Genomic DNA, 224,293 nt, shown 5'->3' on the forward strand with positions numbered 1-224,293 from the left:
CGATGGTGTTCGTGGCTCTCAGTGCTGACCTTCCTATGTCCATTGTATGATTCACGATTATTTAAAGCTTCAACTGGCATTGTTAAAGTGATATCGACTACAACCTTAGAACAAGAACTGTTTTGGTTTGTTGCTCAATTCATGGCTAGACGGAATGTACGTAGGAGATATTATATAGCCCTCTGTTTACTGGGTTGTATTGCAGGAATTTGGTATAGAATAAGTAAACTTTGTCATATGTTTAGAGGTTATTGTCGTACTTTACTTACCCTGTGCGAATATTTCTCGTACTGTAGACAATTGGAAGGTTGATTCGGTACTCGCGAGGTAGAAAATCTCTGGGTTTAAAATTGCATTGCTTCTTAGGGTTTGAAAATGTTGCTAAAGTTTGGTATCTCTTCTTTCTTTCTTCAATTCGCAGGATTTTTGCTGTTAGTATATCATGATACCATACTATCTTCTAAAACCTTCCTAAATGCCCCCTCAAGAATTCAATTAAACTCCTGGAAGTCTATCTCCATGGCCATAATGTATCAGCAACAACGCAAGAGCTATTGCCAATGCCTGTATCAATTGACCATAGTCTCTTTAGTAGGTATCTACCCTTTTAAATAGATGTCACAAACTGTTCATATACCCAATGTCTCCATTCTCCGTACCCGTAATTGCTTGAAAACTGAGAAAGAGCGCTGCTGTCAAGAATCCCAGAGATACAAATCATATATACTAATATTCGCAAAATGCACGTCTGGCGAGGGAATTTCTGAACGTACGCCTTGCAGAGGAATCGGATGTTTAGATCGCAGGCATGTGATCAAAAGAAGACAATCACCAAGTATTGAGTCTTGATAATGAAGGATACATATTGCATAAGGTTTGCATATCTGCATATCCAAGATGCCAATGTGTGGTTGCAATGAGCATAACAGTCATACCAACAAGTAATGTTTGTACCGGTGGTTCGGCTCGTCACTGGTTTTGGCGGGGATTATAGTAAGCTTATTGTTGGTAATATTTGTATTGTTCCCGTATGTAAGCCAATACATTAACGGTATTTGCAAATTCGGAGGAGAGACGAATGTAACTTCATTGCTATGCTTCATACAAGCAAAACATTCTCCCAAATACTGGCAAATCATGTTGTAGGAAACGGATGCTATGTTATGCTACGCTATGGATGTCGTTTACCTTGTTTCCCACCGGGTTTACGGCACTAGCAGTAACCCGTCAAGTCGATGACGACAAAAGTTCGAAGATCAAGAATTGACTTTCTGCCTTGCATTCACCGATATCAGTAGCCTGATTTGTGCCGCAGAATAAGTTCACTTGAAATATGGCTCATTATGGCGAGCGATCAGATGGTGAAGGAAGGCCAAGTAGGGCACTATGCGGTGGGAGAGACAAAAAACGGCAACAAGCCTAAGCCTCACTCTGACAGGCACACACATATCATCATGTAAGTGGGGTGGTAGGGCATATGGAATGGCATATGGAATGTACTAGGACTCGACAATGGAAGGTGGTCAAAGATGGAGGAGGCGCAGACGCAGACCGGAGGACGAGAGAAACGCGCTCGAGATGAGCAAGTCGTTTTGTGACCCACATTGACATACAGCACCTCAAATGCTAGGTACTCGTATCCACATTGAGCCGCTTCAAGTTCTACGCAACGCTACGATCGAAGGATTCCTCACCAGTAAACCACGTTTCTTGGCTTATAAGCTTCTCCTAATTCTCACCCGGAATTAGGGCGTGGAAGATGCCAGATCGAGACACAGAGACAAGAGGCACAGAAAACAGATATCTCTGACCTTTCAAAAGACATGATTGGGGTCAAGAAGGAAACAATCTCGGTGCTGAATATACAAAAGCAGTATAGTCCCGGAAAGGGGGTCGAGTCATCTCACGGGAATGCTATATCTTGATAGATTTCAAATCACATGATTCTGCTTACGAAAATAGATCAACCCTTGCAGGACCTTGTTCCCGCCTCACTCATTCATCAAAACACGAACCACTGCGAGCAATGGGAGAGCAAGAATAAACGTGCAAATCTTACCGACATTCATATCTGGGTGCTGACTGTGTAGAAAGAATATTTTTATCGGGAATCATCTGGGCGGGTAGGGCTATGTTCCACCACCAAACGGAGACATTGTTCAAAACGGGTTGAACCTTCCGTTATCTAACTGCAAGCATGGGCCTTTTCTCTAACAATTCTACAAAGTATGAGATGAGACTCATATATTGAGGCAGAGCAAGCTTAAATTCACGTAAGCTGACTCTCCACTTTCATGGCTACAAGGTGTCATTGTGACTTATTCGGATACAGAACGGTTAACGGTACAGAGTAGATGGTTGACAAGATGATTTCTAGGCATTGATATCAATCAGGATGGGATTTCCTTCACAAATATTTCTAGCCGTCATATCTCGTATTTCGCTCAAGAGACCTTGGTACATGGGATGAAAATGTGCCGCGATTGATGTGCACCAGCGGCGTTCAATCACTCCGATTGCATAACTAAAGCATATCAAAAAGAAGCCAGAGTTCCTAATGTGGTGACAATGAGAGTTATCACATCGTTAGCTGCATGCTGTAAGCCACATCGCTCTTCCCGAGATATGATGGAGGGATGCTATCGTCAATTATTGGCACCCTTTTTATCTATCTTGTCTATTATGGGAAAGCAGATGAAGAAAATAAGGAAATAGAGGGAAGAGCGATCTGGTAAGGATGCTCGAATATGTTTCCCCAATTGCTGTCATAGCACCTTCGAAAGAAACGGCAGAATTGAGGGCTGATCGTCTTACACACTACTTCTCCTTCATCAACCAATCGAGCCAATCTCACAACCCCAATAACCACAAAGCAGGTCGTCTTACTGATGTGATTTCTTCGATGCTTACATCCGCGGCTGATTGAAAAATGATTTTACATATAAATAATTTTTATCATCAATCAAATGGAGTGACTGGCCCCCACACTTCAGCCGATTAACTAAAATAGGTTTGGTCTGTCTAGTCTATATTTCTTGGTATCGGGTCATTAAATTGACTGAAGTATGAAAAAGGTTCATAGTACATTTTCGAATCTTACGTTTTCATTGGTCAATTTGCGAGTACTTCCTCAGTTCCTCAGTAGTAGCCTGATGAATGCTTGTCGTCATGTACGCCCCGGGGGAAAAGAGGTACAATATTCGGCTCAGACGAGACATGGGACCTGGTGGCTGGAATCATATCTCAATTCCACATTCCTTTCAGCTCGAGGTTACTCAGCCTTGGAAACCTCCTAACATATTAACGAAGATGTTTCTCCATATTGCCCATATCCTTTCTTTAAATACTACTCATTCCACAAAGGCTATTGTTCACTTTTGTTTCAAAAAATTACTTTTTAATTCCTCTTTGCCGAGTCATATATATATCTTCAAAGCTAGCGTTATCCATTGAAGATCTCGGTCGATCACCAGAGACCCCTGCTGCGCGAGTGTATCGACATTCGGATCTAAAACTTTGGTATCACTATTGAGCTGTCAATACCTCAATTGAAGTTTCAAGTGTTACACATTTCCACTGGTGTACCAAGACTGGTACAAATCTCATCATGGCGACATCTGAGCCTCTAGAGTTTCCCAATATGCCGAACGGTAAACAGCGGCGCAATGGGATTAACGCCAATGGGAAAGAACACAAATCAAATGGTGCCAATGGCACTGATTCAAGTAGCGATCAAAACGGTCATTATCATGAAGATAGTGGACTGGATGAATCTTTTGACGTCCTTAAAAATATCGATGGTCACACACAATCAAATGGGCATTGTTCAAGCGATGACGAACATCGACATATTGATAAATCACATCGAATTGAATCTTTTGGTGCTCGTACTACAGCATCAGGGGGTCAAGCGAGACAACATTCTAAGATCCGGACATATACCGATGATCCTGACAGTAGAGTCTTTCCTCGGATATCGAAGCCTGTAGAGCTTCTGAGGAATGCTTATGACGTAGTGGTGATTGGATCAGGTTATGGTGGATCAGTTGCTGCGAGTCGTATGGCAAGAGCTGGACAATCAGTGTGTCTCTTGGAAAGAGGGAAGGAAAAATGGCCGGGGGAGTATCCCAGTGGTACCAAGCATGCGATGGAGGAACTTCATGTATCAGGAAATTTTGCCCCAGGAATTTTACCGGGAATGATGGTAGAAGAGGGAGATCCTACGGGTCTCTATCATCTCATATTCGGAAAGGGTCAAAATGCCTTCGTAGCCAATGGCTTGGGTGGAACAAGTCTCTTGAACGCCAATGTATTTCTCGAAGCCGACAAAGACACTCTGGCTATGGATTGTTGGCCAAAGGAATTGAGAGAGGAGAAAGCACTGAAAGAATACTACGACCGAGCTGCATCTGTTCTACAACCTCAAAGTTATCCAGAAGACTGGCCTGCGCTCCCCAAGTTGACGTTGCTGGAGAAGCAGGCTAAAATCCTAGGTATGCATGAGAAATTCTATCGCCCACCACAAACTACTCGATTCCTTGGAGGACCAAACAGTACTGGCGTTGAGATGTACCCATCTGCTTTGACGGGTATGGATTGCACTGGTGTCAATGATGGAAGCAAAAGCAGTACTTTGGTAAACTATCTCTCGGATGCATGGAACTGGGGAGCAGAAATGTTCTGTGAATGCGAAGTTAGATATGTTAAAAAACATCCAGACCCTAAACAGGAAGGTTATCTCGTATGCTTTGCATGGCATGGAAGCAATCGTGGATCTTTCAAGACCAACATTTACGAAGATCTTCTGTGGGTACATGCAAAGAAGTGCGTCTTCCTGGGAGCCGGATCCATTGGCTCAACAGAAATTCTTCTTCGAAGTAGGAGCTTGGGAATGAGCATGAGCGACAGAGTAGGCAAATCCATGAGTGGCAATGGTGATATGTTAGCTTTTGGCTACAACACCGATGAGGACGTTAATGCAATTGGTCGTGCATCCCCCGCAGCAGATAATCCTGTTGGTCCTACTATTACAGGCATCATCGACAATCGAGAGGGCCATGCAAATGTTTTGGATGGTTATGTTATCGAAGAAGGTGCGATTCCAAAAGCACTTGCTCCACTATTTCAATTCATGCTTGAGAAACTTCCAGGCTCTGAAGCACCGGCAGATTTGACAACTCTCGAGCGATTGAGGCACACACTATCATCTGCAGGAAGTCGTTTCTTGGGTCCATACTACAAAAAAGGTAGTATTGAGAGAACACAAACATATCTTGTTATGAGTCACGATACCAATCAAGCTATCCTCACTCTCAAAGATGATAAACCGTGTCTTGAGTTTCTTGGTGTGGGTCGAAGTGATCACGTCAGAAAAATCAACAACGTTCTCAAAGAAGCCACAGAAGCTGTCGGTGGAACATTCGTTAATAATCCATTTTATTCAACACTAGGCCAGCAAGAAATCACCGTTCATCCTATCGGAGGTGCTTGTATGAGTTCGGATAACACCGCGCAATATGGAGTTACCAATCATTTTGGAGAACTCCTCACTGGTAATGGTACTGAGACATATCCTGGTCTCATAGTTTCCGATGCTGCTGTTATTCCCTGCGCACTAGGTGTCAATCCATTCGCAACAATTACCGCTTTGGCTGAACGCTCAGTTGTTCATGCTGCAAAGAACCTTAATCTTAGCATTGATTATGATACCAGCAATGGTTTGTTGGATTTGTTCGGCGAGCCCAAGCATGCTCCCATGCAATTGCAAAGTTATAGCACACAAAACTTTGAAGTCGAAGAAGCTACTAAGATGATTGATGAGTCTGAAAATTCCAAGACAAGCGGGTTTGGGTTCACTGAGGTGATGGAAGGATTCGTTCATATTGGAGAGAATTTGAAGGGTGACCATCGTGAGGATTATGAAATTGCTGCCAAGACTGCCAGGGGACTTTGCGAGGCTTCAAGGTTCTTTTTAAGTGTCAAAACTTTTGATACACGTAAAAGTATGTACTTTTCCCTATTGAAATTTCATACCATTACTGACGTCGCTTCAATAGTTGTTTACCGAGCAGATCATTCGGCTATGTTAACTGGCACATTCGTTTGTGCTTCATTGCCCGGTAGTCCTTTCATGGTTCAACGTGGAGACTTCCAACTCTTCAACGTCGATCATCAAGCTCCTGGGACTCGAAATCTCACATATGATTTCGATATGACCTCTACTGATGGAAAACAATTACACTTCCATGGATTCAAAATCGTTGATTCATCAGTTGCTCTTGGACCATTAAAATTCTGGACCGCCGCATCAACATTATACGTTACCATCACGGAGAAAGATTCCAACAAGACCGTGCTAGGAAGAGGAATGATGCATATTCAACCCAAAGATTTCCTATCGCAAATTTTCACACTCCAGGCTTTTGGTCGTAACTTCTGGTCTAGACTTCAATCCACCACAAGCTTTATGACTTTCTTCGCAAAACAATCAGCCAATCTCTTCTTCGCTCCATTCACGTATCTTCAATATCCATCCGTCACCTATACCGGCTACATAAATGACACTCCTCCCGACGATACCATTCAAATCGTTGCCTCCGACAACGTCAAGACCCTTCTCCACGTCTGGGAACCCCAAAGCCCTAACATCGAAACCAAAAATCTCTTCTTCATCCCCGGTGCCTCGGTCGATCATCAAATCTTCGCGCTTCCAACCATTGAAGTAAACGCTATTAATTATTTCACCCGCGCTGGTTATCGTTGCTTCGTCGTCGTCCATCGTATCTGTCAACTCGCGGTCGCGGAAAATAACTGGACCACCTTCGACGCGCGTCTCGATATCAAAGCCTCGCTTCAATGGATTCGCAAAGAACATGGCCATGACCCTATCTATACAATCGCTCATTGTATGGGGTCTGTGGCATTTTCGTCCGGACTTCTAGATGGTACCATTCCCGCGAATTGGATCCTAGGAGTCACTTGTTCGCAGGTCTTTATGAACCCAATTTGGGCAACTTTGAATCTGGCAAAAGCACTCGCGGGTCCCATTCCCTTTGACAAGTTGTATAAATTCTTTGGGGGCAATTGGTTCAGTTGTAGTAGTACGAAGGAAGATTCGTACTTCCAACAAGCAGTCAATCAGCTGCTGAGATTCTATCCTGATAAGAGGTGTGAGATTTGTAATAATGTTTCATGTCATCGCTGTTCGTTGATTTTCGGTCGGTATGTATTTTTCCTGTCCCTGTCCTATACCTCTACTTTCTCTCTTCCTCTTCAATGACGCTAATCAAAATACACCCTAGTCTCTGGAACCATAACAACCTCAACGAAGCCACCCATCGTCAAATCAACCGTTTCTTCTCCGGCGTCAACATGACCTGTCTCCATCTCCTTATGAAAATGGGCACCATCGGACACGTCACCGGCAACGCGCCACTCTTCCACCCGCTCACCTCGTCCAAAAACATCCGTCGTCTCAAAGGCATCCCCTTCTTCCTCTTCTCCGGCTCGGACAACAAAGTCCTGAACCCAGAAAGCACCACAAAGACGCTCGAAATTCTGAGGGACGAAAATGGCGGAGGGACAGAGTTTGAAATGTATGAACGGACCGAGATTAGAGGGTATGGACATTTGGATTGTTGGATGGGTAGGGAGGCGTATAGGGATGTGTATCCTGAGGTTAGGGAGCGTGTAGATAGGGTGTGTAGGGGGCGGGAGTATAGGTTTGAGGGGAGTGTGGAGGGGAAGAAGGGCATTTAGGCATTGGGAATTCGGAATGGGAAGGTGGGAAAATGAGCACCATATGAGAGTAACGTATGCTGTATGTAGTATTAGAAATCGGAACTGGGATTGGGATTGGGATTGGGACTAGGATTGGAATTAGGACTGGCTCCGGGTTTTGATATGTGGCACGAGAGATGAGGAGTTTAGGCGATAGTTATTTTTTTCCCCCGAAATTTTGATGGGTTTAGATCGGATTGGACTGGATCGGCTCGGCTCGGCTCGGATTGGATTGCATGCGGTTTTGATGATTTCTTTCCTTCTTTTCTCCCTCTCTACTATCTTCCATTCATCCCCTCACCTCCTCTCTTCAAACCCACAGTACAATACGAGATCTTCTCATTTCATATATAGTACAATAAAATACATCAAATTTGGTTTTGTCTCCCATTAGATACATACATAGATACAATCTTGACAACTACTACCTACCTACCTAGGTACCTACAAATAGAAAATTCTCTCTCAACTATGATAGCTAGTGATCCTGTCAACTCCTCAACTTTTCAAATTCTCAACTGCCAAGTGTCGATTATCAATCTTCATTTGACGTACTCATCATATACTCTTGAACATCCAATGTCCGAAATCCGAAACCTACTATTGTCTACAAATTGTAAACCCCAATGGACCAAATGCAACACAAACACCCCGAGATTCAGAAACTAAGAGCAGCGGAACGAAGGATATAAGAAGAGGAAGAATAGGAATAAAGGGAGGAAACATTTTGAGCCTCATGTAAACTCACTCCAACATTTAAAACAGTCCAGATTACTGAAATCTCTAATCGGGTTCATTCAAAGACAATCCATAGACAACTTTCAGTTTTTAAAAATCAACTTCATTTCATTTCTTGCTATCAATTCCATGATCAACCCTATCCCATTCCCTATTCCATGAACTCATTGATTCTATGGCTCGGATCCGACATGAACTCACTCAATTCATTCCTATCCTCTCAATCCCATCCCGTGGATCCAATATCTATTTTTGATTATTTCATTACTTCATTTATATCATCCTCTGCTCTCCTCCCACCCTTCAACCTCTCCTTAGACCTCTTCTCCATCCCATCTCCATCTTTTCATGACTACCACTCTCGAAACATTGCCCAAGAAGAATAAGAAATGAAGTGAAGTCAGGAAAAGAAAAGCCTCCAAATCCCTCATCGAAAAACCGAAAGAACTTCTCACAATCTATCTAAGCAAGACGCCAACGATCAGTCAAGGAACAAGGGAATGTTTTTTTTTGCTACAGGCTAGGTTTCCATCACAATCAACTTTATTCTTTTCAAGTGCCTGACGTGGATATGAAAAGAGAAGGAGAAGGAATCTGAAAAGTAGGAAGAAGAAGAAGAGAGGTAAGGGATCAAAACAGGGAAACTACTTTTGTTGAGGAGGAGCATTAGCAAAGGTAACACCCTTAGAAATGTTACCCTTAAGACCTTCGACGCAGGCGGCCAAAAGTTTCTTTTCGGCGTCGTTGATCTTGGAGAGAGGGTTTTGAGCCTTTTCGGCACCGTTTGTCTATATGATAGTTAGCTTCCTCAATCTCGACTTCAATTAAAAGTGGAAATAGACTCACGCCAAGTTCAACAGGAACAGAGAAGAAATCGAGGCCAGTCTCCTTGGCAATAGCCTCACCACCTGGAACACCTGGAAGGTAGACGAAAGTTGGCTCGACAATACCCTTCTCACCATTCAAGGCCTTGAGAACCTTCTCAGCGAAACTATCATCTGGTCAATAAGATCTTTTTAGTTTTAGATTTTAAAACATACCGGAAACCAGCGTAAGCCATAGAAAGAGTAGCTGATCCAGCACCATCCTTAGCCTTGACAACTTCATCACCACCAAATTGAACTCTGTTAACCAGAGCATCCAATTTGTCAGCTGGGATGTCAACTTTTGGCTCAGCTTGGCTGAAAAGTGGGACAATGGTCTCTCCAGAGTGACCACCAATAACTGGGATAGTCAATTCTTGTGGGTTTGCCTTTCCGACAATTTCAGCAACGAAGGTCTCAGCTCTAACAACATCAAGGGTAGTGACACCGAAAAGACGTTGAGCATCAAAGACTCCCTTAGCCTTGAGAACCTCAGCGGCAATTGGGACAGTAGAGTTAACTGGGTTGGAGATGATAAGGATATAAGCTTTTGGAGCGACGTCGGCAATGATCTCAATGAGACCCTTGACGATACCAGCATTGATATTGAAGAGATCATCACGAGTCATTCCTGGCTTACGGGGAATTCCAGCTGGGATGACGATGAGATCGGCGTTCTTGAACGCCAACTTGGCACCATCATCCTTTGGCAAGTATCCGGTGATTTTCTGTGTAGGTGGCATAGATTAGCCCCTGTGATATGTTTTCCTTCCCAACACTTCTGAGACTCATCCCATTTCTTCGGATTGTACACGTACAGCTGGGCTCGAGATGTGCGAAAGATCAGCGGCAACACCAGGAGTGTTGACAACATCGTAAAGTGCCAACTCGGTGATGAGAGGAGAAGTCTTGAGGAGAAGAGACAATGGCTATAGGCAACACGATAACAAATTAGCAATCTATCTAATAAGTGCACCTCTTCTGTATTTCATCCAGAAGATCCAAATCAAGTAAACAAAACTCACCTGTCCGATTCCTCCGGAAGCACCAGCGACGACTATGCCTCAAATCAGTACCTTTGCCATCTCAATTTCGTGTAATAAATATACCTACCAGCTTTGAAACCCATTTTGAGATGTGTGAATGTATGTAGAGGTATGTGTATGTGTGATTTTGTATTGAGATAATGAGAGAGTGTGAGTTGTAAGTTCTGTCCCGTCGAGAATTATTAGTAACCTTACTTCGCGCCAATACCCCGCATCGCCTCGCCCATCCAACAAATTGGACCCCTCAACAACTCAAATCCATCCACCCATCCACCCATCCACTCATCCAATCTTCTGCTCTATTACTATTACTATCAATTCACCCCTCACTTCCTTGCTTATTAATCCTCTCTTAACCCTTCCTCGCTCGCTCTCACTCAAATGAAAATGTATATTCGTACATACCTCAAGTAATTAAATTTAATATCAATTCTTTCTGATTTTCTTTTGATTTATCTTTTCCAAAGAGAAAACAGCGAATCAGTCAGTCTTTATTCTCCAATTTGAAGTCGGTGAAGTGGAGAGCTTAAAAAGGGTCAGAAGCTCAAACAGAATGGGTGATTTGGTTGGTTCTGATTTGGTTGGCTGGAGGGGTAAAAAAGTCGAAGGGTGCTTGCTATAGTGGGGAAATTCTTCCAATGTCCCTTTCCAATTGGATACTTTGGGATACTTTGGGACCGCAATAAGGAACTCGGGTCTTACCTTGTTACACCTGGGCAGTTGTGCGTTTCTTGGGACTTCTTGGTATTGGTAGGTTGGTACTGGTAGGATAACTGAGCTGAGTGGATAGATGGTAAGGGTAAGTGATAAACACGTGTAAAGTACCGGTAATGAAGATATATCACATCAATTTCAAATCGAGGATGATTGATCGTTTATATAAAAGTGCCATCTCCTCCGAAATCTACCCATCAATACGTAACCTTGGGTAAGTCTGGGGAAACGGCTATCTAATTGTTTACTGACCGAGGCATAATTCCCTTCGCTTCGGAAATCTACGGACGCGTCTATCGTTCTTGCAAAAGACATGTGCATTATTAGGGGAGAAAGCTCTACGAGTTGTTCCGGTCATCACATTCACATGTCCGTATATCGCAAATTGAGCTCTGGAATGGGATGAGTACTCTTCCGTTGTGGATTGTGATGCCGATTGCGTGAGCTTTCCTTCCGTTTGTAAACGATCTATGAACTCCACCATCTAGTCTCACAATCACTTCACAACCATCACTTTGAACTCCATCCAGATTTCCAAAAGCCGTCATGATGTAACCGATTCATTGAAAACTAGTTTGTATGTCTGTCTCAAATGTCATAAAATAGACCACTCCACTCATTAAGAGTACCTGAGGAACCAGACTAGACCCTACCAATTGAACAATAATCAATTCCCCCATTCCCCAACCATATCAAATTGGTATCCTTTACTCTTCCTTCTCAGCAGCCTTGGCGGCCTTGGATCCTCTAAGCTTTGGTGCTGGGGCATCTTTCTTAGGGGTTTGGGATTCGAGGATAGCGGAGGAACGGGCGACGGCTTCAGCACGGAGGTCAGATCTGTATCCACCTTGGGCGACGGTCTTTGCGACACCAGCGAAGGTCCTATTTTTAGGAAAGTTTTATTAGTATTGATTGTCATTGCTGGGTTCGACGAGGTTCCATAATTGGATCAAACTTACTTTCTGCCGGACTTGCTGTAGGTGGTCTTGTTCAAGCTGGATGCTGGCTTTTGGCTGGCAGAGGTCTTCTTGGTGATCAAAGTAACACCCTTCTCAGATGGGACAACACCAACGGCCTATCCATAAACTTAATTAGTACCACTCATTCCATTTCCATTCCTCTGTTATCTTCGTCGTTGGGGGATCATATTCGTATCGTACCTTGTCGTTGACGAAACCAGCATACTGCAATTCGATTAGCCTTTACTCTTATTGGAGATTTTGCGGTTGAGATTGCTGTAATCGTCCCGATGATTCCATACCTTTCTGGAGTGCTTGTTGGTCAAGTTCAAGGGGTCTCTGGAGAAGGTGCTTCCACCACCAGTTGAGCGCTTGACCAAGTAAGCGTTCTGGGATCCTAGAAAATTCCATAACCATCAGTAATTATCCATCTCTATTCGATTCTCCTCCTGTCTTCGTATCCTCTCAATGTTCGAGACTGCAATCCAACGTTTCCCTCTTCAGTCGTTTCAACTCTCCTCAAGTCCCTCCAGCCTTCGACCCCAGATTCCAATTCCATCACTCAGCATTCCAACAATAAAAACAGGTAAACGTACTGGTAACCTCCCAGATCAAATCAGCGGAAACGTATTGAGACATCTTGACGGGTTGGTGAGTGTGAATTGAGGAAATTCTTTTGGTCGTTGGCGGTAGTCGAAATTATGTCTGAGTATCAAGATCTTGTCGCAAAATCGTTAAAATTCACGAATCACTGAATTTGTGCGTCCAATCAGATTTCGTCTCGCTTATCCTATTTTAGTCTTCTGTCTTTTGGCCTGTGGTGGATTATTGATGCCTTACAGCTGACTCATCACACGACTGCATGAATAAGGCATGTTGAAAGGCATTCGTCACTTTTCCAAGCTCGAGCCAAGATTCACTCGCATGCGGAAAGGTGGCTGTGAGGTTTGGACGGTTAGAGAAATTCAAATTATTCGGATGAGGCGGGCATCAACTGATGAGCTGACGTCTTGTTTCTAAAAGCGAGGTTATCGCCAGATCTTTTTTCTTTCTTTCTCTTCATGACTACCTATTCTATTTAAATTAATATTCCTTTTTCCTTTTTCCTATCACCTATCACCCATCACCCAACACCCAACACCTTTGCGACTACGAAAACGACTTGTTGAAAAGAGATCTAGAGATCAAGGATTCTACAACTGTTGACCAACTGCGCATGAGATTTGAAAGGCTCCGGCGACATCAAAGGTCAAGATGGCATATTTACTCTATACAACCGTCTTCATTTTCCTTGTTATCTCTACTAGTAAGTTTTACTCCCCCCAAGATAAACTATTTGAAACAGTCACATTACTAACACCATTCCAGTCGCCTTTATAACCCGCGATCGCTGGTCTCCATACATCCCCGAACATTACCTCGAGCGTCTTCCCCGATTTATGTACACGCCCTATCACGCACTTCCCCATTCATTCGAAAACGACATCGAATCTGGTTTGACCTCTTCAAACTTCAATCTCTCTCAAAATCTCCTAGATTCGGATCCACGAAATGGACTTTCAGATAACGGAAAAAGAGAAATCCAGTCAATCATGAAGAAAAAGAAGGTCAATTTTGACGAGGCTAGGAGATTGTGGATGCAGGAAAGTTTCAAGAGAGAAAATATTGGACCGGATGGGAAGCCGAGGGATCCAAAGTTTGTAAGCTTTTCGTGAAGAATGAGAGGAGAGCAGATATGGATATACATTCTTCGATGAACAAGCTCGTTTGGCCAAACGATATGATGCGAAGAACTATCTTATTGAGGGTTTTTATCCAATATGGCTAAACTCCCAAATTCTGCAAGAGCTGGAAATTGGGAGAGAGATGAAGAAAGAGGGAGGACAGGGAATTGGATTGGAATACGGATCGGAGATATACCCAGGATGGACGAGCAGGACAGACCGGAAAGGACTTGGACGGAGATAGGATCTGGGAGGCACGGAAAGTGTTTGATTTTTTTTAGCGACGGGCTTGACTTGGTACTGGATGTCATCAAGCAAGTGAAAATGGCGTTTTGAGGTTTCGAATCCGGCATCATAGTTGTCCGGGAATCCCTACGTGCCAGTACGAAGGCACATTTCTTTTTCACTCCTACAGTACTTTCTTTCGTTAATTTTTTTCTTTTTTTCCTTATTTCATTTGTCAATGTCGAAATTATTATTTGAAAGAGGAAGAGGGTTATAATATCCATTTGCGTGTACATTATTATAGGTAAAAGAAGTTGTTCCATCATCTTTACATGTTACTCTAGGTATTCAACAACATGCATTTTAGATCCGAAAGCGAGAAGATCTTGATCAAAGTGAGTTGTGAATATCGAGCATTTGCAAGACCCAAAACAATATCCCACGATATTGGAGATTAGAGAGCATAATACATAGCGGGCCGTGCTATCCACTCCACTTCAAAATCTAATATCCATAACCTGGCTGAGTTGGGTATTACGAGGAGACGTGAAAGAGAGGAGTGGATTGAGCTTTTGATCACTCTTGTTGCATATCTGAGGGGATGGTTTGTTATTTTTATAGTTATTGAAGATTCAACGATAGAGGGGTAAGTAGTGGTGGTGGTAGTAGAAGTCTTTTGTTGCATGTCTAAGGAATCAGAGTATTATTTTTATGGTTATTGTATAGCGTAGGACTAGGTGGTGATCTCATGTTGCATATCTGAGGGGGATGGTTTGTTATTTTTATGACTATTGGATATTCAATAGCAAAGGGATAGATAGTACCAACACTAGTCTTTTGCTGCATATCTGAGAGACACAGTTTGTTATTTTTATGGCTATACAGAGGGTTCAGTACTCTACAGTACACATACTCTTGGTAGAGGAAAGTAGCGTTCTGTTACACATCTCAGAAAAACAGCTGGTTATTTTTTTTATAATTAACCAGTACTCAATATTTCCCGTGTGCTTAGAAGTGTGATAAAGTGCTGAACGTGTGGTTTTGTTGCATCTCTGAAATTGAAATTGAACCAAGGGCTGTTGTTCTTATTCTTATGATTGATTTGATCACTGAAGATAGGATTCGTGAAATGAACTGGAGGGCCTCAAGCGCGGGGGTGGAGGGGAGGAACCAGGAGAGAAAAAATCATGGGATTATTTGGTTTGTGGAGGCTATCTACTTCAGAGGTTTGAGAGGAACCTGGAGTTTTTATATTTCTACTCGTCCTCGCTTCCTTTCCCTCGTACATCTGGAGTGTGGAGAAAGGGAAGATACCATGAGATATGGTGAATGGAAATGAGGATATGAGTGCAGGTAGCAATTGACTTTGCTTTCACTAGGGAGCAATGCAACATGACGCTCTGTAAGCATATGTTATTCAACGTACGTGAGTTCTCCTGATTGCATTCTGGCTATATAGTGCCTGCTTTAGGGGCCATCTCTCTTGCTATTCCCCCATAGCAAAACCCCACTACGTTGATAACGTGGGTTCTTCTGGACAATCTATCATCGCCATTGCCTGAGATCGCGACGACAATATCGGCGGCAGAATATGTCTACTTCCATAACCCTGAAGTTTCCTGGCTTCATCAGCCCTTTCCTATGACTCCTTGCTGATCATCATCTGATCCGGGTCCATACCTTGCCATACCATCTCGCTAAATCGCAAATCGCTAAGTCGCAAATATTATTGTACTATGATGTACCTTGTGGTATGGTATATCTCTATTTTTCTCGCCCTCTCTTGGCATTCGACTCTGGGTAGTTGCGTATATGAGGGATTCTCTAAAGCCCATTACTTCTTCATATTACAGCTGGCCGGCCTATTGTGTGGTTTTGACGGCAATAGCAGAGTTTATTGTGTTATTTCCAGTAATCCAAGTATAATCATTATTTCCCCGTGGTAGTATTAACAATACTCTTAATCTGGAATGTAGCACCCGGTAATTCAGTTGTTTCCGCTTGAACAGTAGCATTTATACCCATTGAAGCGAGAGCCCCACGAATTATGCCGCAGGGGAAGTATAAGAACTGAATGATTAAGTGTTAGCTCATTGCCTTGCGAATTTCGGAGGCATGTGTGAACAAGCAAGAGATACTAACAGGCTGAGCGCGTATAACTGCATTTCCGCCAGGCTCTGTACTCATGCGCGCAAAAGGCCGGAATGAATGGTCTGTCAGGACGTAGACTCCCTATTCCCCATGTCAGTATCAATTCATTTGTGCCAACCAAACAACTATCCGTTGCACCCAAAAAAAGAGGAGAAATACCCTATGATTCGTTTTCAGATTATCAATCTGTTTCCTAAAAACCAACATCCACAAATCCTTACACAGAAACTTAATAACATCCAATGTATCTGTAAACCGAGGTCGATCTTTACTAAATCGCTCCACGAGACCCAATCCGACACGATATCCGAGACTTTCCAGACGGTAAAATACTCGTTCGCGTTCTTCTTCTTCCTCCATTTTTGGAGGCGCAGATGAATTTGGAGAGGATGAAGAGGGTGAAGAAGGCGCATCGAGTGCGTGTACAGTACGGTAAGCCAGAGGGACGAGTTCGATAAGGAGGAGGTCCAAACAAGAGGAATTGAGGAAGGTGGCCGTGGGATCGGAGGCATTGTAGGGTGGAAGAGGCGATTCGAAGGACATTTTTATGCTAGTAGCAGGCCAAGGTACGAGTGATTCAGTGTGACTTGTTTTGGTTTGCGCAAGGAGGATGGAGAGTTGAGTCGATGTGGTGATTGCAAGGATTGTATAAGAATAAGTAAATTGTTTAGAATTACCTTGGGATAGATAATTTGCGAGAGTGAGTGTATATTCTGTAATCGCAAATGTAGAGAGAGTATGAGTGGTGAGTTGATGAGGTTGCAGAGGATTGTTATGTAATTGAGTAGCTTACTGAAGGGGATGATACTTTTGCTGTGATTCGGCCAGAACGTCGGTAAGGTTAAGGTTACGGTTCGCGAAATAATATTTCCGCGCCGTGATTTCAGAATCTTCAACGAATATTCTACACCATACCAGTGAACTTATCAATATTATTCTTCAATTCTATCTTGTGAGGTATGAGTAGTTCTGGAGTGCACTCAGACGTTACAGGATGTGGCAAGATGTTGAATTTTGCAACCTGTCTATCAACGATCAATTAGCAACACCACCAACTGACTGCTGTGATCAGATATCCCACATCCAGACCTTGTGTACGTAGTGAAAGGAGAAAGTTCCACCCACCACGTGCAAATATTTTGCCAGAGTTTTTAGCTACATTGTACGAAATAGACTTGATGCAAATCAATCTGGTATCACTGCAATTGGCATAATTATAGTTAGTTGGCCATATCGACCCGGATTCAACTTAGCAGCTCAAATTGACTGTGTATGGTTCGGTCTCACAGAACATTATTCACCAACCTCTCTTTTGTAACAAGCATTAACATAGATAATTTCAAGACTTGAATGAAGGATGAAAGCACAATTGCATTGCCGCTTCAAACATGAAATTTGGATAGGAGCAAGATGGCTACAGGCCGCCCGACGAAGTACTCCCAGGCCTTGCCGGCGTATGAATGTTCCAGTATATCATTTCATCACCATATAAGACCTATGCTGGGAGCTTAAGCTTGTATTCTTGTTGCATTGAAACCATTGGATAGGCCTGTTGAGAGATGATGAATACCAACAGTATTTAGCGTAAACAGGTCATTACTTGAGACATATAAGATTGAAATTTCATGTTTTAAGCACCAAAACCAACTACTTTCCATCATCTTCATCCACTAATCGAGATACAAAACGATAACTCATCTCCATTCACGATCAAATCTCATATAATCGTTTGTCATCATGTCACTGAATCCATCATCTAAACACAAATCAAAACGGGGGTCTTCTGACGACAAGAAATCTTCGAGCGGATCAGAAGCAGGCTCAGTGAAGCTCCTGACAGCATATCCGGGATTCGACAAACTTGTCAAAGATCTGAAAAAATTTGACTCTTCCCTCAAATTGGGATATCACCATGGAGACACAAGCCTCAAAGCGCGTGAAAATAATTTCCGAGATGCCATGGAAAATCTGCTGAAGGCATCGAAAGCTTTTGCAGATAAGGCTGAAGAGATAAGTAAGCTTACGGCACGAAAGAAGCGTCGAATAGACCAGCTAGACTCGTTTAAGAGGGACTGCGGAGGTGGAAAGGATGACGCAGAAATGGTTTGGAAGAAATGGTTAAAGAAGAGATTGAAGAAGAGAAAATGAAAAAGGAGCAAGAAAGACGAGCTGAGGAAGTCAGACGAGGAGTAAGTATAAGAAGTATTTCGCAAGAAAAGCCTTACAAAGGGCACTGGTCTGAGTGGTCTCATCAGGATGAGTACTTCTTAAAAAAGTACGACACTGTTGGATTCAAACTTGAAGATATGCTTCTGGGGGATAATGGGTTGGAGGCGCGACTAAAGGATTTGCTGGAGAATATCAAGTGGCACGAGAATCCCAATAAGGATTTGGCGTTGATCTACAGGAAGAAAGACCTGGGTCCTCAAGAGGTTGGCATCATAAGATAAAGATAGGAGAGCCTGGTAGTGAAGAGATTGATTGTTATAGGAGAGAATGCGTCCAGAATTGATATTAAGCGATATCTTTCAAATCTACGTGGTCATTTCAATCAATTTCTTTTGCAACAAAAGTGTGAAGCGAAATCAAACTCAAAGCTCCAGAAGTAAAGTCAATCTCCAATTATAAAATTCCAAATAAGAACTTATCAACTGTACAGGTGATTATTCTCTCATAGTTCCACCATACAGTACTAGACATTAAGTTTGCGCGAAAGGCCTTTTTCCACCAAAACTCATTTTATTCAAAATAATATCAAAAATCAATCCTTCGTTTTGATTATGAAAAATCTAAAGATTCTATAGAAATTCATTATAATATTAATAAAAAATAAATAAATTATTTTTCTTAATTTTTGTTTCAATTGAAAAAAATTTTGAATTTGAAATCTCTAAAAAAGTTATAAAATTCGCTTAATTTTGATATATAAATTGATTTCCAAAAATTATTTTATTTCAAATTTATATATAATATCAATTAAAGAATCTAGAATTATAAAATTATAACAAAAAAATTTGTTTAATTTTAATTCTATAAATATAAAATTTATTATAAAGTATTTAATATATAAAAATTAATATTTGATTGAAATTAGAATATTAGTATCTTCATTTTATAATATAATTAGAGATAATTTTACTAAATTATCTTGTAATATTATAAAAACTTTTATATTATATCATTTGATCAATTGTTTATACAATTTTAGATTTTAAAAGAGATATATAGAATTGATGATTTTTAATTATTTATTAAAATTGTTGAGTTTATTCGAATGATCAATTTCGCGCAAACTTTATTGAGGTGACTATATCCAAATTAACTTAACTAAGCATTCAAGCAAGTATTAATGCATCAGCTTAAGAGTGATGAGTTTAGTAGCGCACATTATTACTATGAATCTTCAACACTTCTTTATTGTGCCTTAAGAAACATCATGTTATAAAGTTTAGCGCCGTACAGATTCGGAATCTAAATATCCTCAACCCCGGTTGTGGGTGATTGATTAGCAAATATCGGATGTGTCCGAGAAGTATTCGCGCACGTGATATCAATGAGAGGTATAAGTCTTCAATTGAGGTATTTGGAAATCCCTCAGAAGTGGTCGCGAGGATAGAAGATGTTCGTAAAATGGCGTTGAGCAATTGAGAGATAATGTAACTTGTTTGAACATCATCAAACAAGGATATCTTGGATCCATCTTTGCATCGCACATGAATTCTTGCGCAGGGTTATGTTACGTTGCTTGTGGTCAAGATACACTGAATCTACTATTGCTCACGATCGTGCGGATATCACTTCGTTCACTTTCCCATAACCTGATTAATTCTACCACCAAGGTTATAATTTATTTCTCTTTCTCGCCCACTTCCTTACTTCATCTCTACAATACATCTACTAACTTTTGCAAAATCTTGCAAATGCACCCCTCTTACGTTTGATTCCTTTTGAATCATAAACTCCCAATTCTATAAGAGGTTTTACCATCCTTGGCGTTTTTCAGCCTTCCAACACACATGAGATCTAGATAGTACACAGGTTCATCTTGCACACTTGAAACAAAGCAAGTCTTTCTTGCGGCATAGTCTGAGAATTCTGAGAATTATTCAGATATCCTGCGATCTTAGTGGATGAAGCTTCCAGGAAAATTCCCACCGATCGGCACATGTCGGTATTCTCTAGCTGTGTAATTTTACATGAGGATCAAAACTCTTCTGACACTACACATCTATTTGAAAACTCAAAAATATCATGGCGGCCTTTTTGGGAGAGTCATATGAGCGTTTCTCCGTTCGTCTGCCATATTCCGATAGTAAGAAAACGCAATACCTGGATGAGTATATGGAAGTTGGAAAAAAAGACCCAGAAACAGGAGAACTTACGCTGTTCATCTTTTCAAAAGAAGAGAAGTTTGGTCTAGAAGTCACCCTAAATGCAGGCTTTAACCACGGATATTATGATGGTGTTATGGTAAAGCTATCAGATGTCAATTCCGGGGATGTTATTTGGCAGAAGAAATAGGTTAGGAAGTTTGTGAATTGCGGGAGATGAGTAGGTTCTATGGGTTAGAATTTAGGGACTCAACTAAGGGGAATGCTCGAGGGGCAATATTATAAGCTTAGGAGCTAGCACGCGTTGCTTTATCATGATAACTTTGCTTGGCATTTTCGTTTCATTTTATTATATTTTTCGACTTATTAGTACGTATTAATTGGATTAGAATGAAATATTTGGTTATTAGTCATACTGGATTAATGAACCATCTAACTAAAGATGTTTTTTTTGGATTATAAGAGAATATTTATATAAGCTTTATACCCTATATTTATAAGCTAAAAAGCTTATAATATTTCAAATTATAAAATATTAACTGATTTATAAGACCAGCTTCAAACTTACACTTAGACAGATTTTTTACTTATAAGATAATATCACCTAATCCAATTAATACGATACGTGATTTTTCTCGCAAACTTACTTGATAATCGAGCTTTGGATCTTTGGATAGCAGTCAACAAACATAACTCAATAGAATTGACAAAATAACTTGGTTCAGAAATCATAATTCCCGTGGCTACATTGTTGAGCTAATGAATTTGACGAACAATTATTCGGTTGGTTAAGGGGAGGCAATTCCCCTCCTAAATGCCGAAACAGCCCAGGTGGCGTCTTTCCGTAGGAGAAAAAACGGGCCGGAATTGACCATTGGCAAAGGCCTTCAACAACTCAATTGTTCCATTCCAATTCAGAGAATTTAAACGTTTAAATAGTTTTATGATTGAAGATTATTCAAGAATCTATTTAACTTTTATACTTTTGTACTTTCATACTTCGATTGATTTATCATAGAATTTACTAGGGTGATCGATTTTGGCCTCTTTTTTCTCCTATGTAGAGGGCGTATCATAGTTCCAAAATAGCGTTCATACGCTAAGTTGAATCACGTGCCAGAGCGAATTATTGATGGAGACATCACCTGAAGCAATATGAGTGACTAGCAGCACGGTACAGCGAGGATGCGATTACCGTACTTGTCGAAAGCAAGAACATAATAGTATTATAGAATTCCTCTCGATGCAGTAACAAACACCAGATTACTTACTTCTAATATATATCTCAATAATGATTCGAAAACTTGGGCTTTTCAAGCCTTCAGGGATTCTTTCACGCATTGCGCGAACACGACGTCCATTAAACTCAAGAAGCTTTCGATCTAGAGTTCTTACAAACTACAATCATGATTCTTCACAGGAGATTAATATTGAGCCACCTTCACCTCCTCAACCCAGCCCTCCGGTTCAATCCAATGTGGCTGCAATAACTCTATTTACCGTGGTAGCCGTTAGTACTATATACACCACCTCGGCCATATACGAGAATCTGAATCTCCAAAAGGAGACACCCAAAATCATGGATATGTTCATCCGAAACGAGGAAAACACGTATGATGTAAGACGCAAAATGCACGAGATGAATTACCCTCCTGGAATATTATATGCTCCGACCCCATGGCCACCCATCCACCAACTCTCCAGTCCCCAGGGACGAGAAAAATTCTGGAATAGATTGATGCCCTCGGAAAAATTCACGTACACCATCATGGCGACAAATATAGGAATCCATGCTCTAGGCAGTCTGGCTCCAGGATTATGGTCCAACATCTTCCTACATACACCCGGCATGAATAGAAATTTCACATTGCTCACCTGTGTATTTGGTCATGGGGGACTGGCGCATTTGGGTATGAATATGTATGGATTCCATTCCTTCATGCCGGCCTTGGGACAAGATCCATCGTTCAAATCGAGTATTCCTCACATGTCGGCCTTCTATCTCTCAGCGGGTGTTGTGGGTAGTTGGGCTCAAGCTTTAAGTGCAGGACTTCGACCGAGGGTCGCGCCGGTACCCTTTTTGGGAGCGAGCGGTGCGATTTTTGCATTGATTGGTGCGTTTGCTATGCAACACCCAGAAGCTCATTTTCAGATTCTGTTTATTCCGTATCCGTTTGCGGCGCAGGAGTTGTTGGGTGCAGCTATGTTGTTTGATTTGCTGGGTGTTTGTGGTGCTTATAAAACTCTTAGATTGGGGCACGCGGTAAGAATTTCTGAAGAATCTTCAGATGTCATGTGACTAATATTGAATTGTTTAGGCGCATTTGAGTGGTGCTTTGATGGGTTTGGGCTATGTGTATTTTGATTGCGAGAGGAACATTTGGAGACCCCTTTGTAGAGGTGTTTATAGATGGTTTGGAATGAGAAAGTGGGAGAAGAAGGTTTAGCAGTACTTTGAAGATGAGTGAGGCGGGGTAGCAGAGTATGGTTCCTGTTAACAGTTGCGATTTAGAAGAATCACAAGTGGAGACGAGATGGTCTCCACTCATAGCTGGTAATTGATTACGTCGGCGTTTAGGTATTGATGTTCCCCTCATATAGTTAATCAATGATTTGTTGGTAGAGGAAAGCTTGACTCCTAGTATCTGAAAGATCACCAGGAAACCGTCGGGAGTGAGTTGGTATGTAACACTACAGATAATGCAAACTGAATCAATAGATTTACTTGATGTACCGACTGAATGAAATTGGTATATAAAATGGCTTGAAATCCATAACCGTCATAAATGTGATCACAAAATAACCTCCTCTGGACGCCCTCTTCCCAATGAGAAATCCCCATTGACACACAGAACTCTTCATGCTATGCCACATTATGAAGAGATAATAACAACTTAGATCATAACGGTTCAACAACAACATCCCACTTGATCACACACACTCCACATCTCACTCTTATCCTTCTCCTTTCCCATAAAATGTCTCGTAGACGTCAATATCCTCTCACTCTCCGCACCATCTCGTAGTCCAACTCCCTTATCCTTACCAGCCCCTGTAAAACATAGACTTTACTTGTGAACCTGCGCGTTCGGTGCACCCGCGTGTTCAATATGTTTTTCCTCATTCGTGGTATTTGTAATCTCTCTCTTCCTTAAACTATCATTACCGGCTTCGACATCAGGAATAGTAGCAGCGGCTTTCTCATTATTGGCGTTAATTTCAGTACCCGTGCCTCGAATCGATCCAGTGTTTGATTCCACATCTTCTTTATGAGCCATTGCAGTAACTCCAAAAAGATCGTCCATCTTTTCAAGCGAGAGACCTTTAGTTTCAGGGATAAGGAACCAAACGAAGAAAAACATGCTGAAGCAGAAGGTTCCGAAGATGAAGTAAGTTCCGTAGCCAGCGCGGCCGACTGTTACCAACACTTTCTAGATGTCAGTTTATTTCATGATGGTGATTTCGGTGAGGGAATGAAAAAGGGTGTAGAAAGAAGAGAGAAACATAGAGAAAATACTCACTAGTAGGAACTGCCTTCGCAACCACAAAATTAAACAGCCACTGGGTCGCCGCCGCAATCGCTACATTCAACGCTCTCAATCTCGCAGTCGGTATCTCACTAACGATAATCCAGCAACAGGGTCCCCATCCAAATTGAAAGAATCCAGCAAATAGATAAATGCAAGTCAAAGCAAAATATCCCACGGGAGGTATAACGGCACCCTTAAGCGGCGGATCGAATCGCACGTAGAAACCAATAACAAACATAGCACATCCTTGTGCAATACTAGTCCAGAGTAAAGATTTTCTTCGTCCGAGAGAATCGGCGGCTAGAAGAAGAAAAGCAGCACAGGTTACCATTTTCACAATTCCATAGACACCAGTTGCGAATAGTCCGGATGTAGTGGAGTCAATGCCGAGATTCGAAAAGATCTTTGGAGCGTAGTAGTTAATGGCGTTGGTGCCGGTCATTTGTTGACAGATCATTAGTCCGATTGATATCAATGCCCGATTGCGATTTCCTTTTATTGTCCACATTTCTTTCATGAGATCAATGAAACTAGCACCACCGATTAGTCGACGTTCGTTTTCGAGTTGTTCGGCCATCTAAGATAGAGTAAGTAGGATTTCGATTAGCCGGATGGTGGGATCATACTTCTTCTAATTCCATGCGAACGTATGGATGATCCGGTGGCAGACTTTGTTTGGATTAGTAGCGCTTCTGAGAGTTTCATGAAGATAGCAAATAGCTTACTTGGAAACTTTTGATAAGACCGCAGTAGCTTTTTCCCAATTATCTTGGCGAGCTAACCATCGAGGAGATTCATGACACAGGAAGATTCCTACGAATAGGAAAATTGCTGGCAACATCTGCAAAGCAAGTGAAACTAAGGAATGAAAAAGTTAGCGTTCCGCTCGCTACAGTTCTGCATTAAAGGGGGTAGCATTACCGATCCATGCTGTATCGCCTTTGAGGTGTAATAACGCGCCGTAGTTGATCCAAAAACTCAACATAGTCCCAGTAGCAATGAATAGTTGATACATTCCGGTGAGAGCACCTCTGATAGCTCTTGGTGCATTTTCACTGACCTAAAGGTAATGGATTGATCAGTTTGGGATCTCAAAAAGAAGAGGAATCCTGTGGAACATACATAAAGTGGTGTAAGCATGCTGGCAGCTCCAACACCTAGTCCTCCAACCAATCTACCGACATACAATGCTGAACTATCAATCTTTAGCCATCGACCAAAACTTTTAAGTCAGTTCCACTCACATATGCCCATCTGATGCACATTGAATGATGACTCCCAGAATCGTGATGCCGGCAGCAAGGAGCAACGCAGGCTTTAAATTATCAGTAAATCGACTTTATGAATCCTAATAGGGGTCATTACCTTTCGTCCCCATCGATCTGCTACATAGTAGGAAGCCAATGATCCAAAGAAACAACCTGCTTGCAATGTACTGACGACTATTTATTATTAGAATCAAACTCCAAGCTCACGTTTCAAAACTCACTATTTGATGCAAGATTCGCTTGCGCAACACTGCTAAGCGTGTCGATATGATATTTCCTGCTCCCGTCAATGATTTACTCAGCGTAGTATAGGAGTGTTAACATACTTGGTGAAAGCCGGCATAACAATAACACCTCCAATTGTACCAATATCTATGCGAATCAGTATCCTCTGTATTCAAGCTTTTGAATACTAGGCTAAACGTACCCCAACCAAAAAGCATGCCACCAAAACAAGCTGTGTATAAGTTAGTAAATATTCCGCCATCATATCTCTTCTCGAGTCCGCAAAGTTGTGCGCATACCGGAACATGCTAAGAAGAAAACCCTCCATCCATAAATTTCCGGGCTACGCAAAGATTCCAATTAGTTCAGAGAATTTCGCGAAGAAATATATATGCTTACGGGTCCCTGTCGTAAAAAAGTTAGTACCGATTGTCAATTCTCAATTAGTTCAAGGTCTCTGCACGTACGTTCTCATAGATTCATTCTTCACAATCTTCATCAAAAACCTTTGCCCAAGTCCGACCGCCATCTTGACGAGTCTATTCGTGTAATCTGAGATTCGATTGAGCTGTTTCAATCAGAGTATTTCTCATCGAAACCAAAAATGTAATAGAAGTCTCGACGTGTCGATTTCAATAAAAACGCGTACGAAGAAAAAGTTGAGCCTCTGCAGGAAAGTCGTGCCTCTGGGAGTTTAGTCTGCCATCACAAATGTGGTCGAATACAACCATATAATATCATCCAATTTACCCCATACCCCATCATCCCAAAGGAGAAACGATTCTCCATCTACCAGTCGAGACTGATATCCATAACTATCTTCCATCTTGGCCAACAATTGGCCAAGGGAGCCAAGTATATCTCCTCTCAACCTCAGATTCCCCACCCCCAGATTTCTGATACCCTGGTTAAATTGTCTACATCTTTACATGGGATAAATCCCACGTTCTATTCATCCAACCAATATGATTTCTCGTTGTAGGTTCTGCATGACCATATCTGGGGTTAATAACCGGCTGGGCGCATATACAAGTCTCGCGTATCCGTGCGTTGTAATCCGTTTGCAGTTTGGTGTGTGGAGCCCCGCATACAGAAGGATGGATGATCTTGTTGTGTTGAACAGGGGGTGTCAATCATAAGAACCTGGAAGGATATTTATCCAGCAATCCCAAACAAGAAGGACGTTCGAGTAGAAGGCATAAGAGCTTGGCTTGAAGCGCCACGCATCAAATGTCAAATCACTTATATGTGTGCAGATCGCCTGTAAAATGTGAATATGGTTCACGCGAGTTGAGGTGATAGATAAGGTTGTGCTATGTCACACTATTTTCTGATTGAGTCGAGTAGGTCTAGGCATACATGTCTTGGAAACAAATAAGTACCTAGAATATCTCATCGTCTATAAAACCTACCAAATGATAACTCACTCAATCTTTCATCTCATTCATCAGCCACCCGGGAACGACAGGTTTATTTTCCCACCCATCAAGATAGTTCTCTGCTTCCCCAGAGGGCTTAGCATATATACCAGTCACAAACCAAGCCACAGTTCCCTTTTTCAACGTGATCTGTAATGTAGGTATCACGGTACGACTTTCAACCAAGTTAGAATTTGGGTCGGCATTAACGAGCATCGCCGTGCGACTACTTTCACCATCACCTTCGAGTGCAGCTATTCCAACCGCCCCTTTCGAAACAGCGAAAGCACCGACTGAGCCTGGCGAACTACCTTCAGGTGTGTTGAGATCGTAGTTTCCAATGATCTTGGGAAGTGTACCTTCATTTTTGGCCGAGTCATAAAGATCAAGGGAGCGACTATCTGATTTTCGTTCGTTATAAATTGCGAATGCGCCATCTGCTGTCATTATTTCCCTTCCAGCTTCTATCTTATGAACCCGAAGATGCCAGTTTGGAGTTTCGTCGACGGGAGGTATGAGATAAGTCTTGATGGTGACATCTGGGAATGGTTTCCAGATAGACTTTAATACCGATTGTTTATCGTGTGTCTCAATGACTGCTGTCTCACAAATTCGGCGGGTTTTCCAAACTTCACCTCTATCATCAGACAGACCAAGCTGTGAAGCCAATGCAAACTGTTCCAGGGAAAAGCAACCTGTAGGCACAGAATAGCCATATACACTACTATACGCAAAAGATCCGTATTTTGCATGGGTTCCTCTCATAGGATATGAACATGCTTGACCTGACGAAAGTATCATCTTGTGACCTCCGAGGTAGCTGATAATATGCCCAGGATGTTTCAAAGCCTTGATGGCTGGGAGCAAGCTTGTCGGGTACGGTTCTTCCTCAGACGTCCAGAATGGGTGATCCTGGGAAACAGCCAAACAAATGAATGCCAAACATGCCCAATATGGACTTCCTGGTGAATTATAATTCTCCGACATGAACATGTTTGGGAAAGAATATCCCACAGTCAAGGTTCCAGTAGGACTCCATATTTGATCTTGAGTTTGCCACCATCTGAGATTTCTCAATAGCAATCCCTTGACAATACCCCATGTCAATGGTTCTGGCAATTCAACATCAGCATATGCCAAAGCACCCCAGAATGAAGACATGGCGAATCGGTATCCGACACTTCTTCCAAATGGCGTTGCTCTTCCTTCTTCATCGAAATAATGAATGAAGTCTAACGCATAATCTTGAGCTCGTTTCTTGAACTCTGCAGCCTTCTCCCGATCCTCGTCACCTGCCAACTTCGCATATAATAGTTGAAGGAACTGTATAGCAAAGCTTCCACTGTAATAATCTTGTTGCCAAATCCCCTCAGGTCCATCATTTGACCATCCTGCTCCTCGGAAGAAAGAATTCAAATGAACAATATCTTGCTCGATCTTCTCCTGAGAAAATTTCCCTCCATTCTTCTTCAATCCTAGATTTGCAAAGACTCGAAACCACAACCAATTTGTATTCGGCATGCTAGAACTGGTCAATACTTTGCCTTGGTTCTCATTTTCATCAAAACTTACTTCTTACTATTAATTGAATTTCCCAACCACGTCTCCACATTCCCTCTCTCCTTCTCACTCAATCTCTCCCAGAATACCGGCGCAACAGCCAATGCAAATCCCAAAGGACACATCTCCACCATTCTTTGATCATTATCTCTGGGCTCTCCCCAATATTCCTCATTCTCAGGATCAGTACCTTTTTTCAATCCCTCAATCCACCATTCCGTCCCTTCATATACTCCTCCCCCAGCTAGAAGTGAACTTAATCCCCATAATGGTCGACAAAATCCTTCAATCTCAGCAGCACGCGCATCGAAACGGACAGCAGTGGAACCAGGTACACGGATTAAAGCTTTTTGCGGGGAGAAATGGGGTTCCAGTGGATCAAGGAGGGCTTTGAGGAGATTTTGAACAGATGTTCGATCATTGATTGAAATGAGGGAGAATGGATGTTTGGTGTTGTATCCTAATGTTAATTGTTTCGGGGATGTCATGATGAAGGATATTGACGCGAATGTGAATTTGAGTCCACAGCAAGCCAAGCTTGAGATGTAAAATCAGAGGAAGAAGGAAAATACCTACAACCTGATATGTAAGTTGTACTATGACATATTTACCTCGTAAGAATGATATGCCGACAGCAAATATCTACTACATTGAGTGTATTGCATCGCGTTGAGTGGGACGCGGTCGTCCGGGGATAAATTGAGGTGGGGGAAGTGCATGCAGGCTAAACTCAATCACTAAACGCACACCCTGTCCTGTCTACCGATCTTGCTCCGCCTTAAATCATTTTGTAGAATTGGAGAGCTACCAGCTTCCGAACATCTGTCTCTACACAACATCTGCGTGATGGTAGTTATGATTCCTCTCCTATCCTCTAATTCGCACGAACTCATCAGCAGTCTGTCGCAATACTTCTTCCGCCATCTCCAAATAATCTGATTCCTCAAGATCAGCTCTTGGCGTCGATGATTCCGGGAGGATTATAGCATCTTCGAGCTCCGTTAGATCATACTTTATTGTTGCTTGCGTCTTGAGGACTATAGCCATCTCATCTAGTGTATCAAGATCCATTGGTTCTTGCTGGTTCTTAACATTGTTAACCACATTCATATCCATTGGCTCCTGCTTGATCTTTCGTCTCTTCGCCAACGGCTCTTCAGCGGACAGATCTACATGGTCTCGATCAACATGCTCCTTCTTTATCTTACAGTTCTGAGTCATATTGGGGCCGGGTCTTTGTGTTAAAACTCCGTATGAGGTTTTAATTTCCTGCTTGGTCGCGTTTGGCGGACCTTGAGCTTCACGTTTGATTTTTGCTAGTGCCCTAGGATGGGAAGGTTGCGGGGCAGTGCCATCATCGTCGAGAACAATGATTTTCTTAGCAGGCACACAAGACATTTGTTGTTTGAACTCTCCTCTTTCAAAAGCCTTTTGATCTTTCTAGATTTGCACATGTCAGATACGACTATGTACTGGATTGCAATGCCCACACACCTGCAGCATCATAAAAGCACTCTGCCTCTCTGATGGCTGCATATTATTCCAAGTGCGCCATTCTCTGGGCTCCCTGGCATATACCAAATTCTGATTGACAGCCAATTGTACTTGAACTTTGCTCAGACTCTGTAGTTCTTTCAGGGAACATTGCCGCTCCGTAGTTGCAAGTGACTTCCAGGGGGTATAGTAAAGCGATGGCGGATATGGAACGATGTACAAATGATCTAGAAATTCTAACACTCCAAGTCAGGAAAGATAAAGGGTCGAGGATGGAACTAAATTTACCGGAAGTGCGGTACATATATTGGAAATTGAGAACTGTCAACCTGGTGGAAGCAAAGTCGTATAAATGTAGGCCAACAGTCGGGTCTTGTTTTGACCCAACCTTAAAACGTCAGATATATCATTGAAACTGATGGTATGGGATTTACTCAATAGAACTAGTCACTCCATATTTTTTGAAGTTCAACTGGTCCACTTTTTTTGCATGCCATAGATGTGTTGAAGGTTTTGTTGAATTTCTTGTTGATGTTTTGATCTTCTCTTTCTCCATAGTTCGACGATAAAGTCCGACAGAAAAATGGCCAATATCGGCTGGATCAAGGCCGATGACATCAGTCTCATTCGAGAGATCTTCGTCGACGTCAAGAGAAGAAAAGATGAAAGGTGCGCCGACGATATCCTCACCATATCTTGCCATGTTGACGCACTCGATGAATCCCTTGTAACCCTTACTAATGCCATTAATTTCTGGTTTATCTTTTCTAAAGATGTACGCCGCACGCCTATCGCCTGAACTCCCCAAGCACAAGTGAGCTTGAACCTGTTGGAAAGGTTCGAAGCAGAATCCTGACATCAGGGTGACTTCGATCTTGAACTTGGCACCCGGCCGCGCGACAATATAACGCTCGCATTTCGAATCACCATGACTTTCTAGATCTCCCAGCTTAACATATTCTTTGAATGGTTGGTTTGTTGCACAATCGATGATCTTCACTTCATACTCATTGCCCTCCTCTGTGAGAATAGCCATGATGGGACTTTTGATGCGCGATTTTTGTTATTGTTGTTGTTGATTGAAAGAACGTCGAGTATCTTTGCGGAAGATGGAAGAATTGGCTTGGCGTATCTCATTAGTACCCGGTAAAGTAAAAGGTTTACAGGTCAAGAGGAGAAATATAAGGAAGTAGAAGTGAACGCGAAAAAACACAGTTGATCTCAGGCTTACATGCTGTAACATGGAAAGCAAAAAGAAAGCTTGTGCGATTCCTTTTCTGAAAATATCACTCACGTGCTATAAACTCACGACAACTGCACGAATCCATCTCCGTCAATTCAATGGTTGAGTATCGTTTTACCTCTGCTATTACTACTATGCTATCTTACTTGACAACCAAGAAGTTATGATACAATAGGCTGAGTCCAGCACGAAATCAACATAACCGCCTTCCACATCAACAGCTTCGTACATCATCGCATCCCAAATTCTAGAAATGATCCGTATGTCCATAGAAACAAACACGAAATAAAAGTCATCTACTCCATCTTGATTCTCTTAGTCTTCGCCTCTGCATCCTCGATCTTTTTTGTGATTTCATCCATCTTTCTTTTCTTTTCCAACAACTCAATATCTCTCTGAAGCTTTTCTTTTTCCTCCCTCAACTTTTGCAACTCTTTCAATGCCTGTAAATCTTCATCCAGATTTCCAACTAGTGGTTTCGTAGCTCGTACGGGCTCAGAATGTCTTACAGTTTTGAAAACTTTGGTCTCGATATAAACATAATTTCATCGTCTGAATAAAGTGAGATAATATCGATTGGTTCGGTCTTGACGCCTGTAGCGGAAGCTTGAGAAGCAGCTACTTGGGAATTGAGTCCATCAATCTGGCTGATCAAGCTATCACGAATGCTTTCGAGCTTAACTTCGACTCCCGGAGTCACTGCCTTATTTCTGCGTGGTGTAGTGATGTTGGAGTGATTAGACTCTGCAATAGACTCGACTGAAATGACCACTGGCGAATCTATTGCCGGAATTGGTCTCGAATTTGGTGGAGCTGCTACTCCCATGCCTTCCACCCTGTCTACCATCGTATACGGTAGCGGATAGGATCCCACATCTATCGTAGGATCTGCTCTCATACCGTATGGCAGAGCGCCTACTGACTCTAGTCTGTTTGCGCCTGATGGCAAGTTTGAGGATGCTCGTGCTTCTCGTCCGGCAGATATTTGAATAGGCAAAGCTTTCTCCGGTACCCCTCCTAACTCAGCGGGCTCATCTTCTCCATTAAATAACATGACATCGCCACCCCTAGATGTATACTGAAAGTTTTTTTCGCCTCGTTCACGGGCTTTTCTTCGTTCCTGATAATATTTGTTAGCGCCATGTCTTCTGTATGCATAGATTTGGAAATACCTGAAGAATATCGAATGTTTCGCGTTGCTCGGTACCATACATTTTATACCACGCACGCCATTCTTTAGGCAGATTTTTTGTAGGATGAGTTTTACGTCGGTTGACTTTGGATCCAAAATTTTGCCCGACTTCGTTTCCCTTGATGGCCTCCCAATGAGCTTTTTCCAAATCTTGAAGGCGCGCAATTGCCATCTTTCTCTCTTCTCTCTTTAGGGCGTTTCATTCATAAACGTGTAGTAATACTGGGTATTTGACGATGTTATCATTTTCAAAAAAATCTGCACATTATGTCAGTGATGAGATATCGATCTCTCCAGAACGCGTAAATACCAGTAGGTCGCGGAAAGAATTGAAACCCCTCCATGCAATGCACACATCGCCAGTCTTTCCTAGTGCGGTCTGGCTTTCTAGGCAACGTAAGGTTTGGAGACGCATTGGAGTTATGAGACTCAGAAAAAAAGTCTAGCGCAATTCTTTTGCCAGCTTATTACCACTTCTTTGTACTCGTCGTTAGATAATGTGACCATAAAGCTCTCAAAGAAGACAACGTCAATTTGGAAAGCTGAAATGCTTTTTGGAAGTGTATCTACAGCTCCAGTCTCACTGGGCTGTTCTTCATCTGTCATTGTAAGCTTAGAATGATCATACGTGCAATTATCCATTTACCTGTCTCCATCTCCACATTCCTAAACACAAACTTTGAGCCTCGCGGTCTTCTATGAATCTCCACATTAGCGTACCGAATCGTTTGGACAAGATCTTTTTCCGTTTTTGTTTTATTGATTCCATGAAGAGGCGTCTTAAATTCAGCATAAGAAACTTCCTCGCCGTCCATACACATCTTGGCTTGAATCAGATCGTATTTGCCAAAATCAAACCCCTCCTTTAAGGTGACTTCGATATAATACGAAGCTTTAGGCTCTGCCATAATATATCTTTCATCATGCGGATTGGGAGACCCTCCACTGGGTTCGAGTTTGGCGTATTCGTCATAATATTTACCTGGATGCTTTTTAACATGTACTTCGATCTCGCCCTCTATACCAGACATGATAGCCGTGATGAGCGACGTTTTTAAGTTTTTAAATTCGTGTTCGTGATACTTGAGAGCTTTATTGAAGACGGATAAATGCAATTCTTAATTCGGAAATATGCTGAGGTCTTTTCAGTCTGGAAACTCGCAAAGCGTGAAGACTGATTGTGATATATAAAAATTAGCAACAATAGAAAAGAGTCACGGGACTTGAAGTGAATGATCATAACGAATGCCGTCTAGCTACCTAGGTAGTTTAATTACAAATTATTGTGTGCAGTATAAGAATATCATATGCTAATTCATATTATGCACTTCACTCGCTGGTGAAATAGTAAAGATTGAGCCTCTGCATTGCCACTGATCAAGTACTAATAAGGTATAGAGAGTTTTAAGTATGCTATCAATGAAAGAAAAACTGGTAAGTATATTGGAACCTTCCCCTACGAAATTGTATTCAACCTATAAAAACTGTTCATCGCCGACCAGATGAGATCCCACAACGTGTGATCATTAAGAGGTAGACGTTTGAATCATTCCGTCTTGATTCGCTTCTTAGATCTCGCTGCATCAATTCTCTCCTGCAAAGCATCACGCTCCCGCTTCATTTTGATAACTCTCTCTTCTTGCGGAATATCTTCCTTCGGTTTCTCAAGTGCTGCCTCTTCCTTTCTCAACTCCTCGTCCGCAAGTGCAATCTCCTTTTCCTTCGCAGCTAGGCTTAAAATTGGATTCTTGGTCTCAGAGACGATGATGATTGAATCATCGTCGTCATCAACAATGGGCGTTTTCTGCTTGATGATATCTACAGTTGTGAGCCGTTGCCCATCTGAGGAGTTCGCCATAGCACGTTGTATCTCTTCGCACTTGATGCGTACGCCTTCTTTACCAGACTTAGCTCTCTCTTTTTGTGTGTTGTATCTACTCCTTTCGAGAGGATTTGTGGAAAGCTCATCGTCTTCTCCGTCTAAAGAAATGATTTTGCCCATAATGTTTTTATACTCACGCTGGACGATACCTCGCTCACGGTCTTTCTTTTTCTTCTAGTATAGTTTGTCAATAACCTCCCCTGCATTGATATCGACGACTTGAAACGAACCTGAAGACTCTCAAACGCCTTTTGTTTCTCAGCAGCGTACATTTTGTCCCAATGGCGCCATTCCCATGGATGTTCCTCTGCCTTAACTCTGCTACGAACCAGGGGAAGCACCATACCAGATTCTTTTTCTCGATCTTCATGCCATTGTTTCTTGCTCAATTCTTGCAACTCACTCAAAGCGGTCTTTCTTTCATTGTCATTTAAGACGCCCCAGGAGTAATGGTGAAGCGGTGGAGGATATTTGACGATGCCCACTTGCTCCAAGAATTCTGTACGACATTTCAGCGGATATACCAGTGTTATGGCTGCTAGAGGGGTTGACCTGCGGTTCTACCATGAAAAGTAAATGTTCCAGAGGCTTCAGTAGAGTAATAAGTGGTGGTCGTACGGTCCGGCTTTTTGGGAGAGTAATGGGGTCCGACTTGTAAATAGAATTTACAGTCGTTTCCTTCCGAGGAGCCTTTGGTTTGCCACCAACAAAACTATACATATAAGCTTTTATTATATGAACAGTGAAAAACTATACTTACCCAATAGCAGAGCTAATTCCATGCTTCTGGTAGCTATCTTGGTCAATCTTCTTTACGTCCCAGATATTCTTGGTGTCTAGCTGATTCTTTTTGGTCTTGGACCCAAGCTTAGCATTGAGCTTCATCTGATTCAAGCTTGGGAACCGAATCTCTGAACATGCTTTCTCCCAGTCTGATAGCGCCTTCTTGTACTCATTGTCAGAGAGTCTAGTGGTAAAACTTTCGATGAAATATAGCTTCACAGCGAATGACATAAGATGATCCGGCTTGATACCCATGAGATCTGTTTCTTCGGAAAGTCTCTTGTTTGTCACACCAACCTTTAGGTATTAGTCAATCATGATATTTGATCCTTAACTGACCGATTTCTATTTTCCTGAACGCAAATCTTGCACCAAGCATTTTCTGACCGTCAATTTCTACATCAGCATACTGCATCTTTTGAATGTGATCTATTTTTACGTTTCTGTTTGATTCTACAACGTGCCTCGATAGAAGGGCAATTGAGGAGATAGAATCATCCCTGTCGGGCAAGTGTACAAAGGCACCAATGGAGCTGTATTTGCCGATTTTGAACCCCTCCTTCAAGGTGACTTCAATGTAGAAAGTGGTGTCAGGCTCTGCAACAATATACCTCTCTCGCTCAATATCAGTGCTTTTTTCCTTGCCTTCAACTTTGATGTATTCATCATAATATGTGTCGTCCGGGTATCTCTTGATTCGAACCTCGACCTCACCTAATTCTGTTTTCAAAATAGCCATGATGAGCGAATCTTCTGTGTGTTCATGAAAATTGAGAACTGAAATGTCGAAGATTGAAAGCTTTGTATTGCGAAATGATGATAATTCGAATATTCGGGACAAAAGGCCTGGAAATATGGAAAGCTGATTATCGTAAAAGGTTAACAACAGTTCAAGAGTTTCAAACAACAAAAGAATTGTTAGAAAAGATTTAACCTACCAAATCTATCAGAAGAGTAAATAAAACAAAGTAGTTAACGTGGTTTATCAGCATGTGGCCCATATCAGCATGTGGCCCACTTCGAAAATGCACTAAAATCGAGGTTTTTTTAATATTTATATTTTAATAACTAATCATTATTTTGAAAGAAAAAATCATAAAAAATCATAATAAAAATGGAACATTTATAATATTTAGATTTCTTTTTTAAATAATTTATTTTAGCTCGAAATTGTCACACTTTGCATTACAAAATCTCTTTTTCTTTAATAACTTTGATAAATATTAGAATTTTGAAAAAAAATTAGATTTTTGAAATATTTGAAAAATAAGGTTTTATATAATAAATTTTTGAGAAATTCTATCGACTAATAAAGAAAGTGCACGGTTACACATAGACGAATTTTGTATATAAAATGAAGTGGGCCACATGCTGATATGAGCTATATGCTGATAAACCACGTTACAAGATTTATTAAAATTCTCAATAATATTACATAAATCAAAAATATAAAAGCAAAAGAAATTGAAAATAATAAAAAAGGGAAAAAAGAATAGAATATTGACTACAAAACTATAAGATTTGAAATAAATAATTATAATAAATTAATTATTATTTTTTATTATATTAAATATACAAACATAATTTATAATCCAAAATAGAATCATATTTCTATTAACTGCCTCTTCACTCTGTACACAAACAAATTCTCTCGAAACTTCGATTATCATAGAAGATTAGCAATAGTTCAAGAATCTCAAACAATAAAAGAATTGTTAGAAAAAACTCAGCCTATCAAATCTGTTAAAAGAATAAATCAAACAAAGCAATTGCAAAATTTATTAAAATTATTAATAATATTATATAAATCAAAAATATAAAAGTAAAAAAAATTAAAAATAATAAAAAAGGGAAAAAAGAATAGAATATTAATTATAAAGCTAACGTGTTTTATCACCGAGTGGATCATATCATCAAGCAGATTATTTGAAAATACATCAAAATTAGCAATTTTTAAATATTCTTATTTTAATAACTAATTATTATTTTCGAAAAGTAAAAGAATTTAAAATAATAATAAAAGTTTAGTTTCTTAGAAATCTAGTTTTTATATAAATATTTCTATTATATTTGATAAAAAATTGAAAATGTTATGATTTTCATTACAAAAAAACTATTTCTATAATAATTCTTATATTAATTCGAATTTTAGGAAAAAAATTAGATTTTTATAATACCTTTATAATTAAATTTTATATATCCAATTTTTAAAAAATTCTATTGATAAATAAAAAAAGTGCACGGTTACACATAAACGAATTTTGTATATAAATTAAGTAATCCATTTGGTGATATGGTCCACTCGGTGATAAAACACGTTATAGGATTTGAAATAAATAATTAACGTAGTTTAACACCGAGTGGCCCATATCACCGAGTGGCTCACTTTCATCTCAATTTACATCTTTTTCTTTCAATATATGTTTTATTAATAATCTATAATAAATTCGAATAATCAAAAAGTTTGTATACTCCTTATTATTGAAACTATTTATAAAAATAAAAAACTAAATATTCAAAAAGTTATTATATTCTATAATATCCTTTATATAATTTTTCAATATAAAATAAAAGATTTACCTCTTTATATAAAAACTCAAACTAATAATTATAAAATTATAGAATTAAAAGAAAAGATAATTATTTAATATATATTTAATATAAATTCAAAAGGATTTTTATTTAAATTAAAGAATATAAAAAATATAACAAATTATATTTTTAAATTGAAAAATACAAAATATATTAGGAAGCTTTAGATATATTGATTTGTAAAATATTGAATTGAATTAAAGATATGTTTTAATTATATTTATAACTTTCAAAGAGTTTTTTATAAAGATTTTAAGCTTATTAAAAAATGGTTTCAATTAATTGTAAATATATAAGCGAAATATAATATTTTGAATAATAATTTCTATAATTTCGATAAAATAAGCTTTATAATAGAGATTATATATATAATAATAATTATTATTAATATTAAAAAACATAATAGAAATAAATTAGTACAATTAGGTAATTAAGAATGAACTATAATAATAATATATGGAAATATGAAGGATAAAACTATTCCCCTATTTCTAATAATTTAAGAATAGATTCATTTTTTTAATTAATATATCGAAATCGGTTTTCCTATAAAATAAATTATTAAATTTATATTTAATAAATAAATAAATAATAAATAAATTTAAAATAATTGAAATATTTTGATAAATATATTAAAAATCGAAAAAAAAGTAAATATCAAATATTAATATTAAATGAATATAAAAACTATAAATCAATAGTTTTTCAAGTATATTATAAAAAGAATAATATTATATATCTAAATTTATTATTATATTTAAATTATTTAATTCAATTATTTGATATTGATTATTTTGATAATCTGAAATATTTATATAGTATTCAAATCAATGAATTTATTAAGATATATATTAATTATATTTCAAAAATTAAATTCTTTATAATTTTCAAAATTATATATCAAGAATCAATTATCTTTTAGAATATAAAAATAGAGTTTTGAGGAATAGATTTAATTCTATTTAATTTTGAAATTATATTTTCAAAATTAGATATTCGAATTTGTATATTTACCCCCTCTTCTTTCAATTTAGATTAATAGATTTTTCAAATCCTTTATAATTTAATTAAAACTCTTTTTTAATTAATATTAATTAAATCTCAAATAACTTATTATCAATTAAGCTCTTTTATACCTATATTCAAAACTATATTAACTTTAACTAAAAATATAAAGAAATTAGCTTATAAAAATACATTTTTAAATATAGAAAATTATATACTTCAAATAATAAATAAAGTATTAAATAAATATTGATATATAAAAAAACTTAATTATATTAAAAAGGAATATTTATTAAATAAGAGATTTTTAATATATTATTTTAATAAAAGATTGATATTTAAATTTAATATAATAAATATCAAAAAGAAAGAAATTCTAATAAAGAAATATTTTTTAATTAATATTATAATAAATATAGAAAAACAGAATATAATATAAGAATCTATCAAAATAATATAATAGATTCTAGATTATTAGATTTTTAATAGTTTCAATTAATTGATTCAATTATTATTGAATAATATGAGTTTGAAAATATAAATTGAGGTGAAAATGAGCTACTTGGTGATATGAGCTACTCGGTGTTAAACTACATTATAATAAATTGATTATTATCTTTTATTATATTAAATATACAAATATAATCCATAATCCAAAATAGAATTATATTTCTATCAACTGTCTCTTCACTTTGTACACAAATAAATTCTCTCGAAACTTCGAGCTTGATTCTCTTTGTAACCATTCCCATCTACATGTCATCTCTAGAAAACACACGATCCTTCACTGAACGAACGAGGTTCAGACTTGCAGCAAGAAATCTCCGGGTCCTATTATCTGTCTCCAGACTCCTTGACTTCCTCGACGATCACGATCTTTTTCTCAAAATTTCCGACAGATCTTCCATCTTCTCCGTCTCTCGCCTGTCTTCAGCATTGCTTCTATAAATTCCTCAATAATATGATACTGCTGCTGAGCTTGCTTTTGACCAATAATGGGATTGACTATTTCCCCTGAACTCTAGGCATGGTTTTCCTTCCTCCAGATCTTTCTACTCTGCAGTATCACTCCTGAACTTTCCTGAATCACATGACGCTACTGCTGAAACTGCCTTCGAACATCAATGAAATCCCCCCTTTCCCTTAAAACACCGCGCATATACCCTTTTCACCAATCTCTTCACCCTGCAACACCTCTCCTCCACCCCCCTCAACACCACGAAACTAATACAACAACCCCAAATATCCCATCCAACCTCCGTACACCAAATCATTCCCCTCCCAGCTCCACAAGTCTTCGACACAATCACCAATTAAAATCCCGACCCCGCCTCCCATTAGCGATCCAAGATCCCCTCCATATGAAAGCCCACCATAAAATCACATCCAGCCCCCTTTTCAACTATGCACCTATGCACCTATCAACCCATCTTATGATACCAATATGATACCATTCCCAGCGACTCTTCCAACTACAACTCTTCACACCATCCGCGGGAATCATAGACTTGAATCCAAGGGCATCCGGAGAAAAGTCAATCAGTCAATCAGCTACAAGCCACCTGATAGATATCTGCGAGGGTAAGCTGGAGAGCTCTGATATATATACACATGCATACCTACACATCAGTGCTATCACCAATGCTAATGAATACCAGCCCCCAGTCCCCGACTCCCATACCTCCGCACCACAAGAATTATACTAATTCTCCAACAATAACCCAACCCTCATTCCGCACCACAAGAACCACGTCACATCACATCACATAAACCCATCCACCTAGAACTGACCAACTAACAAACTAACAAACTAACAAGCTAACAAACAAAAACATAACATAACATCCCAACCTTTCCAAATCTAAAACAAAATCCAAAAATTCTACTAAATCTTCCATCCATCATCCATCAAACCTAAAGCAAGACCATTTTCACAGAACATCATAGTATATCCTCAAAAAATACATTCCATTCCGAATATTAATTATATCACACCACACGATAATCGCCCCCCATCCCATCCCATCTCATCCCATAAAAAACCAACCAACCAACCAACCATCCCATCCCCATCCCATCAAAACCATCCATCCACCAAATACCATACATTCCAAGCCCACAATTCAACTTCAACTACATAGATAGAATGATAAATATTCACCAGTCTACCTACCTACCTAATCAGTATATCCGACCAACTTTACTAACTGCAGTAGAGATTTGACATTCAATACCTAAGACATTTCTTTATACTAGGATACTAGGCATGGATATGCTATTTTTAAAATATATCCACCAAACCCATAGCATAGCAATATACGCACACTAAATCAACAATCCCATACCTCTCCTTAAGTGATACCCCAGTACCCCAGCACTCCATCATCCCCCCCCCAACATCTCCCCCTCTCCCCCCTCAAGCACCAGAACAGAACCCCCTCAAGCCCACAAAGCCCCAATATATTCCTCAGACCGTTGAATGATACAAATAAACACAACCCCAACCCTCAAAACATCTCCAAAACATTACAACCGACCAACGCACGCACCTTTTCCCCACCAGTCCAGTGACCAGTAATTCCGTCCCCGGAAGAGGGGAAATAAAAACCATGAGCGAAAGATATCCTTACGCCCTTCCGCCTCCTATCTAATCCTCCCTCTCATATCTCCACTCCTCCTCAAGGATTTGCCAAAAAGAAGAATCTGCACTTGCATTTCCCAACACCCTCCTGGCATCCTGTCTCATCTCATAACCTTCAATTTCACATTCCACACAAAGCGAATCACACAGCACCAGATACCAAGCAAAAAAAAGTATTATAAAGATCTTCTTCCATCGTTTCATTGTTATTAATTAAAACAATATAGGTATGTATCCTTCTTCTCCACACAGTCCACTTACTATCTCCTCTCCAATGATTCCACTCTCACACATCCCATTCATTGATCCGTCTAGTCGCCCAGACACCAATCGACTTTATTGCACAACGCGTATAAAAAGCAAGCTCAAACCGGCAATCAAATCAATGAGTTCCGATACCATTCACCACGCACGCTATGCAGAAACGAAGTAAGTAATTCTCTTAAACTCCCCCTCCATCCATCCCCCTATTTCTCATTTCCCCCTTTCCTCATTCCTTATTTTCCTCCCTCCCTCCATCCATCCATCCATCCCGCGGACATGAAGCCATTCCCCACATCCATCCTCCCATCATACCAGCCAAGAAAATAAGGTACAAGAAATATCTTGACGTAAAAGAATCCTTCTTTGAAGTAGTACTAGACATTAAAAGGCCTTAATTCTCATATCACGTCTCATCCCTATTTTTATCCCCATAATCTACAGTCCCTCAACATCCACATTTTTATCAATCATCCAATTCGATTGGTTTCTGCGGAGACCCCTCTACTTCTGAATCCGCAGGCGGACTCACAATCATCGTTGGCGTAAGCAATTTCTCACCATCCTCAGATAACGGTGCTCCCGGTACCAATATCGTAGTTTCCTTCAACTTTTCCTCCGTGCTCGGCTCTTCTTCTGTCCCTGGTATAGCAGCTTCGGAAGTACTTGCAGCTTTTTGTCTACGTCTTCGTCTCTCGTTTCTTTCTTCCTCTGCGTTGTTTCTCCTCCTAGATCTTCTAGCACTATCCCTTCTAGCAGCATCTCCCTCCCCTTCATCACCCCCATCTGCTCCTCTCATGCCTTGTAATAATTGCGCTGCTCTATCAGCAACATCATCGGTTTCATTTTCGACTTCCCTAGGGGGTGGTAAGTCGGGGCTCAATAAACCTTCTGTGCTAACCGATTCAGGACTCTTCAGTCCCATTTCAGCCTCTGGTATCTCATCCGGATCGGGAATCTTTTGACCAGATGCAACTCGAACTTGATGACGGTTTTGCAACCGTGCCCTCCTTCTTCGATCTCTTTGATCACGAGCTTGTGGTGCTGCAGCTCGCAATTTCTCCAGTAAGGAATCCATAGCACCTGTGGAACTTGGTGAAGGTGGTCCAGCAGATGCTGTGGCACCAACATTTATTTGTGCTCGCTTTCGTTTCATGGATTCCTCGTTTCGCTTTCTTGTGGCTTCCAAAATCATGTTCTTTTCCTTCGATTTCTTCCACTCGGTTACGAAAATTGCAAGCTTGGCGAAAAATTCTCTCCTTGCATTCTCATCAGCAGCATCTTCGCCATAGAAGACCATGATATCATCATAAGTTCGAATCATCTCCTCCAAGAACAATTGCATCTGTTCAGCCTTCCTTCTGGCATCCTTCATCGATCGTTGAACCACTTGACTAACACGATCCTGTGGATGAAATTTCTTTGGATCACTCAGGTTACCCGAATCAAGTGACATTTGAACATTCTTGATGTTGTCAATATATCGTCTGGCATCCTGTTGTAATTGTTCCACATTCAACTTTTGAGCTGCGACAACCCCACCGATATCATCAGTGAAACCTTCCCATTCTGAATACTGCGTTCGGACAATACGTTCAACGAGATCGGCGAAGGTCGATTCATTCTTGTCATCCTTAACCATTCCCAATCGTGCCAAGGAACTCAATTTGAAACCACTCGCTTGTTTGTTAGAATCGTTCATGTAGTTACCAATGTCAAGAATCAAACCCAGGACATTCATCAAGGATACAGAGTCTCGTAATGATTCGGATACTGCAACGACTTGTTTGAGCTTGTCAGATATCTCGTCATATTCTTGTTCAAAAGTACGAGTAAGCGAAAGCGCTCTAATTCTTGACTTCCAGTAATGACGTAATTCGAAGGCCGTTTGTAGATAGATTTGATCTTCGCGTGTCAATTCGTTCGGGTCCGATTCGCGATTCTCCTTGTTTGCATCAGGCCCAGTCCAGTCTTTACTATATGGTGCCATAAGCTTTGCCGTGTTTTCTGGAATGTTACACATGTCATCTCTAATCAAAAAGTCCATCACAACAGGGTTATCCAGGACATCCTTGTCGCAATGGATAATCATCTGAACAACTTTGTCTGGGGGAAATGTAGAGAATTTTGCAAGGGAGATTTCTATGATGTGTTAGCTTGGGATATGAGATATAGAGCGGATAAAACTTACGGAATGTCCTCATCAAATCACTTGAGATGATCTGTTTCTTGTCCGACTTGGCCTTGTTGCTCTTTCCAATTTGTTTGATTTCCTTTGCCAAGAACAGCTTCTCAACTTCATCAAGAACACCCTTACGGGTAAGTTCGGCATATTTCTCTTCTTTCTCCGCTGCTGTAGGTGCATGAGCAGCCCAATGAGTGGTCATAGGAGTATCAACCTTCTCCCAATGAATAACCTTGAGCTTCTTCTTTGATCTTGCAACACCCATACCAAGTGTTGGTGCAGCATTGTAGGCTGGTTGTGATAAAAAGTGCCCACTCATCTTGCCAGGCATTCCAGGCATTCCAGGCGGAGGAGGTGGTGGAGGGGGAGGTGGTCCCCCCATACCAGGCATACCAGGAGGAGGAGGAGGGGGAGGTGGGGGTGGTGGTCCACCAAATCCTGGTGCAAGTGGTGCATTCATACCCGGAGGAGGGGGAGGAGGTGGTGGAGGCGGTGGTCCATTGAATCCAGGAGGACCTTGCCCTGGCATAGGCGGTGGTGGAGGTGGAGGAGGTGGAGGAGGTCCATTGAAACCTGCCACTTGTGGTGGCCCATCGGTCTTTGTAGAGTTCTGGTCGTGAGGAGTCTTTGGCCCATCGGACTCGAGACTTGGGTGTGAAGGCCCAGTAGTAATTCCATCATCCTCTTCATCATCGCTAGCATCATAACGCTTGACTTTAGAACTCATCTCGTCCAAGTAGCCCTTCGATTGCTTTGGTCTTCTTAGCTTGACAACACGAGGCTTTTCATAAACCATGCCTTCGTCATCTTCCTCCGTTTCAGAGACATCCGAGAATTCTTCCGCGCCAATTGGCTTTCTAGGAATCTTGGCTGATCTCGTTACGTTTCCAAGAATGCTATGAGTGTAATCTCCCGGAGGAACTCCGAGACCACCGTCTGATCCATGATCTACACCATCCATCTCTTCACGGAGCGCTCTCAAACGATCAGAAGGACCGGCTGCGTCACCCCAGACTCTGCCCTCAAGCTTATATTGTGTCTTTTGTCTCTCAATTTGCATCTCAAGACGATCCATAAGTCTTTCACGATCCAATATACCCTTCATATGTGAAGGATCTGTCTCACCCAAACCAGCTCCACCCTTTGAAGCGTTGGATGCGGCGATATCTTGTGCATCGCGCAGCATGAGGTATAATTCTCTAGTTTCAAGCTCATTTCTTTGAGCTTCCTTGGCACGAACCGTTTGAATATTTTCCATCTCACCCTTTAATGCGTCTATCTGTCTTCGCTGAACCTCGATGATTTGTGCTTGCTCATCCAATTGTCTTTGAAGTTTGCCTACAAGTCCGTCTGCACCAAGCTCAATTCTAGCCCTCATTTCATCTCTTTCAGCCATAGCCGAATCGGCAATCTGGCGGGCTTCGAGTGCTTCATCTAGTGCTTGTCTAGCTTCAGAATCCGTGTGTAATTTATCCAAAAGACTCTGCACTGTGAAATTGAGACTTTGCTTCAAGTCCATGTCAGGAAGTCTCCTATCCATAGCAACATAACTAAGCATAGAATCCACAAGTTGAAACATTCTCAATCGTTCCTCACTGTCGCTATCCCTGATGAGTAGAAGATGTTGCATTGCAGAAACGAAGTAATCTTGAGTTCTACTGCCTTGAACTTTCTGCATGATAGCATCCACAATTTGAGCAGGGTCAGTAAGGTCTTTGATTTCCCCTTCGATACTATCCTTCATACTGCTATTCTCGCGCTCGAGAAGATCCTCATAATCAATAGCTTCATTCGTACGAAATCTTTCGATTTGCTTGTCAAGAACATCGTATTGGAAGCCCTCCATCTTCGTCAGAATGCGTTTGATACCGCATGCTGTGAATTGAGCTCTAATGTGAACACGGAGTTGCAAATCCCTCTCAGGAGCATCAACTACCATATTAATCAAGAACATAGTAGTCAAAGCATATTCCATGAGCAAATTCTCCATGCCGGCACCACCACTTCTGACCTCCTCGCTAGCCCCCACAAGACTTCCCATTTTTCCACGACCATCAACAGTGACTTCAACAACACGCATCCATGCATCGAACCGTCCATTTTCACCCTGTTGATTTTTCACATAGTCCATAGCCTGAATGACCTTCAAGTGGCCTTGTCCATCTGCCCAATGACACAAGAATGTTAACACTTCACTGGCGACCCTCCTCGTCGGAATCCTGGGTGATACCAATGAGGTAGCCAAAGCCACAATGACTTGCTGATGTTGCAAAGCATCATCGGCACCGAATTTGTTGTTCATCAAAGCCTTCAAACATTTGCAAATGTCATATTCCCTATCCAAATCCTTGTCACTGATCGATCCTTCTGGCCCAGTCGGTCCTTGAGCTTGTCGCCGGTTGATTTTCCCAAGTACATTGGTTAGAGCAACCTGGCCCTGACATTCCACAAAGGTTTTCACCCAACCAATTGGTTGAGTTCGAAGACTGACTGCCAGACTTTGTAATTGCTTCGCTGATATGCTGTTGTCCATAACCTTCCTCACAAACCATTCCGGAGTTCCTTCTTCCTCTGCATTTAGAAGCATTTCCATAGCAGAACCATATTGACCTGTTTGCCGAGCATTCGTTCGCCTTTTTTGTTCTCCTTGCCATTCAGTTAAGCGATCTTGATGTACTAAAGTCCACTTCTTCGCCGGAGTATAAGCCATCATTTGTCGGCGCGCTTGATCGGGTAAGTTGTGCCATCCTCTTTTCTGCATCAGTGACAAGAATTGTTCTTCGATAACCCGGTCGTCGTTGGGCTTGTTGAGTTTGAATCCGTCTGGCGATGCGACTGGCGAACCATATCCTGCGCTCAGATGTTGAGGCAATTTTGTTATTCGTTGATCTCTTCCTGCTCCTGGCTGATATGATGGCGATAACGAACCATTCGAGTAGGAACCTGGTAAAGCCGTTTTCGCAGAACTCCCTGATGAGAGAACGCTAGATCTTTCAGTCATAGAATCTATGCTTTGCTGATCGAAGGAAATACGGCCACCATAATTCGAGGACTGGTTTGTAGAATAAGAATCGTATCTTGAATTGTGACTTCCATTTACCGTGCTCGCGATACTCGTTCGATTGGGACCCCAATGCTGTAATTGAGTTGTGCGATTTCCGGTCGATGCCATTGTTACATTGCTTCCCACCGGTGGAGGTCGAGGGCCCGTAGGATGTGAACTGCCATTAATAGATGCTGTATCTGAGGCGGGGTATTGATGAAAATCCATTCCATTCATATTCAAGTGATGTGGAAGTGGTTCTCTCCTCAAAGGCACTTGATCGCTCCTAGGTAAATAATCCACTGGTATTGGCGACCTGCCATCTGCCATAACACTATCATAGGGAATCGAAGTGATAACACCAGCCATTGTATTGATTCCCGTCAAATCCGTCACAGGCGATCCGGGAGCGTCTTCCGAGGCAACAGAAGACATTCTTGCATGCCTTGAAGATTGCGATCCTCGACCACTTGCTGCATCGTTGTTTCCTGCACCCGCAGACGAAAGTTGTCGTCCTTCATCGCTGTTGTTCCTCTTATCCTTCTTATTCCTCGAGAAGAAGGAGGACTTGCCAGATGATGACATGATTGATTGTCGTTATATCGCACTGTCTTCACACTTTCTTCTTGTCCCAATACTCCAAAGTCTCTTGTTGTAATCATCAATGTCTCAAGGGATTGTAAACATTCACATCATGCTCTTTGCCAATTGTTCGAGGGTTGGTCAATCCAGGTTGAGAGCGTCGTTCCAATATTAGTATTATCCTGGCAGATCGCAAAGTCGCACTACTACCAGACAAATATAGTTAGCATGAATTTGTACTAAATTCTGCGACACTGACAGGATTATTTGCCTAATGTACAAGCTAATATCGCCCTGTTCATGAGGAAGCATGGGAGAGGGGAAAAGATTGGATGGATGTACTTGCCAGTTGAAATATGGAATTCTTTCAACGCACCACTTTTGAGATGGGGAAAAAAAGTATGTGAATCAGTGAATCCTTTTTGCGAGATCCTGAACGAACGAATCTGGAGAACCCAACAACTGCCCACACTTCTATCGCCAAAGTCTATTTTCCCCCTGGTCAATTCTTGAGATTCGTTTGGAAAGGCTGAAACTGACTTCCTTTCCCTCGGTGTTGCTGTGAGTACATCAAACACTTTGCCCTTGACCCACAGACTACGGACGGTATGTATGGATGCCGATAGAAGCCCAATATTTTTTTTTTATCAAGGAAACGAATCCTGTGCGATCTAGCTGTGTGGAAGATGGATGTACTTTGTAGATAATCTGTCTGTGCTGTACTGGTATTAAATTGGGAATTGAGTTGGGGTATCAACAACAACAACAACAACAACAACAACAATGACAACAAATAGAATAGTGGTCGCAAAGAAAGAAAGAAAGGAGAAAGAGCGAAAGAGAGAAGGATCGAAGAATTGAAGAATGGCAGAAAAAGATATTGTGTGTATTGTATTGTATTGTATTGTATTGTATTGTATTGTATGTAGATTAGACACGTTAAAGGGAATGAAGGAAAAGGTAGCAAGCAAGCAAGCAAGCCAAATGAATGGTTTTGTTGTATGTGTGGTGGTGTATGGTGTAAGGTGTATGGTATATGAAGTATGATGTATGATGTATGATGTATGGATAGTAAGTAAGACCCCCTTATTAAAGCAAAAGAGGTTTATTATCAGGAGGTTTAATTGTAAGATTATTGTTTATAATTTACGATTTATGATTTATGAGATACCTAGGTAGGCTCGAGGTAGGTAGGTACTAGGTAGTTTGGACTGATTGCAGAGAAATGTTTAATAACATACTTATTAGTACCGATACCTAGAGATTAATATTCTGACCTATTATTACTCTGTCTGTAATTACCTGTATTTGTCTGTACCTGTACCAACCTAGTAGTCTTTCCTCTAGAGAACTATTGATTTCTTGTGCTACTAGGGACCGATAGCTATGGAACTGCTGGTGTGCGTGTGTGCGTGTGTGCGTATGTGCGTATGTGCGTATGTGCTTGTGTGCTTGTGTCTTTTTTGGGGGTGGTGGGCTGGCCCGGAGCGGAATATCGGACTTGAAGAAGATTGTTAGAAGGATGCGATAACGATAAGGAACCTCGGACGGCTTTTATTAAGATAAGATGGCAAGTGCCCGGTGCTGTTGAAGCATAAATGGATGGATGGGATATTGGAAAGGATACGAAAAGAATATGAATGACTATATGAAGCTTCACATTTATTCTCTTGTCTCTCAGTCATAAACTGCAGTCTGTACTCTCACGTTTTACTATTCATGGAGGCAAGCCCCCAAACCCCCATAGCTCGCTGCCGCTCGAATACCCGCCCAGTTTCTATCTACGCATCTACGCATCCACGCATCTTTGGTGTCTGTTGTCTGTCTCCTTGTATCGATCTCTCTGAATCCTGGCGAATGACGAATGAATGTCGAGAACAAGCTGAACTCAATATCACCTATATGGTCTATTGGTTATTCATCAATCAATTCAATCACATACACTTCCAACCAAAGAAGCTGATTTGTTACTAACATGGCGTGAACGGTATGATAACCGCTACCTGCCATTTGAAATAAAAGAAAGGAGAACCAACGGATTTCCTACTTGTCCGTTCATTTACCCTCCCGAACCTCCCTCCCCCTTCTCGTGTTAGAACATTACTACAATTTCCATAGGGTTTAGTCCCTCTCTCTTTACGGGCCGCCAAGTGCCAACAAACTTCTAACCTCTCAAGTTTCAATCCCAATCGACTACCCAAGTACTCAAGTACTCAAGTACCAAAGTACCAAAGTACCAAAGTCAACTCACGTCTATTGATCCATCGTATGACGAACGCGTGGCAACCTCGTGCAGCCTCGAACGGGGGAACATCAGCACCGTTTTCATATATACCCCATCCTGCACCTAACGCTGCTGGAAACGAAGATACTCCAACTACAAGTTCATCCTCCAATATGGGTTCCACTTGGTCGTTACTAAAGGTTATTAATGAAAACTACCCTGGCATTCTCTCCAATCCCAACTAACATAAGCTAACACCGTTGTCGTCGCAGACTTTGATAGTACCAGCAATCATTTCACTCATTCTGTATCTTCTAATATCATTCGTCATTGTTCCGTTATGGAAAAGATACCGAGCGAGAGCTGGTCAATATCTACCCTTAGATACCATCTCAACTCGAACAACAAGTTTACGACAGCGAGTACAAGCCGCAGTGGTTAGAACAATATTTCCAAGTTCATGGAGAGCCGATTTTAATCGAAACCGAATAAGTGCACAGGATAGTATTGATTTTGATGATGATGATGGAGAGGAACTATTTGATGTGGATGACAATCGACGAGAAGCATTATCACTAGATGCACGACGAGGCAGAGATGAAGACGGCAGAAGATTAAGTCGAGATTTGGAAGAAGGCTTCAAAGACGATAGCAGTGATGAAGAGGATGGAACCGATAGACGACTGAGTCGAACAATTTCACGATGATAGAATTCCGGAAGATGGTTTGATGAGTTTCTATTGCTCTACAACTAATGTCTATTCTATTGCTCGAGAAGATTCTCGCATTACAAATAACAACCAGTTCCCTTTCAACCAAGGAACATCCGCGAATGATGTGAAAACAGAAGACCGATCCGGGGTATATATAACATCTGACGCATATCTCTCTCTTCCGAAGAAAACAATTACCATTGCTCCCTCTTCCCACTACTCTCATATTTCCGACACAGCTCCTCAATATCCCTCCTCAACACTTCCCTCGACTCTTCCACCCTCTTCCCCACAGTTCGCACGGTCTCCCTACACATCTCCCCCCAAACCCCCGGAAAATGCATCTTCATCGCAGTTAACGCTCTTTGCTCCACCTCAGCTCGTTTCAGCAACGTCTCCACTTCACTCTTCAATTCTCCCTCCAGCCCTCTACATCCCAAACACATTTTCGGCATATCCGCCTCTCTCACACTCTTCGGCGCACTGCTGACTTCGCACGGCCGTATCAAATGTCCACACTCCTTATATACCATTTTCCGTCGACATTCTGGACAATTCTGATGCGGAGAATCGGTTTCCAACCAGCGCAATATACAAGTGGAACCAAAAACATGCGAACAGGGAAGTATATACGCGGCTTCGATTTTTCCATCGCAATTCGTAATACCGATGTCTTCATTACATATTGAACAGCGCTGAGGAGGTGAGATTTCAGGAGCATCAGAATGTGAGGTGAGAAATGAAGATGCGCTAGATGCGGGCTGCGGAAAAAACATCTTGGTAAATAAAATACCCACAAACATGAAGATGCTCGAGGATAATGATGTGAGGAAATGAGCAGTGGAAATCATAGAAGAGTTCTGCTGGACGTGTGCATGCGTATAGTATACTGAGCTCTAAACCGAGGACAGAAGATGTGAAAACATGGATAAGAGAGATTACATACATACAATAGATAGAGAAATAGAATAGATCATTCGTCACATATAGTGAAAGATAATTATCTTGGACAAGTCAGAAGTCAGAAGCCAGAAGTCGGATGGATAGTCAGACTATGTATGATACAGTCATACTGAAGGCGCAGCGAGCGTAGCTCGTGAGTGCATTTTTCTTGATTTGATATGACTTGATTTGAGGAATAGGAATAGGAATAGGAATAGGAATAAGAATAAGAATAGGAATGGGAATAAGAATAAGAATAAGAATAAGAATAAGAATATTGTAGTATGGATATACTAGGTAGTCTTAGTCTTAGTCTAAGCATGGAATGGAATGGAATTTAACACGAATTTACGAAAAGAAAAGAAAGAAAGAAAGAAAGAAGGTTGGTTGGTTTGATATGTCCGGATGATCAATATCGGTACGGAGGTAGTAGGTAGGTAGTAGGTAGGTATGAATGTGAATGTGAGTGTGGGTGTAAATGTGAGTGTGAATCATATTGAGATATTATATGAGATTTTGAGATGTTGTGTGAGATATTGAGATGTTGAGGCATGAGATATTGTATGCATGTATGCGGACTGGGTAGGGGGGCAGGGAATTTGGGATGTAGGGAAGTAGGGAAGATGGGAGGTTGGGTTATAGAGGAGAGTGATATGGTATGGTATGGTATGGTAGGGCTGATGTTAAGGAAAGGAAAGGGAACCTCTGGAACATGGGGCTTTGTTTGTTTGTATGAGGTGTGGGAGATAGTTGGCAGATGGAAATAGAAATATAATATTGGAGCAGAATATTCATGGATCTACAGACTTTAATAAATCGAGAAAGATACCTAGCTTGTTGAAGATAATAAATTACTAGGTAGTTATCTATTATCTGGTGGTTGGTTAGTTGGTTAATTAGTTAGTTAGTTCGGCACTGAGGCTTTATTCATTTATTTAGGGTTAGGGTATTTATTTACTATTTTATTTACTTATTGTTCAGTGCATTGAAGTTTGAAGTTTGATATGTAAATCTACATACATACATCATTGAAAGCGGTGATCTAATGATGGATTTGAATGGTGGGTAGACTGAGGTTTGGTGTTTGATGATTGACGTCTGAGGTTTGATCATGTTTGGGTATTTGGTATTTGGGTGTAGCTTAAATGTGTAGATGACTCGACAGAGCCTCGTGAGCGTTTAGGGGGGTGAGTTGGGTGGGTTAGGTGGGGTGCAACTGTCACGTGGAGGCAAGGTCATGAGATTATTTCGGACTCGGGGGAGAAGGATGGTATAGTCATCGGATGCGAGGACATGGATTGGGTGGCTGTGAGGATGGGTTTATTGTGTATTTGGTTTGTGTATTGATTTGTATATTGGATTTTGATTGTGATTTTTAAGAGGGTGCTGGCTGGAGATGTCAAAGTAAATAATGAGTACGTACTTTAGCTCCGATTGTCGGTATTCAACGACATGGCACATCAGACATCCTTCTCATAAACTTTGTTCCTGGATCCTGGTGCAGATCTAGATTTTTACAGATGTTCTCTTGTTCGATATAATATGATATGATATGATATGATGTGATGCGATTCGGAAGGAAATCTCGTATTTCAATAGGTGTCTATTTAGAGGTGAAGCATGTAGTCATATATTGACTGCGCCTTCATTTAGACTTTTGTAAGTTGAAGGGGGATGCCTACCTAGGTACTCAGCTGACTCGAAATGTGGTAAGACTTATTTCATGGTTCGTACTTCGTACATACGTAAAGAAAGAATTTAGACCTAGGATAAACCTTGCTATCCATTCTGTTGTTATTCTCGCTTACTATTTTGATTTCTTTGTCGTATATATACTTTAGCTTATTGGCGTTTGTTGTTCTCCGTGATTTTTTTCTTTGTTTCTTGTTTGAAGTGTCTGTAGTGTATTTTTACGCATATTCAAATCGTCGGATTCCTGAGTGGCAAGATTTGCAGTCAATTTTGGAGTCCATGTTGAGATTAGAGAAGATCTTATTATATACCCGGAATCGCGAGGCTTGGTGAAAGGAAGGTTTTGAGAACCTAGCAGCCTTCAATGTTCACTCCTTCTGATCGCAGTCATACTTAGTAATATGAAATTATACGTTGAGGGGTACATTTCTACGGGGAATAGCTCTTTGACGAACTTAGTACTTGGAAGGCCCAAAGTTCCCAGAGAATGTACGTAATGGGAGTGGAGTGTCTTTAGTCACTATGATGCTTTATCTTGTAGTGGGAAGTATTTCCTGGTTGCTCCAATATATTTTGCATCGCGCATTGTGTTGAACGAACTATTGAAAATATTTTCGAGAGAGAGATTGTTGTTCTGCAATAAAAAGCTTTTTAGCCAATGAATCACTTGACGTTGTTGAGACTTTTGTCAAAGCTGTAAGTTTTTTTTGGCCTGCGCGCACTTCTTCGAATTTGATTTCAGTATCGTTGAAATTTGATTATGCTATTCCATGTCATTACAAATCTATAATTTGAGCAACTTGTCGTCAACTTGTGGGGCCCCAACGGCCATGTTGCCCCTGACTTCTCGCTTGCGTTCCGTGGATACCCTCTATCAATCATTTGCATCTTGTTATTACTCCAGAGAAATCTAAGCCCAGTAGATTACGATCACTTAGGTTACTGTCTCATCCATCATATTCTGGGCTATGCTTTCTCCTGACGATGAACAAAAACAATGCATTATTTCTCATCTCAGAACAATGCCCACTACTCAACTGGAAATTCTGAACAACAGCAATTCGCTATTTTCTCAACTCGAAAAACTGCCTAACCCACGATCCAAATGACCGCAACGCCAACCTTCCCCTCCCATTCACTCATTCTCAGGTATAAACACCACTAAATAAATCCAAGATGCCTTTTCCAAGCTATGATTTCGGCCCTCGTTGCTCAGCTCCAGGTCTTGGAAGCCGTCAATAACTCAATCAGATTTTGCGTGCAAGACTCAAACGAGTATCCACAGCTTTACAAAGACAGATTTTGACAGATATCGGTACGTGGATGCGAATAATGTTTAAGGGGAAGTATGTTATGACAAAGGATAGGTCAGGAGTTAGACTTGCTCGAGCCTTTTCCTTTTCTTAAGTTTAGTCGTCAGTTAGCCCAGTTCCACTTCTTGTTTTCCATTTCGAAACAATGCCCACTTCTCAACTAGAAATTCTGAACAACAACAATTTATTATCATCTCAACCCAAAACAATGCCTAACCCCCAATATAAATACCAGCAACCACTAATGCATCCCTTCCATCCATTCATCCTAGGAACAAACACCACACCCTATCTAAAACCCCCACCACTCAATAAATCCAAGATGCCTTTAATCCGCTACGTCTCACGCAGTGCCTCAGACGCAGACGCAGACTTCGGTCCTCGTGGCTTCGCTCCAGGTCTTGGAATCCGCCAAGATCTCAGAGACAGACACGCCACGCGTGGAGCACTCAGACGAGCATGCAAAATGTTGCAAGAACAGATCGCGAGTGATACTGGTGATTTGCAGCGAGTGGTACGAAGGGGACATTATGTTTTGATAACGGATCGCGTGGATGTTAGTCCTGTTTGATCTTTTTTCTTTTCTCATGTTTAGTCATTGGTGAGTCTGGTCTGACATTTGGTATTCCTCTACGTTGTGCCATGGTCCCTTGTTTTGGATGCTGTATTTTCTATCCGCGTAATTGACATGTAGGATGCCCCCAAAAACAGAAAAAACAATCACATTCACCGTCGAAATAAAATCCATACATTCTCCGAAAATCTCTCCATAATTTGCACAAATTGATCATCTCTCTCAACTTACCTATACACCTATCCTGAAATAATTGAGAAATTCATCTGTTCTCCATACCCACTTGAATACTACATATTCATCATCATCCCACTACTTTTTGTGGAAAAATGGTCAAATATATTACCATGTTTTAGAAAAAAGAAGAAACTTGACCCGAAATTTGAACGCCAATCGAGTTAAGACGCAAGTCGATGGATGTCAGGTCGCGCTAATGCCAGTGTTCTCTAGACCGTGTGCCGTATTTGAAATCTCTCCGTCCCTATCTCTTCCATTCTCAAATCCCTTATTTATATACAGTCCCTCTTTTAAAACCAATTGGGCCAGTTAGATCGACTTCATATTCCCATAGAAGTGAATTTGTGATGGCCAGATGAATGCCTTTGCTTTTCAACTAACTCGCTTAGATGTCTCCACCTCTTGGCGCTCACAGTCTTCACTTGCTTGTATTTGCTTGAGAACTATTAGGGCTGCTCATATTTTCTCCTAAAATTCAGATATGTATGATTGCTTCTACTTAGTTAAAGACTGAACTTCCTTGTTCGTGATATTTTTGAACTTAGAATATCAACATTACCGTCCCGGCGTAGACACTCACAGCCCGACATACCTGCTTTGAGATCACCCGAGGACGTTATCTCTACTTGAATTCTGCGTATGGATCCAAAGCTGCCGTTTCATTAGGTACATTGCAGAAAAAAGCTCCCAGTGTATCCGATCTTCAGTCCCGCATTCGGGAATCTTCCTCTTCCATCTCGCTGTCGTTTTCACTTGTCCACAAAGCCTTTGAACGTGCATCAAATTTCCCCTGTGATGAGTATGGAGCATTCACCAACAGCTTCGTCTCAAATTCCGTGATGAACCATTTTCACTTGCATCATTGATTCTGGCCGTCTGATCCCCATCTCGAAGAGCCTCACAAGATTTTTCTTCAGTGAAAACACTTCATTCGTGAATAAGCCCTCATCTTCACTACCACTCGGTGAATTCATCAACGAACAAGTCTGTGCTATGCCAAGCACACATGTGCTAGAAGTTCCCCTCCGACATCGCAAATCTCTTTCTCTCTATGTAAAGATGTAAAAGCACCACCTCGTTCCCTCTCCCGTCGGCTCCTTCATACAGTTCAAAACGTTGCACCAGAACCTAGCGTCGCCTCATGGCCTTCTGCGCTTCAGTTATATGCATGCGGAAGCTTCATGGTGTGTATATGAACGTATACAATGACATAGCCCGCGTCGGAATGAATAGGGCTATTAATCTGTCAGCCATTCTCATCCCCATCCGCAGATTCTGGAACCGCAACATCTCAATTTGTTTCTTCCTGGCACCATGAGCGTCGTCAAACTAGACACAGGAGCCACAGAACATAGTATCGTTGTCGCACCACCGATAACTCCATCTGCGGACCAATGGTCTCTCCAAAATGGCGACTTCCTTCGAGGTTGTTGATCATAGAATCGGGTAAGCGAGGCTACTTCCCCTCAGCGAGCTGAATACACGTTGACTTCTTGTTGCCGCCGCCGCCATGATAATCTTATTCTGAAATCGATTGCAAGTTTGTGCCAACTAGCTGATAGGAAACTATAAGCTTGATAGATCAGATTCCCTCAGAAATTACTCACCTAAAGAGCTTTTTGTTGTGGTGTTTTGTCAATTGTAAGTCTTTCGTCCACTTGCCATACTCATCCTCACTTCAGCCGGGTTCTCTTTCATACCTCTCATTACAACCAGCCTCGCCTCTGATTCCCCTGCCCTCTCGAGTAACCAATCATATAATTTAAGCTTGTGAATTAACCACTCGGCAGAATCCGAGAAATAAACATGGCTAAACAACTATCTTGACCGCCATGTTTCCCGACTCTTCTTTCATCTTCTTTCTTGAAATCACAACAATATTTCCATGACATAGCAACACAACAATTTTTGCTCAGAATTGGCATCTACAGTTTCCCAAATCAATACTCCTGTACTTCTTCTTCTTCCTGAAGAACAGGAGTACTTCTTTCTTCTATTTGACTAAGATCTTTCTAACAATTGAACTTTAAACCTGCAACACGTTTCCGACCTCTAAGGTTGTGGAAGACCTCTCAATATCACTTCAAACTTAAGAAGCAAGTGGAATTAAACTTGGCAACATCTGCTAGAACTTGCAATCTATTTACTTCTTCTTGTAAGTACTAATTTCTATTTTCTTCTGAAAGGCTTCAAAGCTCAAGTTTCTCACTGACTTGAAATTTTACCTCCAGAGAACTTCAAGATTACTTTGAATCAACGTCTTGGCTAACACTTCTTCGCAAGCAAAAGTAGTTGGATAGTGCGACTATCTGCTATTTTGTCTCTTAGATTGCTTTCATTCCATTGCTTCTTGCTTGACATTGTAAGTATTCCTCCTCTTCCTCTTGCAACCTTTCCTGAATCTCAAACCCTCTAAACACTCGAGTTCCTCTGTCAAGATGCTATCAAGATCATTGCTATTTGCTCTGGTTTCATCTTGACAATTACTGACAGTGTCTATGCACAGAAAAGAGACAACTAGCGTGGTCAGTGGTTGTTTCCATAATCTACTTGCTGTAAGTCTAATCTTTTCTCCTCATTCATCACTTCTCAAGAATCCATTGCATCACAAGACCTTGCAGCTGTGATATCACAGCTGTCATTAATATCTGCAAGACCATTGAATTGATGAGATTCATTATTGAACATTGACTAACATATCATGAAATTTTCACAGCCTCACACTACCGTACAATCACATCCTAAATTGCTTTCATTTGCTCACTTGCAACCTACAAAAAATTCTTTCAAGACCCAATACAATCACAAATCTTCAAACTGTAAGTTCATTCAAGAAGTACTCTTATTATCTGCCGCTAAGTAGATTTCAATCAAGTTGCGTACCAATAAGTCTCGCATCCCGCCATCAACACTTGTCTTTAACTTAATCAGTGAGATTTCTGAAGAGAACGACTAGAAGATATCACAAGTTACTTCATAAATACCGCAGCTATGACCACCGTCAAGCCAATCGTTGAAGAGCGACAACACCATTCATGGGGTTTATTGGTGCAAGGAAGACCTGCTACTCCTTCCGAGGGTAGAGCTCAGGTAAGCCATATCAAAGCAAAATGAAACGGATTAAACGCTAACAAGCCTTCAGCAATACACTAGGATTGGATCGAAGGATACACAATCGCTTATCACTCACAATAATGGAACTTGCTTGGAGTTCGGCCCTTGGGTGTGTGCAAGCCACTATGTATCTCGTACACTAGCTAACGACTTTACAGGACTTGGTTGACGAGTTTGATGCTACCAAGCCATTCTATCAGCAAATCCTTTTAATCGATACCACGATTAAGGATATTCAATCGGTTCGAATTCGCCATAACGATACTGTTGGTGACGATGTCGATGTCTTCAAGGGCTTTCGAACCATTCCTTACACCGGTGAACGCCACCAACACGTGTACCCAAATGGCGAGACCTACAATCAAGTACCAAGCTACTATGCAAGTGTTGCAAATACACCTTCAATGTACTCGACATCCAACAAATCAGATGTCATGGGAGAGGCACATCCAGGCCTGTCTTCTGATACTAGATTTGGTGTCTTGGTACCGAGCCAAGATCGTAATACAGGGCGTGGTGGCAGTTCCCATCGAGGAGGTTCTGATCGTGGTAGAGGCAACCAGCATCATGGCGAGCGTAGTGGTTACACACAGCATCTCAATCGCCGCGGAAGACGTGATGAGCAATTTGGTCGTGGCCAGGGACAGGGACGTGGTGATGGAAAAGGTGATTGGCGCGGTACCTTTCGTAATGTTGGACGCGGCGGACGCCACCATGACAATGGCAATCATCAAGTGTCCTCGCAAGAACATGAGCCAATGAATGATCACGGAAATGAGCAAGTTTGGGGAAAGGATCGTGGCGAGAGTATTTCCGGCTATCGTCAAGAGGCTAGACATATGTATGGCAGTTATAATGAAACTGATCGCACCTACCCTACTTTCAACGAAGATGATCGTGCTTATCCAACTTATGCCGTCTATAACCAAGCTGAAAAGCATTACATGGGACACAGCGGGGAGGAGTTTGCTCATGCTTCTATGGCAAGTGGCGCACAAGGTCCTGTCTACCCGGGATATGAGGAGCATTATCCTGTCGCTCCGCCACCAAATGCATTTATTATGGGTACCAGCGGACAGGCAAACCCCTACTTTGTCCCAGTTGGCATCAACGGAGTCCCTTACGCCGCTCCTGTCTTTTACCCATACTCTCTCAACGCAACCGATGCTTATGGCTACGCAGATAATCATCAAATTCTGTATTCACCAGAACCAATTGAGAACCACGTGAGTGGCCGTTCTCAACACTTAATGCCTCGTCAAGAAGTTGGTGTTGCTGTTCCTATGGGGCCTGGACACAGTCGTGCAAATCCACGTCCTCGTGTTGTTTTACCACCAACAACACCTAGAATACAAATGAATGCTAGACATTCCGCAGGCTCTGAGGGGTACCTGGGTCCTAACGTACAACCGCCAACCCCTTTCGGACCTACGCCAGGCCGTTCTCCAATGAGAACTACCACGGATGAAGGCTCGCCACTTATGCGTCCTCGACGTCATGCGACTGATCCCACTCTCTCCTTCACTCCTTTGACCCATGGCCGCTCAACTTCTGGATCTGGTACAGACTTACGTCGCTTAGCGACAGGAAATTCTGGATTCGCGATTGCCGAGGCAAGAAGCTCGCCAAGTGCTAGTGCTTTTTCGCCAGAATCACCACACAACAACAATCTAAACTCAACAGCTAGAAGCTCCCCTGGCCTTTCATTCTCTACTCTTGGTGTAGTCGGTCCCATGGCCAGAACATCATCTTCCCATGAGTTGAAGTATGTCGGCTACACCATCCAAGGTAGATCTGGACCATCTTCTGGCTCTGTTTCGCGCACGTCGACGCCAATTGCCAACGCGGGTCGCCGTTGGTTTGAGGCCAGACAATTCGTCCCAAATGGCAATAGGTTGTCCTCTCCTGGTATTGCAAGCTCCGAACCTGGCAACAGAATCTGGGCAGAGTCAAGATCGGAGAGCGGACAGATGTAAGCGGGGCAGATCATGAAGGAATTGGTGGGTAGATGTGTGGGAAACGTGGGAGGATTGAAGATACCACGGTATCTGGAAAGGTTCATGGTTATGAAATTGGCGAATAGGTAAACGATACTCGAATAGTAGTTGGCGAGTCTTTATAGTTGGGATCTTCCTCGACTTCCACTTTGTCATCTATCTAAACGGTGTGATGGCGAAGGAAACATGGTATCCGAAAATTTAGTTAGATAGCGAACATATCAAGAAATTGAAGTCAACGTCGACTATTTACTCAGCCGACCATTACTTGATGCTCATTTTTGATTTCAACTATGGTCTGATTGTAAGTTGTTTCACAAGATAAATAAAAATGCTTTTTAAAGAGTTGTGGCTCCCTGTTGATCGATGTAAAACGAGTGAAAGTTGTAGGAGGGAAGAAGCATGCACGCGAACGAGTAACCACCAGAATGTGGTTGAGATGATTAGTAAGCAAATTTCTTATCCGGGCTTTCCTAATCGAAGCTCCAAGCTCCAAGCTTCCAAAAATGATGAAGGCAACAACGACCTTCCAATATTCAGAATGCGGTTCAAGACTTCTGTTAGGAATATTCAAACGTTCAGTAGTAAGTCAAATGTCTCAAATTCACTTCAGGGACTTCAGAGAAGTTTAGTAGCTTACGGAACTTTAGAACTTACAGCATCATTGTCATCACTTGGCAAAGTAGCTTGGGTGCGTCTTGACGATAATGGAGTACGATTCACAATCATTCCTGAGACAGGAACTCAAGTTTGGGCGTAAGTATTGCCTCATTAATAGTCCGGTTTATAATTCTGACCTTGAGCAGGTCTCTCGCGATCGATTCCATCTTTGAAGACTACACAATTCAATCCGCCGCTCCAGATAATACAATCAATTTAGAATTACCCCTCCCACCCCTCCATCGCGCTCTGAAATCTGCAATTAACGCGTCTTCTGCTTCGATACGACTTACAAAACGAGATGGCATGCCAGTCTTGTCCCTTACAGTTATTACCAATACAATGATGCATGGAAAGAGTGCCAGCTTTCTTGGTGGCGAAGGTGCACAAGCAGACCCATTTGCAGAAGGTTTCCGGGAAGAAAGTCTCGATGCGAACATAAGAAGAGACAGAGAAGCTATTGTTACTCAAGATATACCGATACGTATCTTGACGGCGGACAGTGTCGAAGGAATCCATGAACCAAGAGTTAGGGATCCAGACGCGCATATTATGTTACCTTCTTTGATACAACTGAAAGCTATCTCGGAACGGTTTACAAAACTCGCAATGGCCACTGGATCTGGCGGAACTAGGGGAGTAAGTGGAGGGAACATACCTAAGTTGGAATTGAGTGCGAATATGCATGGAAGTCTAAGGTTGAGTATTGCTACCGATGCATTGAATATCTCAAGCGTTTGGACAGGTCTTAACAATCCGGAATTGGATCCAAGACAATTGGAAGATGGTGATGATGAAATTCAAAATCATCCAGCTACAAGACTTAAAGCTGCCGGTCCAGATGCTTGGTCAACCGTTAGAATAGATGGAAGAGATTGGGGAAAGGTACTTAGTGTTGGAAGGCTTGGTGGAAGAGTAATTGCATGTGAGTATTGAATATCTCTATGTCGATGATTAATGCTGATAACTATAGGCTTCGTCAATGACCATGCATTGATCTTATACGTTTACCTCGATAATTATGACGATGCCGGAGATGAATCTGTCCTAACGGTATGGCTAACAGTCTCCACGATCACTGACACTGCTAACGCTTGCTAGTACTATATTTCCTCTTTCAGTGCATAAAGCACTAACAAGAGCTTAAAAATTATTATTTTAGCGGTGGCGTTTGGGTTAATACCACATTTTGCATTGAAAATTTGTATAGCAAGAAGATTGTATGATTGAATTCTACAGAGTATAGCTACATGAATATCAATACAATTCCAGTCTTAGTATATTTGTATCGGTATATTACATGTTTGAATTTGAAATTTCACTCCCACGCACCTTGTTAAAGTATCCCGGTTTACATCAGACATGCGGCCGTCTCTCGCATCCCGCCAACTTCTCCTTCCACTTCTTTGTGCCAGCTCACAAGAACTCTTTCACTTTCTTTCCCACGAACCAACCCTAAAATGTTGTTCCAGATACAGCCAAAGTGTATCTAATGTATCCATCGAAGACATCCGATTTCATAGCCTGTCAGATTCCGTTGTTTTAATGATATCATCAAAAAGCAGAAAAATGTCGAGCACAAATTCTTGAATTTGTGAATGTTATACGCTCTTCTCATCTATATCTATATACCAACCAACCTCTTTAAAAACTCAGCATCTTTCCTCTTACGGACATTTTCGAAAAATTGTGCTTTCCATGTGAGAATGACGTCGGGATATTTGCAAGTAGTCTGCATTCTAACTTCTCTCAAGCCTTTTGAAGAAATAGGCATCACACTCCGCTCATTCCATCGATAGCGAGAGCTTTCAATATTAACAGCAATTGATCTGTAACGAGGAATATTTGTTAGTACAATACTATTGTGTATGAATGACTCGTGTGTTGTTTGCTAGAAGAGCTTGCGTGGCTGTCATGCAGAATTCACTATCAAACCAAGGCAGATTCCCACCCTATTTAAGGCGGACAAACTCTCATATTAGGTCGCTCTTGGATATTATAATGCATTAGATCTTCTAGGTGGTCTATTGTCGCTCTCTCCTTTTTTCCTGCCCATCGAATTGTGGGTTATTCGGCTATCTCGCTTAAAAGCCTGGAACATTATATATTCCGAGACGGGCGACCTTATTGATTGCGGTTCCGCAAACGAGTAAATTCACAATAAAAGAGCGTCTGTGATTGAATCTTAGCCTCTTTTATAATAGACACAAAATTTGGTATTAATGTATAGAGAATGCAGTAAAAGAAGTCGAGACCGCTGTAGAGAATTCTATCAAGCCAGGATCTTATCGGTCTGTGGTAACCCCTCAGATATGCACGAGCACCCATCAAATCAGATTCACATTATAGACTCATATGTTTATGTTCTATCGATTTATCAGTATACGAAGTTACTTTTTGGCAAAAAAACCTTAAGGGACAGGGGTACGATAGGTGCCCGAAAAGCATTTTTAATGATCTGAGATGAGACGCAAATGGAGAACCACTCAGTTCAATCCTATCGTATACAATTAGCCGAGTTCCCTTAGCAAGGAGCTCTCGAAAACTAATCTTCTAGCAGTCTCTCACTCTCATTGTCTCATTTCCAGCCAATCAGTCAAAGAGTCAAAGATGAGGAATAAGCTGTGCAACATGTTACATAAGAATCAATAAAAGGATTGGTCCCTGACATTTCTCTTTATATACGAAAAGAGGAGAAGCAGCGAGCCACAAACGTTTCTTTCAGATAATCATGAGGCAGTTCATGTTGTTACTGTATTGATATGGTCTATACAAGTATACGCAGGAATATGTTTTGATTCTTCTATTGGCACGAAAGCTAGTGTGCACCAATTTAGTGATTTGAGACGGCCCAAATATCTTAGTAACTCTTTCTACAGCCTTTTGGATTACGTGGAAATTATCAGAAGCGAAGCTCAATTACATATGATTGTATATATAAACAGAGAAAAATTCTGACATGCTTGAAAGGAAACTTACATACGCAGGTATTCAGATTTAGTTGATTATAAAACAGCTAATACACTCAAAACTCTCCTTTCCCATGGTCGACTCCTCGGAGTAGGTACATGCAACAAGTTCGAGAATTTGGTTTCTGATGCACTCAATCATTCTGGCGTAAGGGCTTTCTTCACTGAACAACCTGTTATATTTGGCGCGATAACTTATGCATCCCCTCCAGTTCAATGAAGGCTCGGTTTGAATATCAACTCAGTACGGGCCCACCCCAAGTCCATAACCTTATTGACGCTGAACAATTTGTGCTAATCAACAACATTTGAGATACCGCCCATTGGACAATAGGAACAGTAGCCATTGGCACACCGTACCTTAAACTCTGCAATATGCTCAACGACAGATACTGTCCATAACATGCGCTCATACGGCCATCTTCCTGTGACCGAGGAGCACCCGCGTAGAACAATGGCCACAATGCCTTTGTGAGAACCGTTTCTTAAATGACTGCAGTATTATTACCATGGCAATACCCCCTAATGAAGGAGGTTCAATATGAAGCCGTAGACAATATGTTTTGATTCTGCTAGCGTACTTCCTCTAAACTTCCATTCATTCTTAAAGATTTGTTGAGACCCAGCTTTTCGAAAAATCATTAGAAAGTTCTTTACAGTATTCTACCAACCTTGAGAAGCAGTATCAAGAAGTTCCAGTAGTAACTCTTCATCACATTTCAAACTCCAAAACAGCTTTTCGAGTATCTAAGAGTCTTCTTTACTCATTAACTTTCAACTTAACTTCAATTAACTTGCTCAATCACAGCAAGTCCTTACCAAAAGTATCAAGATGTCTTACCCAGATTTTCTTGATGACATGGAATCTCAACTCGCCAGCTACTTAGGCGAAGATCCATCCACATTCTTATCCAATGAGAATCCGACTGTTTCCGCTCCTGTAGACTCGCTAGAAGAGTCATCCTACGACGCGAATGGGCCCTTCACCTGGGACGATTTCCTCAATGAAGAGGGAATTGAAACACACTCTCCTCCTGCCAGCACCTGGGAATGGGATCCAATCCAGGCAGATTTCTACATGAATGAAATTGTTGCGCCTCCGACAGTTGATGAACGCTCTTCCGAAGAGTCTACGCAGTCAGCTAGACAAGAAGAAGATGTTCCCACCAATTCCGAAAACGAAAATACCACCGAGCAACCCATAACAGCATCTGCCGAGCCTGAACTTCAACTGGAAGAAGACTTGAACATCCCTGATGATGATCCTCTTTTCGGCGGCAGCACTTCTGACGACATAGAAGTTACCGAGACTAACGAGGGAAATCAACCAAAGGCTGCGGCACAAGAAACCAACAGCTCCCCTGAACTTTTGGCTAATACACCACAAAGTGGTGAAAGTGCTACTTCTGCGCCGATTACTTCAGGCTCAGATCTAGACAATGTCAACACAGAGAATGACGATGATTCCCTGTTTGGTGACTTTGATGGTTCTGAACTCGGTGATGGCCCTCAGCCCCCAGAGAATGAATCGGCAACAGGTGATAAGACACCTCTTGACACTTCGACAGATAGTGTCGACGACCTGTTTGGCTCTGAATTCGGAGCTGACTTTGAGGCGGAACTTGCGGCGGAACTTGAGGCTGAACTCAAGAAAGACAGTGCAAATGCTGCAGCTTCCGCCGTTCCAAAGCACACTGGGCTTCACCTTCCAGAACCTTCTCGGAAGGTGGCCAAATCTCAGGGCCTACATCTTCCAGACCCCCCACGTGCAATGGCTAATCCACAGGTATTGCACCTCCCCGCACCTCCTCGGAAGTCGGTTGCTCCTCAAGGACTGCACCTCCCAGAACCTCCACGCGCAGCTGTCAATCCTCAAGGGCTGCACCTCCCCGAGCCCCCAAATGCAGTGGATAGTTCACAGGGGCTGAATCTCCCTATTGCTCCTCCTCGTGTAGTGGCCGATACAGAGGGGCTCCACTTACCAAGTCCATCTCCTGCGCCAGTTGCACAGCAGAGCGGAGTCGACACATCGGCTCCAGAACCGACTGACGGCCAAGAGGATGAAGCCTCAACTAGACGCCGCAGAGTCAGAGCCAGCAGAATCCCGAGATCAGATATGAGCCAACCTAAGGGTAGGGGACAAGCAGGCAAAGTCCTTACCCAACTCTCTGGACCAGCTCCCTCGAAATTGCCAGACACTGCACCAAGCTCATCCTCTGGAGCTGAAAATGCCGCTGAGAAAGTGACGCATTTGCCTCGATGGGCTTTTGGCAAATACACCAATTTTGGCAAACCTGTCGCTGGAAGCAGATATCGGAAGCCAAATAACTCGGTGCAAAACCCGATACCCGTTGACGATGAGCAGGAGTCTGCGGAGCAGACTGATGAGATAACCAATCCTCAATCGCAGGTTACAGTCCAGTCAAATGCTGAAATAGTCGGTGCCATTGACCTAACTTCGGATGCTGGGGATAACATGGCTGAGGATAGCATTCAAGAGAGTCAAAATCCGACTTTCAATAATGGTCAAAACTCTACTCGTACTTTCGAGAACTTCCAGATCCTTGCCTCTGGCAATGATATGGAATTCACATATGGCGATGACCAATTCTTGAATTCTCCCGGCGAACTGAACTTTCCACCGGTTATGGACAATGCAGTACCCACTCCAGAACTGCAGGCATATCAGTCGCATAGTTCCGCGGCCCTGGGTATCGCACCACCTGTCGCTCCCCAGTATGGGGTTCTTCTTCCTCCTCCCACAGTGGGGGATTATTCGCTGTACGGACAAGACCCATTGGCCAGAAGCTGCAGTGTCCATCCAGTACAGTTGCCTAATGTGCAAGGCACTGACACATTCGTACATCAGTCTCCCTACACCATGGAACAGACCGGTGTTCAAAGCTTCCAGCCCGCTATTCAGCAAATGCAGACTGGTAACTACGAACAAGAAAACGCGTATGGTCTAGGCGATAACATGATTCAAGCCACCCCTGCAGACATCGGAGGCAGCCATTCCTTGGGACTGAATGACAGTCGTCCCACCAAGCGTCTCAGCCACGAACGTGCTGAGTATAGCAATCCTCGAGTCTTAATGACATACGGCGAGTTCAGGCAAATCTTCCCGCAAGAATTAACACGTGGGTGCTTCGAGGTCGCCATCCAGAACGAGCGGGCAGCAGACACGGCAATAGTTGCCAGGGGAGGAATTCCCCCTCAGAGACCGACCATCCGGAAATCGATCATCTGCACCTGGACCCAGGTCCAACATCTGAATCGGTGAGTTCCCCCAAACAGCATTCTAATTTTAGATGAATTCATTGCTAACTGAAACTTTCTAGAATTCGTGCTGCAAATGGCGAAAAATTATTCGAGCCAAAGCCGAATGCACACAAACGACCCGAAGCTTTCAAAGAGAGCTTACGGAGGAAGAGACAAGAACGCGGTGAAATCTCGGAATCGGAGGAATCCGACACGGAACCAGAGGCAAAGCGATTGAGACTCGCTCAGGAGCCAATGCTAATGGCTCAGTCGTCTGGTGAACAAAATGGAGAGCGTAGTTCGCAGATACGTCCGACTCAGCCTAGTAATCCACAAGGATTGGCTGACGTACCGCACCTTCCTCCCAGTCACGGGATTCCTCAAGCGCCACATCCTAAGAACATGGGTCAAGCTCCGGCTATGCACATCCATCAGCCAGTGGCACAGTCTGCCAAGAGAAAGATGGTGCCGGAGCAGTGGGAGAGACTTGAATCCGCGGAGCAGGAAATGGAACCAACTGCCAAGCGACCGAGAAACGCCGCGCCATCGAGCCAGACTATCGCGCCAGTGAGCATCCAATCTATGGCTAAACAGTTTCAAGACTACGTCTCGGAGAGACAGTCTGAATACCTGAAGTTTCGAGTGCCTGAGTTAAGAAAGCTGTGCAATGATCGTGGGGTCATACATCCCAATGTCAATGGCTTGATGAAAGGCGGTCTGGTGGGCGTTTTGGTGGGACAAGATGTAAGCCTCCATCCTGTTTATAGCCAAATGCATCATCAAGCCCAGGCTAAAATTGCAACCGGTCAGCAACATCCAACTTCTGGTGTTGGCAGAATGGGTAGAATGAACCCACCAACAGTTGCTGTCAATCGCACCCAGCAACAGATCAGAGCACAAGATCGCTTAGGAATGCGACAGGATCGTCCCGGACCTAATTCTGGTCCTGTCAACAGCATGGGGAGCAGTTGTGGTCAGCAAGGTCCATTACTGTTCCGTCCCACTCCTAGCAACAACGCAAATCGTCCTAGATTTGTGGGGAATGGTAACGCTGTTCAGCCATTGAGGATTTTTGGTCGCGCCCAACAGTTGCCGATGAGTAGGGACGTCCGTGGATTGGCCAATAATAGTGGTCAATCGCTGGGCAATATGAGACAGCCTCCGGTGATTAGCCAGCCTAGTCATGTGTCTTTGGCAAACCAAGACCGGGAAAATCTGTACGCCCAATCACGACTACCGGTCAGCGTCCAGAACAGTGGTTACAACCACAGCGGCATCCAGCCAAATGTGAATGGAGGTCGCAACAACCATACCGGCACCAACGCTCAAATTCCAGCTTATGGTATTGCTGGTGATTTTGGTACTGGAATTTATCCGCCAGCAATCGATGACCGTCGGAGAAAACCCAGGATTCAGGGTCAAGATGCACCAAGCAGAGTTCCTCGAGGCAACCAGAGGAGCTTTCCACAACCTGCAATGAACAACACCGCAGGAAGATACACTGCCGCTCAGCAGCCGATGCTTGGTAGTGCCAGTTTACATGCTCCCGGACATCACCCAGCCAATACTCTTGGCTCACAAATACCAAGACCAGCACACAGCCGAAACATGGGTGGCGATCCCCAAAGGTTCATGCAGAACCATCCTCAAGGCAGCATGTACCCAGCTCCCATGTAAAGTCATCCTCAGGGAGCCCGCCAACAGCATGGTGCAGCTCAAAATTCTCGGCCACCTTACTATGGTCCGCCTCAAGGTTATCGATTCAATGGGCAGCGTTCGGATCCTGCGCCACCGCGCTGAGCTAGAGGGGCAGTGATATGGATTGGGAACGGATTATTTGTTAGCAAGAGATAGTACTGCAGAAGAGAGGGTTTCCGGGTTTTGAAGGGTATAGAAGGCGAATGTCGGTATAGTTAGTCGATTGTTTCTTTTGGTAATAGGCTTTTGGTTAGAATATTAGAAACCCAAGGTTTTTGCAGGTGTTTGGAATTTATGTTGAATTTTATACCCCTGGTTGTTACTGGTGTTTGGTTGTTTTGGTCAGAAGAACTTGTCGTCTGGAACATGTACCAAGTAACACATAAATTGTGGCTTGTGGATGGCTGATATTAATACTAAATGAATGAATACCAATTTTGATTCCCGAGGTCATCTCCTCAATTGAAATGCACAAGTGATTTGATAAATTAGTGCCATAGAAATCCGTGGTTGTGAATCGTGATGTTTTCTTTCGAAATGGTAATGGCTCAAAGTGGTGGTGAAATTAATGATGTAATCCAATTGTATGGACCACATGACATGTTCCATAATACTAAAGACCTGTGGGGAAAAATCGAATTAGCTTGATGATCTCAATATCTCAATAGGGATTATTCTGTACATATATACGCATATCGAAAGCTCGCTTTCTAATTCTTTGATCTTCCTTCCGGCGAAAGATTTCTCACAGACTATTTTTTCGTGGAAAAGTTATGACTGAATGAACTTACCTCTTTGTGCCAATGTTCATACCAGAAGAGCCTAGATTTTCCTTCTCGAGTAGAGTAGCTTCGAATTCCTTCATAATGAATTATTTATTTGAAGGTGACAAGAAAAGCTGCATTTATTGATTTCAATCAAGAGATGTGAATGTGCTTTACTTTATGGTTATGAGCCACAACAGTAAATGACTGAATATTAGTCCGGAAAAGAGCACGGGACCTCTCATATGAATGAGTTGAATCAAGAAGTCGATGGGAAACATCATTTTCATTGATCAACCTGAGGTTCAGTAAAAATGGAATAGAGACCTTCGAAATATCGATGCATAATGACATGGGTTTCTTTTCTCCCTGCTGCTTAATAGTTGCACTTCACAAAAGAGTTGATCTTTCTTGTTACTACAAGCTGTTGACATGATATTATTTATACAAAAGCTAAATACACACATGTATATAGTGCATCGGCTGTATGTATCCAGGTGTATATAATACATAGGCCACATGTATATGAAAAGTTCTACATGGCTCAATACTGCATTTGGCCTCACTCCGAATGGCTGTGAAGCGAAATTCTCGGTTCAAAAATAGTACGACAACAGTATCGAAGTAGACACTAGTAAGATCACAGTCAGACTAGATGAAATGATGGCCGAATTACTGATTAGCATCGTAGTTCAAGTTGAAGAACATAAACACTAGCCTTTTCTTTCGCATAACGATTGCTCCTAATCCATTAGCCGAATTTCACAAGCGGATCTGGTTCAATGAACTTGTTTCTAAGACCTTCTATCAAACTCAAGCGAGTTCATGAGAAAGGGTTATATAAACTTCTCTTTTTTCTCATACCTCTCCAGCGTACATGTCCATATAACCACATTTCTTTTGGACACAAATCTCATCAGCCTGATTTTCAAGAGGAGTAAGATCAACGAAACCGTCGATTTGCAGACTTCTTCACGTGAGCTTCACACCACTGTCATGTCTATTCTGCGATCCTTGAGAGGCTCTACTGCATCGAAGAACACTTAGAACAATGGCAAAACTGGTCTGGAGTATTCCCTGATAAGAAATAAACTTCTGCGTAGAGCTCATGGAAGATTCAATGCGAAGAAGATCATTGCCGTTGAATTGGAGTGGCAATATCCACCTGATCATCCTGACCCGAGGTTGGACATTGTCACCCGCCGATACTACGCGACGTCGCTGAGCAAAAGGTTTAACTCAGTTCTAGTGAAGTGATAATGAGCAATTAAAAAAAAGGAACTAGATGATAATGAATCATGTCAGCGATATTAACCATGAAAGCTTATTTGTGTGACGCTCCATGACGTTCATTTTTCTGATCGCGTACTAGTAAAGCAGTCTATACTACTAATTCCGGAGATGAAAATGCGAATGGTGAGGCTGAAGTTCATGACAGTAATGAGAAAGGCAGTGAATGAATCAGTCATATACGATAGTAGTATCGATATCAAAACATGGCAACTTCTCTTCCTTGGGAGCCTAGAAGACCATTCAGAAGGACTCAAAGCTTGCGCAGTTGTAAATTGTGAAGAGCTAGAATACTCAGACAATCAATGCGATCTTTGCGATCATTTCGTGTTTCTGATTCTCTGAAGCTCATTCATGAGTCGTTGTTGTAGACAAAATGGCTACTGAACAGTCGTATTAAGCCAGTAATCGCTCGTCGTTGTACCGAAATCTCGGTCTTCTCTTCTCCTTCTCATTCACCCGCACGAATGTAGAGAATGTCGGTCAACACATCAAACAATCTGTACGTAATCAGGTACCAAAAAACGTACCCGGTGACCCCGCACCGTTTCCACTCAAGTTCTCCAAGAAGCTCAGCCATGATACTACTCATTCACCTAAGACTTATTAGACCCCTGATTGCCCACTTTTTATCAGACGCTCTGAGCGATGTCGTCAGATCATAGAGCCCACGGCTCGTTCTTTCATCCTGTAGTCGCACATCTACTCAGATAAGCAATTTCCTTTCGTCCTTCGGCCCAGTCATCACATATAAATAAGCAAGCTCCCGATAAACACGGAGATCCCGACCGGCATTATGACTCGTGCATATATGGAGATAGCTGGTGAGCAGCCGAGCAAGCCACTTCGCCATGTGATATAGCACTATAAAGCGGGACCAAGGCAACCAAATAATCTCTAGCAAGAATACTAAGTGACATTGCGACGAATAATAAAACGAATGAATTGTACTGGCGAGGATACGATGATGAACACTAGTTCAGCGACGCTAAGTACGCCCCAGCGTTTCTCACACCACCTATCGCTTTGTCGCCCCCATCTTCAACGTTTAATGATATGTCATTATAAGAATAGATATACTCAATCCTGAAACTAATGAATGCCACGCCAAAATAGCGGTATCGGAAAGGAGTAACAACGCAAACGGAAAGTAGTGGGATCTGACCAAATATTCCGAAAGATCGGTAAATTACCTTTAGATTGGACAGAAACCCTTGGAGGGTAAGCATAAACATAAGCATGTAGTCTGCTACCCACGTGGATAAATATGTGATTTGAAACGCATGCGCACATGCGATGCGTACTTGGGATGGACGCATTGATTGGCACTTGGGATGGACGCATTGATTGGCACATGAGATGCAAGGTGCCATGTTGTCGGGCAGCCGCAAGGCAGCTCACCTCGTACAAGCCATGGCTATTTTAGCATACTAGTCAGATGGAAATATTGGCTCTTTAGGTACGATATGGTATAGTATAACGTGAAATATGCGTGATTGCGGCACAGTGATAGCGTGCTGAATGAAGCAAATTGTATGGCTGAAAGGTTACCGACTGCGTGGTTCAGCAAGGTGCGTGCAGGAGGAATGCGTTTTAGATTGGAGATAAAAGCTGAAAAAGTAAGGTTAGTGTATATGCTAAGAAGGAACTTGTTCGTCAACGAATGAATCAATCAATGAACATGTCCATATCTGGCCTGGTCGGGTAGATGTACTCGCGAACAGATCAAGAACCTAAGGTTTTTAAGTTTCCCGTCCCGCCCCATCCCTCTCCTCCACCTCCACACCTACATATGTTTCATTTCAGAACACAACACACTTATTTTCGTACCTAAATATCTTTCTCGACTAGGACGATCACCTGATCGGAGCTTCATGCACAAAAGCAAAACATCTTTCCCGTATATTAAGAATCGGAAGTCGGAGCTGAACCTGACTTGGGTAATGTTACACGAAAACTAGGGACATTCCGGGGTGCCAAGAGTCCTGATGTACAGACCCGTGAATCATTGATGTACTTCGCACAAACGGACGGGCTGATAGACTATCAGGTTGTGATACAAGAGTGACAAGAAGAGAGATATCACATTATTACGGAGGATTAGTATGAGGTCTGTACGCGTCTTGACACAGGTGGTCTTGCCGCTTGTGTAATAGGTTTTGCATGACTGACCTAAATGTCAAACGATGCAAGTGAGTATATATTTCCTTTTTTCTTGCGTTTCTTGGAGTGCAGTTTGGAGTGCATGCATGCCGGTACATACCTGGACTTCTTCTTTTCTTTCTTTCTACTCTGCACATAATACATATGCGCTGCAGCCGCATCACAGAGATTCAAAACGTGGCAGCCCAATATCTAACCAAACCCAAGCCTTCTCCAGGAACGCCTTTTCTAGCAAACAGCTGACTGTGAAACTAAAGGTTCACTGACTCAAAACCGTCTCTCTCCCTCCAGTATCCTCGAAAAATATGATTCGGGTAATTGACGAATGCTCGAATAGTTTGACTGGTTTTAATGATTAATCACCATTAAAGTTTTTTGTAAATTAACTGCATTAGTTTCTCGGAGAGATTTAGGATGTTTGCTGAATAGGGTGGGGGTGGCTCTGATTATTATGGTGGGAACTTGGAAAGCTCGTACTCCGTAGCGGAATGAGAAGTGCCGCTAGGTTCATGGGAGAAGAACCCATCCATCTACAGGGAAGAGTTTGTAGCGGAAGAGTAGATGTAGGATTATCGAGGGGTGAAGTTGGGATGAGGTTACACAAGATTTTTCATCTTCATGCGATGCGATCATGGAGATCTTTGAAGAATTTTGAAGTAATCGTACGAGTAGTCGTATAATGAATATTATGTGCAAATATACCTTGGCAACAAGGTCCTCAATGAAGGAGCTCATTCTATTCCACATTGAAACCAATCACCGATCTAGAAATTGACATCAATTTAATCATTCATTCCTCCGAAACTTGGCTCGGCATTCACGTCAATCGAACGTTGACACTAATTCTTTTCAGAGTAATGACAATTCTTCTGCATCTCGTCACATTCGGCATTCGGTGCTCACTGAAAATTTCGCTTGATACTCCCTCATTTGAGTATTCGTCGTAAATATGTCATTATCAATACCTACCAAACAATAAAACAGACCTAGATTGTGTTTCCCCGGTCTAAAAAACTCTAATTGATGAAATTTCACTTGTCATACGTAGTCAGAGGGTATATTGAAGATCATTAAAGTGTAAATATCGGGATTCGCAGCTTCGCATCACAAGGTGTGCAGTAATCAGGGAAGAACCTTTTCGCAGAATGATCTTTAGAGCGAGTGGCGCATTCGTGGAATTAGAGTCCGCCAGAAGCGAAAGTCAAATTTGCGATCTGTTCTTTGGTGAGCTCGTTCTGTGGTGGAGATGTGTATGAAAATATGGACACACGAACGAAGAAACAGGCATGATCCTTCAGATATTTTTCGCAAAGCAGTGGTTCTCTAGGTTAGGTGAGCGGAAGATTGAAAGATGGGTAGAGTGGTGGACAGCTGCAGGCTCGGGAAGATCAAGGACCTCGTACACGCTCGTGATCTAAAATCCTGAACTGTTGTGTAAACGTACTTGATGTGTAATTTCAATTGGGAAGAGCGCGGTCGAAGGATATCTGAATGAAAAGTTGAGCAAGCATGATCCCTCAAGGACTTTACAAGGCAAGATGTTTCCTAGGAAAGCTGACAGCTTGATGGGAAATGGCAGTGGCCACCATGGAAAAATGGTGGGGGAAGTGGTAAATTTTAGGGTGGAGGTAATGGGAAAAGGGTCATGTCTTTTGCACTCTAGCTTGTGCAATCGAAGTGCGGGCCGCAGATAGGCCGCAAGCAATTTGAAGATGGAGAAGCAGAGGATGCAATAGAGCCGAAGAAGCTTGATCCCTCCCATATTCGCAAGGTAGGATATTTTGGAGTAGTTGATAAGCACGACGGGGGATTCGGCCGAAGAAAGTTGTTCAAGATTGTGCCCTATAGCATGAACCAAGGTTCTAGGGATGAAGATTTGAGGGGTCGACGAGGTAGATGCGGCAAGAGATGGAGTACTAAAATGGAAATCTGTAAGGAATGACACTTTTTGGTGCGTGAGCGCAAGTATAGACGGGCAGTTGGAGGTCTTCGAAGATTTGGGAAATTCACAGAGTTGCAGTTTTGAACTTTGAGGGGCAATGGTGGGAAGGTCTTTGCTTTCGATATGCGCGCGGAAGCTATCGGTTGAGGTTGTGATCGAGGAAGCTAGTGAATATTCAAAGGATTTGAAGCAGAGTAATGGATGGAAGAGAAAGACGCTCAATAGCATCAAGCCTCCGACTTGACATAAACAAAACGTACATGAACAAGCAGGTACAATCCACATAAAGTATCTGTACCTGCATTCCCATCATCTAGCGGTGAACAACCTCCTTTCTCGCCGAGCCTGTTTCTCTTCTCGAATTTCTCGAAGGAATAAGGGGATCCTCAAATCTTCGTATCTGCTGCACTGCTCCTGCATTCGGATTTCTAGTCAAAGCAAATGTTCCATAGTATGCGCAAAAACAATATATTTTAGATGATCTTTAGACGATAGTTCGCTCAGCGAAAGGTGCGCGCGTCAAAAAGATCCATAATTGTTGGTGACGAGATAAAGTTACCCCTGAAAAGAACCCTGGATTCGAAAGGAAACACCCGATGATCGGACCCGTGGAGGAGCGCTTATGCAGGGTTTAAACTTGCTAGGTTGCCCGTTTTTGGTTGATGGTAACAATAAGTGGTATGAGCCTCCTTGGACAGGGCAGAAGTTGAGTTTGTTATGTGCAGAGTATGGAGACTGATTGGAGAAGGGACATGGGGCGATCATGAAATCATCACTCGCTATCATTATATGGATAAATTTCGCTGTCGTATCGCTCTCGTCAGGATATGCAGTATGATACATAGCCGAACCAAAGTTCGACAACTTCTGGATCTTCCGAATTTTTTCATCGGGATGAGATGAGTTTGGGATTTATGTAGCGAGAGGAAGCTTCCGCAGAATATCTGAGCATGTAAATGGATATGTATCACATCTAGTGGGGAACAAACCGTTGCTTGGTCCGTGGTATTGGGATTATTAGGGGGTTGATTTGTTGTAATACGATTGGAGAAACGGCGAATTGTCAAAAGAACCCCTCCTCCTTTCTCCCGGTTTGGAATGAAACCGAATACAAAAGAGAAGGGTCTTGATACCCCGTCGAAACTGGCGGTGGAAGATCTGGAAGAAATTTCATTCAAAGTTTCAAAGATTTCTGAATCAGTTCAATCAGATAAATCCTTGATCTAGAAGCGGAGATAATTTTGAATTATATGGGATGACACCGGAGTCATACAAACGCAATGAAAACTGCAATCAAAACTGCATGATCTTATCCACCGTAATGAGGTGTTGCAAAGATTATCCTCCCAAAGCCCGTGTATGTTGTCGAACTTGTTTATATATCTGAGACTGTGTAACGAATGTCGTTGACACTTCACAAAACATGGCTTGAGAAGACGTCCAATCTGAAGGCTTCATTTCCCACAATTCCAAGCATCAAGCTTCTATTAGATGTGACCAAATTTTAATGAAGTTGTACAGCAGATTAAAAGCATTCAAAGCACGAGGACTAAGATGCGGGACGGGATATGGATCTTGCCTTTAGCATGATATATATATACCCTCTGTAGATTAAACAAATGGGATGTATGGAGTAATTGAGAGAAGATATGGGGAAAAGGCTTGATGAAAGACCAATGAGGAAACAATAAACAGAACGATGCTTGATATTTTCTGCATCAAAGACGGGCAACCATTTTTGAGGAGAACATCTGTGCGATAGAATGATATGAAGGAATTCCGAGGTTAACGAAATAAATATGATACCGAACTATGTATGTGATCAATCATACAGTAAAAAGCAAGAAGTAAACTCCAGCATCAAAGCCAAAGTCATCGATAGAAATTATTGAATTGGATTAACCATGTTTGATGCAATTGTTCGTAGGGTCGTACTTGTGCCTATCCCCAGTTCGTCAACAGCACGCCTAATAAATGCTAGAGTAAATAGTTTCCGATCCGACCCCTTCATCGTTCCCGCTAAAATATATCCGCTCAGTGAGTGAGTACACCACACCATTAAAAACTTTTTACGCTTGTTGATTCTCTTCCCCAAAATTCCTTTTGATTGATTTGTTGATCACATATTATATTGTGGAGACCTCGCGGGATGCTCTTCTATGAGTGGTCTGTAAATACGATGTACCTCGACTTTGACGGAGATAGGATTTACCTGAAAAAAGTATTGAATCTAAAATCCATCTCAATTTGACTTAACTTGACTTGACATATTTTTACCCGCAAAAACTACTCTCGAACTGGACTAGAAAGTTCTTCTGCTTCTTCTTCTCCTCCCCCCCCCCTCCCCCTTGTCTCAGGAACACACTTCTGTTCACAAGTGGAGTATCTTCTACGAGTGGCTTGAGTGGGTACAGAGAAGTGGAGACAGAATATCAAAAGGTACTTGGCAGTGAATCAACCCAGATTTTGGTGCATGAGAACTTTAGAAGTCTGGCGAGTCTGGCTAACACAAGATGGACGTACCATGTCCGTAGTTTAAAAGTCTACCCAGGCTACAATAGGAACAGGGCTCAATCAAGCAGGGCTCATCGAAAGGCTTCCCTTTCTTAATCTGGATATAATTTGTCCCTTTCGAAATAATATATCCATAATTCTCTACCAAAAAAGGAATGACGGGGGTTATTTGTACGATTGACTTATTCATACATGACGACCAACTAGAAATTCATCTAAAGATCCCGCTTCGTCTCCATTTCACCACTATCATCTCACCTATCCCCTCCGCACTCTTCTTCTTATACTACTTGCTATACCTACCTACCATATTGAATGATTCTATTCAACAAGCAAAAGGGATTCATTCGAACCAAAGGAAGAGAGAGAAATTTCAGAACGAGGTCTACGGAACGGAAAAGATTCTAATTCACCCACCCACCTTCCATCTACGACTCAACATACCTACCTACCTGCCCATACTTCATCCATTGAACTTTCAATATATTCCATTCCAATTCGAAACCTTTCATTCTTCCCTTCTATTACGATACGACGCAGTACAGATACTTTCGACAGGGGATTTCTAAAACTTTACGCGGATTCAATATTACGAAACTCAACATAATCAACACGGGTACTACACAACCACAACCTTACCCTTTCGACCTTCGACCTTCGACCTTCGACTTCGATTTCCATGTCCTTTCCTCTACTACAAGGACCATAACTTTGTCTTTGATAATCGTCAATACTCTTTTCTCCAATACTATGTTTTAATACGACTGTAATAATAATTTCCCGGAATTCATCCAACGTTTTATCACAATCAATCATTCATACCCCGTCAAGGCTCCAGTTACATCGACCTCTACGAAGCCAATCATTCCAGCGAAGATGATATTAATGGAGGGATTAATGTTGGTACCACCTGAAAGGGGTACAATAATTGGAAGGGCAGTTTGGAAGGTAAATCTCCCTTCTAGAATATTCAATTACGATTCTATTCCGAAGATGTTGTCTGACAAAGTTCTTTTCAACCTAACAGCCTCGATATGTTGTACTTGGCTCCGGTGCACACCTACACACACAAACCGAAATCCTCGAGAAGTCCAACTCAAAGAAAGGAAAGTCAATTAAAAGTACTTCTTCAAAACCAAGTTTGGCAGATTTGGGAACTGCTTCAGACGATGGATTGTTCGTTTCAGTTTACAAGGCAAAGGTACAGTTAGAAATACATCTCTTTCTTGAATGGAGTCTCTGTGAGACAGACCTTGAAACTATGATTGTTGTGCTCGAATTGTTGCAGATGAGAACCTGTCTTCTTTCCAAATTGTCTCTGTCAATGGCAGTCGTTCCCAGAGTAAATTGTAAAAATGAGGGGCTTAAGATTCTAACATGTTGATCAAATAGGGCGATTGGGAATATATTGTGCAACATCCAATATCTGCTTTCAAATCATGCGAAATTCGATCGTTATCACATCGAAAACAAGCCACACCATTGCCTACACTGATGTTAGAATTAAAACCAGATTCAATATCGGAGAAACAACGTAAAAGAAGATCAAGTCGAACAGGGGGATTAACATCAAACAAGGATGCACAATGGGCGGATACACTTCTTTTCCGATCAGTTCCCGAAGATCGAAACAATATCTATGATTGGCAAATCACCATCAAACCAAGATTACAAATTGATGATTATGAAGAGAGTCCAATGAGTCCTTTGAGTCCAATATTTACATCTTTCACCAATCCTTTTTCTGCTAGAGACCCAAGACCATCTTCACGAAATGGTAAACAGGATCAACAAACTCGACCACCTTTTCAATCATCCGGCCAATACACTCAAACCTCAAGAGATCGCCCTTCCGCTATGATATCTCCATCTCCAAGTCTGCGTTCCCGACGCTCAGACCTTTCATCTCAAGCAAGCTCATCTCATCCACCTATGGGTTTTACATCGGCTCATCCACAATACAATAATACAATTTTACCCACGGATCTACCCTCGCCAATTTCCGTTTCTGGTTATGATAATTTTATTGAAGGTTGGACTTCGGCTCAAGGACGATCTTCTGCATTATCTCATCACACTAGGGGTAGCAATAGTATTGCATCTGCTATTGGGCCTCCACTTGCGTCACCAACCACAACATCACCCGGTCCAAGAGAAACAATTCTGGATAGAGCGTTTCAAATGAGATGTATTCCAGGAAGTGAAAGATTGAGGGATGAAGAGGAAAAGGGTAGTAGTATCGCTAGATTCGAAGCATTAATGAGAGAGCATGATGAAAGGGCATTGCAAAGATCAGCGACTTCAGCTACTGATAGTAAGGGCAGATTCAAGCCTGGTTGGGAACTTGAGGAGGAATCAGAGGAATCAGACAATGAGGACCCTGGTAATGCTTTAGAGCAACTGGATGGTCATGACATTCTTATGCCTACTCCAGCACAAAGAGCATTAGATTACATTGCTGGACGACAAACACCTTTACCTCGGGCATCCAGTTCTAGCTCAAGACCTATTTCACCAAATAGTCCCCCGGTACCTTTTTTGAATCGCGATGCTATGAATGCCCTCCACAGTGGTTCAAGCTCTACCAATCAAAGTTTCTCTTCAGTTGGAAATGGTCTTCGCCCACGCACTGGTACAACGTCATCGCACATGCGAAAGAATAGTCGGCCAACATCTCTAGCGTTGCCTCCAAGATCTATCTCTTCGACTGTGGTACCTTCATCAAAGGACAGTGGAAATGGCAACTCAGGTATAACTCTTACCAAAGCCGAGATGGAGAAAAGGAGAAGCAGCACGTCTACAAAACGTCTTTCATTCCAAGAATTCGCAAGAAGATTGAGTTCGACAAGCTCCCTTCTGCTGGTTCAAACAAATGCTAGTTCAAACTCTGGCAGAGGAGATAGCTTTAGGGAAAGAGACGACTCTAGAAGAGATAGTGTAAGTGATTATGGTCTTGAAAGTGCCCCGGAACTCGCAGAGGACAACGAGATTGAAGGAAGAAGAGGATTCAGGGGTAATAACGCATTGAGTTTGAGAGGTGGAGATGTCCAAGTCGCCGATCGGGAAATGAAGAGATGCGGTGGCGGCTTCAGAGGAATGGGTGTTCTCGGTGGTGAAGGAGGCTTCCTTTGACCCCGAGGCAACATGAGACACGGTGAAGTGCCAGAAGAAGATTGCATATTTGTTTTGAGCGTTCTTATGTTCGCTGTTCATTTCTTGTTTATTTTTGTTGTTGTTTTGATCAGAGCGATGATACCTTAGATGATCTCTTCTTTTTCGCGCATATTTAAAGGGTTTGGACCGACCTGGTGCTTGGGCAACTCAGATGAGATGAGATGATTGAGATGAAGATCATGGAATGGCGTTCTTTGGCTTATTTAATTTTCATTCTTTCCCAGTCGGCTAACTGGGACTTCCTTGATGGAGAGGATTCTATTCTAATCAATTGGATTGATAGATTGAATTGGTCTTTTGGTGGGTGGATTGGAGATGAAAGTGTACGATGCATTAGATATGCAAATCTTGACGTCGTTGAGCCTAATATCACTGAAAATGCTACGTCAGCATTATTAGTATGGCCTTTGATGTATTTATGTATGAATACCCGATAGATGGCTAGCGTGTTGCCATCGGAGAGAGAACAGGGATGGGGATTGTATGGAAAGTTATCGAAAGGGTGGACAGAAAACTGAGTGGGATAAAATGGATAGGTGAATGAGAGAGGGGAGATGTGATAGATAACATAGGAAAAAAGCTGAACGAATATTAGGGTATTGAAGAACCACATATCCTTTTCCTATTACTACATCTCCTTTCCACTTGGTTGCCATTTGATACAATTATAAGGTGCCTGAGTCCTGGTACAGTCCGAAAGCGTCATCCGGGAAAGTGTTTAAGTGAGGAGATAGAGGAAATGTCGGAAAATCTTAAGGATGTGGTCTGGATAATACTCACTACAGAAGCGGGTTTGGAGTGACAGATAAGTGAATCTTCCAAGACTTCTAGGGGAAATAGCCAAGTGGCTTTTTACTTGTGCTGAAAGAACCTTATCGAGAGTTGAAAATGACATTCGGACGTTTATAGTTGGTGACTTGTAAGGAGCCAACACCTCTAAAGTTTGAGTGATTTCTCGATCTATGCTTATTTATTGATTTAATTTGGTGGTAACTAGGAGCAGATTGAGACGATGAGGTCACAAGAAGTTTGATGAATGTCAGCTGAGAATTTCACGTGATTTTTGCTGCAGATGTTGTGAGTTTGCTTTCCTTTGGGTATGAGATGGGTATCAGTATGGGTTCGGATTGCCATTATGAGAGGGATTTTGAGATTGATGGGTTGGATAATAAATAGATGGGGAGCGTATGTAATAATTGGTGGACATCTACGGACGATGTGTGCCAGGGTGTCGGCAGATGCTATGGCGCTATGGGAGCTACAGATTGTGTAATGAACTGCCAATAGGGAACGTGTATTCTTTGCTATCTTGTTAGAAAGGGATTTTAAGACGGGAGATGCAAGAGGCGAGTAGAGGAATGTGAGGCTATGGAGAGAGGGACAGATGATGATGGCTAGGTAGTTGGCACGAGGATGGAAGGGAATAAATGTCAAGTCTACGCTTTGAGGGGGTGGATAATTCTTCGAGAGCTAGTGCTCGCTGTTTTCACTGCTGCCATTTTGCTCTTGATATAAAAATCGCGAGTAAGATCATGCATCTGCTTCTGTGGATGGGTAGTTACAACATACACAAGATGACAAGATGGTGTTCCCAGATCACCTTGCAGGTGCTTTAATTTTTGTTTCATAGTTTGGAATTTTCACATTTTACCTCAGGTATCATGCATCTATCAGCAAATCTTGACTAGACAGTTCTGTAGTCATGTGTTGTTGCTTGGTATTTATTTATTATCAACAATTATTTTTGAAGTTGAAAGTGTCATCTTTTACTGCTGCTGCTTCCTCTCTTTGTTGCTATTGTCAATGTCTGTTTTACGTCAAGCAGACTTGAGACGACGGAATTGGCTTGCCATTATCGTCGTTCTTTAAAATTGATATAGCTATATTACAATGCAATTGTTGATCGAACGCATAGCAGCACACAGAGCACTTCGGAACGCCTGAATATTTGGAATAAATAATGAGACTAATGCGTCTCAAGTTGAAGAGGCTGAATCACTTACCCATTATGCTTGTCTATTGAGCATTATTAGGAGCATAATAGCCGTGATAGTGGGCCGGACAAGCAATTTAGCTTTGCCAATTCAGAGGTCATCGATGTATTCCCCGAATTTTATAGGGATAGTAGTAGACACCTGCTTATTTCTCCCCGCCAATCTCTCCCAAATCTCAGTATACTTTAATATCTTCTTGTATCGACTAATAGCGAAGTCTAGAACAAGACCAGACTCCATAAAACTGACTGTAAGACTTGCGATCATAGCAAAGACCTGGTTAGTTAGTTCTTGACTATAATTGAAAGTTCTTGGGTCGAAGCATATTCTTGTAATATTCACAAGTAGATCAATAGCTTGTGGTCATCACTGTAGCTCTTGCTGTGTGTTTTATGTCAGTTTTCTTCACAAGTTCTTGCTACCCTACTCGAGTAACGGGGGTTGAATTCTCTACGCCATTTTTGTAATTCTTGGGGGTTGTAAGTGCTGGCTGCAGGATTTGTGCTTTTGAAAGTTGTCATTGACATGAATTAGGATTGAAGAAAAAGTGATCTGATCAATTTCGAGATACAACAAATAAGTCTGCTTAGTATTAACTAATTTTTCCTTCTCTGATCCAAATCATAGGACTGCAAGTAAAATATTCGTTGCGATTGGTCTTGCTATCACTTGAAGTGGTTGTCATTGTCAAATCGCGTTGCAACACATATTCCAAATCTGGCATGAAAATAGTGACGATAAACTGAGACTTCACTGGAACAGCCAAATATGAGGCCTTATAAAATCACCTTCACTGCGTGCAGAAGCCAACCAGGGACAGAAATGTTAGAATTCTTGTGATTTGTTCAATTACTAGCGTAGCTTGTAATCACGTGACCCGCTTCGATAATTCCGCACACTATTAAAACGAAATCTTACACCTCTCGATTTTCTTCCTTCCTTCCCTAGACCAAGAATACCAACATGTAAGGACACTCCTTCTTTTCCATTGTTTTTAGTATTATGTTGAGGGCTTTTTTCTTTGCGCCGAGCAGTTCATGACAGAGGTCGAATACGCCTTTGTTTTCCACGATAGACACCTTGGTCGCAAGTAAGGTCGCAACTCAGTTGTGAGATTATCTTGATGCGCTCGGTCTTCACTTTAGAAATCGCTGCACAGAATTGTCTGAAGACTTTGCTGACTCTTTCTCAACAGTACACAATGTTTGTCTTATGATGACTCTTGGTGTTGTTGGTACCTTGGCTCGGAACCGAATGCCTTCTCACAGTATCCGGTCCTATCCTTCTCGATAACTCTTTTAACTTTTCTTTCGATGCAGCTCGCCAGTTAATGAAAGTTTTCTGGTCTTGCTTGATTGGGAATTCCTCGAGTTTCTTCACCAACCGCTCTTTTTTGAGCAAAAAATCGGTCGCCCAAAAGCCCGAACAAAAAATCACCATTGCATTTGATACTGCTTTATGCCCTCTTTCTTCAGGTATGATCTGTTATCTAAGGCAGAAAACCCATCTTTTGCGATGTGGGCAGCTTCGTTTTTCACAGATGCTCACTTTTTACATTTGAAAATACTCGCTGGACAATTAAATCTTCCGTGTGCTCTCAATTCCCTGCAGCAGTAACCGCAGTCAGGTGGATCGAGCCGAAAGATTCCTTCTTTTAGATTGTTCTTCAAAATCGGAAATGTTCGTCACAAGGTCAAACTTTTGTAGCATTAGTCGAATGTCACCAAAAAATATCTACCGCCCACTCGCTGAGTTCAACATGCGCCAACGGCGAAGGATTCGAGCAATAGGGACCGCGATCATGACCATTGCGCAGTTATGGGACTCGAGAATTAAGATACATAGCTAAAAATTCATCACGCATAAGGGCTTCAAATATGGATTCTTTGAGTTTCTGGTTAACGGCAGTGCGAGCTCTTCTACGCTGGACTTGACAGCCGTCATGCCGACTAGGAGATGGCTCTGGGTCAGGGAATGGTATTGATGCACAATGTAATCCAAGTCTGAAAGGTGAGCGCCAAAAGGGAGGTTCAGTCAGATTGAACTGCAAAACAGTCTGATTATGATTTGGAAAGGTGAAGCTAACGTTTTGAAGATCGGAAATCAGAGCACAAAACAATCCGAACCAAGTACAAGTTTTATGACAACTTCTCTTCCGAGATTGACTCGCTCGTTCTCATCGCATAATCATTTTTCGAGACAACCACGACTCCACAAAGAGATAGCCTAAGATCCCCTTCAACTGAGACGCCAATTAGAACACAGCTGATACTATCTACTTCGCGAACGTATACACATCAAAGCTTCATATTATCAGCAGTCTTGTTGTGGAGGAATATCGACTATCAGACCGGGAAGACAACATCCACACACTCGTAGAACAGGCAGATTATGTTTGAATTGTGGGTTCGGAAATACAACCAGGGATCAATCTCGACTTTAGAAATCATTTTCCTTGGAAGGAAGGCGGGAGGTATGTGGACTGTGGTGCACTCTCGGAGTTTCGCAGACAAGTGCTGGGGGGATTTGGAGACTTCTAAGAAAAAATGTGTCTCGTTTGGGTTGAAACCTTGCGAACGAAGGAGTTTGTAAATTCAGCTACGCTGGTAACAATAGTCCTGCAGAAAAGATATTAATGATTAATGGTCAGCCCATTGTTTAATAAATCTCAATGAGTGTGCGTTATGTTATGTGGATAATTGTCATTGTTGGTGCTGCTATCATGTACCCGCGAGGCTTGATGGGCGTTGGAATGATGAGATATTTTCTGTCTAAACTGCGTGGTTTTTAGCGATTTCATTCCTTGGCCACAGCACGGCTCCGTTCTAGAAGTCTTATCTGTTGCGTTCGTACGGGGATAGTTTTTTCTCAGGAAGCTAGTATAGAGGCTCGCTGCGGTCATTGTCAGTGCTTCACCATCACATTCTATAAGAGTGCAGCAATTTGTATGCATCTCCTGGAACCCTCTTTGCTGTGTCGAGTAAGCGTTTTCCTTGTGCTACTGTTATTCATTGTGATGGCAGCTATAGAATATGGTGGCCAGAAAGCAGTCCCAAGGAGGAAATCAAAAGCCACAAAATTAAGGTAGTTTCTGTTGAAAAGCTTTTGGGCCGAGGGCATCCCTGCCATCTACTTGGAGTAGGCTGTGATACCAAAGGGTTTATCGGGAAGTGGTCAGCAGGGAATTAGCGACCGTTTATGACATGCCAAGTGCTATAACTTATGGTGGCGGAGAGAACTATGCGGTAATAACCGGGTACCAAACATTAATTTAGCAGGTGGTCATGGTTGCCCAAGCTCCGTGGGTCGTAATTTTCATGCGATTAGTATCGATTGATGTACCCAAAAACTTGAACCCGTCCGAACATAACTGCCATAAGATCTACAGTCCGCAACCGCCTATTGTTTCTTTTTGAAAAGCATTACAAATACTACAATTACTCGTAGTGGCTGATCTTCAATTTAATGTTGCTGTGAATCACTCCCTAGGCTGCGATGGTGACGTCACTAAAATATCATGTATCAAAACTGACCGCTAATACTGCATTTACAGTCAGTCATGAAGTGATTCAAGTAGCTGAGAGATCATAATCCATGTCAAATAATAGAACTTTCCCTTCAAGTCTGCCAAAATGTTTACTCACCTGTCTATTTCAAACCGTTACTTCTTCTTCCGTGAATTCCGGGAAGTGGGGCTTGATTATAATTCGCTTAGAGTTGAAGCTAAAGGGGTCGCGCCTTCACTTGATATATAGGGTTCTAAAAGCATAATCTTTATTTTGACAATGTGGACTCGATGATTAATGGACCACTCTGGAACTCTGAATTGTTGATATTGTGTAGATTGTTAAATACGGTGCATTTTCTGGAATGATCTGAGATATTGTATCTGTATGGCACTTTGAGATTAGCTGAGATACTGAATAAATTTGGTGGTTTATAGCCACATAATACAATTTCTATCTCTTATAAAAATAATTATCTTCAGCTGATTAGGTCTTCTGATTACTTCTCTCTAGTTCATACACTCAAAGTATTTGGAGTACTGAACTCATCTGAAATGATCAAATTACTTAGTACATTGAATTAGTCTGAAACTCTAAGTCTTCTCAAATGATCAAAACAAACCCAGACAATCACAGTTCTGTAAGTACCATATTCAATCTAGACAATAGAAATCTAGCTCTTTCTCTATTAGGAATGACAGGTGGAGCGATCCACTATACACTAAGATATAGTTTCGATCTACAACAGATCTTTCATCAATACTAGTGTATTGTAGGGCTCGGTGGCTCAGTGGTACATCAAATAGCTTAATCTATCTTGTCGTAATCGAAAAAATAGTAGCTTTCGGGTGAGGTCTAGCTGTGGGGGTAACCTTCCAGCGCTCTGTATATAGGTATGCCTCCCCCGCCCTTATTGCTTGTTTCCCTTTTTCTCTTTATCGTCAAAACAGATCACAAATCAGAGTATACACACAGAAAGATACAGTTCTTGCTTCTTTAAATCAAAAATCATCTCAAATTTGCCTGTTTTAACACTCGGGTATTTCGGTCTACCCACCACTTTCGATATTTCGTCTCAATACACACTGAGACAAGGAGAAAAGATGGCTTTCCTCCAACCAGGCTTTTGTCACTATGGCCCCTCGACCAGAGCTGTGGAGCTCTGCATCCCATCGTTCTGCGTTGTGGATGAAAAAGTCTGGCGTCCGGAGTTCGTCTCCGATTACTTTTCTACCAGAAGATTGGCGGTAACACGCTACATCAACTGGTTGATCAATGACGTTGCGGCCCGGGCAAGGCTGGAACATGCCGAGGAGGCTTCTCTTTTGGAGGCCCCTATGCAGGTGATCAAGTGGAGTGATCCTGCACTAATTGAGGAGTGGATTCGCGCCACAGCCTCTGTAAGACCGGCTGGGCGGGCAGTCAGCCGGCACTCCGTATCGTCCCGTGGGGGAGTACCGGGAATCCTTAGACCGGGATTGAGGCAGGCAATCTTTTCTAAAAGTTGCCAGCGTGTTGTTCCAGTGGTCTTTGGCTCTTTGGAGGACGCTTCGGTGCCCTCCGCGGAAGGAGAGAGTGGTCGTTGCAGCGGCGAACCACCATTTTCGAATGCACCGGATCCAAAATCTTTGGTCAGCCGCGGACTCCTCTTCTTTCCAGAGCTGGACGTCCGCTATATGTGGGGTGACGAGTATAAACGCGAAAAGGCGCGATTCCTATTGGAAGTTTATGGAATCGACCTTTTGTGAGTTTAATGTGGGGAGTTGGCTTCGTGTGGACGTTGGCTTTGTGGGCGTTGGCTTTGTGGGTTTGATCTTTTTGCGGGCGGTGACTTTGTGGGCGTTGGCTCTGTTGGTTTAGTCGTTTTTTTTTGCGGGCATTGGCTTTGTGTGGGCTTTTTACTTTTTTTGTCATCTAAAGATGACTTCAGCGGTTTGCGGGCGTTGACATTGTGGGCTTTGGAATGGTGGGGGTTGGGTTATGTGGTCGTCGGCTTTTCTGTCATCTCACGATGACTTCAGCGTTTGACATTTTGAAAAAAAAAAGGTTCATTTGAGATTCTAGGATATTATCCTACAGCGGGAGTTGGTTTGCTTGAGATACCTCCATTTGGAGATCCTCCTCGGGAATCCGGGGAGCTCACGGGAGAAGCATATCAAGTGATGTTTAAAGCCCAACAAAAAAGATCATTTTTCATTTCAGCAGAAATACGAAGGCCAGTACTTTCATTGTTCTCCACTTTCAAGTTGAATCTTCTAACAACAGTCATGGTAGATTAATCGACCTCAATTGATGGCACTCGGAACCATTCACACTCCTATTATATCACTATCAAAGATGGCTTGATATCGAATTCATTTATACTGGTGTCACACCAGAGACAAAGGTCATGTATTCCAGGTTACTTTTCTCTTTCGATATCTGCTAATCAAGTAAAGTTCTAACAGACACCTTGAATGCGTCCTAAAACTACACTTTGGAGGAGGAAAGCATTAGGACTTAGAGATACGTTTCATTCTCTATCAGGAGCGCTCCCTGGGAATTATGATCATTCGCATGTTCCTGACCATGGGCTCATGTTATTGAAAGAGAGGCGAAAGTCACGCTTCTATTGACTGCCTATGTACTAAGAATAAATTACAATTCTCTAATTTTCTCTTCTAATTTCGTGTCGCTAGATATCTAGACATCTGACACCATATTATTATCGTCCAACAGGTCTCATCGATATCTCGTACTCCAAACTTAATTCAACACTTCTAAAATGAAAAATAATTGACGCCAAGCGCCATGAAAGCATGATCATGTGTAATGATAAGAATATGTGAAAATGAAGTGTGACCAGCGATTGCGGAATCCCAGTAGAAAGGTGGTTGACACTGCCAGAACATGATTTAAGTAACCTCAAGTATCACCCAAAGGCATAGTAGACAATTCTCATCAAGATAAGTTTCAAATATTAGGCCTATACTTCAATCCGTCTGAAAGTTCTGTGCAATAAACAAGAATCACAATCAACACAGTCAGATGTTTTATCACCAGCGTGCATTCCACGATGGGGATCGAAGTGCTTGCCAATATCTATACCGAGATGTAGGGGCTAAGCATGATTTTCTTGGACGGGGAACCCATACTCAATGTTGGGTTTCTGCTTATAATAAATATCAGATAGTAAATGTTCTGATACAGCCGATCATATGGTTGTAAAATACAAAGAGTTGCGGCCTTTGATGGACACTTGTTATCGTTCCGGCTGTGATAACAATAATTAGTAGCCCCAGTAGCGAATTTAACTTTGGCATTTACTAGCGACATAAGCTTTCTTAGTGCCAGGATACTGAATACAGACTTGAATGAGGTCATCGATGATATTAGATAACAAGTGAATACTACGAATAGTTGAAGCTAATCGATTTTAGTTCATGCGTAGATCTTCTGCACTAGCTACAGAATTCTTTTAAATACCTTCATCCGTCACCATTCTTTCTTTCTTTCTCTTTTCTTTCCTCACCATATCATCCCAAAGCTAAGTATTCCCATTCCATCTTTTCACTTCCTTATCACTTGCTAAAATTATTCAGGGAACAGTAGGGACATTGCCTTTCTTAAGCTCTAATGCTTCTTGTACCTTGATTGCCCTCATGACCCATTGCTCTTCGAAAGCGGCTTCCCTGGGAGTAGCACAGGCATGAGGAACTTTTGTTATTTTGGCCAGATGAGACCGATGGTCTTGTCTGAGAACATGTGGGCACGTTGGCATATGGTATTTTGCTTTTGGGACGTGGCTTGTGGGACTTTGACTCAAATTCGCATGGGAAATGTGGTTTGGATGATTGTGAGGCAACTTGTATCGTCTTCTGTTACATCATCACATTCATGGTCTAGAAGCTTGTGGGAAACTTGCATCTTCTTGTGTTTTTTCCCTTTCGGGGGGTTCTTTTACACACGGCACGTTGAAAACTCTGTGGTTTAGAGGCTTGTGAGGCAATTCACATCTTCTTGTGGTTCACTCGATTTATTTGTGGCTTAGAGGTTTGCGAAGCAACTCGCATCTTCTTGTGGGTCATTCTTATGAATGGTATAGAGATCTGGGAGGAAACTCTCACTCTCTTTGACTTAACTTCCATTCACATGGCTAATCGGGATGTTTAAAGGCTTGAGAGGAATCTTTCATCTTTTGGTGGTTTGGCGCAAAGTATTCTGTGGTTTGGAAATTTGAGGAGTAACCTTCATCTTCTATTTACATTCTTTTGAGCAATCTGTGAGATAGAGGCTTGTGAGGTGACTTGCATCTTCTTGTGGCATTTTCCCTTCTGGGCTGCTATATATTCGCATTGATCTTTATGAGTTGTAGAAATGAAAAATGATGGGCGGCGAACCATTAATATGTTGGCTAAATGTGGGTTCTGGGGGCCATTGGGATTGGGGTATCTTACTCTAACTTGAAGGCCCAATAATCAGAAATATCGATTCGGTGGTATTCAATAAGATATGTCTCTATGTGTATAAGCAAAGACTCCATTATCATCTTTCATCCGTGGTACGTTGTTCCTTCGAATCGGTCAATATCCAGAAAATCCTGCTGATTTAGTGCGCCTCTCATCTTGCACTCGTGTATCCTACGTAGGTACACACAATAGCACACTTCATCACCAAATAGTCTAGAATGATCGTATCTAATGGTTCAAGAAAGAATGAATTCTAGGTCCAAGCACATTCGATAGACGACTTACCAACTCGGGAAGATTAGGGGTAGATTGCATCCCGACATCGCCTTCGCCTGCGATGTAGTACTCACAACCGATCGTAGAGAATTTTTCATGGGTTTATACATACAAAATTTGGTGCGAATACACAATATTTGAAGTCGTGTTATTAAGATATCCAAACAATGTTGATAACAAGGTCATCCAAAAGCCCTATCTAGGTATGTTCAGTTCTCAATTGTAAAGCATTCACTAGTGAAAATCATTTTCGGAGTTTGCAAACAATTCAAGCGTAGATTTATAAATATAAAATTCCAATATTATTACTCAGGTACATATTAATGCATTACATCGTTCTACCAACTTCTACCCCTCAAGAAACACAAAAGATAGAAAACCATCTAAAAATAGTCCACGGTCTATTTATACAAAGCCCATTATTCCTGAACCCTGACACATAACAAATAACCAGCAGTGTGCATGGGGTCTCTGGTGAACGCTCCAATACCCCAGCTGCTTGTGGATATTTGAAGAGTACAGAGATCTATTTAGTATGCAGCCCGACGAGCGAGAGTTGAGTTGCTAGCAATAGTTGAGCTTGAGTTGCTAGCAATGCTTGAGCTTGAGCTAGCTGCAACCTTGCAGTTTGCAGCGTAGTTTGGATTGGTGGAGTTGGACAGGGTGTAAGAAGAATCGATGGTGTAAACGTCAGTTCCACTAGTATAACCAGTGTTAACAGCATAACTGGTATCCCATGAGTCGGTATACATAGCACAAGCTTGGCCTTGAGCAACACCGTTCAAGTAAAGGATATAGGTATTGATGAATTGACAAGTTTGGACACTGCCAGTTGCAGGTGGATGAGCAACATTGAATGCAGTGGTGGCATCACAAGCTGCTGTGCAAAGGCTGACATCGAATGGCGTGTCAGTGAAGAAACGAGATCCGAGGTAAGTATCAGCCTTGTTGCAATCCAATGGAGCATTGATAGAAGCACCTGTAAGGGATGTAGGAGGGTTATATCCAGGTGGCGTTGGGAATGAATTGACATTGTAACCGTTTGATCCTGCAATGACAACACGGAATGTGCTTCGCCATTGACCATCATTGACTGCAGTTTTGGCATCAATTGCACCACCCCAGAAGACACATTTGACGTTGGTCATGGAAGATGGGTTTGTGCAAGAAGCACCTGGATCGACAGATGGGTCGCGTTCAAAGTAAATATTGAAGGCATTGCATCCAGCGATGTCAGAACACTTGCTAGCACAAACATTCGTATCATATGTAGGCAATTGTGTGAATCCCATGTACTTCAAAGCATTGTTGGATGCATTGAGGTTGACAAAAGATCTAGTAAAGCCAGATGGAGTTGCGGCGCTATTAGCTGCATCAGCAAATGGCTGATAAGCTAAAAAAGAATCCGGATCATCTGCTGGGTTGGTTCCAGTGTAGATAGTTGCTGGTTGGGTTGAGCAATCACCATCTCTGGCGTTGATCTGACCAGCTTCCCGCTTTGTGGTCAACGTGGTTTCTGTTGCCTTGACAGCTGAACTTGTGGTAACAGCAGCAGCGGCGGAGGAGGTAGCAGCAGTAGGATTATATGTGACGACCTCAGCAGTAATACCGACTGGTACACTTTGAACAGATTGTACAACAGGGTTGAGGGACTTGAAGTCAATTTTTTGAGGATGAGGAGCAGCGTTGGCACCTGCAGCAGTCAATGCTACCAGGGCGAAATCGGTAAAACGCATTTTTAAGGAGAGAGATCTATGAAGATTTGAAAAGAAGGTTTGAATGTGAACTCAAAGAGAGTGTTTGAAAATTGTTAAGAGGTGAATCGCAAATTTAGAGAATGAAGGGCTGAACTGAGGATACTGTGATGGATGATGGAAAAAGAAATTATACTGAGAGGATTTGGCATGTACTTATACAGGATAAATCGCAGGACTATCTACCGTTTTCTCGAATCTGAATTGAAGTTCTCAAACATGACTTAAAGTTCAAAGATACCGATATCGACTTTTGCAATGATAATTGGTGCCGGATATCCCGTTGCTTGACCTTCCACGGAATGTTTCTAGCTGCTTTGATAGTAACTGGAAGTTCAAAGTGCCTAATAATGAGCTATAGCCATCCCCGAAGCTATTGTAATAATACTAGTCCAAGTTGTGGCGCCGTCACTACGCTAGAGTGCATGTTTCCGCTGGATGTTTTGAATGGTAGCAAACCGCCTTGTAAGGTAAGAATGGCCTTCTCAGATTCATGAACTCGTTGACGCTCAGCCAGAATAGTAGGATGGTGGAGATAAGAACCATTTCTTCCTATTTTTTGAAATTACGAGGGGACTGAGGGTATATGATACGGGAAATATTGATGAATTGCACCAACTTATTGTTCTTAAATTAGGTTGGTGTCAAAGAGTCATAGGGCCGAGCACAACATTGTGAGCCGCCACTTCTCCACATACCAGATGGATAGCAAAGATAGGAAGAATACCGTGGCGTCAATCAGAAGGTTTTAAAATTTAAAGAATAAACAATGCACCGAGATCTTCAGTGCGATTATCTGGTTCTGAGCTAAACAGTCACAGAATGTCGATCGCCGTTGGATCAACAAATATTCAACAGGGGTGAGCTTATATAAACCTTAGACTATGTCGGGAGATGCGATATCAAGATATTTCTTCTTATCCAGCATTGACAAATACTAAGTACCGACAGTATGGCGCAATATTCTCTTTCTGTTCTTACTCGTACGACCAAAAAGTATGCAACCCCGAGGCTAGCTAGAGACTCATACCAAAACATGGTAAGCCGCAAGAGGACTAACCTGAATCTCTTAGTGGGGAAGCTCAATACTTCTCGGCAGCAAGAGTAACTTAATCCGATCTTTAATTTACCCAGAGTCTGTATCTGGTCAAAGCAACTGGTCTGATCGAATTTCGGAAACAGGGTCCACATGTCAACAGTGCAGAAATCTAAATATGAGAGCTTGGCATTCTACTTCAGATCTGGGTAGTTGATAGAGTGGACAACTAATTGAGATGTAATACAATCGCTAAACTTTCGAGCTCCTCACAAATTCATACTCTCACAATGATGATTGATCTACTCCGTATGTGTATGACTCTCTAGTATGATATTTGGGGGTGAAAGTTTTATGAGGGGTGGCTTTGATAAAGAGATATAGATGGATCTACAATCTTTATCCAGACAAGTATTTACTAAGTTATTAGGGTTTTAGAGTTTCAACTCATGCCGTGGCGACTATGAAAGCTCTAGTTCCAATAATTTGTTGTGACTCAGCGAGACAATAATTGCTTTGTACTCAACTTCTCAACAATCTCGGTCTGCAATGTCTCGAGAAATTTTGAGGAAGCAGTATGACCCCTATATGTATCATCTAAGCAAGATATGACGGCTTCCATATAAACAATTCCCATATGATAAGAGATTCCCTTCTTAGCAATACTTACGAAGTTTTCTCTGACCTCTTATTTGTAAGTAGTCGTGACATCAAGACCGAGACCCTTTGCTGCAGAGTCAAAATGATCCTTTGTGGTCTTCCATGCTGCAATCTCCGGAGAAGAAATACTGCTAGAGGATATATACCATGAAGTTCGGTCACAGTCATACGAGGGCAGTCAGGATGAAGGTAAAGAGCATCGCTATTAGTTGTCTGTTGATAGCGTGCAGAAATCTTTCCTTCTTCTGGGCGTGAGTAAGCAAAATCTACAAGGTACAGAGACCTGAGCATAAGAATTTCCTTTGATTGCTCTTAGAAAGATACGACGGACCACTTCTGTGAACTCAGCCATCAGCATGAATAGCCCAATAATTTTCGCAATCATTTCGGCACCTTGTGTCTTTTCACACAAGATTTAATGGAAATCGTTAATCTTGTGTTTTGGATTTTATGAGTTCATGAGGAGAGCATGCAAGAAGTAGCCAAGCATGAAGGCATATCACTCTTGATCTGGCTCATGAACATAAAATTCGAAAGGGAGCGTTCGCAGTATCGAGCCTGAGGACGATATACTCAGGAGTTCTGCCAGTCGTCGAGCATTTATCTTGGTATCAGCATCAGAATTTCTTGACGTTGTATTGCAATTCTCCTTCAAGGGTGGGTCTTGAGCTTAATAAGAACCGACTCTTGTTCAGCAGTATTACCTCCTTCCTGCCTGAACTCCTATTCTGTCTTAGGTATAGCCTCATCATATTTTGTGGGTTTCCAATAGAGAACGATGGAGAGCTTCGATTTGCAAGTTTCTTAATATCACGTTAAGATATACAATGTGAATGGAAAATATCTATTCATATTATGGCTACACGCTGGATATTTTACCCAAGATGGACTATTGTTGAAACGCACTAGTATTACCAAAGCTCCACATTATGGAAACAACGGATTAGCCGAATTTGAGTTGTAAACCTTGCATAGATTAATCTTCTACCTATATATTGATCCTCCCATCACAGATTCTACAGCTAAACGATAAGCCCCATTACCATGCACTGACCCAAAGAGTGCAACGTATTGCTACCTCTAGACTCGTACAAGAATCACGATCACTCTTCGGCCAGTCAAAGATGAGCATCCCAAGATGGATTGTGGTTAGCCATCTTAGCCCTCAAATTCTCTTGAAATCTTCTGTCTTGCTCCGCGTTCCTTCTCTTATCCCCACCGGCCCGTGTAAGTTGGTATTCGATGTCTTGAGCGCATTTATCGATTATAATTTGTATAGCACGCGCTCTGGTAGAGCTAAGGGCTATCTGGGGCGACCTGAACAAGGGATAACCATTTAGTTGGACAGAAACTTTGAGATCTAGGTTGGATGCCATTTTGATGTTTGGTATTCAGAGCGTTGAAATAGATGTTAGTTAAATTATGGTAACTTTGTGGCTGCCTGGAGGTTGTTGAATTTGAAATAGGACGAAAAATCTCAGTATGGAAGGATCATTATATGAGAGCGAAAGCATTTTTTTGGTATTTGATCCATTCACCGATATTGAAACATTATCAGCGTGTCTACTTGTGCATTGAACCAAATGTAGTGATTATAGTCTGGAAATAACCTCGGATTCACACTTCGCACCGTTTCTCCCAATATGAATGTTTGACGAACGGAGAATGGCAAGGTGCAATGAAGCATTCAAGAATTCGTTATGAATGTTACCATCTGAGGTGTGCCATTCACAATTTGTAGGAGTACCACTTTATTTCGGAAAGTGTCAAAAAAATAATACGGAATTTGAGGATCAAAAACAATTCTCATCTAATATATCGTGATTTAGACAAGTTTCTGTTCTTCGGACTGGAATAATTTGGGGTAGGAAATACACAATACTGGTCTTTTAACAAGAACTCATAGCTTCAAGGTATGCCAAGACACATCGGCTGCAACAAAGAACGTTGAACTGTATGTATAATTCATCCCCTGTTCAACGGAGGCAAACATTCTTTCATGCTTTCACTTGAAAGAGACTAACTGAGAGTTTCACCTCTGATTAAATTTCAGCGATATTGAAATATCTCTGGCGAGAATACGCTCAAACCTGCAGCATAATCAAAGCGACCGCAATCCCATGACAATTAGGACGGATTTATGATTTTTCAACGATTATGACTGACAGAAACGATAGATATTTGACCATTCCTCCGAGCTCGAAGACATGGCGGAGAAGTCGTCAAAATCATCGACTTCATCTCAAAAAACACGACGTTCAACAAGAATTCTTACCAAAAACTACTTTCCGCGACCATCGCCCCGTCAACCAGGACCTACGAATTTCAACATGCTTCCACGATGATTAAATGACCGTATTTGGCAAAGTTGTCGAGGAAATTCCTAGAAGGCTGAGGTTGGATGAAGAACTTACGGATTTTCAGCCACGTCAGCATCTGCCAGAATTTTGGACCCTTTTAAGAGTCAATCGTACAAGCCGAGCTGTTGCTCTCTCGAATTAGAGGCTCCTATTCGAAGGAGATTGCTGATTCAGACCCCAAAAGCATTCTATGTATTTCAATCCTGCAATTGACACGCTGTGTGTACTAGATTGGTCAATTCTCAGGCCATGTTGGCGTTGGGACATCGATCTTGATTTTTCATCGATCAAACACGTTGAGTGCAAAACTAAAGACTATACATAGATACGTCTTGGAAAGGCTCGATAACTTAGATACAATAAAAGTTCATTGTCTGTCGCGTACAGCAATTTCGGAAGGGCATGTCCGGAGCTAGAGGTTAAGATGAGAGATTTGAAGAATGATATCGAACAGTGGATCGAGGAATGGTATCCTGAAAGATGTAAACCTGGAGTTGAAGTAGTTCTTTCCGCGGAAAGAATCGCATCGTATGAACGAAAACCCCTGGTACTTACGATCCCTTCAGATTTCAAGTATATGTATTAAAGATTTCAACCTTGCCGTCGGAGCTCCTTGGAGGCAACATTTGGCAATAACCGAATGAACGTAGGTATGGGATTTTTCGAAGGCTTAAATTTAGGAGAATTAACATAAGCTTACTTTGGCCATGTTCGGGAGTTCCGTAGAATGACGTCTGATCTGTACAAATACTCCCGATTGTCGCACTTGGTGATCATGAGATGAGATTTGCCGATTGTGGCGCTTAGGCGCTAAGGCTAACCTAATTTACAGCACATGCGATGCGAGTATAGCTTCTGATAACGATTATGCCCAGGTAAATTCATCGACTACATGAAATTCTAAACAATACTTTGCTCGAATATGAGATCACTGAGGTGAATTGTTGCTAATCCTTAAAAGAATTGACACCTTTTACTATATCGTTCTTTGGATCCGCGACGCGATTGACCACGCACACGACGCGTAACAATTACTCCCCGTTGTTCTTCTGAGTCCCTCGGAGATCATTCACACAGTAGATGGAAATTTGATATGTAATTGGGCATGTATTAACAATCGTTTCCTACACTTTCATCTGCCGGTATGTTGAATACCCTCATGCCCCGCCTTAGGCCTCTCTCTCCTTCAACTTGACATGCAAAGCTTTTGGTTCAAATACAAGGTACGCTCGCTGATCAGTCCAGTTCCAGTCGTTTTTATCTACCAACTCCATCTCGAAATTCCATATCATTCGAGCTAGTGTTACTCGGGCCTGGGCTAGGAATGTTCTATTATGGACGTCTTAGCATTGGTTAAGAATGTGGAAACGGCTGAAGGAACATACTTCCCTCCCATACAGTTTCTTGGACCTGCTGAAAAGGGCTTGAACGCTTCTTTTTGATCCCTTCCAAATCGAGCATCATATAGAGGGTGGTGCTCTGCAAGGAAACGTTCTGGCTGAAATACTTTTGGCTCAAAGAAATTCAAGGGCGAAGTTTGAGCTGTCTGCATTGCTATGCCGATTACGCTCTATGTTGATGTCAGTCAATGTCAAAGCAAAATTGGTAGATTTACTAGCTTACTCCGCCTGGTATCCATTGACCTGCGACAGCTGCACCTTCAGGAGGAACGTTCCTAGGTAGGTGAATTGGTGTCGGGTGATGAATTCTCAATGTCTCATTTATGACTGCTTCCAAATAAGGTAATTCTGCTGTCGATTGAACACTTATATCCTTTTCTTCCGAGTAGTAAGACCTTATCTCTTCAGTCAATCTCCTCATTGTTCGTGGATATCTCATTAAGAAATAACAAGCCGTAGCCAATGCAACAGTGGGTAACTGACATCCTGCTATCACAATAGCAAGACCATTGGTATTCAACTCCTTTCTCGTTATACCTTTTCCACCATCTGATTCATTGACATTCCCAATAATAGGGCTAACGAAATCAGATCTTTCGGCTCCCAGATCTCCCATCTCTAATCGATTGGTAATTCTATCTGTTGCCAATTTCCAGTTTTGTGCTCTCATCTTTGCAGTTAATCGGAGGAACAGCCAACCAAATATAACTTCGAGTGGATGAAATCTTTGAATACTATTTCTTATGGATCCAAATTTGGCACCCAAAAAGAATCCCAAGATCCACGAATGCTCATTGTCTCCCTCGAGACCATGAAAAGATTCTCCGAACATGAGATCAGCATATATGTCCAGTGATAGATATCCAAAGAATTTTGCTAGATCAACTTCTGCATTAGGACTTTTCATTGTTTCACGTCTCAATCTCTGAAGTAATAGCGCTATATATCCTTCGATAATCTTACTTTGCTCTCGAAGTGCTTTGTCAGAAAAAGCATTGGCAAAATTTCGTCGGATACGAACATGAGTATCACCAGTGGCTGTGAATAATGACTCCGCGCCATTCATAGGAGGTGTCATGCTAAAAGGATCCTTTGCCATTTGCGGTCTTTTGGTATACACATCTTTCCAAGCCTCAGGAGAGATAGTAGTAAGTTCATCTGGAGCAATTCGAACCACTGGTCCATATTTTTCATGAAGTTCATCCAGATATTTGTAAGTGGTTCCAAGAATTACGTATCGTATCAGGGGTAACCTTGAGATCGCCAGACGTTTTGGACCTGGAAACTTGGATAATGGTGAGAAGTAAAGATTGTAGATTGCAAAGACTAGATAGTACTGGTATATGTTATTCTCATTGAAGTCGATCCAATTGTAGTGGGATGCTTACAAAAATAAACAGGAATACTGCAAGTATCATTATTTCTTGACGATTCGGGAAAAAGTTGATCGACCCCATGATCATGAATGAATCAGAAATTCAGATGATCTACTGCAAAAGGAATTTTGGAAGCAATATCTGCAAGAAAGAGATAGCAGGCTACAAGATCAAGGTTCAATGTCATCCAGATACGTTCAAGATCATCATTCGGACCTTGAAGCCTATACCAAGACAGTGGGGACAAATATTGTCAAGAGCTGAGAATCATGTCTTAACATAATGTGAGACTAGTTGCCAAGTAAAACCCCAAATACTAAAAGATGTAACCTCCCACAACGTTCAACCAAATGAGTAAGGTAGCTCAAGCTGATTTTGTGCTAGACGGCACTAAGATGGCTTCATGCTGTGTTTCTTGCCTTACCAAAGTTATTCTCCTTCTAATTCGGGGTTGGTTTCCAAATTACCGTTATAAACATGACTTTGCAAAAGGATTTGTGGTAATCTCTGATATGGTGCATCCGAATGATGTTGAGTTACACAGAGTTACTCCATTACACGGAGTCGATTCTCGTGCACCAATTGATCGCTGAATTTGAGGATCGAGACCTTGATATGACGCAAACGTGTGAAGAGGAATCTGCTTTCGTATACGAGATTTATGGGAATTGTTTCAACCTTTGAATGTTGTCTTGCAAGCTTGGGCATTCTATTTATGGTCCTGTCTTCTGTCTTGGTGTTCGAGATGAACCCCCAATACATTGTGTTAAGATCAACTTTTCAATGTCTCGTCGAAAATGAGGTCTAGCGTCCGATTCACAGGAAAAAGTCGAGAGAGCAGAAATGAACCACCACCCCTTAAGGAATTGTCGTTCAAGGTTGAGAATAGCTTCAGAATCAACCTCGTATATTTGGTATGGATATGTGATTAATGTGATGTAATGGGAGCTCTTGAAGTCTATTTTCAGTATCAGGAGATTAGACAATCAGAAAAGAAAAAGAAAAAGGGAAAACAGCCGGTTGTCATATATGACAGATCATGGGCCAGCTTGATGATAGCATTACACAACCTCATCATTATACCTACGTCAAAACTTTTACCTGCAGCGTGAGTTACCTGAGCATGCAAGCTAGCATCCACAATCGTCTCAAATCCAAACTGAATTGATGCCGCGTATGCACCTCAATTCAATAGACAGCCGAGACTGAAATGAATGCATTATGCCAACGTTATCTGTAATCTCAATATGCATCATAATTGTTGCAGTTATTTTTACAATAACGTGCATAGTATTCTACAGTATGTCTCTTATCAATTGTTGCAATAAGACTTACTAACCAAACTTGAAGTCAATAGAGAAGACGTCAGCTCTTTCCTGCGTTATCATGGTAAACAATTTCGACTTCGGCATATTACACCACGATCGCAAATTGCTTGCGTTTTACCAGATACTCGGCCAGCAAGAACAATAGAGAAAATAGATACTCATCACCATATGATTCCACCTGTCTATCTTGACTGTATGTACATTCCATTTGATCCTGACTGGTATCCCCGAGCTTCCTCTATTGAATATCTCTCGGCATCAGTCTGCTATAAAATTCTGATAGCTTTACCAGATATCAAAGAAAACCCCAAAGAACCCAGTGATTTAACATTCCCAACATGGTCTCCACAAATCTCTCTTGATTTTATGGCCAAAAACTCTATCTCGACGTCCATCCTATCATTTGCTCATTCCGCTCTTGGTGATTCATCCCTCTGCCAGGACATCAACATTTACGCCCATAATTTACGTCTTCAATATCCCACCAAGTTCGGCTTCTTTGCCACCATTCCAATCATAACTGTAGCTTCCCTACCAGAAGTACTTGCTAGCATCAAGTTTTGTTATGAAAAGCTCAATCCAGAAGGTTTCACACTTTTGACTAGCTATGATGGGAAATATCTTGGCCACGACATATTTCGACCCGTTTGGGAAGAATTGAATAGAATCAGCGCGGTGGTATTCATACATCCCATTGCTAATTCACTATCTCCACAATCACTCGAGAACAATTCTTCAATCCCTCCTATTGTCGACTTTACACATGAGATGACACGCACAGCTTGTTCTCTCATCTACGCCAATACTCTATCTTCATATCCAAAACTCAAGATCCTTCTTTCGCACGCAGGAGGTGCCCTTCCTTATGTTAGCTCCTCGGTTACAAATTTGACTTTTGACGCTTGTCGCAGTGTTCAGAAACCGGAGCAATTCATGAGGGAAGCGAGAAGCTTCTACACTGACTTGGCAGCGAGCAGTTACAGTGGGCCTGTGGGGTACATTGAAAAATGGTTGGGGCCTGGGAGAACTACTTACGGCAGTGATTTCCCGTTCCCTATAGTAGGTACCATGATGAAAGAATCGGAGTTCTTGGATGGTTGGATACAAAAAAATGGAGATGAAGGAAAGGCTGCTTTGAGGAAAACTGCATTGGAGTTATTTCCAAGATTGAAGGCCCAAATCGAGCAGGCTCAGATCATCGAGGAGAAATCTACGATTGAAAATCTTAATGCTAGTAGTGGCGGGAGTGCTATTGTCTTCACTAATGCTGTTTGATGGGCAGATAGGGGGGATGGTATTGTGTATCCTAGGTGAATAAGTTGCCGACTTTACCGGCACAGCTGTTGCTCGTTCTGATTTTCTTGACTCTCGAGTTTTCTCAATGATCCTCCAATCTAGATGCTAGTCATGACCACGTATTTCTGAACTATCAATAATCTTGATCGTGCAGAGGAAGAGGCGACTTGGAGACTTTCGCTCATTTATATCACTAGAAATAGTCAGTTGGATCTTTGTTATTGAGAGTACACACACACCATTAGCTTTTCGAGAATCAATATCCCACTTGATGTTGGCTTCGAAGAATTCTAGAAGAAACACGCATATTTAGGCTCTTTATCACTTCATTACTCACGTAACTGAATGGAAAATCTAAGCTCTACTCTGTCCTAAGCCTTCCAAAGGGTTGTAAAGCAAGATTCTCATGCCAGATGTTACATCGTCACATGTTTTAAACATCTTACCGAAATGCACGAGAGTCAAGTAGCAACCTGACATATGAGACTCTGAATCTCCGAGAATTTGTATATGTATTGTGCTTAGAACCAACTTTTGAGTAACGTCCTGGGGTAACGTTGTTATTGAGTCAAAATATTTGCAATGGAGGTTGAAACATATACTCAGTGGAACAGTTCATCATGTAAATAGAAACAAGCGACAAGCTAATAGAGATTATGGTAGCAATTGACCCCATTTACAAGCCATATTTTCAACCAAAATTCGGTTTTTACGGCTTCCGGGAGGTCTGAGGATCCATGCTGAACATGATCTGCCATAGCTCTGACAGAGCTGCAAACAAACACATAAACATTGAACTTAGACTTCGTGTGCTAATCTGACTGCGCACGTTGATTTCCCGATGTAAGAATTTCAAGGCACACATGGCAAATTCTACATTGAAGGTGGCGTTACTGAAAATCTTGACGTGTCTTGATTTTCCTGTATCGGCAAAGGGCAGGAGATCTCACATTACTTTACTCATTCACTTCGTAATGTCAAGATTAGGCATAGCTATGATGATAGATTTTCCCGGGAGCCGGAAAGCCACGGAAGTACTTCGAGCCGGTTGGTTAGTAACAGATTACCGCACCAATTGATGCTCCACGATATTTACAATAGAATACAGACGGACCTCATATTCGATTTCGATTCGCGACTGGAGAAAGGCAAGCCTCAAGCCTCAACATACCACAAACTTCTGACCATGGCAAGACTATTCTCATAACCATGACCATTACCATCACACACACACATACTGATATAGCCAAGTGGGAACACGATTGTCCAAGTATCACAATCCCTATAATTTACAACCATGTGAGCCTCATAAATTTCATGCTACTTGGGCTGATTGGGATTTGACAGTTGGTGATGTTTGAAGTCTACCATGGGGGAATAGAAACAAGCCTTAATGTAGCCTTTAATTACGGAAAGATGCGGCTCCCGCAATAAGTATTACCGCTAAGCCCTGGATGCAACTTATCAGAGCATCTAAGCTCAAGTTAAGTGGAGTTTTCGAAGAGAAATCCCATATAGATACTAAAGTTGAACAAACAAGTGAGTAAATGCTCTCCCGGAGTTTGTTTTAGCCTGAAGTAGATGATGGGATCCAGTTTCTTTAGATCTAGATATTATTTCGATGTGATTCTTCCATTTTAGGCAAACGCGTTTGTCGACACAGACTGCCCTTCGAGATCCAGACTTTCTGACTAACTCAAGCTCGGAGCGTTTCCTTCGTGTAAATTACCGGATATAACACTTCCAGTGCCTTTGTTAAACATCAAAAGAATCTAATCTTATTGCAATACTTGCTTCATACACATAGAACGGTCTTGGAGATCCAAAAGTAGCATAAGACAGGTCCGAATCCAATTGAAAATCAAATTCTGGTCGAGATACAAGATTTGTTGTGTTCAATTTTCATAATATAGGTGTCATTATCCGAAAGTGAATAGATCAATGATGAAAACCTCGAATTGAGAAGCTTGTGCAAGCTGATGAGAAACGAAAAATGCAATTTGGGCGCCATGATATACCAATCATCTACATTCAAAGGGTTGCAGAAGAAAGTGACCAGTGGAGATTAATCAGTGTTAGATGATCGGAATAAAGACTAGTTTCATTGAAAAACGTGGCTGTCGGAATGAAAAAATGAAGGAAGATATTTCACTGATGGATATATCAGTGTAGCGGGAGATGATAACTTCCAAACTTGAAGCTATATGACTGACCATGTGTGAATGGGTTAAAGCAAACACAATTCCAGTCCATCGAACGCTTCAGTTAGTATTTATTGGAGTTCCTAGTTTCAACACCATATACCTTGTACATCATGCGTTCAACAAGTGACGAGATGCCATCCGTGGCTATATTCTGTCCTCAAAGCAAAGCTCCACAGAAAATTTACCTCGATCGACTACACTCTTTCCTTTGCCAAAACCAATTCTTGAAACCTTTTGTTCAAGATATCCAAGATCTTCCTCAGACTTGGCAAACTTTCGCAAATCATAGGGAGGATATTGCGGCTCTCAAACAAGGGCCAAGATATATGAAAAATTTGTCTAACTGGATTACAACTGGTGAATCCGAACCCATTGCAAATGCAATGTCCGGCATATTATCATTACCTCTTTTAGTCATAATTCAAATAGGACAATACTTTCAATTTCTTGGATTGAATGGAATGAGACATTCTGAATTTCTCACTCAAGTTCGAAACGGTGGGGGAATTCAAGGATATTGTGGTGGCTTATTACCAGCTATGGCAATCGCTTGTTCGAAAGATGAAATAGAATTGGCGAAATATGCATCTGTGGCCATGCGTATTGCCCTTGGAATAGGGGCATACGGAGAGCTGGGTGATGATGAAAATATACCAGGACCAACAACAATTGTCGTACGCTTGAAACGTATAGGACAAGGGGAAGAGATTGTGTCCAAATTCCCAGGCGTAAGTCGTTCTCGTCTTAATATTAACCCCACAAACATATGGATTGAAGGGTCAATTTCTAATCACGTTCTATACTTTAGGCACACATTTCCGCTGTTACTGACCCCAAAACTATTAGCATGGTAGGGTCAGTGCCAGTACTTGCCAAAGTACAAGCATATGCACGCGAGCAAGGCCTACTTGTACAAGAAATGCATCTCCGAGGAAAGGTACATAATCCTGAGAATGCAGAGCTCTCGTTAGAATTGTGCGGTCTATGCGATAAAATAGATTCCTTGCAACTTCCACCGGTATCCGCTCTGCAGGCACCAATGAGATCAAATAAGACGGGGCGGCTACTCGAAAACGAATCTCTGAGCCATGAGGCTGTGCAGACAATCTTAGCATCAAGGTGTGAATGGTATACTCTTCTCACAAAACTAGCAAATGAACTTGAGAAGAGTGGAAAGAGATCACATGTATTCGCAACTTTTGGTATCGGTGATTGTGTCCCGTTGGCACCATTCCATAAGAAGCAATTGCGCATAACAAAACTCGATGTTCTCAGTGCAATCAACGGAGCTGTGCCATCGGTACCTAAACCACGAGAAGAAACGCATTATTCTTTTCCTGATGATGCCGTCGCCGTGGTTGGGGCCTCATGTCGTCTACCTGGTGCAAATAATCTGGAAGAACTTTGGGATCTGATATCAAAAGGAACCTCAGCTGCGAAAGAAGTTCCCAATGATCGCTTTGAATTACATCGTAGTTTCAGAGCTTCACAAGACTGGAAATTCGCTGGCAAAAGAAAGTTCTTTGGTAATTTTTTGGACATCGTGAAAGATTTTGACCATGCATTTTTCCGCACAAATCCAAGAGAAGCGGTAAACATGGATCCCCAGCAAAGAATCTTGCTCGAGCTTGCATATGAAGCAATGGAGTCTAGCGGGTACTTACGTTCGCATAAACGCGAAAATAATGATCCGATAGGGTGTTTCATAGGGGCTAGCTTTGTGGAATACCTTGATAATACAAACTCGAACGCACCAACCGCTTATACATCAACCGGAACTATCAGGGCTTTTCTATGTGGTAAAATCAGCTACTACTTTGGATGGAGTGGCCCATCAGAAGTTATCGATACTGCATGTTCTTCTTCACTAGTAGCAATTCATCGAGCAGTTCGGGCCATACAAAGTGGAGAATGCCCAATGGCTTTGACTGGTGGGATCAATATCATGACTGGCATCAACAATTATCTAGATCTGGCAAAAGCTGGATTTTTGAGTCCTACAGGGCAATGCAAACCATTTTGCGAGTCAGCTGATGGATATTGCAGGGCCGAAGGAGGTGGGCTGATTTTCTTGAAGTCATTGAAACAGGCGGTTGCAGATGGAGATCAAGTCCTCAGTGTCATTCCTGGAGCGGCGACAAATCAAGGAGGTTTATCATCTTCACTTACAATTCCTTCATCCCCGGCACAAATCCAGTTATATCAGAACATATTGAATAAAGCCAAAATGAAACCGGACCAGGTGTCTTATGTAGAGGCTCATGGTACTGGTACCCAAGCTGGTGACCCACTCGAAGTAGCAAGCATTCGACAAGTATTCGGAGGATCTGAGAGAACCAATTCTCTATACTTAGGATCTATCAAGGGCAACATTGGGCATTGCGAGACCGGAGCTGGAGTTGCTGGTTTACTGAAACTAATTGCAATGATCAACAAAGGAATCATCCCGCCTCTCGCAAGTCACAACACCCTTAATCCAAAGATTCCAGCTCTGGAGCCGGATCGAATGGCAATCACTACAAAAGCTATACCGTGGAATGCTCCATTCCGGGCAGCTTGCGTGAATAGCTATGGAGCTGCTGGAAGTAATGCTGCCATGTTGATATGTGAAGGTCCACGACAATACATAGAAGCACCAAAGAATCCACTTCAGATTAGTGCAAATTTTCCAATTATTCTAAGCGCATCAACAAAAGATAGCGTGTTGAAGTATGCGAAGAGTCTTGGAGACTATCTTGCAGCTGCATCGCCAAAACCAAGTCTCGATGACTTGGCGTTTACGTTAAGTGAACGAAGGCAACATCATAAATTTCGTTGGACTACGACAGAGTCAAATATCGATCGACTTATTCAACTATTGAAAACGGATACTCAGTCGTGTTTTGAGACCCCAAAGGTACTAAAGCATACCGTACTAGTTTTTGGAGGTCAAAGTAAACAAATAGTTGGACTTGACAAGAAGTTGTACCAATCTCACCCCCAACTTCGAGGGTATATAGATGATTGCAACGATCTTGTTACGAATCTCGGCTTCTCAGCTATCTTGCCAGCGATATTTCAATCTGAGCCAATCACAGATATCGTTGCACTTCAATGCGGTACTTTTGCAATGCAATATGCATGCGCGAAATGTTGGATTGACGCTGGACTAGAAATAGATACAGTAGTGGGTCATAGCTTCGGCGAATTGACTGCTATGACTGTAGCTGGAGTACTATCAATACAAGACGGAATCAAATTGATTGCTACTAGAGCTTCACTGATGCAAACGAAATGGGGTCCAGAAAGGGGGACAATGCTCGCAATTCATGCCAATAAGGAGCGTGTACAAGATATCATAGCTTGTATTAATTCAGGAGCTGGAGAATTGGAGATAGCCTGTTTCAATGCTCCTACAAGTCAAATTATTGTCGGCAATTTAATGTCGATAGCCGAAGTCGAGGAATTGCTAAGAATCGATTCTCGATTCAACGGTATTAAATCTCAACGCCTTGATGTTAGCCACGGCTTCCACTCCAAGTTTACAGAACCACTTCTGAAAGACATCGATGAGTTTGCAGAGACCTTGAAGTTCAATCAAGCAAAGATTCTAGTTGAGAGCTGTACTTTGGATTCATTGGAAGAAATATTGCCAAGTCGTCTTTCAGAGCACACCAGGGAACCTGTCTATTTCCTCGATGCCATTCGAAGAATTGAAAGAAGATTAGGACCATGTCTCTTTCTAGAAGCTGGAATGAATTCTCCAGGAATAGCAATGGTCAAGAGAGCTGTTCAGAAACCGGATGATCATTGTTTCCAAGAGATGAAGCTCAAGAACTCTCAAGATCCAATGGCTGTACTCTCGGCTATTACAACAAACCTTTGGCGTGAAGGCGTTCCAGTATCATTCTGGACCTTTCTATCGCCGCCACAAGAGGGAGGATATAAGCAAATTTGGCTTCCACCATATCAATTCCAACGTACGCCACACTGGTTGGAAAACATAGATAGAGTAATCGAAGCTCAAGATAGAATCTCTTCGACCGTACTCAAGCCTACAAAAGACTTCCAAATTCAAGCTCCCAAACAGCTCGTGACGAAAACAGACGGGTCGCGAAAAGAATACAAAATCCACATTGATACTGAAAGATATTCCAGAATTGTATCGGGTCATGCAGTTAGAAGACAGCCATTATGCCCCGCGTCAATGTATATGGAGTGTGCAGCCATGGCATTACAGATTTCAGGTGCTGATGTTGAAAAAAAGTCGATGTTCTTTGATGGCTTGACTTTCCAAGCTCCTCTTGGTATTTACATGGACCGAGAAGTGTCCTTGATATTGGAGGAATCTTCAGAACCACATATCTGGACCTTTGTAATGAAAAGTTCGTTGAAGGTCGACTCAAAATCTAGGCCCACGATACACGCAAAAGGAATGATTGGTTTGACTACTCAACCACAACTTTCAACTTATGAGAGACTTATATCGGATCGTGTCAATGCATTGATAAAGCAACCGGGTACTGAGAAATTGATGTCCAAACGAGCATATGGTCTTTTCTCAACAGTTGTACACTATTCGGACTTCTTACATGGGATTTCAAACATCACGATGGATGGAAATCAGGCAATTGCAGATATTGAGTTGCCTCCTTTCCCCGTCGAGGTACAGGAGAGCACAATCAATCATATCTGCGACACCGTCGCTTTGGATACCTTTATTCAAGTTGTTGGTTTACTTATCAATAGTAGCTCTCACTGCTCCTCTGATGAAGTGTACGTTGCTACCGGTGTTGACAGTACAATCATGTCAGTCTCATCATGCAATTTCACAAATTGCAAGTATTGGACGGTGTATGCTATGTTCACACCAACTAGTACTACCCAAGCCACTGGTGACATCTATGTTTTCACTCGAGATGGAAAATTGGTAATGACCAGCACTGGAGTCAGTTTCACAAAGTTATTGATAACAAAGCTCGAGAAAATGCTTGCTGCAGCAAATCCGAAAGTATCAAACAATGCACCACTGAAGCAAGAGCTCATGAGAACGTTAACGCCGATTACAACTCCAGGGTCACCAACTGAAGATGATTCGAGAAGTAGTATTGATGATTCTGATGATGAAGGGCCACCTACACCTACAGACTTTGTGTCGGGGGCAGACAATCTGAAAAATTTGATTGCCTCATATACAGGTCTTTCTGATACGGAAATTATTGATGATGTGAATATTGGTGATCTTGGAGTGGATTCGTTGGCAGCCGTTGAGCTTGCCGAGGAACTGCAAACAAAATTTGGGAAAGAGATTGCAGCTGAGGATCTTATGATGAGCACCTATGCAAATTTGCTCCGGATTTTCGTTTCTACAACACAATCGAGCAAATCAAAGCCGATAAAAGCCAGATCAGCGGCATCTGAGATCATTCAACAAACACCCAAAGCCTCTTCTAAGCATGACAGCAATTCATTACAAAGACAAAAGGTGTTACAAATGATTTCTGAGATATGTGGAGCTCCAATTGACGAAATCCGAGATTCAGCAGCTCTGCAAGACCTTGGTGTTGATTCGCTTTCGGCTGTCGAGTTGAAAAGTGAGCTTGAAGATAAATTTCCAATCGAAATTGATGAGGATGATCTCAGTCTAGAGTCAACAGTCAAAGAGGTATTGAAGTATCTCGGCATTGAGGCAACCCAACAACAACAAAAACCTATCATTGCAGTTTCAAACGGCAACACGAGCTTATCCAACAGTCTTGAAAGAGCCATTGCAAATCCACCGGTAGTTCTAGCAAACCCCATGGACATAATTGAGAAAAGTCAAGCAGCCTTTGAACCTGCTGCCAAGAAGCTCGGATATATCAATTACTGGTCTGAAGTTGGTCCAAAGCAAGATGAACTATTGATAGCATACATTGCAGAGGCGTTTAGAACACTTGATGCTGATTTATGGAAACTTGGCAATGGGCAAGAGTTACCAGATATTACTTATCTTCCGAAACATTCAAAAGTTATGGCTCGATATATGGAAATACTGCAGACAGGAAAGATCATTGAAAAGAAAGGCAGCAAATATTTTCGAACCTCAAGAAGTCTTTCAAATTTGAGTTCGGATGAATTGCTTCAAAACTTGCTGCGACAATATCCTGCCTACGCAGCAGAATCGAGACTAATGGAATTGACTGGTCCAAAACTCGCGAGCTGTTTGACTGGAAAAGCTGATCCTGTTGCACTAATGTTTGGTACCTCGGCAGCACAAAGGACAATGGGAGACTATTACACTACTTCGCCTATGCTTGGTACTCTCACTGAGCAATTGGTCGATTTTATGAGACAAATCGTGATCAACACTACCGGTCATGGACCAATCAAAATTCTAGAGGTTGGAGCTGGATTCGGCGGAACAACCACACGACTTGCAGAAATCCTTCAAGAAGCTGGTCGACCAGTTGAATACACTTTCACAGATATTTCTCCTTCACTTGTCAAAAATGCCAAGACAAAATTTGCGAAGTATGATTGGATGAAGTTCCAAACTTTGAACCTCGAAAAGGATATTCCAGCGAATATGAGAGGACAATATGACATCGTTATAGGAACAAATTGTGTCCATGCAACCACTAACAAGACTTCTTCGACTAGACATTTGAGGGAAACATTGAGAGATGGCGGCTTCGTTATTCTCTCTGAAGTTACGAAGCTCATTGATTGGTATGATGTGGTGTATGGACTTCTAGATGGTTGGTGGTTAGGAGATGACACCAATTATCCTCTTCAACCACCAGAATTTTGGATGCAGTGCTTTAAAAAGGCAGGATATGCTTCAGCGTCGTATACGGAAGGATCAACGCCAGATTCCAATACGCAGCGTCTACTTATCGCTTCTACCAAGCTCCTCAAAACTCCAAGTCGTGAATGCACTGCGAAGAGGGAGTCGAAATTGGGTCAAAGAGTCGAAACGGTGACTTATAAAATTGTTGATGGTGTTGAAGTACTAGCGGATATCTTCCTACCGGAGGTGGCACCGATCAATCCAATGCCTATAGGTAAGGTAATACCAAAGCACCTCTTCTCGGTTTTTCATATGTTGACTATTTGATTCCAGCCTTGATGATCCACGGCGGCGGACATATGACATTATCAAGAAAAGCCATTCGTCCAGCTCAAACATCACTTCTCCTTGCAAATAACGTAATTCCTATTAGTTTGGATTACAGATTATGCCCAGAGGTAGATCTTATCAACGGCCCCATAGCAGATATTCGTGATGCATATTTTTGGGCTCAAACCAAACTGCCAGGGCTTGTGAGTGATAGAGGAATCAAGATAGATCCTACCAAGATTGTCATGATTGGTTGGTCAACAGGAGGTCATTTGGCAATGACAACCGCATGGACAACCAAAAATATTGGCCTAGAGCCTCCTTGTGCAATATTAGCATTTTATAGTCCAACGGATTTCGAATCGGGAGGTAAGTGAACAGATTCGAAACCAAAGTTATGGTGAACTAATGTCAGCAGATTTAGATATCAGTCGTGCAAATCAATACCCGGGAAGGAAGTTATCCCTGGACACGATTAGAAAATCCCTTTCCACGCGTCCGGTGAGAAATTTCCTCATTTTGAATCGAGCGATGATAAACTAATATAGGATTAGATCACAAATTATGATGCTGAGAGCATCGATTCAACAGGCCTAGGATGGGTTCGTCCAGGAGATCCGAGATCCGAGCTTATGTTGTCTCTTTTTAAAGAAGGGAATGGCCTTAGTATTATGCTGAATGGTATCTCTGATGATGATTGGTGTAGAAAACCGGATCGAGAACGTGTCGCGTTCATCAGTCCTATGGCTCAACTCCGATCCGGTATATACACCACACCAACATTTTTAATACATGGCGAGGATGATGAGATTGTTCCATTTCATACGGCGAAGAAATTTGTGACCGCTTTGAAGGAGCATGGAGTACAGTCTGGTTTGTTGGGGGTGTCTTGTGCAAAACATATTCATGACTTAAATTTGAGGCCGGGTATGGAAGAATGGAGACGAGGTGTTGAGCCAGGATATGATTTCTTATTCGAAATACTGTCAAGATTATGAAAATGAGAAGTAAAAAGGGTAGATGGAATGCTTGTTAGTTTTGTAGACGCACTTTAGATTTAATATGCAATGTTCTGTTTATATTTAATGTGTTTTACTAGTAAATGGTTTATATTAATGAATGAGTTATTTCGAAAATTATTTAAATCAAGCTTTTTAAAATATTAATATCTTAATAATTAATTATTATTTTCTTGAATAAAAGATCTTAAAAAATAATTAAAATCTAGGTTTTTTATTGATCAAATTTTTATAAAATAATTTCATTATTTTCTAAAAAAAAAAAGGAAACTGTTACAATTTTCGTTACAAAAAAACTATTTTTATAATAACAACTTTATAAATTCGAATTTCTTAAAACTAATTAGATTTTTAAAATTTTTATATATTCAAATATTTTATATCAAATTTTCAGAAAATTATATTTATAAATAAAGAAAGTGTATGATTATATACAGACGAATTTTGTATGTAAAATAAGTAACCTATTCACTAATATAAATCACTCACTGTTAAAACACGTTAGATGAATTGTCCCATCAACCTTACGTAAGCGATTGAGGTCGGCCACCAGTAGGTGCACAGACTCACGGGACAACGTGACAGGAAAGCACAATTTCACACTCAAATTTATCAACTTCAAAACTCAATCAAAATTCCAAATTTCATTTAATATTATTTAGATTAAGATATATGATTTATAAATATAAGATTTATATAATATATAAAGATTGAATTTTAAAAATCAAATAGTACGTTTTCCCACCAAATTTTTTGGTGGGATATCATATAATCGATTGTATAAACTTGAATTTTGTTTTTTTTGAAATAGAACTCTTACTATATAAAATTCTTATACTTGAGAATAATAATTCTTAATTTCAAACTCGAATATCAATTTTTTGAATTTTAATTGAATTATCAAAACAGCTCTTTTTGGTGTGAAATTGTGCTTTTCCTCTTAAGTGTCCCGTGTGTCTGTGCACCCACTGGTGGGCACGGAAATGTAATTAAGGCCGATGCCATATCTTGCCCCCTTTCTGTTCCTGACATTTTCTCGTGTAATAAACCAACAACCACAATATTAGCAATTTCTTGAAACCAATCAGCCTGCAGCGAGATCTTCGGTATGAACACGCGTAATAATGAGCATAAGGGTCCCGAAAGTCGGGTCCTTGTTCAAACGTATCGACGTACCATAGAAGGTGGCTCGCTTTGAGTCGCTTAGGAGCAGGTGGTTGCGCGTGTACCAGAAATTGGCAGAGTTTCTGTGACTTTGATTCAAGAACATGTCTCCTGGTGACGGAGATTTGCTCTTCCACGCTCCACTTTTCTGAATCTCAGCGAGCACAAGACGGTAGTTCTTAGAGAAGTGGTCCAACAGATAACAATGTTGCAACGGTTACAAGCGTACAAATTATTTAAAATGTGGACAACTAAGAGGGTATCGTAATTGAATGGTTGGACACGGAATTCTCTCACACCGAGATCTCCGTATCAATCTTCAGTCTTTCCTTTCCACTTTTCCGTTTGGCTTTCCCCAGCTTACATGCTCCAATCATGATGTTCAAAATGCACATTCTTACGTTCCTGTTTGGTCTTTTCCACCAAACGCTCGCCTTCAATAAATCCAGTGTAGATGAATTGGCAGCTCATTTCAGTGAGGCTCTCTCACCTGGGTCTCAAGTCTGGCTTCCCAGTAGTGCTAATTACACTTCCGCAATAACTCAAAGATGGACAATCTATCCACCAGCCGAGCCTACATATATTCTTGCCCTGAAGCCAGCGCTGCCTTCTGATATTCAAATTATTGTGAGTTATATTCTTTGTGCCTAGAGATGTCTAAGTCTCTATTACTCGTGCTGGCCGTCAATATCAATGTGCTTTCCGTAGAATGTGAAACGCTTCGAGTTTATACACCAGAACTGACGCTTTGTTAATTGATGTTGGCGTTTCCAGATTCAATTCGCATCAAACCACAATATCCCTTTTATGGCAACAGGAGGAGGTCATGGATACTCGGCAACATTGCACAGTTGCAAGAATGGAATCGACATCGATTTAGGTTTCTTCCACGATATCGAAATCGACAAAGAAGCAAGCACGATCACAATTGGAGGATCTATCAAGTTTGGGGAACTCCTAAAACCATTATTCGATGTTGGAAAAGAGATTCGTAAGATATTTAGGCCTTGATTACTGGCAAATTCTAACATTCTCAAGAAACAGGATTAGCAGAATGCGTCGGTGTTGTTGGAGCAACATTGGGTGCAGGGCTCGGACCATATACTGGCATTCACGGTCTAGTAATCGATGCTCTGCTGGAGGTGAAGTATGTCACCGGAAACGGCGAGTTGATCACAGCATCTAAGACAGAGAATCTTGAACTTTTCTGGGGAGCTAGGGGAGCTGGTCATCAATTCGGTGTTGTCTATGAAGCCACATATAGAATACATGATGCCACTAATAATGGGGAGCTGATAGTAGCGACCATGCGATTTCATTCGAGCGATAGTGCATCTTTGTGGGAAATAATGAAGGATATTGGAAATGACCAACCCAGAGAAATGTCATTGGCCGTTCAAGTAAACTGGAATGATGATTTCGGTGGTGTAAGTCATTTGCAGGCTGAGATTTTCTCAAAAGCTAACATCGCCCCTGCAAAATAGCTCAACATTGTAGTAAACGCAAAATGGGTCGGACCGATGGAAGAAGCCCTCATCGCGTTTGCTCCTTTTTTATCCCTCGATCCCATCCAAAGAAGCATATCCCAAGTCCCCTGGACCTCCATTTACGGCTCATCTGTTCTTGGCGGCGGCAGTTCTAGCTGTGATCGCGGCGCAAAGAGTAGTAATTGGGCCGTAAATCTGTACACCATCTCTACTCCAGCATTCACCCACACGCTCCAAAAATTGGCAGAATTTTACTTTAATTTTCCTTCATCAAGAACGAGCGTTTGGTCAATTGAAAAGTTTGCCAATTCAGTAACTCTTTCGACACAAGACAATGAAACGGCATATCCTTGGAGGAATACTACAATCTATACATTCGTCGCTTTGCAAGTAAATGGCGATTCTCAAGATGATGCTATAAATGCTTTTGGTGCTTCTTTCCAAGCCGAGATGGCTAAGTCTAGTGGGTATGATGATTTGAGGGTCTACATCAATTATGGTCGGGATGAAGGGGAGGAAGTGTGGTATAGTGAAGGAAAATTACCGAGACTGAAGGCTCTGAAAAGGAAGTATGATCCAATGGAGTTATTTAGTCACTACAATCCTGTGAAGATTTCTGAGCAGCCTGAAAAAAGTGTCGATTATGGACACTTGGGAAGGGGGCTAAAATAAGTCTTGTGTATGAGCCAGACGTATTTTGTGTGATTTAAAGACAGCTTAACTTTATCAACTAGAGTTCTAAACCTCACAAGTTTAATCCAATCTTGTTAATACTTTACCTCTTTCCTCTTTCTCCTTCTTATACTAGTAACTGTTTACTCCACAACATGTGATACTTAATTAAAATCTCAACGTCATTATTTCAATTTAGCTCCCTCTCGGCAATCCCTCTCAGCAATACATAAATCTTTTCCACCCACACTTCACGAGATCCCTTCTCTCTTCATCTACCCACCGTTTACAATCAACAACCCGATAGACATACTCGAAAATGCCCGACATCCTCTATTTCGTGCTCGGTATTGCCCTCGGATTCTGCCTTCTTATTTTGAGATTTCCCGCGCTCGTTCGCTACGTCATGGCTTCCCAACATCTCGCCGTTCCCTCATCATCTCGTAACGAACAATTACTAAACCTCTTTTTCTTCGACGTTCTAAATCCTGTCATAGCTACCGACGAGTCAATCGACCATGTGAAAAAAAAAACTAGAGGATAGAGATGCTAGATTGACCACAAAATGTTTCCCGTCAATGGGATCTTGCCTTGATTGGGATAGAGAATTTCTCAAGGGGAGAAGTACTCTACCTCTGGCTGATCTGGAATTGGAATTGAATGATATACCTGAATAATATCAGGATGATTTCTATGTATTCGTCGAAACCTTCTACGAACGACTGGAAATAAAAAAACAGGGTGGAGAGTTTGCGACTAAGAAATATTATAAGAAATTAGGCTCTTTAAGATTTATTTGGACGAGGGAGGAACACCGACTTCGTTTGAAAGATGACATAGAGGAAGTTTGCGATGGAACCTGTGATATGACTGACAAAATGGAAAAGGGATCATCAAATTGTCGAACTATTGTGAGAAGACATCCCCCGACACTGTCGCCAGAGCCGAAAGATAGTTAGAACAAATGAATCTCATATGACTGCAAGTATCACTGAGAAATCTGCCACAATATCAAACTTTATGAGTAAATACCCCCTTTCGATAATAAAATATTCAATGGTGACAGACGTAACAGTTCAGGAAGAAAATACTTTGACGTAATCTTACCTTGACCCTCGACATATCTCCCCATTTCCCTCCAAAATCTGAATCTTTTTCAATTTCCACTTGATTCTTTTCATAATCTACCAGTCAATCTATGTCTCACATGAGGAAGTTAAAGCCAAATTAAACACATTTTTTATTGAGATCACGCTAATGACCTGCGCTGAAAAGCTCTCGCTTGTGGAGGACAAACTCAAACTGCTTTATGTTCGACCTAGATATTGTTTTTTGACTGTTCATCTCCTTTTTTTCTTTGAGCTTCATAATATCGGTTATTCGTATGATCCTTTGATATTTGATGTCTTTTCACTATTCCAGCAACATTGCGAGAGTCTTTCAGTCCCAGTTGAATATTGACATTGGGACAGTATGCGCACTCTAAGCGAACGGTATTGGCAGAATAGCGAAGAGTAAATTTTGACTGTGGATATTCACGTTTCGCGATGTCTAGTTGTCTCTGAATAGTTTCAAGGTCAAGGTGAACTTCTCTCTCCTTGAGAATGGATTCAAAGGAATCATGGTCCTGAGTGTTTGAAGTAGCCCTTCTTGTTGACTTCTGAGGCTCAGCCTCAATACGCTTGCTGAACTGTGCATCTCTATTGATAATATCCTGTCTTTGTCGTTCCCATGAAATCTCGAATCGTTCGAGGATGTCTCTAAACTGCAATTTCCCGAATCTTTGAGAATTTGCCTCCATATTCTTTCGCTGTTTGGTGACATAATCATCATGTCTTTTTAAATCCAATTTTGTGTCTTTAGCAAGAGGTTTTAGCTTGTTGATGGCTGGTTTGTTTTCGTTTTTCGACTTCATAAGATCCAGTTTTTTGTCCAACTCGGTTTTCATTTGCTTGATCATCTTATCGTTAGCGTCTTCCGATTCCAATTCCATCCTCCTACGTTTCATAGTCTCGGCCCTATCCTCTTGAGCTAACTCTCTTTTCAAAATCTCTGCTTTTGTCGTTGTTCCAATTTTCCGTTTCTGTCCTGCTTTAATAACATAGCAAATTTTGTTCGTGGATGCAGCTCCTGATCGCTCCTTGGACTTCTCCTCTTTCATCGTAAGTGAGGGTGCCATGCTTGACTTATTCTTTGGAAGCTCTCTGAGAGTTTGTTTTCCTCTTGCTCCTACCGTATTATCTATGATTGATGGGACTGTAGTTTCCCAGCTCCAAGGCTTCTCCTCTTTCTTTTCACTCAAAGGTGACTTGGTCTTGCGTTTGAGCTTGATCGCCCTCATATCTTCATATGCTGTCATGGTGGAAGCGACAGTAGTTTTCAACAAGCTTCCAGATTCCACTTTCCTCTCAATCGAATAAGGTTTGGTTGATGTATCCTGAAAGATTCCACTGGAATCAATCAAACCCCTTTCCTCATATGTCATAGCTGAAGGAATTGTATCCCTCAACGATCTCCCATGTTTCTCTTCCATCGTCGACCTCGACCTTTTGTCAGCATACGTCGATGTCATTGAAACTGTATACTCCCACCATTTATCAACCTTAACAATCTCCCAGAATGCATATACGCCGAGTCCTAAGTATTTGATATCCTCGATTTTGGTATCGATTGACAACCCGACGTCGCCGTCCATGAGAATAGAATTTCGACCGGTTCTCTTGAAGTGTGATGTCAGGATTTTCTCGATCGTGGCTGTCTACAAGATCTGAGTCAGCACGTCACACGTTCAGCATGCAGAACCGATATAGAATGTAATCTTACCTTCTTAACCTTAATCCATAAAAAATCTCCATGTTCACATTTTTCCAATGGAACTCCTGGTTGTAGAATCGCGATATAATATTCCCAAGACTTTCGAGGTACGAGGGGTAAATTTGAGGACGCGACACGATGTAGATGACTTCGTTGTATAGTATTAGCTTCGCGCTATGCTTGTTTTCTCAAATTTGGCGTCTGCTTACTTTTTGTGGTCTTCTTTCTCTCTCGCCATGGCTGCTCTCATCATATTTGCGGTTCCAACGTCAAGGATTGAGTGTCAGATAGTAAAACCTGTACTCAAGTAGAGGTACGGAAGTTATAATTGGAAGGATATCAAAACGAAATGGCGATAAGAATTTGAGAAAAGATTAGATAGATTGTCGAGAATTATCTCTTCCGATATAAACGAGAAAGGGAGTAGATGTGGAGTAGACACAGTATAAATATAGATGTGGGGATAGAGAAGGAGAAGGATGAATTGATATTGATATCAATAGATTAATCAATCTACTAATACCTATTCAATAAAACCTTAAATTCCCGTCAAAAAACGACAGCTATAAAACCACGTCGAAAATTCAATATTCAATGTGTTCGGTTTTGGTATGGATGCAATCAACATCTCATATGTTGAATAATCCTGTTATTTAGAATATTGCGACTAGGAGAAACAAAAAAAGTTGTACAGTTTTACTGAAGATTCAGAACTTGAAGATATACGGCTTGCTCTACAACATCTCTACTACCTAGTACTACTAAGTTTTGAGACTTCAAACTAATCTTATTATCACTCAGATCCCAGTCATTGAATCGTAGTGAATGAGCATTGGTCACGTTACGAATCTGTCCCTTCTGCGAACTTTATGAGTCCATGCCCCTCGACGGTTTAGATAGTATTCGATTGGAAGGTACGACGGCCATAGTTATTAGAACTTTTGTTATCCATTTTCTGATCTGATCATCTCTAAGTCTTGCATGGTTTTCTTCTACAGTCTCTGATCTCAACATTTCTGGTGAGGATCATGATACAATATTGCGGCTCTATCTACCTCACCACTACACTTTTCGTCCACAATAGATACATCAGAAGCATGATGAATCTAAACGTAGAAAAATGCAATGCCTTCCAGAATTAATCCTTCTATTTCCAGGTCTGTTCCATTGACTGAATGCGCGCATCCAGGTACTCGATTCTACTTTTCTCCTCGAGCTGCAACATCCCTCACACGTATTACCTAGTATGCAAGCAACAAAATTATCGAATTCGTCTTCATTCAACGCAGTCCAATTCTTTGCTTTTCATCTGCCAGATCTAAATAATGTCGGCATTAGGAAAGCCAACTGGTTCGATTCTTTGACACTAAGTTTCAGGCGGAGGTGTCAAATTGTCTGTCGCTGAACAGAAACTCTGTCACTTCAACCTTCACGCTTATCTTCCGATGTCGAGACGGTTCCGCGACTTCACAACGAGAAACATGCCATCAATTATCGGGTCAACATTCGTTCGTCAAATAATAAGCACGGGTCGAATAGAACAGGGGACAACGATAGGCAACACATTACTTCATACTACCACACAAATCACTTAATCATCACTGTTGAAGACTCAATTTTTCGTTCAAAAACACGTGTCGATTTTCTATCTACATGGTCCAATGATTCTGAACAGGAGACCTCTGTATCATCGACATGCGATCGAACCGAGAGATTGGATTTTGTTTCGAAAAATTATTAGGTCTCTCGATTCAACAAATTGCTGATTGACATGATTGCGCGGACATGTCTTGCCGCGATTTGCTCCTCTATGGGAAGATCTCCTTTAAAGTCCTTCCAGAGACCGTAGTAGCCCTCGTCAGTGGAACGAATGTCGGGTCGTTGGGCGTAACCGATAGTGACGCCGCGAAAGACAATTGGTCGTCCCTCATCGCTGGCGGCAGCGGAAGAACCAGCTCCGGCATTGGAACCACCAGAAGCTGTGGGATTATCCATCTTTCTTTTAGACAATAAGAGGTTAGTTGATTAACAGGGTGATATCAAAAGATGAGACGATGTGAATGCATGAGACGATATAAAAGTATGAGACGATGTGAATACATAGAACAATGTGGATGTACTTGTCAACAGGGTAGTATATCACAGCATGAATGTACAAGTGAACGTGGATAGATTTAGCAACAATAATACACCAAACAGTGTAAGTGTACAGGAAAGAAGCAAAGTATGGGGCTACATTATGACACGAATCAACAACAGTGTTACGATTAACGAGTGTGATATACAGATAACATTAAAGAAGCAATAAGCAATAAGCAACAACATTACAATAGACAACTATGATATACAGATAATGGTAAAGAAATAACAGCAGTAGCAACTAGGTTATGGGTGAGAATACTGACTAGCTAGTAAGTGTTTTTGGGTATAGAGTATGAAGTTGAAGTTTGAAAGGGAGTATCGACGTTGATATCGATATGATGAGGTATCTGAAGTTTGGGGTGCTTCAGATAAGATGATGGATGTGTTTGGATGTAGAATTTCACAGTGAGTAGAGAAATTTATATATACTATCCATTCTTCAGTCCGAATAGAAATTCACACTAAAGATCTGGTAGGCGAGATTAGAATCTGCGCTAGACAGGTTAGGGGGAATTAGTCTTTATGTCAGGTGATATAAGTGTATATGATTCACGGTGTGATCAGTGGTAGGTAAGTAAGCTAGATGTCAAGCTTTCTTGATTTACTGGGAAGAGTGATTGGGCTTTGAACGCGACCTTCACAGTTTTAGACCATTCTGGGAAGGTGCTGTGATGCATCAAGAGTCTATACGCTACTAGATGAGACAAGAAAGAAAATTTAGCTTTTTTGAAACAGCCAAGTCACGAGAAAAGATGGAGAGATGGAGAGATGAAGAAGTAGAGAATTTGAAATTGTATGGGATGTGCAAGGTATCCATTTTATGACAACGATTTTCACTCGAGGAGGTACCAAAAATTTATCTATCGCTCACTTACATCAGGTTCTAACCCTAAAAGTCTGGTCAATATCCTAATGCCTCTGTAATGCCAGAAAAAAAATTGGTACATCTTTTCCAAACGGCCACAAGAACGAAAGTCAGATCCAGTCGCATACCTCGCTAAATTGTTCGCATTTGTCAAAGCGTGAGTTACATCCCTTCCAAGGCTACTAGGTACCTAAGTATCTATCGCAATTCAAACCTTAGGTATGATGGATAAATGATATAGAAGTAGGCCATAGAGGAATCTATGCTAGATTGTCATGGGATGAAAATTGATAAAGTAGAGAAAGGAGTCGATTCTTTGACAGGATTGCATTTGTGCTGAAATGAGCAGAATTTTCAGCCTAGCTTCAACGAGGGGTAGAATCAGGCGGAAGCTGGAAATTTCATATGATATGATATGAGAACTTGATTTGGAAACTATAGGAGAGGAGATGCGATAAGTTTCACCACTCCCTCCTCATGGATCATCGCAACTGCCGCATGACCACAATCTCTCACCTACAGTTGCCATCGGCCACCTACTGGACTATACTTCAGAATTTGATCGATGGGTAACACGTCCAACCGATTTGGATTGAATTGTAACCTACAAACTTCTATCAACCTCAAGGATTAAGCTGACATAGTGCCTGCCATAATTCACTTGTTACGTTCACGATGGGATGAACTGCTCGTGTATACGCCGAATATTCCATTTCTGTGGGTGATAACGATGATTTTGAATGCTGTCCCACTACCATACATTCGGGTCATTCTTTATTTTCCTAGCATAATCCAAAACGCCATTGCTATGCATGCATACGATCAAATCATTCATTTTCCATCTACCGCACTACAATAATATCTGTTTCTCCATCCCTCACCCATCAACTTTTCATATCCCCTGTACCTTCCTATAACTAGGCGGTTTGATCGTTCTCCTAATCAATTTTCCGGCATACGGTGGAATGAGTGAGATGGCCGAAATTGCCGCGACCCTCCATACAAATCCCCTAGATAATTTATCAGCTTCATTTACATGACTCGACGCCCCAATGGCTCAGCAACTCGTGCCCTGTTCATCGCTCCAACCTTCTTTGCCACAGCAAGTTGGAGAAATGGGAGGAAGAAAGAAAACTTACCAAGTAACAACAAACGACAAGTCAAAATACCCTCCCAAGAATGGAATGCTTCCCAAGTACAGCAAACCTGTGCCAATCAGACTGACTATCATAACTGGATGCCATGTCGTTATCTCGAAAGCCACCATTGTAAGTTCATTCAATACCAATACTGTAAAACTAACTGCCACCATTCTCGGTCCATCGACTTCGGTGAGAATTTGAGAAAGACCCTGGATCATACCACCTTGGTAGATGGAAACGAAGACCCAAACAAAAAACGTTCGATAGGAAAGTGATGAGCCAGATGTTAGTTCTTTGTAAAGTTCAGGGTAGAGATTTGCGAGATCTTCGTCAACATCTTTATCGAGAACTAGAGAAAAGACAGGTGCCATTGTGTAAACAGTTGCGTAGCCGACGAGCAACCAATCTTTGTATAAGCCTTCTGGTTCGAATTTGATAGCAATGCTATACATTGTTTGAGCCACACTAATGATGAGACCTCTATGAATTACAAATTGGGCGAGTTTAGCACTTCGTTTATAACTATTTCGTCCATGCCAAACGAGAAGTTTGGTGAGATGACAGAATTGTTCAATGGAGAAATCCGCAGCAAGAGAGGCTTGTCGTCCTTCTTTTCCAACTATACCTACACCAACATCCGCAGCTTGGATCATGGAAACATCATTTCCTCCATCTCCGATACAACAAACGCGCTTCTTGGTATATTCTCGAATGAGTTTTGCGACATCGGCTTTCTGAGTTGGTGAACATCGACATGCAACGACTGCTGGGAGAAGAACTGCCAGAGAGATAAATTCGGTTCGGAAATGGGTTAGAAGTAAAGCTAGACTCTCGCCATCGATCAAGAGACAAGCATCAGTTTTTCCGCGAAGAAAGTCGAGATGATCCTGAGCATTATCCTTTCGCCTGAGCTTATCGATAGTATGTATATATTGTCCTCTTGCTACCAATTTGGCACTGACAGCAACGCATCGAGCAGTCTCGACCTTATCACCAGTCAACATCCAAATCTTGATACCTGCGTTTCGTAATAATTCCAAAGAAGGTTTGACATCCTTCTGAAGCTTATCCTCAACACCAGTGACACCTAAAAGCTCAAGGTCCTTCTCGAGGAAATGGGAAACCACACGAGCCATACCTGTATCTCGATTGCTAATCGAAACTGAAGCCTCTTTATAACTTTGCGAAAAGTCCTTGTAGTTTTGAACAGACATCTTCTTTCGTCCAACGACCAAAGTGCGAAGACCTTCTCTAGCCATGTTTGCAGTTTCCTCATCAAGCCAATCATTTGCAGCGACAATTGAAGTCATTACAGTATCTGCACCTTTTTGATAGAACCAAATCTCTCCAGCCTCCAGATTACTGGTCGAAGATGTTTCAGAACCATCAAGGAACTCAACAATGATTCCCATACGTTTTCCTTCGGATGTAAAAGGGAAAACTTCGAGAATACGAACACGAACGACGGAACGACCTGTATCGACTGATTGCAAAAGCATCCCTTTCCTATCACGATGAATTAAACGCAGCCCGACAGCTTCGGTCCATTTAACAATCGCAATCTCATCAGGCGAAGAAGCTTGATAAGATGTTACATCTTGCCCATTTGTTTCTTCAATAGTTGGGGTGACATTATGACAAAGAGCAAGGGCGAGGACTACGTCACGTACTCTCGACCCAATCTCTCTGCGGGTTCGAGTGGCGGTAACAGTAGTTGAAGCGACAGATGAGGGTGTGACAAGTATTGAAGATTGATTGGCATCTACAGGAACCGAGAATCCTTGTTTGACATAGGAAGCGACTTCATCCATTGCTTCATTTGCATAAGAGACAGTTCCAACATGGATTTTCTTCATTTCCATTTCATTTTGCGTGAGGGTTCCGGTTTTGTCACTAAGTAGATATTCAATTCGACCAAGTTCTTCAGGTATAGTACTTGTACGAACAACGGCTCCTTCAATTCCTGGATCTCGTTGAATGAACCAAGAGTAAACACTCTTTCCCATATCCAGATTGACACGGAGACTGATGGGTACAATGGTAGAAAACAGTACCAAGAATCTCATGATTTTCACATACCATTTGACTCCTTCAACATGCTCAAACCCTTCTAATGCAACAAGAACAATAGATAGTGTAAGTGTCAAGGCGCAAAGAATTTTGGTAAGGGAGTTGATTTCGTTCTCAAGAAGACCGGTCTTTGATCGAGATGGAGATGTAGAGAGAGCTGATCTAGTTTGAGGTCCAGTATAAACGATTACTGCCAAAGTGGTAGCACTCGAGGCAAGAACAGTATTGGCCCAAGCAGTGTTGTCAATCGTTAATGGTGCTGAATCTCCGTCTTCCTCGTTGTTATCAGGGTTCGCTCCCCCTTTAGGCAAATGTGGGTCATACCCGCTAGCACCTTTGGGAAGAAGACTAACGGTACCGATGAAGTCATTAACCTTTTTGTCGGGTTTCCCAGCTACAACACGAAGACGTATAAATTCAGACGGGTCAAGAGATTGTGTTAAAGGAGAGCCTAATCTCAATTTCCAGTCTGTCTCGCCATCTAATTGATCTGTTCGAATAAAGGTTTCACCTGCGCCCGCTGCATCTGCTGCAGGTGTATTTCCAAGTTGCGAAGTTGACCCTCTGGATTCTGAAGTAGTGGCTGTAGATTGATCAATTGAAGGATCAGATATTGGCTCTACCAGTAAAGACTCAGATGGTTCAACTACATTGGTCACTGCAGGTTCATGTGATACCGCAGCTGAAGATTCATTGGCTGTACTCTTCAAAATAACGACATCAGCAGGAACTCTTTGATCCTTTCCTAATTTCAAGACATCCCCGACTTTCAAATCCCTAGATTTTCGGACCACCTCACGAACACTCGAACTTGGTGCATCTCGTCCTTGGCCCTGAGTACTTTCCTCTTCTTCTTGTATATCTGACAAGCGATCCGGTTGGAGTAAAGGTTTTCCTTTCTTTGCTTTTCCCTTGGACTTCAACTTCTTCCTTGCACTGTATCTATCCGTGTCCGCTTTTGAAGGTTTATCGAAACATAAAACAGTGTATCCCTCGGAATTCGCCTCGGAGTCTCGTCTTCGTCTTCCAATATCGTCAAAAGCCTCCTTCCCCAGGGTGATCGCCAAAACAAATACTAAAGGCACGATATATGTTGAGAGGTATCCAATTCGCAGAGGTGGTATCACTTGAGATAAAGCGACAAGTAAAAAGTACATGTTGAAAAAGAAAGAAAATTCGTTATACAGAGTTCGTGGTAAAAAGCTAATCGGGGTATATTTCGCATTTGAAACGGCATTAGGAGGAAATCGTGAAAGTTGTGTGGCACCAACTTGTACTGTTCTCGATGAAGCTGGATCATGTTCGTCGTCTTGTTCTTCGCTTTCTTCTGGCTGTGGCTGCGATGGGTTATTTCCTGATAAGAAGTTTGGAAGCCGTATTTGTGATGATATATTCTTTATTTTGTCGAAGCTTGACCGACGTCCTCTTCGAGATCTCCCACTCCCACTTCCATCTCCTGATAATAAAGGTGCATCGTCCTCCACAGCATTCTCACTTCCTCCCGACATCCTCCCCATACCATCCCCTCCCAAATCGTCATTTAATAAACCTCGCAGATCCTCACTATCTGTATCGACATCCCTGTTTCTTCCTAAATCACCATAACCTCTATTTCTGCCAAAATTTCGCAAACCACCCATACGCAGATTTCTTAAGGGTATATTCGGACCTCGTCTTTCTTTACTGGAGTTCTGTTGATTGTGTGAAGAAGAATTGGATGATTTTGAAGTTGGAGAAGTTATTGGATCCAGTTCCTGCAAGTCCAGCTCAAGGTCGGAATCCGCATCATCCACAGGAGAGTCTGGTGGATTTGATTGATGGTGATATGCAGAGCTCGAAGACATACCTCATTGATGCGGTTGAGTAATATGCGATCATAAAATAAGGGGAGAAAAGTAAAAGTAATTGTATCTATTGTGTTATTTATTTCTTCTTTCTTTCTTCCTTTGCTTATTGGGAGTCTCAGCCACGAAATCAACGTCGTCAATAATTAAAGTTATGTTCGTAGAAAAAGTGCCGGTAGAGTATTGGTTTGAGTATTGACAAGGTACTAGGTAGCCTTGTAGCTACATGGATACAGCACCGAAAGACTCGGAATCTGTATATTTTATTGAATTCTAGTGTGTTACAGTCTAATAATATTGTTGAATTTACCAATGTTTACCAGAAATCATCAGTATTTATTTACCTTTATTTACCAGTATTTGCCCAGGTAGGTAGGTAGGCTGGTATATATCTTGGCAGACGATAAGGACAAATATAATAGTGATTTTATATACCTAGTAGCATCTACCTGGGTAGGCACTAGTCATTATTCATTACACACATGTACTCCGTATATCACGTCAACCATGTCGTCGTTGGATTTACTACGCTGCAGTATGTTTTATTTTGAATCTATACTTAGTATCTTTCGATTGATTGGAATGACGCTCCGCTGGCCCTCCGGGTGCCACTGCCGTGGAGGCAGACTACTCAAGGATTTGCTTTTCCTCATCACTCAAAAGAAGCAATCGTCTGATCGTGACTCCTGCAGGGTGTGTACCTAACAAGCAGAGCTTCGAGCGCAGCGAGCTATGGGGGTTTGGGGGCTTCCCCCTTCAATAATTATAATGCAGTGACTCTATTCACAAGAAGGTATTCCATGAGCTTCATTCTGTTATTTTCTATCACATTGTACCTTTTAGGCAAGTGTTGTATGCTTCGTAAATCAATACAATAATATAAATCAAGCAAATCCCCTCCCCCTTCCCCCCGTATTCATACCCATGTTGAAATTCTCCCACATGATTCATTAAATATCAATATCTGGCCTCACTCACAACTTTGTCACGGAATGGAAAGCTTCAACCCGGAGTTCAGCCTTCTCTCAGCCTTCTCTCAGCCTTCTCCCCACGGCCTCACAAGCCAGGTCGCCTTTGGAATTGGCCCGAGTCCATTTTACCACCTTTACATTAAAACATCAATCCATTTCCACCAGAATCATATGGGGATTTGATTAATTGTTCTCTCCATTATCTTCTTCACAAAAAATAAAAGAATAAAATCAAAACTTTTGTAGTTATGAATCAACTTTCAATCCAAAATATATCATCCTTTTAATCTGTTTTTGTTTTTTAGCGGAAAGAGATTCCTAAGATCCATTGTATAAGTGAGTTGATTGATCAATTGTGGACTTTGATATCTACGAGCATTTCTGTTCATACAACTCAGTCTTCGAGTCATGATACATGTCACTGCCAAAGAGACTCTATATATTTACTAATCTGTTGCCTTTTGGTATAGTACTATTCATTTCTTTTTTTTTCCAGGATACTAAGAGAATCGCAATGCCCTCGGAACCAGGGAATCAATCATGGCATCCTGCCTTTATGCCGAATGCTGCAGCAGATATAATTACTTCCGAGACCCTTTCACAACCAATTGCAGATGCGCACCCGCCCGCTGCTGAAGCTGCTGAACCCAAGCCTTCGGATCATACAGTGAATGGAGAAGAACCAACAGTTGGAAACGACACAACATTGGACGAGACTTTGGATGCGTGGAAGGAGCCGGGTGTGGAGGCGGATGATATGAGAGGAGGAGATACGGAACATTCCAAGTTAACAAATCTGCGAAGTGCGCTCACATCATCGTTGAGAAGTCCTGGAGGTGTAGAAATGGATGAGAGTCCATCGCACGAAGAAGTCCTGGAAACAAATGTCGCCCAAGAAGTCAAAGCAGATTTTCCAACCACCTGTCCTTCGAATGATAGCAAACACGTCAGTACGAATTCATTCGCAAGGACATCGCATGAAGTAAATTGGGGTGAGGATGATGAAGTAGATCCCGAATGGAATCTATCACGCACAGATACAGATCCTTTCAAAATAATGCCTAAATCCGATCGAACGAACTCCTTTCCTATCGTTCCTCCTTCTCACGAACAAGAAACTTTACACTCGATACCACATTCTCAAGCCGAGGACATCATGAATGAGGTGGAACAGTCACCGCATAACGCGTTCTTCGACGAGGCGCATGATGCTGAAGGGGACTTTTTCGCACAAGAAAGCTCCGGTGATGCTTTCAATGACGTAGACGATTCCCAAGAAACACAACCTGCATCGGGATATTCACCAGATTATGGTCAATCTTACGGGAGAGATGTCGAACAAGAAGAGGATGAGGAATCTCGCGCACGATTTGAAGAAGGAATCCCACTTGTACAGCCTTCTGATGGAGCGCAAACTCCCATCGCTGGTACAGATCACTTCGTGTTTACAAATTCTGAGGACACGGCAGAAGAAAACGGCTTTTTCGATGAAAGCAATACATCAGCTCCTCAACACTTAGATGTAGGTCAACCATCACTTGAAAGAAAATCAACTATGCAAGTTATGGATTCATTACATTTCGAGCAAGACGATCGAGCGCTAGAGGCAACACCAGAACTTTCCGAAACAGAGGTCATTGTCCCGGATTTGGTCATGGATAATGAGAATGTTCCAAAAAATGCACTTCAAGATGCGTTCGACGGGCCTGATTCCGAATTCCCGGTGAATTTAGGCGGAGAGACTGGTGAGGCTAGTAGTGAAGATTTGGCTGCTAAGTGGCAAGCCGCCTTAGACGATGAATTTCTTGATGACGACGATGAGCTCTTACCAGATGAGGATGAGGATACTAACGACAAGGCTGTTGATCCAGCTGCTTTTTTTGGGAGTGACGATGAAGGATTTCTGGATGACGTTGAAGAAAGTGAAGATGCCGGTGGCCTGAATGGTCACGTGACTGGGCTCGATGCCAATGGAACGAAACCGCAAGCTACTAGTAGTCGCTATACACCAGCAGAGGCAGTTCCGGTAAGCCAGCCGCAATCTAACAAAGCTTTTGCACCGGCTGCACCATTCTTGACCGACCTTTCGAGATCGAATACTACTCCAGAAACTTCTTTGCCATTCAACCCTGCTGTTGCTATGGGGAGTTATCCAGTACAACAACGTCCTGAATTACCTAAAGCTCAAAGTTTTGCCGACAAAGCTAAAGGAGGTTACGCATCTCCTTATGATTTGCCAATGGAAGTTGTAAAACCTCGTAAACGAGTAAGCACAAATCAAATGAATCGTGGATACAACGCATCAGCCCCTCCAGCTCCTCCCAGAGCTGCCAGTTTGAACAACCCACCACCAAGTGCATATCCACTCCAGCAACAACAGCAGTCTGTGAACACTCCTCCTATCGGGCTCAGTACTCAAAAACCGAAGTCTGGTGCGGATAGTGGTTTCTTCGAGGATCTTCCTATTCTTTCCAGACCCAAGGCTGCTCCTCGACACCAGACTACACCTGCACCTTCTCAATATACTCCGTCAATCAATGCTGGGCATCCACAAAACTACTCACCCGCTTCTGTTCACACTCTCCATTCGACTCCAATTCATCAAGAAGCGACCATGCGACAACCACCATCCCTTCAGCCACCTATGCAATCACCTCCAATGGTTCAAGGTGGCTTGATAGCCCCTGAGCGTGTAAGTCCTTACGCTCCTATTGCATCGACAGGTCAACAATTACAAACCTCTGTACCTTCTGTAACTTCACGATATTCCCCGGCGCCACCACCTCTGCATCATTCAACAAGCGCTCCAGTACCAGTCATACAGTCTAGATACTCTCCTGCCCCGCCTCAACAACGGTCACAATATGCACCATCACCGTCAGCAAATCTTCAATCACCGCCGCAAGCGATATTACCACATTTACCTCGAACTTCGAGTCCACTGGCTCACTTTGAGAGAAGCCAAGATGCGCGCGGGCATGGTCACGGTGGCGAGGTCCCAAATTATGATCGTCGTAGCTCATCAGGATATGAGCCTGTTTTGAGGGCACATCCACTTCCACCCACCAGAGAGCTTGATGAAAATGATGCCGGCGTACCGCAAACTCCAATATATGGTGAACAATCAAAGTTTTTTGCTTCATCTGCACAAGGAATGAGTTCGGTTTCTCAAACACCACCTCCCAATTCAAGCATTGTCGCTCGTATGGCTAGATCACCTCCGAAAAGGTCGTCGCCATCGCAATACACGCCACAGCATCCTTCTAATACTCTGAGCCCACCTCCAGCTCATGGCTTTGTCCCACCGCCAAGATCCCAAACACAATCTCCTGGAAGAGCTTTTGGTGGATCTCGACTTGAAATGAGTATCCCTGAACCATATCAAAGGCCGGCTTCTATTGAGGCTCTATCCCCTAGGAACGCATCTGCATTTACCCCTACTCAACCAACATTTCACGCCCCTGGGCGCCTCAGAGCACCATCTTTGGTTAACTATGTCGCCCCCATAGATGGCCGTGAACATGATTCTTTGCAAAGATGGAAAGGCTGTCCTGTTTTTACTTGGGGTGTCGGAGGTACTATGATTACATTTTTCCCCGTAGATGTACCTCGATACGGTATGACTTCAACAACACCCATGGTTGTTAGAAGTCCTGGAGAAGTCAAAATTCGAAATGTTAAAGATCTCGATCCATTAGAAAACAGGTTGACAAGCTTCCCTGGCCCGTTGAAGGGGAAGGCAAAGAAGAAGGAAGTCCTATCTTGGTTGGCATCTGGTATAGAGATATTGGAACAAAGTGCATCATACCTAAGATCCCTCCAAGTTTTGTCTCATGATGACAAACGTACTGAAGAACGTTTACTTCTCTGGAAAATTTTACAAGTCTTCATCGAGAATGACGGTATTTTGGAAGGGAATCCTGTTGTTGAGAAAGCTGTTCGAGCCGTTCTCTCCCCGGGTATCGAAAATGAAGTTGGTCAAGAATCGCCATTGTATGCAACCGGAGCAGATCTTTCTGGCATCTCATCGTCATCCACCAATCCAACAACGGCTGATCCCGTCGACCCTGCTGCTGTAGATCGCATGAGAAAGCATCTATTGAGAGGAGATCGAGAGAAGGCTGTTTGGGAAGCTGTTGATAAACGACTTTGGGCACATGCAATGCTCATTTCAAACATTGTATCAAAGGAACTTTACAAACAAGTCGCTCAAGAATTCGTACAAAAGGAGGTGAAGAACGTCGGTGATAATACTGAGCCTCTTGCTGCCTTGTATGAGATTTTTGCTGGCAACTTTGAAGAAAGTATCGACGAGCTTGTCCCACCATCTGCTCGTGCCGGTTTCCAAATGGTCAGCACATCTACATCATTGACTTCTTCGAAGGATGCACTTGAAGGTCTTGATAGATGGCGTGAGACACTTGGTCTTGTTCTAAGTAATCGCAGCACAGATGACAGCAAAGCTTTAGCTGCCTTGGGGAAACTTCTTTCCGGCTATGGTAGAGCTGAAGCTGCACATATTTGTTACCTGTTTGCCAGGAATTCATCTGTATTTGGAGGAATTGATGATCCGAGTACAAATGTGGTACTCATTGGTTCTGATCATTTGAGGCAACCATTTGATTTCGATAGGGAGTTGGAACCGGTTCTTCTAAGTGAAGTTTATGAGTATGGTTTATCGCTCTCGAATACTTCTAGTATTGTGACCTCTAGCCCTCATTTGGCAGTTTACAAATTGCATCATGCTGCAGTTTTAGCAGAGTATGGACATCGACAAAAAGCTTTAGAATATTGTGAGAGCATTGCTTCGACAATCACTTCTCAAACAAGAAGATCGCCATATCATCATGGTCAATTAGTTTCATCTCTTGATGATCTTAGCAACAGATTAAAATCGTCACCCAAGGATGAAAACGGGTCTTGGATCTCAAAACCTAGCATTGATAAAGTCTCCGGTTCTGTATGGGCAACATTCAATAAATTTGTTGCTGGTGACGAACAGGATACTACCGATACTATGTCGAATGCTGGAAGTCAGGCTGATATTGGTCCATTTGCACGCATTGCTGGAGGTACTCCAACTATAAGCAGATCACCGTCAGTCGCGGATATTTATGGTAGCTCATGTAATGGAAGTGGAGGTCTGGGTATTAATGGAATCATGTCAGCGTCTCAACCACCACAAACCAAGGCATCTTCGAGATACGCCCCTGGCGCAAGTTCTACTTATACTCCACAAGGCTCATATGAGCCACCAAGTTCCTCGCATGGTTCTCAGCCTAGAACTTCATTTGAGGGTGGTAGAACATCAGGTGAATTCCGTCGAAATATATATGAGCCACAAAGACAAATGTCTTCAGAATATCGTCCAACTTCTCAGCAATATAATCAACCCTCTAGCTTCACGCCTCAATCTAGTGGTTATAGCCCATATACTGGTGGTGATTCTCCTTATACTCCACAAGCTATTCCTTCTGCGATGGAAACTCCAACCAATTTCGATTCACCACAACCCATGAGCTTTGATGGACAGCCTTCATATCAACCACATATGGGGGGTGATGAACCATCTAACAATGGATACGAACCCCCATCCTCAACTGGATATGAACCACCGACTGGAAACTCTTATGAGCCACCCTCATTAAGCACAGGATACGAACCTCCATCGTATGAGCCAAATTCAATGGAGCGACCTGATTCGCCAATCAGCACAAAGCCAAAGAAAAGCTTCATGGATGATGACGATGATGACATTCCTGCATTGAAGGCATCTGTAGATACAAGTCGAGAAAAGACAAAAGCGGAGAAAGATAGAGAAGCGGATGAGGCGTTCCGCAAAGCCGCTGAAGCTGACGGTAAGTACATCTTTGATTCCATGCATCACAACGATACTAATAACTCTCTAGCCGCAAAGGATAAAAAGCCCGCTCCACAAAAGAAAGGCTGGGGACTTGGTTGGTTCGGAGGTGGTAAAAAAGAAGCTGCTTCATCCGATGCCGTACCAGACAAGAAAGCTATTAGAGCTAAACTTGGAGAAGAAAGTAGTTTTGTCTATGATCCGGATCTTAAAAGATGGATCAATAAAAAAGCAGGGGCAGAAAATACCCCTACTCCATCAGCAACTCCACCTCCACCAAGAGCTACAGGTCCACCAAGATCAGCTAGCGGTAGCGTGATGTCCATTGCGGCAGGTCACTTAAGCATGCCCCCACGATCCGTTAGCTCAGCAAGCGCACCACCTCAAAGAGCTTCTAGTGGTTCTGGTGATATTGGGCGTCTAGCGGATGGTGGGCTGGTGAAGCCTCCTATGGCCCCAGCAATGGCTAGGACGCAGAGTAATGGGAGTGCCATGGGTGGAAATCTGAGTGGATTGACGAGTACTGGAAGTGCGCCACCCACTAGACCAAGTACGGGAATGAGCACCGCATCCAGTATTGATGATTTATTGGGGCCGCCAACGGCGGGTTCAAGGAAGGGAACGGTCAGAAAGGGTAAGAAGGGGAGAGGATATATTGATGTTATGGGGGATAAGGCCGGGGGAAGTAGTGGCAGTCAGGGGTGAGGATTGAGGGATGAGGGTGTTGAAGGTGTATTATAAGTGTATGCATGAGAAGCGGATTGGCTAACGTGAAAGAGAGCGGAGAACGGGAACAAACGACCTTGTAATTTTGTACGAAGAGCAGTGCTATGATACATGAAAGATGAAGATGGATGGATGAAATAAATGATACCATTCGTTTCTGGTTGCTTGTTGGGATTGGTTAATCGTTTACTACAAGCTTAGATAGATGAGGGATAATTACTCATTTTGTATTTTTGATTTATCTGGCTTGTTGATTAATGTTCGGGGTTTGAGTGAATTGGAAAAGATGTGCCAGTAAGCAGCACAATGAACCTGAGGATAAACTATACAAAATCCACGCGTGTTGAAAGACGTTTCATTTCTTCAAGGTAAGAACACCACGTCGATTAGACTTAAAGGTACATCCGAAGGCGAATAAATGACTGAGCCTGATCCTTACCAGCACAGCTAACAATAAATACAAAACTCCGAACATCCACATATATCCAGCCCAGTCCATCCCTTTCCCATCCAGTACGATTTCTTTTTCCGATGACGATCACAAATGGTTGTTACACCTAAAATTTCTCCGCCATCACGCCCTCCTCTACACTCTCTGGATCCAAATCAACGACCGGCTTCAAACTCTTCATATTAATTGGCTTGGTCAAAAAGATGTCAATACCGCTCATGGCAGCGTCTCGACGATGTTCTTCAGTACCAAAACAGGTTAAAGCGACGATACGCACACGGGGGAGATTGTAGAGGCTTTCGTGGTCGCGGATGCAACGCGCGGAAGTGAGTCCGTCCATTATGGGCATGGATATATCTAAGAGGGGTTAGTGGGGGCGGGCTCGAGATGGGTATGGATTAGGAGAAGGGAGGTTACCCATAAAAATTAGCTTGAATGAACTGGGTGCTTTTTTGTATTTCTCGAATGCTTCGAGACCGTTGGATGCAGTATCGTGCGTCTCTTTTAATTTTTTCATGCTGTGGACAAGTACCTGGTACAGCATCAGAATGTTGGAAGTTAAGTGCCACGAGATGAAAGGAAGGGTAAGGAGGCTTACTTTCAAGTTGATGATATTGTCTTCAACGAGAAGAACGACTGTACGTGCAGAAGTTTTGACAGTTGGTGCAGTAGAAGATTCTGCTGTCGATACCAATTCTGGTTCTGGCTTGGCAATCTCAAGAACTGCTTGTTTCGAGCCAATTTGATCCTGCTCAACGATCCTAAATTTATCGGTGGATACTATCGAAGGTCCTTCGATGGCTAATGGCTTTCCAAGAATCTGTGATTTTTCTGGAGTAACAGAAGCAATTTCTATAATGGCCAGCTTCTCCAGATTTGAGGAGAAATTTAGGCACACAGATTCTTCACGCACAAGCGGTCTTTCGGGAACAGAAAACTGTTTTTCTGACCTTGTATGTCCTTCTGAAGTTGCACCTGCCTCGCACGAATCAGGCGCACTAGTTGTGACATGGTCCTCCATGTCCTTTTTGTCCAATTTCCCCTGTATATCAATCAATTGAGGTACTCCATTCTCTACCCTGGACCAATGTGGCAATTCCTCTGGAAAAGGAAAGGAGTGATAAGTCACGACAGGCTCTTCACTTGATCTCATGTCGACTGCCGAGTCCGTTGATTCATTTGAATGCTTACGTACTTCGAATTTGGGTCTCAGTGATTCTATAGATTCGCTGGAGTGCTGACGCAAGACCAGTCTGGGTCTTTCTTCCTTTTTGACATATTTGGAATCGAATTCGGTACTCTTAATGCCGGGATATTCACTACTAGATGGCGTGAGTATTGGGGTTGAACCTGTGCTAGATGACAATTTGAATGATGTACTGGATGGATCATTATCATTTGGTGTAGTATCCTTGCATTGAAGATAGTCGATGCATTGTCCCAAGACTCTCGCCAATTTGTAGGGACCAAAGCTAAGGACAAGTCAGAAACAATCATGACGTAGTAATAATGACAAATGTTGATAGAAGAGATTTCTCAAAACTTCAACGGGAAGGATCTACTACTTACGGCTGTGTCAGATAAAATTCACCTTCTTCTTTATCCAAAGTCCTCGTGGTATCCTCAAATATAATCAAAGGTTTTTGTCGAGTTCGGTCCGTCCGATGAAGTTTTGATTTCAAACAAACAGAAATGACACCGGTAGCAGAAACGCTAGAACGAGATTTCCTAATAACCATTCCAAACCAATCACCGGCATAATTTGCAAATGCAGACCTAATCGCAGTCATTGTTCTATCCTGTGCAGACCGCGCATCTGTAGGTATCTCGCATGGATCTGGATAGTTATCAAGGCCGAGAAGACACATCGACAATCCTCGGCAACGATCTCTTGTCTCTCGTATCAGTTTGTTGCTGTCTGTCTCTTCATTTTCATCAAATTCCGCCGTATGCTTAATTGGAATGTCCACTTGGGCAACTGTACCCGCACCGACTGTACTTGATATATCAATTGTCCCGTCGAGCTCATCTACCAATTTGCCAACGATGCAGAGGCCCAATCCTGTACCAATGCTCATAGGATCTTCTTGTACAAAAGGTGTCCATAATTCGTACTTTAAATAATTATTGGATATACCTTTCCCGGAATCTACAACAGACAATCTCGCAACCTGACCATCTTCGGTCTCATATGCTGTCAGGCGGACCTGAACATACCCAAACTCGGTATATTTGAGTGCATTTTGGAAAAGATTGATCAAAATGCGCCTCCAACTACTTATCTGCGAGTTAAAGGTCCACGAGTTTTGCCAATCAATTTCAAGAACAATTACAACATTACCTGACGTGTAGTTTTCATCCGAGGTCACATCTAGGTGAGTGTTGTCGACGGAACGTGGACCCTCGAAAGTTAACTGTCGGAAACTTTGTGCCGCTGAGACTCCTTCGATGACTGTTTCAATGAGATTACTAAGATCAAAGTCGGCATTCAACCCGTTAGATTGTACTGGCAGGTCCTTCATATCCTTAGTGTCTCCTTTGTTTGTAATCTTTGCGTAATCCAGACTTTTTTTGGTGTCAGCAGTGTTTCACACGACACAAGAGACTTTTTCATACATGTGATCCATGGTATCCAACAAAACTTCACCACAGATGGTGATAGAACGAATCATATCATCTTGTTCGTCGCCAGTCGAAGTATCTCGAAGTGCTTCTGCACTGGCTAATACACTGTATGAGAAGGTTAGCTTAGTAGTTCATATGAGAGATGATTGAATACGAACCCATGAAGCGGCGAGCGTAGTTCATGAGATACCACAGAGATAAAGTCAGATTTGGCACGATCTGCAAGTTCGGAGTCTAGACGGGACTTTTCCGCCATGATACAGTTCCCAAAAGCTGTAAGATAGGTGAGATCTTCGGCGGTCATGATTCTGAGCTCTCTTGTTGTCCATGCAAAGCTTCCCGCAAACCACTGACTGTGCACATGATTAGAAATGAAGATTTACTGACAGAGTAATGGTGGAAAATTGTTTTAGGAGAGGTTACAGGCCAGAATTTTTGCCTCTCATGAATGGTAGAATTTGTAGCCGCACAGGTAAATACTCACTCTCGCTGTTGGTCTCTCAGAGGGAAAAACACAATTGTGCGTGCACCAGGACAAATTTTGATCAGCTCTGCGACCCAAGCTGCGACCAATTTTCTGTCAGGCTCGAAATTCCCATTCTCGCAAATTTCGAATGATTCTGGTTCTAAATCAAGATTTAAAGATCCATCTACATGCAAAACAAACATTCGACCTTGGCTATAACATGTCATTAAGCCTTTAACAGTCGCCTGTGTGAGGGTGATGTTCGTAGGCTCATCCAGATGAGAGGAATTTTGATCATGCCTGATTTTGCATCCAAGCAACTCACTTGTTAAAACCTTCCCTGCTTGTCTTCCTTCGAGTTTTATCTCATCCAAAAAAGCGGGCACTTTGATCACGTCTTTATTTTGAGTCCAGCCTTGAGACTTATCATGAGTTGCACTGGAAACGATTTTATTCTTGGATGCAAGTTTGCTTGCTGAATCTCTGAAACATGCATCAACAAATAAAACTCCATCAAGACTCATGGCCTCAAGTATAAGTTGACTCGCTCGGGAGAATACCTGTTTGAGCCTCGTGATCGCAAGGGTTTCTTGTCGAGCGAATTCCGTCGAAGAGGTTCTACTTATACTGGGCCTATTTCTCTCGATCATTCTAGCCTTTTCAAATCCAGACGAAAGAGAAGATGACTTGTTGGTTTGATCTGGTGGGCTAACCGAACCCACTTGTGTTTGGCGAATCTCCATTTTTTCTTTTGTTATTGATGATGGGTCAGACGTGTCAATTGGATGAGAATGACACACAGGCTGAGGATCCATTCCATTTTGTGATGTATCTTTTAATCCTTCGCCCAAGTTGGATTTACCAGCGACAAAATACCCCAAGCCTTTAACCATCTTCTCTCCCCTTTCTAGATGGTCTTGTTTTTCGATGAGAATAAGGTGACTCATAACTGCTTTTGCAATCTCATTTAATATAATAAATCCCTCCTCGTCTAGTCCCTCCATTCGTGGTTTGTTGTCTACTACACAATATGTTCCTATTACAATATTTTCCGGACCTAATAAAGTCGTGGAGTCAGAACCAATGCTAGTTTTGGGAGTTATTCCACAGCCCTGAGATACAGACAATGACAACCCGACAAGAATGGTTTTTGATGAGAAAAGTGAAACCCAAATGCGTGGAAATCTTAGTCCAGCTGTTCAGGCTTTTCATGGCTAGTTGATAGACATGAGAGGCTTAAGAACGAATCTGAGGATGACTGAGCGACCCAGGAAAGCTATTTTCAAGGAATAAATCGATCGAACTACTCACTATATATAGGTACCTCGGCATAATATCTCATATGCGGCCATCCCGCAATGTAGGGGCGATTTTTGTATTTTTCGATAGCAGAGAGATCATTCATTACATACTGAGTCTGATTTGCGGTAACAAGGTTTGTTTTCACGTTTCCAGTGTCGTCTTTAGCCGTGAATATCTGAATAGTGTTTGGACATATTCCCCAATGCATATCCAAAATGCGGGCCCCAAGGAAGATCTCGTCGCCAGGTTTTGTAACATCTCTTTCATGTAAAGAGACACTCCTTGTTGCTTCTGCAATGATATATTGATTATGTGAATCCATCAGAGAAATAAAAGATCTTTCAGTATTTAATCGGTACGCGCCGAGCTGCGCAAATGCTGTCAATGTAGGATCATGACGAAGTCGCTTTGAAGAATCCGGTCCCCCTGTTTCGTTTTCTTTCGGGTCCTCTGCTATATCCGGCTGTTCTTCTGCTTCACATGTTGTTTCCAGTAGTCCCCTCCCATTTGTTTTGATATCATCATCTTCACTTTCTCTGGTGAGTTTCCATTTCTCGGGGGTATAATACCTGACAAAAATTTAAAAATTAGCCCGCCTTTAGCACGTCTGAGCACTCTTACCTCAAGAGATTCCTTACTCTTTTTCGTTCTCTGGTTTTCACTTCTTCTGGCTGATCAGCAAATGAAGGCATTATCGCTCGATATAGTGAGGGTCAAATTGTGTGGATTACAATAAGAACGACGAGAATAAGGTTAGAAACAAACATAGAGCACAACAATAGTATGTGCTAAAGCCATCATACTATTCCATGAAAAGAGAGAGGCATTATAAAAAACACAAAAGCAAAGAAGCAAAGAAGCAAAATGGATAAATTCACAAGGGAAAAGAAGGAGGGATGTGTATAGATCAGAGCATCTCGCATGTCCGCATTTTTCCCTACGCACTCTCCGCAGGACGCACGTTATGTTTGTGTGGACTTGCCACAACATTTCTTTTGGTGGAGATCTCGAACCTTGTAATCATATCGGTAGGTGACCATTGCTAAACACAACGCTGATGATACCCCGGGAAAGACATGTCGGAGTAGAGTTCGATTTGAATGGTTTCAATGAAGAAGTCCGCGCACCTACAATTTCTCCATGGCGACCTCTCCATAAATGTTGACATATTTTAGATGGGAATATTCAGTGTCCGCGATATAACTAGTAGCACGAAAGAGGATTGATGTGAACAGATGTGCTGTAGTGCCAAAGCAGGCATTCCGGGGAAACTTCCGCGAGAGAGTCTGTGCCACAACGGCGCATCTATCTATTCATGAATAATACAATGAATATTTGTGCTGTCAAACCCTGATATTATAAATAGACCAACGAAACTTTGTCGGAGCTGATGGCACATATGCCACTGGTTCGTTTAATTGACTTTTCCCGTGTTAATGACTTGGAAGTCTATTTAAGAGTCCAATAAGATTATAGATTAGTTATGCAAAGAGCTCACTGAAAACCTTTTCATTGTTTTAAGTTCAAAATCGTCCCACAGTGGCAGTCGGTAATACCTCAAATTCTAGTCCTACAGCAACTATGACACAGAAATTGACTGGCCAGCTTCTCGGCATGAAATGCTACTTTTTCATTTTGTTTTTGTTGCCAAATTTGATTTATCATTGATCGACCATTTCAATATTCATTCATTTGGTATCCGAGGGCGATTTGTGACTCAGGCTCCTCTCAAACCGGTGTCTGATTTTCGTGAAGACGGCGGTGGCTGTTACACAGCGGGAGCTAGACAATCTCGGGTGTTTGTAAGAGAGATACATGACTAGATGATGTGCTCTTCCGAAAACATCGGCATAATTGAACTGATCGTCGGGCGCAGGAACCCGTTCCATGCCGGCGATGCACTCAGTGCAGCTTTCGTAACAGTCAACGAACCGTATATCTAGGAAGGGAAAAATTCGGCGATTTTCCATTCGCTGAGCTATTTTCCGTTGCCTCAACCGAACGTTCACAATTGAGAGGTTTTATTACATTGAAGGCCCTCAAGAATCATGAAGACCTGCGTGAGCTTGTATATCCTCTTGGGGTTCATCATAAGTCCTCCACAAAATCACTTTGTTCTCACACGATTCATGAAGAGATCGAATAAGTTTACGTCAATCGTCGTTGTGATTCGGTCTTTTCAAAAAGTTCTCATGTTGTCCTTGTCGGCTGTAATATTCAGACCGCTCCTTCGAAACGTTGTCGAGCTCGGAAGAACAATGTAATGCCAATGATTGTTGTCTATCGTATTATTCAATTTTCAGTTCTACACTTTGGTTAGCACTAGACAACAAAATAGAAGCGAGTGATTGTAGCCGAGCAGCGCTAAATGAACACCTCTTCAACCGAAAGTTGACAGCAATTGCAAGGTGATCAATCACATCATCACAACATCCAATCGTCTTCTTAAAGAATGTTGTGAATGTAGATTCCTATTCAGCAACATGTCATAGATTGAGTGTCTATGTCATATACAACACTAAATCATATTGCTCCAAGACAAATCGATCTTCCTATGTCGTGCGGGCAAACAGACCTATCGCACGAAATATCCTGACACAACATCCATTCAAATTTGTACATCACATGCACTGAAATTCATGAACTTTTTTTCTCATCAATGCTTTGTTATTTTAGAAGTTTTGTTGCATGTCTCATTTTCTTCGCAAAATGCCTATTTAGTTCCTGTCCTGCTTGCGAAGTCTGTACAGCCCGTATATTACCCTTTCCGATGTCACTTGGTTTGCGTCGATATGATCTGTGTAAGGTTGCAGGAATTGGAAGGATTGATGGCCACCAATCAATCACTCATTGCACAAGTGCCACAATAGAATCCATGGTGAGTCTCTGCTCGATCTGTATATGGTCCAATTTACTAGAGTCCGTTAGATTTACAAATTTTAAAAGATGTGTTAAGAGATTGTTGTATGTCTGATCAAGTAGTAGTACTTTGTTTTTGCAGTTCCCTGGGGCAGATACACACACACTCTAGATATGGCAAAAAGAGGAATCAACGCGAACCCTTGGTTACATCCTATCTTCACCTGTGTCTCAACTGATACGCTTCAGAAAGAGACGAACCGCAATCAATCGTTGAATTTAAATGTTCAAAAATCAAATGATTTGTAGTGTCCTTAAGACATACGGGAATCGTAGCACTTTGGGTTATTTCGTGTCTAAGTTCAATTATTATGGCTGTGGCATGGAAACAGTGCTAGCATAGAAGCAGTGGATTCAGTATACCTCATGACCTATGACTATATACATCGGTACCCTTACCATTAATATCAAATCTGTACAAGAGATACAGAACTTATACATCTGGTTATGCGTGGATATTCCTGTCCTTTGGTGCCTTTCTCATTTCGACCAGAAACAGATGAGCAACTCCATAGGACTAGTCATGTAATGTCAGCAAAAATCAGTTTAAGAAGACCCCAATTTGAATGAGAAGGAGAACAGAAGCACACATGCATCACCTACTACAACCATCAGTATGAATTCTTCTATTTCTTCAGACATATCTCGCCGAACGAAATCAGGATGAAAGCTGTAAGTGAGACCATGTAGCCTTTAGCCGCTCAAATTTTCACTGTCTATGCGCCGGTGCTAGTTTTTACACTGTTCCGATAAGAATCATGCCAGTCTATATTGGGAGATTTCTGTATTATTATGACATTTTGACGATGAATACAAAGCAAAAAATTAATCGGTATGTAAGGGAACTCGAACTTGTTGAAAGGAAGAGCTTGCTATATTTACTCTGATATATATTGAGTTTTGTTTGAAATAGGTGAATGGATTCCACCATCTAATTCTAGCAGATACATATGCTGGACAGAAGCTTGTGAACCGTTAGAACATTCATCTTTTGGTATCTATCCACAGAGTTTAGTATCCGTCATGTTTTCAAGTAACAGTATCCCATATCCAGTACTCCTCATCATGATAAGCATAGTTACGCCTCCCAGTCTGGTAGCTATAACCTGAGATATAGCTGGCAGATGTATCGGTATCACATCCTATTAAGGATCCATCCAATGCAGGGTCACAAATGTCAAAGTATTCTTCCCGCCCACACGTCGTCATTCTCAAAATTTTGAATTTCGATGGCATACCGATATCTAATCTATCATGATGAGACTCCCAACGCGATATGTACAGGACGAGTCATGCACGGAAAGGATCTCAGCAGTGAGAAACATGAAGGATGTTGTAGTATTTATGTTTTGAATTACTCCAAGTTCATGGTGTGATAGGATGATTCGAATTTGTGAGTCGAATTAAAATTTTGAGTTTCAGATCACACGTATTCTCCCATACCCAACTGTTGGGAGCATTTCGTCTCCGGAACGAATGTAACTTCTCTATTTTTCGCTTCTGCTTGTACACAAACTAGGCAATAAAGCGTCTAAACTCTAGTGATCTTTATTCGATGATCAAGAAATCCGGGTTAATTGCATATAAAACGGATAAATTCTTACAAGCATCCGTTACTCGGTCTTAGCAAACAATGATCGAATGATACAAGCGCAAAAGGACGAATTATAGCTTACGTACAGTATTTCCAGCCGCTGGTGTTGTTCTAGTTGGGCGAGACATCGAGGTGGCATGTATGGCGGAGTAGTATTCTTACTTGGGCAGTGACCCAAAGCAATCACGAGTTCCTTCGTGAGGAGAGACGCCAAGGAGTGCGGGGAGAGCCGCAAGTAGCGTGTGTTTGTTGACGGGGCCAGAACATTTTTGCGAGAGATTTATTCACGTACACCTCCTAGCCGTCTACTGGACCATGTTGTGCTGGACTGCACGAAGTTTTCGCGACCATAATCATGTCTTCTTAATGTTGTCTTCGTCCTATTGCTTCTAATACAGGAATATTGCATTGCCAATCACGGATACTTCGGCTCGTCATGGTTTAGTCAACGATGATTGAGATGGTGTTTTATTCACATAGACAATTGAAAGTGGATGCTAGAATACGTGCTGATACATATAGAGACTTGCACCGATACCGAAATGTACCATATACCCGCGATATTCAAGAAATCATTCACCGATGATTCAACTCTTCAAAGACAACATGAATCGGGGTTTCCAAATCAAATCCAATCACGATCTAGATTGATCTACTAACGCAAAAATGTTGCTTCATTGGGTCCCGATGTAAGTAAACAATTATCAAAGATAGATTAGTCCCAGGGACGTGGTTTTTCCTCCACAATAACGGTGAATTATATAAGAGACTCTCATCGCCGAGCTTTTACTACCCTTCAAATTTTTATTCCCAATTTCATTTCCTCTTTGTATCATCATCATCTCAATAAAGTTATGGGGGAAAATTTTCAAGATTCTCCGCTAGGTTCATCCGACCCCAACCCCGTAATTATAATTGGAGCAGGTAGGTCCAAATTTGGCCCTAAGAATGGTCCTTGCGTATCAAGCACTTGCTCACTATTTTATGTTGTCTCAGGGTGTACTGGCCTTGCCATAGCACAAGGACTTCGTAAAGTTGGTATACCACAATCTAGCAACGCGCAACTGCTAATTGCAATGCCAGGCAGGAATTCCAACAATTGTATTCGAAAAAAATGCTGGCATATCAATTCCTGGTCAACGGGATTGGAACATGGGATTTCATTGGGGAATGGATGCCTTGAAGACCTTGATACCCGAATCTGCCCTTCCCAAACTACAATCTTGTCAAGTCGATCCACATACACCCACGAAACCCCTTGATACCCTTTCATTTCTTAATGGCTCAACGGGAGATGTTATGTTTGCTCCAGAGATTCCATACTTCCATCGACTACGACGATCCAAACTTCGTGCACTGTTGACCCAAGATCTCGACATCAGTTGGAACAAAAGATTAAAGGATATAATATTTGCGAATGATGGAAAAAGTACTACTTGTGTCTTTGATGATGGTCAACATATAACTGGCAGATTGGTAGTTGGTACGGACGGTGCAAGATCAGCTGTTAGAAGACTACTTCTAGGGCCTGAACAATCGTTGAATACACGACTTCCATATGCTGCTTCGTTTGTGCAAGCAAAATATACTCGAGAGCAGGCTCTTCACCTTCGCTCATTTCATCCTCTCTTCCTGGCTGCACCTCACCCCGATAATCTGATGGCATTCTTTGGTTTGCAAGATGCTCCAGATCCGGACAAGCCAGAAAGTTGGACGTTCTTCTTTTTTATCTCTTGGAATTCAAGTATTGAAATTCAAGATGCAGAATCTAAAATATTTGATAATGCGGCAAGGTTAAGACAAGTTCGAGAAATGGCCAAGGGGTATGCGGAGCCTTGGAAAAGTGCATTTGAATGGTTACCCGAAGATCAACCAGTTTGGTATTTTGGACTCGCGGTGTGGGACCCGAGAGAAGAAACTCATCGATGGGATAATAGAAATGGAAGAGTGACGTTGGCTGGTGACTCTGCTCATCCAATGACTTACCGTGAGTGCCAGTCCTCTACTTGAAAAAAAAATAAACTAATCTGTCGATAGAACGCGGTCAAGGTCTCAATCATTCCATCACTGATGCCGGAAATCTTGTCAAATTACTCAAAGCAGATTCTTGTCAAAGCTCTGCCATTGCTAAATATGAAGAAGAGATGATTGCTAGAGCTGGCGAGGAAGTACATCTCAGTGTTATCAATACAACAATGCTACACGACTGGTCGAAGGTATTAGAAAGCCCAGTGTTCAAAAACGCTTTGAGAATGCAGTCATGATCATTATTCACTACCTTCGACAACATCCAGAAATGCTGCATGTTACTGGTATGAGAGATAATGGATTTGGGATTTGCTAACCAACGATCATAACCAATTTTATCATTTATTTTCAGGAGAAAGGCTCCAGAATCCTAAAATGTAGACTTTATTCCAAATATCCAGAATCCTCGAAACTAACGCCTGGTCCTTGTATCATATATTCTTTCGCTAGTCAAATCTTTATTGACGCATGCATCTCTCAATTCGTAGAAGTAAGAGCAATCATCTTCTAAACTATATTAATTAGGTAGCATTATCCGAGCATCTCCGTCCGGTATGACTCTTACATTTCATTCCTGTACAAATATATTATTCTCCAATGTAGTTTGTTACTCGGAGACCTATTAAATATATGGAAGGAGTAAGAATTAAACATGAAAGAATTCACCGCAACAATTCTCCTGCTTACTGACCCCCACATGATTTTGTTTACATCCGAATCCATGGAAATACCATCCCTTGTTCTAGACATCAAGAACACAGCCTTATCTTATTATTTCCCATCACTCTAACCTCGTACTGCATTCATGTATACTAATCATGAAACCCCCATGATTAAAAACGTGTCCCCCCCCCGTATCCCGCAGAAATCTGACAATACCTCCTCTTAGAAAGCAACTCCCAAGAGTCCCGGATTTCTCCTCAACCTCATTCATGAAGTCGAGCTACGAGGCCAAGTCAAATGCTAGTATTTCCCTTCTAGCTTGTGGTTGCACACCCTTTCCGTGCCTTCCGTACGCATGTCAACAAGGTTCCTCTCCCACGTAACTCAATATGGAAGCGAACGAGCCTCAACTGTGGGGGCTATCAGTTGTATTCACACATGCAATGACTTTTCAACACGCCAGATGGCAAGAAATTATGAATGCTTATGCTAAGGAAAGGTACTGTCATCTCTGGGCTTTCTTGGTCTCTTCTGTAAGCCTTCTTCTGCATCATGCTGTCTGCACTCCATATCGCAGTTTTTGGACCACTGCTGTCATCCAGCACTACTTGATGGTTAGAATGGCTATGTAAGATCTATATGACAGGGGAAAGAAGTGCTAGGTACCGAATCTTTAGCATACGAAGCTTGATACGAGAAGTACCGCGCCGTTATTTATTGGAAGGAACGAATTTAATGTATATACCGTATGCTCCCATCACTCTGCTCGGTTATTGATCCACCCTCAGGAATGTTTTCGTAAGATTTCCTAAATTGATTAGGAAGGGTGAGTGGCTGGGATATATCGATTCAGCCCCCAATTTTCGGCACACGATACTTTTGAGGGTTGAATGGGCGAATTGACGGCGCAAATAAAGATCTGGCTAGATCTGTATTGTAATTTCCCATTTAGAATATGAGAAAAATGTATACACACACATCTATCTCCGTTTGATGTCGCGAAAGTTGCGCAGCTGTCGCTATTGTAATTTGATATTCGGTTAGACTCACGTTTTGTTCCTACCTCTTTCTCCCAGATGTGATTATGATAAATCTCCAGTGTAAGATCTCACAATATGATAACCCACCGGATGACTCCTCGGATAGCATCATATCTAACGTACATTTTGAATGATTATTTCTGGTGTATAATATAGCACGATCCTTGGGTTATATGATCTATGAATGGAAGAATGAAATTGATCGACAATCAGGAACTTGGATTCGCCAGATTTGATATCTATTCTTGCCCTTACTAATTTGCTCCAAAAGGTATCTAGTATCTACCAATAACTACATAATTATCCCTTGAACTCTATTAATAGAAAACAAACAGAGATTATTTCAATCAGACGAGGCTTGGCGTCACTTTCACTCAGGTTTCGATTCTCTAATTTGTCGCGGGCGCTAATTGATGACATCCGTAACCTATCAATCCTTTTTTCGCAATCCAAAACATTTCCCAGCTCTGATTTTCTTCCATCCTTCTGGCACCCACTAATTTTATTGGGATTTGCCCAGGCTTTGAACTGCCGATAAGCCCTAAAACTTTTTTAATCCCCCCCCAAAACGTGTCGCTTCAAGCATGATCTATATCACGAGGTAACGTTCCATCGTTGTGGAGACCTGGCTGCTCACTGCGGTGAGCTGTGTACTACGAGATAGTTTTGAATAAGATTCGGAGGAACCCATCGGTGAGCATTTTGATAGAGAGGATACTATATGATCTTGTTTCCAATGGAATTCCTGCCTTTGTACGTCGCGGAATGGCTGTCTAGGAACCTTGAATTCAGGGCTTGGAGGGACGAATTTGTCACAGTAGACTACTAATGATTAATAAATTAGCTGAAAAGCTACAGCGCGATGCCGTGATGCCCGTTATGATCTCCAAAGCTTGAATTTCGTCAAATTGTCCAAATCATTTGTCACTGTATCGCGCATTTCTCAAACTGAACACGACTGACTCGGTGGTTCTCGGTGGACAGGAGAAGGCAGTGCTAAGTTGATGACCTATTCATCACCTACTTGCTTATTCATGACGATGTTTACTCAGCCAGAGCCCCATACCAGCCAGCCTCTCCAACAATCACCATCATCATCTTATGTGTTCATTCGTCAAATTGTTGTCAAGTTTGTTCAATGAACAAAGCTTTCGAGTTGGTTTCTAGACGGAGAGAGTGCGGAAAGGACGAGAAACATTCGGCAACAGCCGTGTGTCGTTTGAGATTCAGGGGCGACGATGAGGGGAGGGGTGCGTTCACGAATATCAGGTTAGACAGATTACAATAAGCAACAAAAAGATCTAAATTTCCGGAACTCTCTTAGTCATTAAAAAAGCCAAGAATCGGCACATTCTATATGACTGTTGTTTCCATTTAGTGAATACTAGAATAACCTCGCGAGCTCGACAGAGAGACACGTAGGAGTTCCCCTTCCGAATAAATCTACAGTAACCTAGAAATCTATGCTTTACGCAACGTAAGTACAGCGAGGTTATCCAAAATGACTCAACACTCCCATCTAAAAATTATAGGCCTGTTCATTATTAGCGACGGTCATGAAATGACGCGAACTCGGGGTCGGGGAACTTCCCATACACACATCGCTTGTATGCACGGTAACTGCCAAACCATGTCAAGCAAGTAATCGGTCAAGTCTTTGGATACGAGAAACGAGCTAACATGAAACGGCCTTGTGGTAGACAAGATCTGCTAGGGTCTGGCTCTGTCAAGTATAACTTACTTTAATAAGATAATCTCGTGTATGTAAGTATATTATTCATTGAGATAGTGGGGATTTCTTCAAGGCCATGTTCTTAGGTCGGACAGATACGGCGATCCTCCAAGTATCAAAAATTATTCACTGTGATTTTAATATATTATCTGGTATATCCACCTTGCGATGAAGTGAGAATCCCGATCCGGGGAATCCTCAACCAAACTCCCATTGGCATGATCGTACGAATCCCTTGTGATTCCACAAAAGCACAGCGCCTGGAAGTGCTCGTACTCTTTTGGGAATCTTGACGAGTCACAGGTATGTATCCACATATCAAAGCCTTCAGAACTTCCTCCTTGGGAGTTCCGGTGAATGTTATGAGAGATGACGGGTCCCGTTAGAAGTAAGTTCCATCTCGTTTTGTTTTTGAATCGTCTCAACATAAGAAAACAGAGATAGCCTGATACCGAGAGACATGGTGGTAAGCTTACGACGTTTTGGTCAGGATATTATCGCCTGTTTGTCGTTTTTTCACCTTTTACTTGGGGCTTGGGAGAATTTGGGTCTGGTAACTGAGAAGTGAGTATTTTAACATTGGAGATCCCTTAGCTAGGAAATAGATTAGTTCCGCGCTTATCGCCTTGGCTTTCATTAGAAGAGCCGTTGCAAGTTCAGGTTCGGGCCAAGCAACACGTAAACAAGAAACATAGACAACAATGGTCTTTCATCGTGCGCATGTGCCACAGCTCTTACTTCTCTGAGTATTAGAAATTTTCCGAGAGAAAGTGGAACGCTCGAAATAATCATGCATGAATATTACACAAGCCACAAACTGTTTGGTCAAAAGAAAGACTATGAATTTCAACACTTGTACCCACCGCACATAAACTAACCTCTCACCCGCTCTCATTCGAACAATCGAACTGGGATATAAATAACCGACCTGTCAATGACCCCTGCAGATAGATTAGATCATAGGGCTGAGATACACCGGCGTGTTGGAGAACATAGAACCTTGTAGCCTTAAGGCGAACAAATACCAATTTCTATCGAGATTGATTGGAGAGCGGAGAGTGAGATTCGTACACACAACACAATACAATCCTGGAAGGAAACGTGTTGTGGACGATCGGTGGATGAGCAGATGAGATGTAAGGTACTTTCCGTGCATATTGTATTGCATTGTTACTTTCCGTCTCTTCTCACGATTATTCCTTTTAATTTGCAACCAAAATACATACTCATAGTAAATATGGAACTTAAACTCGATTAGAGTTTCGTTGACATTGAACAACAAGCTTCTTTGGCGCAGTGAATCCGCTTTCTTTACAAAATACTACCGTTATAAGAATTTCTCTAAATAGACGCGCCCAAATAATCACAGTTCCTCCAAGTCCCAAAGAAAGGGCATTCAGGGATCTCAGGGATGGGAATGGATTGTGATGTGATGGCCATGACCATGACCCTTGCCCCGCCAAAAGTACATGTAAGATTTAGCAATAAAACTCCACTCATAGACCAAAAAATAGAATTCAGGACATGTAATCACAACTGCATTCTTCCATGTACAGTAACTGCGAAGCCAAAGCGTACAAAACTCGGTTCACGAAGGAGGCTGAGAACTTTGCGAAGTACCCGACCCAACCTTATGGACTATCTCACAACTGGGTATCTGACAATGCAGCAGATGTGTACTTGATCTTAGTTTTTCGCGACTACTAAACTAAGTGCGAAACCAAATGAGGATTATGGATGGGCAGACTAAGGAACTTTAAGACGCTATGAGTGGATTTGTCAGGATTTGGTAGGTTATTTGTCTGGAGTTAATGTAGGTTCATTACTCAATTCCTTATTGCAGTATTTTTCTTACACTCTTACCTACCTAGGTATTCACTGTCTTGAAATACATATTTTGTTTTGTTAGCGTAGATTTCATATGGATTTGCATGGGTCTCGTGGGCTCCTCGAACTCCCAGAGTTGCTAACTGGGGCCAGAAGAGGATGAGGTGAGGCTTTGTCGTCATGATGAGTTGAGAATGCGATACTGTTATAACAACTTGAGAACGCGGACGAGGAAGAGGGAAAGTATATAGAGTGGCATCGTTTCCTGTGTTGAGGTTTTTATTTTCATCATCATCAACAGCCTTCACTACAATACAAGACAAAGTTTCACATTACATCAAACAAACAGTCTCTTACCTAAACTTACTGTCGAACGCACTTCAATATCATCTACTTGACAAATCTCTCCGATATCAATTTCGAACATTTGTACCAATACACTCTACTATCACATCAAATTGTAACTCATTCTTAAAAATGGCTGCACAAACTTCTACCTCAACCACCTACTCCACATCCACCTCCTCTACTCCCCTCAACTTCGGACGAGGAGGTTACAATGGACCCAATAAGAACGACGAAGATGAAGACAGCTTCCGTCCTACCATCTCTTCTCTCCGTCGTGGAGATGATGATGAGGAAGAAGATGGACGAGGTGGATACAACTAGATGCTACCTTCTCTCGTTTCTTTATCGTGATCGGATAATCCGATTAACATTTATTCGGTTAAACCCCTTCATCGCATCATATCCATATCATTTTCGGCGGTTTGATTTCGAGCGATTCAGCGATCCATCTTATCTGCATAGCACAGACGGCATATACAACCATAGACTTCTAGATTGGCAACACAGCACATTAAAATCTAGTCTCACGACTATATCATAGCACTTTCCGGAGTTTTCAGTTTGCATATATTTCTTCCTTTACACGGCATTTGCATCTCCACCAACTCTTATACTTTCGATTCATTTCAAGATCAGACCAAGAAGTTTTCATCCTCACAGGTTTTCCTTTGCTTTCCCTACTCTTCTCTTCTTTCACAACGCAACGCATAGATTTATCAGCATAGCAGCATATACACGGAGTTATCATTTTATCTGCTTTTCTTCTTCTTCTTCTTCTTCTTCTTTTCAATTTTTTTTCAAGCATATTCCGGAATTTTTCATGACGCATCTTCATTACCTTAGATTCAACATGGATGTTGGGGCTGCAATTCAGATTGGCGAGTTTGGTTGCATTGCAGGCCGCATGCACATCGGTGTGTGGTGAAAAGAAGTTGGTAACCATTTGGAGGAGTCATAATCCGGGGGCGATATTAAAGTTTAAAGATTGGGATTGGAGGGATTGAAGGAACGTCGGCTGAGAGATGAATCATGATGATGCATTTGATGGAGTTTTCTAATCTTTTTGGCATTTCTCGGGTGTTACAGTGCATTGCATTACATAGAGCTTGTTTTCTTCTATCACTCTTTTGGGTCACACTTCTTCTTGTATTATTAATACATAAACATTCATACTTAGCAAAGATATATGAAATCTATATTTTCATCTTATTTCTATTGTCTAATTTGTGAACATGCGTCTTGATTCCCATCTCGCGTCTACTTGCCAACACAAAATCTGGGGGGCCAAAGAATTAGCCCACTGTACGTACAAGATACGAGAGAAAAATCCGTATGACTTACTTTTCAAAAACCACACCTAGAACTTCTTCAACATCGCCAGCCTCACCCCTACCTGTAATTCTTGACAAGCAATTGGCTGCGGATCTAAGATGCTCAGCCGCCAAAACTATATCCGCTTCCTGTTCATGATCGACATGCTCTTGTGCTTCATTCACAAAGTCTAATAGATGGGCTGAGCAGGCTGTGAGAAGCTGGCGCTGACGTTCAGTAACACCGAGCAAATCCTCAAGTTCAGTTGGAAGAGATGTCATAGTGCCGAAAAGAGATATCATTTCGTCGACGAAATGACCAATACTTCCTTTACCCGTTAGTGCCTGAGCATTTTTACATGAAATTGACATCAACGGAACGGCAGATTGATCAAATCTGCCTTTCTGAGACTTTTTGAAGTCATTTATAAGTTCTGACAGTATTCCAGGGGTCACTGAATCAGATTTATTAATAACGACCATAGATTTCGAGGCTCGAGCCGCTATATCGAATGTTTCAGGATCGTAGCGAATTTCCCACCCGTTCTGGTTATCTGACCACTCTATACTGGCGAGGGCAATAATAAGATCTGACTCATTCGCCTTTGCTTTTGCTCTTCGAATGCCCTCTTGCTCTATATCCCCAATTATCGAGTCATTCTTGGCGCTTCCAATTTGTGAAGCTTGAGTTCTCAAACCGGCTGTATCTGCAAACGTGCACAGGTACCCACGAATATCTAAACCAACCTCGACAATGTCTCGAGTAGTCCCAGCTTCTTGACTAACAATAGAAGCTTCTCTACCAACAATTTGATTTAGTAAGGAGCTTTTGCCGGCATTGGGTGGTCCTAGTAGAGCAATCCTAATTCCCTTCTTGAGTAATTCACCCCGATGACTTGCTGACTCATGTGCGGCAATCGATTCCAACATAATCTTAACTTCAGCTGTGACATTTGACAAAAGCTCTGCTGGAGATTCATCGAAATGTTGGTCCTCGGAAAAATCAATCAATGCCTCCAATTCCCCCCGCGCATACAACAATTGTTCTCGCCATGCTTCATATGTACGACCAAGCTTCCCGGAATTTCCTCGCACAGCAGCACGCCTCTGTTGCTCTGTCTCTGCAGACAATGTATCACTCAATGCTTCCACTTGCGCCAAGTCTAGCCTATCATTCTGAAATGCACGACGTGTGAACTCTCCAGGTTCAGCATATCGGATCTTCGCAGGGGAAGCAGATTGTGGAATTGTGCCTAGAACTGCTTTGACTGTAGCTGGACCTCCATGCACATGCAACTCGAGGACATCTTCACCAGTAACGGTTTTCGGCGCAGGGAAATAAAGAACTAAAGCATCAGAGTCGAGAATGTTTGGAATCGAGTTCGCCGGTTCGTATAGGGTTCTAACAGCTGCATATCGTGGTATTGGAATCGATTTAGATGGGCACAAGCTTTTGTAAATCTACCATAGTCAATATCAAACACTCATCAAGTGAAAGGAAGGTACCGTACATCGAGGCATGCGGTGCCAGATATACGTATGATAGCTATGCCGGCTCTGCCAGACGCCGTGGAAAGCGCATATATTGTATCGTCTACAAACTCATTTCGACTTTCCGCCTTTGTATGCAGAAAGGTCTTCGAATTTCTAGATTGACCGGTGGATATTGAGGGAATGGCAGGTCGAGCTGATGAAGAATAAACTCTCCGGCTAGCAATTATATTGAGTCTGCGATAAATGACATTGTGCCGTAAGTGCCTGGACCTTGAAGGTACACTTCGAAGCATTGACAAGCATCAACTTTGAGTAATTCCTCGATTAGGATTTCAATTGATTAAAAAGGCCGAGACAATAAACATAGTGCCCATGGAATCCCACAAGCTCGCGAGGACTATCGTAAAGATTTGCACATTTGGTTTGTCTGTTCCGCCGGAAAATGCTACCCCGCTCCCGGTGAGCTAGTCTGTTTTCAAGTTCGATTTGGCTACAAATAAAACTGCAATGATGAGTCTCACTGGGATTTATTAGCTGGTACCTAAATATATTGCAGTAGAATCCTGAAACGAACACGAAAAACATCTTCTAAATATGATATACTATACAGAGCATCCAATTTCTCATAACTTTGTCTACTATCATTATACACCTTAATGCTAGCACTACGATTACACACTCACAGATCGTGAACCTATACGAAGGACTTCAACGGTGAGCTATTTTACAGTGAAACCCTCGACTTAAAGTCCCCCATGTTCATTAGATAAGAACTCTGCGGCAAACCTGACGAGGAGGCTCGTTTGTATCCCTACGCGCCATCAACAAACAATATGATAACCACCCCCTTATATAAGAATTCCGTATGGAAGGAAACACAATGCGTACCATCATTAAGAGAACCTCATTATCTTATATACCACCTCTCATTACTAGAAACTCATCATACATCTACAAACCGCTTGTGGGTCCACTCAACTCAATTCGTCTTATATTACTTAAGCCCTCTCTTTGCATAACATCGGCAATTCGTTGTTCGATGATTGAAAGTCGCTGGTCTTTCGGAATTCCAAAACGAGACTCTGAAAAATTCATAGCACTTTCCTACACATGGGGCGACACGCAGGATCAACGGACGATAGAAGTCGATGGGAAATCTTTGTCTATAACACGAAATTTAGAGACCGCTCTAAGACGTCTAAGACATCAGACAGAGACTGTTCGTCTTTGGACCGATGGTGTATGTATCAATCAATCTGACATTGAAGAGAGAAACAGGCATGTGACTCACATGCGGTCGATTTACTCTGCAGCCTGCAATACCGTTGTTTTCCTTGGTGAATCAAGTGAACGGTCAGGGAGTATCTTTCATGCGATAAGCGATTCGAAATATAAAGGGTTAGTAGACATGACAAAAGAGACTTTAACATTGCCAAATCTTACCCAATCTTGGGGAATGAGTCAAGACGAAATCAGAAATTTAGCATCTGAAGTTCTTTAGCGTCCATATTGGAGCCGGGTATGGATCTATCAAGAGATAATCGTATCCAATCGGATATGGATACAATGCGAAATAATAAAAGTTCCATGGGATGATTTTTACTACGCTATGATTGTAGTCGTGAGTACTAGCACAAGCTATTTTGGTGCAGGGTATGATAATTTGATCAAGAATCGTCTTGAAAGTTTCTATTGGGAACGACTTGAATATCAAAAGTCACTTGGAAATGACGGGAAATCACCACTACCACTGTGCGCTCCATCCCATATACCTGAAGATGGAAAAAGATTGAATCTCCTTGATCTTCTTGTGACCAAGAGAGGTTGTATGGCCTCAGACAGTCGAGACATGATCTATGCACTCTCTGGCATTGCTAAAAGACCGAAAGGTACACAGCCATTTGCGATAAGTTATGAAAAATCGCCTCGCCAAGTATATTCAGACGTTGTCAACTATCTCATTGAGACTGACAAGAATTATGACGTTTTGAGTCATGCAGAACAATATTCCAATCATGTCTACCATACTGTACCATCATGGATGCCATCATGGGCGCCAGACTGGACAACCCGTGCAAAATACAAACAAAAGATTGTTGACTGGGTTGAACCTCTTGATAAATCAAAAAGTGCCGTCTCGAATAGTGCATATCTCGAAGATCAAGGAGTCCTTGCTTGCGTGGGCTACAAAATAGGCTTGATAAACCTAATTACCGACTCCCCTCGCGATATTCAGCACAGTGACGAAGGCAGAGTTGGTCGAATACTGTGGAATGAGTGGAAAGATACAAAGCTTCCAAGTACTGTTTTGGAACTTTTCAATCGCTTACATCCCTTGATATACAGTCGAAGATATGCCGAAACGCTTGGAGGTACGTGTTGTTTGGTACCAGTAGGGACACAAACTGGTGATATTGTTTGTCAGTTCATCGGGAGTTCACTACCCTATATTCTCAGGCCAATTCCATCGACGAATATGAAGTCTGGAAAAGGATGGAGATCTTGGAAAACATTGCTCCATCTCTCTCGCTGGTGGAATAATCCGAGGGCCCCAAGACAAGAACTCCCTATCAAATACCTAGATGCCAAAATCTCAACCATTCTAGAAAGCAAAATATCAGGATACCGAACTCTCGAAATTGGACACTACAATTTTGTAGGAGAATGTTTCGTGGATGGATTGATGAGTAATGAAAATAGTCAAACTCATCAACGGCAACACCCTCAAGAGAAGACTGTTTTCGCAATGCATTGAAAAGAACAGATGAGATGATTCGCTCGTAACCTGGCTTCGAGTATAAATTCGATCTGTAATAGCTTTGGTTTCTGGAAACTGTGGTTCTATGCATTTGACCAACAAGAAACATAGGAATCATGTCTTGTATCACGAATTCGCCGTCTGCATGGATGGATGGATGGATGGATGGATGAGGTCTGTCCACTGGTGGTCCCTATTTCGTCCGTTGCATCTGCAAAGTTCTTTTGGTAAGATAACAATGTTTATAGCATCAACGCGAGAGATACTTCTCATACTTCCAGCGAAAGGGAATGGACAACATTATGGGCAATAATCAATTTGAAGCCTTCTTTCCTAGATTAAAGCTTCATCGATGGTCAGATTACTTGCTACCAGCCTGCAAAGCCAGAATTCTCATTCGGCTCGTTTTAACACCATCTATAGTCCAAATTATTAAAATAGCTGTGATCGTATGCCTTCTCACCTAGAAAATATATTGAATGTTTCCAATGAGAAAGAATATCGAAAATGTTGATTTTCATGTGAATGTGGCACAGGATCACGAGATGGTTAAAGTCGCCTGCCGCGCAAACACCAAATCAAACCATGATTCTAGGACGAGACAATCGCGTCATATTACTACTATCAAAGCCACAAACTAAAGTACGATACAACCTCAAGATATAATGTTTTTCATACCGTCGCTGTCAACTTAATACTTCGTGATACTTGAAGCTATTTAACTAAAATTCGGCTTGACTGCAACTTCAGTGAGACTCTCAAAATTCCCATTATCGTGGCAATGACGTCGTCTTCTGGCCCCGCAAGACCGGCATCGCCGAATAGCTTCTATGCTCTGAGCGACGACGAGGAGGGCGACTATAATACCGTTACATACACAGAATCGGGTAGAGGGGTCAAGTTACTGTTTTCCAAGAGCAAGGTAATTGTTTCCATCAGCTCGACGTTTCAAGCAAAGTGCGGGGTCGTTCAAGCAACTTGTTACTAACATCACAACCACAACTACAGGTTTATATTCATCCTACTCCATCCGCGAAAGATAACATACCCGGATACATAGCTCTACTGCAACAAAAGTTAACTCCAGGCCCGCGTCCTACATCTTCCTCCTCTAAAGATGCAAAATCTAAGACCTCCGCCTCCTTACTCCTGGCATGGCTTCCAGAATCATCTCTTGGGGATTCCTTGAATACCTATGTGAAGGTTGATCTTGCAGAAGACGATTCTCCACCTAAGCAATCATATCTCGTACCACCTCCTCCAACCACCACCACCCATTCTGGATCCGTCGGTCATTATGCCTTCGCGATACCCGTCTCGCAGATTTATAGCCTTCTCGTACGACCACCGAGCTTAGGATGGTGGTTTGGGAGTGTCATAATAAACTCTCGAGCAGGAGATTCCTTCCCTGCACTATTCTTTCATGACTCGGAATGTCAATCCACAATTTTACAAAAGAAGAAGAGGACGAGGGAATCATTCGATCCATTTGGCGCGAATGGAGAGATGTTTTGGGGTGGTGATGAGGTGTTAAGGTGGCTGAGACGATATGTTGAGATTGAAAGAAGTGGTGCAGAACCTAACATTTACTTGGTGGAGCCTTCGGCTGAAGACAAGGAAGCGTTTGGGGACAAACCGGTCACATCTGCGCCGGTGAGGAGACCATCAAGCAGTGGTGCCAGAGTTGGAAGTGCTGCCGGTACAGGTTCGAGTTCATATAGAAGTGCGCAGAGAGACGCTGGGATGGATCCAGTTACGAAGTTTGTAAAGGAAGCAGGGTGGAATCTGATGGAGAAATTTAGTAAGGTTACGACATTCACGAGAAGGACGGCCGATTCAATTGTTGAAAACCCAAAAGTACCGCCACAGGTTAGGAGGTTCATGAAAAATCCGGAAGTTCAAACAATACAAGAGGAGTTTGATAGTGCTAGGATATACTTAGCGCGATGGGCTATGGGTATCGCAGAGCAGAGTGAGAGGGATAAGAATCAAAGGATATGGACAGCCAGAGATGTTTTAGAAATGGAGGAGACAGATGTGGGCGATTTCGAGTTATTGGAAACAGAAATGGGTTCTTTGACTATGAGGGAACAGAGGAAGCCCGTAACATTTAGGGAATGGAACAAGTTTTTCGATCAACGGACTGGCAGATTATCTGTTACCGTAGATGAGGTTAAAGAAAGGATATTTCATGGTGGACTCGACCCAGAAGATGGAGTTAGAAAAGAAGCCTGGTTGTTTTTGCTTGGTGTTTATGAATGGGATTCTTCAGCAGATGAGAGAAAGGCAGTCATGGCAGCTTTACGAGATGAATATGTGAAATTGAAAGGTGCTTGGTGGGACCGTTTAATCGACTTGGGTGGTGAAGGAGAAGAAGGGGAGTGGTGGCGAGAACAGAAAAATCGAATAGGTAATAGAACTTAATATCCTATCTTTCTGAAGACTTGAAAAGGCTGACATATCCCATTTCTTGGGGTTCACACGATAGAGAAAGATGTTCATAGGACAGATCGTAACATCCCATTATACGCAGGAGAAGATACGCCACATCCAGACCCAAACTCACCATTTGCTGACGTGGGTACCAATGTTCATTTGGAGCAAATGAAAGATATGCTTCTAACCTACAACGAATTTAATCGCGACCTTGGTTATGTGCAAGGCATGTCCGACCTTCTCGCTCCAATATATGCTGTCATGCAAGACGATGCTATCGCTTTCTGGGGGTTTCAACATTTCATGGAGCGTATGGAACGTAATTTTCTCCGGGATCAATCAGGAATGCGTTCTCAGCTTCTCACTCTCGATCACCTTGTCCAACTTATGGATCCCAAGCTTTATCTCCACCTTCAAAGCGCAGATAGTACTAATTTCTTTTTCTTCTTCCGCATGTTACTCGTCTGGTATAAGCGTGAATTTGCATGGTTAGATGTTCTACATCTTTGGGAGGTATTATGGACGGATTACTTAAGTCAAGGCTTCCATCTTTTCATTGCTTTAGCAATTTTAGAGAAACATCGGGATGTGATCATGACACATCTGCAATATTTCGATGAAGTATTAAAATATGGTATGTTTTCATATTCACGGCATAAGATTCAAGGGTGCAAAATACTGACGAGACATAGTTAATGAATTATCCAACCAGATTGATTTGGAATCTACTCTTGTTCGTGCAGAAGCATTGTTCCGTCGCTTCCAGAGAACAGTCGAGGCTATTGATAAAAAGTCAAATTTCCCAAAGCCATCTCTTAGGCAACGTGCTACTCAAAGTATGTCACAAGTTGCTGAGCCATCTGGCTCTACCAGCGCATCAAGTGGTACAGATATGGGAACAGGTACGATCGAGGGTGTAAGAAAGGACAAAGGAAAGAAGCCAACCAATGGGGAATTGGAAGACATGCCTGAGAGACCAAAGGTTATTAGCAAGGAGCTGAGAGAATTGTTAAGTAGGAAGGTGATGATCTTGCCTAGAAAAGTGGTTAGGAGAGAAGGAGAGGGTTTGGCCAAGGTGCAGAAGCAATAGTGAATGTGTGGGAAAGGAATATGGAAATGGAAATATGGGTCAGGCGTCTAGGTCATGAACTGTATGCTCAATTAGTCCTTTGGGTTGCAATGTCTTGGTAGGCGGTGGATGGAAAGTATTTGAGGGCCATGCGGGTATTTCTATATTTTGGTCAAATGGAAATGGATTATCTACAACTTCTTAGTCATGCTACTGTTTTACATGCATAATTAATCATTAATAGTACCTGGCAGTGCTGCAATAACGGCGCAATGATTAGAATTCAAGTTTCAGTATGCATATAGATGTTCATAAACTATCGCATTCCAGTTTTCTGTTCTTGCTCCAAATCTCCATGGAAGCAAATGAGATCTCTAGCATCTCCGTATGTTAAATCGGCCATTTGCATAATCAAACATGTATTGACATATTTAATACTTCCCATTTACTCCTTGTTATTGCTATACTACCTTCACCTCTCTAATGTAGATGATGTTTTCGCGGGTAAGATTTCAAAGACTAAGGTCTTCTGTGCACCCTCCACCATTGTCCTTGTCCTCTTGGTGAGCAGGTTTCAAGGTTTCTGTTGAATTATACCCTTTCGTTGACACCCTGGCTCCAGTTGTCAGTACAATCTTCATTCTGTCCCCAGATTATGTTTCCCAGTTGATCATCTTAAGTGAAGGATTAAAGTTTTGGATACATACAAAAAGCTAAATAAATATCCCAATGTACTCATTTTGTCTTCAGTACCTCTGGATTCTTCTCTTATGATTGTTCCATTCCTATGCAAAACTGGCGCAGCGGAATGAGATGGTGGAGATGGCGATGATGAAAGTGAGTAGATATCTGGTGGTATTATTACCCAATCATTCACGTCTTCCTCTTCTAGTTGCTGGTGAGAATTAAAATCAGGAGAAGAACGAGAACTGTGGTAAGATTCTGAAGCAGAGATAGCTTGAATGAGAAGGGAAGGTGGCCGATCTCTGGTTCGAGGGACAGAAGTTTTAGAGAATTGACGGTGCGAGATAGGGTGGAACCATGGTTGGGGAGTAGATGGTTTCGTCGAGGGTGAGGACACGGAAGGGGAAATTGAAGGAGATGGCGGCGCTAGAGAATCAAAATCTGTCTGTAAGGAATCGAAGAAAAGTGCTTTGCAGAATGGTGGAATATCAGAGGGTTCTTCGCTTGACCAGCTGGATGATTTGAGCTGGCGGTTGATTGTGGACGTGCTGTCATAGCCACATTCATACGAGTTACGATTGGAATTCGAAGTAGTTGGAGGGGAAACGTGAATTGGAGCCGGTGGTGTAAGTGGAGTGCGGGGTGGTGGACGAGTAGGAGGGGGAGGATAAGGAGGGAGAGTATCCGAATCTGAGGTTGATTCTGGTTCGTCAGAAGGCGGGAGGAATACCCAAGTGGGGGGTCGCGGTCGATTAATTATCAAGGTGGCATCTGCGGTTGAGGGAAGTGTATACGGCATCCTGATGGTAATTTGAGGGGGTTTAAACGGTGAGGAATGAAGCTTTCTCGTATTGGATTGGCAACTCGATTTCGCTATCGTTGGAGAGCCGTCTGCACGAAACTTCGCATTGTACTGAGAATCGAGATAACAGTAAAATTTAGGAATCAAACCATCGAAATAAATTAGGATGAAATGAAGTTCACGATGACATGATGTGAGCTCTCATTAAAGCGAGCACGCTTCTACATCTTTCGAGTTCATTTTCTTTGTCCTGATTCGTGGATTTGATCGACTTCTTTGTTCAGAGACTATCCAATGATTTTTTTATGTGAATTTCGGAATTGCCAGGAAGATGTGCTGGTCGAAAACTCAATGTTTCCCTTTGTTTGATATTTGATGCTTGCGGGCAACTCAACAGAGTATGATATTGGAGGGGGGGGCGTGAATTGTTCGTAGACCCGAGTATGGACATTCGGAGAAAGAAATTGCCTCGAGGAATCTTGGAGAACTTGATGAATTTGGGATATCACATGATGAGTCTATATATGATTGACCGCATTTGCACAACATTTGTGGTAGTAGTCTACTATGTATCAATTGGTATGTGAGTATGGTTGAGGCGACATCGATGCAAACATCACAATTCCAATGGTGTGTGGGAGTGCGGCTTTTTGACATTCAAACTTGGCATAGAGAATGATTTTTCTGATACAATTGAATACCAATACATGGATGATTGATTCTAAGAAGAGTTTGTAACTTTCACGGGTGTTGATAGACGATATCCATAAAGAATATCGAAATGTGGTAGGTTTCCAGATTCAATCAAAGTACTCGTCAGCAAAGCAATTTGTACACATGAGTGTTTTCACTTGGTATCAACATATAAAGTGTAACGATCTAAACTCATCGTACTGGAATACCAAAATCTGAAAATTCTTACTTGCAATTGAAAGAACGCCACAGAAATCGTTCAAATCGAATCTTGAACTCCCAGACTCCAACGTCCAATCCCCAAACCTCCAATTCCAATATTGTCCCTGGCCCATATACTAGACTCATGAAACTTTGTTCTACGAACAACATGCATTCTGTGCTTTGAATATCAAGCGTGGACTCATAGAACGTCATTATTCTTCTCTGGACTGCGCAAAGGGCACCTGCAGAGCAGATTATTGAAAGATTCAAACAGATGATTTGCAGGTAAATCTACGGCTTATTATTGATTTGAACTTAGATTCAGCTGGATTTATACTGGATCCAAAAGAGCATCATGCTGCAGAGCAAGTAGTAGATCCTGCAGATATTCTGCAGAGCATATACGACCTTTAGTAGAGCACCTGTGGAGCAGATTGTTTGCAAATCACCTACAGGTGCGGAATTTTCGCTAGCCTATTCTCCTCTTAGAGCCAATCCTCAACCTTTGCTTGTCCGATACCTTTAGCTTTACAATCCAATAACGCTCCTCTTAAAAGCGCCTCAATCACATTCTTCATGGTCTCCGCATTGGTACTTGCAGGAGACTTGAATGGGTTCTCCTCATCTTCTTTTAACTGAGCCGCCGCATCAAGTTCCTCCTGAGTAGCAGTGTCTGAATTCATTTTCGGAGTAACACCTACAACACGATGTAGTTTATTATGATCCGGTTGTCTATCATAATTGGGACTTTCAAGAACGTCTAATGCATCCAAGATAGCCTCAGGACATGTACCTAGAGCAGCTAGCACATCGTAGACTATGACTTTGCAATACTTCACAATTTCTTCACTTTCTGGATCTGGAAGCAGCTCGGGGTTTATTTCGCGTTCTCTCGTGTCGAAATAAGTGGTTCTTCTCAGTAGGAACCATTGCTGATCGCGATCTTTCATGATCGGGGCGGGCTTCCCATTGATCATCCTACATGCTCCTTTGTAGTAAAGTATGTTCTGAGGTGCTTCTATATCTCTCAAAGCGATTCCCAAAGTTTGTCCAGTTTCGGCCATCTCTGAAAATATTGTAGGTCTTAATGGTGTACCATAGGCTGCGATCTTGCTATAAACCACTGAAGAGATTTCTTCTCGATCTAGAAATGAATGGAAATCTTGCGCTGATGGCCAATGAAAGTCATTGTTGGCAGCTCCTTGGTCAGCCTTGAGAGTACTGTGACTTGTCGTTTCTTTGCTGTCATCTGTGGATTGATCGAGTTTGTAGTTACCTTGTAGGACAACCTTGGCTATCACATGCTTCAAGGGGTGTGGCTGTGAGGAATCCTTTGGCCGCAATGATCTTTCGAACTCAGAAACGTCTCGTAGAGAAGATATAAGCAAGAACGTTAACTTATAATTGTCTCTCTCGGCGTTATTCTTGAGCTGCTGTAAAAGTTCAAGACCTCTAGGTTGCTTTGGATAAGGTTTTTTTCCCATGACGCTTGCAGGGAATTCATATAAATCTGGGGAAATGTTCTTTTCGGTGCCTCTGGTACCTTGTCCAACAGGTATATCCTCAAGACCGAGAAGATCAAGAGATTGACGTGCGAGATGTGCCCTTGCGTCTTCCGGTAGCAGGTTTGCAATAAAACCTTCGAGTTTTATTGCACCCAGACGATGAAGTTCCTTCAAAAGTATCATAGCCGCGAGATCATCATAATCTTTGCCGACATCTGTGATGACAACAACGTGCGGGATATAAAAGTTCTGTTTTCGCAAGGTACTGACAGCATCTATGATTTTTTGATAGACCGCCGTCTCTATTTCGTTGAGGCCATCCGGAATAGAGTTATGACTTTTTTGACCAGTCATATTGTGTTTCTGAAAAAAGTGTTCTAGCTTTAATTTAATCTGGCACAGAATATCAGAAGTGTCGTGGATGCATGAAGTGGAAGAATCCATTCCGAAAATGATGTGGGAGGAAACTATATATGTTTCAAAAATCCTGCGCAACAATGGTCATCGTATAACAAAGGTCAAAACTTAATCAAGTATGATCAATCAAAGAGGGGTGATTCATGTTGGAAAGCTGCAAATTTGTTTGAATGAATGAATGAATGAATGAATGAATGGAGTAATTCAAAGGCCTAGGTAACCTTATTCACGGGGCTATCTAGGTTGCTGCGGCACGAAGCCAACGGACAATGATTCCAAAGACAAGTATGTACCTGGGTGGTTAGATGAGGTAGATGTTCGGGCAGCACACAATAGATCCTTTTGCAGGCCAGTTTTGCGAAAGTCTTATTCTTCTCTGATGACTGTGAACTCTGATGATTGTGAATACGGGTAATCTCGAAAGATTAAGAGTCAAATGGATGTAATGACTAAATAATGACAGGGTAACCTAAGGCTGAGAATCTGGCGTTCTTCTAGGCGTTCTCGGTGCTCCACTCAATGATCCATGGATTCTAATAAAGTTCTTCGTAGAGTAATAAGGCTCTCGAAAGACTCTCCTTATTCATGGGTTTAGCGAAAGGCGAGATGGCTGTCCCATGCCCCATGCTTAGCTCAGATGCCGATAAGATTACCGCCGACGCCGACTTACCGATCCTGTAGCTGTAGCCTCGCGTGCCTCGCCTCGCCTAGAGTACTGATCATCGTTTATCGTTCATCGCAAAGCCATTCCAAACATTTCAATCACCGCAGTCAATCACCTGCATTATGGATCTCTTATCTACTATACGAAAATCTGGTTCACGAGGAGGTGTGAACTTTAGTTGGGATGAGGTTCAAAGTTCCCAAGTAAGTAAACCCGCCACAAACTAAGCAATCGAGTGGATGCCGTTTACTCACATAATATTCTCGCAGCACCGAGAAAATTACCTTGGTCATTCTCTTATGGCCCCAGTTGGTCGATGGCAAAAGGGAAAAGACTTGAATTGGTACGCAAAGGGAGACGCTGAAACGACTGGCAATGAGACTGCAGAAGAGAAACAGGCACGTGAAAGAAAAGAAGAGATTCGGAAAATTAAAGAGGCTGAGGAAGATGCGATAGCAAGAGCTCTAGGATTGCCGGTCGCACAGCGTGGTGAAGCCACAGGCGCAAATAACGTGGGAGTTGGAGAATTAAAAAGAGTTATTAAAGAATCGGAAGAAGGAACCGATGATGCTGAAGGAATGGGAAATGGTACCGGATTTGGCGATTATGTTGGTAATATTGATGGGCAAGAGATGCTGCAGATAAAACCCGAGCCATCAGAGCAGAGAGGCGGATCATTGAGGAATGACCGCAATAATGAAAGAGTCAACAAATCCGGAGGGGATAGAGAAGGACGATCAAAGGAAAAAGACAGACGAAGACATCGAAGTCGAAGTAGGGATCATGAAAGAGAACGAAATCACAGGAAGCATCGACATAGATCAAGAAGTGGTGAACGAGAACATCATAGGCGTCGACATGATGCTAGTCCGCGAAGGAGGGCAAGAAGTCGTAGTCCAGCAGCTCGACCCCGCAGATATCGGAGCAGAAGTCCCGATCGACAACATCGATCAAGGAGAGAAGAGGGTTCTAGACACAACAATCCACGAGAGCGCGTGCCTCGAAGAAGTCGCTCGCCAGACATACGAGGCAGAGAAGATAGGATGCCAGAGAAAAGACGTTAATTTCATTATATTTGGTCTCCCACATAGGGAGGGAGTCATCGAAATGGCGTTGGTAGTACAACAGAAGTATACCCATTTGTAGTATTCAGTCTTCTCAAATACATATTCAGAATGCAAAGTAATGATTCAAAATTGCTCACATACTTGACGATTTCTCTACTTGATTTTCAACATTATCCGTTGACTTATAATCTACGTAGAGACTATCAATATTGTCAGGGTATGCCTTTCATCAAGCATAGCCTACCACCTCCTGCAGCCTTACTTCGTAGCCTTAGCCTGTGGAACTAGATGCGTTTCTGCAGGTAAGCTTATCCATTCTCGCCATGAAACCCACCGCGCTTTTGATAGAATATGGGATTATTCCATTTCTCCTTGAACAATACCCAAATAATTTGATATTTTGCATTTCAAGCGTCATCTTTCGGTTATTCATTCATTAACTATTGTACTATTATTTAATCCTTAAATTCATTAGATATTACCTGTTCTGGAACCCGCTAGAGTAAGATAGTGTGTCTCAGCCTTCCTTCTAGCCTTTCCTACGCTGGTAGCAAACAACCGCCCATTCACATCATAACTCCTTACTATAGGCACTACTTCTCGTAGGCAGACATCATACATTCAGCAAGCTGTCATTCATACTAAAGTATGGTTCACAACACATAAACTTCTAATTTGTTTCATTGTCTGATATATCTCCCCGATTTTATCGAGCTGCCGAGGAGAGGCAAATCGATACCCTGCGAGATCAACAACACTCATTATCGCCATGGACTTTACAAAATTACGAGCAGCTGCGCTGAACGATGGTGACGATGAAGAGGCCGTTACGGTTAATACAAGAGCTTTGATAGATAAAGTCCTAGCTAGATATTCTGGGGAATGGACAACTCTACGAGAACTAATCCAGAATGCTGCAGATGCGCAGGCAACGACTGTTACGATCAAGTTCGAGACGTTACCTTCTTTTCAAGTCCCAACCCCAAATACCACAAATCAATCAGAGATCTTGAAACATGTCCTTCTTAATCATACGCTGAAGAGATTATTAGCCACCAACAACGGGCAGGCATTCGGAGTCAATGATTGGTCGAGGTTGAAGAGAATAGCTGAGGGGAATCCAGATGAAACGAAGATTGGAGCTTTCGGTGTAGGCTTCTATAGTGTTTTCGCTGATTGCGAAGACCCTTTTGTCAGTTCGGGAGATCAGGCTATGGCATTTTACTGGAAAGGCAACTCCTTATTTACCAAGAAGATACAATTACCTCCTAGTGAAGCGAATCCCAATACAAGCTTCGTCCTCGACTACCGGAACAACACGACGCCAATGCCTAATTTGCTTTCTATTGCCCAATTCCTGGCAACAAGTCTGACATTCGTGGCTTTACAAAATATCGAATTATATGTCGATGATTTTAAGATTATATCTTTGAAGAAGAAATCTGCACCGAGTTATGATGTTCCTATCGCGAGGGATGTTACGACAAGGTCTAAAGAAGGTCTCATGAAGGTTCAAAAGCTTGAGAGAGAAAGCGTACAAATGGATGCTACCTTTATGAATGTTGTGGGTTGGAAACCTGCCAAACCATCCACATCTAAACCCTCTTATGATAATAGCTACGGGAGTTCCAACGATGTACCCTCTCTCCGTTCCTTCTTTTCTAGACTTACTTCGAATAATAGCCAGGCTCAACAAAAAGCAAAAGCTTTGCAAGAGGAAAAGGCCATGCAAGAAGTGCTACTTGAAGATCTGACAGCTCTGACAACAACCAATGTATTTCTACGTGTGACTACTGCAATGATCAAGACTTATATTCAACCAAGTTTCGCAGCGGAGCTGGAACGAGCCACTAAGAAACCACCTCCCAAGACCACCAAACTGGCCATTCTAACATCTTCTTATGATGAGACTGAAGCATCTGCACATGATAATCCAGTCTCAAAAAACGTTGATGTTTTTGCATCTGTTCTTCCGGGAAAGAAACCTGGTGGTCGGGTTTTCATCGGTTTCCCGACTCATCAAACAACTGGTGCAGGTATGCATCTATCTGCGCCATCTGTCATTCCGACCGTAGAGCGTGAATCTATTGATTTGAATGCTCGATATGTTCGAACTTGGAATCTGGAAATGCTTCGAGTTGCCGGTATTATGGCAAGATTAGCATTTGCTAATGAAATGTCTGATCTCGCCGACAAGATCAAACGTGCAACTCAATCAAACGGAAACGGAAATAAGGTAACGAAGCGCGAGATTGAGCAGTTTCTGCCAGAAGCTGCACACATATTGAAAACTTTTGCCTTTGGAGATTCTACCCCAAGTTCTCAAGTTTCCCAAGTTATCGAAGAAGCATTTTGGACAGCATATCAGAAGGCATCGATCGAAGTTTATAGTACCAGGAGTGTTCTTCCAACGACGAAGGTTCGGTTGGCCACAGAAGATTTGAGTGGATTTGTTGAGGGGATCCCTGTCGTTCCAGATGCACTTGTCGACTCCGAATTTGTGAAGAAGCTTAAAGACTTTGAGCTCATCACTGAAATCACAATCGGCGACGTTAAGCAAGAGCTTGAGGCAAAGGCACTTACCAAGGAACAACTCATTCAATTTGTCAAGTGGGCAGGCCATAAGGCTATCCTTGGAGAGATCGATGCCCATACTATCCACTCTTTATTCGATGTTGCTGTTGCCACTCTAGGCGATGATAAAGACCAGGGTGGAATTATTGCGCTTGGCAGTGTCACGAGTTACCTGAATGTCAATAGAATACCACCTGACGCTCCGGTCCCTCCGACCACAATCCCTTTTGAGTTCACTCGAGAATGTCAACCGACCGAACTCCAGGCCCTGGGATGGGAGCCCCTCGAGGTTGTGCCGTGGTTGCGTTATTTAATAGAATCGAGAGATAGAAATGGTCCGGAACAAAACATCACAACGGCACCACAATTCGCTGCCAAAGTTCTTCACATCATCTCAAAGTCGTGGGAAGGAATGGGTCCCAATTCCAAAGCGACCGTCACATCACTACTGTCAACTTTGACAGTGATTCCAACCAAGTGTGGCATGAGAAAACCCGGCGAGGCTTTTTTCGAAAGTGTAAAGCTTTTTGAAGATTTGCCCACTCTAACAAATTGTCCGGGTGTCAAAGAGAAGTTTCTTGCAGCTATTGGAGTACGTAAAACAGTAGATCTGGAGACAATTTTCAGTCGACTCCTTGCACCTCCCACACAAGCCAAAGAAGGTGAGGTATCCAAGAGCAGTCGCCACATGGATTTGATCAAGTATTTGGCCTCTGTAAAGGAAGATATTCCATCAGAAGATCTTAAGAGATTAAAAGAATCACAAATCTGCCCTGCCGAGGCAGGCCCTCCTGGTCAGGAATCCTCCCAAGGTACATCTCGAATGTACAAAGTCCGTGAACTTTTTGAGCCAAAAGATGCACTCAGGGACTTGGGACTGCCAACACTTCAATGGCCAGGGCCTCCGTCTAGTTACCGTTCCACCAGTAACGAAGGTCGCTTCTTATCCATGCTTGGGTTGAAGTCTTCTCCTTCCGTTCCTGGACTTATTGATCTGATGTCATCGACTGATTTCATCCTCCGAGATAAAGCTATGGTTTACTTTATCGCAAACCATCACATGAATGGTTACGCGAGCTTTGATGTCAGTACCACTACGAAAGGAATTCTCCCAATCGAAGGCGACGAGAAACGAAGAGTTGCACCTTACGAATGCTTCACGAATGAGAAGAGTTCCGTTCTTGGTTTCGAATTATTGCGACAAGATCTTCGTATCCATGCTAACAAATTTGGTGTTGCCGTTGATCCCCCGATTACAGAATGCGTCAATCGACTAATTAAAAGTCCTCCAAAATCTCGCTGTGAAGCCATCACACTCTTCGGATATTTTTCGAGTAGACTCGGTGAGGTTGGTCTTAATAGTTGTGCTAAATTGAGTGACTCACCTATCGTTCCCATACCCGACAATCGAGAACTTACGAGCGGACTTTACAATGAAAAGCCACAACCTTCTAATAAGATCAAATATCTTACACCTCGACAATGTTATTTGGGAAGTTCTTCAGAATATAGTAATATTTTTGACTTTGTCGATTTTGGTACCGAGGCCAACACATTTCTTCTCAAGTGCGGGTCTAAAAATGAGCCTACCAAATTAGAACTCGCTGCTCTGGTTTGCCAAGAACCTGCACGTCTCCTTGGAATCATGCAAAGTCCTGAAAAATACTTGAATCTCCTCAGGTCTCTTGCAATTGATCTACCCATGCTGAGAAGAGACACTGCTCTATTCAGGCAGATGAGGGTTTCTAAGTTTCTTCTCGGGTCCAAGGAAATCTCGGCCGCCAAGGAAATATCAAATACGACCAGTCTTATAGACCAGCAGGATCTTGATGTGGAAGAAACCGAGGATGCTCCCCTTAAGCAGTGGCATTTGGAGCAACCCAATAAGATTGTTGTTGTTGATGATTATAACAGCTACCGTCTCTTCAAAGAAACTTTGGTCTGCGCCCCTCTAGAGGATACTTTGGAAGAGTTTTATCTCGCACTTGGATCTACCAATCTTAGTAACATTGTACAAGAAGATCTTCGTGTTGGTCAGGCTGTTCCATATCAAGGAGATTCCGTCAAACTCCGTAAGCATATTCTTGAGAGATCAAAATTGTTCTTGCATGAATCACCACGCGAGAATGTGAAACGGGATAGTCGATGGCTGGAGAAGAACTTGACGGTACAAGTAGTCAGTGGCATACAAGTTCGACGATCCTTGAAAGGTCACAATTTGTCAAACACAGAAAAGAGGACTGCTGCCTGTATTCAAGAGCGGTCCAAAGGATTACAACTACTGGTAACTAATGCATATGATACATATCAAATTAGTTTGGCTATGTGCAAGCACTTATTAGCTCGCCCACAACAACAGTCGTATCTTACGTTTGAATCTTTTCTCACTTTATCCTTGCAGCAGTTACGTTCTCGTGGTTACAATGTGGAGAGAATTCTAAGAGCCAAGGCAGCTGAGGCACGGATTGCCGAAGAAGAAAGAAAGAGACAACTCGAAACGGAACAAGAACAAATTCGGGAGCAAGAAGACCAATGGCGAGAAGATCAAAAACAGGAGGCTGTCGCTTCTGCACAAGATGAAAATCGTCGAAATTCTCATGTTGCTATGCCCGGTGCATTTGGTTCCGATTCTCCATCACCACCTCAGGCTAAGAAAGAAAAGAGTCGAGGATTATTTTCAAATCTTTCGCGACGCTTTGGTCTTGAGAGTAGCAATGACGAACCAGTAAAATCACCGACACCATTGTCCATCGATGCTCCACCACCCCCTTACTCCGAGACTACCGGTCAGAAACCCCAAACAGAAAGTGTTACTTCCAACGGCGCCATCAAACAAAATCTGCTCAATGCCATCCAATCATCTCGAGCTCATGATTCCTCCGACCTCTTTTCTCCTCCATCTACCAACCAGGTTAAGGAACAAGCTGAATATTGCGATTCCACTTCCGGTCAAAACCTCTCCTACTTTGCAGATGCTTCTAATGGCACTCGTATCTTCATATCTAACGATAGACAAAATCCCGACGGTCCCAATCTTACCGATTTCCTCGCTGCAAATGTCTCTGCCCTCAATAGCTTCGCAGCTTTACTTCATGAAGCCGCAGATATTTACAATTTGCCTAGAAAAGCTATCCACATTTTCTACGATGATCACGGGAATACTATTGCTTTCAACAGTCAAGGAAGTATCTTTTGTAACTTTAGGTTTTTTCAACAATTACATCTTAAGAAACTGGATTCAAAAGGGGGAGAGGAAAAAGTAGATGCGGGCGCTTATTGGTGGATAGTACTTGCTCATGAATTGGCGCACAACTTAGTTGGACCTCATAATTCTGATCATAGCTTCTATACGTGAGTATCCTCCTTTGTTTGTCCTTGAATGTATTTTTCGGAGGGAGCAGAATGAACGAAAGCTAACATTTATATCAAAAAAGTGAGCAACTGATTGCGAATTACTTCCCTAAGATGATGGCGAGAGCAAATAAATATACGATGGTCCCACCAAATACCGCCAGCGACAACGCCGGCACCAGTGGACAGTAGGGATCTATGAATCACCAATTGAAATTACCAATTTCAAACACAGTCGACAAAATGAGCGGATACACTTGAGATGAAGTTTCCTACATAATTCTCATTCTTATTGCACATAATATATGTGTATCATTGTGCAATTCATAGCTATGGAGTTTATGGCGATTACATTGAAAGGGATGGAGTGATACATAGCAGACAGATTTTGGGTTTTGGGTTTCCGTTTGAGTAGAATACTCCATAGATAGATGTGTGTGCCTTGAATACAACTCTTCGTCATTGTCTTTGTATAATTCAAGTATGATAGAGACTCTCCAGGCACATTACTTGTTGTTATGATTCATTGCGAGATGAATTGTGATATCATCAAAATGAAATATCTGGATAAGAACTCCAGGGCTGCTCTGGAATTGGTCCAGTCATTTCTCAGACCTCGGATCCTGAAATCTGGAAAACAATTTCAGATCAAAGGAATTTGGTTCCATGCACTTTCCTAGGAATCGACCATTAACACCCAACATCGACAGTGAAGGGTCGTTCCAGAGGTTGCCATTCAGTTCTCAGAATTTTAACTAGTTTCACAGCCTGACGTCACTTCTCTGAACCAGTCGAATTAAATCTTAACGTTGATAGCCACAGTAATAAGTCCTGACTTTTTGTTATTTACCTGATCCCAATAAGGAGATTAAGTTGGTAAATGTCCAGGAGAATTGGAATATGTTAGACATGTCCTTTGCAAGCGATATGCGTGTAGCGTTAACATGAGCTTGATGAGTAGCAATAGTTAGTCAGATTGTTCATAATGAGAGCTGAGGGCTTTGGTGTACGATGGAGGATTACATTTTGTTGATGTTCATCAATGTCAATAGAAACCTGATAGTAAATCAGCCTTTCCCTCCCGAGGTCACAAAAGCATAGTCAACTCAGAAATGTGACAGTGGAGTAAATTGCCGACGGGAAAGCATCTAGGTAACCGACATCAATTACCGGATCTTATCGAATGATCTTATCCGGCCCATGAAAGTGCCGGATTTTGGGAATGTAAACCCCGTAAACTCCAGAGATCCTCCATATTTTTCTAGCAAACATGGGAAACCCTCATAGCGGGGGATATAGGTCAACTAAAGACCTTACACCGCACAGTCTACATCGTATGTTGCTGTCGAGTTGTCAATTACATGATTTTTCTAAAGTAAAAACTTTTCAGGGGTCAGTCGGATCGGATACACTAAACTTAGCGCATCGGGCTTAAGGTGCTGACAAGGGCGAGTGGAGTGGCTAAGAAAGCTTTAACGGTCTAAACATACGAGCCATACATATGGAGTATAGAGATTCAGACCCACCGATCTTCCTTGTTAAATGCATTCATCATACATCATACACGATGGGTGTACAGAGTATGATGCATGATACATCATCGGCCGAAGATACTATTCCACAAAATATTCAAGACAAAACCAAACCATCGGCTTTACAAAGTACATGGTCAATATCCAAAATCCAGATCCTAGTATTCAATGGAGCTAATATTGAAACCTTTTACGATGCAGTTAAGCATACGTAGAGCGGCTTTCTATTTTGACACCTCTTGAAACTGTTTTACTACGGATTTTTGTACCTCAGTAAGTAAACGTACATCAACGCGTCTAACAGAGGAGAGCAGCTTTAGACTTGAAGGAAAATACTTGACCGGAGTGGGTAAAAAACCATTCATCATCTGCATTATTCATGGACAAGAGCGAGTTCATTGCACCTTTGCTCTCATGTTTGATGAGAAAGAGAAATGTGAACGGTTAAATTCTTCCCTTGAAGTGCCGACTATAACGAAACGAATGCCTTGACTACAAATTTAGATTATCACCATAGTTCCAGCCAATTCCATCTTTTTCCAGCATCAGACTTTTCATCCCATATCCTTGACCATTATCGACGGCTCAAGCGCAATTCCTAAAACTTCAACATTTCCGAATCAGGACCCGATATTTTCTTATCTATCTACCTATCATGACTCCACCCAGATTTGTAATTCCGAGTATGGGGGCAAACGATGACATTTTCACAATGGAGGGAGTAGATATAAAATCCATCGTCCAAGTTTTGTCTGTCATATCCTCTTCTTTATTCAAGACTCAAAATATACCATTAATTTCAAAATATCAAAAATAAAAACTCTCCTCAAAATGTCTACCGATTACAAGTTCCAGGGATGGATGGGTCTCGACGCCGAAGCCGCCAATGGCAAGATGGTTTGGCAAGAGTTTGAACCTAAGCCTTTCGAAGAGACAGATGTCGATATTCAAATCACTCACTGTGGTATTTGCGGTTCTGATATGCACACTTTGAGATCCGGATGGGGTGCATCTGATTACCCAGTTTGCGTCGGCCACGAAATTGTTGGAGAGGCAGTTAGAGTTGGATCAAAGGTTAAGGATATTAAGCTTGGAGATCGTGTTGGTGTTGGTGCTCAAAGTGGTTCTTGTATGAACCAAAAGGGTGATTGTGAAGCTTGTGCTGATGGGTAGGTCTTCTCTTCATCATATTGACGCATAATACTAATATACCTCAGTCAACAACAATACTGCGCTCACATGACCGGTACTTATAACAGCAAATGGGCTGACGGAAGTAAATCTTACGGAGGTTATGCTGATTACTGGCGTGGAAGTGGTGATTTCGTAATTAAGATTCCGGATTCAATCCCATCTGATATTGCGGCTCCTATGCTTTGTGGTGGTATCACAGCTTTCTCACCACTTGCTCAAAATGGTGCTGGACCAGGAAAGAAGGTTGGAATTGTTGGAATTGGTGGTCTTGGACATTTCGGTATCATGAGTGCAAAAGCTTTAGGTTGTGATGAAATCACAGCGATTTCAAGAACCTCGGCCAAGAAGGAAGATGCATTCAAGATGGGTGCTACTAGATTCATTGGTAAGTATTCTAACTTTACTCGTTGCAGTGTAAAATTTCACTAACTTTTGAATGTATAGCTACCGATGAAGAACCAGACTGGGCTACAAAATACGGAAATTCCCTCGACCTTATCGTCAGCACTGTTTCCTCACCAAAACTCCCACTTCAAAGCTACCTTACCCTTCTCAGATATCAGGGTAAATTCATCCAAGTCGGTGCTCCTGAAGATACCATTCCTGGATTCAACAGTAAGTTATTATTCCTTGGGTTTCAAGAATCATTGTTAACACAAATCAGTGTTCTCCCTCATCCTCAAGAAGCTTTCCATCGGTGCTTCGCTCATTGGTCCCCCACATGAGATCAAGGATATGTTGGCACTCTTCGCTGAGAAGGGTGTTAAGACATGGAACAACAATGTTCCAATGAAGGATGCTAACCAAGCTATTGTTGATATGGAGGATGGTAAAGCAAGATACAGATATGTCTTGGTTAATGAGAAGCATATCGATGCTTAGAGTTAAGATTTTGTGTATGAATAATGTAATGAATAGAAATAAATGATAGATTATACGTTTATCGGTTGAAACTAAATTTATATGGTAGATCTTGACTTTATATGACACCCCTTGAGCCTCGTATTGTAGATTCGAATCGGATTGTTTAAACTCCATTCTTTTAAATCTGATCTGTCAAATCATAGTATGGTAGCAATAGGATGGGTTACTTTGGTCTTTACATCTAATTGAGTATTGTACATTCTGGCCTAAGCTACCGTTATCTATCTGACATTATCTCTCCAAATTTCCCTCGGTGGTCACCAATCGTCAAATTTTTCTCAGCTCGTACAGCGCTAACCCTCTCTTCCTACTCAAATCCGGCTTTCCTCCTCTTTTGTATCTCCCATCTGCCTCTTTTCGGCTTCTAATTCTTTAGTTTTCCTCTTCCAGTTACCGTGTTTGGTACTCGCAGATCTTAGATCTCGTAAATAACCTTTACCTACCGACCAACGGCGGTGTCTAGGCTATAGAACTTGTCCAAGTACCCCGGATCTGATGCCCAAACTAATTTTACTTACTCTTATATATGTCGATCCCCTGGAAACACATGATTTTCCCACACCCTTGCTTTATCCCCGACTCATTATAAATCCTCCTGAGCATAAGCGAATATGTAAGCTACTCCCATTTTATGTGGGCCATTTTTTCCATACATAGTTTAGGTCTCCGAGAATACAGACATATTGTTACTTGCCTGTCGAAAAATGCGTAGTTTCAAGAGTCAAAAATCATTCTTATAATCCATAAAAGTCCACGAAAATAATGAATCGATTCCGATAGTTCCCAGGCATTCCAAACCTGAAATTTTCTCGATTCTCTCCACCATCCCCACCTTCCCTCTTGTTTTATTGCCGCCGAAGGTTTCGCAGATCGAGCGTCTTCTCAAACTTCGTATCAAGGTCATGAAAAGGTATCTGTGTAACAGGATAGATTAACAAAGGAATCATTGACAAATTTTCAGTGCAGAACACCATGTAGCAAGATATAACACAGGCACTCTATAAAGTTCGACTTGTAACAAATCTGTCTCGGACGATTTTAACCATCATTCTACTCGGCTGATATATAGTCTTCAACTATTCGCTGTGTGCAGGCGTGTCGTAAGCTTGTCTGGTTCATTTCGGTGACTGGCTTCGAGAACAATCCCAAGGTACCTAACATCGAGTATTAGTGATGTTCTTCAATACGAACAAAGTTCTTGTTACTTAGTTTCGCACTTGTGGTTATTCGGTATTTCCAAGGCTTTCTTCACACCTCTTCTAAATGTCCAGCGTTCGGCGGATTGGTTACATGACATGTACTTTTGTTGCCTTCATGTGCAGTACTCACTTTGATCTCTTTGTTTACTCGGTCTCTTCAATGTGTAGTAGCCAATCAATCAGTCCTTTGACCTACGTCCCTGATGTTTTCCGTAAGCGATGGTTGATTAATTGGCCCGTTGAACTAACTCTCTGATATTTTCCGCATATGCAGTAGCAGATGCACATGGCATGAGCAGCCTGCATGAGATCCTAAGATGTTCAGAATGTGGCATTGGCAAAATCGAAATCGACTGTAGGGCAACGAATAGCAGGACTCCCTTCCTCGAGATGGTTGTAAATGCTAATGGATTGATGAAAACTCTCCAGAAACTTGGTTGCGACGTCCAAAGGACAAAGTTTAGTTCTACTAGCGAAGAAATCAGGCTCTGTAACATATACCCCCTTGATCCGGCTCTCCGATTTTCCCCATACACTCGAGATGATCAATCGCTCCGTTGATCTACCTCTCTCACAATCTCCATGTGTACTACATCACACTTCGACCCTAAAGTACGCTCCATGATCCTGCTCAGCTTGTATACCTTTGTATCTTCAAATTCACCCAATTGTACTCCTTGTTGCAGACTTTCTTTGTGTTCTCGAGTTCCCTCATCTGCGGTATTCAAAAAATCCACTTCTTGTTACCTCTATTCGATTTCCAATCTAATCTACATAGACAGCGCTCCACGAATTGCTTTCTGAGTATGCTCATGATATCCTCCCTGAATGCGGAGCTTGGTTCTTATCATTTTGAATCTCAAATGAACCCTAATTTTACTGCTTGGTATGCAGTCCTTTTCTGCTCTTGAATATCTTTGTGTGTTACACTCAACGCATCGGCTCCTCAATATATCTACCTTATTTTCCTTTTGTGTTGCGGTCAAGGTATTGACACCTCCGCATTGGCTGCTCCGCATTTCAAATCTATCCTTTTCGCGGCGCTAGAATAACTGTTTCTGCCGTTCGTCCTCTCATTCCCCTTTTGTGCGGCACTCAATGAATTGTTCTTCCCATAATCCCCTGCGATCATCCTTATTTCTTTCTTCTATAATTATGACTGGCATATCGCTGGATACAACGAGGGAACCTGGGTCGAAATAGGCTGTATCAGAAAATTAGTTGTTGGATGCACCTGTATCAGTTTTCCACTCTCAATTTGGCAGGCTAACACCGACATTCATCGCAGATATCAAAAATGCCATCTTTCTATTGGAACGCTCCCTGATACAAACCAACTTGTCGCTGTCGCTATTGCTTTGATTGGATCTATCGGTAGCTGTAGCCGCCTTTCTATTGAAGAACGTCACCTTAAGCTTCGAATAAACTTCCAAGCAAACCATCTCTGCATGCAATGTCCAGTCATTACACCCCTTACGCCAATTCTATCCTTCTCCTTGGCCTTTATATGTGCCGTAAGTTCAGAGCATGTAGTGTGTGATGTCTTGGCTTTATTTTTGCTCTCGTTAAAAATGTCGGCTGGGAGAAAATCGAGGGTTACAGGTGTGGATTCGTTGGTCGATTTCGAGCGCTGACCTTGAGTCTATTGTGGTTAGTATGAGTGTAAATCACTGATATAGCGCGAAGCGTACCATTTTTTGTGAAGTGGGAAACTTAACTTCTTGAAACAAGTAACAGTGTTATTGAATGTGATCTTGAACTACTCCATTGTACTAAAGTCTGGATATTCGATAGAGATACAAGCATCAGTAGCGTTAGCTTCAGTACAGAAACCCGACCCCTTATGATGAGCACAGAGTTTCTTCCACACTTCTGCAACGCTCGTGCAACCCATTACCATTTCCATGAATATTGTATTTGATGAAGATTTGCAATGCTATCCTCGATCATGATTTTGCCATGCTTTCAGACCAGCGTGCCAGGCGGCTATTTTATCTGCCTTGGCTGGTGGAAGGGCTTCGCTGATCGTAGCTGGGATTGACTGTTTCCTTTTCAGATCTATATAGCGAGGTATCCCAGCACTTCTGCAGAGATATGAAAGCTCTCTTTGAAGGTGGAGAGATTCTCCCCTTCTTTGAGACGGAAATCTGCCATCAGCATGATGGTCTTGAGGTCCGCCATCGCAAAGTTTGCCACCGCTATAGCTGCAGAACACACGGATATAGTTGAAAGGTATTGGGCAGGGAGAACTTGGGAATCATTTGTCGGTGTGTAGTCCTGAGAAGGACTTGGATTATCGCCTTTATGAAGTCCTGGGATAAAATCTTGACGGCTCCTGGATATGCCATTGGAAATATCAAAGTGGATTGCACACCGACACTAGAAGCACCTCGATACAAAATTCGAAGACGAAAATTCGCAATGCGAACTTCCAGGAAGAAGAATTGTAATGCCCATTTCCAGAAAGAAAAGGCATAATTCGGATGTTGAGGAAAAGTATCCGCATTACGAATCAAAAGTTTTCGAATTCTCGCTTGAGCTTGGGAAAATGCTTCATACAGTGAATCTTTGAAATTAAAGCGACTACCACGATCCAGCATGATTTAAGGTATCATCGTTGATGCTTTCAAAAAGGCTACGGAACACTAAAAGACCTTACTCGCCAATTTTTGAAGCTAATGATAATATGGTACTGTTAAAAATCCAACTTACAAGCACAACCCGTAATATCTCTGGATACGGTCCCTTGTTTTTGACATATCTAATGTTGTAGAACAATTTAAAAGAATAACTTTTAAGATCGTAGATTCATTTTCTTTCTCTTACAGCGACAGCGGATTAAGGAATTGATGCTTTCTCTTGGACGAAAGATGGTAAGTCATTCCTTGCTCTGTTGATTATTACCCTTAATTGAGTTTTGTGTAGGAAAAAACAGATCTTTCGAATCTCTTCAGAATTTCAGCCGCCACTGATGGCGTTCCTGATATAAAATCCTCCGAGATGAGCTCATTGCTTGGAATTGGTGCTGCTATCACGGTAAGATGCTTCCCAAGCTTTGCTCAAATTCAATTCCCTTACGTCTCATGATTTTCAAAACTAAAAATATCTGCGCAGGATAAATCGAAGACCAGACTTGTGGTAAAATTCAAATTTCACACAACACAGACTTTGGAATTTGTAGAAAGTAGTGCGGCGCAAATGGTGGACCAAGAATATCAATTGTTGATAAAGCTATTTTCGAATCTGAAGATTGACAATAAAATCTTCTTCCCGTTGGATCCCATCAATGACAATCTCATGATATCAAAGAAGTCGACTTATTTCAAGAATTACCATAACAAGATTACACTACGTGCGCATCCTCGGATAGGGCTCAGGCTTCAAGCCATGGACAATGCGATCTCGAGAACGGTACCAGCGTCAGAGAAAAACAGGAGACTATTTCGAGATGTTCGAATGCGAAATCAAAAAGGTAGTCTCCCGCTAAAAAGATTTACCTTGTTCTCGAAACTTCCTGCGGAGCTCAGAGTTAAAATATGGCAAATGTCTTTCGTTAGAAGAACGATTGTGGTTGGTATGTACCGCAGAACAACAGAAGGGGTTATCGATTTTAGCAAGAATCATGTCACAACATCAAACCCAATTCAGCTTTTGATTAATAGAGAAAGCCGGGCAGAAGTCAAACGACATTATATCTTCCAAAAAACCTATCATGCCACTCCTGCTGTCCAAACTCTAGAAAAGTACAAATACAGGTATCTCACGAACCTCTTTCTTCCGGAGAATAACTTCCGACCAAGTTTTGGTATATATTATCATCCGAGAATAGATGAGCTCTCGATACTGCCCCCTATCGTCCTTTATGATTCGATCCTTTGGCATCTGCCAGTTTGTGGCTATAAGCTTTATCAATTTCGGTACATGCAGACTCTGGTGATTCGTGAGGCACATTTGAGTACCAGGGACATCGTTTTATCTAACAACTACTGGCGTGGAAGACAATCTTTATTTTACATGACCTATGAAAACTTTAGTCGAATCCGGGAGATATTGATATACCCGAGTAAATCTGTCAGATTCACCGCAGATAATCTGCTCTGTACTGAGCTGGGTAGAAAGCAAAGCTTGGAGGTCCTCAACAAAATGTTTAAAGAAGTCTATCAACTTGAAAAGAATGCTGAGAGAGGTCTTCAAGTTCCAAGGATCACAATCTATGTACCTTGAAGATCCTTAGAACTTTAGTAACCTAATCTAGAACAACCAAATCTTTTTGTTTCGCAATATATTTGACCCTTTTTTTTTTTACAACAACAATGTGAGAACACTGACTACCTAGTATCATTGCTCTTGAGATGATTATTAATGACATGACACGTGACTAAAACCGTCGGATGATACACTAAAGCCGATAGGAGTTGCCCCCAGCCATAGTGCTATTATGACATCTGGGTCCAACATTTGCTGCCCACTCTCCCCTTTATGTTATCGATTTTAGTACAAATCCATACGGAAAGCTTCTACTCTGGAAATTCAAGGGAAATTTGGCATCTGCGCGTGCTTGAATCATTCCATGTCATGATTTTTCAGATATTACCCCTCGATCGCCCGGAAGCTCAATCTGATTGTTTATGGGATTATCTGAGGTGAGTACTAGGTAGTCTCAGACAATTCTGATCTGTTTTACGAAACGCTGAGATATCCATTTGATATTGGTTTACTACGTATGGTGTTTCGGAACTATCTTGGTGTGTTGTTTTACAATTGAGACGTCATCTCGAATCTTGGAAGTATCACATTGTCATATCACCGCAAAATCTTAGCTTCTCAAACTGCCAAGAACACCTGCAGTCTATCTTTCCCCCTCATTTATATGAACTCAGTCACTCTCTTGAAATGTTAATAAAACCATCTGATCAAATTTGCTTCGAATTCAGCCTGACGCGTATAGTTCGCTGCAAAATGTTCTGTGTAATTTCCGTACTCACTGTTGCGCTCGCTGGCGGGGCATCAGCTTTCACGCCGTCTGGGTTTGAACCATCTTCAACTAATGATCTTACTGTTGCATATGGCTCTAAGCTTGCAACAAATGGGATCCAAATGTTACGAGCTGGTAAAGATTCTTTCCCTAAGTTGCATCGCGACTGCATGCTAATAATGATCCAGACACAGCCAGTGCTCCTATTCTTGGTACAACCACAAAAATGAGTGGTACCTACGCAGTGATGATGGTAGATCCCGATATTCCACCCGCAACAACTGGGGGTGATACATCACAATTCCTCCACTGGATGCAAGCCGATCTCACGTCATCGAATACCACGACGAATATTGGAGGTCAAAAGATCTACGAACTGATCAACGTAAAGAACACATCCGCATTTGCCACATATCTACAACCAAACCCTCCAAATATTGCGCCAACTACTCATAGATATACACAATTATTATTCAATACCACAGGTATGAACATGAGTCTAGCTTCCCTTCAAATGGCTGGAAAAACTCGAGGAAATTTCAACGCTGCAAATGTGGTTAAGAGCGCAAAGTTGACAGTATTGATGGGGAACTCATTCGACGTTTCATTTGGAGACAAAGCCATAAATACTACAGGGGGTTCAAGTGGAAGTTCAAACCAGACTTCCACTGCGACTGCCTCGAAAAGTACTGCAGCGTAGACTCTAAAATCCACCCCAACTACCACAGTCTTTCCTAAAGTACTAATGGAACAGCTGGAGTGAGAAGCGAAGATATGGCTCTACTTGTAGGATTGGGGGCCGTGATTGGGGCTTTTAAGTTTCTTTGAATAATGGATTGCCAAAATATTTCATTCCATGTTGTTTATGGCATAGGTTTTTGTCTATTAATCACAACTATCTGACAAAACCTATGTATTGCCAAAAATATGAGGGAACTCAAGAGATTAATATTAAGATCAATACTTGCAAAACCTACGAGCATATCCGGTTCTGTGAAATCCTTGGAGAATTCTTTTTCCGATATATCATGATACATCAACTGGTAGAGAAACAAGTGAACAATCAATATCTTTTTGACACCTTGTGGAAAAAAACCTAGTTATAATTCCACCATTAGCATCATGAAGGGGAATCAAAAGCTTAGGTGATTGCTATGGACCCGAAATGGGAATTACCTTGAACAACAGCTAAGAAAAGGATGAAGAGATTTTCCTTCGGTACAGGAAATCTACGCATGCAGAGGTATCGTCTTTGGATATCACCGTTGTACGTCAAAGCTTAATCCTGAACCACATGTTTGCCACGATTTTATTATCTCGAGGAGATACATGAATATAAGTGCTGTGCTGTTGGAAAAGAAAATGGATTCTCAAAGGTCAAAGTACAAGACGATATCTTGATTTCACAAAAAGGTTTCTTTCTTTTTCATACAAAAGTATTTAATGACCTTGAATTATAGCCACTACCTAATTTCTAAAGTCCATCCGGCAGCAGATTCCGGTTTCGACACTAATAAATTAGATCTAGTTTCCCATGATTACCAGCAACTTTATCCATCTTCAATACCCGCGAAACATGACCATCTCAACACCTAACTCCTTGGGAAACACTAGAAAATCTTCAGCCAGAGCTGCCAAGATCTCCTCATTACTACCTTTACCATCATGTCTTTCTCGTAAATACCGGCGGATCTGTGTTGGAAAAGATTAGTCGTTGCGGTTTGGTAACAAAATAATGAATGAAAGGAGTGCTTACTGTCAAAGGCAATGCAGCAGGTGAGTCCGCTGCAAAAATACCACTGTCCTTACTAACTTCCGCAATCAATTCTTCACCGGTGTACTTATTATCGTACAGCTCTCGCATGCGACGACCAGTCCGTGAAATATCAGTATCAAGTAGAATGCTGGCACAAAAGCCTTTTACTTACCGCAATTTTGAAAGCCTTGGTGGTTTCCTCGCGCAGAGGTTCCACATTACCCCACGAAGAAAGAGCTGTTGTACCTGGAGTGACCGAGGCTGCGATCGGCCCGGTACCAAGGGAGATTTTTGCATCATTAAAGCTCGCAGATGCTACCGTGATTGCCGGTAGAGAGACCGAATACCCAGAAGAAAGGATTGGGGCTACCGATCCAGAAACGATGGTCTGATCTACCCAAGGACGCTGGGATTTGGGGGGATCCATTCTACCAGTAACCGGCTTGTATGCGGCGGAAGTTGTCATACCAGCTGAGTACCTGGATCCGGTAGGAGGTGCGGATCCAGGAGAAGAGCGAAAGGATCTACCATCAGCATTCGTATTACCAGGGCTGCCACGGGAGTGGTTGGGTACCGGAATGACGTGGTTCTGCGGGTGGGGCAGCTCAGGATGCTTTACTAGCTATGCCCTAAACTTGACGTCTATGCTATCCGGGTGCACCTTGCGGTTGGTCCAGCTGGTCAGATACGACTGGTAATACTCCAGAAATTCCATCATTGATGCCAAGTCGGCAAGAATGTACCCTTCTCGACAGTCTCGAAGGAGTTCATTCTTTACCGACAAGTGCACAAAGACTACACCCGTGCTCTGGCTACCTCTATCAACATCTCTCATTGATATTGAGAAGTGATACCTCGAGTCGAATACCGAATTTGCCATTTGTAACCCGACAATGTATTGTGGTCGCATCGTAGTACCAAAAGTAAACCGATACGCTAGCGGATGGTGAAGAGCGATGCCGAAGAATGGGATCCAATACTACAGATTCATGAAGTTAGTCATCATTCTTGTACAAGGTATAGAATTTATGGCATTGAAATGATGAGAACTTGCTTACCCCAGCTTGAAACTTCCATCCGTGGACGGAAACCCACATATTGTAGTCCGAAATTCGATGTATTCTTGGGAGAACCTTATGACCACCTAGGTCCCCGCTACCAAACATCGCACTTGCACCAATGGTACGCCAGTGCGTCGCGGCAAGAATTGCGCGATTCCGCGAATACCTATCCTCGTTGGAAGATTGATAATCGTTACCGGAGCCCGAAATATTGGTACGGGAGCGCTTATTACGAAGCATACCATTATTGGCATCGAATTCGATCTGCCTACCATTACCACTACCATCGTAATTATCATTACCGCCATCTTCTTGAAGAAGATACCTTCTTTTGCTTGGAATCATGGTTTGGCAGTTGGATTGAGGGTTGGTTAATGGAGGTGGATGCAGGTAATGAAACTCAGAAGTCAACAATTTTGAGGATATATTTTTTTGTTTAAGATTATCTCGCTTAGTTTATTCAACAAACCACAAAGGTGAGCTTGGAAATTTGAAAGATTCCAAGTACCATCGACTAAAGTGACGAATTGCAAGTTCAAGACGTTCTTTGAGGTTTTTTTTTTCCCAGAAAAAAGGCAAGAATCTCTTCAGACTGATATCGTCCATGGTAAGAATGTTGAGTGCAAATGATACTTTTCGCAACTATATTCTCACCGTTTTGAGAGAAGAGCTGCGCCTTGAGCTCAAATAAATCCATCAATGTATAGATCACCTTTACAGGATGCTCACTGATCATTGAGTAGGAAGCACTATTCGAGCTGATATATTTGTGTCACAATGTACATCAAATTTTCTAGACTGATGATGGCTCGTGGGACAAGTGAAGGAAGCATATGCATCCACATAAAATGCTCTCTCACATAACAAGAATCGTCAATATATCACCGGTACAGACAAAATTAATCTGTGCATTCAATTTCACTTAAATAGAGTCAGTTCATAAAATCCAAATATATCCTCCACCGATCTCTTCTTCTTCTTCACCACCCACTCATGTACCTCTTGGGGTTATAAGATCTGTTGCAAAGAAGAACATCGCAGATATGGAGATTATAGATGTCAAGTTTAAAGATCCGACAACTAGTCATAATTCATACCCAGCGCTTTTCAAAAAGGTAGAGCTTTCCCATCAGGCAACAACCACTTTGTTTGAAGACTAAGATGCGGTCACACAAAATGTCGAAAAAATGGAATCTCAACTCGATGAGGATAAGAGGAGGTTGGCAATCGTAGCTGATGATACGTCAAGAGTACAAAATATCAGCAGATCTTTTCTACCAGTACTCAGGCCATCAGAAGAATTGTTGAAAAAGTCTCTGAAAATCATCTTCCTCTTCCGCGGCCCTTTGCACGGATTCTACAACGCTACCAAACCTGCGTCGCTTTCTCATCCGCAACTCTTTGAGTATGCAACGCACTCGAATAAGTGGCGCTCCTATGTTCACGACCTTTTAAATTCCTGGCTGTTCGAATGTACAGCATATCTGTACCTGCAGCCTTACAAATCAGCAACACATCTTATTTTGGGGCTCCCTGAATCTGCGATATTCCTGAGTCAGCAAATCTTTTGGATCCACCTTCCCTTGAACCTGCAGCTCCATTATATCCTCGATTTTGTGAATTCCCGACGTTTCCACATCCGCGACGCTTCAGACTGCGCGATACTCGTGAATCTGCATCGCTCTTGCATCTAAGATCCTTTGGATTTGCTGCCCTTCGAGTCTACAGCGTTTTCAAACCCGCGGCTCTTCCAATATATTGTTTCTATATTCGTGGTGCTTTGAATCTGCTGTTCTTCGTGTGTGCGAGATTCCTAAATTCGAACACTCATAAACCTACAACGCTCCTGCACCTGCGGAACTTCCAGATCTACACCACTTCTATATCTACAACCCTTTGAACGCTTAGCCGTCTGAGACTCTAGTCCGAATAAATCTACGACGCTCCTAAACCCGTGGTGCTTCTCAATTTGCGAGGATTCTTGATTTGCGGCGATTCTGCGATCTTCAACATAGTCCGATCATCACAACTTCCCTAACACACGTAATACTCTCCACTCTTGCAAAATCATCTCTCTGTCTCTCGCCATATTATTTATCACTTTAATATTGATCTTTCGGCAAACGCTCCCAATTTTTCAAACCACCACTCGATGCCAAGACTCGTAGCACCTCCAACATCAACGAAACATTTCGACTTTCACCTCCTAGATTGTACTTCGGGAGTTTCCCTACAGGGTATTGTTCTCGAGTCTATAAGTCCATCGAAATATCTGATTCTTTCAAGTGTGCTCTTTGAGGTCCCGATTCCCACTACTTGCGACACTCCAAGTTTCATCCTACAACGAACCCGAATAATGGAACTTCTAAATCTGCTCCCCCCATTCTCCAGAAAGCTAATCATACAAGCTTCCTGCAAGCCTCGACTTCTTTATCACTAGTTACAAAACACCATGCCTTTCCATGCCGCCCTTTCACTCTCACCCCTTTACACGAGATGGGAATGAGAATGAAATTTATAGCCTACGGTTAGATAACATCCAATCATAGCCCTCGTCATTCCAGATAAACCAGTTTTTGTTTCAGTCTGTATCTCGTTTATTTGCGAACTCTTAATTTCCTGCGGCAATCGGCGTTCGGCCACTTCAGACAGAACGGTCTTGTCTACCCTCTGGCATAACAACCCTTTATCCAGTTACAACATCTTCTCCCATTATCTTAAATTCTTTAAAGGTAATCAGGGTCTTATCAGTCCAAATATTACAGCCCTTATTCATAATAACAATCCCTCCAATAAAATCCCGGAACATCCAGCAGCAATCAGGATTCGTTCACTCCCAGTACAACAATTTCTGCTCTCTTCGGTAACTCTCATCTCAAAAGCTTCAGCGACGATCAAGTAAAAATCGACAACCTACAGTAATAAACCTGCTTATACACACAGTTGGCCTATTTTCGTTAAAACCCCTCACTGGAAAACACTCAGGGTTACGATCTACAACCTCCTGTGATGCAAGAATTCCTCTTCGTACCTGGCAAATTGTAGCCTTGGTAACTTTGACACAATAGCTATCTCTTCGATGAATAATATAGAGCCTCTACACGAAGGCTTCCAAAAACGCGATGAGTAACAGTCCTCCCCATAACTTAACACCACACTGACATTCTTGGGCCTAGTCGTATGCAGAGCTTTACGACAATAAGTTTACTAAGTAATTGTTCGACTATAAGTACATCCAGGAGCAGTTCGACATCAGTTAAATTCAGCAGAATTTCGTTAATAGGCACACCAAGACCATAATTATTATACAGCTTCGTAGGGTCGAGTCTTTGTACAACAAAATTTAGAAGGTTACAAGTGTCAGTACTCCTCCCATCTTCCATTTACTGACTTCCATACGCAGGTAGTGCATGCGAGAGCTACACGATAAGAAGTCCACCAAGTAAAAACTAATTGAAGAGTTCAGTCTGGTCGAGCCTTTGCACGAGTAAACCGTCAAGAACTTTCATATTAGGATAAGTATAAGTTCACACTTCATCTGTCTATTTTATTATTCAAGAATAGGCCATTGCATGCGAGTGCTATACGATGACAGATATACCAAGGAGACGCAGCTCCAAAATTAACAGATTATGGATCGAAGAGAAGAGAGTCAATGATGGCACAACAGTATGGGATATGAAAGCAGTACAAAGGGGACACAGAGGAGGGGACACAGAAAGAATCCAACGAACGAAACGCATAGGGGAATGCAAATGGAAATATGAATGGCGGTATAGAAGGAATTTAGAAGGGATTCTGAGAAGGAAACGTATAGGAGAATGCACATAGAAATGTGGAGGGGGCGCAGAAAGAATATAGGATGGGTAAAAAAGAACATAAGAAGCACGCAAGCTAGACTCGGAGAAAGAAATATACAACGAAATGCAAAGAGGAACGTAGAAAGGAGCGCAGAAGGGGATATAGAGGGGAACATAGGGAGGGTATGTATGAGAAGTAGAAGGGATACAGATAGAACCTAGTGGGAGGGCAGAGGAGCGCAGGATTGTATTCAGAGCGAGCGCAGATAGAGGTAATGCTGGTGGAGAGACTGCAGAGCAAATGCAGAAATAGTGAGTCTCAAAGAAATGCAATAGGAAGGGAATGTTCAAAATATATGATCAAAAGGAAATCTATAAGAAATAAACGCGGGGGAAGACATGGGGAATCAACACGGAAGGATTACAAGAGACAACGCAGGAGGCCATGCATATCTTGGGACACAAAAAAAAACACACAGATGGAGAAAATTTAGATGGATGAGATTGAAGAGGAAAGTCAAGCGATGGTGCTAGGAGTATGAGGGAATAGATGGAGGAAACAGCAGCTTTACCAAAGACAAGCTAGTTCTCTTGTGGTCTATCGTCTTGTGATAGATCAATTTAGTATGGGGTTTGCATACTTCTTGGTCCTACGAATACAGATGGTAGGAAAATGTGGAGATAGGGTTAAAAGATCCTGATATGCTAGATTAAAAGGTCAAACTGTATCACAAAGTGGGGCACTAGACTAATAAATCTGGATAAAGGGGCTCGCATAATGAAGAAGATATGGATACTAAAAATAGTGCGGCTGGAAAGTCTGCAACACACCACCAATATATGGGCCACCAATCATCATGTATCTTACTAACTTATAAGACGTGCCTGTAAGTGAAGTATGGTATAATCTCTGGCTGAACGAGTATAAGAACTGAATAACTTATAGACACCCTACCAAAGTGATACATTCCACCCACAAACTTCTCGATTGAAACCTGGTCAGAAATAATCGCGGCACAATTTTTCATAACACCCGGCCTTACCTCTCCACATAACCAGCACCACTTCCCTTTCCACTCATCACGAGCACCCTCAACTATATTACTTACGTCGCACTTCGTCGTTTTTGCTACCTTGTTTGTATAAAGCTTGCCTTTGCCCTATCCCTTCAGATATTTCTCCCCCGTCCCTTCCTTCATCCTGTCCCTTCCCCCTCCTCCATCAATCAATCTTTTGTGAAAATAGATAAGTCCATGTCAAACATATTGCAAAGATTTGTTAAAGACAAATTGCTGTATCTTTGTGATAAAATTTTACTAGTTATAAAGGAAAATATATGATAAGTGGAGACATTACCAAGTGGTCGATTCCGGCCAGTGGCCCTGATATTGCAGACTCTTTAGCCGAGTGGCGAACTTCCTTAATTCCCCTAGCGTCTGCCATGTAAATCATCTGATCAAATTTGATGGTAGGGATTGAGTTGCAGATTTGGTTTGGTTATTCCATTGTTGCCATGCGTCCGACAGAAGGGCGAGGATAAAAATTCCACTGAAGTTTGCGGATCGTTCAACACTTCGGGAAACAACCCAGCGGAATTTCTTTCCATGGTCATCGATGGATCTCATGCTTCGGCCTGTATATCACGATATTCAGAAGTATAAAAGAAATTGGAGAGCCTGTAGTCCTTTAGATGGGGAAGGTCAGGGTGATTATTCAAGTATCCAGAAATGTTACATCGATTGTGGGGAGATCCACCTTGGCTACCAATATCTCTCTGTACTCGCCCACGAATTCCATGAAACATGCTAAGCCTGCCAGTATATATGGTCTCCTAATATGATTCAAATAATCCTTCCTTGAATTGATGATCAAAACCATCAGGGGTGAACTTGTCACAGGACAATCACTATCTCTTCAACAGAGGCAAAGAAATATATTTCCTTGAGATAGAAGTTGGCGTTTTGAAAGTGTGCAATGGACTCGAGTGGTCTTTGTACACCGGTAGCTAAAAGGAATACTCTGGGGTGCCCTGAGGCCATTGCAAAGAATGGAATTAAAAAGCCATCTTCTTGCTTCCAACCATGAACGGATATTCTCATTCTTAAAGAAATCACTTTTTCGGGTTCCAACTGCGGTTTTCCGCACCCAGATCCCCGCTCGGATCCTAAGCTTTGCCAGAATTTTGATAGTTTTGAATCGCTGCCTTTTTGGGTGCTTTGAAGTTGACATCGACGCAGCGTTGTGGAATTGTAGATCGCTTTGTATCTACGTAGTGGGATCAACAGGATTAGTAGGATAGTGGAATACAGTTCCGATCGGTTCATTTGAACTACTAATATCTTTGTATATATCTTGGAGGTTAATTTTAGAATATAATAATAATAATAATATTCGATTAATAGTAGAAGAATTAATCACTTTAAGCTTAGAAACAAATCGAATATATATATCAGAATTGAATTGAAGTTAATTTATAGAAAATAAGCTTATTTAAAATGAAATTTCTTAATTTTTCTAGGTTTTCTTTAAAGAATATTCTAGGTTTATATAATTTATAATAAAATTCTAGTATATTCTATATTTAAAAATAAAATCAATTTAAATTGAATTCTATAGAATCATTTTATATAATAAAGAAAGTATAATTAATCAAATCTAATGAATTTAATAATAATCTTCTATATATTTCTATTTGGTTTTATTTTATTATAAATCGATTTAATGAAAGATATTATTATATATATATATTATAAAATTATATTATATATATATTAGTTATTAAGATATTTCTTAATTAATAAGATATTAATAAGTAATTTAGTAAATTTATTATAGATTTTCATATATTTTCTTAATAAATATATTAAATTAATTTTATTATATATTTTGATTTAGATTAATCTGATTTATAAATTTAATCAATTTAATATAAGCTAGTGGCTTAGTAAACCTACTAGTCTTTTAATTATTAGTAGATATATATATTAGATCTAAATTTCTTAATTTAATAATATCTCTAATATAATAGAATCTAATTGCTATATATTTGCTTTTTTTATGAAATATAGAGTTTTTAGCTAGTGCAGTCTAATTATTTATATATAGAGGGAATTTATCTTATTTATATAAATTAAACTCTAATAATTGCTTTTTAATATAAATAGTCTTTTTAGTAGTTAGGTTTATAGCAATGAATTCTAATTTAACTATAGAAAGAGCTATAATAGACTATAGTTTAGATTTCCAGTTAATTAATATATTTCCTAATATGAATATATATTCGCTAATGGATTTATATATATTTACCTCTTTTTTATAATCAGCATCACAAAAACCTTAAATATAAGAATTATTTATTTTGTTATAATTTATTCCCTTATTTATAATTCTTTTTAAATACCTTAGAGTTTTTTTAATAGCTTGAATATATTTTACATTAGGATTAAATAAGAAACTAGCTAATTTGAATATTTAAATAATCCTTCATAAAATCTAGATTCTTTAAATTGAAATATTGTTTTAGATTATTAATAAATTTATTAATAATCTTTTGATTTAAGGTTATTATAATAATATCATTAATATATATTCAAAATTATATTTTTATTTTTAACAATAAAAATATATTCTTTAGAAATTAAATTTATAAACCCTAAGTTATTTAATATTTTTTATAAGATATAATATTATATTCTAGTTAATTATTTTAGATTATATAATACTTTATTTAGCTTTAAACCTTTATTCTTTAATTTATTAAATTCTTTTAATAAACTTAATAATAGTGGTATATTAATATTATCTTATACAAATACTAATATCGTATTAATTTTATAAATTAATCAATTATTTTGAAAAGCTAATATAAATAAAAGCTTTTAAATTATTAATTGAACTATCAATACATATATATCAATATACTGTAATTTATATAGCTATTTAAATCCTTTAATAATAAATCTAGTTTTGAATCTAATAAATTCATTTGAATTCTTCATTTTATATATTTATTTAATTCTTAGGGTTTTATTATTAATAGAATTATTAATAATATCTTAGGTTTTATTTAGTTTTATGATATTTATTTTATAATTCATAATTTTTAACTAATATTCTTTTTTCTAATAAACTAATAACTTCTTTATAGAATTTAGATTTGATTAATATACAATTTGGCTTATTAATAATAATTTTATTATTAATTTTAAATCTAATATTGAAAATTAATTGAAAATTTTGTTAATTTATTTTAATATTTACCCCCTTATTAATTGAATTGAAATATCCGAAAAAAATTAATTTAAAATAGGAAATTATATATTTTCTATTTTTATTGAAATTCTTATTTTTAGGAACTAGACCCCTTATTCGTTTAGATTATTATATAATAGATTCTATTAATTTATTAAGTATAGGTTTACTAAGAATAGGTTTATCAGAATCAATTTTTATATAATCTAGTGTTTTGTTGTTTTCATTATTTTTATTTATTTTGGGATTAGATTGATGCTTTTTAGTACAAATAGTATCTTTTTTTCTTCTATTTTAAATAGGTTTAAATTCAAGGTTTTCTTTTTCAAATAGTTTAAGATCTTGATTTTTATATCTATTAGAATATATAAGATTTCTTTGAATTTTGATGTTTTTTAAGCTAATCATTTTTTTACTGGCTGGTATATAAATTAGATAATTAATCAATAAATCAAAATCTATTAATATATTTTTTAAGCTTGAAAATTTATTTTTCTATTATAAATTTCTTTATTATTAATAATATAAGTAAAAGATTTTAGAATTTTAATATAACTTAAATCAAGTTTTTTATTATATATTAATTCAAATGATAAATTATTAATAAAATTATTATATATTCTATTCTTAATATAAGTAATAGCTTTAATTAAATATAATTATAAATAAAATAATATCTCTTTTTCTTTAATCAAATAAATTAATTTTTCAATTATATATTTATTTAATATTTCAATTATTTTATTTTAAGAATAAGTATATACATTGATATATTCGCATATAATTCTGTGATTTTGAATAAAATCCGATTATTTATTTAAAAGAAATTTAAGGATATTATTTAGTTTTAATATTTTAATATTAATATCAAATTAACTTTTAATTAAATTATAGAATTCTATTAAAATATTATATATCTGAAACTTGAATTTAATAGAATATATTTAAATAGTTTTAATAATCTAGTTAATAAATATTAAAAAGTATTTTTTACTTTTAATCTTTATAATTTTAAAGAATCCAGTTATATCTAAATTGAATTTTTTGAATTTAAAACTTATTTTAAGGATTTTCAAAGGATTTTTATTTATTTTCTAATGGAATATATCGAATTTATATGATTTATATACTTTTAAATTAGATTTAGCTTCATCTAATTGAATGTTTAAGAATTTAATAATATAATCCTTATTTATTTAATTTAATCTTTTATAAATTAAATTTAAATCGATTTTATTTAATAATAAATTCGATGTTTAAATTAATTCTTCTTCAATTTCAAAAGTATTAATACTTTTAAAATATCTAAAATCCATCTTAAAATTAAGATAATATATATTGATTAGTTAGAATACCATAATTCATATATTAGTTTTTTTCATAAATAATATTAATTTTATTTTCTAAAGAAATAATATAATTAATTCATTCTTTTTAAAATATTTAATTCAAATTAATAAGTATAAAGATTATATTAGAAATATAATACACCTCCTATAATAATATCTCCTATATTATTAATATAAAGCTTTTTATTATTAACTATAATAATAAAATAATTATTTAATAATTTATAATTTATAAATTATTTTTTATTAAATAAATAATATTCTATAATACCTAAATCTAATGCAAATTTATATTTAAATCCAATAAATTGATTAGCTAAACCAATATAATAGTCTACAACCATTAATTGCTTACTAGAAATAGATTTATTCGAATTTTTATTCAAATTAAAATTAAAATTTAAATTAAGATACTTTTTATTATTTCCTTTATTAATTTTTAGTTTAGAATATTTTATAAAGTATTTCGATTTTAAATACCCCTTTTTAAAATGGTATTTATAATAGAAAGCTTTATTGAAATTAGTTTCATTAATATTTAAATTAATGTTTATCACGCTAAAAGTAACGCCACCAATAGCCTTAGGCTAATTGGGTTTATATAGGCTTAATTCTCTCATGACACCCCCAAGATTACTGATTAACTAAATGATTATAAATAGTAATCTCTTTATACTAATCTTATTGTCACGGAATTCATTGTTTTATACAATAATACATGATTGAGCATAGCATTTCTTTAAAATGCTTATTTCTATAATTATTATATAATCTTTTATTTATTTTATATATAAATTCTAATATTTAATTAAACGATTTCGTTATTTGATTAGGGTATATAAAATAAATATAATTCTTATAATTATATCTCAAATTAGTTTAGTTTATTATTATTATATATATCTATTATATAATCAGAATAATCAATCAATATAGTTATTTCTTTATAATAATTATAAGTTTAATTAATATTTAAATTATATATATATATATATATTTATATATATCTTTTGGTTTATTTGGAATTATTTATATATTTTTATATTCAATTTTATAAAACTTGTTATATCTAAATCCAATTTCTTAGAAATTATTTATTTAATTATTTAAAAATATTAATCGAAATGGTTCTTATATTTATAATATTTTTATATATCAAAAAATATCTAAAAAAAATATTAAACTATTTAATAATAAAATTATTTTAATTATTTCAATTAATTCTAAAGAATTCTTAAAAGATAATAAATTTCTTTATTAAATAATCTTAATTTATAAGAAAAACTAATTTATTAAAAACTTATTTGAATTTATTGAAATTATAGATTTTATAAGAAAATATAATTTGAACTAATAATATAAAATATATTAATAATTTTATTATTTATTAGAATTATTATAAAAAATTTTTATAAGGAAATATTTCAATATTTTCTATATTTTCAAAAGTATTTATTATAAAATTAATTAAATTTGTATTATATATTTTTTAAAATATATTAATAGAATATTTAATTCTATAAAAAGAATATTATAATAAAAGAATAATATAATATTATATATAAATTATATTAGAATATTTATAAATGAATTGATAAAATAATAAATATTTTATTTTATAGAAATTATTAAATATAAAACTTCAAAGTATTATTATTTAAAATAATTATTCAAAAACTTTAAAATAAACTTATATTAATAATTATTATAACAAAATTTATTATTATTTAAAAATTCGAATATTTTTCAATAAATAATTTTAAATCAAATTGATTCTATTAAATATATAATAAATAAATCAAAGCTTATATAATACAAAAGTTATATTATATTAAATCAAAAATTATTATAATATAGTTTCTTATAAACTGTAAGTATATAAATACTTCCTATATAACTAATATTATATTTATCTAATCGAAATTAATACTTAACCTTAGATCTCTAATTATTTTCAAAATAATTTAAGAATATATTTGATAATTTAGTTTATCAAGATTTATTAATATTAAAAGAAAAGAGTATCTTTTTTATAATAAATCCTTAATCAAAATCAATTTTATATAATCTATAAAAAAAACAAAAGAATAATTAAAAAAGAATTATTTTAAAAGAAATAATAAACTAATATTATTACTTTTATAAATTAAAATCTAATTAGAAAAATAAAAAAACTAATTCTAAATATTATTCTAAAATATATTAATTAATAGAATTTATATTTATTAAATAATGAATTTTAAAATCTTATTTTATTAACAAAAAAAAAGTATAATAATATACAAAAAGAAATTAAGAATAATTGATAATTAAATCTTCAAAAAATCTAAAAACAAAAAGAATAAATTAATTCAAAAAATAGGATTTCTTAATTATCTAATCCTAAAGATCTAAAATCAAAAATAATAATTTATATTATTTAAATTAATTTTATTATAAAATATATAATATATTTATAAAATCATTATATTTATTCTCTAATAATATTATATTTAATAATAAAGATATTATATATTTAATTAATAATATTAATTTTTTTAATAAAAAAGAGTATTTATTTTCATTATTTTTTAATTATATTAAAATTGGAATAATAAAATGTCAAATTATTAAATAAAATATTTAGATGATTAAGAATATTTTATAAAGATTTTAGAATTTAAAAGATAATTTAATTTTATTTAATATTATTTATATTTCTAGTTTTCATATTAATATTATTTTGAAAATAAAATTTGTAATAATAAAAATATAATTTTTAAAAATGAATTTTATTTTATGAAAAAGTAATTTTAAGAATAATTATATTGTTATTTAATATATTTATAAAAATAATCTTTTGTTTTTAGAATATAAACTATTTTTATTTTATTTTCTTTTTTTAAATTCTATATTAATAAATCTAAATACTTTTATATATTTTATAATCAATATAAAAATCAAATATCTATTTTATAAATTAAAAGATCTATTTAAATTATAAAAGAACTTTATAGAACTATAATACAAAAGATCAGAATATTTAAGAAAAAAAGTTTTCGAATATTTTATTTAGATAATAAGAAATATAAAAATAAAAGGAATTATTAAAATCAAATATATAGATTATATTTATATTTATATAAAGCAAATAATATTATAAGCTTTTAATAAATATCAATCACTTTATTCTTTTTACAAAATACAATAAGATTTATTTGATTTTTTATATATATATATTAAAATATTCTAGCTTTTAGTAATCAAAGATATATATAACAAAAAAATCTTTAGTTTTTTATTATATCAAAAATACATTTTGAGGTTTTTCAAATTATATAGTATTTTTTTATTTGAATATTTCGAAAATATCATTTTTTAATAATCTATATTAAATAAGATAATAATATTTTAATTATTAATATTATAAAAAATATTATATTTGAAAACTGAATAAATATAGAAGATATAAAATTAAAATTATTATTATTCAATATATATAAATCAAATAATAAATTAAAATAAATAGAATAAAAAATAATTATTAAATAAATCAAAATATGGATATTTTTAAGAATATTGAATTTATTATAGATAAAAGTGATACAAATTATAACTTATTTATATAATATTAATTTTTTCAAAACTTGATTATTTAAGTTATTAAATAAAATATGGAATATTTGATTTTATAAATACTTTCAATTATTTATTTTTTTAATTACAAATTATTTAATTATTAATTTATATTTGGATTGAAGTAGAATTTATTAATATGAATATAGAATATATTTATTAAATAAAAAACGAGAATTAATTATAAATAAAAAGATATATAAGATTAATTTTAAAACAAATATTAGGTATTTTATAGGATATATATTAGATTTAATAATTTATTATATTTGAATTTCCAAGTTTAAATGGATTATTATTATTTGAAATATTACTTTTTTTGAAAAGAAAATTTATAAAATGAATCTTTTGAATAAAATTATTGATATTTATATAACGTAACGTATGGGGAACTCGGACACTTTTTCAATTATTCTATATACAATCTTGTTTTATAAATTATATAATTCTTTAATTCCAATTCTAAATTATTTAAACAATTCTTTAGCTCTTCTTCTTCAATCTCTTCTTTTGATTCTTCAATTAGATATTTGTATAATGTGATTTATCATCAAGTAGACTATATCATCGAGTGAACCACTTTCATCTCAATAAATATAACCAACTTCAATATACAATTTATCAATTATTTATTATACAATCTAATAATAAAGAAGTATATTTATTTTTAACTATCAAAATTATTGAAAATAATAAAAAACTGAGTTTTTGAAAGACTTTTTAATTATATAATATCCTTTATATAATCCTTATCCATAGAATAGATAATTTAACTTTATATTCTAAAACTCAAGCGAATCAATATAAACTTATAAAATTAGAAAAGAAGATTATTATTTAATATATTCTTGATATAAATTTAAAAGGTTTTTTATCTAAATTCAAAAGAATAAAAAATATAACAAATTATATTCTTAAATCGAAGGGTATAAAATGTATTAAAAAGTTTTGAGTATATCGATTTGTAAAGCATTGAATTAAATTAAAAATATATTTTAATTATATTTATAATTTTCAAAAAGTTTTTTATAAAGATTCTAAGTTTATTGAAAATTGGTTTCGATTAGTTACAAATATATAAGCGAAATTCAGTATTTTGAATAGTGATTTTTATAACTTTAATAAAACAAGTTTTATAATAAATATAATATACTTTAGAATAGTTATAATTAATATTAAAAGATGTAATAGAAATAAATTAATATAATTAGGTAATCGAGAATAAACTATAGTAATAATATATAAAAATAGGGAGAATAAAACTATTTCCTTATTTTTAGTAATTTAGAAACAAATTTACTTTTTTAATTAATATACTGAAATCAATCTTTTTATAGAATAAGCTATTAGATCTATATCTAATAAATAAATAAATAATAAGACAAATTTAGAATAATTAAAATACTTTAATAAGTATACTAAAAATTAAAGAAAAAACAAATATTGAATATTAGTACTAGATAAGTATAAAAACTATAAATTAATAACTTTTTAAGTATATTATAAAAAGAATAATATTATATATTTAAGTTTACTATTATATTCAAATTATTTAACTTAATCATTTAATATTAATTATTTTAATAATTTGAAATATTTATATAATAATCAAATTAATAAATTTATTAAGATATATATTAATTATATTTTGAAAATTGAATTCTTTATAGCTTTTAAAATTATATATAAAAAATTAATTATTTCTTAAAATATAAAATCAGAATTTCAAAAAACAGATTTAATATCTTTTGATTCTGAAACTATATTTTCGAAATTGAATATTTAAATTTATATATTTATTTCTTTCTCTTTTAATTAAGATTTATGAATTTCTCAAACTCCTTATAATCTATTTAAAGTTTTTTTATAATTAATTTTAATAAAATCTCAAATAACTTATTATTAATTAAATTCTTTTATATCTATATTCAAAACTATATTAATTTTAATTAAAAATATAAAAAGATTAGTTTATAAAAATATACTTTTGAATATAAAGATTTATATATTTTGAATAATAAATAAAATATTAAATAAATATTAATATATAAAAAAAACTTAATTATATTAAAAAGAAATATTTATTAAATAAAAAACTTTTAATATATTATTTCAATAAAAAATTGATATTTAGATTTAATATAATAAATATTAAAAAGAGAGGAATTCTAATAAAGAAATATTTTCTAATTAATATTATAGTAAATATAAAAAGATTGGGTATAATATAAAAATTTATTAAAATGATTTAATAAATCCTAGATTATTAGAATCTTTATAGTTTTAATTAATTGATTTAGTTATTATTGAATAATATAAGTTTGAAAGTGTAAATTGAGATAAAAGTGGTTCACTTAATGATATAGTCTATTCGATGATAAATCACGTTATTTGTTTTTGATATATTTATTATATATATTACAAATTCTAAAAAACCTCTTTTGAATTTATTTGAAAATAATCAAAATATTTATATTAATATTTTTTATATAAATAATTATATTTTAGATTTAAATTTATATATAAAATTATTGTCCTAATTATTTTATTATCAATTTCAAAAATTCAATTATATATAAAGAATTTAGAAAAAGGAGGTAAATGAATTAATAATTAAAAATATATTTGAGATTAAATTATTATTAAATATTTTTTTAGAAATATATATTTTTAAATTACAATTTATTAAAAAAATCAAAAGGAAAGATAAAAATATCAAATTCTATAAATCGAAATTAATTATTTAAATATATAATAATACTAATAAGATAATTATTTTAATATAATTATTGATAATTCAATAATTATATTAACGTAGTTTATTAGTGTATATATCATATCAATACATGCACCACCTCAAAATTACACTAAAATCAATGATTTTCTAATATTCATATTTTATTAATTAATTAATATTTCTTAAAAATAAAAATAAAGTTTTAATAATAAATAAAAATTTAATTTTTATATAAATATTTCTATTATATTTCAAAAAAAATCAAAATATTATAGTTTTCATTACAAAAAAACTATTTCAATAATAACTCCTTTATTAACATTAATTTATAAAAATTAATTTGATTTTTGAAATCCTTATATATTCAAATATTTAATTTCAAATTTTTAAAGAATTCTATTGATAAATAAAGAAAGTGTATAGTTATGCATAAACGAATTTTATATGAAAAAGAAGTAGTATATATACTAATATAGTATATATACTCATAACCTACGTTAATATATTTTACTTTTATTGATTATAAATATTTAAAAGAATAATATAGATATATATGTTCGAAATATTATTTAAGTATATATTCAATTTATCTCAAATTTGTATTATACTTTTTATATCTATATTTGAAAAGAAATAAATCTATTAATAATATGATACTATTTATTATTAAATTATGATATGATATTTCAAAAGCAAAAAACTATTGGTTTAGAATATATTATATTTATTATTATAAAAAGTTTAAGATGTAATAATCTATATATAATATTTATTTTTTAAATATTAATAATAAAAGAATTAAATTTGGTATTATAAAACTTCAAAAAAATAATACATTCATTATTGAGAATAATATATTTATACAAATTAAGGATAAGTAATTCAAGTAAATTAGTTTTAGGGTTAAAAATTGAAAGAAACTAATTTTCAATTATCTATTAAAATTTAGTAATATTATTTTTATATTTAAAAGTAATAATATTTATTTTGATTAATAAAAGTAATATAAAAATCTATAATTTATTTCTACAGAATTTACAAATATTTATAAAATATGTGATAAAATTCGAAAGTATATTTCTATATATAATCAATATATTATATAATAAGCCCATAAAGCATACATTATGATTATATATCAACCTAAAGTATTTTTTGATTCATTCATAATAATATAAATAATATAATCTAACAAAAATAATATTATAATATTAAATAAATATATTTAATAGCAAAAAGAAAGTTCTATTAGAAAATTTAATTATATATTATTAAATTTGAATTTATTTAAAATTATTATTTTCACTGATATCTTTTTTATAAATAATAGAGACTATTTATTCTAAATAGGTATTGTAATTATTATGATAAATAAATAAAATAATATTATTATTATTTATTAGTTATTTATTAAATATAAGAGAGTTATATATAGTTTTCTAGTTTTAAAGTTGTATAAATCAATTCGAGGACTTGATATCGAGGTAGTAATCACTTCTATAATTAATATCATTCTTAGTAAAAAGATTCGATTGATTTTATATATTAATTCAAAGCTGTTATATAATTTATTTATTAAGTTAGATATAATTAATAAAAAGAGACTGATAATTGATATTGTAGTATTATATCAATTTTGTAAGAAAAAAGAGATTAATAAAGTTACATAAATTGATAGTTCGATTATTCAATTGATATAATAATAAAGGGAAAGCTATGTTAAGCTTTTATTAATCTAATCAATATAAATAAGATTGATATTAAAATATTAAAATATTAAAATAAATAAAAAGAGATTAAATATTTTTTTTAATGATAAGAGATTAGGGAATTTAATTTATAAATAAAGGATTTTTATGATTTTATAAATCTCTTTTTTACTTATATATATCAAAGATTATAAAAAAGAGTTTCAAATATATAAACAAAAGTTTTTATTTTAAAGAAATGATTTCAATATAATGACTATTATATTAAAGGGAAATAAGCAAATACAAAAGAAACCAGTTTTTTCAATAGTATTTATATAAACCTACTACTTTTCTATATAGCTAGTTTTTCAGATAGATACAATTAGATATATAGAATCTATGAATATGTGGGTGCTATGTCTTTCGTATTCTTCTCGAACCAACATTTATTCTTTTATAGTAAATTTCTTTTTTGTAATAAAAGTAGTAAATTATTATTAATTAGAAATATATAATATTAAAATCTAAAATTGTTTATATATTTTATATAAATAAATTGAAATAATTCTATTTATTTATAGATATTTTTGAAGATTAAATTAAAAATGAAGAAATATCAAAATGATTGGATTTTCTTATTAAAAAAAGATTTGTTAAAAGAGAATAATATATATAATATAAATTTTTAGTAAACTTTTAATAAATTTTTAAAAAATCGAATATTATATAAATTAAATTATTATTACCTTTTGTAATATTATATATAAGTCATTACCAATTCTTTTGAAATATAAATATATTATTATTATTTCATATTATATTATATAATAAAAATTAATTTGGATTATCATAAAAATAAATTAGAAATAATATAATAAACAATTAAAAAACGTTTTAAAAATTTCTAAGTTTATATTTTATAAATTCCGAATTATAAAAACAAAAGAATTAAAAATCCCTAAAATCCTTTGAATTCAAATTATTCTTTATTTATTATAAAATTATTGAAATTAAATTTTATATATTGAATAATAATTTATTATAAAGTAGAGTAACCGACTTAATCCTAAGCTTTCATTTCACATTTATAATTAGCTTATAATCATAACGAAATACATACCTATGATTCCAGGTCAAGTCATCAGCTTCCGCGCCTGCTAATGAATGGAGCCGAAATAGGACTACAGGTGCCCGATATAAATCCGTCATGTGTGTAGATTCCTGGAAGATGAATGTGAATTCATTCATTGTAACTTTCCAGTGTGAACATCCCTGGCTGGTGACAATCTACTCAATTTGCAACGTTGCGTTCTACGGCATAGCAGTCGTCACTTCTCACATCGCTGCAGATGCCCCGGACAACTCGTAAACTTCTTTCGACCGGTCTTGTGTGATAAATCGAAGACATTGTGCAGGGAGATTGCGGCGAGGTGCTTCACACTAGGAATCATGAAGGGCGTGAGACTTGCACAACCAATAGCAATTAATGCAAAACATTTGATCATTCACCTAGGCATGTAAGACTTCTTCAATCATTCCCCCGATGAAATTGATTTGTTATCATGCATGAAATGTCTTCGCAAATACGAGGTATGAGTGCGTGAGCGTTGCAGATGCATTGCTCCCAGTCGATGATGCTGCAACAGAAAACGCGGAGAGAGATGGCTATTAGTGGCTTGTGCTAAGGTGGAGTGAAGCAACACTGGGATGGAAACCACTCGAACGAGACGAAGAAAGTGGAACTGGGTGGGATACTTGGAAATAATTTGGTGTCTGTAGAAAACTGACTTCCTCCTTTTGTCGCATTGAGCTGTTTGATGATGTTGGTGGCTATCAAGAGACTGTAAATTAGTAAAATGCGGCATTATGAAAGCTAACTTCTTTATCCGCGCCGAATATATTTGAAATACATAGTCTACCAAAGCATGAATAATCACAGTTCTTCTTCAACCAAGTTGTCGGGTCCTTGGTACATGAAGTACACATGTCACTACTTCACTTAGCAATTCGCAACAGATGTCGTAGAAGATCTGACGGTGAGAAAGTTGAATGGCAGACAGAGTTCAATTAGCCTAAACGAAAGGGCAATACGAAATCCGGAGTTAACTTTAGCATTCGGGAAACAGAAAGGCTTAACTCCAGGAATGCTTGGAGGTACATACCAAGTCATGATATTGTATGTATACCATAATAGGCTCGACTTCCGTTGGGGGGTTTCTCTCCATGCTTCACGATATGAGTGTGCAGTTTAACCCTTGTCATAGTGAATTTCACCTGCCATCCATAAGCAAAGTACTGGCGTTAGCACACACCCTTGCCAGTTTGGAATGGCCGAACTAAATTTTCATGGCTTGCTCAAGAAATCTTCAGTGATCGGTGGCGGGAATAGCGCAGATCTAGGCACGGTCATGACTGGATATGGAGGCTTTCAGATGTGAATCAAGCATTTGTGCGGCCCAGCCCGGAACTTGGCAGTGCTAGCGGAGACTGAACATGTCCGTAGATCTATCAGACCATAATTTATGGATCTCCTCCAAGTTGAGAAAGTGATAAGTCGACTAAATAAAATGCGGCACGGACATACACCCGGTCCCATTCCGCATTAATTGAATAACGACTGACCCGCCGTGGCGAGGCTTGTGTACCAAACAGTGTTCACTGTACTGCTCATGCCCAAAATATATAGTTAGTAACGATGAGTGAAGACTTTATGTAGATAACATATCACGGGTTCCACCCCTCATAATATTAGTTTATTGATTGTAGAACTTATTATATACGAAGTTTAAAAGTACAGAATAAATCCCCTGCTTGCATTGTAACTTGATCTTTGAGATTCTCCCAAAACTCGTCGGGATTATAGCCTTCGGAAAAGCTGATATGAAACTTCTTTAGTAACATTGCTGTTACGAACCGCAACTCTAGAAGGGTAACGGCTTTTCCGACGCATTGACGGGGACCTGATGAAATCTAGTTAGTCAATCTGTGAAGTATGGAGCTGAAGAGGTGGCTGTATAGATCAAGTTCACATACCGACGCTGAATGGAGCATATGCTCTCTGGTCAAGCACTAACTCAGGATGCGTAGTCCAACGCTCTGGAATAAACTCATCGGGTTCAACAAACGCATTAGGCACTTTTCGAGATAATATGATTAGCTTTAGGTAGGTATACGAAGAAGATGGAAATAAAATCACATACGACGATGCGAAGAATACTTCGTAGCAGTAACTTTCACCCCAGCCGGAATAAAAATACCATCAACCCAAAGACCGTCTGGGCCCGTCATCCTCGCTCCTCCTGTCAATGCTGGGGGGGCAATTCGAAGTACTTCTTTCACAGTAGCGTTGAGATGTGGGAGAGAGGCTAGTAGGTTCATATCTTTTACATCGATATCTTTCACCTCATCGTAGATCTTGCCATGCGTAGAAGGGTATTTGCAGATGTAGTACATCATGGCGATGAGCCCGGCTCGCGTAGTATCGCTACCGGCTGTCACTGCGGATAGTGTGCTTCCTAGAAGAATATTGTATCTGACTTTGTCGCTCTTTTTACCTTTTAGGTCGTTGTATTCCTCGATGAGAAATTGCGCGATATCTATCTCTTTGGTATCTTTCTGCGACGCTTTACATTAGTATCTATGATTTTACATGTAGGGTTTGAATATTTCTCAGCTAGACTGGGCTAGACTTACCTTCATCCGCTTTTGTATCGTTTCCCAACAAAAGTCCAAAGTCTTCGTTACGTGTCTCACGTTTTCCAAAAACGGGAAGAAGCAGAGACCAACTCGAGCCAGCCAGATAGCATCATTCATAGGGCTTAGCATAGCTAGAGCTCCTCTCTGATGTATGAGCTCCATTCTCTGTTTTTGTGCTCGAACGAAGCCGAAATCTTCTCCAAAAGTAATCAGACCCATCACATCGAAGGCAAACCATGACATAAAATCATTGAGCTTGATAGGTTTGGTATCTCGAGATTGAATTGCATCAACAAGGTCGTTTCCAAGAAGAATGATACGGTGTGAGTATTCTTTGACGGCTGCGAGGGAGTTAGATGGAGGTTGCGGAATGAAAGCATAGGGTTACATGGTGTCTTACGTACCTTTAGTAGAAATACCTTTGTTCCATGCATTTCGTCGTGATCGAACTTCTTCGGCATCCCGTTCAAAGACCACGGAGGTCATTGGATGCAAGAGATCATACCAAGGATCTTTGCTGTTGTTATTCTTCGCGCCATCAAGAAGCTCGATGCCGGCTGGGTGGAATATACAGAGTTCATTTGGGCCTGGAAGAAAGGTTTAGCAAACATCGTATGATTGACCTAGTCCAGGCCCCATGAGCAGGAGTGCGGTGATCAATGAGCTCACTGACCAGTTCGAACTATTGGGCCATATTCCTTATACACCTTGTGTAAAACCAAATGATTTGTGGAATTCCGGGAGTGCCATAGATGCCAAAACTTGGTGGCAGCTGCGAGTCTTGGACCAGGGAAATGCTTCAATTGATGGAAGAAGAGACGGTATGTTACAATGCTCCCAAAAAGACCAAGTAGGTAGCAAGCAAAAATTCCCAAAGTTGTCATATATTTACTTAATAAATAAGTGTGCTCGGTAGGGGATGTCAGAAACCAAATGACGGAGAATAGAGCGGTATGCGAAAAAACGATCTCATAGATGCGCAAATGCCATTCTCCTCGGATAAAAATGCTCAGATGAGCAGCAATGCCTGACGATATTGCTACAAGAGACAGGAGAATAGAATTCATGTTATTCGCTTCTCGTCGCACAGAACGTATTTGGTAGGATGTGATCAGGAATCATAGACCATGCCATTACTTGCGCATTAATGTTAATAAATGTGCGCGGAAGTAAGAAACCTTTCCAATCGAAGTACCGTTCCACAACGGCACGGCATTTCTATACGTTCGTCTGATTGGAATACCGCTTGAAGACTTTAGTGCCGCTACAGTGAAGATGTGAGGACTTCTAGATCCATCATGATCCATTCGGTCTCGCCGCAAAAATGGTGAACTGAACCGTTGTAATCTTTAATAGAGACATACCGCCGTGCGTTTGACCATGGCGAACTTGTTTGATTCACCGCATGATGTGGAAAAATTTCTCCATGCGGTTCGGTTCATGCACGGGATTCTGCTCTAGGACCTCGGATAATTGATTTAACCGTACGCAGCCCCGCTCACTCACCCTAGGATCAGCACTAACACATGCAGGAGGCACAGATGAGGCACAGATGAGGCAGTGCTGAAGGATCAATTGGAGACGGCCCTTTTCTCAAATGGGCATCGCCCGTTGGAACGCAAGGATTATCACGATCATCAAACCTTGCTGAGGGTCAGCATAGAAGTAGACTTTTGTGGTCCCGAACGACTTTCGAGCCATGCATGTAGTTACTAACATAAGCTTGCTGAGATGACAATTCGGTGAAAGACATACATAAAGTACGCGTAGAATACGTTGTCACTGCAGACCCAGTCTGGACCCAAAAAGATAGAAAGAGTAATGAGGGGCAAAAGGTTACATTGATCGAAATTATCACTACAAAAAAATAACAACCCAACCATTCTCCTTCTGTGTAACCGTTACATTTGACACAACAAAATTAACAAGTATTACTGCAGCAATTCGGCATTAAACCTTGCATAGTCGACCGTCGATTCGTTGCGTCCAACGGTCGCTTCCTACCGCACCCAGAGCATAAAATCTATCCAACGGATCGTACTTGGCTTTGATCGTATTCAGACGACCATAGTTTGCGCCGTAAAACGCGGTTTGCCAATTAGGTTGTTGGAAATCGGCTTCGTTCAGGTATACCGCTCCGTGAGGTGTAAGAGCAGCTAGTGCAGGCCCAATAGTGTTGGTCATATAGTCTTGGCTTGCAAAATTGGCTTGGAAATTGCTATAATCGAGATAAGTTCCGTATACAGCATTCATAAGCGTTTTTCTCCAGTATGGGTTCACAGCAATATCTGGCGCGCCGGGAACCACGGTTTTGTTGACATCCAGAGTGACACCAGCCATGACATAGTTGTTGTTGACAACAGATTTAAGAATAGAGATAAAACTATCAGTACTGTTTTGAACTACTGAACGAGGGATCAATCGCCCAGCAGTATTGGCATTAGAGACATTTGCACCGAAACCTGCAGACTGATAATAGTTCAGAAATGAGGTAGATACTGAGGATACATAAGCGTATGGAATCCCGCCTGCAGTGAGCGTAGAAAGAGTTGGCGCAATAAGGTTATCAATGACATCCTGTTCAATCTCAAGACCGACGATTGGCGACACTAGGAAGAAACCGGCACCAGCGGTCCATACAAGTTGCAGACCGCTGTCAACCATTTCCGGTAGCGATTGCAAGAAAATCTTGATAGCATTCCAGTATACAGTAGCACCTTCCACTGTAGATGGAGTAGCAAATTGCAAAGTCGCAGAGGAGATAGACTTTATCTTTGGGTGAAACTTGACGGTTGCCGACACAACAACACCATAGGTTCCACCTCCACCTCCAGAAAGGGCCCAGTAGAGATCAGAATGATTAGTTGGTGAAGCTGTAACCAGTGCTCCAGTACCGGTTACAACCTGCCATTCCAGGACTTGATCAACTGCAAGACCAAACTTTGTAGCAAGCGGGCCGTGTCCCCCTCCCTGACTGTAGCCACCTGCCAACGCCACAGTAGGACAGTTTCCTCCTACTATAGTTCCGCTATTTGCTTCAGCAAATCGGTAAGCCTGAATAGATGATACACCAGCTCCAAGGACTGCTGCTTTCCCATTATATGCAGTAGATTTATATGAATCAATAAGAGAGAGAGATGTCATATAATGTGTCCATATAGAAAGTGCTCCTGCACCAGTAGATTTGCCATTATAGTCGTGACCAGTTCCACGAATAACCAAGCGAAGGTCGAACAGGTTAGCAAAGATGACAGCTTCACTAATATGTAACGAGGATGTTGCGTTGACGGTATAGCTGACATAGTTTCCCAAAGTGCATGATGCTGACTCTGGAAGGAAAGGGTTGCAAGAGTTGTTCGTGAACATCCATGCCATAGCAGAGGAGGAGGAGGCTAGGTGGGGCTCGGGAAGGTACCAGTTATTCTGAAGATTGTCGCAGGCAGCCTTGTCATAATGATCTTGGTGACAGATTGCAGCGATAGGTACCGAGGCAATGAGCCTCCCGCCAAGTGTCGCATTGAAAACAGCCCACTCCGAGGCGTTAGGATAGAAGGCATCCCCAGGGAAGTTGCGACAGGTTGAAGTAAGGGAAGAGGCAGTGACCATCAAAGGGCAGGAACCAAAAGGGTAGGAACCAAATGGGACCATTGACATGATTGCGATAGCAGAAAAGCTCTTTACAAGCCCTCGATGAAAATTCGCGAGGAAGCCGCCGTGATCAATCATCTTAACGGTTTCAGGATCTTGGCCGCAGTTGTCCTTGGTTAATTGGTGATTGGTGATCGGTCTGTGCTGCGGCGAAGGTGATGTGACTGCGACAAAAAGTGTGGTTCGGATGCAACCGCGATTTGATTTATTCAACAAGAACGTAACAATTCGTGAATCAGCTTCCGTGTTGCATATGCACGCAGAGTGTCACGTGCAATAAAACGAAATTGATGTTACAAAAGCTTGTGTTGCAGAGAAAAAGATAAAAACTGGAAGATACTTATTACAGAAGTATACGAAAACCTCGTGTTCAGCTACCTCCCTCAAAAAAGGTTATTCCGGAAGAAGAATCCAATATGAATTTGCCTCCACAATTTTGCTATCGTAGGATTCTTCCAATAAAACAAGCATTGCTTTCCGACCCCGAATTGAGAAAAGAAAAGGATTGTATGCTTACCACACTATTTTTTTTCGAAGACAATAACTAGGAAGACTGAGTAGTGGACCGGGTTAATATCCCTGTCCCGAAGAGGAAGGTAATATATGCGAGTTGGAGATATTATGCACAGTGTGCTTACTCAGACCAAACCATGCTACCTGTACTGATTCCAAATTCAGGAGGCTATAATTGTAATACCAGGGTTACATTTTGGTACGTATGGCCAAGTCTGATTGCCTTGCGCGAGAAAGGATGGTTGGAAACTTCAATTAATCCTTCAGCCAATCTCCTTGGTTGGTATATCTGTAGGCACCATCTCAATACTTCTTGTTGCTTTTTCTTACCCAGCTCATCGGTAATGTCGATAATAGAACACAAGAATTTGAAGAACAGGCAATAAACCTCCAAATGGCTACGACAGAGCGTGGGAAGGCTGTGATAGTCTGGTTAATAGTGTTTACAATACTTGTAACACTGAGTATGATCGGTCGGTTTTGGGCCCGACGGATACAACGAAGAAAGCTTTCTCTCGACGACTTCTTCGTTGTCTTTGCATTTGTAAGCTCCGCTTCCACGTCTTTCGTTCCGATAGACAAAATGTCTAACCGAAATACAGCTTAACCTCATTGGACTCGAGATTCCAACATTTATGAGTGCGTGCATATCGATAATCATCCAACAGTTGGTGGAATTGCACTGACTGAATCCCAGGCTACCATCATAATCTTGGAGCTCATGCAGTGGACCTTTCTTATGAAGATTCCACATTTCAACATAAGGTACGTCATCGAGAAGAGAGTAGGCTGATAAGCATAGGAAGCTTATATTTGTTTCCAGGCCCAGTATTCCGCCTCCTTCACTTGGACGTTTGCGACATGTTTCGCGAAATTGGCGGTATTATGGATGTACCTCACTATTTTCCCAGGCCGCAGGCTCAAGTGGGCCGTCTACGTGACGATGGGGCTTAGTGTTGCCTTTTTGATCGCCTTCGTCCCAATTTTCATGACTGTGTGCCTGCCAGTATCAGCGCAATGGAGCCCCGACATTATGTTTACCTTGGCTCACTGCAGGGCCATTCAAACCCAAGAGTTCGCGTCAGTAGGGGCGAACATGGCTTTGGATCTGATTATTGTCATGATTCCGATTCCCTCTGTATGGTGCTTACAGATGAGTGTAGCCAGGAAGGTTTTCGTTACATCTATGTTCAGCCTGGGATTGGCGTAAGTTTTTCATCAAAATACATGTTTCGTAGGCTTTAACTGAGAAATTCCTTTCCAGCGTGGTCGGTATTGGCGCATGGAGAATTGACACCACTATTAAATCCACGAAGTCGGTCGACTGGAGCTGGTTCGTCGTCCCTGTCGGGCTACAAAGCCATCTCGAACTTTGGCTTGGAATCATCGCCGCAAACTTACCGCAAATGAGCCCTCTATTGACTAGGCTCCTTCTTCCAGCCATGTCAAGTTTTTATAAATCAATCACCTCCAGCAGATACACTCTGAGTAGAACTGGTGGACAAAAAGACACGTCTGGGTCGACGGATAATTCGTGGGGAGGAAAGAGCAGCCGGAGGAGATTCACACAAATCAGTAACGAAAGAACCGAGCTTGAATCTATGGAAGTCCCTCTTGGCACAATCGAAAGACGCCACGAAACTAATATTGAGTCTAGCCAACATGATTCTCAGGAGTTTCCCAAGTCGAAGATTTGGCGGGAAATCGAGGTTAGCATAAATCATGAATAGCATGACGGAGTTGCACTATCCTTGTACTATATATGTAATCCTAGTATTTGTGCGAAATTTATGCAAGTTTTAACGTCAACACTAGCACATCGCGATACTAGGTTTTGAAATCGGTGATAAGATGTCAGAATATCATTTGATTTTGAATTATTTCGTTGGTATATGTATTTAACTTTTTATTGGAGGTTAAGATTTATAATAATAATAATAATGATAATATTATTATTATAATAATAATGGAAGACTTAATCAATTTAAGCTTAGGGACGAATCGAATATATATATAATAAGAGTTGAATTGAAGTCAATTTATAAAAGCTAGGCTGGATTGAAGTGAAATTGCTCATTTTCTTTAGGTTTCCTTTAAAGAATACTCTAGGTTTATATAGTTTATAATGAAATTCTAATATATTCTATACTTATAAATAAGATCGATTTAAATCGAATCTTATGGAATCTTATGGAATCATTTGATATAAAACGAAAATACAATCAATCAAATTTAATCAATTTAACAATAATATTTCCATTTGATTTCATTTTATTCTATTTCGTTATAAATCAATTGAATAAGAGATATTATTATAACGTGGTTTATTAGTGAGTGGGTTATATCAGTAAATGGATTACTTTCACCTCAATTTATACTTTCAAAACTATATTATTTAATAATAATCAAATCAATTAATTAAAATTATAAAGAATTTAATAATCTAGGATCTATTATATTATTTTAACAAAATCTTATATTATATCCTATCTTTCCATATTTACTATAACATCTATTAGAAAATATTTCTTTATTAGAATTCCCCTCTTTTTAATATTTATTATATTAAATCTGAATATCGATTTTTTACTAAAATAATATATCAAAAGTCTTTTATTTAATAAATATTTCTTTTTAATATAATTAGAATTTTTTCACATATTAATATTTACTTAATACTTTATTTACTACCCAAAATATATAAATCTTTATATTTAAAAGTATATTTTTATAAACTAATCTCTTTATATTCTTAATTAAAACTAATATAATTTCAAATATAAATATAAAGAAATTTAATTAATAATAAATTATTCAAAATTTAATTAATATTAATCAAAAAAAAGCTTTAATTGAATTACAAAAAGTTTAAAAAATCCATTAATCTAAATCGAAAAAAAAAGAATAAATGTATAAACTCGAATATCTAATTTCGAAAATATAATTTTAAAATTAAATAGAATTAAACCTATTCCTCAAAACCCTGATTTTATATTTTAAAAGATAATTGATTCCTTATATATAGCTTTAAAAACTATAAAGAATTTAATTTTCAAAATATAATTAATATATACCTTAATAAATCCATCAATTTAATTATTATATAAACATTTTAGATTACTAAAATAATTCATATCAAATAATTAAATTAAATAATTTGAATATAATAATAAATATATGTATTTAATATTATTCTTTTTATAATAATTCTAAAATAATATTAATTCATAATTTTCATATCTATTCAATATCAATATTCGATATTTACTCTTTCTTCAATTCTTAATATATTTATTAAAATATTTCAAATATTCTAAACCCGTTTTATTATTTATTTATCTATTAGATATAAGTTTAATAACTTAGTTTATAGGAAGATTCATTTGAATATATTAATTAAAAGGATAAATTTACTCTTAAATTATTAAAAATAGAGGAATAGTTTTATCCTTTTTATTTTCATATATTATTGCTATAGCTTATTCTTAATTATCTAATTATATTAATTTACTTCTATTATATCTCTTAATATTAATAACAATTATTATTATATATATAATCCCTATTATAAAGTTTGTTTTATTAAAATTATAGAAATCTCTATTCAAAATACTATATTTTGCTTACATATTCATAATTAATTGAAATTACTTTTTAAGAAGTTTAGGATTCTTATAAAAAACTCTTTGAAAATTATAAAGATAATTAAAATATATCTTTAATTCAATTTAATACTTTACAAATTAATATGCCCAAAGCTTCCTAATATATTTTATATTCCTTAATTCAAAAATATAATTTATTATATCTTCTACATTCTTAAATTTAAATAGAAAACCTTTCAAATCTATATTAATTATATATTCAGAAATAATATTTTCTTTTAATTCTAAAAAATTATGAAATTTACATTGATATTTAGAATAAAAAGTAAAACCTTTGATTCTATATTATAATATTATATTTAAAATATTATATATCTTTATAGCTTTTCGAATACTTATTTTTTTATTTTTCTAAATAGTTTTGATAATAAGGAATATACAAGCTTTTTGATTATTTGAATTTATTATAGATTATTAATAAAATATATATTGAAAGAGAAAAGAATAAATTAAGATGAAAGTAATTCATTTACTGATATAACCCACTCACTAATAAACCACGTTATGACTAAATTATAATATAATTTTATAATACAAAATCATATTATAAATACATTAGTCATCAAGGTATCTCTTGATTAGTAAGATATTAATAAGTGATTTAGTGGACTTATTATGGATTTTCACACTTTTGTCGTTCGGTTGTAAGGTTATTAGTGAGATAGTCTGCACAATACTAGTATTGACGACTACGACTACAGTGTTCTTCTGTACAACCCCCAGCGTCGCTAACCTTAACCTGAACCTTAACTTTTAAATATTTCGCCTATATCCAAAGTACTGCGAACAAATAAGAGGTTCAAATTATCTCGAAGTCATCATCTGATTATTTGTTGAGATTGGCAGGCGAAAGAAATTCTTCAGTATATACAGTCACCATGCACTTCTATTAGTCAAAACTTCACAAAACGCGTTTTTTCATACATTACACTTGCACAATCACATTTTATTATTTTATTTATATTTTCAATTTATAATATATAATATATTAAAGATATACAAAATAATCCTTATAAATATTTTATTTTATATATATATAGCAAAATAGTTAGTAAGGCAAAAAAAAGTCTTAATTTCTATCAAATTATAAAGAGCTTTAAACTCTTTTATGGAATTATATAATATATCCTCTTATAAAATCTAGTATATAATAATAATATATATCTATTATATACTAATCAATCTAAATTATATACTAAACAAAACAAACGAATACTATTATAATATATATAATTATTTTTAAAAACTATATATAAATAAATTATTTAAAAGATTAAGCTTGATTATAATATTAGAATTATTAAAAGGATTTGATTGATATAATATAACTAATTAAAGATATAAAAAAAGATTAGAATTATATTAATATATTACTATTAAATAGTTTAAATAGTATCTAACTTATAGGGGGTTAATAATTAAAGAATGAGATTTAATTATATAATTAGATAAATACTTTATAGAATAGGGAAAAAAAAAAGATTAGAATAATACTTTTATATTAATTTTTAGAAATAAAACTTAAAAATAATCAAAATATATAATATAAATAAAAATATAAAGATTATATATTAAAAAAGCTTTTAGAATATTAAAAGGAGTAATCTATATATAATAAATAGGGATTTGAGAATACAAAATATGAGTATAGTATTAAATTTTATCTTAAGATTTCTTAAAATTGAAGTAAACTTTATTTTTGAAAAGTTTGATTTAGGGTATGAATTTATGTAGAATAATACTTCTATTTATTATATTTATAAAATATAAGATTGATTTCAAAAGAAGGAAATCCCTTTATTAAAGAATTAACCTCCTTATTCTTTTAATCTTAATTCTATAAAGTATATATAATAAAGCCTAAAGATAAGAGTATATAAGATATTTCCTAATATTATTATTAATAAAAGCAAATCAGAATATGTTTATCAAAAACTAAAGAGTTATTTACAAGTAGTTTAGGATATATTAGATAAAGAATTATTTAATAATTTAGGAATTAATATATCTTTTAGAATTGAGGCTTATATTATAATAAATAACTAATATATTAAATATTAATAGATTAAAAATCAATAATAGAATAATTTTTATATATATCAATAATATAAGAATGTATTATATATTTATTTAAATTTAATAATTTTATAATTCTTGATTGATTTAATATTTAATATTGAAAAAGGGTGGTGCAATATGTAACATCATAAAATAAGCGGGGGGGCGGATATAAGTGGTCTAGTATTGTACGAGCACATAGGGCGTGAATGTAGTAATCTGAAGGTTAATAATCATCGATTTTTTCTCAATATTTTAACTCTCGCATAAGGTCACCCTCCTTCACCTCCCTATTCTGTTAACTCCTTGTCATTATAGTGTTCAAAACATATGCATAGTAAGTCTAAGATTACCCCCTCCCCCACCTTCCTATTCCGTTCCCTCCTTGTCATTATAGCATTCAAAAACACATACATACTGCATAGTAAGCCTAAGATTACTCCCTTCTCCACCTTCCTATTTCATTCCCTTTTTGTCATCATAACATTCAAAACACATACATACTGCATAGTAAGCTTATTAATTGTCACAACAACTACGGAAAAGATCAGTGGGGCGAGCACGAGCCCCTCCCCTCCTACACACATGCTAGCTAGGCAGCTGATTACGCATCTAGATACATTTATCCTCCAGGCACGAAAGGCCATCCTTCGCATCCAAGGGTAAAGATGGTACTATTCTGAATCTTCTCGGCTTGCGCACAAAGTTCATCAACATCCCAGTTAGCCCAGATCATCCGTCCATTCAGGAATTTTGTCTTCGGCTGGGTAAGCCACACTAGGAAGTTCGCAGGCAACGCAGCTGTGGATGGGAGGCATGGATTAGTAATTATGATCTTTGAAAATAGGACGGAGCAATGGTACATACCAGTGTCCATCGGTAGTGTAGCAGGATCAACATCAGCTGCACGAAATACCTTGGTGTCCACCATTCCAGGGTGGACAGTACAAATGAAGATGTCAGGGTTCTCCAATGCTAAGAACTCCATTATCTTCACTTGTGCCGTCTTGGCACTCTGGTAAGCCGATTGCCCAGCAATCCATGTAACTGGTAGCACCAAACTCCCTGAGGTGAGTCCGTACACATATGCGCCAGCCTTATTCGCATTTGGAAAAAAGGCTTGGGCCATTATGACAATGGATTTAACATCAGTCTAGTTAAAAACGCTTAGCAGATCATTGTTAAAATCGATATCGGACGAACCTCATATGCTTCCCACCACTTGGCGAGATCTACAGAGACAATAGGTCCCTTGATACCCTTGCTTGCCGCACCCATCACGAGAACATCCCACGTGCCAACCGCCTCAGCTACCTTTTTTATTCCTGCCTCATCAGAAACTGATGTAGCAAATACTGAGCTGCTGGCTGTGTTCTGAGGGATTTGACTCTGCGTCTCAAGTAGATCTGATTCAGTGCGGCCAATGAGTACTAAATGCTTGGCTCCCGCTTTGGCAAAGGCCAAGGCTGTCTCGCGTCCAATTCCGCTACCCTATGATAGAACAATAAGCATCTGCGTATGTTTTCGAAATGTTATAAGGAGTCTTACCGCTCCTGTGACGATGACAGTTCGTCCTGCTTGACTAAGGGCTGGCTGAGTAGCGTCAATAGCTTGATAGACATCGTTGTGCCAAGTGGCTGTTGGGCACGGATATGGAGGTTGCATCGTGGCTTCAGCAACTTGTATTTATGATGGCCGAAGATTATGGAGATGGTTTGAAATCAGGTATTCTGTCGTTCAACAAGTTCTCAAGAAATAAGTATTTCGAAAGAAGAGGAACCATGAAATAGAGGAGTATTATATGTTCTGATCAGCATTGCTGATTACTCGGTCCTAGATAGAACCAACAAAAGAGGGGGGGCGCAGTGCATGATGTGGTTTCACAAATTCACTCGCGACCATACTATATACGATAACGCTGGCAATTACGTTACTATTTTTAATACATAGTGTTGGGAACGTCGGGGAATCGTGACATTTGGTTTCTTAAAAATTTCGGAGAAAGAACATTTTCTTTGATTAATCAATCACTGGTAACTTTGGTGAGCGTATTATGGTATTTTAGAATTGAGGTTGCACCGGATCATGTGCCGAGTACGGAATTGTCCTTCCACATTCTCGAACCCCTGCTTTAACAATCCTCGCTCTTATGCAATATACCGAAAGTAGTAACCGAATCACGTGACATATGTTCGTACAGATTATCTCCATAAGCCTTTCATTATAAGCCTAACCCAGAGTCATCACTGATGGTTAAAATTGCCGCCATTGCTCATGTCCAAGAGGCATGAGTGATAACAATGCTGTCCAGCAACACCACACTTGCCATGTCCATTTATCCTCATCTTTTCCGCTGCGCAAAATACATCTGTATGATACATAAAAGCCGATGAGCATTGCTGGAATAGACGCTATCCATTCACCCCAGAAGAGCGCACAAATCGGACTCCAAAGGAAAATAGGAATTGCAAGTGTCCACCTAGTAATCCGCTCTCCCAAAAGAATTGGTGCAGTTTCGCGCCCTCTCGACTTATCACCAAGTATATCTTTCAAATCTTGGACATGCATTGTTGTCATAATGACACCACTAATTACTAGAACCCATAACTGTCCGACAGGTGTGATAACTGCATCAGAAGAACCGCCTCCGCCGATAGCGACTTTCAGAGAACTTCGGTTATACACCCAAAAAGCGAGAGCAGCGATGAAGTTACGCTGGATCCAACCATCATCTGACGCTTTGAGATCATTGTAAACCCACGTTCCCGTCAAAATACAAGCCGTTTCGGCTCCAACACAGAGAAAACAGTGATTGATAGCGAGTATAGCAGGAATTAACAACTGCAATGCTAGACGCACTTCCGTACGAGTCACCAGGCCTTGAGGTATAGGCCTCCATGGTTTATTTAGCTGATCCTCGGTTACGGACTCCCATAATCGCTGGTTGGCGAGGACAAAGATTAGTAGGTTCGACCAGTTGAATAACACGACAGCAGGAATTCTCCAGAGCACTTCCCGGACCGAAATGTGGTCTCCTGAGACGAGAGGAGGTCCAGCAAGCGCACAACAGATCCCGAATACCGTGTTAGGAACGACAAAGGTCACAACGTCGCTGCTCGTAAATCGCCAAAAGTATCTGACAATTTTGGCAAGGATCTCGACTCGTTTCACCAAAGAAGGAGACTCGACTACGGATATGGCGTCCATTTTGGCCGACATTTTGGTGTTTTCCGATTGCAGATGGAACTATTGTAATGTTATAAACATCAGAAAAATACTGGGCCAAGAAATTATTGCGGTTCTATAGGTTCGGATCGGAACTTTGATATAAATTCCACCCACCCGCATTCAATTGGATTGGTGGATAAAAAAGAGTCCCCAGTTTCTCGGAGTGGATAATTTCCATGGGTATCGACGGAACTCCCTGCAAATTGTAAGTGTGGGGTCAGATAGTCGCAAATATCCCAAAAGGGATAAAGTAATTGCTTGCGATTACTCTGCTGCAGTCAGCATGAAGTGTTATGAGGTGATTCAGAAATTTCTGCTTAGATATCATTATAATTTGTTAATATATTCATGCAGCTAGTCATGTCAGGGGGGCCTGGTGCACAATTTAGGAATAGACGCTACTTAAGGCAGCTGTCAAATCAATCTTTGAAGCATCGGATAGATAACCATGATATCCCGGATGCATTTTACTACGCTTTCATGTGACTTTTCAATCAGCCCACTCCTGCTACTTTCGTTTCGGACAGACATGTCGGGCTGTGATTACCTGTATGCTGTGCTGCGCCTCTCCTGGGTAAATTCCAATGAGATTGCGTCTTATTCTTAATCATTTAGGCTGAATGCGTGGCTTCCTAGTGCCTCGATTACTGGCAGGCAGTTGAGTTTTCCTGGCACACACTTCTCTAGTTTTTATTTCACGCGCCGCACTTACAGCACCGCAAAGTAATAATTCGGCGCAATATAATGGCCGATCTCTTACTTGATGCATCTCAGAAAAGACGCGGATCCTTCATGAATACTCGGTGTCACATACTGCATTTCACGATGCAACGTTCTGCTGTAGCATCGCGTTTTAGAGGTACGAACTCTATTAGGATGCTCCGGGAACGAAAAGATACAAGCTGCTACTCACCTTCCTCTTACACATATCGTCACATTTTCAAGCCGGTTGGCGAATTCATGCTGAGAATCATTTGTCAATATCAACATCTCATCGCATGGCTGAACAAATGGCCTTCCTCTCCTGTGATCAATTACTTGTCTCTTTCTGGGCTGCGTTTTTTCCTTTTGCTCTGCAGACTCCAAGATGGAAATTTCCCACCGCCAAGTCTTATACAGGTTCAAACCTCTCATTATTATTTTTATCATACTCATAAGTGGACCATGGCTTTGTGCATCTACTATCCTCAAAAGCTGTCGCTGTTTTCCAGGAGACTTATGCTGGCCCAGCGTATCAGAGTGGGCTGCATTTAATACATCTGTAAATGGAAGACTGATCTCAACTATACCAATCGGCTCTGTGTGCCATGAATTCTTCAGAAACCAAAGCACGTACAATGTATCAAAATGTACTGATCTGCAGGCCGCTTGGATCGACCCCCAGACTCATGCGGATACATCTCACTCCGTCATGGCACCATTCTGGGCGAACCACAGCTGTGATCCTTTCTATCCTACTAAGAGTCAGTGCGTCGTAGGTACCTACGTCCAATATGCAGTGAATGCCAGCTGCACGTCAGACTATCAAGCTACACTTGCGTTTGCAACAAAGCGAAATCTGCGTTTGGTAGTCAGGAACACAGGGCATGATTACTTTGGAAAATCTTCGGGTGATGGTGCCTTAGCCATCTGGACACATCATATTCGGGACTTTAAATTCCTGGATTATACTTCGAAGGGATACACAGGAAAAGCTATGGTGATTGGTGCCGGACTGCAGGTTCTAGAGGCTACTACTTTGGCTCATATACAGGGTTTGACGATTGTTGGGGGAGCTACTGCCAGCGTAGGTATTTCAGGGGGTTATACTCAGGGTGGTGGTCATGGCCCACTACTGTCGAAGTATGGATTTAGTGCAGACCAGGTTTTGGAATGGGAGGTGATCGCTCTTGATGGACGACATATGAGAGCATCTCCATATCGCAATCAAGCTCTATATTGGGCGTTAAGCGGCGGCGGCGGTGGGACTTACGGGCTAGTCCTCTCAATGACAGTCAGAGCGTATCCGGAAGAAGTGACAACAGCCGCGAATCTCACATTCACCAATCAAGGTGTCTCCCAAGATCTATTCTACAGCTCTGTGGCAGCCTTTCATAGTATCCTCCCTGCTCTAACAGACGCGGGTGGCGTGGCTATTTGGACACTGCAGACTACAGGATTCAATTTAGCTCCAGCTACAGGACCAGGCATGACGAAAGAAAAGATGGATGAGATCTTTGCACCTGTATTACAAGCGTTGACCGATCTTCAGATCTCATACTGTAAGATTTATCTATATATGTCTTATATATATGGCTAAGTACTAATACATAACGATTCAGCATATACATCGGTCGAGTTTCCTAACTTTTACGAAAGTACCATTGCTATGAATAATCCTTCGGAGACTTCTATTTTTCAAATCGGCAGTCGCTTGCTCCCTCGTTCTGGTTTGACTACCAACTCAAGTGAGTTAATAGATGCTCTTGCGAGTATATGCTCCTATGGTGCTGGGATTAGCGGACTTGCTTTCAAAGCTCCTTCGAACTCTTCATTCCCCAACTCAGTCAATCCCGTCCTTAGAAGTAGTATGATTAGTTTCGTAGTAGGAACGTAAGTATATTCAATTCAATTATTACTATAAAACTAGAGCTAATTGTCGTATCATAGCTGGTGGAATAGAACTGATTGGGAAGCAAATCTCGAGAACCAAGTACTACTGACAGATACTTTACTTCCACTAATAGAAGAATTTACACCGGAGGGAGGATCTGCATATTTAAATGAAGGGGATATCCGGGAGAAAGAGTGGCAGCGGGTGTTTTACGGTGATAATTATAAATCTCTTCTTAGTATCAAAAATGAGGTTGATCCTAAAGGTCTTCTATGGGGCCGGACAGCAGTAGGAAGTGAATCCTGGGCAGAAGATTCTAATGGGAGACTCTGTAGAGTTGATATTTAAAGTAATTCATATATTATATCAGGTTTCTCTTCTTTTGTAATATCATGCTTAAGTGATAGCCAGGCATATGTAAGGGGTGGAGCCCGTGATGTCTGGCTCGGGCAGAGCCTTCGCTTACCGTTACCAATCACATGGTATACATATATAATTGAGAACTGAAAGCGGAAATCTCTTTTTCTTTCTTTATAGAATCGTACATAGTGTTATAGATACTTATTCGAGGGTATATACTACGAATACTTTCCGCCGGAACATGTATTAAACTAATCGCCTACTATTCAAAGAAAACAGTGAATTATAAGGGTAGATAAGTGTCTTATTAATCAAGCATTTTATAAATTAATCGAAGTAATCTCTAAAATGATATTATATAAATTAAAATTATTTTGAATTAGAACTTGATATCTATAATCAGAATTAAAGTATCTTTTAGATCAAGGGATTTTTATATGTTTTGGGGATTTATAATTCTTATAAGGAAAGTTATTCAAGTTTTGATAATATTATTTGAGGTAAATTTATTTTATCTTAATTCAATTGATAGAGTAAGTATTTTATTAATTAGAATAAGGTATTACATAAAATATTTTTGTATTTATTTATTTATTTATTTATTTATTTATTTATTTAACTATATATTTGATATTCATGACTTTCATATGACGTATGGTTTTCTTTTCAAAAAAGTTGAAGCTGGGTCACCGATTATGTCAATTGCGCAGACTGAAGCAAGATGAATTTTGGTTAGTATACATCTAGAATAATTTAGTTCTTTCTAGTATCATCTCTATACAGGAAAGACTACTTCTTTATTCTTTTTGCTTCACGTTCTATAGGCTGGTCTTCAATATGCCAATACGAGCGGATTTTAAATGTTATATAACATCTATTTACAGCTGTTTTAATCTATTAAATATTAAATATAACTTCTATTAATCTAAACTTAGTTATTATACTCTAACTATTATTCCAATGATTTTATTGATGATTAGCACTAGTGGTAGCCATAACCCTAAGGGGGGTAGTAACCCAGGCAAAAAGTCTCCAATTGATCACTACTCCTCCTAACTCTAATTTAGAACTTTCCAAAAATTTAAAAAAAGAGATTAATAAATATTCATTTGAATTATATTTATTCAAAATTAGCTTTTTGAAATCTTTTAATTGAAGCTTTTATATTGAATTGAAATAACCCTCGTTTCTAAAAGATTGAAAAGAATGAAAGAAAGCTATAGTAATTTCTGAAGATAGAGGGAATAATGACCTACAAAATGAATGACATTGATCACTACCTTTAATTCTATATATAATAGAAAATTTATTAAAATTTTATAAGGAACTAGAGCTTATTTTCATTTAAGTTTTGAATTCTAAAAACAGATTTAATTTATCTTTCGAATTAATTGATTTATACTGATTCCAAAAAAGCTTCGATTTGTAGGAGCAGAAGGGGTGGTGTTTAGCAAAAAGTAGCATAGGGTAATTGAATTACATAATCGAAATTTCAATAATAATTTCAATAAGAATACTAATAAAAATAATAGAAAAATAATAATAAGAATAATAATAAGAATATTAATAAAAAGAATAGAGAAAATAAGAAGAATAATAATAAAAAGATTAATAAGAATAATATTAATAATATGAAGATCAAATATGTGGTAAGGGGGTTAGAATAAGGAGTGGCAAAAAATTTGAAAGATAAATAGCTTATTCGAAGCGTCTTGATTCAATGAATTCAATAATATTATTTTTATTATTATAAGAGTGTTGTAAAGCTAATAAAATAGGAAAAAGCTAATAATACAGAGGTTTTTTATATTATTAAAGATTTCATTACCTTTTCCAATCGAGATTTTTTTTGCATCTTTATTATATTATTAACTATATTAGAGTTCTCTCTATATTATGGTAAATTACAAGCTCTAAAAGTTTTATATATGATTTTATATATTTCCTAACTATTATTCCAAGGATTTTTTTGATATATATTAATAATAATAATATGGATTGATAGGGGGGTAATAGTATAAGCAAGAAATCCATTTTATATTATTATTTTAAATTCAATAAAATATTAATATTTTTGAAAACTTTGAATTAAATGTTAATAAAAAATCCTCTGAATTTTAATTTTAATTTTAATTTTAATTTTGATTTTGATTTTAATCTTAATTAGGGTTAGGGTTAGGGTTAGGGTTAGGGTTAGGGTTAGGGTTAGGGTTAGGGTTAGGGTTAGGGTTAGGGTTAGGGTTAGGGTTAGGGTA

The 224,293-nt window shown here is 40.0% G+C and overlaps 54 protein-coding genes across 54 annotated transcripts; 27 read left to right on the forward strand and 27 right to left on the reverse strand.

The window, feature by feature from the left end:
- Window positions 1-3,607: 3,607 nt before the first annotated feature.
- On the forward strand, window positions 3,608-7,758 carry EAE97_008319 (uncharacterized protein; the record flags this gene model as incomplete). The annotated part of the gene is made up of 3 exons (XM_038878833.1): window positions 3,608-6,002; window positions 6,057-7,221; window positions 7,302-7,758. The coding sequence occupies 3 exons, from the start codon at window positions 3,608-3,610 to the stop codon at window positions 7,756-7,758; spliced, it is 4,017 nt and encodes a 1,338-aa protein (XP_038730513.1).
- A 1,403-nt stretch (window positions 7,759-9,161) lies between these two features.
- Window positions 9,162-10,509, reverse strand: EAE97_008320 (uncharacterized protein; the record flags this gene model as incomplete). The annotated part of the gene is made up of 6 exons (XM_038878834.1): window positions 9,162-9,305; window positions 9,364-9,508; window positions 9,558-10,108; window positions 10,199-10,309; window positions 10,406-10,437; window positions 10,494-10,509. 6 exons carry the CDS (start codon window positions 10,507-10,509, stop codon window positions 9,162-9,164), a joined length of 999 nt encoding a protein of 332 aa, XP_038730514.1.
- Window positions 10,510-11,316: 807 nt separating this feature from the next.
- EAE97_008321 (uncharacterized protein) lies at window positions 11,317-12,962 on the reverse strand. The gene is made up of 5 exons (XM_038878835.1): window positions 12,696-12,962; window positions 12,402-12,496; window positions 12,301-12,324; window positions 12,100-12,215; window positions 11,317-12,022 (listed from the first exon to the last, which is right to left on the reverse strand). The coding sequence occupies exons 1-5, from the start codon at window positions 12,736-12,738 to the stop codon at window positions 11,848-11,850; spliced, it is 453 nt and encodes a 150-aa protein (XP_038730515.1). The 5' UTR covers window positions 12,739-12,962; the 3' UTR covers window positions 11,317-11,847.
- A 391-nt stretch (window positions 12,963-13,353) lies between these two features.
- EAE97_008322 (uncharacterized protein) lies at window positions 13,354-13,814 on the forward strand (the record flags this gene model as incomplete). Its single annotated transcript, XM_038878836.1, has 2 exons — window positions 13,354-13,405; window positions 13,468-13,814. 2 exons carry the CDS (start codon window positions 13,354-13,356, stop codon window positions 13,812-13,814), a joined length of 399 nt encoding a protein of 132 aa, XP_038730516.1.
- A 1,400-nt stretch (window positions 13,815-15,214) lies between these two features.
- On the reverse strand, window positions 15,215-16,742 carry EAE97_008323 (uncharacterized protein; the record flags this gene model as incomplete). Its single annotated transcript, XM_038878837.1, has 3 exons — window positions 15,215-16,118; window positions 16,191-16,280; window positions 16,359-16,742. 3 exons carry the CDS (start codon window positions 16,740-16,742, stop codon window positions 15,978-15,980), a joined length of 615 nt encoding a protein of 204 aa, XP_038730517.1. The 3' UTR covers window positions 15,215-15,977.
- A 1,194-nt stretch (window positions 16,743-17,936) lies between these two features.
- Window positions 17,937-18,347, forward strand: EAE97_008324 (uncharacterized protein; the record flags this gene model as incomplete). Its single annotated transcript, XM_038878838.1, has 1 exon — window positions 17,937-18,347. The coding sequence occupies one exon, from the start codon at window positions 17,937-17,939 to the stop codon at window positions 18,345-18,347; it is 411 nt and encodes a 136-aa protein (XP_038730518.1).
- Window positions 18,348-20,450: 2,103 nt separating this feature from the next.
- Window positions 20,451-20,720, forward strand: EAE97_008325 (uncharacterized protein; the record flags this gene model as incomplete). The annotated part of the gene is made up of 1 exon (XM_038878839.1): window positions 20,451-20,720. One exon carries the CDS (start codon window positions 20,451-20,453, stop codon window positions 20,718-20,720), a length of 270 nt encoding a protein of 89 aa, XP_038730519.1.
- Window positions 20,721-21,655: 935 nt separating this feature from the next.
- On the forward strand, window positions 21,656-23,197 carry EAE97_008326 (uncharacterized protein). The gene is made up of 2 exons (XM_038878840.1): window positions 21,656-22,793; window positions 22,849-23,197. Exons 1-2 carry the CDS (start codon window positions 21,822-21,824, stop codon window positions 22,975-22,977), a joined length of 1,101 nt encoding a protein of 366 aa, XP_038730520.1. The 5' UTR covers window positions 21,656-21,821; the 3' UTR covers window positions 22,978-23,197.
- A 401-nt stretch (window positions 23,198-23,598) lies between these two features.
- Window positions 23,599-26,082, reverse strand: EAE97_008327 (uncharacterized protein; the record flags this gene model as incomplete). The annotated part of the gene is made up of 13 exons (XM_038878841.1): window positions 23,599-23,957; window positions 24,052-24,637; window positions 24,687-24,729; window positions 24,786-24,918; window positions 24,982-25,120; window positions 25,183-25,255; window positions 25,305-25,375; window positions 25,426-25,502; window positions 25,550-25,605; window positions 25,655-25,700; window positions 25,756-25,785; window positions 25,853-25,896; window positions 26,021-26,082. The coding sequence occupies 13 exons, from the start codon at window positions 26,080-26,082 to the stop codon at window positions 23,599-23,601; spliced, it is 1,719 nt and encodes a 572-aa protein (XP_038730521.1).
- Window positions 26,083-26,980: 898 nt separating this feature from the next.
- On the reverse strand, window positions 26,981-29,019 carry EAE97_008328 (uncharacterized protein; the record flags this gene model as incomplete). Its single annotated transcript, XM_038878842.1, has 2 exons — window positions 26,981-28,493; window positions 28,544-29,019. 2 exons carry the CDS (start codon window positions 29,017-29,019, stop codon window positions 26,981-26,983), a joined length of 1,989 nt encoding a protein of 662 aa, XP_038730522.1.
- A 379-nt stretch (window positions 29,020-29,398) lies between these two features.
- On the reverse strand, window positions 29,399-31,061 carry EAE97_008329 (uncharacterized protein; the record flags this gene model as incomplete). The annotated part of the gene is made up of 4 exons (XM_038878843.1): window positions 29,399-29,971; window positions 30,026-30,261; window positions 30,314-30,413; window positions 30,477-31,061. The coding sequence occupies 4 exons, from the start codon at window positions 31,059-31,061 to the stop codon at window positions 29,399-29,401; spliced, it is 1,494 nt and encodes a 497-aa protein (XP_038730523.1).
- A 712-nt stretch (window positions 31,062-31,773) lies between these two features.
- EAE97_008330 (uncharacterized protein) lies at window positions 31,774-32,632 on the reverse strand (the record flags this gene model as incomplete). Its single annotated transcript, XM_038878844.1, has 2 exons — window positions 31,774-32,388; window positions 32,441-32,632. 2 exons carry the CDS (start codon window positions 32,630-32,632, stop codon window positions 31,774-31,776), a joined length of 807 nt encoding a protein of 268 aa, XP_038730524.1.
- A 257-nt stretch (window positions 32,633-32,889) lies between these two features.
- Window positions 32,890-33,491, reverse strand: EAE97_008331 (uncharacterized protein; the record flags this gene model as incomplete). Its single annotated transcript, XM_038878845.1, has 2 exons — window positions 32,890-33,059; window positions 33,107-33,491. 2 exons carry the CDS (start codon window positions 33,489-33,491, stop codon window positions 32,890-32,892), a joined length of 555 nt encoding a protein of 184 aa, XP_038730525.1.
- A 261-nt stretch (window positions 33,492-33,752) lies between these two features.
- Window positions 33,753-35,864, reverse strand: EAE97_008332 (uncharacterized protein; the record flags this gene model as incomplete). Its single annotated transcript, XM_038878846.1, has 5 exons — window positions 33,753-34,516; window positions 34,573-34,841; window positions 34,867-35,054; window positions 35,103-35,385; window positions 35,465-35,864. 5 exons carry the CDS (start codon window positions 35,862-35,864, stop codon window positions 34,007-34,009), a joined length of 1,650 nt encoding a protein of 549 aa, XP_038730526.1. The 3' UTR covers window positions 33,753-34,006.
- A 6,226-nt stretch (window positions 35,865-42,090) lies between these two features.
- EAE97_008333 (uncharacterized protein) lies at window positions 42,091-47,437 on the reverse strand (the record flags this gene model as incomplete). The annotated part of the gene is made up of 2 exons (XM_038878847.1): window positions 42,091-43,766; window positions 43,816-47,437. 2 exons carry the CDS (start codon window positions 47,435-47,437, stop codon window positions 42,091-42,093), a joined length of 5,298 nt encoding a protein of 1,765 aa, XP_038730527.1.
- A 2,265-nt stretch (window positions 47,438-49,702) lies between these two features.
- Window positions 49,703-50,365, forward strand: EAE97_008334 (uncharacterized protein; the record flags this gene model as incomplete). The annotated part of the gene is made up of 2 exons (XM_038878848.1): window positions 49,703-49,858; window positions 49,931-50,365. The coding sequence occupies 2 exons, from the start codon at window positions 49,703-49,705 to the stop codon at window positions 50,363-50,365; spliced, it is 591 nt and encodes a 196-aa protein (XP_038730528.1).
- Window positions 50,366-50,565: 200 nt separating this feature from the next.
- On the reverse strand, window positions 50,566-51,477 carry EAE97_008335 (uncharacterized protein; the record flags this gene model as incomplete). Its single annotated transcript, XM_038878849.1, has 2 exons — window positions 50,566-51,267; window positions 51,445-51,477. 2 exons carry the CDS (start codon window positions 51,475-51,477, stop codon window positions 50,566-50,568), a joined length of 735 nt encoding a protein of 244 aa, XP_038730529.1.
- Window positions 51,478-58,120: 6,643 nt separating this feature from the next.
- EAE97_008336 (uncharacterized protein) lies at window positions 58,121-60,219 on the forward strand (the record flags this gene model as incomplete). Its single annotated transcript, XM_038878850.1, has 3 exons — window positions 58,121-58,219; window positions 58,272-58,352; window positions 58,402-60,219. The coding sequence occupies 3 exons, from the start codon at window positions 58,121-58,123 to the stop codon at window positions 60,217-60,219; spliced, it is 1,998 nt and encodes a 665-aa protein (XP_038730530.1).
- A 562-nt stretch (window positions 60,220-60,781) lies between these two features.
- On the forward strand, window positions 60,782-62,028 carry EAE97_008337 (uncharacterized protein; the record flags this gene model as incomplete). The annotated part of the gene is made up of 5 exons (XM_038878851.1): window positions 60,782-60,824; window positions 60,891-60,996; window positions 61,047-61,825; window positions 61,874-61,953; window positions 62,002-62,028. 5 exons carry the CDS (start codon window positions 60,782-60,784, stop codon window positions 62,026-62,028), a joined length of 1,035 nt encoding a protein of 344 aa, XP_038730531.1.
- Window positions 62,029-64,701: 2,673 nt separating this feature from the next.
- EAE97_008338 (uncharacterized protein) lies at window positions 64,702-68,930 on the forward strand (the record flags this gene model as incomplete). The annotated part of the gene is made up of 3 exons (XM_038878852.1): window positions 64,702-67,148; window positions 67,211-68,758; window positions 68,810-68,930. 3 exons carry the CDS (start codon window positions 64,702-64,704, stop codon window positions 68,928-68,930), a joined length of 4,116 nt encoding a protein of 1,371 aa, XP_038730532.1.
- A 5,653-nt stretch (window positions 68,931-74,583) lies between these two features.
- Window positions 74,584-74,987, forward strand: EAE97_008339 (uncharacterized protein; the record flags this gene model as incomplete). The annotated part of the gene is made up of 2 exons (XM_038878853.1): window positions 74,584-74,655; window positions 74,709-74,987. The coding sequence occupies 2 exons, from the start codon at window positions 74,584-74,586 to the stop codon at window positions 74,985-74,987; spliced, it is 351 nt and encodes a 116-aa protein (XP_038730533.1).
- A 3,390-nt stretch (window positions 74,988-78,377) lies between these two features.
- EAE97_008340 (uncharacterized protein) lies at window positions 78,378-80,633 on the forward strand (the record flags this gene model as incomplete). Its single annotated transcript, XM_038878854.1, has 3 exons — window positions 78,378-78,449; window positions 78,529-78,702; window positions 78,894-80,633. 3 exons carry the CDS (start codon window positions 78,378-78,380, stop codon window positions 80,631-80,633), a joined length of 1,986 nt encoding a protein of 661 aa, XP_038730534.1.
- Window positions 80,634-87,278: 6,645 nt separating this feature from the next.
- On the forward strand, window positions 87,279-87,923 carry EAE97_008341 (uncharacterized protein; the record flags this gene model as incomplete). Its single annotated transcript, XM_038878855.1, has 1 exon — window positions 87,279-87,923. The coding sequence occupies one exon, from the start codon at window positions 87,279-87,281 to the stop codon at window positions 87,921-87,923; it is 645 nt and encodes a 214-aa protein (XP_038730535.1).
- Window positions 87,924-91,429: 3,506 nt separating this feature from the next.
- EAE97_008342 (uncharacterized protein) lies at window positions 91,430-92,635 on the reverse strand (the record flags this gene model as incomplete). Its single annotated transcript, XM_038878856.1, has 1 exon — window positions 91,430-92,635. The coding sequence occupies one exon, from the start codon at window positions 92,633-92,635 to the stop codon at window positions 91,430-91,432; it is 1,206 nt and encodes a 401-aa protein (XP_038730536.1).
- Window positions 92,636-95,467: 2,832 nt separating this feature from the next.
- Window positions 95,468-95,725, reverse strand: EAE97_008343 (uncharacterized protein; the record flags this gene model as incomplete). The annotated part of the gene is made up of 1 exon (XM_038878857.1): window positions 95,468-95,725. One exon carries the CDS (start codon window positions 95,723-95,725, stop codon window positions 95,468-95,470), a length of 258 nt encoding a protein of 85 aa, XP_038730537.1.
- Window positions 95,726-97,878: 2,153 nt separating this feature from the next.
- EAE97_008344 (uncharacterized protein) lies at window positions 97,879-99,572 on the reverse strand (the record flags this gene model as incomplete). Its single annotated transcript, XM_038878858.1, has 4 exons — window positions 97,879-98,038; window positions 98,095-98,279; window positions 98,333-99,445; window positions 99,498-99,572. The coding sequence occupies 4 exons, from the start codon at window positions 99,570-99,572 to the stop codon at window positions 97,879-97,881; spliced, it is 1,533 nt and encodes a 510-aa protein (XP_038730538.1).
- Window positions 99,573-100,706: 1,134 nt separating this feature from the next.
- Window positions 100,707-102,088, forward strand: EAE97_008345 (uncharacterized protein; the record flags this gene model as incomplete). Its single annotated transcript, XM_038878859.1, has 3 exons — window positions 100,707-100,785; window positions 100,836-101,006; window positions 101,106-102,088. 3 exons carry the CDS (start codon window positions 100,707-100,709, stop codon window positions 102,086-102,088), a joined length of 1,233 nt encoding a protein of 410 aa, XP_038730539.1.
- Window positions 102,089-104,423: 2,335 nt separating this feature from the next.
- Window positions 104,424-112,392, forward strand: EAE97_008346 (uncharacterized protein; the record flags this gene model as incomplete). Its single annotated transcript, XM_038878860.1, has 5 exons — window positions 104,424-105,041; window positions 105,122-111,338; window positions 111,398-111,763; window positions 111,813-111,895; window positions 111,949-112,392. The coding sequence occupies 5 exons, from the start codon at window positions 104,424-104,426 to the stop codon at window positions 112,390-112,392; spliced, it is 7,728 nt and encodes a 2,575-aa protein (XP_038730540.1).
- Window positions 112,393-113,829: 1,437 nt separating this feature from the next.
- On the forward strand, window positions 113,830-115,736 carry EAE97_008347 (uncharacterized protein; the record flags this gene model as incomplete). Its single annotated transcript, XM_038878861.1, has 4 exons — window positions 113,830-114,204; window positions 114,352-114,568; window positions 114,616-115,004; window positions 115,062-115,736. The coding sequence occupies exons 1-4, from the start codon at window positions 113,953-113,955 to the stop codon at window positions 115,734-115,736; spliced, it is 1,533 nt and encodes a 510-aa protein (XP_038730541.1). The 5' UTR covers window positions 113,830-113,952.
- A 1,318-nt stretch (window positions 115,737-117,054) lies between these two features.
- On the reverse strand, window positions 117,055-118,803 carry EAE97_008348 (uncharacterized protein; the record flags this gene model as incomplete). The annotated part of the gene is made up of 3 exons (XM_038878862.1): window positions 117,055-118,494; window positions 118,560-118,698; window positions 118,760-118,803. The coding sequence occupies 3 exons, from the start codon at window positions 118,801-118,803 to the stop codon at window positions 117,055-117,057; spliced, it is 1,623 nt and encodes a 540-aa protein (XP_038730542.1).
- A 1,484-nt stretch (window positions 118,804-120,287) lies between these two features.
- Window positions 120,288-120,545, reverse strand: EAE97_008349 (uncharacterized protein; the record flags this gene model as incomplete). The annotated part of the gene is made up of 1 exon (XM_038878863.1): window positions 120,288-120,545. One exon carries the CDS (start codon window positions 120,543-120,545, stop codon window positions 120,288-120,290), a length of 258 nt encoding a protein of 85 aa, XP_038730543.1.
- A 1,467-nt stretch (window positions 120,546-122,012) lies between these two features.
- EAE97_008350 (uncharacterized protein) lies at window positions 122,013-126,880 on the reverse strand. The gene is made up of 2 exons (XM_038878864.1): window positions 122,697-126,880; window positions 122,013-122,567 (listed from the first exon to the last, which is right to left on the reverse strand). Exons 1-2 carry the CDS (start codon window positions 126,611-126,613, stop codon window positions 122,450-122,452), a joined length of 4,035 nt encoding a protein of 1,344 aa, XP_038730544.1. The 5' UTR covers window positions 126,614-126,880; the 3' UTR covers window positions 122,013-122,449.
- Window positions 126,881-128,098: 1,218 nt separating this feature from the next.
- EAE97_008351 (uncharacterized protein) lies at window positions 128,099-134,149 on the forward strand (the record flags this gene model as incomplete). The annotated part of the gene is made up of 2 exons (XM_038878865.1): window positions 128,099-133,442; window positions 133,494-134,149. The coding sequence occupies 2 exons, from the start codon at window positions 128,099-128,101 to the stop codon at window positions 134,147-134,149; spliced, it is 6,000 nt and encodes a 1,999-aa protein (XP_038730545.1).
- Window positions 134,150-134,509: 360 nt separating this feature from the next.
- Window positions 134,510-139,919, reverse strand: EAE97_008352 (uncharacterized protein). The gene is made up of 9 exons (XM_038878866.1): window positions 139,636-139,919; window positions 139,024-139,583; window positions 137,731-138,769; window positions 137,405-137,599; window positions 137,238-137,351; window positions 136,191-137,186; window positions 135,220-136,093; window positions 135,039-135,153; window positions 134,510-134,978 (listed from the first exon to the last, which is right to left on the reverse strand). Exons 1-9 carry the CDS (start codon window positions 139,704-139,706, stop codon window positions 134,728-134,730), a joined length of 4,215 nt encoding a protein of 1,404 aa, XP_038730546.1. The 5' UTR covers window positions 139,707-139,919; the 3' UTR covers window positions 134,510-134,727.
- A 4,462-nt stretch (window positions 139,920-144,381) lies between these two features.
- EAE97_008353 (uncharacterized protein) lies at window positions 144,382-145,791 on the forward strand (the record flags this gene model as incomplete). Its single annotated transcript, XM_038878867.1, has 4 exons — window positions 144,382-144,451; window positions 144,524-144,561; window positions 144,611-145,514; window positions 145,565-145,791. The coding sequence occupies 4 exons, from the start codon at window positions 144,382-144,384 to the stop codon at window positions 145,789-145,791; spliced, it is 1,239 nt and encodes a 412-aa protein (XP_038730547.1).
- Window positions 145,792-151,294: 5,503 nt separating this feature from the next.
- Window positions 151,295-151,486, forward strand: EAE97_008354 (uncharacterized protein; the record flags this gene model as incomplete). Its single annotated transcript, XM_038878868.1, has 1 exon — window positions 151,295-151,486. The coding sequence occupies one exon, from the start codon at window positions 151,295-151,297 to the stop codon at window positions 151,484-151,486; it is 192 nt and encodes a 63-aa protein (XP_038730548.1).
- Window positions 151,487-152,422: 936 nt separating this feature from the next.
- On the reverse strand, window positions 152,423-154,262 carry EAE97_008355 (uncharacterized protein; the record flags this gene model as incomplete). The annotated part of the gene is made up of 3 exons (XM_038878869.1): window positions 152,423-152,441; window positions 152,507-153,936; window positions 153,987-154,262. The coding sequence occupies 3 exons, from the start codon at window positions 154,260-154,262 to the stop codon at window positions 152,423-152,425; spliced, it is 1,725 nt and encodes a 574-aa protein (XP_038730549.1).
- A 1,316-nt stretch (window positions 154,263-155,578) lies between these two features.
- On the forward strand, window positions 155,579-156,724 carry EAE97_008356 (uncharacterized protein; the record flags this gene model as incomplete). Its single annotated transcript, XM_038878870.1, has 1 exon — window positions 155,579-156,724. One exon carries the CDS (start codon window positions 155,579-155,581, stop codon window positions 156,722-156,724), a length of 1,146 nt encoding a protein of 381 aa, XP_038730550.1.
- A 784-nt stretch (window positions 156,725-157,508) lies between these two features.
- On the forward strand, window positions 157,509-160,253 carry EAE97_008357 (uncharacterized protein; the record flags this gene model as incomplete). The annotated part of the gene is made up of 4 exons (XM_038878871.1): window positions 157,509-157,649; window positions 157,736-159,137; window positions 159,216-159,797; window positions 159,856-160,253. 4 exons carry the CDS (start codon window positions 157,509-157,511, stop codon window positions 160,251-160,253), a joined length of 2,523 nt encoding a protein of 840 aa, XP_038730551.1.
- A 491-nt stretch (window positions 160,254-160,744) lies between these two features.
- EAE97_008358 (uncharacterized protein) lies at window positions 160,745-161,715 on the reverse strand (the record flags this gene model as incomplete). Its single annotated transcript, XM_038878872.1, has 2 exons — window positions 160,745-160,844; window positions 160,940-161,715. 2 exons carry the CDS (start codon window positions 161,713-161,715, stop codon window positions 160,745-160,747), a joined length of 876 nt encoding a protein of 291 aa, XP_038730552.1.
- A 1,385-nt stretch (window positions 161,716-163,100) lies between these two features.
- Window positions 163,101-164,474, reverse strand: EAE97_008359 (uncharacterized protein; the record flags this gene model as incomplete). Its single annotated transcript, XM_038878873.1, has 1 exon — window positions 163,101-164,474. One exon carries the CDS (start codon window positions 164,472-164,474, stop codon window positions 163,101-163,103), a length of 1,374 nt encoding a protein of 457 aa, XP_038730553.1.
- Window positions 164,475-165,109: 635 nt separating this feature from the next.
- EAE97_008360 (uncharacterized protein) lies at window positions 165,110-166,402 on the forward strand. The gene is made up of 2 exons (XM_038878874.1): window positions 165,110-165,404; window positions 165,471-166,402. Exons 1-2 carry the CDS (start codon window positions 165,324-165,326, stop codon window positions 166,263-166,265), a joined length of 876 nt encoding a protein of 291 aa, XP_038730554.1. The 5' UTR covers window positions 165,110-165,323; the 3' UTR covers window positions 166,266-166,402.
- A 635-nt stretch (window positions 166,403-167,037) lies between these two features.
- EAE97_008361 (uncharacterized protein) lies at window positions 167,038-172,385 on the forward strand (the record flags this gene model as incomplete). The annotated part of the gene is made up of 2 exons (XM_038878875.1): window positions 167,038-172,193; window positions 172,277-172,385. 2 exons carry the CDS (start codon window positions 167,038-167,040, stop codon window positions 172,383-172,385), a joined length of 5,265 nt encoding a protein of 1,754 aa, XP_038730555.1.
- Window positions 172,386-174,556: 2,171 nt separating this feature from the next.
- Window positions 174,557-175,801, forward strand: EAE97_008362 (uncharacterized protein; the record flags this gene model as incomplete). Its single annotated transcript, XM_038878876.1, has 4 exons — window positions 174,557-174,894; window positions 174,943-175,304; window positions 175,364-175,534; window positions 175,584-175,801. 4 exons carry the CDS (start codon window positions 174,557-174,559, stop codon window positions 175,799-175,801), a joined length of 1,089 nt encoding a protein of 362 aa, XP_038730556.1.
- A 3,177-nt stretch (window positions 175,802-178,978) lies between these two features.
- Window positions 178,979-179,642, reverse strand: EAE97_008363 (uncharacterized protein; the record flags this gene model as incomplete). Its single annotated transcript, XM_038878877.1, is given in 2 exon segments — window positions 178,979-179,246; window positions 179,260-179,642. 2 exon segments carry the CDS (start codon window positions 179,640-179,642, stop codon window positions 178,979-178,981), a joined length of 651 nt encoding a protein of 216 aa, XP_038730557.1.
- Window positions 179,643-179,891: 249 nt separating this feature from the next.
- EAE97_008364 (uncharacterized protein) lies at window positions 179,892-181,266 on the forward strand (the record flags this gene model as incomplete). Its single annotated transcript, XM_038878878.1, has 3 exons — window positions 179,892-179,915; window positions 179,968-180,078; window positions 180,208-181,266. 3 exons carry the CDS (start codon window positions 179,892-179,894, stop codon window positions 181,264-181,266), a joined length of 1,194 nt encoding a protein of 397 aa, XP_038730558.1.
- A 735-nt stretch (window positions 181,267-182,001) lies between these two features.
- EAE97_008365 (uncharacterized protein) lies at window positions 182,002-182,717 on the forward strand (the record flags this gene model as incomplete). Its single annotated transcript, XM_038878879.1, has 2 exons — window positions 182,002-182,152; window positions 182,206-182,717. The coding sequence occupies 2 exons, from the start codon at window positions 182,002-182,004 to the stop codon at window positions 182,715-182,717; spliced, it is 663 nt and encodes a 220-aa protein (XP_038730559.1).
- An 860-nt stretch (window positions 182,718-183,577) lies between these two features.
- Window positions 183,578-185,179, reverse strand: EAE97_008366 (uncharacterized protein; the record flags this gene model as incomplete). The annotated part of the gene is made up of 5 exons (XM_038878880.1): window positions 183,578-183,709; window positions 183,774-183,857; window positions 183,946-184,362; window positions 184,414-184,752; window positions 184,832-185,179. The coding sequence occupies 5 exons, from the start codon at window positions 185,177-185,179 to the stop codon at window positions 183,578-183,580; spliced, it is 1,320 nt and encodes a 439-aa protein (XP_038730560.1).
- A 19,870-nt stretch (window positions 185,180-205,049) lies between these two features.
- EAE97_008367 (uncharacterized protein) lies at window positions 205,050-207,040 on the reverse strand (the record flags this gene model as incomplete). Its single annotated transcript, XM_038878881.1, has 6 exons — window positions 205,050-205,237; window positions 205,311-205,412; window positions 205,478-205,892; window positions 205,971-206,314; window positions 206,378-206,560; window positions 206,647-207,040. 6 exons carry the CDS (start codon window positions 207,038-207,040, stop codon window positions 205,050-205,052), a joined length of 1,626 nt encoding a protein of 541 aa, XP_038730561.1.
- An 883-nt stretch (window positions 207,041-207,923) lies between these two features.
- EAE97_008368 (uncharacterized protein) lies at window positions 207,924-209,627 on the reverse strand (the record flags this gene model as incomplete). Its single annotated transcript, XM_038878882.1, has 1 exon — window positions 207,924-209,627. One exon carries the CDS (start codon window positions 209,625-209,627, stop codon window positions 207,924-207,926), a length of 1,704 nt encoding a protein of 567 aa, XP_038730562.1.
- A 759-nt stretch (window positions 209,628-210,386) lies between these two features.
- Window positions 210,387-212,188, forward strand: EAE97_008369 (uncharacterized protein). Its single transcript, XM_038878883.1, has 5 exons — window positions 210,387-210,678; window positions 210,737-210,773; window positions 210,832-210,899; window positions 210,958-211,340; window positions 211,399-212,188. The coding sequence occupies exons 1-5, from the start codon at window positions 210,529-210,531 to the stop codon at window positions 211,862-211,864; spliced, it is 1,104 nt and encodes a 367-aa protein (XP_038730563.1). The 5' UTR covers window positions 210,387-210,528; the 3' UTR covers window positions 211,865-212,188.
- Window positions 212,189-216,479: 4,291 nt separating this feature from the next.
- On the reverse strand, window positions 216,480-217,522 carry EAE97_008370 (uncharacterized protein; the record flags this gene model as incomplete). The annotated part of the gene is made up of 4 exons (XM_038878884.1): window positions 216,480-216,658; window positions 216,725-217,010; window positions 217,061-217,348; window positions 217,406-217,522. 4 exons carry the CDS (start codon window positions 217,520-217,522, stop codon window positions 216,480-216,482), a joined length of 870 nt encoding a protein of 289 aa, XP_038730564.1.
- Window positions 217,523-218,110: 588 nt separating this feature from the next.
- EAE97_008371 (uncharacterized protein) lies at window positions 218,111-219,076 on the reverse strand (the record flags this gene model as incomplete). Its single annotated transcript, XM_038878885.1, has 1 exon — window positions 218,111-219,076. The coding sequence occupies one exon, from the start codon at window positions 219,074-219,076 to the stop codon at window positions 218,111-218,113; it is 966 nt and encodes a 321-aa protein (XP_038730565.1).
- Window positions 219,077-219,619: 543 nt separating this feature from the next.
- Window positions 219,620-222,046, forward strand: EAE97_008372 (uncharacterized protein). The gene is made up of 3 exons (XM_038878886.1): window positions 219,620-221,346; window positions 221,407-221,677; window positions 221,735-222,046. The coding sequence occupies exons 1-3, from the start codon at window positions 220,173-220,175 to the stop codon at window positions 222,024-222,026; spliced, it is 1,737 nt and encodes a 578-aa protein (XP_038730566.1). The 5' UTR covers window positions 219,620-220,172; the 3' UTR covers window positions 222,027-222,046.
- The last annotated feature ends 2,247 nt before the right edge of the window (window positions 222,047-224,293 follow it).

This window comes from Botrytis byssoidea (assembly GCF_014898295.1).
Source record: "Botrytis byssoidea strain MUCL 94 chromosome Unknown BBYS_017, whole genome shotgun sequence".
In the NCBI taxonomy this organism is placed as follows: domain Eukaryota; kingdom Fungi; phylum Ascomycota; class Leotiomycetes; order Helotiales; family Sclerotiniaceae; genus Botrytis; species Botrytis byssoidea.

Excerpts from the sequence above, each read along its gene's own strand:
- EAE97_008321 (XM_038878835.1), bottom strand. The coding sequence starts at position 12,738 with ATGTCTCAATACGTTTCCGCTGATTTGATCTGGGAGGTTACCA. Across the intron at positions 12,325-12,401 it reads CCAACAAGCACTCCAGAAAG|TATGCTGGTTTCGTCAACGA; the intron begins GTATGGAATCAT and ends ATCGAATTGCAG. Across the intron at positions 12,216-12,300 it reads CTGGTTTCGTCAACGACAAG|GCCGTTGGTGTTGTCCCATC; the intron begins GTACGATACGAA and ends GTTTATGGATAG.
- EAE97_008326 (XM_038878840.1), top strand. The coding sequence starts at position 21,822 with ATGATTCGAAAACTTGGGCTTTTCAAGCCTTCAGGGATTCTTTCACGC. Across the intron at positions 22,794-22,848 it reads CTCTTAGATTGGGGCACGCG|GCGCATTTGAGTGGTGCTTT; the intron begins GTAAGAATTTCT and ends TGAATTGTTTAG.
- EAE97_008350 (XM_038878864.1), bottom strand. The coding sequence starts at position 126,613 with ATGTCTTCGAGCTCTGCATATCACCATCAATCAAATCCACCAGACTCT. Across the intron at positions 122,568-122,696 it reads TTGTCGTTTGTTGTTACTTG|GGGATTTGTATGGAGGGTCG; the intron begins GTAAGTTTTCTT and ends TAAATTATCTAG.
- EAE97_008352 (XM_038878866.1), bottom strand. The coding sequence starts at position 139,706 with ATGCCTTCATTTGCTGATCAGCCAGAAGAAGTGAAAACCAGAGAACGA. Across the intron at positions 137,187-137,237 it reads TTGGATACCATGGATCACAT|TCTGGATTACGCAAAGATTA; the intron begins GTATGAAAAAGT and ends CACCAAAAAAAG. Across the intron at positions 136,094-136,190 it reads GAATTTTATCTGACACAGCC|CTTTGGTCCCTACAAATTGG; the intron begins GTAAGTAGTAGA and ends ACTTGTCCTTAG.
- EAE97_008360 (XM_038878874.1), top strand. The coding sequence starts at position 165,324 with ATGGATCTCTTATCTACTATACGAAAATCTGGTTCACGAGGAGGTGTG. Across the intron at positions 165,405-165,470 it reads ATGAGGTTCAAAGTTCCCAA|CACCGAGAAAATTACCTTGG; the intron begins GTAAGTAAACCC and ends ATATTCTCGCAG.
- EAE97_008369 (XM_038878883.1), top strand. The coding sequence starts at position 210,529 with ATGGCTACGACAGAGCGTGGGAAGGCTGTGATAGTCTGGTTAATAGTG. Across the intron at positions 210,679-210,736 it reads TCTTCGTTGTCTTTGCATTT|CTTAACCTCATTGGACTCGA; the intron begins GTAAGCTCCGCT and ends ACCGAAATACAG. Across the intron at positions 210,774-210,831 it reads CGAGATTCCAACATTTATGA|GCTACCATCATAATCTTGGA; the intron begins GTGCGTGCATAT and ends ACTGAATCCCAG.
- EAE97_008372 (XM_038878886.1), top strand. The coding sequence starts at position 220,173 with ATGGAAATTTCCCACCGCCAAGTCTTATACAGGTTCAAACCTCTCATT. Across the intron at positions 221,347-221,406 it reads CGATCTTCAGATCTCATACT|CATATACATCGGTCGAGTTT; the intron begins GTAAGATTTATC and ends ATAACGATTCAG. Across the intron at positions 221,678-221,734 it reads ATTAGTTTCGTAGTAGGAAC|CTGGTGGAATAGAACTGATT; the intron begins GTAAGTATATTC and ends GTCGTATCATAG.